The 249,662-nt window shown below is 36.8% G+C and overlaps 7 protein-coding genes across 12 annotated transcripts; 1 reads left to right on the top strand and 6 right to left on the bottom strand.

Moving 5' to 3' along the window:
• Positions 1-18,900: 18,900 nt before the first annotated feature.
• On the bottom strand, positions 18,901-112,751 carry srgap3 (SLIT-ROBO Rho GTPase activating protein 3). 2 transcript variants are annotated; one of them, XM_084426368.1, is made up of 22 exons: positions 112,098-112,751; positions 84,658-84,835; positions 72,267-72,429; positions 67,221-67,283; positions 56,793-56,978; positions 50,200-50,328; positions 47,787-48,008; positions 46,939-47,040; positions 44,029-44,226; positions 43,398-43,482; positions 41,269-41,296; positions 39,608-39,710; positions 37,755-37,815; positions 37,022-37,099; positions 35,896-36,030; positions 35,180-35,285; positions 34,252-34,479; positions 33,552-33,625; positions 29,126-29,306; positions 22,203-22,352; positions 21,646-21,955; positions 18,901-19,590 (listed from the first exon to the last, which is right to left on the bottom strand). In XM_084426368.1, the coding sequence occupies exons 1-22, from the start codon at positions 112,162-112,164 to the stop codon at positions 19,153-19,155; spliced, it is 3,285 nt and encodes a 1,094-aa protein (XP_084282494.1). In that variant the 5' UTR covers positions 112,165-112,751; the 3' UTR covers positions 18,901-19,152. The 2 variants fall into 2 exon arrangements, with proteins under 2 accessions (XP_084282494.1, XP_084282495.1); XM_084426369.1 differs by lacking the exon at positions 39,608-39,710 and adding an exon at positions 39,061-39,091.
• Positions 112,752-120,027: 7,276 nt separating this feature from the next.
• Positions 120,028-129,213, top strand: hemk1 (HemK methyltransferase family member 1). 2 transcript variants are annotated; one of them, XR_014629371.1, is made up of 11 exons: positions 120,028-120,239; positions 120,364-120,543; positions 120,738-120,829; positions 121,799-121,892; positions 122,045-122,176; positions 122,269-122,333; positions 122,449-122,498; positions 125,031-125,136; positions 125,221-125,336; positions 126,038-126,148; positions 128,464-129,213. XR_014629371.1 is itself a non-coding variant. In XM_084425256.1 (11 exons), the coding sequence occupies exons 1-11, from the start codon at positions 120,177-120,179 to the stop codon at positions 128,504-128,506; spliced, it is 1,032 nt and encodes a 343-aa protein (XP_084281382.1). In that variant the 5' UTR covers positions 120,044-120,176; the 3' UTR covers positions 128,507-129,213. The 2 variants fall into 2 exon arrangements, 1 of the variants encoding a protein (XP_084281382.1); XM_084425256.1 differs by having other exon boundaries at positions 120,044-120,239; positions 125,241-125,336.
• Positions 129,214-130,143: 930 nt separating this feature from the next.
• On the bottom strand, positions 130,144-134,101 carry cisha (cytokine inducible SH2-containing protein a). Its single transcript, XM_084425257.1, has 3 exons — positions 133,415-134,101; positions 132,619-132,776; positions 130,144-131,222 (listed from the first exon to the last, which is right to left on the bottom strand). The coding sequence occupies exons 1-3, from the start codon at positions 133,432-133,434 to the stop codon at positions 130,732-130,734; spliced, it is 669 nt and encodes a 222-aa protein (XP_084281383.1). The 5' UTR covers positions 133,435-134,101; the 3' UTR covers positions 130,144-130,731.
• Positions 134,102-134,704: 603 nt separating this feature from the next.
• twf2 (twinfilin actin binding protein 2) lies at positions 134,705-148,562 on the bottom strand. Of its 3 annotated transcripts, none has more exons than XM_084425045.1 (8): positions 148,191-148,562; positions 142,843-143,021; positions 141,626-141,721; positions 140,868-140,972; positions 140,181-140,306; positions 139,939-140,089; positions 139,713-139,834; positions 134,705-136,122 (listed from the first exon to the last, which is right to left on the bottom strand). In XM_084425045.1, exons 1-8 carry the CDS (start codon positions 148,285-148,287, stop codon positions 135,955-135,957), a joined length of 1,044 nt encoding a protein of 347 aa, XP_084281171.1. In that variant the 5' UTR covers positions 148,288-148,562; the 3' UTR covers positions 134,705-135,954. The 3 variants fall into 3 exon arrangements, with proteins under 3 accessions (XP_084281171.1, XP_084281173.1, XP_084281172.1); XM_084425047.1 differs by lacking the exon at positions 148,191-148,562 and adding an exon at positions 145,263-145,428; XM_084425046.1 differs by lacking the exon at positions 148,191-148,562 and adding an exon at positions 145,014-145,227.
• Positions 148,563-150,135: 1,573 nt separating this feature from the next.
• wdr82 (WD repeat domain 82) lies at positions 150,136-155,399 on the bottom strand. The gene is made up of 9 exons (XM_084424925.1): positions 154,989-155,399; positions 154,159-154,256; positions 153,521-153,587; positions 153,343-153,442; positions 153,149-153,265; positions 152,906-153,061; positions 152,752-152,821; positions 152,514-152,656; positions 150,136-150,803 (listed from the first exon to the last, which is right to left on the bottom strand). The coding sequence occupies exons 1-9, from the start codon at positions 155,147-155,149 to the stop codon at positions 150,774-150,776; spliced, it is 942 nt and encodes a 313-aa protein (XP_084281051.1). The 5' UTR covers positions 155,150-155,399; the 3' UTR covers positions 150,136-150,773.
• Positions 155,400-156,684: 1,285 nt separating this feature from the next.
• On the bottom strand, positions 156,685-161,072 carry cplane2 (ciliogenesis and planar polarity effector 2). Its single transcript, XM_084424924.1, has 5 exons — positions 160,828-161,072; positions 160,511-160,663; positions 158,298-158,422; positions 158,065-158,201; positions 156,685-157,297 (listed from the first exon to the last, which is right to left on the bottom strand). The coding sequence occupies exons 1-5, from the start codon at positions 160,931-160,933 to the stop codon at positions 157,060-157,062; spliced, it is 759 nt and encodes a 252-aa protein (XP_084281050.1). The 5' UTR covers positions 160,934-161,072; the 3' UTR covers positions 156,685-157,059.
• Positions 161,073-161,878: 806 nt separating this feature from the next.
• On the bottom strand, positions 161,879-239,709 carry cadpsb (Ca2+-dependent activator protein for secretion b). 2 transcript variants are annotated; one of them, XM_084427050.1, is made up of 30 exons: positions 239,122-239,709; positions 217,639-217,752; positions 213,868-214,200; positions 203,727-203,807; positions 202,455-202,688; positions 201,134-201,255; positions 195,811-195,922; positions 193,197-193,336; positions 192,581-192,647; positions 192,308-192,416; positions 191,732-191,944; positions 184,942-185,078; positions 184,603-184,790; positions 183,205-183,306; positions 182,434-182,497; positions 182,082-182,205; positions 179,089-179,121; positions 176,850-176,956; positions 176,343-176,372; positions 173,037-173,193; positions 172,753-172,894; positions 171,584-171,745; positions 169,394-169,549; positions 169,112-169,259; positions 168,580-168,654; positions 168,396-168,479; positions 168,178-168,210; positions 167,961-168,068; positions 164,317-164,421; positions 161,879-163,229 (listed from the first exon to the last, which is right to left on the bottom strand). In XM_084427050.1, the coding sequence occupies exons 1-30, from the start codon at positions 239,458-239,460 to the stop codon at positions 163,053-163,055; spliced, it is 3,996 nt and encodes a 1,331-aa protein (XP_084283176.1). In that variant the 5' UTR covers positions 239,461-239,709; the 3' UTR covers positions 161,879-163,052. The 2 variants fall into 2 exon arrangements, with proteins under 2 accessions (XP_084283176.1, XP_084283177.1); XM_084427051.1 differs by lacking the exon at positions 176,343-176,372.
• Positions 239,710-249,662: the final 9,953 nt, after the last annotated feature.

Genomic DNA, 249,662 nt, shown 5'->3' with positions numbered 1-249,662 from the left:
ATTGTTTCCTTACATCTATAAATGATTTAAAAATTTGGTTCTGGAATAGCAGAAGCCCTGGCAATCATGGCATGACCCTGAAAAACTTTTATAAACAATTCACAAGACTTTTATGACTTTTTAGTCATTTGTTTGAGCTTGACAGACCATGGTCAGCATTCACTTTCAGTACATTAAAAAGAGCCTCCTTCCTTACATCTATTTTGTGGTCCATGGGGGAAAAAATCAGAGAAAATTAAGCCAGAATGATCCTTTTTGAGCAAGCTTTTACACAATAGATATCAGAATCTTTGAATCACACAGATTATTTAAATAGCAAAAGTCCCAAAAAGTTTTATTTCTTGTCCTTTGATTGTCAATTCACAAACACATGAACATGCTCTCAGGGGACTTGTAAATGTCACAGGCAATCAGTTCTCTCTGGCTCAATTCATTTCATTAGTCTGACTGATTAAATACCTGAGGATAAACCAATACATCTTCAGTGCTCAATCTCTTTAACTAGGATTTCGAAGGCAAGATCATTCTTTGCTCACTTAGTTTCTGTGGGAGTTTCCATTTGTCTTCCTTGTTTTAGAAGAATTAGAAACACCTGGGTTTCCTTAATTAACTACTTTTGGTTCCAGATCAAACAAATAAGAAAACTCATGAACTCTGACAGAGACATATGGGCACAAACAAATATGCATATGAAATTTCTCAGGTTCTGAAAGGCATTAGATCACAAAAACAGGTTGTTACCTGCAAAAGCAATTATTTGCATACAAAAATGCTTCCTCTCTCACACACACACACAGAAACGTTCAATGTTGAAGGTAACCAGATTCTTTGTCAACCAGACATTCATTGCCTTGGGCTCAGAAGGTGATATTAAACTATTCAGAGCTGTTCCACTGCAAGCAGCAATCGAGTTTGGAACAGGATGACGTTCAATTACTAAATACACCGTCACACCTCAATCTTGTCCATGTGGCTGCTATAGCTTGGGTTTCAATCAAAAAGGCAGCCAAATATTCTGTTACAGCAAAGCACTGGCTACTAGAATGAAAAATGACCTAAATGCAGATATACAAAACATATTTAGCTGGATAGACCCTGGCACTCTAAAAATGCATTCTTATATAGCCTAAGTTTTATTCCATTAATGCAAATTATACCAAGTATTATAGCATAATATGTATGGTATCATTAAATAAATAAATAAAAGCAAATAAAAACATAAAAAATGATATGATCAATTATTGCAGAACAGTGATAAGAACTTTGAATTTGCTACATAATGCAATGGAGACACATAATAATACTGATCATTAATGCATAATACTTTTATCATATAAACCGGTGGTACTCAAAGTGTTTTACATTGGAGTTGTGACTCATGTTTGTCCTTGCTGGATGTGACCCTGTGTTCAATGTAGTCTGAGTCATCCTTTCTTTTACCTTCCATATTTTAGTTTTTGAGAATGAAGAGATGTCAAGCAACATGCCATGTTCCCATCTGTCCGATTTGGCTAGCTGAATTGGCGCTGATTGGTCACACAGCCTTGACGCCAACAACAAAAGGTGTGAGAAGCATTTTAACTCCCTTTTAAAAGTTGATAAGCATATGGTTTTTGTTTTTTACTGTGACTATAGATTCTTTTCTAGGTTACATTTTGTTATTTGCATAGTGTCAGTATAGCATTGTTTTCCCTGCTGTCAGAATGGACCTGCAACTGCAGTACATTTTTGGGTCATGACCCACCAGTTGAGAACCACTGCTATAAACAACCGAAAATAAGTTATCATTTTCTCAAATCTCCCCTCCAGCACTACCATTAACATATAAACATCTCCTCAGAAACTGTTCAGAATTCAAATGTGCAGATCTGATGTGAGGAGATTATATAAAAGCAGCTCGCTCTCAGACAGCCCGTCAGTTTAGAGAAACATAAGAAATGTGAGCGCTCACCAACACCTGCTTTTAGGCGCTCTGTATACAGAAATGCAGCTGCTAAATTAAACTACACAGCAACCATATTACAGACAACAGAAATAATAAAACCAAGAACACTTTCTGCAAAGAAATACAAGCTGATTATTTCCAAATATGGAGAATGATCAAATAAAACAAATTTGTAATGGTGCATTTAAAAAATAGGTATTTGTGGCAGTTTTCATGGAACTTGATTATTTCAAATATGTTCTGGCTGAACTTAAAAATGTCAAGTCATTTACCTGCAGCTCCAGATTAGTCACAGGAATTTATGACCAAAGATGGTAGATTTCAAATCGTGCATTTTGAGGGGTCCAAGTGCAAGTGCATTGAGATGAATGGGAATGTTAACAGGGTGCTTTCTTTTTTTCTTTCATATTACAGACTTCCTGGAATGACATGCAAAATGAGTCAACAAGTCACTATTCATGACAACAAAATGAAGAAAAGCAATGTAAAAAAACGGTCAAATTGTCAAATAATATTCATTTTTCATTCCCCAAGTTCATGCTTGGAAGAATGCAAATGAGACCTTATTTTTCAGCATTTCTTTAATGTATAATAGCAATGTTTGTGGAAGATGGTTTGGCCTTTACTGTTCTGTTGCTCTTCTCTTGTCCATTCATGCAAACAGAGCACAAAGTCATCTCTGGCTTCTGCATGAGCTCTTAACCTCTAAGACACAGATTTTTAAGTATGCGATTGGATGTTAAGTGAGCAATTAGACTGATGCTTAACCTTACCTCCACATTTATTTCACCAATTAATTGTAGAATAATAGAGTCATTAATCCAGTAAGAACCAATTGGTATTCTTAGAAAGCATTGTCAGAGATGTATCTGTATTGTAAGGCAGACAACAATAACCAAGAATTTCAACCCAGAATTCATCTGTATTGTCTTCTCTAACTTCTGGTGTTGAAAAAGAGAAAGTCCAAAAAAATTCCTATAGAGAATTAAGACAATAACAGTTTTGTATATTTGTACCGCAATTCAGGTTCAAGACTGAATCCGGTATGAAAAGCAAGGAAGCACATTCAAGTAATTGAGATTACTACATTTGGATATCAAAGTAATTGTATGACCCAAGTCCTGTTTGTTGTATGCCACATCATGAAGTAACAAATTACATGGGGACAAATTTCAGTGACGTTTATTTGAAGGACAAAAGGCAACAGGAAATGATCAGCTCTGCACTCATATGCTTGTCAGTTCCTTATGATTACATGAAGACTGAACTTTACTTTGAAGCTCACTTGTAAAATTCTTAAATGTCAGGTCAATGAGCACATAATAGAGCGTTTGTCTGTAATCTTGCTTTTTAATGTCTCCTACACAGATATCATCTTAATATGACAAACCATAGGTGAGTCATCAATTAGAACTGTTCCAGGTTTTCTTCAATGACTGAAGGCTATATAGCAGGGCTAAATGCAAACACATTATTTTACTCTTACTTGTTTTCATTCTCTTGTCCATTTCATCCACTCAGTGCTACACAAGGACACACTACATTTTCTTTAACTCAGGTAAGGTATATGTTAACATGCAACATTTCACATCAAGGATGCAAAGAAAAAAAAACACAAGGATGATATTTATTAAATATCCCAAATATGTTTTGTTTCCCTCCCACACTGTGAGGCCAGTGTGCTCTTCTATGCATTTTCATTAGCTGCAACAGTGTGTAATTTGGCTCCCCGGAGCCACTTACAATTTGCAATAGCTAAGATCCAATGTCCTCTGGTAATTATTTGTAAACATGGGCAGCATCACCAATGCGGCTGGCAAAAATTCTTGGCCTGCAACATTTTAGGACTGCACAGAAAATATTTAATTGTTTTTAACTGTACAAAAAAATAATATTTCAGTTATGATTAAAATAATGCATATATCTGAACACTCTAGCTCTGTTCCAAAGAACAACTCTAAAAAGCACAAACCGCAAATATTGGCAAAAAATTGCTGCAATGTATTTTGGGTTTTGCTTTTCCACAAAGAAGGAATAAAGTTAACATGAAATTATGCTTTTGTCACATTTACTTCTCAATGTTAAGTATTTATGAGTGAAATTGGGTATGTGACAAGAAAAAAAAAATACATATTTGTACATGTACAGTACATCTACAGATTTTATCCATCAGAATTGAAGGGATCGCAAAAAGTGGTATCTAACAAGTAGCTGGAGGGGAAGAGTTGAAGGAAAGAGGTATTGGTGACATCAGAGGAAAACGATTACATAAAGAAATTTATTAAGAAAGTGAATTGGGTAAATTCTTATTTGATGTTGACTGATGCTGACAACATTTGACAAATGCTTTGTAAAAGAGGAATATTTTAGCATTAACTTACTCCATACATTCCTTCATATGATTTGTGTGTTAACTGATCCTCGTATTCAATCAGCAAAAAAAAAAAAAAGAAGAAGGGTGGGGGGACCCTTCCTTCTGAAGCTCAATAGTCGTACATTTTTTTTCCCAAAGCCCCATTCCTGTTTATTGCTGTGCACTGCGCTCTATCACCCCTCATCACCTTTAGCCAGAGCCTAGCATTTAGGAACAGATTACTGCTGGATTATGGGTATGGTCCAAAGTGCTCTCTCTGCACCCGGAGCACGTCCCTGTAGCCCCTGATGCCCACTCAGAGAGGCAGTCTACGGCTGACTGTGTTCTCCCTCAGAGAGACATTTGCAGAATTAAAGTCTTGCTGTTTCCAGACTTCGCCAGCATAGGCAGACTGTTTTTGACAACTCGATGGTCCCTTCAGAACAGCATGGATTTTAAAGACAAATACTTCTTCAGTTTTGCAGACAGGAGATATTGGTAGCATCTGCTATGACATTTTGCTCATGGTGTAAGTGCACAATTCTGGAAGGGTGCAAAGTACAGATGTGTTTCTTTTAATGGTTTAAAACACACTGTAATTAAACCCCTCAGCGGTCACTTATAATGCTGCCAAGACAAGCACTGTGCTAATTTGCCTTTCAGGTTTACATTGACATTTACCACAGTTCAGGGGTGTAAAAAGGACAGAAAAATCGTTGGGTACTGACTGTTATAAATATATTTAAACAGCAAAATCTATAGGCAACAACATACTTGAAAGTATTTTTTCCACACATTTAGGCTCAAATATCATATTTAGCCTACTTAGTTTTACAGACTGAGATGGAAGATTTTCTCATTAAAATGATGCAGGCACCTTGTAAGGGGTCCAACCTTTTAATTAAATAAATCTATAAATTCTGTAGACACTCGTTAGCATAATTTTTGGACAACTAAAACTTATAGGCCTATATATTTATTGTGACGGATTTATTTACTGCCTCTCCTAGTAATCAGCACAACCCCGTCCCTTAACTCGCCGACCTTCGCCAGGTTCCTGACTGGAGCGAGTGGGTGTGATTGGAGAGGAGGGGCGCTGAAGAAGAGAATTGGCGGCGTGTTCAGGCACACCTGACGAGAAAGAAGCCTCATCACCGCCGCTGTTAAATGCTGGGGTGCTTCTCAATATCCCTCCTCGTCTCCTCTCTCCTCCGTCCTCCATCCTATGACCCGGAAACCGATCGAGCTCAGCAATCTTGAAGGACATCTCAATTCTCTAATTGCACCGCGAGGATCGAGGAGTGAGGAGGCTTCCAGAGGAGTCATGAGCGAGAATACACAGGTGCATCCTATGCGGAAGAGTTTTATCGACTAAAACGTGACGCACGTATACATTCTCCTCCCCCTTCACATCGGTCACAATAATTTTGATTTATACTTTACTTTTGCAGTTTATATAAACCACACACCTCACATATTTCAACAGGGAATCTTTCTTTATTATTATTTATTATGAATTTCTTTAATAAACAAATTTCAACAACATGAGGGCAGATCCTCTGAGCGCTGCTGATGACGCAATGAAGTGACGCTCGAGTGATCAAGGATTCCAATGTGTAAAAAAAGCTTTCGGGTGCTTCTCAATATCCCTCCTCGTCTCCTCTCTCCTCCGTCCTCCATCCTATGACCCGGAAACCGATCGAGCACAGCCATCTTGAAGGACATCTCAATTCTCTAATTGCACCGCGAGGAGTCGAGGATCGAGGAGTGAGGAGGCTTCCAGAGGAGTCATGAGCGAGGGTACACAGGTGTATCCTATGCGGAAGAGTTTTATCGACTAAAACGTGACGCACGTATAAATTCTCCTTCCCCTTCACATCGGTCACAATAATTTTGATTTATACTTTACTTTTGCAGTTTATATAAACCACACACCTAACATATTTCAACAGTATCTTTCTTTATTATTATTTATTATGAATTTCTTAAATAAACAAATTTCAACAACATGAGGGCAGATCCTCTGAGCGCTGCTGATGACGCGATGAAGTGACGCTCGAGTGATCAAGGATTCCAATGTATAAAAAAAGCTTTCATTCGATCCCTCCGTCCTCGCGTCTTTTCCTTGCAGCCTTCCCTCGCATCCTACAGGGGGCGGAGCTGAGACGCGAGGAAAGGAAGCGAGGAGAGGAAACGAGGATGCACAAATAAGAATTGAGAAGCACCCCTGGTGTTCTCGTGGGTCAAGGAAGGGAGCTCGGAGGGATTTCCGCGCCGGCCAATATGTGAGTCGCCGGACCCGAGGTCCAAAATGGGAAACATGCGTCATGATGCGTGACGCCGCCATTCCCCTCAGTTGTCGAGGCCTAGAGAGGACAAGTCGCGATGCCGAAGCCTCCGCCCCCTCGTGCGACCGATGGACACCGCCCCCTGACCTGGACCCATCCCATCTCTTCACTATTCCATGGCACGACGAGGACACCGGATCCCCTTTTGTTTTAACACTTTATTTTTTGGGGACATTTTATGTTTATTTACTTTAATAAATGCCTCTCCGAAGCCTGACACCACTCCCACTGTGTCTGTGCTCCCATTGCTCCTCCCGCCACAATATATTAAACAATTAACATGACCATGAGACCAAAGATCGTCAAAATAATATATTATACAGTCGTGAGGCTTTGTTATATTTAAGTTGTGGTGATCTGCAAAATACATATTGTTTAAATTATAGTCTAAAGAGATTTTTTTATTATTCTTGGAAAACCAACTGTGAGATCAAGTATTCAGTTAAAGGGATACTCCACTTTTTTCGGAAATAAGCTCATTTTACATCTCCCCCAGAGTTAAACAGTTGAGTTTTACCGTTTTAGAATCCATTCAGCCGAACTCCGGTTCTGACGGTACCACTTTTAGCATAGCTTAGCACAGATCATTGATTCTGATGAGTCCAGTAGCATTTCTTTCAAAATGACCAAAGAGTTTCAATATTTTTCCTATTTAAAACTTGACTCTTCTGTAGTTAAACCGTGTACTAAGATCGACGGAAAATGAAAAGTTGCGATTTTCTAAGCCTATATGGCTAGGAACTACTCTCATTCCGGCGTAATAATCAAGGAACTGTGTGTCTGTACCATGGGTGCAGCAGGCGTAATGATATGACGCAGCGCCTGAAAATAGTCCCCAGCTCGGTAACTTCTTCCAACGTGACCGGGACTAAGTTTGTCTAACCTATTAGACCTATTTTCAGGCGCTGCGTCATATCATTACGCCTGCTGGACTCATGGTACAGCCGCACAGTTCCTTGATTATTACGCCGGAATGAGAGTAGTTCCTAGTCATATAGGCTTAGAAAATCGCAACTTTTCATTTCCCGTCGATCTTAGTACACGGTTTAACTACAGAAGAGTCAAGTTTTAAATAGGAAAAATATTGAAACTCTTTGGTCATTTTGAAAGAAATGCTACTGGACTCATCAGAATCAATGATCTGTGCTAAGCTATGCTAAAAGTGGTACCGTCAGACCCGGAGTTCGGCTGAATGGATTCTAAAACGGTAAAACTCAACTGTTTAACTCTGGGGGAGATGTAAAATGAGCATATTTCCGAAAAAAGTGGAGTATCCCTTTAAAATGTGTAGGCTATATGATGAACAACTCAAGTAACTGCTGCTGTTCTTGGCACACTTTTTCTTTCCAAAGTGACTGGTGCAAGTTTACCATAGTTTAGCTTCAAGTATGGACAAGAAAGATCTTTCAATAAGCTGTCCACTGTCTGAAGTCAAACCACCACTCAAAGTATTTGATCATCATTGATATAACCCCTTCCTGGAATCCGCTCCCTTTATCTGGTGTGTGATCTGTCTCTTGCTTTGGGCTCTGTAATGAGGTGCTGTATCGATCCGTTGAGTGCATGTGAAATACAGCGCAGAAATACATCTGCCAAACTGCACTAATTCAGACTGATTGCACCAGCATTAGCACAATACACAAGCAAGTATATGAGCCGTTACCATGGTATCAGCATTGTGACAGCATCACAACTTCCTTAAGGGTTTGAAGGGATGCTGAAATGACAGGCAAATGTGTTTAGTTGGTGAGAACTAATGAAATGACAGAATTCTAGGTAATAATACTTTATAATATGATGAATTAGAAAATTTAAGGTAATATTTCACACACACAAAAAAGTAAATTCTGTCATCTTTTAGTCACCTTAATGTTGTTCAAAATGTTGTCATTTTCTTTCGCCCATATTTCACCCGATAAGTCATTGTTCACAGACAATCGCCTTACCAACTGATAAAAAGTTGAAGTTTATAATGTAACTTAAAGGGATAGTTTCCCCCCCAAAAAATTTAATTTGCTAATTTATTCACCCTCAGGCCATCCAAGATGTAGGTGTGTTTTTTTTTTCTTTTTTTTTTTTTTCATTAAACGTTTCACTTCATAAGACCTCAATGAATCGTCAGGAGCCATGGTTATTAATTTTGCCTTGCTTGTTTATGTTTTTTTGTTGTTGTTGTTTTTGTGACAGTAGCCATTGACTTGCTTTATATGAATGATCAAGGATCCCCGTTTCAGCTAAAAATCTTCTTTACTGTTCTACGGAATAAAAAAAGACTTCTTCGATGGCCTGAGGGTGAGGAAATTAACAGCAAATTTTCATTTTTGGGTAAACTATCCCTGTAACTTACTGTACTGCACAACAGAAATTACATCTTTGTGAAAGCTTCATGTAAGGTCTATGAGAACAATGGGATTTTTATCCCATTGGGGATGAGAACAACGTTTTTTTAGTTGCCTCTAAAGATGAACAAGAGAAGCAATAGTCAACGTCTCTCCAGAGAGCAGATAGTGAAGACACTGAACCAAGAGATTTTGTTTCATTATGTGATTATAGCTGTCTCTTGAGAAAAAAAGAGTCATGAAGATATGTAACTCTCACTGAGTGATGTATAATAATAAATCAATTTACTGCTCTACTCACACTATCTCACATTGATCACATGCATTACAATGACACCTTTGCCAACAACAACACATTTACAAACTTTTTTGCATGCTATTTTTGATACCCTGCCAATAATCTTTCAGAGTGGTTTGTTTTGCCTTGACTCAAGTGAGATATAGTTAACACATTTTCACCTTACAGTATATCACCAGCCGGCCTACACAATCAGTCAATACATTAATACAAAATGAATGTTACAATGGTGTCTAAATTCCTTTTGCATTCCACTTTTTTATTATTCTCTTTTGTGTTTCTTGCCCTATGTGAACTTGGAATCTAAAGATGTAGCCAGATCCCATAAACATGACAGAACATAAATATATATATATATCAATAGACAAAGATGAAGAGATGTCTAAATTATCTTTTTCTCTGGAAAAAAAAATATGTTCCCAAGGCCCTGGCTCATAAAATGAAGCAGCTCCCATTAGAAAACTATGGCTGAGTAGAATATGTAATCTCCTAGCTTTTCTAGGGGGGGCAAAAACTAGAAGTCAAACGTGATATTCATGAAATTGTTTTCTGTACAGTCCCAACGATCACACAATCTTTAAACATGAATACAGGAAATATACGTTATGCATTTTAATATCAGAACTAGGCTACTGTTATTCCTGACTGTTATTTAAGCATCTGGAGAAAATATAGGCACTGATTATTTTTCTCTCAAACAAACGAAACACAATGTCCATCACATACAGCTATTTTACAATCTCCTTTTAAATTATGCAATTCTGATGGCAATTTTCCTCAAGGGTTTTGCACAGTAACTGCCAGCTGTTCATTTGCCCCAATAAAGTAAAAATGAGAGGCAGTAAGACATAAATATAGTGTTTATGTCAGACATGTTCTGACATAAACACTTTCAATTAATTTTAATTACAGTGAATGTGCTCATTTGCTTGCTTAACATCGCAGAGAAAAAGCCAAATTAGAGAAACTTCCGCAATCATCCTCTTGTAATTCTTCTCTAGCAGTCGTACACAGATTAACAATGTTGATTTAAACCAGGCCATTTTAGATACAGTAGCTGATGGATTATTGATCGGAAAATAGCATTAAATAATTCAAGTTAATCTAGATTGAACCCATATCCCAAAGTGTAGCTATATTACTTAAATCATGTGGATTCATTGAGTAGAAAGTGCCGTAGTGCATGTGGAGTTTACATGAACCACACAACTGACTTATTTAAAAAAAAATGGGTGAATAGTTCACTCGATTGTTTTATTGCGATTTTGATATTTACAGTGCGTTTTCAAACGGTTTTCTGTGCGCCAACCCTTGCTTATTGCATGCAGTGTGAAACCAGTCGAAAAAGTGCTGTCATGAGGTCGATCTCACTGAAAAACAAAAGAAAAAGTAGGCCACTCATGATGGTCCATCCACAAACATGCCCGTCACTGCAATGTAAACAGATCTTACGAAAATGAACGAATAAGATCCTATGAATTCACATGAATTATAGCCACTGAGGTACTATACGGTTATCCGGACCACACCTGACCACACGTGACCACAACCGCTCTTGGTTGGTCGTAACCCCAGTGACGGGTAGGTTTAGGGGCGGGGTTGGGGTAGGTCATCACATGTGGTCCGGATAACCGTATAGTACCGCCACGGATTGATGACACTTTTACTTAAAAACAAGACATTTACTTAAAACAAGACTGACTGACGAGATTTAGAATTAGATGTTAGGTCCTATATCACAAATCCATCAAGTTACAATTTCTTTTTTTTTACTAAAATTATGAAAATACAAATTGTGCTCCAGTGTAGGTCTACATTGCGGATACAGAGAGAAGAGAACTTCTCTGACCTTTGTTGTGACCAGATAAAAGCCTACTTTGAGAATATTTTGACAAACATGTTAATAGTGCATTATTTTCAAGTGTTTATTGCTAGCCCTGCAAAAATAGACGTAGCACAAGTAATTCGCGTGCGATGCATCTGGTTGCCATGACAACCTCAGCTTGCTGCTGCTATATGTAATCACAGAGGTACACAGAGTTTATTGAAAAGCTAAAATGTAAAGTGTGACTGACCAAATCGACCGGCTTGGTTTGCCCCCCAGCTCAAATATTAAGCTACGCCTATGACAAAAATCAAAACAAACTTTAGGCATCCCAGAGAATCATCTATTGATCAATATTATGACAATCATTCACATAGGCTCGCCTCTACAAGCAGACACCACAACCCTGGAAAAGGATGTACACATTGTTGATTCAGAAAAAAACTCACATTGATTGTCCAGTTAAAGCTCAGTAGGATGAGAAATTTAATTTAGCCAAAATAACTGCATCATTCGGCTCACAATAACAGCACAATAAACATGATAAACAAACATTCGCTTTACTTGTTTCATTCAAATGATAAAAAATTGGCTCTGTTCACTGGCCCTGGCATGATGCTCCGCAATTTAAATGCTGGTTTATTTTACAGAGCACGGATCTAGTCAAAATGTTTACAGAAAGCTGCTCAGAATTTTGAGTTGTTGCCTAAGAGGCAGCCATTATATTAGCACCCCTAGAAAATGGGCTGAACACACACACACACACACACACACACACACACACACACACACACACACATAGGCCTACTGGTAGGCTATATATGGTTTACTGAACACACACACACTTCTTGTACCTCTTTTTGAGGACATTTATTGAAACAAAGCAATCTCTAGCTCCTTACCCTAACCCTATCCTATCCATCACAACTGTCAATGATAGCGTTAATGAGATTCAGGGAGGACCAGCCTCTTTTATCTAGCCACACCCCCTCCAGCGATTGAATACGGCATTATGAACGTAGAGGAAAATTAAGCCAATTCAAAGTTTCAAACCTTAAACGTAGAAAGAACTCGAACCTGTTTGCAGCCATACTTAACCCATTAAAATTAAATTGCCTCTTTTCATTCCTTGCCTGTAAAAAGCAATCTAGTTTGGACTGGAGTTGTTTTGATCATTCTGAAATTAGAGCTGTTGCATTTTCAGTAGACTGGAATGCTTTATACATAAGGCGTATACATAAGGTTGTACTATTCTTCCCTGGTGCCGTGTGTTGATCTTGAATGTCAGTTTCACGTTGTTTTGAAGGGTTCTGGTAGCTCTGTCTGAACATTTATCCACCCTACCAAGCCCTGCTGTCATAACACTTCATACTTCACAATCACAACAACAGAGAGGATTTTATTTTTTTATAAAAGGATCGAGTGCAAGACAGCAATATGAGGAAAACCTAAACATATATCATAGAAGATAAAAGTGTGTTACCTGTTCATAAACATCAGAGAAACAGCCCATAATCCTTGCATTATTCATGATGCCATTACAAAAGGCAAGTATTGTAGGCTATATGCTCTTTGACAGTGTTATGTAATATAACAGTTATCCTACTATAGCCTGCTATATTATTTAATGAACATGTTATAAATGTCTAATACATTTAATATTCTATGTGACATTTTAACTACATATTTAACAGTGTAAAATACACCAAAACCACTGATCTATATAGAATGCTGGTAGGGAATCGTAAGATGGCCGCTCGAACACTTCCCGTGGCTTCACTGCCTGCTGGCAGTTTAGAACGTCATGAGCTATCCAGTCATTATATAGATAGATCAGTGACCAAAACGTTTTTAACAGCAAGCAATACAAAAGTGTGACGTTATCCCTTACAAACATTAATCACAAAAAAACATGGTTAATATTTAAACTATGGCTATAACCACAAATTAACCATGGTTTTGCTACACTGACCATAGTTTAACCATGGTGTGGTTGTACAAATGGAAATCAACAAGCTAAAAAAACATGGATATAATACACTTTTAGGCTATAAAACCATGGTACATTTTTGTAAGGGGTGAATTGTCCTCACAATGTCTTCAAAACAGGGAAGAGGGAAGCATGTTGGGAGTAAGTAATAGCCTAAATGAAGTGACTGAAAGGAGAGAGTTATATTGTTCATGTTTACGTCTTGTTTACTAAGAGTCCCTAAGGTGTAACAAATGGGATTTTGTTTATCTACACTCCATGCCTGATTGGCTGCCCTTATTGCGTAGCGTTATGACAAATGAAATTGATTGGCCAGTATCTCGCTATTGCACTCAGAGAAAATCAAAATGCACTTTGAAAGACATCAGACTTACTGCAGGCTTAATGGTTTCCATTTATTGTCACAGTTTTGACCACATTTGGTGTCACAAATAATAACCCATACAAAAATGTTCTATATTTCAAAGACTTTATTCGTTTTATACTACCATCTAGAGCCCATCGTTCTCTTGCCATCTAGTGGCCGGACTCAGTACTGCAAGAAGGTGTATCAAGCGCAGTAAATACATTGAGAAATGTCCAGGTTACGTTTAAAAAATGTGGTGGCACTTCACAATAAGGCCCCATTAGATAACGTTAGCTAATTCTTTGTTAACATTAGTTAGTAAAAATGAAACTGTTCATTGTTAGTTCATGTCAGCTCAGGTCCATTAAATAATATGAACAGATGCAGCTTTTGGGTTTAATAATATATTGGTAAATTTTGAAATTAACATTAACTAAAAGTAATAAATGCTTTAGAGGTATTTTTCACTGTTAGTTCGTTAACTCATTTAGTTTGCTATTATAAACAAATGGAACTTTATAGTAGGTTAAAGTTACAAAACAAAACAAAAACATTTAGAACAAAATAATTTGCATTATTATTATTATTAAATTATAATTTGCACAAAGAAAATGATGTCGTTAATTTCTTGAAATTTGTGACATGACACTTCAGGTACTTTAAGCACACATAATTAAGTGTAAAACTTGATTGAAATTGTAAAATGTAACAAACACTGTAATAATATATATATATATATATTCTAAAATGTTATAATTGTATTTACTTAGGAGTATAGTAATAAGAATGTGTTTATAAAATATTAAAATTGTTGCTCTTTGGGCTGAAAAATCAAGATATTGTAAGTTTTCAAACAGAACTAAGCAAGTGTGATTCATATTATCTGTTGCATTATGAATAAAAGCATTATATGAGATGGGCTTCAATCAATCAATTTCAACTAAAATGAAAAAAGAGACAACAATTGAATATAAGGTTAAAAAAAAAAGTATTTATTTGGACTTAAGAATGGTTCACATCCAAACAGTGGGATGGTGTAGGATAACATCACAGAGGGGTAATCCAACCATTCAAACACACATTTAAGAACAGCATCACTAGACAAAAAGTGTTTAGAGAAAAAAAAAAGAAAAAAAAAACTGACACAAACGTTTTCACAACCCACTACTACAGACAGACGGCACTTTTGTCCTGTTGAACATTGTGTCCAGAGAAGGAGAAAGCCTATTTTTTTTTCCTGTTATCTTAGCGTACATACAATATAGACCCACTGTGGCATACGTACAATACACTCCCAATGTTGCATACATTCCCAAAACATACTTCCAGTAACATCACATACAGTCTATTAAGTACAGGGATGCACCAAGTGCCTTAGAAATCGTGCAAGTACCATACAACATCCTATTATCAGACCAACACAGTCTTAAATACTGCAATGCATTAGATTGGGTAGAAGATTTAACTTAACAGCAAAAGTATACGCTTTTCACAGCACAGCCTTGAGTTCACTGGCAGAGGAGAGATAAACAGAGATGAATGACACAACATGGATCGAAAGGCCATGACTATTTGAGCATGTTACGGATGGCAGTTTCTGTAAACTCTATATAATTTATTATCAAACATCGGCTCGTTACATAAGCGCTACTATACAGTATATGAGCTGTACAACAGATACGTGAGAATGCAATACACTGATTTCCCCAGCAGAACGAGCAGAAGTCTGATACTCAAGTATTTAAATTCATAACACACAAAGGCATGATTACAGCATGAGTAAAGACAGTGCATGAAAATTTCTCAACATACACTGATTTATGTGAACCTTTGGTGCATGGCTGCTAGTGCAAGCTAGAGTTAGGAATGCCTACAATGACAGTAAGACAAGATATGCTGTAGAACGTATGAAAAACTTTCAGAAATGTGGTAGCAATTTCACATTTGTACCAAAAAGCTTCAAGTTCTGCCAACAATTTGTATTTTTCCTGCGCATTGTCAATGAATGAGCAATACCAGCACTGACCACCAGAGGGAGACTATGAGAAGGGATTGGCCAAATAAGGCCACCAGAGGGCAGTATTTGTCTTAGCCCTTATATGTAAAGAAAGGTTTATCTGGTAAATCCACATTAAACAAGACTCAACTGGTATTGTAGGGCCTGGTTTCACAGACAGGGCTTATATTTAGCCAGGATTTGTCCTTGGTTCAATTAGGACATTTAAGTAGCTTTTATAAGGCGTGCCTTAGAAAAAATGATTACTGATGTGCATCTTGAGACAAAACAATGGCACCAACATATTTATCAGAGCAAGTTGCTTTCAGTTAAAACATGCATTTTAGTCTAGACTAGGCTCAAGACTTGTCTGTAAAACCGGAGGCAAGGGTTCCCACACATTTATTATTATTATTATTATTTTAAATGATGATTACTGGACGAAGTTATATTAGTAGTAAGTAGTAATATTAAAAATATATATATTTTTAATAATTTTTATACATTTCCATAGAATTTTATTTCTAGCCAATTATTTATGTTCCTGCTGAGAACAAGAAATATGCATACCTGTGATTTCGATGCCGGAAAATCGTCATTTTTTAATTCCCTGATATTTCCCGGTTTTCTATGACCATGGAAACCTTGTACTGCAAATTACAAAAGGACGACCCTATAAGTCTCTTTTCTACATCAAATTATGAATTTTGCATTGCAATATTCTGTTTCCTTTACTGTAAATATAATTAAGCCATTTTTTTAAATAACATTTTATAGCCAATTTATTATTATCGGGCTGAGAATAACAGGAAAAACTCATACCTGTGTTCACTTTAGAAATTTTTACAGAATTCCAGGTTTTCAATGGGAACCCTGTACTTCAAATCACAGAAGGATGACTACGATGATTATGAATAATGCATTGCAATATTCTGCACGTTTTCTTACTGTAAATAGAATTAAGCCCTCATCCATCCAGGTGTAATTATGCAGAAGTGACTGAATTCAAATGAACATCCAGAAACAGATGTGTGTCCTAGTAATCGTAAATAATAGTCCTTATGCATGTCGTATGTTTAAATGGCGCCTACTGGGAAGTGATATGGTAAGATATGATATTAGAATCCCTTCCTGAGATGAGCCTAATCCTTGCAGCTACAGACCCAGTTCCTGGCTGAAAGCGAATGTATTTCGGGACAGAGTGTGTTGTATCTAGGAAAAGGCAGCACTATTATTCTTTGAACAGTGTTGCTTATTGGTAAAGAGAAGCACGTGCTCGTCGATCTCCCTCACATGCGGACAACAGGCTCATGCTAATACAAGGCTGAGGAATTCAGACAGAAGCTAATTACCAGTCTTCGCCTAATCATTTGTTAAAAGAAATTCGAGATGGCAGCAACAGGGCATGGAGTCTTGGAAGTGAAATTTGTATGCTCCTAACGCAAGAGCAAATCAGCATGGCAACAACGGCTAACTCAGACACGTGATGTGACAAATCAAGCATGGCTTTAAATGCAAATCTAAATAGTTCTTGTGCGTAGTAACAGTACTGTTTTTTACATGTAATTTCTATTTTTTCAAAGCTACACAAGCTCTCGCACACGGTCACTCTGATTGGATTGCGTGAAGTGGCAAATCCTAAGGCAAACTGTAAAAGTAAAATCAGTGAAGATGAGATTAAAGCTTTGGGTTCAGTGTATTTAAGTGGATATCTAGGTCAGTCGGGCAAATTTTGTTCACGACTGGGTATTCCCTCTTCAAGCACAGCTCAGGGAGGAGGGGTAACGCTGAGGATGAACCAGAGATGATATGACAGATTGGGGGCAGTGAGGCTTCTCTTGTTGGAGCTGGTTTCTCTAGGCTATTGAAAATTTTGATTGGGAGGAAGGTTGTGTACCTCACCAGAGAGAGAGCGGTATGTATTTACAAATGTATAATTTATTACACTGGGAAATGCGCAGTGCTTTGCACCATATATCTGACATCAACAAGACTGTTTTTGGGTGAATCTCACAACAAGATGTCCGGATTATCCCAAAGCCAAGACAAAAAAAAATTATAAAAATATATTTGGCATAAGAAAATGAGACCTATTTTGAGGATTTATAAAGGGATGCACAAAATATCGGCCACCATATCAGTATCGGCCGATATATGTTCATTTTTATTGTTATCGGCCCGATATGAAAATTTGGCTGATATAAGCCGATAAATAATGGATTATTTCCTTCAGATGAGACACTTCAGGTGCGCAATGTTCGCCATGACGGTTTTGAACTGCTTGAAATATTATCGGAATCACTTCAATAAAGGAAAATACAATAAAGTGCAATGGTCATATAAGCTACATTAAATTATAATGAGAACATTATGAGACATTGCTTTTAATGGTGAGACTTTTGCTTTTGTAACCAGGCTCTCAAAAATTATGTGGTAAAATTTGGGTTTAGATTTATCGGCTTTCAAATATAAAGAATTATCGGTTATCGGTATCGGCCAAAATGTTCATATCGGTGCATCCCTAGATTTATATTACTATGACATGGACACATTGATTGATTCACCCTTTTGAGGTCACAAAAACACTGGCCACTTGTGTAACATCTGGTTATTTTAGTAAGTATTAATATTCATATAATCAGTATATATTATGGGATTCAAATATGTAATTGATGGATGCTTGCAACAATATGGAGGGAGCTCACGGGAATACCCTAAAACCATATTAAATGCGTAAATTCAGCATGAAGAACTGCTTTTTGTATTAGGAAACTGATGTGATCCAAAAATTAGGAAAAAGGTAGAACTAACTAATAATAATATTAATGGCTCAGACTGACTATTGATTCATTATTTGTTTGCTTATTGGTTGTAAAAGCGTTTGCCATTCTAGTCTCCCTGCCTAGTCATGTCCTCGGCTGTACAAAAAAGAATCTACCCAAACGTTATATACAAGTAAAACTACATTTTACCACAGGTTTCTTAAAATTAGTTGGTATATTGGTTTTCTGCATCTCATATATGTATACAGCTTGGCTATGTTGTTACTTAGATGTATATCGCTTATTCTACAAACGAAAGGCATTACAAGTTCAAGTACAGTATATCTCTATTTACAACAGCTCAAAGGTGGCCATGTTAGACAGTCTTTGAGTGACCGTTTGGTTCTATTATATGTACAGTCCAGTTCTTGAAGGAGGGTCTTATCGTTTATCTTAGAACAGTCCTCCAATGAATAACAGAACTCTTCTGGCCAACCAGTGCAGAGAATCTTGCTCTAAATAAAGTTCACATAAGAATAAGAAGGCCAAAAAGGACAACTTAATATTAATTCTGAGGTAAAATTAATAATGATATAAAAACAAGAGGATTTTTTTTTAATCATACTTTATATAATGCAGCTCAGTTGCATGAAATTTACCCTATAAAATTATTTTTTTCTTGTATTTTACTTTTTTTTGTCTCTTTCACAGAGAGGACAGGAAATTATAGGAATGTGGGAGATCACCTGAGCCAGACTCAACTTATATCATCCACAACCAGGCTCAACGCGTCAGAGCACGCGTGCCGACCACTAGGCTTCCGTTTCGAAATCTTCTAGGCTCAAAAAACACATTGGAAAATGGAAAGAAAAGCACTCCTGAACTTCGTCGCTGCAGCACCGTGCCCTGGTTCGCCCTCGCCGGCACAGGTAGCTGCATCACACCACGGGCTACATGGTTCCAGGTTTCTCGCCCGAGTTGGCGGAGGAAGCTGCAGCACTGCTTGCGTTGTTAGGAAAGATCTTCTCTGTGGGGGTCACGGCAGGGCTTCCCACCCCAGAGGAGCTGGAGCTGCTGGAGCGGTGCTGCGTGGGAGGGGGGCGCATGGGTCTCATAGGTGGAGGTCTGAGCTGGGCTCCGACCAATCTGGCGGACAGCGCCGGTTTAAAGGTGGTCATCATCTCGGAGGTGGAGCTGCTGCTGCGCCTCAGGGCCGCGTCCGGGTCTCGGATCATGATGGTGTGTAAGGGGCTCGCTGGCTCCGAGCTCACCGGGTTCTTGAGCGGTTCTAACGTATCCAGAACTACGTCGGGAGCTTGTTTGGCTGTGTTCTGCCGTTCCAATTCACGGAGCTCATGAAGTGCAGTGTTCATCGTCTTCTCAATGTCCTGTAACAAAAATATTGTTCAGTTTTTCAGTTAAGACAATTTAATCCAGTTAATGAAGTACCATTAGGAAAGCTATTTTAACATAATGCCTAATATATTGCCTAATATATGGTCTCTCTCTCTCTCTCTATATATATATATAGTTTTTTTTTTCAACAGTGTGTTTTGAGTTAAACAAAAGTAATGTTTAGTTAATGCACATTTGGTTTAATTTTAAACATTATTTTCAAGCATTTTATCCATAACCTATTTTTTTTTTTTTATAAAAAATGTGTCATGATGAATTTTTTCATCTCATTATTTCTCTGTAATTGTGATTACAGTGAGTGAGATTAACACTGAACAATTATTCATCTATTTCTTTAGGCATTATGTTGAAAATAGCTCTCCTAATGGTACATCATTAACTGTATTAACTTTTCAAGTTGTTCTATAGCAAACTCAAGCATTAGGGATTTGTTTAAATCCTCTAGCACCACTAATAAGAACCATGCTGTAAGAAAATGATCGATAACTTCAATTTGTTGTTTTTCTGCACAGAAGGTATTTATGGAGCTGTATGGCCTTAGAAATCTCTCATCTTTCCTGGGGATTCATCTTACTTTCTTCCGGAGCGGTCTAGTATATCACGGAGGCAGATTATGTTTGATATACACACAGCGTCGCTGCCGTCCTGATAGACTATAAACTCACTGCTTTCCATTCCTCTTTCAAGACCGACCATCTCCGTTCTGTCTTGCAGCTGAGCATGCCATAAAAGTTTAATGCTCGGAAGATAAAAGGCTCATGAAGACACATGCTCACGCACAAAAAAAGTACCTTGCAAGATCTTATTACCAAGCAGACGTCATCAATAACCCCACACACACCCCTAAACACATTTACACACACACCCCAAACTGAACATCAAGCAGTAATGTTATTTAGATCATGTAGTCTGTGCTTATTATGCATTATCAATTCACAAAACAACACATTTCTCTCCAACAATATCCATCATGCCTTCATTTTGATGTCTGTATTCACATAAGCCGTTTTCTTTTCATTAGGTGAGCGTAGACACAAAGGGGCCATTACAAAAGATCATTAACTGTTCCATGTGCCACAGACTTCATTATTTAATCGTGTGCAAATGAAAAAGATGGATCAGTGCCAGCCTATCTCGTTCATGCTGATATCTGTCTTTAGTGCCAGCTCTTTGTTTCTGCTGGACTCAATCTTGCCAGCTTCTTCGGGCACAGAATTCTAGGCTAATTGCAAGGCTCAAAGAGAAAGACCAAAAAGCTTTCATGACTACAACTTAAAAGTATTTCTGAATCCTTTTGAGCTTTGATTTATAAGGGTACATATATAAGAGGATTTATGGTACACTTAGTGAAAATATTTGAATGTTTGATCTTATAGGAATAGAAATTTATGTTTAAAAATCATGTATTTAAATCAGGGTAATTTAAATAAGATTGTATAGAAAATAGTGCTGTCAAATCATTGCGATTAATCACATCTAACATAAAAGTTTGTTTATATAATAAATGTGTATGTGTATACAGTTTATTATTTGATATATATATATATATATATATATATATATATATATATATATATACACAGCACTAATAGAAAATGAATCTTAATTAATTTAATAACTTTTGTGAATAATTAATGCCGCTGAATGATACCTATATATATATATATATATATATATATATATATATATATATATATATATATATACACACACACACACACATATATTTATAATAAAATATGCAAAAATGTTAACTTTTTTTTTATTTGAGCTAGATTTACTATATTACCCATTTTTATTTAGTGTAACTTTATGACCTTAAAACTTAAACTAAAACTGAAATAATTCATAAAAACGATACAGACATACATGCATATAGACAATAAAAATGGAAAGTATAAAGATAAAATCTAATTCAAAATATTAATAAGAAAAATAATAGTCTCTCAGTGATTCTAAAATAACACTGTCTTGCTCTACAATACTGTGAATTTGAATGAGAATCTAAAAAATGTGCTCTCGCTCACCTCTGCTAAAGCCTCAGCCTCCAAGGACTTGTGGTCCCCAAGGCTGCTGTGTCTCGTTGCTCCTGGAACAGGCCTGAGCGGGTGACCTTCAGGATAGACCTTCCTCTCAGGGTAGTTAATGCTTCCTGCACTGCCAAAGGTTCCCAAACGTCTCTTCTCGGGACTCTCTATGTGGCCCCTAGTGACCGCCACTTTGTGTGGGCTGCTGGGGCAGGCTGCGGCCCGTGGTGGTGTGTCTCGTGGAGGACTGTGAGAGTCAGTGCCACTGCGGCGTCGAGGAACGGCAGACCCATCCGAACGCAACCTAACCCTGCAGAAATACACAATGAGATTGCAACAAGCTTAAATACAGACAGTCACACTGTGTTTTAGCTCAAAGCTGAATGCAAATACTGTACAGTCTAACAATTTTTGTTATATATTCGTGTCACAAACAAGCCTTAAGAAATGAGTAAGTAAGCTGCGAGGAGAAACTGGATAATTCAGATCATTTTTTTTCTGAGACTGAAAATATGTGGAATAAATACAAGCAGAATTCTGTGTAATCAGCCACTGACCGGCCCATGACCCCGCCAAAGTTGTAATCATGCGAAGGTTCACACGGGGACTGCAGATCGTTTTTGGATGAGGCCTTATCGTCCAGTAAAGGTCCACTGCTGGCCTCGCTGTCAGCCTTCTGACTCAGACTATCAGAGAACGCATCATCCCTAAATAGAAAGAGACAAAAAATTTATGTTTCTCTGCAGACCACTGATGGCTTATGAAAGATTCCAAGCAGTGCAATTTGATTGATTAACAAATAGACCTAAATAGTTAAAATAAATAATAAAACCCTTATTTACCATATCAATAATTTGAAAACAAAACCACAGGCAAATTTATGGATTATGTAAGTGAAGTCATTTTAAAATGTAGGACATATAAACTAAGTACACTACTTAAAACTGTAAGTGATTTTTTTTTAGTTTTCTATTTGAATATATTTAAAAAATGAATTTATTCCTGTGATGGGCTGATGGCAAAGCTGAATTTTCATGAAGACATCATGAAGACAGTCAACTTTTGAACGGTAGAGTACATCATAATGTTCACCAGCTAAACTGTCACACACACAAAACAAATGTACATAAAGCTGGCAATGAAACAAGCATCTGGTTTCTTATTTTTCAGTCCCAGCAGCCCCAACATCCCTCTCACTTCATGTCTCATTCAGCCCACAGCAAGCAAACATCCACTGATCACAGTTTCACAGCATGTTCTCAGGCCTGCTTTTACAGTTCTCTTGGGAGACGGCAGCAGAAGGTGTTTGGTAATCTGAAGCTGTTGAACGTCACATTCATGGGGGAAAAAAAAGTCTCAGAAAAAGTCAACAGCCCAAGTGTTTCATTATGCAATCTTTCAGCAGTCCTGTTTACTGATAGCCTTTTAAACACACTACATTGACTGAAGTACATGCTTGTTGAACACTTAATTTCAAAACCATTGCCATTAACAGGAAGCTGATCCACTCAAACAGCGTCCATTCTTCTGGTATGGCTTTTCACTAGATGTTTGATGAACATGGATTCAGTGATTTTTTGGCTCGCAGTTTGCAAAATATTTCATCACGAACTTTGTGTACCTTTCATTTTTTAAGCATTTAAAGGGATAGTTCACCCAAAAATACAAATTATCCTATAATTGACTCACCCTCAAGCCATCCTAGGTGTATATGACTTTCTTCTATCAGCTAAACACAATCGTATATTAGTTTAGTTATATTAAAAAATATCCTAACTTTGGGAGTGAATAGATTTTGAAGCTCAAAAACGCGCATCCATCCATGATAAAAGTAATCCATACGGCTCCAGGGGGTTAATAAAGGCCTTCTAAAGTGAAGCGATGCGTTATTGTAAGAAAAATATCCATAATTATAACTTTATAAACTAATCACTAGCTTCCGGTAACATCCGTCCATGTATTCACGAGAGGGTCGAGTTCAAGCGTATGACGTAAGAGTAGCGTAAGCTTAGGTGAGAGTAGACGGCTCTCGTAGTTCAAATAAACAGGGCTGGGTAACAAACTCAAGCTCCTCCAACATTTCTCTTAAAAATTCTTGTTTTAGACTTCTAAATCGTGACCGCCATTTTGTTTTGCTCTATCCTCTGCGCTTCCGCGTTCGTCAATACGTCATGTGTCGGGTCAGAGGTCACTCTTCCGCCGGAACTAGACTCGCTGTTTAGTTTATAAAGTTATAAATATGGATACTTTTCCATTGGATATATTTTATATTTACAAAAACGCTTCGCTTCATTTTAGAATCGTATGAATTACTTTTATGATGGATGGATGCACTTTTTTGGTGCTTCAAAATCTCAGTTATTATTCAAACCCATTATAAAGCTTGGAAGAGCCAGGATATTTTTTTATATATATATCTCCGATTGTGTTTGGCGGAAGGAAGAAAGTCATATACACCTAGAATGAGGGGGCTTGAGGGGGAGTAAATTATGGGATCATTTTCATTTTTGGGTGAACTGTCCCTTTAAGTCACTAGATTACTGAAAATAACATCATATGGCTATGTTGTGTTTAAAGCATTTTGGTGTTGAATTTACAGCAAAAAAAACTATTGTGATAAAAGATTTTGGTTATTTCGCCCACCTCTACTGTAGTGTAACTGGCAAGCGAGTTGTCTCCATGCTCTTTTCATTTTAGCAACCTCAATTTTCCTTATTTGCTGCTGTCAAATCTTGCAATATTAGGAATGGGGCATGGACTGACCCTTTTAATAAACTCATTCATCAAACTGACATCAGTTAAACCATACAAAGAGATAATGAGCATGTCATCATTTTAGTAATTACTGAAACAGCGGTAGGACAGTTAATATCAGTCGTTGATATAAATATGATCAACTCAAGGACACTGCAATTTCATGCCATCTCAAGACCTTATAAAAAGTAAGAGAGAAGATTGTCTTTCTTTCAGCTCACTTTAGCCTTAGTGAAGCATGTCGTGACCCAGTGCACACAACAGGCTTTGACATAAATGCATGCCTAGCACATTAGGGTGCCGCTAATGCTTGATACTTCAGAAACACAATTAGGCTTCTATAGTGTAAAGGCCCTTGCCAAAGACTTCAGAGCATTCTTCAACTGCCACTAAGTGCTGTTAAAGTTTAATTAAAGTGTATAGTGTTAATGGCGGGAACTATTTGATTCTCACTTGAGCTATTAAGGTATGAACTCAGGCCAGATGGCCTGGTTGATTAGTCATATATTACCCAGAGGGCAACACTTTCACAAGGCAACATGCATTAAACTGTCCTGTAACTAGTGCCAAGACTCCCGTGCATAATAGTAGGAACTACATTTTTCTGACAAAAATGTGGTTGGTGAAACTGCTAAGTTGCATGTTGCTATGTGGTTACTTAAAGGGATACTCCACTTTTTTCGGAAATATGCTCATTTTCTAAACTCCCCCAGAGTTAAACAGATGAGTTTTACCGTTTTAGAATCCATTCAGCCGAACTCCGGGTCTGACGGTACCACTTTTAGCATAGCTTAGCATAGATCATTGATTCAGACGAGTCCAGTAGCATTTCTTTCAAAATGACCAAAGAGTTTCAATATTTTTCCTATTTAAAACTTGACTCTTCTGTAGTTAAACCGTGTACTAAGATCGACGGAAAATGAAAAGTTGCGATTTTCTAAGCCTATATGGCTAGGAACTACTCTCATTCCGGCGTAATAATCAAGGAACTGTGCGGCCGTACCATGCGTGCAGCAGGCGTAGTGATATGACGCAGCGCCTAAAAATAGTCCCCAGCTCGGTAACTTCTTCCAACGTGACCGGGACTAAGTTTGTCTAACCTATTAGACCTATTTTCAGGCGCTGCGTCATATCATTACGCCTGCTGCACGCATGGTACGGCCGCACAGTTCCTTGATTATTACGCCGGAATGAGAGTAGTTCCTAGCCATATAGGCTTAGAAAATCGCAACTTTTCATTTTCCGTCGATCTTAGTACACGGTTTAACTACAGAAGAGTCAAGTTTTAAATAGGAAAAATATTGAAACTCTTTGGTCATTTTGAAAGAAATGCTACTGGACTCGTCTGAATCAATGATCTATGCTAAGCTATGCTAAAAGTGGTACCGTCAGACCCGGAGTTCGGCTGAATGGATTCTAAAACGGTAAAACTCATCTGTTTAACTCTGGGGGAGTTGTAAAATGAGCATATTTCCGAAAAAAGTGGAGTATCCCTTTAAGGCTGGAATACACTACATGACTTTTTCTCAGATTTTTGCCCTGATTTGCAGTCTGGATAAGTTAACAATAGTTGCCAAAAGTCTGCGCCAGTCTGCAGATTTTGCTCATTCTGAGTTGACAGATTTCACAGAAAAACACGTAGTGTGTGATAGGCACAGACTCAGATTTTTTAGCTTCAGACTATAGCCGCTTTCCGGCCAAGTAGTTACAGGAACTTAGTTATAGGAACTGTCCACTTCTAAACAGTTCTATGAACTACTCTCCCCCAAACTCGGTTTTGCTGTTTGCGTTCGCACTGGCCAAGTGGGCATAGGAACTGGTAGGAGGGGTAAGGGAGTGACGAAAGCATGGCGACTTTTATTTTGACGGAGCGACGGACCTTTATTTTGACGGCGCTGAGAACGCCAGAGCAAGCAATGCTCGCATTCTCGGTGTTCATTAGTTAGCGATCTGTCTAACATGTTATTAGATAGAATTGTTATAGAAAGTACACAGTATATGAAACAAAAAGTTATTAGCCTATGCCGTGTGGTTGATGTCCAGTGTTGCTAGCTGAGCAGAAATACATAATTATGTTTGACTTGGTACCCTCAAAGTTGCGTTGGATTTTCTCTTCAGCATAAAGGTTTAGAGGCCCATCTATCACTGTTTTCCATGTTTGTATCTAGTTTCTGGAGTAAATATATAGGCTATAATCTGTGTGTTTACATATAGCTGTTTTAAAAATGGCAGGTGCTGGTGTTTTGCGTGCGTTTGGTCAATCAGCATACACTAACGTCACGGGTAGTTCCTATAGTGCTGGTTTAGACCCTACTCTGAAGTAGGAGCTAAATTAGTTCCTCCAAATGGAGTTCCTAGAACTAAAGTCGTTCCTAGTCGGCGTGTTCGCACCGCAGGAACATACGGGTTAGGGCTGTGCAATTAATTGAATTTCGATTTCGATTTCGATTTTTGCTCCCAACGATCACCAAAATAGTATAATCGAGTAAAAACGATTATTTTGCCATGTTCTGTTTTGAAAGAACGCTCTTATTTTGTCTTGTGTTCTGAATGACGCGCGCACGCGCACATCCGCCCCTTCCGATGCCATAAACTCTCTCAGCTTGAATGTTTAAACTGATAAAACTTAAAAAGAAATGAAAATGATAAACTTTAGTTACGATGCAATGCTGGCCCAATTGTACAAGTGACAACTCCGTCATGTCCCGACTCCTAAACGCGAATGTGTAGTTTCGACGCTTGCCGGGTCCAGCGCATTTTGAGAGAAGACGCATCACCGCTGAACACTCATGCGGTTTGTGAAAGGTTGGAGAAAGTTTTAAAATTATTGATTTGATTTTATAATCTGTGTGGATTGATTTAGGCTACTCATACAATCTACATGCTAAAGTGAATCAATGTTTGCGGGGGAATTTCCCGCATTATAAGTGGCAGACCTGCGGGAATTATTAAAATACTCATTGAAGTATTATCTGTTATATATTATTTATTTTAATAGTTCAAAAAGTACAATCAATGTTCAAATTTCGATTTTTTAAGAATTGTTGAAAGGTGTCTTTGGTAACACTTTACAATAAGGTTCATTAATTAGCATTAGTTAACTACCTTTGTTAAGATTAACTAATAATGAACAATACTTCTACAGCATTTACTAATCTTACTGTAGATAATATTAATTTCACCATTTACTAATACGTTATTAAAATGAAAGGTTGTATTTGTTAACATTAGTTAATGCACTGTAAACTAACATGAACAAACAGTGAACAGCTGTATTTTTATTAACTTTAAAAAAAGATTAATAAATACTGTAACAAATGTATTTCTCATTCTTAGTTCATTTGAGTTAATACATTAACTAATGTTAACTAATTAACATTATTGTAAAGTGTTACCGTGTCTTTTTAATAAATTCCCTAAGTCATGTGAAATAATCGTGTTACATAATCGTGATTTCAATACTGTCCAAAATAATCGTGATTATGATTTTTTACATAATCGAGCAGCCCTAATACGGGTACTTTAGCCAATAGTTCTAGGAACTGTGAAAAGGTTCCTCCGGTCGGAAAGCGGCTTATGATTCCATGCAGTTGGAGGATATCAAAACCTGTTATCAAAACATGCAATATAATACAATACAAATACAAAAGTAAATGAACAGCAAAGGTGAAACCACCCGCTTCCGCCAGATCCCGCAGGACCCGCAGGATCCCAATACCAAAGCAACTCTTTATCATGTAAGTGTTTTCCAGCCTTTACTGGTACAAGTCCACAGTCTCAATGATGTCCTGGAGGCGCATTACAGAAAGATCCTAACTTTAGAATCCTATCTTATCTGTTTGGTAACCATGGCAATTTCAGTTAGGACCTCATTTAGGACAAAAGGACATTTCTTAAGTACATAATCTTATCTTAACTACAGATAGGAAAATGGTATTACAGAAGCATCCTAACTCCACGAAAAACTATAGCCAACTATAAAAATCACATAATAATAGCCCTGTCTGAGAATGACGTCACATTTATTAATGATATAAGATGAAGAACAGCGATGTTTGATGGTGGAAAGACTTTGTGAACACCCACATTATGTGCTGCACTTTGACAACAAAACTCTGACAAATAATTACAGACTCCTATGAAATAAAAGGATTAGGCTTTGCCTTTTCTACCAAACTTATCAAAACTTTACTTAATGAAAAAGCACCACTTATTTTGTTTCTCCATTTTAATCTCAGTTATTTCTATTATCTGAGTTTTTCCGTGTCACTTCACAGCAGCTGTTTGCGTGTATTGGTTGACTGGTAACAGACCTTAGAGTTGATTACCTAACTTGATGGAGGGGTTTAAGATTTCCTAATTACAGATAAGATGAGATTTTGTAAGATCAAATCAACATAAGATTTGCTTCTGTAATAGAAATGTGTGAAAAATCCTAAATTAACTTGTCAGATCTTAACTTAAGACTTTAGAAAGTGTCTGTAATATGCCCCCTGGACCCTGAATATGACTCAGGTTCCTATAGGACTTTTTCCACCAATTTTATCACTTTTGATGCAAATATCAAAGTCTTACTCAAAAAAAGTAATAGTAGGACCTTTCTTCAACAAGCGGCAGTGAGGTACCACTCATGTCCGTAGCAAAAAACATTTGTGTTACGCACCAAATAATAAAATAACTAAAATGAATTAGATTAAAAAAGTAATTATTTAGTATAGATACTTACAGGTCTTGTACTACTATATACTGGTGGGGGATGAGGCCGTCAACCCCGTTGTGTCTGCCCTCCCACCAGTCCTCAGATGCACGATGATACAGCAAAAGGGATGCGCCTTTTTTGAAGGACAACTCTCGAGGAGTCCGACCCATGTAGTCAAACTTTGCGATGGCTTCAATCTGCTCCACCTCTGTGTGTGTATGAGAGAGACAGAGGAACAGTGAAACTAGGGCTCATTAGCATGTTTGCACAGAGAATTATGTCAACAAATTTTCAAAGAGCTTCAAAGTACTGCAACATACTCAAATCTGTCATGCTCCCAGCTGATTCTCAGCAAACCATACACACACCATGTCCAGACCAGTTTCCAATTTGTCTGTCCAGACCTAACGCAAAGCTACTGCACAACACTGAACACACACACACACACTCTTGTGCATCTATCTTTATGAGGACATTCATTGACACAATGCAATCTCTAGCCACTTACCCTAACCTTACCCATCACAACTAAGTGCCTAACCCGAACCCTTACCCTAAACCTACCCTTAACCTAATTATAACCTCATCCCTAAAACCAAGTCTTGACCCTCAAACAGGCCTTTAAAAAGGGTCTCAGAAAGTGAGGACCGGCCAAAATGTCCTCACTTTACTCTCTTTGTCCTCACTCCAATGGTCTAAAACTCAAACTGGTCCTCACAAAGATAGTTGTACTATCACACACACACACACACACACACTACATATTTATTCATTTAGCAGACGCTTTTATCCAAAGTGAGAACAATAGAAGCAGTTTTTTTTTTTTTTATAAATAGATATATAATAGAAGAGAAAGTGTTAGTATTAATACACAAAAACAACAACAACAACAACAAAACAAAAAACTAACTTTTGAACAATGCAATATTGCTAAGACAAAAATACTGTTCAACATCAACAGGCTCATGCACAGCAAAAGGTTAATTTATTTCTCAAATAGACCCTTTATTCCATATCATAAAGATTCACATTCATCACATTATGGTCTTACACATCAGAGGATATGATCTCATCAGGACCACAAAGAAACAGGCACAGTTCTAATACAGATGGGCTACTAAAAATGCAAACTGGACTTTATCTAAATCCTATCAAATCTGCCACCCAGCTTCCATTTAACGTGACCATTGCCATCATATGACCACAGATCAGTTCACGCTTCACCCCCAACCCCAGACGCTGCCAGGGGCAAACAGACAGTGGGGTCATTCAGGGTTAAGGAGATATACAGAGCAAATCAGCGCTTGGCAGAAATCTCCAAGTCAACAGCAAAAAAAAAAAAACAATCAGTTTCATTAGGATCTCCACCCAGGGGTGAAATTAAATCCAGGCATGGCACAGAAGTGGAAGGAAAGAGGAAGAATGGAAATGAAGAGAGAGAGAAAATCAGCCTTTGCTATTCTGTATGTCGTCTGATTGTTTCCATTGTGACTGCACCTGATTGGCTGGATTGAAGGCTCAGAATCTGATTGCGGTTTCTCAGCATGTGTCGAGGGTTACAGGGAAAGTTGAGATAACGCTGTTTTGGAGCTAAAGCATGTGACTTCAAACAGTCCTGAAGTCATGCATAAGGCGGGCTTTAGCTGATGAGCTTCAGAGAGAAGGGTCATTTATCCTGAAGTATGCGTTTAATTCAAAATTGCAAGACATGTCTTTTATAATCCACCTTATTTTTCAATGCAGAAGTAAGCTATTTCCTGTGAAGGTACTGGATTTCTGATTAATTAGGTGCTAGAGATAAATCATAGAAGAATGATTTACCTATTCTGCTAAACGACTAAATGTAAGAATGAGAAGTAAACAGTGAAACTATTTGAGCTACAAACCAGTCTGTTTAAGATTATGACGATAAATTAAAATAATAGGATAACAAAAACCAGTTTGCAAGCAGCATAACAGACTGTTTTTGTACAGGAAGCCTTCCACATTTTATCTAAAAATAGATAGCCCGCTAGGCCATTCCTTGCTTTTTTATGGAATATTGCAGTATTTATTGTAAATGATTTATCCATGCACATCACTATTGTTTTTCGGCGTGAGGACAGGACAACCTGTCACTCACATGAGATCACAGCAATAGCAAACCACAACAATCCAATCAATTACCGATGGACAAAATCAAGTCTCGCCCCTAATTTCTTTTTCTGTTCCGCCCTACATTTTTTCTTGTTCAAGAAGTTGTTTCACTCGATATATTTCACAATAAGGAAGAGAAGATTATCGTAACTTCCCTTTCATGCCAACTTTAAAAACGTATAAAAAAATAATTTCTTTATGTGTAAAACTTTAAAGGTGTAGTAAGCGATTTCTGAGAAACGCTGCTGAAAGTGGGAAAGACTGAGCACCACAACACACTTGTAGCCAATCAGCAGTAGGGGGCGTGTCCACTCATGATGAGGGAGAATAGAGAGTGAGCAAGAGGTTTGAAGAAAAGGTCAGAGGAATATCACTGGAAAAAGAAGGATTATAGGACCCGTATTAATATTAGACGAGGTTTTTCAGCACTAGAGGGACCTAAGCGGGAGGGCCTGAAAACAGATGCCGAGGTTGCGTTGTTTCTGCTCCATACAGGAGTAACATTGGTTTGCTGTTTTACAGAACCAAGATATGTTGTTGTTTTAAATGTCAGCTATTGTAACAGGACAGTTTTGAGTGTCATTGTTTGTCTTGAGCTGGTGTGCAAGCTGGCGACTAACAACAAACTCTTGCTGTATATACTCTAGTGTACTGTATATTCATTTTTTGTCCTTGTCGTTTGATTGTAATCTTCACTTTATTTTTCACAAAGCATTATTTTGCTTTGCTTCAGCTATGATAAAGAGACAGCCACTCTTGCACTGCGTGTTCGTTCATTTTGGGGGCGGAGCAATGAAGTGAGGGTGTGTTTATCAAGAGTGTTTCTCAGAAATCGCTTACAGCACCTTAAAGTGGAAAAAAGTGCACCTTTAAATAGAAAAACAAACAACGCTCTATTTTTTGTGATAAAAAATATCAATTCTTAATTCATCAGTTAAAGGGTGAACCGTTGAGAACCGTAGAGAAACTGAAAAAAAACTTGGTATGACTTCTTTAATGAGCAGCATGCTGTAAGCGTGAGATGGTATCAGCAGTGTGGCTGATGTTTTGGGTTAGCGAGCGAGTGCAGCTCCATCAATCAGTAAATGAAGGGAGCAGGCGCAGGAAGCCCCGTGAGACCTGTTTACTCACCCTGAACAAAGTGTGCAAGAGAGAGGGAGAGAAGGAAAACAAACTGATAAAGCCAAAGGAGGAGGCAATTAAGCAGAGAAAACCAGGGGCTGAAAGAGAGAGATGAAGCGCAAAGATTGCTGAAACTGGGCCGAAAGAGATATTTCCGTCTGCTTCTTCATTTAATATAGCAACGGAAACGTTGCTAGACAATGTTATCATTTAGATTTGAGAAATGAAGAGGGTGAGGCGGGGGAGAGGAAAAAAGCAGAGAGAATGGCTTTTTTTAAGACGACCTGGAATCTCACATAACCGTGTATGAATCTGTGCTGCCAGTTTTCATCTTTCTTATCTCCTCATAGCCCACCAGCCAATAAGGATGCACACTGCTTAAAGGGCACAACTCTGATTGGCTGAACTAGATGTCAATCAAAATATTCACCAAAGACCACAACCTGGTGTGTATGAAGCATTTCTTTATTATTTATTTCTTCTTAATCAGTATTTTTGTTGTTTTCCTGTAAAAAAACAACAAAAAAAACTTAAAAACGAAAAATAAAAAATGACCTTTATTATTATTACTTGATTGTTTGAAAGCATGTCACATCTGAGACATTCTTGCTGCTTAAGTAAATGCATTTCATTTTAGGACGGTTAGATGTTTTACTGGAAAACACGACAAATACAAATTTAGAAATTTTGAGGAAAGAAATTAGTGCAGTCAAAGTCTCATATTGGCGGTGGTTGTATGAATAATATATACTATATATTATTCATACAACCACAGCCAATATGAGAATTTGACTGCAATCATTTTTCCCCTCAAAATTTCTAAATCTGTATTTTTTTATATATTTTTTAGATCAACTGTTTAGATCAAACTGAATATGGCCCAGATGTTTCAATGCCAGTTTTGACATCAATTAGGTGTTTGCCATGCATGTGCGCGCGCACACACACACACACAAACAACTATTTTTCAGTTTTTTAAGAAGCAATATGTGGTCGTTTTGATTCCATTCACTCCAAAAGCTAGCATAAAAATCTGACTGCACTTCTATTGACTAAGCTAAAAACCTCAAATGCTGATTTCTGCTTGTGATTATTTGTGGTCTCTTATGCAATAGAATTGAATACAACATCCTTCCATAAGAGACAATAATAAGAGTGTGTATAAAGCAATGAATGAATGCAAAAATGGGTGTACCATCATCGCTTGTGTGTGGTTCGGTGCAGTTGTCTGCTTCATCAATGGTGCCTGGTTCACTGTGAGGGCTGTCACTGTGTGAATATACAAACACAAAGAGAGGGAGACGTTTAAGAGCACAGTAAACACAACAGCTAATGCCAGCATTGGAAAAACCATGGCAATTACAGTTTTGCAATGTCACGCCATTAGTTATCAATCCTGTTGGTATCAATATTAAAGACTCCACCAAATGGTTTGACGAGTCACATTTAGATTTTTTGAACTTATTTACATTTATTACTAAATGTCCGGGTTACTTAATGGAAGTGGTTTGCTTTGATTATATATTAAAGCAAACCACTTCCATTAAGAACACCTGAATATCATGTGAAACCAATGGTATATTAATCTGCTAATCTATTAGAACAATAGTATATTTCAAAGAACCATATTATATTTCCATCTGATACCAACCACCACTGTAACACTACAATCATTTTTGTAAGGGTTCAATCAGATTTTATAACCATCTGTAAAAATATAGCTTTTTAGCAATAGGTTCCAAAACTCATCCAAAGGTATTCATCTTCATATGACCTGAGTGCTAAACTCCCCATTCATTTGGAGTAGAGCTCAGTTTAAGCCACAGCTGGATCTAATGGAGAAATTATGACATTCCTCAGTAACAACAAAATCCAGCTAAAATCTTCAAACTCACCAGTACTCCTCTCCTCCAGTCATGCATTTCTCATAGACAGGGCCGTCAAGCTCTCGCAGACTGGGGAAGATGACCTCATTGTGCATGATGATAGTTTTAATGACCTCATTAACATGAGCCTGGCAGGCAACAGGGTCCTGACCGTCCGGGATGGGCATCAGAGTGGGTCCAAAACAGATGGCAAGGTTATATGGGTCCATCATGTTCTCATCACTGTACTGGGACAGACTAGAAAGATGAAGACAGAGAGAGAAAAAAAAAAAAAGCTTTACATGTCCTTATTACATGACGTAATACTGCAGGAGTAACTTTTTAAAAAACTTCCTCTCTTATTCCTGCTGTCTATTTCAATACATTCATTCAGAACTTTATTCCAGAGAATTCATCTTCATGTACAGTGCATTATCTTTCAACAGAGGAGAGCTCATCTCTCATTGGGAACTCTCGACCGAAGTTCACAGCTGCAAGAGCTGCGGGCACCGACAGCAAATGAAAGGGGGGAAGAAGTCAGAGGGAAAACTCATGACGTGAAATCAAATTCTCTGTTTGGTCTGGGGGAGGGGGAGGACAGGAAGCATTAATAAAAAGCCAGGAGAAGAAGACAGGTATAGTACAGTACAGACTGATGGCTTTTTTCCTGGCGTAAATATTCTCTAAAGCACTCCTTGACAGACATGGTCGTAAATTAGACAAGAACAGTGGGGGCTGTTGAATAGCTCTTTGTAAATATAATGAATGTCTTTGCTTGAGACTGCTGCCATTCATATAAATGGTGATTTACTAGGAGATTTACAGTGTAAAGACAGAGAAGCTGTGAAGACGGTAATGCGGTAAAATTATAGATTAGCCTCCCGCTTTTGAGAATGTATGTGCGTGTGTGATTGTGGATCAGCTGGTTCAAAGTATGGCACACGAAACGGCCACTTACTGGTTGAGAAAAGCAAACAGGTATCTCAAGACAATGATGATGGTGCGAGGAAGGGTGACGATGATCTGCTGGATGTGGTGGGCTCTTTCAGCGGATGACTCAAGCTCTGAAACAAGCAACCGACAAACCAACATTCAAATAAAACAACCCACAGCTCCACATTCAAAGTTTACAAACTGCTCAAAGCTTTGGGGTCGGTATGATTTAAAAATAAAATAAAAATGTTAAATAAGACTTTTATGCTCACTAAGGTTGCATTTTTTTTAAAATCAAAAATACTGTAAAAACAGTAATATTGTGAAATATTATTACAACTTAAAATAAGTTGTAAAATGCAATTTATTCATGCGATGAAAAAGCTGAATTTTCAGCATCATTACTCCAGTCTTTAGTGTCACACGATCCTTCAGAAATCATTCTAATATGCCGATTTGAAGCAGCATTTATTTTTGTGCATTCTTTAATGCATTCTTGATTAATACATTTTTTTTTTTTTTAAACGCAACCACAAGTCACAACACAATCTGTGTTTAATTTAACAATCTCTTGACAGACATAAAAAAAAAGAAAGAAAAAAAAGAAAAAAATATTAAACTGACTAATTGCTTTGACAAGTTGGAAAGATAAAGCCAAGTTCCAATAAGAGCATACAACAGATAACAGGAATCTATGGAGTAATTTCAGATTGAATCACTGCATCTGAATGCAACACTCACTGATGGTGGAGATCATATCCAGGAAACGCTCCTTTGGGAACAAGGGGTTTTCCAGCCCTCTGAAATACAGCTTAAGAACACCTGCCACTGAGTTGATGTCCTGATCGCTCTGATCATCAACCAGTGGGTCCTCACCTGAAAATGTGTTATTAAATTAAATAAGTCAGTTAATGAATACACGCAATTTATTAAAGGTATAGTGGAGGATCTTTCCGAATTTTAGATAAGACCCGCCCTCTCCACTTTTTGAATAAGTTTGATTGATTCACCAGAATGATTGACAATTAGGAGGACCAATAGTATAGGTGATCCACCCGGAAGTAAAAAATCCTCCGCTATGCTTTTAAGAAAGGGTCTACAAAAAAGAGATTCATCTCATTCCACTCCTAAATTCCCTATGATATGAATCAGTTGAACATGAACACAAATTTGGGCACTAGCAGACAGCTTGATCCACTTAATATTAGGATGCTGATGATTCAATTACCTGTAACAAGGTTGCACATTAAAACATAGCTATTTATCAACAAGATCACTGTACAATTTTTATGACTGATATTCTTCTAGTACCATTTGTTTACCTTGCATCTCACTTGTAGATGAAATAAGCGGTTGTCCTCCATATCTGACTAATTATTCTTTTCTAATGTTACAATCCGATTTAGACCCTTATGTGGGAAGGGGAATATTGCTAATTTTTTGGTGATTTTCCTGCTATTGTACTTCATCTTGTACATGTTCTTACAATAATCTTAATTACAAAAAAGGGAGAATATAGCAAACAACACACACTCAGGGGTTTCAACAGTGCATTCTGGGAAATTCTAGGCAGTGAATGTTTCAGTGCAATGATGGTAATTACGATGATGTTAAAGCCCAAGAAACGACAGACTCTGACACCATATGTGAATCTCAAAACCAGGCACATGATTGTCTGCATCTGCAAACATGAGCTAAATGTAGAATCAATTTGTTGAACAGTAAAGCTTTGGTAAATTGAAACCTGCTTTCAAATCTAATTTTATGATGTTATTTTCACCCTCTACTCGGAAAACAACATTACAGTTCAGAAAGTACAAAAAAAAGAACCGAAAATTAATTACAGTTCATCTTTAGGGGGACTAACCTCTTTCAAATGAATTTTTAATATCATTGACTTCCACCTGAGATCCAGGAACTCGGAATATGCCTTGTTGTTGCAGCCCTGGCACAGGAAAATAAATAGAAACATGAGTCGCAAACTTGTCAAGGCATGATATTGCATTATCTTAGTTCAAAACAAGATGAGCACAGAAGAAATTGCAACATTTCCCTCTAAGGGATCCTTTATTTCTGGCACATATGAGTTTTGTTAAAGAGGTTCCAGTCATTTTCTAAGATTTCACTAGATCCTGAGGGAAAGCATGATACTTTAAAGCAATAATCTCACAGAAAGAGTAGATTAGGTTCCTGTTAGCAATCTTTGAGGCAGCACAGAGAATTGAGAGTTTATAGCATTATCATTTTCTGCCCTGACATCCATAAACATTTATAGTCTCTAGCAGAATAATAAATCATCTATCCACAGCATATTTAGCAGCCAAACCGATGTCATTCTCTAAATTCTCTGACTTCAGTTTCACCCTGACAGATGGACTTTATATGGAACTTTTTCGAAAGCATCACGGGAACACTAAAACTTACAACAGATGAGTCCTTATTTAAATGAGCATCTGTGTCTCTGTGATTCAGAGTGTCGATCGCTCTCTGAATGACAAGGGGCTGTGTTGTTTTTGGAGAGCTCTCTAATGGTTTCCAGTAGCTCCTGAGTCAGCAGGTTTATCTGCAATCAATTAGTGACCTTTCCTTGAACCGCTTACCATATAGATTAATGTATCGAATACAGCTCTCCACCACCAGAGGAATGGGTTGACCAGAATCCTGAAAGACAACAATCATTACAAAATGGCACCAGTTTTAAGGCAGCGGCTGAGATTTAAAGGGATAGTTCACCAAAATATGACAGTTCTGTCATTATTTACCCACTCTCATGTCATACCAAACCTGTAAACTTTTTTCTTTCAAGGAAAACAAAATATTATATTTTAAAGACAGTTTTGTACATACAATGTAAGTCAAACAATGGACCCAATGAACTTTCATTTTTTGGCCAATTATTTATTTATTTTTCTGTAGAAGAAAGAAAGTCATACATTGTGAGTAAATGATGACAAAAGTGATTTTTTTTTTAGGTGAACTATCCCATTAAAGGTGCACCTGCATATTTTTCCCTCATTTAAAAGAAAATAAAAGTACTCATAATAGTAGCTAAAAATATGATTAATATCACGTACAATCATGATAAACCTAATTAAAATTGTTGTATTTTTACATGGAGCAAGTCGCATCATTGGGCCATTACTATCTCTTACTATTCCACATACTTTCTTGTGGAATATGAATATAGAATTAAAAAGGCAATACTATGACTGGATTTTTTATCTTATGTGAGTGTACATTATTTAAATTTTATTGTGCACAGTGCTGTCATTTTGATCAATCGCGAATAACCCCATCTAACATAAAAGTTTGTGTGTGTGTATATACTGTATATATATATATATATATGTATATATATATATATATATGTGTGTGTGTGTGTGTGTGTGTGTGTGCACACACATATATACACACACATATAATATATTTACAAACTTTATGTTAGATGCAATTAATCACGATTAATTGATTTGACAGCACCAATTGTGTAACAAAATTAATATATTTGCAATACAATTGTTGTGCAGAACTTTTAAAAATGTTTTAAATGGCAAAACTGCTTGGTGCACATTTAAGAAATTAATAATTTTCGAAATGCTTCAAAAACAAGTAATATATCCACACACACAAAAAAGAAAAGAAAAAAAAAGTAGTATTTTTAGTAGAGAAAAAAGCAAAGCATTAAGCATGTCTGTCCTCGAGAGCATTACACAATAGAAAAAATTATTAAAAGTTCAGCCAAGGTTGCTGATAGCAACTCATCCTAGGTCGCTACAGAAAGCTCATTTTAATTTCTCTTTGAACTCTTGTGGAAAGAAACAAAGACAAGCCATTTGTCTCAGCAAATGTATTACAGCCTTATCTGAAAGGTAAAGACAGTCCATGGCTGGCCCTATTCTACAGTACCTGATTGCGGGTACGAGCATTCCGTCTTCCCCTAGGACACAAAGCAGCGTAGAGCAGAGCAGAGGAGTGAAAGAGGTGAGAAAAATCACAGTTAGAGAGGAAGGGACGACAGAATTGCCATGGAGACGACAGTGTCGTTGTGGTGACTGGGTGGAATAGCATTAGGACGGCTGCTGGAATGGCTTGAGATGCAGTAAAGGGAGACATGTGGAGAACGTGATGCCCTTCAGTTCATTTTCTCTGCTATTTAAAATGTATTTTTAAATAAAATAGTTTAAGTTTAATGGGTAATCGACCACTTAATTATGTAAATTATGCATCAAGGCAGTTGCTTAACAACTATTGAGCCCTGTTGAGTCTCTATTTAGGCAGGAGGGCATCAGCTGCCACCCTTATCATCTGCATCATCGCCACCTGGCGAAAAACGGAAATTAACAGAAGCAAATAGAGGGTGTGAGAGCATGAGTCAGTCAGAAAAGATAGACAGATGTTCAGCCATCCCTCCAGCCCACCAGAGGGCACTGTTAGCACCAAAGTCAGTGGGTACCTTAATGAAACTCTCCATATTGCCATTAAACAGCTTATGGTTATAGATGGAACGAGGCCTTGGTTTCCGCAATTTCTGTGGTTTCGGGGGAAGGGTTGGGGGTCTGAGGAATGGAGATGGTTAGATGGAACAAAAACACAAGCAAAATTCCCTCTGAATCACATACGTATATCAAAGACCTCAAATCTATATAGTGCAACCCTTTCCTGTCTACACAATCATGCCATTAACTCTTGCATATGTCTTAGTGGAGGAAACAGCCAATATTGAAGGGTTTAAATAAGCAGCAGACATTAATTGTTGTTCTTTAAAAGATCGTAATTACATCATAATGCTTTTGACCTCAAATTAACCGATAACAACTGCAGGGAGTTTTCTATTCCCTGTAGGAGCACTGAATCGGGCCCTTATTGAAACAATTGCTGTTGTGACAGATTGGTAAATAAATGCAATCAAAGTCAAACATGACATGGCTCTGTACTTTGGCTGTAAACCTGAGGGCATAGCACAAGCTGTTGTTTATATTTGCTTACGTTATTACTCATTAACAGAGATGGGCGAGTTGGATGTTTTCAATGGAATTAGAGTCCATAGAGAATCTATGCATTCTTAAGTATAGACATTGTGACCAAATACCACTTCACTTTATTGTTTAGGTCTGAAACAGTCTATTCAAGTATGTGAATACATATGCTACTAGCTACGCAAGTACAATTTTATATGTTGCTGCAACAACATATGTGCCGGCTAAGCATTCGCAGCTACATAACTGCGTTATAGTGTAGTGTAGGTTTCATTTTTAAATTTAAGTAAAGGGCATATGATTATCAATGGCAACACTGGTAGATGTCATCCAACTGAGAGGTCAGAACAGGTCTGCATCTGTTTACCAGGAAGGCTCTATTCTCAGCATTCTCAGACTGTCAGAGGACATTCTGGATAACCCAGCATGAGTTGAGCCCCTGCCAGTGACAGCTTGAGGACAAGTCCCCTTTTGACGGCTGAGAAATATTTTTTAAAAAGTTTTATTTTCCCTCTCTTGCTTTTACTAGAGCTAGTTATGTGATTTAGACTTTGTTTTATCAGCTGAACCTGCAGAAAATGGACCGACAAATAATGTTTTTTTTTTGTCTAAAAATGGCATAAAAAGATTTGTGATTGTGAAAAAAAAAAAAAAAAAATCCATTTAAAACAATCATCATGGATATTGATAATGAATATGGATGAGAAGTATAATGACTGACTCTTATTCTTTAATGACCCCATGGCCTGACAAGTTTTGAAACCATTTAATTGGACAAAAATCTTTAGATATTGTAGCAAAACCAAGCTAAGAGAATATCTTCGATCTTAAAAGCGAAGATTCCAAAAAGGGTTCTTCACAGCAATGCAATCTTAAAAATAAAGGTTCCAAAATGGAGTTTTGCCAGTGTTGCAACTCTGGGTTCCCCAAAGAAACTTTCAGTTAAAAGTTCTTTAAAAGAACCATATGTTTCTTAGTGCAAATAATATTTTAATAACCCGAGTTAACTTTTTCCACTGTAAAGGACCTTTTGTGCAATGTAAATGTTCCATGGATCCTCATGCAATCACAGATGCCAATTAAGAACCTTTATTTTGTTTCTGAAAAGTGGGAATTTCATCATCATCAGAACTCTTACCTTGTAGTTCCACATTCGGCTCTTTCTCCTGAAAATGAGAGATAAAAGAGGGAGGAGTCAGCAATGTCATTATTAGTATGATCTCATGCACTGGGTTCTAAAGCGCGGTCAGAGTGTACTGAGGGCTATCGTGAGACTGGCCAACACTATTGAAGGCAAGATGAATGGGTTAGCAGCCACACTGCGCTTGAGACAAAGAGGAGCACTGGTCACCCTAGAAACCTCGGAAGGGCCCTGCGGGGTGTCAGATGGTCACATAAGGGAACTAAAAGAGGCTAAATGAGTGTGTGTTTGTATTTGTGTGTATGAGGGTATGTAAAGAGTGGGTGTGACACTGAGCGAAAGCTGTGTCAGCTTGCTAAGCTCTTTGTCCCAATATTCAGTGTGCCCAAAAGGGTTCCCTGGTATCGCAACGATACAAACAATGAAAAATATACATGCCCACAAACCAAAACACACAGGAATGTCACAAAAATCCCAGATTATGCAAGAATGTTAAATCTTAAAATGTCAGTTTGGGGAAAAATGAGGAAAAAGACCCAAAATTACACATATCAAGAGCACCTGCCTGTAACGCAGATCAAGTTTTTTCAATTCTGAATCGCCATGTAATGAGGTGGAACCACTAATGTTTTTACATGGGTACTTTAGTGATCTGAAGTGGCCCCTCAAATCATTTCATTTCACTAAATCTGCATATCAAATGGAGTGGTTCCCGTGTGCCTTTGCTTTGCCCTCTAAAATCATTTCAAAAACTGAAAGGCTTTTTGTCTTGCCAGCTGAGGGGTTAAAAAAAGACTCTCAGTCCTTTCCAAACACGTTTCTGGATAGCGGTTAGGGGGGATCTGGTTTACCTACAGGACAGTCACAAACAGAGACAGTTTATTTTTCTACACCACAATAAGCGTGAGCATTTAAGCCAGGTGGCTGCCGCCATGGCAACTCCTGATAACATTATCGGAGAGAATTAGATGTGCCAAGCTAATTGGCTTAATGGATTGAGGGTCAATTAGGTGAATAATTTAAAAACATGGGCGGTACCTGCTACAACCTTATGTGATAAACTCGTGTATATGCACCATACGCACTAACTAACGCACACACCTTGGCTAGCCTCGAGTGTCTGGTTTTTACTCAGACGAAGAGGTGAAGTGTAATTGAGCACACAGTCTGGTGAGGGGAAGAGGCCAGGACTGGTCAGCTATCATATACATAGATGGCTGGACTCAGCTGGGGAGTCCCACAGTGTGCCGTCATTAGATTATGAGCTGCCGCACAGGCAGCTGCTGAAATCCCCCCCGGTGCCACTAGCTGATTGATTGGGCGTAAACTGCCCGTAACAGAAGTGACAAGAGGCCTTATGGGAAATGTGTCCATGAAACAAGGGTCTCTATAATCATCTGACAACAAAAGGGCGCAGACTTGAAGGAATATTCAAGGTAATTTTTAACTAAATGAAAATACTTCTCCTTCAGTTTGTAAAAACAAATAGGAAGCGCGTTTACACCAATGCACGCACAATGGCAGTCTTTTTTGTTAAATCACTTAAATGGATTCTTCAAACACTGATCATTAGATAACATTTCAGTCAAAGATTTTCTTGAGGCATTTGCTTCAAAAAGGTCTTTGACTGAAACATTATTATTTGCCTGAATAAAGTCTTTGGCATTGGTATAATAAATCAACAAAATCTACAACAGTGTTTTATCTGCCCCCCTCCCCCTCCAGTTTTAGTGTGTCAATACAATGCTTGTTTTTATTAACTAAATGTAGGTCTAAATTGACTACGGCGATACACTGTGGGTTATAGGTGTGATACTTACTGTAAACATTAGGTTGAAAATTATACAAACTTGTGCAGTTCATTTCAGTTCTACCAGCTTTCAATAAGACAAGTAGATGCAAAAAAGAAGAATTTTCTTAAACTTTTAGATATCACTTCTGTATGTCTTGTCCAATTAGCCCAGAACCATCCATTAGATATAAACTTCTTGAACTCGCTGTGCAGCAACAACTTTCAATTTCGTACCCAACAGTGACCAAATTTGCAATTAAGTGCCAGAGGCTTAGCTGACACTCAGCATTTCCAGAGAGCAGAGAGAAACTTATTTAATAAACAGACAACTCACCTTCCCCCAGAGTCTGTTTCAGAAGGTCATGCTTGGCCTGCAGCTTAATGATGAGGTTACTGCCATTCAGGTACTCCTTGAATTTCTGCGACACAGATGAAGGCGTCAGTGAGCTAATGATTTTAATGGGATGTGACTAAAACTGGGGAGTGATGTGTGCTGTGGGCAACAAAGAACAGATTTCGCTGAACTTTGCACGCTGCAAATTCAATCTGTTCCGATAGGAGGATTTAATTTCCGTCTCATTGGTGAGGCATATGCCTTGTCACGAATGTTTTGCGGATTCATGTGTGATGACTGAGTTTGGATAGATAGGACAGGCCGAGTAGACTTTCATATCGGTGTTTGCAGATACATTTCTGAAAACCATGCATTAAAGATCTACTGATAGTCCAGAGATCTTGAGGACCAGGACTTCATCTTATAAATGGATGATATCGGGTTTGGTCCTCTGATGTCTGAAATAACTAATACTTAGGAGGATTGCCAATCGAATCAAAATTGAATTAATTACATATGTCAATAACTTAAATTACAATTAATTGCATATATTACTATATGTCATAGAAAAATGGCCTAAAAATAAAAAGCGTACTGGTGGGCCCAGTGCTTATGGTCTGAGAAAACTCACAGTGAAGTAAAAGACTTCTGTCTCCTGCTGATTGGCTCGTCTCTTAGCAATGTTTAATTTGCTCATGTAACTCTCGGAAGCCACGGATTTAATGGACTCTGTGGATCGGCTGTGCTGGAAGGCGTCTGACACATCAAAGTCCTCAACTGTCAGCATGTCTTGTAAGGTCTGCATGGTGGCATCCAAAGTCTTGCGTACCTAATTAAAGCATAGCAGGGACTCAGTAAGGTGAAGAAAAGATGACTATGAACTTTTAGAATACAAGTTACATAAGAGATTTACACTAGCGTTTATTTAAAGTTTAAATAAATTATTTTATTCAGCAAGGATGCATTAAATTGATCAAAAGTGACCGTTAAAATTGAATGCTGTTCTTTTCAACTTTCTATTTTTCATAAAATCCTGAAATACTGCAAAAAATATATATTAAGCAGCAAAACTGTTGTGGTGAGCACAAGGGACTTCGTTCAAAAACATGAAACTGACCCCAAACTTTTGAAAGGTAGTGTATATTTCTGGACACCTGACAGTGACGTAAAAAAAACCCATTTGTTAATCTTGGAAGCATCAGTTTAGAATAGGTTTAAAATTATACCTAAATCAGTAAAGTTTCACACCAGTTTAAAGTTTAAAATAAGAAATAAATCTGAAAACACGTAAATAAGACGTACATTCCTTTTTATTAATTTTTTTATGATGCAGAAGAGGCTTCCATAGTAATTTTCATTTGAAAAAGAAAATGTTTAATGAAAAATATTCTATAAAACATATTTTCTGACATATAAAAAATGTTGGTAAAATAGTTATTTATCATGTTGTTGTCATATAATGCTGTCAGGGTATGAAAAATACAATAAAATACTGGCCCGATCAAGCCATCAGAAGAAAAATAAATATTGTGAGAACTTTTATAACAACATTTTCTGTGCCCATTGTACATGAAAAAAATGCTTATTGTTTTGCAAGAACAGGTTTGCAATAACAGGTAAGTGGCACTGTGATACATTCAAACCCACAATATGAGCTTAAGAATATTGAAAGACTCTGCACTGGTTGAGAAAACAAATCACCGGAAGAAAAAAAAGTGTACAATGAGCTTCAACCTTGTGTCTGCAATAGCATCTATGTGTTACTTTGATGCATATAAGCCCACAGTGTTTTGCAGCCTAGTTGAATGCTTATGCAGGTAAAACTTTTAAAACTTCAAAACTGAGCAATGGCCTAGACTATATGCTGGCTCAAATATCGGAACCAAATTTGATCCCCATCCTTAACGTCAACAGCCAAACCATACAGTAGTATACAGCTTGAAAACTTCCTAAACCTCTATGCCCTCAAGAGATCCCATTGATTTCTTCAGGATTTGGATTCCATTCGACCCCAGGACCAAAGATCATTGACCGGTGTGTAAATTGTCCCCAGGCCCCCACAGATTAATGTGACACATTTCCTACTTGACACAAAATTATCCATTACTAGCTGGTTATGAGACACAAAGTGATAAGGGCAAGATGAAGTCATCACTACACACAGACGGGAGCAATTATAAAGTTCATTAGCACCTGCATACACTTAGTTGGTTGGTAATGCGCCTGAGTTGTATTCGTTCTCCCAAGACAAAGAATTACCCTCACTGAAGACCAAACAAGGAGATAACCGGTCCTTCCCAAAAGAAACACCATTAACAGATGAGTACACTAAAAATACACTCACAGTTCCCAGGAAAGATGGACTAAATTGCAATGAGTTTGATTGCTAGGCTGAAGTATTCTCTTGAGTGCTTTGAAAACGGCAGAAAAAAATGTATGTGAGTAAAGCTGAGAGCTCTTTGATTGCTAAAGACTCGTGTGAGAGAGGCAGTTGGGCTTTCTGCAGAGTTATAACACTAAAGAAGCTGATGAATCTTTCTAGTGAGCAGGTGTAAATAAAACTGAACTGTTTCCAAAGCATTTGGTTGCACCAGCAGGTGTTAAAGTCAACAGGAACTTGAGTTCGCAAACTATTTTACTGCTATAATGTGACGTCAAGTGCTTGAAGTGGAGGGATTGAAAATAATAAGAGGGCTTGATGACATCAGCCCAAAAGGAAATTCGTTTCCTTCAAAGATTAACAAAGACACATTTTTTATCTTCGGAATAAAGGTGAAATAGATTTCGTGGATTTGCCACAATGACCAACAGAAAGATATTTGGTCTGAAAGTGACTTCTGTGTGAGCCATGCTTCATACATCTCTACACTATTGACAGTGGACACTGGATTTTTTGACCGTGAAATGTCTTAATGTGAACTGATGAATCACGATGATCTGAGCAAGATAATAGGGTATATTACGATTTTCACGTTTCATTAGTTTCATCAATGTATATGGGTCCACTTTGTAGATTGAATAACCCCACTTAGACAGGGTCATCTCTGATTGACAAGGTATCTCAACCAACCAGTTTTTTTGTATGTTTCGAGGTGGGCTTGAATCTGAAATCTGAAATAACTTTGAGAACAAAGTAGAATATACAGTTGTGCTCCAACAAACTCTGAATACCTCTCAAGATTCAATGCCTTGAACTATAAAATCCACAAATTAAACTGACTAGATCTTCTACTGAAGCATTCAGTGTAGCTGCCTGGAACGGTATCGGCAAAGTTACCGCACCGTAACTTTGTTTCCCAGCAGACTGATAAAGACCTGCACACCCTGCCTTTTTGGAAATTAGATAAAACCAGTCAATCACATTAGAGCTAGCAATTGTGTAAAAACCTTGTTATGTTAGTATGCAATATGCATCACAGTCAGTGAACGGTCTTGTGGGCGTAACATCTGAGGCTGAGCCTAAATAATTATTATAGAGAATTGAATAGCATGATAATGTCCATGATAAAATGTTGAATGTAGTAACTGTGATGATTCTTACTTCCTCGTTTTCAATCTTGAGTGTGGCCAGGCGGGACTGCAGTTGGTGGTAACGCATCAGAAGTTCTGTCTGCACGGGTTGCTGCGCACTCACCTGGCACACCTGAAATGCACAGAAGTTTATCACCATCATACATTTATGTCTTGTCATGGCCTTTACTAAACATTTAGTATTTCATTATTCTTAAAGGAATAGTTCAGCGAAAAGTGAATATTGTGTCATCGCTTACTCTCTTTGGTTCTAAACCAAAAAATGACTAAAATTTTGTCTATTTTTTATGCAAATCTAATATACAGCTTGCACTATAGACCTTATGCACCAGAGAAACAAGGGCGCCGCCATCTTTGGAATATTGTCTTTTAACTTCCGTTTTGCGGTCGCTCTGTACATTTCTATGGCATTTCTGTCCAGGAGTAATTAGCTTTTTAAGTGGATTTATTTAATGTAAAGTTAACGAAAGTTATCATGAGGACTGTAATGTTTAAAGCAGATGACTTAACAAATGTAAATCGACCGGGAAGATTTTAAAACGAGCCGTTCATTAATAAACACGCAAAACGCTGTGAAAATACAGACCGGAAGTCAAAAGACAATGAGCGCAGCGCTGAAAAGGGGCGGAGCTACATAAGGTCTATAGTACACAAGAAGTGAACTGATTGTTTTATGGTCTTTTTTACATATTTCATTGTATTGAAATGAAGTTGCCAGGATAATCTTTAAGAACTCAACTGTAAGAAAGTCATTCAGTTTGGAACGACATGAGGGTGAGTAAATAATGACAGGATTTTCATTTTTGGGTGACCTGTTCTATTAATAAGATACTATTGAGTAAGTTGAAGGATGGATACCTCATCGCCCATGTGTGGCAGAAACTCAAAGCGCATGGGTGGGCAAAAGACCTGATTGTACATGTCCATGATCTTGTGCTTGTCACTGCGAGGGTCCAGGTTGTCTACAGCATTCTCAATGATGTCCAGACCCTCATGGCGAGAGGTCTCCAGGTTATATTCGGCAGAAAGATACGTCCTTAATGTGCGCGCCAAGCTGGCATGATATCCGAGGTCACAGCACTGTGGAAAGAAGAAGAAAAATGAAAGTAAGAGATAAAATATCTTACAGCGAGCCTGCATGACATTTAGATGAACACCAATCCCAAAGACCCCAACTCTTTCTTCCTATGAAGACAGTATAAATGAAATTTTATTTGCTAAAATGTTTCCATGGTGATGTCTATTTTTAGCAGACTTGAGATTTCACATCACTCTGGCAAGACAAACTGTAAGACAGGTAGCATCTCCTGTGTCTCCGTGGATAGTAGTGTCATTAAAATGACGTGATGTAAATGAGTTAATTTCATCCTGTGGAGATTCAAGATCGTCAGTATCTATAATTAGAAGAACAAGCGCTGTGGGATATCTTAGCTAATTAGTTTAAACGTGCAACAAATGTGCAACTAACCTATTTTAGCAACGTGGAGCAAGTTTAAGATTGCTTGAGGGAAACTTTAAACCTCTGTGAGTCATTGCGATGAGGCAGTTACTCCTCTATTGGACTGTAAATCCATATATTATGCTCTAAAGTGTTTGAGTGCAAACACTACACGGTCATAGCCTATGGCATACTCTATTTAGCATTACAAAGCTGCAGGATATGTAGGTGTACATTTGTAAAAAGCTAGTAATATCACCAAGTTTAGATCTGTACTTACACATTCTTGGTCTAATAACAGCAATGGTGCTACTTCTCAGTACTTGCAAATAACCATAGATCATAACCATAAATAGAAGTAAATCCAAACATTTCAAATGTTTTTATTGTGTCCATCAGTAATGCTGAAACCACTATTATATATTTCACTAATTTGAAATGGGGAAAAAAGTTAATTCACTTTTTTTTAGTCCATACAATAAAAAGACAGATTGGTCTAATGTAGTTTTCAGAATATACAGTTCTTCAAAATATATTCTTTTGTGTTCAACAGGGTAAATGAGGATAAATGACAGAACTAATTTTTGTGTGAACTATCCCTTTAACAGAGGGTATGTAAAGTCCTCCTGGTTTCTTTGAAGCACCAATACTATGGGTTGTGATCATTCAAAAGTTTTGGATCCGCTAGCAAACCGTTAATTCCTGGTATAAGGTACCCTGACAAAGTTCAAGGTAACAAGGCATCCTAATTCACCACGACAGGCCACAAGTACCACATGAATTTCTATATAACAAGTGGTGGGTGTGGGAGTTTGTGATTTTTGGTTCAGTGGTTTCTACCAATTAGTGGTTTTAAAGGTAAACCTATGTCAACAACCTAACTGAGAGCCCTTACAGAGCTCTTACAACTTCAACCTGTCAACTGTTTTAGAGATTCAATTCTGTTTATTTTTCAAATTAATAAAAAAAAAGTATAGAAAAGGCCTACATGTTTATTGTCCAATACAAAATTCCCTAACAAAACAGTTACAACAAAGATATGCATACAGTGCTAGTTTGCATAGAGGAAAATATATTGCCTCAAAAGTTATCTATAATAGCTTATGTTTCCTCTTCGCCTTTTTGCTGTTATCAGATGTACAACTGTGTGTGTGGGTTTGTATTTTTTGTAAATTGCTTCAGGATATCAGGGTGTATTGATGGACAGCAATGTGACACACTTTGCATCTCTCAGCAAAAATCACAGAGATTTGGTTTATCTACAGTATGCGTACTAATGCTAACATGACAGAAACAGCAGAGACGAGCCAGGAGGGGAAATATTTCAGTATACTTCACATCAACAATCCAGTCACAACATATTTTTGATAGGATGATACCAGTGCCACTGAAAGCCTGTTGTTGTATATGCAACAATATTTTGTGAATTAAATCCAGAAAATAGGTTTATGTGCAATGAAGCTGGTAATTTCAATTTCTTGTTATAGATCTGACAAAAAAAATAATAATTCTGGTTTGGCAGAATAATAGTTTTAATCGTCCTTTGTGTAGCCGAATGAAGCTGTAAAACAGATTAGAAGGTTACAGCAATGGTGATTAATATTTCAATAAAAACACAAATACCAGAGAGTGAGGAATAAAATCAGTACACAAATCCAATTCAATAAGAATGATGCAAAACAAACATTTATAGAAAAGAAATAAGACAAACCATATTAACAAGCACCCACAATGCAAAGAGAAACAGATGGAGCAGAGCCCTCATCAGTAAAACTGTTTAAATCCCAGCTGATACACACACAAACAAACCCATGCCTCATTGTGCATACTCACATCAATCATATCCGAAACATCATGGATGTAATATTTTGCCACGACGGCGTTGGTGGCTGCCAGGTTCAATAAATAGTCGTTGCGGGCTTTTGTGCATTTCAGCTTGTTCTCTGAGTACTTGGCTTGCCTCTGGAAGAAGGAAACAAAACAGAGAAGAAATCAGTTAATATTATTAGTGTTACACAATCAGATGACTTTTTTCAACTAGTAAAGTAATGCATTACTTTTAAATTTATAACAAAATAAATGTAAAAGTTGCTTTTCAAACAATGAATGAACAATGCAATGATTATATGTTAAATAACACAAATATACTTTATGCATTTAATCTCACTTTATTTACCAATGTCTTTGCAGTTGACCTTTTATGACCCGATGAAAATGACTTTAGCTAAACATCATATTTAAATATTTGTGTTTATTTTTTTTTACTAAAAAATCTATTTTTTAAACTAAACTATTACTTTTAAAAGAAACTTTCCCCAACACTGGTTGTTTTCAGTAATGTGGTGATCGCGGCTTGTTGTGGCACTAAGTCGTCACAATATAAACTTGACACTGATGTAAGAGGAATTCCGTTGCTTGAAATATTGAGGTAATTTTTTTTTTTTAAATAACATTTCTAAATGTTTTACAGACTATTTTATGTGTTTTCAGCTTTTCAGCTAAAAGATCAATATACAACCAATTCAAAACATTATTTATGAAGGAATATACAGGAATACATGAATAAATGAATTAAATTAACAATACAATCTATCTATAAATTACAGAAACGTCTGTCTGTCTGTCTGTCTGTCTGTCTGTCTGTCTGTCTGTCTGTGTGTGTGTGTGTGTTAACCACATATCTCTCGAACCGTTGGTCCGATGGATTTCAAATTCGACAGGTGTCTTGCCACGGGCACGAGTAAGTGCAGTGCCAAGTTTGATGTTGTTTGGATGATAAATGCAAAAGATATCGTTAAATATATCATTTTTAGAAGGTTGTGGTTTAAAAAAAAACATTCTGACATTAGAGGGTTGTATCGGTCAAAGAAGCCCCAAGAAGGTTGTGGTTTAAAAATAAACATTCTGGCATAAACACTCAGTCAGCTACACTGTTTACTTCTGAATATTATAGTTTGGTTCCAGAACGTGATAAATCCATTTTGATTAATTTGAGTAAAAATGTGTTTTCTTTACCAAGAGAGTGGCAAGATGAAAACCACTATTTTCTGTTTCAAACTTTCACATAGCATCTTTGAGTTATAATAACATAAAAAATTTTGATTTTCAAATAATTATTATTAAAACTGATTATTTTTTCCCAAAAATGCAATAAATTCATGACACTTTTTTTTTTCAAAATGCAATTAATCCATTGAATCAATATAAAAGTTATTTTTTATCATATTGGCACTGTTGAAATCAGCCATCGCTAATAAATATCTCCTGAACTTTTTTGACGGCGATCAGCTCACAAAAAATGATTTTGCACGGGCACTTTGCATTGCTCCCTGAATCTACGCGCTTATTCATTTGTGGATGTAAACTGAATCTATAAGTCAGCTATGCTATTTACTTCTGAATATTTTATGGCTTAATACCGTGTGCTTTCTACCATGCACAAATAAAAATGTCACTAAACATTTGCTGCGCAATTGTAACAATGTGCACTCAAACACACCAAACCAACAATTACTAAAAACACACTTAAAAACTTATTTTGCACGGGCATTTTGCACTAGTTATTTAAAACATATAAAATACATGTTACTTGCCCCAATATTAATATGACAATGTTCCCCAATCTGATATTTATGAAAAAATCCTTTTACTAAGAACATAGTGAAACTTCTTGGGTTACATTTACCTTCACAAGGACTCTTCCCTAAATGAGTGGTTTAACTGTCTTTCCCTGTTTACCCATGGGCTATTATAAAAATATTAAGATTTTTTTCCAATTTCTATCCTTTTTTATTTGTAGGATAGAATTTGCGAAAACATTATTGTGTTCGAAATCAAGACAAAACCTTTGACTCAATTTACTTTCACATTTAAATACTGCATGTGGCAGACATTTTTATCCCAAGTGACTTGCGTTTCATTCAAGGTACACATTTTATCGGTTGTTGCTTTACCAGGTTATTGAAACCATGACCTTGTGCCATGCTATTCTGTTTGAGCTACAGATAAAGCCATTGTGACAACTTTCCATTGAGGAAACTAGCTCCAGTCTCCACTACATCGAAATTATTTGTTAAAAGTATACTCAGACACAATATAACATATCTTTTGGAGTGTACAGATATCATAACCTCAAAATAACCTTGAACAAAACCTTTAAAATAAAGTAGAAAGTGTTGTTAAAAGCTGTGAATGAGCAGCCAACAATTTTAATAGTATGTAAAAAGCATAGAACAACAAATAGATATAAAAAGTCTACATTCTGAGAGAATGAATAATATGCAGTGTATATCAAATGAGTTTTCAGTGAATTGGGGTTATTGTCATTAACTAAAACTAAAAGTGAAAACTTCATAAAAAAAAAAAAATATATATATATATATATATATATACAGTGCAATGCATAAGTGAATACACCCATGCTAAAGTTGACTAAAAAGAGGAATAAAAAATCATATTTTGGAAATTGAACTTAATGCCTTAATTAAAAAAATTAGGAAAAATCCAACCTTTAAGGACACCAATTTTCTTTGTGAATGAATAATGTATCGTAAATAAATAAATGTTCTTCCTTAAAATACATGGTGCATAAGTGAGTACACCCCTATGTTAAATTCCCATAGAGGCAGGCAGATTTTTATTTTTAAGTATTTTTTTTTTTTTTAATTTTAGGATACTATGCATCCTGATAAATTAAAAAGAATTAAAATAGCCCCACATCATCACATAGCCTTCACCATACCTAGAGATTGGCATGATTTTATTTCAGTTAGCCTAAAAGCTAGTTTGATTTGCATTGAGAGATGATCTTATGGAAAGTACTCCATGCCAATCTCTAGGTATGGTGAAGGCTATGTGATGATGTGGGGCTATTTTAATTCCAAAGGCCAAGGGAACTTTATCAGGATGCATAGTATCCTAAAAAAAAAAAAACTTAAAAATAAAAATCTGCCTGCCTCTATGGGAATTTAACATAGGGGTGTACTCACTTATGCACCATGTATTTTAAGGAAGAACATTTATTTATTTACGATACATTATTCATTCACAAAGAAAATTGGTGTCCTTAAAGGTTGGATTTTTCCTAATTTTTTAAATTAAGGCATTAAGTTCAATTTCCAAAATATGATTTTTTATTCCTCTTTTTAGTCAACTTTAGCATGGGTGTATTCACTTATGCATTGCACTGTATATATATATATATGTATGTGTGTGTGTGTGTGTGTGTGTGTGTGTGTGTGTGTGTGTGTGTGTGTGTGTGTGTGTGTGTGTGTGTATATATATATATATATATATATATATATATATATATATATATATACACACACATTTAACAATCAAACAAAACATTAAAACTATAATAGTAACTATAATAAACATTAAAACTATGATAGTATATCAATGATAACACTGCAGTGAATTGAAACAGGACATACAGACTGAGTCTCATCTGCTTATGAACTCCAGCTGGGTCCTGCTGAATTTTTCATCAAAAAGCTTGAGTACTCATAGCAGACAGCTGCTCTAGCACCATTAATAACAGCTGACTGCTACATAATTGTATTGACAAAACAAAATCCTTAAATGAAGAACAAACACCAGTGATTAGTACACATGCAAGTACAAATGCTTGAATTCTGATCAAATGAGTTGCTGTTGACAGTGATTACACAATCACTGTTGTGTGAGTATGTTATGAAAGCAAATATGACAGGAACAATATAAGGTGCAGACTATTATTTAAACTTAAGCAGTCAATTACTATATACAAGGCAACAGAGATCATATAGTTCAAACAAGGCCTTTTGTATGGGTTTGTATTCTAGTGATCTCATGTAAGTTTAAATACTACCTGAAATAATAGTGGCGTTTATGTTTCCAGCATATAAACTGAATAAATGATGCAGTGTATGCCGTTTCGTCATACTTGTTTTGTAATATTTGCTTTTCTTTTCTTTTTAACTATCTAAAACTAGGGCTGCACAATTCTGATCATTCTCCAATTTCAATTATTCTTTTTTTTTGCAATTCTTCAGTGCAATTCAAAATGTATTTCCCCATGATCAAACTACACATTAGTAATTAATCGTCCATCGAGGCCATATAGGTTTGCAGGTGTGCTAAGATCATGACGGAGTCTGCTAGCCTGGAGAATCAGGTCAGGCTGCAGAGAAACACAGAGCATCCATGGCTACCATGGTTATAAATAGTGTGAGGCTGAGTGGCTTTCATGCCAACATCTCTACGCATTGCAGCCTGAAAGTGGAGGAAGGGAGGGAGAGAGAGAGAGAGAACAGCAGAGGGAGAAAGAAAGCGGCACAAAGAGCAAAAGTGAGAGTGAGAGAGAGCTAGCTGGCTAGCTTAAGCCACAGAATTCATTCACATGGAAAAACGTCTCATGTGAAAAGCACAATATTCCTGTATGGTGATTTATAATTTTATTTTTGTATAGTGTCACAGTCATTATGAGTTAGCTTCCCGTGAGTGCGTATAACTAGCTATGAATTAGATGATTTACAGCTGAAGTCACTGACCTGAAATGTTGAATCTGGTTTGTGTGAGAAGTCAGCCAATCAGTCTCCAGGCTGTCTACAGTCTTACTGACCTCATTGTCCATTCTTAGGTAAATCTCAGCCCACATTCATTTTTATAAACCCATCCATCAGGTTCAATCAAAGCTTAGTTCCTACATTGTTTGAGATGATGAGAATGTAACTGGGAAGAAGGTGAGATTGCATCTAAATGTATTTTGCAATATTTTAGGATAGGGCTGCACGATTTGGGAAACAAATCTAGTTGCAATTTATCAAAATAAAAATTGCACTTCAGATGTAAAATCCGATTTTTAAAAAAAAATCTGCACAATTTGGCCAAGTGTGTGTGTGTGTGTGTGTGTGTGTGTGTTTTATATATATATATATATATATATATATATATATGACTTTGTTATGTATCGGTATAATAATAATTATATTTACATTTATGCATCCGTTTTTATCCAAACCAACTTACTTCACAGGATACATTTACATTTTTATCAGTTCCTGCTTTCCCTGGGAATCAAACCCATAACCATGGCATTGCCAGTGCCATGTTCTGCTGTTTGAGCTACAGTAAAGCTATAAATAATAATATTAATAATAATTATGCATGCTAAAAGCTTCTCAAATTCAAAGCACTTGCAGAGATGCATTTGTGTGGAACATAATTGACTTCGAATCGAAGTTTAAGGTTTACTGTCGGAAGGTTTCTGGTTTGATTCTTGCAAAGAGGCATCACCGTTGTGCACTTGAGCTCTTAACCAAGAAGAAGGGTACTTAACCTAAGGTTCTTCCAGGGGGACTGTCTATCTATTAAAGGGATAGTTCGGCCAAAAATGATATTTAACCCATGATTTACTCACCCTCAAGCCGTTTGAGATGTATATGTTTATCTTTTTTCAGACGAACACATTTTCAGTTATTTTAGAAAATGTCTTAGATCTTTCAGTGGTTATAATGTGAAGCTATGGGGTCAACCTCCTTCAAGTCCCAAAATGTGCATGCATCCTTCACAAAATGTAGAACGCGGTCGACGCGCGTTCACGGAGATGGATGCTGGCGTATGACGTAGGACGTAGCGTAGGAACCGTCGTGACGTAGAACGAACGTGACAGCGCAGCCAGAGAGCAGAGCAAAACAAAACTCTACGTTCGTTCTACGTCACGACGCTTCCTACGCTACGTCCTACGCCAGCATCCATCTCCGTGAACGCGTGTCGACCGCTACCGGAAGCCAGTTATTTACATTTATAAAGTTTTAAATATGTATATTTTTACAACAAAACTGCACGGATTACCCTCAGAAGGCCTTAGTTTATCCCCCTGGAGCCGGATGGATTACTTTTGTGAAGGATGCATGCACATTTTGGGACTTGAAGGAGGTGGACCCCATAGCTTCACATTATAACCACTGAAAGATCTAAGACATTTTCTAAAATAACTGAAAATGTGTTCGTCTGAAAAAAGATTGACATATACATCTCGAACGGCTTGAGGGTGAGTAAATCATGGGTTAAATATCATTTTTGGCCGAACTATCCCTTTAAGTGTTCTGAAAGTCACTTTGGATAAAAAAGATTATTTAGAACATCAGCTAAGATTATGCGATATAAAAATGGGCTTTTACTTCCTACCACAGTGGCTCAAGTAACGACAAACAGCTAAAAGCTAAGTATCCTCCATTGTGCACAGAATATATACACCACTTGAAATAAGATAAACATTTCTCTTAAAGGGTCACAATCCTGCTTGAGAGTGTCAGGAGATTAAATGAATGTGATTCTAGGTTGCAACGGCCCTGTGGTTTCATAAAAACAGGTTGGCTCCGCCAAGAGTCACTCCGCCAAGCATTATGAGCTCGGCCGCTGGCTCACAAGAGTAATCTCACCTTCTCCTTCATCTTCTCAATCTTCCTGACCGAGCTGCGCCGCTGGGGTCGGTCCTCGTGGCGCAGGAGGTTGACGTTAAGGTCTCCAGATTTGCTAAATTGCTTCTCCTCTTGTTTCTCAGCCTCCTTAAGCTTGCTCTCTGCACTGATGCTCTCCGTGTGGTACATGTGATAAGTCTTCATCACCTGTAAGATGATATAAAAATTACTATAAAGACTAGTCTAACAGCATCACACATACTGTACACACATACTAGTGATAAAATCTTGCTGTGAAAATATTTGTGATATTTTGCAGCTATTTTTCATTTCTGCTGTGTTCCACTTGGTAGCCCCGCCCACTCTGAGATCTCATTGGTCCAAAATCCTGCTCCAAATAAATGCGATTTACATTTTTTAAATTTATTTTTTATTAACACGCTGAAAATTGTCATTATTCATTGATAATCTTCCATTGTACTGCCAAATTTCATTCACATTTGCAAATAATTACAACAATGGGTTTTGCATCATTAACATCAAATCTGTTGTAATACTGGAAGCACAAATTGGATTTGAGACCAATGGAACAAGGGAATATTTTCAAAAAAAATAAATAATAATTTTAGAAAGAAATTGATACTATTTATTCAGCAGGATGCATTCAAATGTTCAAAAGTGACAGTAGAGACATTTATAATGCTACAAATTATTTCCATTTTAAACAAATACTGTTTTTTTATGTTTTTTTTTACTTTCTATTCGTCAAAGAATCCTGAAAACCGGTTTCTACAAAAATATTAAGCAGCAAAACTGTTTTCAGCATAAAAAGAATGGTTTCTTGAGCACCAAATCAGCATATTAGAATGATTTCTGAAGGATCATGTGACACTGAAGACAGGAGTAATGATGCTGAAAATTCAGCATTGCTATCAAAGGAATACATTTTTTTTTTTACAACATTTCACAATATTACTGTTTTAATGTATTTTTAATCAGATAAATGCAGCTTTGGTGAGCATAAGAGACTTGTGTATAGTGTATTTTTTTTACTTCACCATTTACTTGATTATACAGAAAAGTGCAGACTGCAAAATATTGTGCTCCATAAAACAAGGAAAGTCATACAGGTTTGAACAACATGAAGGTGAGTAAACGACAGAATTCTCATTTTGGGGTGAACTAATCCTTTAATATCATCTCTGCACATTAAACTGAGATAGAAGAAAGTAGGCCTAACTAACATCGAACAAATTATACTTCTCTATGGTGATTCAGAACAACTCAATCCTGAGACTGCCTTGAAATGATCTCCAGACTAGTTTTATTCCAGGGAAGCTGTGCAGTCCTCAGTTGAGGAGGATCAAATGTATTCCCGTCAGCTCTACAGAACAGGCCAGCTCATGAATATGCATAGGAGTATGGACTTGGCAGAAATACCAGCCATAATCCTGCCTCTTTCCACCACGAGTCCAAGCTTTCCACTCAAGCCCGGGATGACAGAGGCTGAAGGAGGGGGCGATCTAAAGACAATGAGATTCTGAAGGAAATGTGTATGAAACACAAAGCTGATTCAAACAAAACCGCACATTTTGCTGACTCTGACTGCAGAGGTCCCTGTGTGAGCTCTGTTTATTTTTTTTGAGCTCTGAGCTCTTTTTATTTACAGTATCCTTCATTTTTTGGACATTCGTTTGGAATTATTTAACTTATATCAACAAGTTATCACCTCCTTAGTTATTCTGAATCTAAATTAACTTTCCCTCATTCTACCTAGTAGTGCCTAGAAATTATTTTAAAGCCAGACACACGCTTCTGAAATGTAGGCTTATGCATGTGTGTGTGAGAGAAAGCAGGGGAGAAATCATGTAGCTCATATTGTGTGCGTAATATTTATATAGCCATATACTTAATAATATTTATAACCGCTACAAAGAGCTGTGCACGTGCAAATTACGGGATTTCGGGTGTACGATCACCGCTTGTACACCCTCGCTTCGGCGCTACTAGAACTACCACCGATTTGTCACTTTCCGTTGAAAACGAACTTGAGACTTGTGGCTTCTGAGTCTCGTGCAGTCTAGGGTCATGTGTGAAACTGTCTATGTCAAAGCGGTACTACTAGCGGTCCAACGAGAATTCTCCCGAATCTTCCAATGTCCACGCCAGGCCTGCATATACTTATTATATAATGTAATACAAGATGTGCATTTGCAACTGTATGTGGATTTTTGTATTTTTTTTTTTTATTATAGAAAGGGGGCGGGGGTGTCAGAAAACATGCTTGTGTATGCCTTTATTTTAGTGCAATTTTATTAATAAACTAAATCTTCAGTCTTTCACATGCATCTCAAAGATTGTGTTTAATTGTGTGTGTGAAGTGGGGTGTTTGTGGGATATTTTAGCGTCCATACCTATCCCTAACCAAAACCTACCCTTAAAACAATGCAAATATATTTTAGGTAGCACAATCTGATAGGTAGCATGTTTCATCAGTACACCGGCCCTGTGTATGACACAGGTGTTCGCAACAATGCAAAATGTTTTACCTCATGTCTGATTGGTGTGACCCAGTCTGCTATTCAACCCCATTATCCTCTCTGCTCAAACAATAGAATAGAGCAAGCAAGCGAACGGGGGGGGGGTTGGGGGGGGGGGGGATCTCTGCACCATTGCCCTGCTTTATTCCTCTCCTTATAGCCGGCAGATGCACGTCAGACGATGTTTTCAATAAAATGCTTATTAAATCAGCCAGCCTGCAGGCGTCCACAGACTGCTCATCTGCAGCGACCCTCCCTGACATTAATGTACATGCACTCAGCTATCTCACTCTAACTTTACACACACAGATCATCAGCTCATTTCAGAGGAGGTCATCAAGTGCATCCGCACGATGGCACTATGCATGCTTTTAGTGCTGTTTCCTCTGTGATTTAAAGATTAAATGTGTCTGGGCTACTAGTGGTAAAATATGAAACAGTAGTATTGTCTCAAAATGCACAGATTGGTTAAGCCAGAAGTTGTAAAACCCCTCAAACAAAGAGTCACCATGTTTACACTTTTTGTGGAAGTTAACCCATGCATGAATAGCTTACATATAGGAAAAGTTCATCCAAAATTTTAATTCTGACATTATTTACACTGTAACAGTATGTTGCAAAACCATTTGTCCTTCCTATGAGAAGTATCGCGAGTGCTTGGAGTACGTCATAAATTGAACGAGGCATCAGTTTACTGTCAAGGATTTGTTGTGTCGTGCCGCTTCCAGTGTAGACAGCATCACTGATTGTAATGGGTTCTGCTGTCTTTTGTTGTGCCACATCGTGTAGACACTGTGTAATTTTAACATTTTCTTTACCAAAGCGTTTGCAGTGAGGGCTCCAAAACTATGGAATAGTTTGCCAGTTGATATTAGATCATCTGAATGTGTGTTTTTTACACGTGTTTTTAAATGTCGTCTGAAAACGTACTCGTATAGACGTGCTTTTAGTCTTCTGTGTATTTCGGGTCTTGATTTTTTTGTTCCTTTATGTACTGTGGATAGCTCTTCATTAATGTATTTTAATGACTGTGTTTCTATAATTTTAATTCAATGTATAATTTACTGAGTTCAATAATGGATTACAATAACTATAATGATACCCAATCATATGTACATTTATTACCAAAACATACGATTTATGGTGTAATATAAATCAATAATGAACAAAAATGTTAGATGAAACCAGATTTGACCAAAAAACTAATTAAGAAAAATAAATAAATCAAACAACATCAGAGTAAATATTTACACTCCTATTACTTAACTTTGAACATTAAACTGGGATAGAAGAAAATATTTTAACATGAAAAAATTAACATTATCTTTCAGTAATATGATCTTCATATCATAATATATCGTAATAATATTATCTTACACTACCACTCTGTACGTTTTTTTATTTTTTATGTTTTTGTCTGATTTTGTTTTTCTCTTTTGGTCATCAAAGGTTGCATTTATTTGAACAAAAATACAGTAAAACCGTAATATTGTGAAAATGTGTTCTATTTTTATACATTTTATAAAATATATTCACTATTCACTATATCCAATATTCACAAAATGTAACTTGTTCCTGTGGTGGCAAAGCTGAATTTTCAGCATCATTATTCCAGTCTTCAGGTGTCACATGATCCTTCAGAAATCATTTTATATGCTAATTTGGTGCTCAAAAAAACATTTCATATTATTATCAATATTGACATTTTGTGCTCCGAAATGTTTTTGTCGAAACCGTGATACTTTTCTTTTAGTAAATGTCTAGTTACTGTCAAAAAAATAAAAAAAATCGGAAAATAATTTTATGAATGATATCAACCACAAAAGTAGACTATTTCAGTCACAGATAATTCAAAAGGTAGACATGCACATGCAGACCATGGTGAAGCCATGTTAAATGTTCTAAATTCAATACACCATTAGCCTTGTTCATCGAACTAATATAACATGTTCCAATCATTAACCGTTACTCAGTATCCAGGCCCAATGTCCCTAGTATTCCCTGATGGAAAAAGCTGTTTCCTCAAGCTCATTAGGAAGAGGATGCAAAGGATGTTTCTCAGAGTAGTGCTAGCCGTGTCTGGCCCCAGGACAGATCACCAGCCCCTTAAACAGGGTCTAGTAAACATGCACAGATGTGTGAAATGTCTTCAAGCTAACCGATTTTTAGACGTGTACTCTGCCGTTTCACACGTGGTTGTGCAAATGATGCAGCCATTGCAAGATCTGGTGTTAGAAGCTGTAGCATGCATGTTTGAATGTTACAATGAATGCGCTAGGCTAAAATATTACATAGAAACCTTGCTGACATCAGCATGGATGTACCATTACGTCCAAATAATATAGCTTAGAACTGATCCATCAGAATAAAATAAAATAGAAAATAGCATTTTTTTAAATGACACAAAACAGGTTAAAACCCCTTTTGCAAACTCAGTAAGACCACAACACTCACAGTGACATTCTTGAAACTGCAAATCGTGAATAAAAATACTACGCTAGTGAGTAAATTTGACAGGATCATTGTACTCCAGTGCAGGAAAAAAATCTAGGTTAGCACTCAGCTCCTCTCAAAGCTGTCACCCATCAGCCCATACCCCTCAAAGAGAACACAGCAAAGGAACATGTTTACAAGCAGGTTTGATGGATATGACTGGCAATCCTCCAGCATCAAAATTGTATTTACATGTTGAGGTGAGATGACCTAAGCTGTAAAGAGCAAAGCTAGGGCAAAGCTGACATTAGATACAGCTCTGGGATATATTTAAACACGTGTAATTCTGATGTACACACAATCCTGTTGTTATGATTAGGGAAAATATTGAAATACAATCTAAACCGTCTCATACAAATGACTTTTAATATGATTGCTACAGCCCTGATGAAAATTTGTTGCAGTTCTTGCAAAATAACCACAGTTTAACTGAGGTATTTTGTAATAAGTTCATAGTAACCACATGTAACCTCATGGATAACACCTCCTCCTGGTTACAACAAACTAAATATGGTTGCTGTATATATATATATATATTGCAATTTTTAATGAAATGAAATAAAATAATTGTAGCGCCAATGACACTGATCTCTAAAAAGTATTTATTTTAGCTGTTACCGCATGTAGTGCATTCTTAGGTTGAAAAACGTAACAAATATTCTCACATCTAGCACCACTGCCTTGAGGTTTTGTGGCCACTTAGGTTTGTCCGAGAGCTGTGGAAGGATAGTCTCATCCTTTGCTAAGCCGCATTAGCTCAGCATTTGAGCATTAGCCAGAGACCTTAAACTAACAAGCAATGATTTATATACAACTTCCATTTCCACACAAACTGCCTGGAGCACGTCTACATGCTTTTGTGCCGTGGTACACACCCTAACTGCTACCATTTCAACCTCTTAAGCGCTGCTGAAAACTGAGAAATTCCAAGTAAACTATTTCCGTCAACTGGTCAAAGACATACTGTCTTTTGTAAGACCTTGTGATCGACAAGGAGAATGAGGTTCAACTGGCTAAATGGGCAGCGCTGACTCATTCATCATTTCAGATCGATGGTCCTTACTGTGTGCAGGCTGATGCCTTTAAGACCCTGAAGCATGAGAATGAATGACAATCTTGTTCAGAATGTAACAGAATAGGAAGGAAAGGCAGAACTTCAGTTTCTGCAATCAACATATTATGATTTCTCCTTGTACCACATACCATAACAGAGGAAAGAGCTGCAACCTAGCCGGGATCGGGTTTTGAAGGCCTGCAATTCTAACTTGTCTTTCACATGAACTGAAGTCACATGTCTATGTCTTTGGGGAGGAGCTCCCAAAGTCAACAGTTAAATTCTTATGCATAGATGCATGTTTAATAGGGCTTCAAGTGCAGTTGTGCAAGGGCACTGCGCTATAGTCTAATTTCCTTACAGCTACAGAATTTATAATGAGTTGTTATGCCATCATTTAGGCAAAAGATTTGCTGTTCTCATACACAACCTATATTTCAATGTGCTTCAGCTCTCATTTATTACAGGCCTGTTCCCTGGCAAAAGCTGCTGAAAATACATACGTTCCACAAATGTGAAAAAATTCAGTCTGATTGACACAATACATAAAGAAATTGCGTATTTTATGCCCGAGAAAGAAAATGCAGAACCATTGATCACCCTAATACACAAACACACTGCAAAACTAATGCAGAAATTTCACATTGGGACTATAGAAGCTTTACATTCATAATTATTATTCTACATTCAGAACACATAACTCAAACCACAGAAGAGAGGCAGAAGGATCAATACTTAAAGCGTCTAGTGCAGACTCGCTTTCATTTTTATTGTCAAACTGTATATCAAGAACAGCTGATCATAAGCAAGCCATGCTCTATCAAGCAAATTGAATGTAGAGGTTAGCAAAGTCTGACAATTTTTTAATATTCATAACACTGTTTAGCATAATACTCAGTCTACTGAATAATTTAAGTTAGTGGTCAACCTAAGGGAATTTAAATCCCATAGACACTGATATTTAAAGTATAAAATGTTAATATATTTAAATTGTTATTTTATTATTTTATACAATAATATTCCCTGAAAATTTTAAACAGAAAATGTGTGTCTATTGACATTGGCAATAGAGTGCTGTTATTGGCATACTGTATGCCAATAATCTCAAAGGGGCCAAATATGAAATTATATATGGTCAAATTGTACTTAAAAAAAAGTCTATTGTTCGTTATATTTATTTCTTTGGTCAATGTTCTTTGTTAGTGTTGGTTAGATTGCTGTAACTACAAGGCCCTTTGAAATAGTTGAAATATTTAAAGAAGGGATATGACACTGTAATGCGGTCAAGACGTGAGTGGAACTACTTTTGCTGTGCATTTCCTGAAAAATAATCGCACACCTAAGAATGTACATCAACCAATTAGAAACCAAGCTTCAACAGCGCTGTAGTATAAATATATTTCTGTCATAACAACTCTCAGAGTGTTTGGCATGGTAATGGATATGTCAATGTTGATATGTTTGGTCTTGGTGGAATAGATCTGTTACGCTGCTGCTGCTGCAGAGCAAGTATGAAACTTGCTGCTGCCATTACACACACGACACTCTGCTGAGAGCAAGTAAGACATGCTGCAGCTGCTGTACAAACTAGCATGTGTGAATTACCCGTAGCAGATCTATACAGGTGGAGCTGGGGAAGGTAGAGGGTTTCTGAAAGTGCACTGCAACTGCTACAGAAAATGCTGACCAGTATTTGAAGGTTGAGCAGTGAGCTCATTGGCTACTGATACAGCAGGAACCAATCAGCTGTGCGCTATAGAGAATTATGTGATTGCAAGCAGATTGAGTTAAGGACCTATCAGCCTGCAGCATCTAGTTTCATGACATAACTTTGTGTATGTATGTCTATATATCTATATACACTCACCTAAAGGATTATTAGGAACACCATACTAATACTGTGTTTGACCCCCTTTCGCCCCCTTTCTGCCTTAATTCTACGTGGCATTGATTCAACAAGGTGCTGAAAGCATTCTTTAGAAATGTTGGCCCATATTGATAGGATAGCATCTTGCAGTTGATGGAGATTTGTGGGATGCACATCCAGGGCTCGAAGCTCCCGTTCCACCACATCCCAAAGATGCTCTATTGGGTTGAGATCTGGTGACTGTGGGGGCCATTTTAGTACAGTGAACTCATTGTCGTGTTCAAGAAACCAATTTGAAATGATTCGAGCTTTGTGACATGGTGCATTATCCTGCTGGAAGTAGCCATCAGAGGATGGGTACATGGTGGTCAAAGGGATGGACATGGTCAGAAACAATGCTCAGGTAGGCCGTGGCATTTAAACGATGCCCAATTGGCACTAAGGGGCCTAAAGTGTGCCAAGAAAACATCCCCCACACCATTACACCACTACCACCAGCCTGCACAGTGGAAACAAGGCATGATGGATCCATGTTCTCATTCTGTTTACGCCAAATTCTGACTCTACCATCTGAATGTCTCAACAGAAATCGAGACTCATCAGACCGGGCAACATTTTTCCAGTCTTCAACTGTCCAATTTTGGTGAGCTCGTGCAAATTGTAGCCTCTTTTTCCTATTTGTAGTGGAGATGAGTGGTACCCGGTGGGGTCTTCTGCTGTTGTAGCCCATCCGCCTCAAGGTTGTGCGTGTTGTGGCTTCACAAATGCTTTGCTGCATACCTCAGTTGTAACGAGTGGTTATTTCAGTCAAAGTTGCTCTTCTATCAGCTTGAATCAGTCGGCCCATTCTCCTCTGACCTCTAGCATCAACAAGGCATTTTCGCCCACAGGACTGCCGCATACTGGATGTTTTTCCCTTTTCACACCATTCTTTGTAAACCCTAGAAATGGTTGTGCGTGAAAATCCAAGTAACTGAGCAGATTGTGAAATACTCAGACCGGCCCGTCTGGCACCAACAACCATGCCACGCTCAAAATTGCTTAAATCACCTTTCTTTCCCATTCTGACATTCAGTTTGGAGTTCAGGAGATTGTCTTGACCAGGACCACACCCCTAAATGCATTGAAGCAACTGCCATGTGATTGGTTGATTAGATAATTGCATTAATGAGAAATTGAACAGGTGTTCCTAATAATCCTTTAGGTGAGTGTATATATATTATATATATATTATATATATATATATATATATATATATATACAGTATATAAATACACAAAGGTCACAAAATATGTATATATATATTGCACACAGGCTATAACCTAATAATACAGTTAAAAGCCCACATTTCTGTGCCTACTTAGCAGAAAAAGTACATACTAAATATTTTGTGACCAAAATGATGCAGAACATAATAATTTAGATCTTTCTGCAGGGATTCGGTATTCTGACAAGGCTTTATTTGAGGAAAAGAGAGGAAAGAGAAGAGTGGCAGGGAAAGGATAATGATCCTCTCCCATGTCTTCTCCAGCGATACATTACACTCCTGTCAGTGACCTTGAAACACATCAGCGTCAGAGCGGCAGATCCCAAACCGAATATGAGTACGTTTCAACATTTTAAAGGAAGAAACAGTGTCTCTCTGATTCATAAGTATCATGTTTGTGCTCTTAAGTATTTTAAGAATGGCGTCAGAATGGTTATTTATAGTTTTAGATCTTGTATGTTAGGTGGAGTACATTCATATTTTAGACTTGTTTGACACTGTGATGAACAGCCGCAGTCAAGAGATGAGACAACAGGAGAATGACCATGTGAGCTATACTGTAGCTAGTTCCATTCAGGGATACAGGGGAGACATATTACTATGCCACCTGCATAAAGATGCAAAAGGGACATCTGGAACAGGTCGAGCGATGGAGAAGAATCTTCTCTGATGTCTTGTCATGGGTGACAACATTAATCTCAGCCTGCTCCTCTGCAGAGGTTACTTGGGTGTTATCCAGAATGAAAAAAAGAAAGAGCATGCATTTTGATTGATGTGAAACTGTTGATGTAAAAGAAACTAAAGCGATGGAATCAAAGAAGGATTTCAGCTCCTAATGACCCAGATTCTGAAGCAAATTAAAATGCAATGAGGAAGCCTTTGAAGAAGAAGTGACTACTATGAAGCTTAAAAAGGCGTGGAACAGGCGTCTCTACCAATCAACTATTTTCCCATGACTACCACAATCACAAATAGTACCACTTTCGTTATTCACTAAAAAATCCCTTGATTCAGTTTCCCATCCTTTAATAGAAAACTATGTGAAGCAACAGTTTCTTTCTTCTTCAAACTGTCGCACTGCCAAACTGTTTTTGTTCTTGGCCGGAGAGTCAGCGTTTCCATGGTGCATGGCAGGACACAGCGGGTGAGAGCTCCATTCAGAGGGAGAGCGAGAAAAATAGAGAGAAGGAAAAATAAAGGAAGAGAGATAGAGAGACATTATACTCACAGTGTACAGCTCGTTCGTCACTTTCACCAGCTCCTCGTGCATCTGAATGCCAATATCTTTACTCTGCAAATACAAAATGGGTCACAAATTAGTCAAACTCAATAACTGATTTTAAGACAACAACAAAAAGTTACTCATTCAGCTCGTTCAGTTCCATTAAAAATGTGCAAGTTTTATGATGGTGTCATATTAAAGATGTTTTCCCATTTTTATAGACTGGTTTATGCGGCACAAATACCCGCTCTTTTTTTATAACCTGCCAAGAGTCACAAACATACTTGACTAACATCCAAAATGCAAGTAAAAAAAACACATACTGTAGCAAAAACTCTTAATGAAAGAGTATTTTATTATTTCACATTTTTCTATGGTTATGCTTGAATGTGCGCAGAATAGCATACTTTTTATACTACTCTCTAATATTATTTCTGCTATACACTATACTGCCAGCTGTAAGAATTTATGCATGGAAAATTCTGATGAAATACCTACTACTAACTTAGTAAATAAAGCATACTGCATACTATATCCTACATACTGCGTAGTATGCAGTAAGCTAATAGCAGCTAATAACAGCATCAGGCTAGTGGCTTCATGTTTCTCGCTGTATGGTGACCGCACTATATTGCCGCAAAATGCCAAAAAGGCTCATGTTTTCATTTGATCACTCATTTGATTCAATGCTTTGCAGCATTGTTTCCTGCAATTTTGTAAACAGTGGTTCAGACAGGGACCAGGCTGATTCAGACACATGAAGACTGTGACACTGAAAATTGCTTATGCATTCTTGTGGTAAAATTGTTCACTGCAAGCACACTTTTTTTTTTCATAAAAAAAAGTGCTTCCTCAAAAAATTCAGATGGCAAAATGCACGATACATAAAGAAAACAAAACACAAAAATGTTATCAAGCACCCGTTCAAGATCAACTGTCCAAGAACAGTGTTGTTACTGTTAATTACTGTTACAAAATATTTAAAATAATTTTTGGTAATTTAAATAAAGCTGAAATAAATAAAATATAAATATTAGATGGAAAAACTTAAACTTAAAAAAAAGTTTATAAATGTTACCATGGCAACTACCTGAAGTTTTAAAGCTACTAAAACTGAAATAAAAAATAAATCAAAGCTCAATAGAAATAAAAAAAAGCTAATAAAAAACAGAAGCACATAATGTTTAAACCTAAAAAAAAAAACATAAAACTAAAAGTTAACTCAAAAGATTAATGAATACTATAATAGTATATAAATATCACTACTTGAACGATCTAGATCGTCCTGCACAAATAACATTTTGATGTATCCGTCATATTTGAAAATGCACATAGCGAGTGTGCATGATCCCAGCCTACTCGAATGAATTACGCCAGTAGCCCTCTGAAACCCTTTTATGTTCGTAAAGCATAATGGACTGTAATTCTCAGTGATCAATAAAGGCTACAGCATGAGTATAGTCAGGCCTGTTCTTAGGGATCAAAAATAATCTCTCTCTACACATGAATGTGTACATACACACTTATCCCTGCAACCAATTTACAAATCTAGCCATCCACACTAATGGAATAAGCATGCATATGAATTGATTTTAGGTAAATTGAAAAAAAAAAAATTCTACAAGTGAATTTAGGCATTACAACACTAAAACATACAGTTTCAAAAAAATTATATTCATTTTAATATTTGATAAAGATTACATTTGAGAATTTTTTTATTAGTGTTTTAAAAAAATATTATTATCAAAGTTTGTATTTACATGAGAAGATTTATATGAGTGACAGCAAATATCATCTGAATGTAAAAAAATATTTCATAAAATATATAACTTTTTTTTTTTTAAATCGAATATTCCGGGTAAATGCTTAGCTTATAGGTTCAGTGAAACTATCAAAACTATCAAAAGATAGGACATTATAGGCCAGATTTACTAGCAGCTTGTGTCAGCGCAAACCCTCTTTTGGCGTTAAAAAACTACTATCAGGATTTACTAAAGACACACAGTGAAAAATTAGCGCTGAAAAGGCGTGGACAGTTATTTTTGCGACTGACCTTATTGCATATGCATTTGTAGGAGTTTCCCTTTCAGACACAACATTTATGTAAGGAGAGTATTTAAGAGAATCATGCAAGGTGATTTACTAAGGTTTGCTACTCAATTAACTGGTGTTTGTGTCAATATTTACCGCCCCCAAAAAAGCACGTCTTAAACCAGACGCTAATTTGCGTTGCTCTTGATTTCGTTGGTCATTATGGAAATGATCCGACTGTGTCTGTGTTCTTTAATTTGTGTGACGTCAGTAGATCACACGCAGAACTTTCCAATCCCATCGGCTCTTTTATGGGATTGTGCTCTCACGCTTAATTGCCCTGTTTGGTAAATCTGGCCCTAATCTTGTCAGATAATGAGGTGTTCCCTTTATCTTTATCTTCCTCACAAAACCCATTGCAAATTCATGCTTTTGTTGAGCCAAATCAGGCCATGGTGACTGAGAAACAGTATTATTGCATACATCAAATTAAGAGCATAGAATATATATAGGAAGAGCTCTCAGTGAAAACCTCTGATGCAACATTATGAAAGAGCCAAAGCCACTGACACACTGCAGTATCTTGCCACTGGTAACGCTAGCGTAAGACCGTAAAAATGCTGTCAAGCTACAGTACATGTTTCCCAGCTGTCTCTGCTGCTCATACATCCTCACCAGTGAAAGGTTTCGCTGACCTCAGGTCTAGGTTTCTCCTCTTAATGTGTGCTGGAAACCTTTGGCATGGACAAAACTGCTGTTAGTGTCTACTAACTGCTATTGAATGTCCCAAACACATAAAGAAAAGGTTCAAATAAGAGCTTAAGGGTGTAAGGAAGGCTATTCATTATCATTCCAGATGGCAGACTCATGTTGCTAGACCTCAGGACTCATATTTCACATTGGACATCAAGGAGTGATTCAACTGTACAACAGTACCAAAAGTAAAAAAAAATGTCCTTAAATCGCAGAATGACATTTAATAATATTACCATGAACTACACAGCCTCAACAACATGCAAAAATGTTAATAGGAATTTTTTTTGTTCTGGTTTCAAAATAGTTTCATCTGCTTGATGAATTTGAACAGAAATACCACAGAATATTTATTGCCACCGTGTTATAAACATGACTGTGTAAAAAAAAAGAAAAAAAAGAATCAAATTTCTTTTTAACTCTTTTAAATCTGTTAATTTCGGTGAAATCAAAAACATACTGTACAACACAACCAGTGATGTTACATTCATGAACAAATTACTCTATTGAGCCAGTCCTTTTAATTCATCATTTAAAAAAAGGGAAATTTGAGTTTAATTCATATGTATAATAATTTTTCACTAGAAATGCAATTTAAAGGTGTCTTCATTTTATATCCACATATCAATTTTATGTTGATATTGTTTACAAATTTATAATCATTTATAAGGTTCCCTGTATTATTAACAGTATTAGTTGTGAGAGAATTTCTTTTTTTAAATGCGCAAAATGGGCATTATAACTGAAATAAATCAAATAAGTCAAAACTGAATCAAACTGAATTATAATTAAATCGAACTGAAAGCTTGAGAATCAGAATCAAATCGGATAAAAATGATGCATCCTCCGCTCTATTTTTAAATACAACTGAACTGAGCCTGTCACATCACAGCATCATTCAAGCATACATTCATACAGAGTAGGGTATCTTAGGTGACCTTGAGTACACTCACTGCAGGCAATTAACACTTTCCCAAGGTGCTCTCTGTGTGTTTTATTGGTTCACAGTCACCTCACTGAACCACTCTCCTATGAATGGTGGCTGGAAGCACAGGGCCTCACCTACAGGAAAAGCAGCCAGGTGTAAACACGCTAGTAGTGTTTGGATTTCACCACAGGAATCCAGGCTATGTGTTGACATCGTTCCAACTCATATAGCCCAGAAGTCACACCACGGAGAATACAGCCAGTGGCGGCACTCCTCACCACAGTATGACTTTTACTCTGAGAGGATGTGCATAAATAGGCAGTAGTCACACTGTGAGACAGCATGCATTTAGACATTCCCAATCATTTTGTCGCATACCATCCGTATACACCGTACGCAGGCATTTAAAATCCACAACCTACAGCTAAGCAAGAAGGTAGGAGGTAGACGTTGCTGTGCTTAGAAGAATGCCTGCCAAGAAAATGCATGCAAATGTATGAAGTCACCTGTGTGTGTGAAAGAATACATAATGATTTTGGTGCAGCGGAGGGTGTTACTATTTCCCACGTTTGGAAAAGTTTTATGTTACCAGTAGAAAAACCTCACTACTTAGAAAATTGGAGTTTTGTGGCATTTAGTTTATTTAGTTTCTATATACAAGTGCACTCCTAAAAGTCCACAAAATAAACTTCCAGCGACAACAGACCCAACAAATTAGATGACTCATCTTGTTTGCATGAATGAATAACCCATGTGTGGTTACACTTTATTTCGATAGTCCCTTTAGACATTCAATTTAATATAAGTAGCTTTGCAACTGTCAAGTGTCAACTAACTCTCATTAATTAGCAACTACATGTCAACTAACTCTCGTTAGAGTAGTGCTCTTAGTAAACTGTTAGGTTAGGGTTAGTAGAATAAGTTGACATGTACTTATAAATCAGTAGAATGTCTGTTGGGGGAGCATCAAAATAAAGTGTTAGCGGACAGTCTGCTAATACTCTAATGACTGATATTTGACATGTAGTTGTAAAGTTACTCATAGTTAGTAGAATGTCTAAAGTGGACTATCTAAATAAAGTGTAACAAATGTACTGTGTATCCAATTAAAACCAATGCAGTCTGCAACAGAGCAATACAAATGAAATACTGAATCCCACAATGCAATCATTATTTGATTAGACTACTGAGCGGGACGAATAAAATGGATAAACCTTTTTTTTTTTTTTTACAGCGAGAAATAATGAACACAGGGACTTCTATTAGCTGAAAGTGCACATGAGATTATGATGGAATTTAAATAGATGTGAGAAAAGAAGAAGGGTGTCAAAGATGCAGACCTTTTTGAAGAGCCGGATGACGTCCTCGCTGATCTGAGCCAGGCGAACGATGACATTGTTGATGTAAATGTCGTTAAGTGTGGCGTGATCTCTACTTTCTCTTCGAGTTTGGTTTAAAACCAGATACCAGCAGTTTACTGAAGAGAGAAGGTGTTGTTCTTTCCTAGAAGGGCAGAGAAAGGGATAATAATGTTAAATAATGCTGTAAGTTGGTTGGTTTACTTGCTTTTATGCATTTCTTCCCTTCCAGCTGAAATGTCTGACTCGTTCTCCATATAACGTCTCGTTTGCCCATAATTGTCAGATTGTCAGACAAAATCCACAATGCCTGTACAATATTCTCCTATGCTGAGCACATAACTTCTGTTTAAAGCCATCATTTTCTGAAAAAACTAACAAATGCAGTCATATTAAATTACTTTTAGTGACTCTGACAAAAAAAAAAATTGTGTTTTGGCAGCCAGTCACCCTCACTGCTATCATCCACTCTTGAAGACACACATTTAAAATGATGTGATTCTCTTGATTTTCATATTAATAATAACATACAAAACTCATCACCATTATGCTAGGATATAGTGGGTGGTTGCTAGTCTTTGTCAGCACATTTCTATGCAGTTGCTAGGGTGTTCTGGGTTGTTGCTAGAGCATTACTAGGGTGTTCTTATTTTAGGAGACCACACCCAATGATATTTCGGTCATATGATTGGGTTTTATTCTGCCTGTTTTATTGTCCACCAGTTGAAAATCAGATTTTGAGTGAGCCTGATCACAAAAAATTAATAGTACACTTTTACATTTACATTATAAACATACTCTTTCATTTCAGTCCCTCACACCACACATACAGTACACTGATCACTTAATACCTTAACACTGCTAAAAGTAATGGCTCTGAGACAGAAATCGTCCTAGCTTGAAATTAATCAGCTTTGGGGACCATAAGCTTGTGTTCTGTGCTAACCCTTCACTTCTTTCCTTAGTCCTATCTCCTTAACCAATCAACAAGCTCAAGAACAAGAGTGCAAAAAATAAATAACTGAGTGGAGTGTATTGAAAAGCCGAGAGATAGCAGGATGAGGCTTTGGATAAACGACACAAGGAGCAAAGTCAATTATTTCAGAGAGTATTTGGACTAGGGGGAGAACATCAAAGTGTGGCCTCTTGCAAGAGTTAGTGAAATGCTAATCGCTGCTAATGAGGAACGTATATCTCCCTGCTGCATGTGGCGAACGTTATTAGCCCTGTAATCTGCCCTCAAATAAGGATAAACAGTAAACATAGAAGCATATGCCAACCAGCACCTTATTAATGCTGATCTTTGGTGTAATGACAAGCTTGCCAAAAACAAACACTGCATAGCTTATGTAGCATATACATATATATATAAAGACATCTATAATAACTTTAAAGTTAAAGTCCCTCCAAAAGTGTAAACAGCTGTTTTGAAAGCGGCCATTATTTTAAAAATCTTCATCTTTAAGGCGCTATTTGTACCAGATCTGATTTTTAAAATGACTTTATTGATATTGTTGTTTATTGTCAAGTTGATATGGACATTATGTAATATTTTGACATGTATTAAGCAGTCAATTTGACCTTGGGAACTTTGAATTTGGGACATTTTCTTGACCACTAAATCTGAATATTAGTTTGATTTCTGAAGGATCATGTGCGACTGAAGACTGAAATAATGGCTGCTGAAAATTCAGCTTTGCCATCACACATATCCAAATAAATAAACAAACAAAAGGTATTACCAAGGCACAGGTATTACCAATGCACACGATTAAAGTTTGCTGCTTTGGAGATAACTGTGCCGCACCGCTGTAAAAAAGAAAAGAAAATGAGAATATCATGTCACTTGCAAAACACAAATGCATTGCGGTTCACACTGTCAGACACACTCAATAAGCAGTGCTATCTGTTCATGCATAGCTTCCTCTTAAAGATAAACTTTATATGCAGAAGATTTGCACTGCATTTGCAAGAATGAGAAAGAGGAAGAGGAAGGAGTTTAATACAATGTGACAGAACACGGCCGCAGCAAGGAAATAAGAATGTGCCCATCGATTGAGCTGAAAAATGAAAAACTTAAACTGTGCAAAAATATTATAAAGATTTTTTATTTTTTTTCCCCTACTTTAGAAACTGGCAATTGTAGCACAAGGCCATAGGGTAGATCTGAAGATTAGAAATCCCCTTATTCCATCCAAAAAAGCAGAAAGACATTATCTGGCCCACATTTATACTTTTTTTTTCAATATTCAGAAAATAGATCAAAAGCACAGCTCCGACTCTACAATCAAGGCCTGAAAAAAGGATCATATGATTCATAATCACATTTCTCCAATTGCTTTTTTTCAATGTTCATGGTCTATAATCCATACAAAGGGCCAAAGATCACATATAACTCTTAATCTAATTTCAAAGCCTTTGAAACAAGGGTGCAATGCCAAGACTCTCATATACTTACGTTTTTTTTAGGCGTTTGTAGTGCACATACGACTAGGGCTGGAGATAAAATATGGTTCTAAATCTGCTTGTTCCATTTTAACAAAAGTAAATACCAAAACCAATTATTTTCATGAGGCTACTGAGCCAGTTCTGTTCAAATGAACAGGTCAAATAGACTCATAAATCAGTCTGCTCATTAGTAATCAGTCTGAATAAGTCTAACGACAAACTCAATGAATCTCACAGAGTGGTTCTTGATCCGCTGAACTGAATTAACTGCAAGTCATTATGTTCGTCATGTCCTCAGAATAGTCATAAATAGAATTGTTAAGGACCAGAATTTGCATTCCTACAATGAACACAAACACTAATACAACTACAATATTTTTCTGCCGATGGAAAGCCCTTTACAGCTTATAAAAATATATAGTCAGCTGTTTTACCACATGACAGCCGCCTTGGGCGAGCTACACAACACGTTGTGCCGTGATTGTTTGTGACAGGAGAGAAGGGCTTCTGGAATTTGGTGATATCCTTTTTGTGGGCCAGTTTAGTCCCCTGAAAGCCTCTGGCACAATAACACTATTTAAATAAAGTTCTTATCATATCTTGGCTGTAAACACTTGCTTGTGAGGTTTCAATAACAACTGCAAAGTAACAGTTTGCTTCAAAACACTGTTTTTTTCTTTTAATTTTTTTTCTTTTTTAGTAAGCATTTGAGCATTTTCTTCAATTTAGTAAATCTGATTCATGGTTTTGGTTTGTGGGTTTGATTGTAAACTGTTGTGCACGGTTTTATCCATTTTTTCGTTGAGTTATAAAGATTTGTTTAACTATTTTTTACATTTGCAGTTTGACATCCAAAAATGTAACAAATAAAAGAGTTCAATATTCTAACATCATTTACTGGATTACATCTACATCGTTTTCTACAGAAGAGAGACATTATGGGTTTGGAAAAAGATGAAAGTGATTTCACCCTTTAAAAAATAAAAGATAAGGCTTTCATTATTTCACATCACTCTAGACACTAATTCTACCAGGTATATTGTAGTAACTCATACATAGATACAAACACGCATGATAAGCAGCATCAATCGAGTGCTATTGATCCACAAAACGGACTGATCCTCAGAGGTTTCGAGTCAGAACTGAGCATAGTGTTGTTCTTAATCTCCACATATTGGATCCTTGTAAACAACACTCTCAAACCCTCTCAGACTCCAGTATTTCACAGCTTTGCAGCCCGTTGAGTCAGAAAGAATTGCAAAAGAGAAATTACTGTGTGTGAATGAGTAAGTAGGGTTTCTGTGGCAGTACCATCAATGTATCATGGTACCTGCAGTACCTATTCATAAGGGATATGTTTGTATAATTCATGGGTATGAAGTGCAAGCTTATATGTGTAGTACTACAAATTAAAATGTGCAGAAGCATCCAAGAATACGCATATATAATATGTACATAGACACAAGGGTGATACATTTTGAGTGAACCTTTAAGGCTATGCAAGAGATCTAAAGATCTCTAATCCTATGCTAAGAAGTGATAAGCGGTTATCCGTATTGTATTTAAAAACACCCACACGGAGTATGAGTGGGGTTCAAAATCACTTCACACTTAGCTTCATTATAGCTGCACAAGCCATGAAACATAATCATACAATCGCTCTTACCGCCTGCCACAATATTCATTCAAGAAAGTGTTTTTTTTTTTTTTTATGAGCCAAGCTCGATACTGCTTTATCAAAGAGCTTTTAATCCAGTCTGGGGTGGCTTGCTCAAGCTTATCTCCTGACGGAAAAGCAGGGGAAGGAATCAAGTGCCAAATCAGGAACCGTAGTGGAAAGAGAAAGGGGGGCATACGCTTCTCAGTTCATGTATTTCCGCCTTTTTAAGTAAGCTTCAATACATTGCACGATTTTTGCCTGCCCACCAACCCCCAATAACACCCCCCAATCCACAGACACGCAAAATGAGGCCACCAATGTATGATTGCTCCCAGCTGTAGCCCCATGAGAGGGCTGGAAAAGAGAGAGAGCAGAGAATTTCCTCAAAGCAGTGAATGGTAGGACAAGGATTAGCTCAAAAGCTCACTGCTGACGATTCTGACCTCATTAATCTCACATTATTAGCCATATTCATGGAACCAAAACCAAAAGATCTGAACGTTTAAATTGCACTGAGCTTTAAAGGAATACTGAATTCTGGCATGATTTACTCACCTTCAAGTCATTCCAAACCCTCTCTTTCTTCTGTCAAGAACACTAAATGTGCTTATTTTTTGGAAAAATATTCTGGCCACTTTTCAAACTGTTTTTTTATAAAAAAAATGTATGATGAAGTGAATGATAACTGGGGCTGTCAAACTCCAAAACAACAAATATCATAAATATTACGGGAAAAAATACATGTTCGCTTTGGAAAGTTAAATTAAAGCTTTGTGTGAGAAATTTAAGTAATTATTCATGGAAAATATTATTCTGTTTCTCATTTTCATGAGAGAAGTGATGGCTCATTCAACGTTTTGTAACAAGTCATACAGTAGATCTTATTGTGAGCGATTCAACCAAATTTTTTACATAATAATGTTTAATTCAAACGTCTCTAACTCGACAGACTTAAACCACAGCCCTCCAAAATCAACCACAAGTTCACACTCATTTTTAAGTGCAACACCCATACCTCAAAATCCGAAGTCCCAACCTACATTTTTTCCTTTTTCAATAGCCCTTTGCAATCGGATGTACTTCACAATAAAGAAGAAGAAGAAGGAAAAAAAAAAAATCACTACTTCAGATTCATCACAACTTAAACGGTCCAATGGAGAGGAAAATAATCGTGAATAAGAACTAAAGTTTCAGTCTGTTGGCCAGAGCTACTGTATGACTTGAGAAGGGCTGAAATATAAGCAACTTTTAATGTACTCCATGGGGCTTTTGCATCCTTTTTGAAACTTGAAAGCACCAGTAATTGCACGGAAAAGACCATTAAATTATTCAAAATATCTCGTTTTGAAAAGTCATGTGAGTTTGGAATGCCATGAGAATGAGTTAATGATTTTTCATTTTTGGATGAACTAATCCTTTAATGTCTAAGTCTGAGAGATTGACTTTCCAAGCACATACGATCCCAAGGGTCTTGGCATGCTCTCTGAGAGGCTTGGCAGTGAGTGAATGAAGGCCGGAGGTAGAAGGCAGGTGCTGCCGTGCGAGGAGTGGAATGCAGCAGGAACGTACTGCAGGGCAGTTTGATTTCAGGCTTCTGTCCAATATGCAGCAAATCCAGTCTGTGTGCTGCCACATCTACACCAGAACTGCATCTTAGCCCAAAACATCATCGCTTTGTTTAAAATCCTCAAATTTTCACATATTATTATTATTGATTGCTTCAGTTCACATAATGCATTTTTGCTCTGGCAGCTTCAAATAAATGTAAGAATGAAGACCAAACAGTATTCAAACAGTACAATGACATCCGATCTGGATTCAATGTGTGATGATTAGTATTGACAGACTGTGGGCACTACTTTGTCGCATAGGCATAACTTATAACACATATGTATGGATTCATATTTAAATTACATTATGAATTAATTCTTAATGAACACCACATCGCTATAGTCAGCGTGTATAAAATATTTAATGTAAATGACTTGGGTTAATATGTTGTATATATTAATAAAATGGCCATAATGAGTAACATTAACGAGATCTATGTAAATTAGCACTGATTTAATAAGCCTGTCACATAATCAAGGGAACATACTTAAAAATGCACTTAATTTTATACTCTGGTTTACATGCTGGAATATATATTCATGTTCGTCTACAGGAAGTATTTAAGATGTGTCCTCTGGTCATTAATTACATTAATATTCTGAATTACTAAAATTATATTTAAATCAACTCACTGCAACAGCACAAAAGTATTCAGTCATTGAAACATCTGGCAGAAATAGACCTTCTGAATAATGGAAGAGAATATTTTAATCAGAAGAATGCATTTTCCTCTCTTTTTGGGGTCAATTGACTGGTACAAACAGTATAGCACTGTGTTTTGTCATTAGCAACATGGGAAAAAAATGTATAGTAGCTTTGTGAATGCATTCAAACATCACACCTTATAATCAGTGCCCTCAATGCATTCTTTCAATGCATTCTCATCTTTGCATTAAAAAACCTGCGTGGGCAATGGCCTTTTTTGTCATTTCAGCCAAGCAAAACAACCTAGAGGTCATTTAGTTTACATTCATTTCCATCAGCAAGCTACCCTGCAAAATAAATGCAGAAGCCTCAACCCTCATTCATGTATACTTTAGAAGTCATCTATGCCTGGTTTAATGCATATAGAAAGAGCTGAACTGCAGAGCAGCTTGGATTAGTATTCAGGTACTGTGTGTTGCAAGTCTCAGCACCAATACGCATCAAATGAGACTGCAATAACAACACATGCAGGCCAGGGAACGAGGCAAGATAAGAACAGGAAATGTGGTAAGAATAAAGCTAAACCTGTTCAAATAAACACACACAAGCATGCAGAGTTTGTGTTCTGACTGGTAAAGCCCAGCGTGGATGACAAGTCTGCTTTGTGGTGATAGGGAAACTCACACACGGACACACACACACTAACGGCCATTAATGACACTATTGTAGACACCTTCTTATCTCCTTTAGACATGTCATGGTCTGTGTAGAAATACATCGTTTTTTTTAACCTATAAATAAAGAGATGAGCAAATTGACATTACATATTTGTAGATGAAAATGTCGTGTTTAATCTTAATACTTGTCAGTGCAGAAAGTTAATGTAGAAAATTACTGAAGGCAATACTGTAGGCTGCTGTGGGCAGTCAAAGCAGAGATATGAAGATATACAGTAATTGTGCATAAACTATATTTTTTATTATACAGTGCTCCTGAACGGAATGTGGATTTGCGAATCATGTAATTCTGGGTTTTTTTTATTTATTTTTTATATAATGACCACTAAACAGTATGGTTGACTAAACAGTATGAGGATTCTGCTTTTCCCATTTCTTTTCATAAAATAAAACAACATGCACTACCATTCAAAAGTCTGGGATCTGTAAGATTTTTTTTAAAGAAATTAATACTTTTATTCAGTAAGGATGCAATAAATTGACAAAAAGTGACAATAAAGATATAAATGTTACAAAAGATTTCTATTATAAATAAATGTTGTTCTTTTGACATTTTTATTCATCAAAGAATCATGAAAAAAGTCAGTCACAGTTTCCACAAAAAAAAACTTTTTAACAGCGACGATAATAAGAAATGTTAATTGTGTACCAAATCAGCATATTAGAATGATTTATTGTGACACAGTTATTTTAAGCAAAATAGAGCAAAAATTATTTTAAATTGTAATAACAATTCACAATATTTCTTTTTTTAGCACAGTACTACTTATAGTTATTGACACTTTAGAGTGATAAAGAAACATGCATGAATGTGTAATAGTGTATAAAAAAGTTATTAAGTGAAATAAGACATATTCCTTGATCCTGCATACTGTTGCATTTTGTTCATGAAGAGACTATAAAACTGATTCTGATTCCAAGTCCATCTATTCACTGAAAAAGACAAAAGTTTGTTGTCAATGTAAGCATGTGTTTGTGTCTGCATTTGTGATTGCTTGTTTCTTAGCATGAGTCAGCTTGTGGTGAGGCTTGCGTCAGCAAAACTAGAACCCAAAAGCTGACAAAATATCAAAGAAAAGGGGAAGGGGGGAAATGAAGTACAAAAACAGAAATAACTAGAGAATAACAAGGCCAGACGCAGGGCCAAGAGAGCAGCAGCCATTGGCGCTGCCGTTCCTCATTGTTGTCTGCAGTAATGTAGTCAATGGTGCAGTGAGACTGGCCCCGGGAGCCAGCAGCAGACGGCCCTCCTCCACCAGCTGCTATTAATTAAACCCGCCAATCCTGCTGCAAAACACTCACAAAACAAACCTACCTACATTCATGACACAACCCGTATATGTACAAATTCCGACACTAAACATCTAAAAGAGTTGTTGTCTCAATATGTTCATTTTTCCTATCATTCCCAGAAAAATATGAAATCTATCTCAAGCTGACACAATGCGTTTCTACGGCCATATCAGAGTTAGCGTTGGTAAATTCTTTATTTTTCACATCCCACAGTGACCAATTGAGGTTTTGTTAGCAGAAGTTTTACTGCAGACTCAAAATCCATTGTTGGCTTGATGCCACATGAGCCAATAATCACTCCTAATGAAAACTGTAGCTGTTTACTGCATTGCTGAAACGTTTCTATAACACATACAGTATGATATTCTAAGTTACTTTTGCCATTAGTCACCGGAATCAACATATTATAACATTTATATTCTATAAATGCTGTTTAAAAATATTCAAACTAAATTTTCCATAGTCTTAAAGGGATAGTTCCCCCATAATTGAAAATTCTGTCATCATTCTATGAATCACAAAAGAGGTCCACATAATGAAAGTTAGTGAAGTCCAAAACAATATTGGACACCATTAACTTTCACTGTATGGACAATAAAAAGACATTTTACAATCACCTTTTGTGTTGCACAGAAGAATGTCAGTCATACAGGTTTGGAATAAGCATTTTGGTTGAAAGAAGATAAACTTGTCTGATAAGAACAGTTGCTTACATTTTTAAAGTTGGGTTAGAAAAGGGTCAATTAGTCTAGAAATTGGAGGACAGAACTGGCAATCTTGGAATAGCATGAAGCAAAAGTATGTTTTCTTTTGAGGAAACAAAGGGTATTTTATTTAAATTAACAACCAAAGATAACATCCTAATGCGTAAAATTCTACAGGCATTTAACAACTTCTTTAAACTTTGCAGAAAGTAGAGAACGAGGAGCAACCCTTGTCTGAAGGACGATTATGTCCAGCAGCAGGAGAGAGTAGGGCTGGGCGATTAATCGAAAAGTAATCGAAATCGACATTCAGAACCTATAATCGATCAAATTTTCCCAGGTCGATTATTTCGATTACTTTCCCTTTAAAACACTACCGCGTGTGGAGTCACGTGACCCCGCTCCCTTACAGTACGTTATTCCGCCGACATGTCGAGCATGGAGAGCTTAATCACTGAGACAACTGAGCAACAAGAGCAGCTTGTACCCCCCCAAAAAACGCAGTGAAGTCAGATGTAGACACTGTAGAAAAACAGTTTCGACGTCCAAAGGTAACACCACCGATTTGTTCCAGCACTCGGAGCACCATCACGTTACTGATTATGAACAGTGCATGGCTCAAAAAATCAAAAAGAGACTGACAAGTAGGGCTGTTGGAACGAATTCCGAAATTCGAATATAATAACAAGCTAGACGATCTCTCCGAGGAACCGCCGCTAAAACAGGCAAGAATTACTTATTTTCTGCCTCTCTCCTCGTCACGGGGCTTACCAGCTGTTCGCCAAAAGGCAATAACAGACAAACTGACACGATGAAGATATGAGACCGATCAACATCACGCATTGGCATTGGCGATCCATAAGACTGTAATGTCGTAAATATTAATAATAGGATGAATTTGAGCATTTAATATTCGAATATTATTCGAATATTAAATAAAATAAGGAATGGAATTCGAATAGTATTATAGAGGAAGATTGACAGCCCTACTGACAAGCGCCCAGCAACAAGTGCCTCCGCAAAGCAAATGTCTTTAACACAAGCGTTCACAAATGCCACACAGTATGAGAAGAGTTCAAGAAGATGGAAAGAAATAACTGACAATGTGTGCTTTAATTTAAGTTGTTTAACATTGATGTTCAATAAATAATCATAGTAGATAGTGTGTGTTTCCTTCAATTATTTTAAAATCAAGTAATGCACCCTTCATTCAAAAATCTCTCACTTGTAATATGTGAGCATATTTACTGTAAAAAACTTGTAAGTGAACCATGAGGGCAAAAAATAAAAATAAAAAAAAATAATCGTTCATTAATCGTAATCGAGTTAAAATGTTCAATTAATCGAGATTTTGATTTTAGGCCAAATCGCCCAGCCCTAGGAGAGAGATTAAAATCTACCAGCAGCAATTTCTGCTCTGATTGAAGGAGCACTGAGACAAATGGTGAAACAGACTGAGAAATGAAGAGGAGACATAATCTGGCATGCGCAATTAAAGGAACAGTTCACCAAAAAATCACATACCTAAAATCATGATGTTTGAAACTTTTATAGTGTCATTTGTTTTCCATCAAGTACTAAATAGGATTTTTTAAGATAAACTTTAATGCAGCTCTTTTTCATACAAGAACAGTTCATAGTGAACATGGCTTTCAAGCTCAAACAAGGACCAAAAATGCATCATAAAATCATCATAGAAATAGTCCACACTAGGGTTGTCATAATATACTAATACTACCAGCATTAATCTGTACAAAAAAATAATAAAAGTTGATGGTACCAGTATTTCTGCAGTGCCCATAATAACGATTACCGGTTATTTTCGGTACATACTGCGTCAAAGGTTTCTATTTACAGTGTGTTTTTACAAGCGTTGAGTATTGTGGCCAATCACAGTCATATATGTTGAGTGCAGGAATGCAATGGCCAATCAGAGGTGCTAGTCAGTAAGTTCCGCTGAAAACGCATGCTCACGAATTCTTTCATTATAACCAACAAAGTGTAAACACAATGTAAATTGGAGATTCAATGTACAATTAAGCTTTTTTTTATTATAATGAGTTTTCGTGAGAGTGTAGAATTCAGTGAGCTTGACAGCCTTATTATAAAGGAAGGGCTCTTATTTTGCTTTCTGTTTATTACCCATTCATACTCTAAATACAAGTTTAGTTTTGCTGCTAAGTACACTGCAAAGTTTCTGTATTGACAGATTTCTGATTTATCCGCTTGGCTCAAAGTTCAAACGGCAGCACAGCACAAGCTTACTATAGCAGATGCGTTTACTCGATGATCGGTCTCGGTCATGCAACTACTAAACAGCACTGTGAGATCCAGTGAGAAGTGCTTGAATTCAGCAAAGAACATAAATGTCTCTGTGATTTAAACTAGTTTAAAGGCTGATGAAACATCGCTGACAAACAGGAGAAACACTGTGCACAACGATACAGTCAGAAGACTTTTCATTTACCATGGATTTACTGTAGTAACACTAACTGCACCATGGTATTGATATCGAATTGTATTATATTATTAATGTAGACATGTATTAAATGTATTAAAAGAGTAATTAAAAACTTTATACTAAATGTATTACTGTTTTTCATTCAAATACCATAGAAACCACAGAGTTACATTTTAACATGATAGTGAGGTGCATATGCTTGGTTTTAACTGGTTATCATGATCTAAATGTATGCTACTATGGAAGACTAATGGTTAATTTTAATAAAATTTTTACCCGTTACAGTTTTTGTTAATGAACATTAATTTACATCTGCATCCTAACTCAAGCTACTGTCAAATGTGCATTTCTAAGAGACAAAACATGTATTATTATTAATATTGCAGCCTGCACTGCAAACTGTGCTAAAGACACGTGCTATCAAAGTCAGGCAACACAAACGCGTTACATCACAACATCACCCGTTAGCACTGTAGAAACTAAGAAATACATTTTTCTATTAAGATATTTATTTTGTTAAGGGAAAATGATATCGCCCAGCCCTAGTACAGACTACTGAAATGTTGGTACTGTGACAACCCTAGTCCATAAAACTGTTTTGCTTAATTTCAAGTCTTCAAAATAAAGTCTTTGTGTAATAAACAGGCTGAAATATGTCGTTTTTCACTAACTTTTGTAGTGGTTTTTTTGGCAAGAGGAGCTAAAATATGTATCAGGCATTTGTAATTTGTGTTCCAAGGAAAATAATAAATAACAGCAGAAATACACATTTTTGTTGAACTATTCACACTTGCACATATCAAATAAGCCTCACCTCGGGCCACGAATCTTTGAGGAGAACCTCTCGGCCAGTTTCTCTAGACTGCGAGAATACTCCAGTTGAATCTCTGCCTTGCGCCGAAAAAACTCCTGCAGGTCCTGCAACAGCTGGATCCGAGCCTCTGATTGCTGCTCCAGGCACTTGAACTGCTCCACCAACTGATTACGGATCTCTGAGCAACAGAGTACACATAAACACATTAGTTTGACTCAGCACAAATCTCTTTGTGTACATATACAAAAGCAGTTAGCTTCAGATGTTCTCTTCTCAAACTGGCTGAATCCATTTAATCCATTCAGCTACTGACCAAAGAATTTCCACGATTATTCCAGTCATTCTTGACTACTGGATACGAATACATTACATCATCCCAGGGTATATATCCATCCAATATAGATATGAAGGAAAATAACCTACCACTTAATAGGAAATTTGTATGCAAATTGGTAAAGGGAAATTGAGAAATTTCAAATTCAGAACACCAAGTCAGACCTGTGCTTTGTCCTTTAATAAAAAATGTATGAGACTGAAATCCACACTTGTTTTGTCATGATCTAAGCTTTAGGCCACAGCTGTACAGCTGTTCCTTATCAAACATCCACATGTGAGGATACAAATTTTGAAGTAGTCATCCCACAATCCACTTGATTAGTGAGGTTTACTGGATTAACTAGTTTTTGTTTTTATTGGATGGATGGATGCCTTTTGCCTTCTCTGTGTTGTAGCACTTGCTGCTATTTAGATAAACTAATATTTAAGAACAGAGCCTGTTTTCACAGAAAAATCACTGACTTGCAGTTAATTGCAAATAAAGGTTTCCTGCCACAAACAGTGTGTTATTGAACTGACAAGCTGTTCCCTCAGTCCTGAGAGAGAGAGAAAAGCGAGAATTATACTAACACAACAGCGGAGTACATGTAGGTTGTACAGTAAGTCGTGTCCCTCAGGCAGCCAGTTTCTACAGTGTTAAAGCAAAGCTTCTTTCATGTGCCATTTCAAAAGGCCTCTATTCCTTCAAAGACTTCCTTTAAAGAAAAATGTCATTATTTTGGTTCCCCACACTAAGGTTAACAGAACAATTAGACAACAGAAAAAGTAGCTTGATAAAGCAAATCAAGCCTGACACAAAAGAAAGCTCACAATCAAACATAACTTAACGTAGATAGCTTTACTGGAAATAAAATAAATCCACTGCGATATCGATCGACTTGAGTAAAGCTGCTCGGTTCGAAAATTCTGATCTGCTGCTAACACGAAGCAACATCTCAGAGCTAGCCCAGTCAAGCTGTCGAGAGTGTCAAATAACTGCATTCTGTGGGCTTTTTAGCATACAACAACACTTCTGAGCTACAAATAGGGTTGCATGATAGCCAGATATTTATCATCATGTTAATTATTGTGACTTCAGCCCCAACAGCATGGGTGCTTTTTTACCTCAAATACCATTCTTTTCCAAGTTATTGGAAAAACTAAGATCAAATTAACACAGAATCAACTTTGCGCTGCTGCTCGTGACTGCATCAAGGATCAGCCACATTTCCACATGCGTCGTGAAACACGGATGTTTAGGAAAGTGCTGCGGCAAGTTTTTTTCATCAAGTTGTTTAGAGGAGAATAAAATCAAATGCGCCTTTTACCCCGGTGTGCCTTTTGCCCTGTTGGACCCTATTTGCCCTGTTGGACCATTGAGCGTTTAGTTTGGCGGTTTGCGGGCAAATGGACATGTTTCAGAGTGAAACATGGCACTTTACATGCGGGCAGCTCGCAGTCTGGTGAAGCGCTGTATCATGGGCTGTACTGCCACTCTGGAGCCAGTAGCGAATATATTTATTTAAATAAATCGCAGTCTACGTGATTTACACAAACACATTGATTGTATTTTGTTATATCATGCAGCCCTAGCTACAAGAGAAGAATTAACAATTACATTCAACTGCAAAAACTTGTTGAAATGGGAGTGCGTTCCTTTTTTCCTGTGATATTGTGCTGGGTTGACCGAACCGCAGTGTAGCATTTCAATTTTTGGTTAACCACTGAACCTGGCTTTTCCTTTAGAAATGAGGGCTACTGCCTGCTGGCACTATTTGCAGTTAAAACCCATGTGGGCCCTATTTAGAGTTAGCTTATTGAAGAAGAAGAAAACTAACAAACCCCTATTGGTTGAGACCGTTCACTAAGACTCCCTGAAAACTCCTGCATTTTCTGTTTTTCATTCTTTCTCTCTGCTTTTTCACAAACTCTTTTCTCAGCATGTATTCGTGTAACAAAACAAGAGAGCCTAGAGGAACAACCCAGAAACATCTGACACCGTTTCGCATGAATGGCAGGCAGGACTTTTTTGAAAATACTCTTGTAAAAGGAGCAGGTTTAAAAACCTGCAACAGTGCGAGAGCCGAAAAATAGGTCACATAGTAACTGAGCTTCTCACAGAGACCCTAAGCCATCACAGAATTATTCACAAGAAAGAGGATTCTAAGTGCGCTGCGATCACTCTGTGGCTTCACTTGATGTCTGGAACTCATAGCTGCTCTCAGAAGAGGAATGCTGTGAATTTTGGCCTGACGTCCCTTCGGCCCCTGTATAACACTGTGAACCGGTTACATTAGAAGCAAGGAATTACTTAACAGAAGGATTTAATACCCTCATCTGATCAGTCCGAACTCTGTCACAAGCTCTGCTTGCAAATAGCTGAACGATTGTGTCACTCGATGGTCGACGTACCCCTGAATTACACTTTAAAAACAAACACACGAGTTGAGGCCATCTGATTTCAATGAAAACAAATAGCCTGTCTCTCATATTAGCAAAACATGATGACTGAGCCATCTGAATAAATAGAGATGATGGATCCCTATTATAGAGTATGAAAAGTAGGGTAAAGAGCCAAAAATACACAGAAGATCATCTAAGTATACAGGCAACAAGCTTAACCTTTAATTTAAAGGTTTTCTAACAGAAACTATCTATCAAGATACTATCTATTATCATATATACTGTGCGTCATTTACTTCCCCTACCCCCAAACCATTTCCATCTGAGGCGTGGGTCCATTTGTCTATGAGGGGACTTGAAATAGGGTGTTATAGAGATTTCCAGAAATGTTCTTTGTAATTAAAACTCACAAGACGTGCTCTCAGTAGGTGTTGGTCTAGAGCTGTGGTTCTGCGGAGCACTGGTGGTCTGTACAAGTCTCTTACGCTCAGAAAGGCTGTATTTATTTGGCTGTATTGATTCACAATGACTCGCTTAATTTAGGCCTAATTTGTAAGTCGCTTTGAACAAAAGCATCTGCTAAATGACTAAATGTAAATGTAAAACGATACACACAATTATAAAACAATAATAAAAAAATAACCGTTTGTAATATTATAAATGTCTTTACTGTCACTTTTAATCAATTTAATGGATCCTTGCTGAATAAAAGTATTCTTTAGTGCACGGTAGTGTTGAGGAAAAAAAGCACCAAACTTGGCTAATTAATCAACTCAATTAATTAACTGATTGCATAACAATTTCTGGTAACGTTTTTTAATTGTCTCATTTGTACACAAGTATTTGGTCCGACGTTTCAGCTGAAGAGCAGTCAGCAATCTATTTAAATAAAAGAACAAAACAGCAGTCTGGAAAAATTAAGTACACCACTTAAAATTGGAGGTAATTGTTTAGAAGTAGTTTGTGTTTTCTCCCAGATTTGAGGAGTAATGTGATCCACAATCTTTCATAAAACACCCACCACTCACAGTTTGTTCAGTGAGTTCGTTTATTTAATATCATGTCTAATTTGATCATGCTTTCAGCTGCCATTAAGACTGCAGTATTCTCAGCTTTGTTTAACTCAATTTATCATGCTTAACCCTACAGTGTTGCCACCCACTCAGCAGTTTTTCTCCAAAAATTGGCACAGAAAATGTTAAAAAGGTCTACAGATTCCATCTGGGAAAAATTAAATAGTTTGTTCCTCAGTTGTCTAACTAACACAACAAGATTTTAGCGATTTCTGAAGAAAATGTGAGTGGTGTTTTCTCATGCAAATACAAAGGTCCCACTCTGGATTAAGGCTGTGCGATATGGATAAAAAAATACTGTCAGAAATATTGCAAATTTGATTTTAATCACGATTTTGAAACAATACTTCCTTACACACATACTTGTCCATATAATTCTTTGGAAGCCAGCTTTGCAGGCACCATATCTTTGCATAAATGTAACATGATGCCGTTGGTTGGTTATTTCTTTATGCCTTTTTGAACACTTTTCGTGTGCTGCGCAGTTTGAAAATGCCTGCATTATGGATTTTTGTTCACCTGATTTGGAATGAGCCATTTCTATGTAAGCGCGCTAGATGGATGTCTTCCGTTGCACTCACGTCTTGTGTCTTTTGCAGCATCTCGTGCATGACATAGCGTTGTACGCCAGCGCTCAAGCTAAAAGTTCAACTTTTTAAAAATTCGTCTCTAGACTTGCGTCTCCTGTTTTTAACCGGAGAAACGCATTCTGTGTGAATGGCCCCTACTCTGTTTTGCTGCAACGATAGTTTGACAGATCTTGCAAATTACCTGTCTCTATGATACATAACCTCTCCTGTATCCACAATAATCCCAAACCACAGATGTTGATTTTTTTGGCCAAGTCCTTATCCTGCCCTGAATTCACCTTGCCTGTTTCTGTGCTTTCTTTCATGTGGAAACGGTAAAACTCGGTTTTGCTCTAGATTTGCACCCTGCATTCAGATGGCACACTAGGGGGCTAGTGGAAAAATCATGCTCTCACATCGCAATTTTATTACGATTTCGATTAATCACACAGCCCTGCTATGGATGGTTGCAATGCAGTTGCTAAGTATTCTGAGTGGTTTTTAGCACATTGCTATGGAGTTTCTAGGGTGTTATGGGTGGTTGCTAGCATCCAGAAGACCCTAGAAACCACTTAAAGCCAAAAGAGTCCACCCACAATGATATGATATTCTGGTCCCTAAATATGGCTCAGATTCCTTCTAGAATGTAAGTCTATGATGTTTTTCCAGCAGCAGCACAATCTCAAAACAGTCAAGAAAGGCCAAGTCATGTTGTGCTTGTGACACAATGAGAAACTTTCTCAATTATGGCATCATCTCACAAAACCCTTGCAGTCTAAACAAGTACTTATTGTTGGAAATACTTCCATGTGCCATTTCCACAAGAGTTCATTCAATTCACCTTTTTACAATGGTGAATTGGAGACTCAGGCCCTTTTCATGCAAAATAAATCAATACCAAATGGTTCCAGCATGTAATAAGCACTTAGAGTTTTACTGCAACACAATACCAGTGACGTGGTCTTTATATGACGCTGAAAGCTCTCCGTTCTGTGGTCTTTTTTTCTCAGACAAGCCCGTCTTTGAGTCTTCTCCGCCTTTTAACCCTCACTGCCTCCAAATCATTCCACTAGTGGATTTGTGGATTATTAGATTCGATTAAAGAGTGTCTATCTTTTTATCGTGGGTGCTACTCATCCATATATCCCTCAGTCTCTCGCTCATTACACACAGTGATTATCCTCTTTAGATACACAGTGACTCAGATGCTGCTGTGTCAATGAGACACTCTCTGTGCTGTAAAAGGGCAAACACTTGCCTTGGACAAAGAGAGGAGTGAAATCTAATCAGAGGAAATGTATCAGTAGCAGATAAAAAAGGTTGTTTTTGTCACCGTATTCTAAATAACATGTGAAGGCATGATTAATTTGTACACTTCTACTGTACAGCATTATGTTACATTAATACATGTTCATCTTCGGAACACAAATTAAGTTATTTTAATAAAATCTGAGCCAGTTCTGTTCCCTCCATTGATAGCTACGCAACTACCACTTTGAAGCTTTAAAAAGTTCATAAACAGATAATAAAACTAATCCATATGAATTGAGTGGTTTCTGAAGAGACACAAACACTTTTTATGATGAACAGATTGAGTTTATGCTTTTATTCATTCATATATAAACACTGATCAGCGACCATGAACAAAAGCTCAACCAAACCTGCTTGATACGCGAGAACAAACCACATTGGTTCTTGCTGAAGCTCAAACGTGCTGCATAACACATGAGAATGAACCTCATTGGTTAATGCTAAAGCTCAAACGCGTTGCATAACACACAAGAATTAACCTCATTGATTCTAGTTGAAGCTCAAACGTGCTGCATAACGAGAATGAACCTCATTGGTTCATGCTAAAGGTCAAACGCGTTGCATAACACACAAGAATTAACCTCATTGATTCTAGCTGAAGCTCAAACGTGCTGTGTAACACGAGGAATGAACCTCATTGGTTCTTTCTGAAGCTCAAACATGCTGCGTAACACACGACAATGAACCTCATTGGTTCTTGCTGAAGCTCAAATGTGCTGCGTAACACGAGCATGAACCTCACTGGTTCTTTCTGAAGCTCAAACATGCTGCGTAACACGAGAATGAACCTCATTGGTTCTTTCTGAAGCTCAAACATGCCGCGCAACTCACGACAATGAACCTCATTGGTTCTTGCTGAAGCTCAAACGTGCTGCGTAACACGAGAATGAACCTCAGTGGTTCTTTCTGAAGCTCAAACATGCTGCATAACACACGAGAATGAACCTCATTGGTTCTTTCTGAAGCTCAAACGTGCTGCGTAACACGAGAATGAACCTCATTGGTTCTTTCTGAAGCTCAAACATGCTGTGTAACACACGACAATGAACCTCATTGGTTCTTGCTGAAGCTCAAATGTGCTGCGTAACACGAGCATGAACCTCACTGGTTCTTTCTGAAGCTCAAACATGCTGCGTAACACAAGAATGAACCTCATTGGTTCTTTCTGAAGCTCAAACATGCCGCGCAACTCACGACAATGAACCTCATTGGTTCTTGCTGAAGCTCAAACGTGCTGCGTAACACGAGAATGAACCTCAGTGGTTCTTTCTGAAGCTCAAACATGCTGCATAACACACGAGAATGAACCTCATTGGTTCTTTCTGAAGCTCAAACGTGCTGCGTAACATGAGAATGAACCTCATTGGTTCTTTCTGAAGCTCAAACATGCTGCATAACACGAGAATGAACCTCATTGGTTCATGCTGAAGCTCAAACACGTTGCACAACACACAAGAATTAACCTCATTGATTCTAGCTGAAGCTCAAACATGCTGCGTAACGAGAATGACCCTCATTGGTTCTTTCTGAAGCTCAAACATGCTGCATAACACGAGAATGAACCTCATTGGTTCATGCTGAAGCTCAAACACGTTGCACAACACACAAGAATTAACCTCACTGGTTTTTGTAGAAGCTCAAACATGCTGCGTAACACGCAAGAATGAACCTCATTTGTTACTCGCACTTCAAGCGAACATGCTTGAGCTTCTGTTTACCACAACTGATGTGTGAGTTGATGAATGTTTATATGTGAATAAAAGCCTAAATGAAATATATGTTCAGCGTAAAGCAATTTCGTCTTTTCAGAAAATTTGGACTGAACCGCTCAATTCAAATGGATTCGCTTTACGATCTCTGTGAACGTTTTGAAGCGTCAAAGTGGTAGTTGCGTAGCAATCACTGGAGGGACAGAAATCGCTCAGATTTTATAAGAATATCTTCATTTGTGTTCCGAAGATGAACGAAAGTTTTACGGGTTTGGAACGACATTATGGAGAGTAATTACGGTAATTACAGAATTTTTATTTTTGGGTGAACTAACCCTTTAATGCTAACCAATACAGCACGTGTTTACATTGAAAAACAAAAGTACTGTACAGTGGAATGGGAAAACTGTGTTCTGTGGGAAATGGCACTTGCACGTTAAAGTTGTGTTCGTAATTAGGCCCAATCTCAATTCTCTGTCTTACCCCTTCCCCTTAGTTTTGCACATTCACGTGAGAGTGCAAAACTAAGGGGAAGGAGTAAGGGGAAGGGGTAAGACAGAGAATTGGGATTGTGCCTTAGGCTTCCATTGCATTTTCTTTCAGAATTTTCACTGGACAGTAGAAAAGTGAAAATGGTAATATTTTATTATTTAAAGTGAAATTAAGAGATAAATGCCCACTCTCTGCCAGCCCAACCTTCTACATCTGCCAAGAACCGGGCCTGCCTCTCAATCCTGAATATCCGCTCAAATGCCATTGCATTACCATGGATAGCATAGCATTACGGCTACAGCAATACCGCATGACCAAAAAATCCACAGTACCAGCAAATCATCATTTGTCCTTAAAAGTGTTCTCTGAGGATAATATCGTCAAGAACCTATGACCACATTGCAGAGGGCATAGTCCATTTAAATAATTAATTTAACCAGACACCTTGGAAAAACTGTGTAATCCATATTATTCAGCAATTCTACACCAATGCATCACACAGTAGGCATACAACTTGTAGCAAATAGTAGCTAAATCAGCATCTTTTCCAATCACTGTTCACTGCTTAGCAATAAGAGCCCAACCACAAGATGAATGAGTGAGCATGAGTTAAGCAGGGGTCATTGCTGGACAATATTTAAATCTTTGACAGTGTTTTTCCCCTCTCGCTCCACCTTTCAGCATCCCTTTTCTTCAGCCATCTGTAAAGCAAGTCCACTGCAGCAGTTTTGCAGAGTTCACACCGAAGGTTACATAACACACGCCGCAGGCAATTAACTTCAAACTGAATCTGATAAAGCCCCCCATCGGTTCTATTAACGACCATTCATAATGGCAGCAAATCTGACCTTAGGAGCTCATTAGTTACCTGATTAACCCAATATAAGAAAAGGTGAGAACAGACATAGGGTGCGAGATATGGACCTTTCTTGTGTAAAAGGTCCAGCACTCCAGAGAACAGAACTAGGGGTGACATTTGAGCTTTAAACTATCTTCCTAAATGTAACAGACTTTGCAGTCCATCATCAGCCCAACAGAACTCTTAGAGTCACTTTAAATGGCCACAGATTTATGCTTATGTTTATAATGGACTGATATACATTATATTCAGCTGCCATGATGGCATTTATATGATGCCATTTCCCCATAATGCCCAAATCATTAAGTGGCATCATTCTTCAGAGCGAACAACCTTTGATGTGTGGTTATATAAGTGCAGACAGCTAGATCATAACTATCCTGCTATCATGGAGTACAGAATCAGAAACACAACTACAATGTAAAAAGCTCTTACGATTAGCTTTTTATTCACTATCATAATCAGAGCATCTAAACTACAGGTCAAAAAATTTAAGAAAACCCTTATGCAAAACAAGGCTGCATGTATGTGATCAAAAACACAGTAAAAATTCTAATATTGTAAAATGGTATTACAATTTAAATTAAATGTTTCTATTTTAATAATAGTAAATTGTAATAGCAAAGCTGAATTTTAAGCATCCATTACTCCAGTTTTCAGACTCACATGATCCTTCAGAAATCAATCATTAAGCTGATTTGTTGCTCACAAACCATTTCTTATTATTATCAAATAAATGTTGAAAACAGTTGTGCTGCTTCATATTACCAATAATAATTTTCATGACCGATAAATGGCTGATGTTAAAATTCTATACTCTTTTGTCTAATTAAATAAAAAAATATTTAAAAAAAATAAAAATAATATATATATATATATATATATATATATATATAGGTAAAATTAGGCATCACACCGTTATAAAGATTTACTTTAAGTTTAAGTGAGCAACAGATGATGGCAAAAACCATTTAAATGTAAAAACACTGTAGCAGGTTATTTAAAAATTGAATGCTCATTGCTCATCCTCAGCAAAAGAAACACACATACACACTCAGTCATTCACCCAAGAACATAATTCCTGATCATAGCCGAATAGTCTCGGCCAATCTTTAGATTGCCTAGCCTTTTCACAACATGAACTTGTGCAAATGTCTTTCTAACTCCACATGGAAAGTCAATTTAACATCTGCACTACATGGCTGAATGCCTGAGACACCAATTAACTGAAATTGGGTACATAAGACAATACAATATCACTGTCCAGGAAGAAGATAATGCAATTCTGTCCTTTGCTCCATGCAGACAAATCCAAAACACACACACTAAATACATGAATGCACACAGAAACACCACCATCCAGCTTCCCATCTATTTAACGCATTGATTTCTCCTCCCCAGCTGAAGTATTACCATCAGCATCCTGTGTCTATGTTATATGATCTGGCGTCTTTAGAGAATTCGAGACATGTCCCTTTTAGAGCCGTGCCTTCAATCACAGCTGTCTCCATGCCAGTCCCACTCACAGAGAAAAATGACTGTACACTGTCTCTACGGCAACGCACGGGTATTCTCCCGGGAAAAAGGTCTGAGGAGAGATGGAGGGCGTCGAGATGTTGACACGTGCACATTTACACAAGGCAACATGACAAGACAATCATCTGACCTCTTTTGTTCCTGGCTACCTCTTGTGTGGCACCAATTTTTGGAATTTATTCCCTGGCTGTACAAAATGTCAAAATTGCAGTGCTCATTTGCAATTATGTCAGTTGCTGGTTAAGAGCATCTGGGTAAAGACAAAGACCTTTAACACCATTGGCGGTCCACACACATCCAGTTATTTTTATGTAAGATAAAGCTATAAAGATCAACAAAATCAGAAATGTATTATTCGGTTAAACTTTAATAAACAGGTATAAGGTGCTTCCTCTAATAAATGATTTTAAAGCATGATAACAGTAAACCGAGACACATTATAAATACTGGTATTTATCACTCACGTCAATCAAATTCACATTCTTATTTGTTTTTTGGAGATGCCAAATAACAACGCCTGGACAACGAGAAAAGATAGCATGAGGAAAATATGAATTTTACTATGGCCCTAGTGACCAGAAATGCCTCTTTGCTTTCAGTACCAGTGTAACTGAATGGTTTAACCAGTGGTTTTTAACTGAAGGGTAGCAAGGTCTGTTTTAATTACAATTAATAACTGTTTACTAAAGACATGCAGTGAAAAAATTGCGCTGAAAAGGCGAAACAGGTTCATTTTTGCGACTGACTTTATTGCATATGCATTTTTCGGAGTTTCCTGTTCAGATGCAAAATTTATGGGAGGAGAGTATTTAAAAGAATCATGCAAGGTGACTAAAGTTTGCGCTAGTCAATCTACTGGTATTTGCGCCATTATTTACTGCCCAAAAAAGCATGTCTTAAACCAGACGGTAATTTGGGCTGCTCTTGGTCTGTTTAGTAAATCTGGCACTAAAACTATTATAAATATATCATACAAATATAAAAATAAAAAAAATACATCAAATTATGCAAATGCACACATGGACTAGTTGCTAACCTTGCCCTCTTCCTCGATTCATTAGAAAAACTACAACCCAGCTGGGGTATGTCCCTTTTTGACCCAGCACTGGGTGGCCAAAACAACCCAAATTGGGTTGTTTTTAACCCAGCATTTTTTAGAGTGCAATGTAAAAGAAAATAGGACCCAAACTAAATTAAATGCAAATTCACTAGTATTTTTGTGTACTTTTGTACAGTGTGAAATCAGGAATCAGGAAGGTGCAGTATGTAAGAATGACTAGTGGTCGAAATAGGTACTGCAGTCGAATTCAAAATATCGGAGATCGTCATTTCTCCCGCCTCTTGCTCCTCAGACTGGATGGCACTCACACGGGTCGCCAGTTTGAGCACACGCAACAGGAACGAGCGCAAATGGACAATGAAAACTGGTAAATTGGCAAAGTGCAGTATCACAGAGCAAAACAATAACAAACATCCCAGCCTGGAAACGCACATTTCAAAGTAAAATAACTGGCTGTATAAGTGTTTTTCAGAGAAACGAGTATGTGAACGTAGCATGTTTCCTCAATATATGCAAACATATTATGGTATTTTTATGCTTTAGTAGAGTGAAAAAAGTTACATACAGCACCTTTAAGCAAACCCAGCTGAGACGGTCCCTCAAATCCAGTCCCGGAGGGCATAGTTTAGCTCCAACCCTGATCAAATACACCTGAGCAAGCTAATCAAGGTCCTCAGGATCACTAGAAAATCACAAGTAGGAGAGTTTGATCAGGGTCTGAGCTAAACTCTGCAGGGCAGTGGCCCTCCAGGACTGGATCTGAGGAACCCTGCACAACAGCAAGGTTTGGACTTGGACAGAATTCATATGAAGCATGACATATGCTGCTAACAGGCAGTCAAGCACAGAGGGGCAATTCACCACAATGGAATAATTCAGGATACGAATATGTTCTTCAGAACACTGACTACCTCATTCCAGAAAGCTGCCATATAAAAATAGCTCCCTTTCTGCATCAGTCTGGCTTATCAACAGTTCTGCAAAGAGGAACAAAGAGGTCGATTCACAAATTGCCGTACAAAATGGGTTTGACAGAAAATTCTGCATTGAACTTTAACTTAAACTAAAATGTGCTGCCATGTTTGTCGATACTCGCATTTAAAAACTAAAGCTGTCCAGTCAATAATGTAACTGAAGCTGTAAATAAAATAAGTATCAGCAACACTCATGCTGGGCATCAGCTATTTTTTTAAGTGCCATGACATGCAACTCTGCTTCATTTGTCATTAATGAGGTATATGTCCCGCTCTTCATAAATCAGATTTTCTTTTTTGTATTGGCCTTGTGAACTCCTTAAGACGTTGATGTTATTAAGTACTTCTTTAGGACATTTTTTGGATTGACAGTCTGAATTTCCAGTCTGAAAACACATTCTACTAAATATCCACATTTCGTCCATATGATGATTATATTTTCCTTAAGGCCATTGCACACTGAGTCCGAAATTCGCATCCGAAATTCTCGCACGTTAAAAAAAAACATAACCTCACGTTATGTCAATCATGCTTGCACACTGTCTACGAAACTTTCGTCCGTAAAAAAAAAATTCGGATTGGGTTCGATTTTCTGCGTTTTTCGCATCCACAGCCAGTGTTTTGTGAGGTTTTTTGAAAATTCAGAGCCACCGGTACGACCGTACACCGAACGACAAAATCCAGAATGACGTCTGACAAGTTGATACACTTCGTCTCGCAGCACAAGTACTGTATGAAAAACAAAATGCGGATTACAAAGACACTGAATAAAATATAACCTGTATACAGCTGTTCTGTCTGCCCAGCGCTTCTGCCGGTGTTGTGCCGAATTTCGACCCCCTGCCAAATTATTACTCCCCTCGTTGAAGTCAGTACCGATTGCCTAATCCTAACCCCACCCCTAATCCTAACCCCACCCCCACAACTAATCCTAAACCTACCAATACTAGGGGGGTAATAATTTGGCAGGAGTCAAAATTCGGCACGACACCGGCCGCGTGTGTGTGTGTCCGTTCATAGACATGCCAGTCTCTGTTCAGGATCGATTGGTTCACGGAAATTGGTGGTCTTCTTTTTAATATGTGGCTCCAGTTTCGCTAGCAAAGCATCAAACTGTTCCACTGACATTCTGAGGTAAATTTTGAATCGTTTGGGATAATTTCGCAACTCCTTGATAAGGAGGTGAAACTCTCCTTCCTCTCGGCGCAATCTCAGGATTGGATGGACCCAATATTTCCTCTTTCTTTTTCTCTTTTTAAGAAGAAAGAGGGCAACAAAATCATCCTCACTGCTTGACGAATCCATTTAGTATTTTGTGCGTTTTTTTTCCGCAAAGGTTTAATAAATACGGATCGGACTCAGTGTGCAAGGTTTCTGTGCGTGACGAATTTTACTGCTGACGAACACGAAAAAACGCATACGAAAATTTCGGACTCAGTGTGCAATGGCCTTTAATCTAAGATTAATGAAGATGAGTAAATTTAGTTATGTTACACTTATGTTAGTAATTGTTAACTAGGCTATTGCTTTATTGCAGTTGTTATCAACCAACTTTGCATGTGTGCTTGAAAAAGACATTTAGCAAGAAACCTTTTTGACAAAGGAAAACTGAATAAGCATAAACTAAAGCTTATAAGTGTGAAAATACATTCCTTAGCAGCCAGCAAACCATGACAGAAAACTCAACAGCAAAACCTTAACAAGCTAGCCTATGCATGCATGTTTATTTGTCAGCAATAAACAGTTATACACAATTAGTCTAGTATTTGAGTACCATTACTTCTACCTTCAGGCTGTGTGGGGCTTATCAGTGATAATTTGGGGCCGTATCTTTCTAGTGAGCACTCGATATAAATTAAGGGGATCCTTAACCCCAGCCATTGCTGAGGTTTTAAAACTCTATCTGGCGCCAAGGACCACTGCCAAAAACACAAACCACCTGCTCTCCCCTTAACTCAGATCACAGAGAAGTAAACTCATGGAAAATGACAGAAAAATAAATCAAATTCAGCCCTAAAACAAAGCTCAGATCACATGACCAACACACATTACCACAATAAGTGATTTAAAGATGTACTGAAGTATGTACACTTGTATGAGTTTCTTGTCATGCGTCTTGGGCTTCGTCAATGCAATTATGAAGAGAAGGCCAAGAATGAACATGGTCATGCCAGACTCAGACTCAGACAGCATACCCACCGACCACCCACAGTCTGTTCACAAACATCTGATGCATACTGACACAAAAATGGCAAAAACTGTCTGAAAACTTGCTGTTTCATTTTGGCTTTATGCAATTTTTTAGAGTTGGGTTGTTTACAAGGTTAACACAATGTGCAAATCTTTGAAATAAGATGATATGTTGGTACTAGCAAGCAAACCAAATTTCCACAACCAGACATGTATAATTGCACACTGCGTTTTCTAAGTTACATCTTTAAAATTGGTACTTTTGATAAAGTCTACACAAATTACCTCCATTTTCTCCAGTGTTATTCTGCCTGGTTGTCAACCGACGCTGCAGTGCAATTATTTGAATTGTAGTTTGAATTGCACGTTTCCCCCCCCCATACCACATCAATAGGCTTTATGTCGAACGTCACATGAACAAACAGGAAACAGGTCTCATCGCATCAGCTTGTCGGAGAAAGTGAAATATGAACTGACAGCGATATCTATGGACGTTTGATGTAATCACCTAACCTACCTAGCTATTTTTATTGTTGGTGTTTAATTCCATTTTAATATCAAAATGTTAGTGAGAAGAAGATTGTTTTTTAAATTTAACTTTTAGTGCATTTGCAATGGACATAGGTTATTTTCATCTTGGGTAGCACCTTTGAAGGCATCTTGAGTAAAACATATCTATATTTAACGGAGCATAAACAAAACACAGGAAGTGATGCAACCTGTTTAACAGAATAAGGAAGCTTGTTGAGCATAACCCCCATTATTGTAGTATCAACTATTTCAGATAAACCATAGCCCATGGGGTGTCTAATCCAGCTTCTGGAGTGCCAAAGTCCTATAGTAAACACATTTGTCTGAAAGTTTCTAGGGCTGTGTTCGAAATCGCCCCAGGGCACCATTTGAGGGAACAGCTATTTGTAGTGGTGTCCGAAACCATAGTGGATGTTATCGAGTGCACTCATTCAATCCCATTATGCACCGCAATAATGAGTGTACAACCGATGTACGCTCAACAGTTAGAGAATACCCACAATGCACTGTGAGGGTCAAGCCGAACGAATTCCCGCGTCCCACCAGAAGATGCCGTCCACAGATGAATCATCCATCCATCTATTTTCCAAACCGCTGGTCCAATGTGGGTACAGCGTAATATCATACAGGTATAAATTCCTTTCTTAATTGATTATTAAATTGTTAGAGGTTTATACATAGTTTTCAAGACAAGGTCAAGATATTTCTTTTCATAACTAATGGAGCTGCCAGTTTGGTAAGTGATTTTTAGACAACAAGCACAAACTATGCAAAAGCTCAGTCCTTCCGGCGCACTCAGTGTCTGAATTCACTCACTCATTTTTATTCACTCCTTCAAGTAACCTATATTAGTGGACTAATGTAGGGAATAGAGAATGAGGGTATAGGGGGCAATTTCGAACACAGCCTAGTAATCCTGAAGTCCTTGATTAGCTGCTTCAGGTGTGTTTAATTGGGGTTGAAGCTAAACTAGTATGCAGGACAGTGAACCTCCATGTAACTGTCAGGGGTCCTGATAGCGGGACACTTAATAATATAATGTTTAGTTCCGTTTATTTTCTTTACAGTAAACCTTAACTTTTTTTACACTTTCACCTTTTGAAGTACTTTCACTTCTGCAATAATCTGCTGAGCGTCTACTTTTAAAAGAGACCATTAGATCCATATTCCAAAGCATTCATGAAAACAACCATTTCATATCTATACTCAAAAAGAGGGATGACAGTTAGCAGCTTAAAAGGCAAAAGAAAACATGTTTTTCCACTTTATTATAGGTCATCAGACCATCTTGAACATTTTCAAAGTGATCGATTCTCAGCCAGATAAATAACTAAAAAAATAAAAATAATGCACTAGACTGTGTGTCAAGTCCAAACTCTGACTACTCAAAACTGTGAGAGAGATTACCAATATAATGTAAACACGCATACATATAGTTGTAAACCGCCAGGAAAACAAAGTATCTACAGTTCTTGCCATTCAAATTCAAACTCAATGAGACATTTCACATGCAAAATAAAACCACTACTAATAAGGTCCTATCTTGGGGTGTAACAGGAGGCATTTGGACTGTCCTGCCTTGCTACTGAAAGAGGCGATGGGAAGCTGGCAGGCCCTCGCTGCCAAATCCTGACCCATTACATAACACACTCCCTGTACTGACACTGATTATGACAAGCCTGAAAAGGAGAGAGGACAAGCAGGAAACAGCCTCATCCACCCTCCCCATCCCTCGCTCCTCTACGTGAAGGGAAAGACTAAAAAGTCCAATTCTACAGCTCCAGCTACTTCTCCACTCAGAGCCCCTCTATTTAAATGCAAATAAAGCTGTGTGGCAGCTGAACAGCTTGGACGGAGGTGAGGTGCACAGCCCCCTGGTCCTTCTGGGGCCCTTGGCCTGGCGCTCATCCGCTGGGCCTTAAAAAATGTTTATTAATAAGAAACCAGCTGAGAGGAAATCAAGGGTCTCAGGCAAATTCAAGATTGTGAGTAGCTGATGCATAACATGTCCCTTTTACTTTAACTAATATCAAGAGTTTGGGTTATAATTTGCAAAACATACACCATGTCCTCTAAAAGGTCGCCATTTCTCTTTTCAACATTTTAATTGCCTTTTTGGCTAGTTCATTTGAATTGGTCCTGCAGTGTGACGAATAAATTGAAGTATAAATGAATTAAAAATAGTCTCTAAAATTAAAGGCCATAAAAGCTGTCAACTACCAGTCTACACAATAAAAATACAATTAAAGTTTAAAAGAATACGTTTGTCAGGTAACCTAAAAAAAAAATTGGTTTAATTTGGTTTAATTTTTTTGTTAATTCTATTATTATTTTCCATTACTTTATTATTGTATTGTTTATTATTATTAAATATAAATATATATTATATATTTATATTTTTTATTTGATATATAATATATTTTAGAGAAATATAAAAAAAAACATAATATACTCAAAACAATTATTAATACGAATATGAATCAGGTTAACAAGATTAGGTTCTGAGTTGGTTTGGTCCAATGGACATTCTTGCACAAGGCTTTGATTGAATATTGGTTGCTATGGCAATAGTCACTGTCTGCTTGCATTGAGAGTGAATGGGAAGGGCATTCTATGAATCACATAACTGTGCGGCACTAAGCAGCCCTGCACAAACTATTGAGTGGTGTGTTCGCCTGTGAGTGTGTTTGTGTGTGGTAGGACCATGAATCACTGCTGGCCACTCGGCCTGTATCACATTAACCTGTCATTTACATTCCTGCTGTGTGATGTATGGTCAAGTGGGGTCTACAACCCAGATTTAGAGAAGGTAGACCAATTCACAAGCCACATATGATGAAAAGTTGTTCAAACAAAAGGGAAAGAAAAAACAGACACTCAAGCACAGATGTTTAAACAGTTGTGTTACAATACAAGACTAGGTCTACTAGTTTTTTAACTTTTCTTGTATTTACAAAGCTTTCAATTATCCCTTTTAAAGCATCATTGATATATATATATATATATATACACCTGAAAACATGTTTGATCAGGGCCAATTATACTTCGTTTCATTAAGACCAAACTGTCAACTAGCAATCCATCAACCTGCACATAATTTTTTTCACTCTAGAAAGAATCTAACAGCACCTGACCTGAGGAAATAAACCATGGGAAAGTTGACAGACAAAACTGTTCATTTTGTCTCTTAGCATTGAGAGTAACAAGTAACTGAGGTAGAGCTAAACCTGTTTTATCAAGCTAAACCTGTTTGTTTTTTTAGTATGTGCATGCTTTCAACTTTAAATGTTTTAAATTACTATGGTAGGAATTCTGAGAAAACCTCAGACAAAGAACTAAACATTAAACAAAAAAACTGGTAGAACTTGTAGTAAAGTATTTCTGCCTTCACATGAAACTAGCTATATCACATTTAGGAATATCGTTTTTTTTCTTACATCATTAAATTCCCTATTATGGTTTTGTGTCTTGCAATACTATCCAACAAGGTTAAAAAAATAGATGGTGTCTTTATCTAACAATGAACTCAGTGTTAAATAAAACAATTAATTGGCACCAGCATGACCAAAAACTTTGCTGTGAAAAACAATCAGGAGTGAAAAACTCTGCAATATAGTAAACACTGAATATTTCCTATTTGTATAAAAAATGTCAATAAAATCTCTGGTTCATGAATCACCCAAAGTAAATCTTTTAACTGATGTTTAAGGAACAAAATAGTCATTCCAAATCTGTATATGATTTTCTTTTCTTCTGTGTATCACAAAAGTAAATGTTTAGAAGGATGTCCAAGCTGCTCTTTTTTCATACAACAAAACATGTAACCAGTGGCTGTTAAACTCCAAAAGGAGCTTGTGCAAATTGAATCTTTGTGGACATTAGACACATGAGAACCAACAGCATTTGTCATAAATGTTGAATCTGGAGTGATGCATCTCAAGACACCAATGTCTGCGATCACGAATGGGATTTTAGGGTGAAAGATTTTAAACAAAGAGAAAGCTCTCTTATGGCTACAGAAGAATTATAGTGTGTGACTCCTGTTGACAACCTTCCTGATGGTTTTATGTTGCTTTTTGTGGCTTAGAAGTACAAATCACCATCCACTTTCCAAGAGCAGCTTGAACCTCTGACATTCTGGCCAATCATTTCGTTGTGTGTTTCACAGAAAAAAAAGCGGGGGGGAAAAAATCTAACAGTTGGAACAACATAAATTAAATTTTATAATAACTGTACATTAACTATTCCTTTTAAAGTGCCCCTATTATGCTTTTTGAAATATTATCCTCCTTTCATGCAGTAATATAACTGTTTGTGAATGTAAAATATCTGCAAAGTTTAAAGATCAAACAGCATGACAAATAAACTTATTGTCTCCTAAAAGAAAGAATCGATTTTGAACTCCTGAAATGAGTCGTCAGCAATTTCAATCTCACTTCCTGTTACAAACCTACGTAACATTGTAACACATTTGCATAATGCCAGCCTATGGTCTTCATTGGCTGCCAGTAAACGACGTCTACTTTGACCCGCCTCAAACACTGTGGTTGTAGCTGAAGTTGTAGCATGCACTTCAAAAGAATAAGGACTCCCACTGGAATTGATAAACCGACGCCATTGATCTTATCACTGAGTGCATTTACATGCATGTTCTTAACCTGATTATGTTTAATAAGCCGACAATGCATGTGATCACGTAAACGCGTTAACCTGTTTTCCTTCATCAGAGTAAGGTCATAAACGGCTTAAGCATAAACCGATCGTCACAGCTAGATTTTTGCCCCTTAAGCCAATTTAAGCACATGTAAACACATTAACCTGCTTTCTGTCAGCTTATTGAAGTTCGCATGTGTGATATGTGACAGAAACACGTTCTTACTGTGGATTTAAGTACATCCAGACAGAGTGAGTGTTTTGCAGGAACTATATCGCACACTCAGACTCTTTATTGACCCAAAAAAATTCTGACAGTGCTCTCTTATAAGAAGAAGTGGTACAGTCAAAATGCTGCATCTGAAACTGCATGAGAGGATAATATATGAGCCGTAAGATTCCCGCTGACATGTTGCAATACTCTTCTTCTGTTTTTAATGCTTTATTTAACATCACAACCAACAAATGAAATACTCGGAGTCAGATACGTAAATTATTGCATTTTGACGTCAATACCAAGAAATAACATGATTTATTAATAAAGTCTTGTAAATGTGGTTTACTTGCTTGTTGAGTTATTGTTTTGCGTGAAAACCTGGATAACAGGTTATTTCAGTAAACTGATTTTTGTGAGTTATCAGCGTACTGGCGTGCATGTAAACATGCTCACTGTGTATCAAGTGCTGAGGAAGCCTCTGGAGCTGAAATTCAGATATGGTAATAGACAGGGGTGGCACGGTTCACAAAACCCACGGTTCGGTTCGTATCACGGTTTTAGGGTCACGGTTTTCGGTTCCGTACGGTTCTTGGTGTTATTTTTTCTTTTAATCTTTAACGCTCCAAAAATTTACTTCAGCATATGATATATAGCTTAATTATCTAATTATTTATTTATTTATTTCATAAATGGGGCTTGTTTGCAAAACGCAGCTTCTCATTTCCCATTCCAAAGTAATATAGTGAGCGGTCACCGTGAGGAAACTTTCAGTGGCCCTGGAGGTCCATCCATCTGTAGTGAGAGCTACGTGGACTGTGTCGGACAGTTCTTTGTCAATTTCTCCTCGTGTCTCGTCATCATAGGCGTAATTTGCGGGTGGGACATGTTCCCACCACTTTTTGACAGGGTCGATATTATCTCGCAGCACGGATGTACCAATACAAATAAATAAAACATCTCCAGTTAACTAGCAAAGTATTCGTTAAAGCAATCTAGCGCTGAAATGTGTTTTTTTTAATCAAGTGATCAAAGTGCTCGTTGCCGCTGCGATCAGTGGCGCTGATACAGTGTTCTCTTGTGGCTCGCGCACACGCCGCAGCGGCCGCACATTCTTCACTCGGACGCGCGCTTCAATCCGTTGAGGAGACTCTACTCTATTCGTTCCGGTGAAATCACGAAACAAAATGCGCACAAATCTGTCCCTGCTTGATACACAACCACTGATAAACATAATCGGTTTTGATGAAAAAGAAACAAAATATACATACGAGTGCGGATTAGAACTCAGAACCTATGACACGCTTGGCAAAAGTTCTGCCACTGAACCATTAAAGTACATATGTAAAACAGTCGATCTATGTATTTATTCACGTGAAAAAACAACATATAGTGGAGTAGATCTCATTAAATGTCTAAGTAAACCCAGTGTACTATTTAAATCGATTGCTGGACATCGTAATGTTATTCTACATAAGTCTGATTTATGATTTAGCATTGTATTAGCACGGGCACGAGCTTCATTGCGCATGCGTCGAACCGTGCGAACCGTGCGACGCACACACGCTCCGAACCGAGACAAGCGAACCGAACGGTTCGGATGTTTTTTCATGTACCGTGCCACCCCTAGTAATAGGCGCTTCATTTCTGACACACGCTGTAAACGGTTGACCAATCATAACCCTTTCGCACGTACGATCACACCGGTGTGATCAGTCTAGGCTGGTCCCTGGAGCGTACGATCACACCGGTGTGATTAGAACGGTCAGTGACGTGATCAACTGCTAAATTCAAATGCGCTTTCGCGCGTTGGCTGGCGCTGAGTCAGAGACAGGCGCGCTCAGAGCTGTTATATATCACAACTTTTCAGTGTTTTCAACCACATAATGTTTATTTTAGGTTTCAGACATATAAGTACTAAAAAAAACAATACATTTAGAGTTTGTAAAATACACACTAATGTCAAAGGAAAAGGCAATAATAATCCTTTCCATTATAATTAGATAGTTTCCTAAATAGTTTTATTCATATCAGATACACATTGTGTAAGTAACTTTAAAGTTTACTCTATTCTTCTCCCAGTTCACCTGCCACTTACTTTTATGTATTTCGGGAGAAGTGGATGAATTCATGTGTTGTAAATCCAACAGATCCGATTCTCTGAACTGCGTCTGCGGCACAAACTAAGATGGCGGCGCCGGCGCCCATCACTCATACAGCTCAACTAACGCGATCGTTATAAAGGTGTTAAAACAACAAAACACTTCCACTTGCATATATTTGACAATCGGAATATCAGATATTTCATGCCATATCTAACAAATTTGTGAATATTTTGAATAAAAAAGGAAAAATTACATAAAAGCAGATCATCATTCATTCAGCTCTGTTGTTGCTGCGGTGTGTCACGTGACAAGCAATGACGCGTCACCATGGAAACCATAAAGTGACACATTCTAAATAACGGTCGCCTTGAAAAACTCACGCTGGGGGGGTCAGCCAGAATATTTTAAAGGAGTCATGACCTGTAATTTTCACTTTTCCACGAGAAAAAAAGTATGTTATGATTGCCTAACGATTATACACTGGCCGGGAAGCCGATATTTAAAAGTGAAGCGTTTGTTTACCCCTGGGTTCGTCAACCAGCCCACGTGCACGCGCACTCAAATACGTGATGTTAATTTCTGGCGCAGGATATACCATATATGGATGTCATTTTGGAATGATATGCTGAAGCGTTACCTGCGGTGTCAACCCCCCTCCTTCCTGCCACCAATCAACGCGCCCCTCATTTGCATTATTACAATGACCGTCCACGACAGCCAAAATATCGCATCAGATCTCGCGAGACAATAATGCCTTCAGAAATAAGGGTCAGAGTGTTTATTTTTTTTCCACTTTTTTCCACTTTTCTTTTTTAGAAGGGCCTGAAAGACTATAATAGAGCGTGGGTATCCAAGGTAATACTAGGTTATGACTCCTTTAAACTTACGTGTGAAAGGGATAACAGGCTGGGACGTCTGACCAATCAGAGCAGAGTAGGCCCTCGGAAAGGAGGGGTTTAAAGAGACTGAAATTTCAAACTAATCATTTTCTCTCTTTGAGAAATGAGGTAATGTGCAATATATATATATATATATTAAAAAATATATAGTTTTTTGACCTTGGATGCAAACCTATTGTAGGAGAACTCCAAAACAAAATTAGGAACCTTTAAAATAGCATAATGGGGCAAAAATTGAGAAATTATGACACACAATAGTGTAATCTCATTTGGTCGATGTGATAATCTGATTGTTGAATACAAGTAAAAATAGTACATTTATTGAATTTGCATTTGACCCTCTTCTGTACTCATCTTGACAGCTTGAAAGGCTCCTGTGAATTTCAAAACATTAATTATGCAATTTGCATGTGCATGTGTCAGGGGCACGGTGCTTCTGTTTAATTAAGCAAGGTTCCACATGAAAAACATGCACGAGCAGGGAGTGGGAGGGTTTATGCTAATTTACTCACAGCTGCTCGTAAGGATTGTTTATCACCCTAACAGGGGATTTTACCAGCATGCATATTATGCTAGTTTTTTGCACAGTGATTGGTTTGCGATGGTTAGGTCTCTTTAGGGTCGTTTCAGGAAGCTCGTAATGAAATGCAAATTTAAATCACTTGTGTCATGGTGTGAGTTATTGCTACCTGGCTGGATTCATACACTAGAGATGGAACTTATCAGGACAATGTGGTGATTCACACGGTGATTTGACTGTATGCATTAATGAAGACTAAAATTGGACTAAATGTCATTACCAGTATTACATCATGAAAGAACACTGAAGTGTGTCGTTAGTATTTGGGGTTATACAAGTTGCACAGTTACAAAAAATATATATATTTCTGTTATCATTTAATCACCCTTGTGATATCTTTATTGGAGGACTAAAATTTAAGTTGTTAATTATTAAAATTGCTCAAATTCAATCATCAAAAATAATGCAGTGTTGAAACAATATGAGAGTGAGTAATTAATGACAAAATTATCTTTTATAAATTATATAAAATATATTTTTGGTGAGCTATTCCTTTAAGAACCCCAAAAACAAAAGTAAAAACAAAACTTTGAATCCTTTAAGCCGTTAAGTGACCTAAATGCTAGTGGGCGGGGCCTATGGTGTAATGATATATAGCTATTCGTCGATGTGTAATGGAGAGTTTGCAGAGAAACTTTTGTTGACAGATGAAGCAGCCAACTGCATTGGATCCGACAGCACAAACTGTAAGTAAATGATTTCGTCTTGCTCTGGAGGCAGTCATATGCAAATGCGTTTGCCTGTAAGACGTCACAGATCCTGCAATATCAAAACGAGACATTTTTGGAGCTTGATATTTAAAAAATAAATGCTTTGTTTATAATAGGGAGGATGTTTTAAGCTATGAAACTTGCAGGATTTTCTAATGGTGCAAAGACCTCTTATATGTCAAAAGATCAAGTTTGATTTCTCATATCATGACCCCTTTAAAAGATGTGTGTGCAAATTACTCCTCATTCTCATCTCTCGACCCTACCTCTTTCTTTCTTTTCTTTACCCTTCATCTTTTCAATCTTCATTATTACATAATTCATAGTGACTTGAATTATTCAGAATATTTTTTTTAAAGTTTCTTATCTGTTTCCAACCTCCTTTTCATACATAATGTAGGTGAAATGTTCTATTATGATTATATATGCGGCCCTTCACCAGCTCATGTCTCTGGATCTTCACTTCACATGTTTTACTTCACGACCGTTCTCTTGGGTTTACATCAACAGAGAGGTGCCAGACAGTAGGGCAGTTTGTGTTAATGTATATTTGGATCTAATTCACCAAACGCTTTACTGATTGTTACAAAGAAATGTATCAAATGAGCTACATGATTTTTTTTGACCACATCAAGATTATATTGATGATGGTGTTTTTATCCAATCAATTTAATATAGTTAATTTGCTGTAATTACAGAAAATCGAAGTGTCTCCATCAGCTAACAGAGCCCCAGCATGGGTCTGTGTCATGAGGGTCCGTCTATCATTAACAAGCCACTCTGTGTCATTCGTAGCTTGCTGCTCAAACTCCCAAAGATTGAGGATAAAGCTCATTACTATTCCAGACTACATCTCCCTTGTGTAACCACCAGATCTGGTCTTGACAAAGACTGACTATGGTCTGTGACCTTCTGAATTTGAAGATCACCAAACCAAATGTGTTACAAAAGCAAATACAGTATCAAAAAAATATTTCATAATACTAATTATTATTATTATTGGTGTTTGTATTATTTTTTACTACTAATACAAATATATCACTACAACTAATGTAAGCAAGTCCAGCTGGATTCACACACACACATTTTCAAAATTCTTGGGTACCATTTTATTTCAGACGGGGGGGTCTGGTGATCCACATTTTAATGTTAATGGCATTTGTTCAAGAAGAGAGTGCCAGTATTATAGATCACAAGTTATGTAAATCCAAAGTATGGGACGGGCCTCTCTATGCTTGAGAGCCATGTGGCCTTCTCAAACACTGAGGGGCAAGACTCTCTTTTAACAAAAGCTACTCAAGCGAGAATCACAGGCGTTTAGTGTGAAGGGATCCTTGAGTAGAGAAACAGACTTTGTAAATCCCACCGCAGATTCAGTGTGCATCACATTACACTTAATCCCAGGAATTCACCAGTTTTAAATGTTGAATATTAAAAAAACAAACTGAGGAAAATGACCAAACCCTGCTCTGCTGCATAAGGAAACTCATTATAAATGGATGCTAACTGGTAAAGTGTTATTTAAATACTATTATCCATTAATAATTAATGACTAATCTCCGTGATTATCCACCCTTTCTCTGAAGTTTACAAATGATCCATCCTTTTCATTTTAATGGCTAGGGTCCTTTGAACCTTCACCGTCATTGTTGAGTAGCCAATCAATGAACTGTTTCTGGAACGCCCTTTCAAACCAAACCTAGTTAGTTTCTAAACAAGCTCAGTCGAACAAACAACAAGTATACTCTACACACACTAGAGCTGTTAAAATACTTTGTGAATGGATGCATTTAGTCAAACACAAACTGGCATTGGACTCTACTGAGGTGGAAAGATTCTTGTAAATAGGAGGGAACAATATAACATCTGTGCAATGCATCTTGTTCACAACAACAGATCACCATCTAAACATCCTCACTTAATCACTATAATACTTGTCTCTACACAGGCTTTGCATACACATTGATTATAAATGTATGTATTAATGGTCTTTGTTGCTTTCCCTTTAATACTAGATCTGCCAAAAGTAAATTGTAAACAAAGGAGAAGAATTAACTGAGCTCGCTGGTCGCCTTGAAGTTCCACCCATCTGTGCAGAGAGGGTGACAATACAATACACCATTCTACCCTGCCAGCAACAAAAAACCCTCACCCAACCTTCTAGTTTTTCACCAAAACAATGAATGCACAAACACTTAATGTGCAGGCCATTAATAGCAGGAATTTATGTGCAACAGCGCACAAGTCACTGCAATAAAACACCTTTGAATATATTAAACCATTCCTGTGGTTGCACAAAACCCCATGTCAAAAGAATCAAAGTTCCTAACGCTGTTATAATTGGACACATTTTTGACAATGAGGAAAGGACAGATGGCTACAAAGCAGCAACTTCAGCCAGACAAACACCAAGTCAAACATTTGGGTAAAAACTGGCTGTGAGAAGTCAGAATATGACAATCAAGTCTTGATGAAAAAATGCCAAACCACTGCATGGACTTCATTGCTGTCCTATTTACAAGACACAAGAGTGTTTATCACAATTGCTACTAGCAACATCTCTTATGAAAGTAGTCATCTCCTTACGAGTCTAGCCAGAATGGCTACTTTAGTTACTTCCTAGAAAAATCATACTGTTACTAGCAACAAACCAAATTCATTCTAGTGTCTAAGTCGATACTACTAACTATTGGGAAAGTTATAAACAGGAAATATCTAATAGGCCTACATTAATCACAAAATTATAGAATAATTACTAGCACGAATGCAATAGGCACCACAACTATACTAGTTGGAAGTGAATAGTTGATATTAGAACCACAGATCCAAATGTGTTACCAGTAACAATGGACTAGTTACATCTGACTAGTGACGCCTAGAAGAAAAATAATTGGTAGTAGCCTATGTAATGGAAATAAATACTAATAACTTACAGATTGGATTGAGGACTGGAATAAGACTACCATCATCTAATAAGTAGCTAGTTTAATAAATAGATAGGCTACTAAATTGAAAACATGGATGATTAGGCTACTAGTAACTCTAGTAACAAAAATAGCTGCTAATTTTAAGGGATTAATGTAAAAACAGCTTGATTTTTACACAATCTGGCAAAACAAAGTAGCCTAATCTTTGTTTATTTAGAGAAGCAGGTTATGAATCGGATCAGTAAACATCCAAGTATCTCGCTGCAGGCCATGTGAAATAATGTTCATCTAAACTCCTCAGATCGATGCATAAAAGACATGCCAACATACCTTTCACTTGCGTTTCATACTCCGCAATGATCTCCTTGTCCTTCTTAATCCTCGTCTGAGATGACATCTTTCTTGAGGTATAAATGTAGAATCCAGTGATATGTTGAGCTTGCGCGCGAGCCCCCGACTGTCACAGTTTGCAGGTTTTCCCCCTTCTTCCTCACCAGTTACTCTCAGAAGTGTCCTTCAATGTTACATCGGCTGGTAAATCCTGATACTTTCCCCTTCAGAGAGAAGCAGCTGAAAGCACCCCGGGCACACCTGCGCTTTCTCAGATCCGATCCCTCGCGTTCAGATGAGCTGCTGGGCTCGGGGAGAGGCTGCTCCTCCTTGCTCGAGATCTTCCATCTGAAGTGACTGAAGAAAATACAATTCCTATCTACAAGAAGAGGTTTGGGTATGAACGATGCGGCGTTGTGTCTGTGCCCATGCCGTTTATGTGGTCCTCAGGTCCGCATGCTCTGAAAGGAAGAGTTGAGATGGCATTATCTGAGCGTAATTGGGCTCCGTTGCATTAGAATCTCAGCGGCAAAGCAAAGAACAGAATAGCGCCCGAGCGTCGTATGTGACTCCTCCTATTGTCGAATTCACTCCCTCAACCAATCCAATCAGTTCCATATGCACCCCTCCCTGGGCTCACACACAAACACACGCACACACACACTCTCTCACACACAGGGCGTTTCGTTTACACTTACATTCTCTGAAGCCAATGTATTTAGCTCAAGGTATCATTTTCCTCAGAGAGGTATCAGCATGTTTGTATTTGTGTCCCATTTATAATAACTGTTAACTAAAATACACAAAAGATTGAATAGGGCTGTGAGTATCAATACTTCAGACAATGACCTGCAAGACCAGGCAATAAATGCATCACTCCCTATAAATGACAATAAACAGGTCTGTACAGTCAATCGGTCATTGTTGCAAATCAAACCCTATCAAGGTGATCATATGTTGTGTAATCCTGAAGGGGTTTATTTTGCAATAATAACCAGCAGATTGTACATAATATACTAAATTCATATATGGACATGAAATAGCTACTGATCTGAGTGTTTATTCGGCAATAATGACCAGCTAACATGGACATAAAATATTGATCTAACTTTTAAATCATACCTTGCTTGTAGAGGCACCAAACTTAGGAATCCATATAGGAAACAGGCACTGGACGATGGTCATTCAGAAATATCATTCTGTCCTCTGAATGCTGCAATGGACCTATTAAAGTATTCTACAGAGATGCATCATAAAAACAACACAATAAGGGCTGAGGGTGATCAAATGCAATTATCAAAATGCATTTGATGATGCAATAGCTTCAAGTTAGAAGTGAGTGAAAGGATCTTTGGGGACAAGATACTATCAGTCACCAGTATCTCTAATTCACTATACGTAACATTGCATTTGTCAGTTTAGACAGAAATGTGGTTAAAAGGGTGGCTGTTACCTCGAAAATGGAGAATGGAGGTTAATTGTCAAACCACTTAACACTCCATCCATTCCAAACTTGCCGTTCATGAGGACATTGTGAGGTCTAAAATGAAGCACGAAGGGAAGTGTTTTAAGGGAACAAACAGCACAGATGTTCAATTCACACTCAAGTTTTTTTTATTATTCTGTGGGTGTTTTATAATTAGTTTGATTTGCATAATATGACAGCATGCGCTAATGCGTTTGGAAGTATTAATCTAACATCTAATTTGTTTTGCATCTATAACCTCGATGCTCAAAATGAATTTAGGAAAATGTCCAAAAGTAACGAGCATGACAAGAGCTCTGTTCATTCAGGTGTCAGAGATGTTCAAAGATTTGATGTTCTGAGAAGTGAAACGGTGGCCTGACAGTTCCTGTCAGCGAGGTGTTTAAACCTGTGGTCTCAGAGACCCACATCAAAGCTCTGTCATCATGCCATTTCATCTGTGAACTTGCAGTGCAAGAGAAAAGCTCTTGGTGAAATGGGTCGTGGTCTGAGTGACACTGAAAAACACTCATAAGATGCGAGCTTAGAATTCAGTTACACAAAATCAATAGCTATATGGGCATCAGAGCCATACAATAACTTTTACACAAAAAATACAAATACTACATATGCAGGGCCTATATCCAACCTGTTATGTTGTAGTTTATTTTCAGCGCATATCTTTGGCTGCATTACTCCTATACATGTGTAGATGTGGGTTGTGCGTGTCAGTAACATATCATTAATATTATCACTGATCTATTCCTAAAAGTTAAGAATTCCTAAAGCCCAACACGAGCATCTTGAGCAGTGTGTAAACATACAAGACACTTGACCTTTTCAAAGCGCACTTTCACAAGCTTACCTTAGGAATTTATAATGGGATATGCAAACAGAAGGGTTAGAGGTTTGCATTTCTGATGTGAAAATAGAATTTTTATGATATTAATGTCCAGCCTTCAGGTGAACTTACAGTTTTTCTCAGTCGCTTTGGTGCATTTCTCACATCACTATTTACATTTGCACAACAGTTAGTTCAACCTTCACAACATTTAGTCATGTGTGCACAGTTTCTCATTCCTTCCAACAAACTGCAAATGCTTTTGGACATGCAACAGTTGCTTTCATACAACTCTCTGCTGTTTTATAACATTATCATTTGCTTATGTCATGTCAGTCAAAATTAACTATACTTGTGAATGCTGAATAGTCATTCCATATAAAACTAATAGTCCTCATTTCATTGCTTGAGTCATTACATACAAAAATGTTGAACTAGTTTTCAAAATCTGTCAAGCAAATTTTACACATTTTTTTAAATCTTTTTTTTCCTGAAAATGTCTCCTAAATTGAACAATTTGCAATTGAGCAATAGATGATATTCGCTGTGATGTAGATGAAATGATGTGGCCAGACAGAGAGGAACATCTGGATGTGCATGAATGATTACAGTACTATGTATGTTGTATGTTCAGTTCCAATATGTACTGCAATATTGTGTACAGTTGTGCACAGCTCTATCCAAAGGGAGTTTATGTTTGTTGTAAATAAGGGTGTATTTGTTCTTTTGCACAATGCTGTGAACAAATTAGAATTGCAAAGAGCATATGCAGTAAAAATGTGAAACATACATATTCAGTGTCTTGTACTCAGTTACCTCACTAAATACAGTAATGTGTAACTTTACTGTATTTTTCAAATGGCTGTGCAAATAGTATATAGTGCTGTCTTGAGCATTTTCAGGTAGTGTCACCAAGATCTGACTTTTTTGCATTGGAAAACATTTAGAGTAAACTGTCATAATGAAAACATGACAAAGTCATTTGACTATCTTGTTCATAAACAATGGTGTCAGGACTTTTCATCTTGATGACACTGACACTTTCATTGACATGAATACTTGCTTTTGAGGAATGAGCTATCCATTTTGAGCAAGTGACACGCTTTTGCAGGTTATCAACTAGGTTTTGCAGTTTGTACTAATTGTTTTGAGAACTGCATTAACTGTTGTGCAAATGTAAATAGTGATGTGAGAAATGCACCAAAGCGACTGAGAAAAACTGTAATTAGTGATATTTGAATGATTCATAATCAATGCCGCCATATATTTGGTCACATTTTTGTGTTTTGAATCATCACTATCAATTGAGAATGCTTTTAAACTCCAATTCAATTAATGAATTTGAATTGTAGTTGGATACAACAAACAATAGAGTGGACAATAGATAGACAGATAGATGGACAGATAGATCCAACAAACATTAGCTAGAACAACAGACAGATAGACAGACAGACAGTTAAACAGACAGACAGACAGACAGACAGACAGATAGATAGATAGATAGATAGATAGATAGATAGATAGATAGATAGATAGATAGATAGATAGATAGATAGATAGATAGATAGATAGATAGATAGATAGATAGATAGATAGATAGATAATGATGGATTGAACAAACAATAGATAGTTACAGACAGACAGATAGAAATTACAAATGATGGACAGACAGAAAGATCTATTCTGCAATTTAGAGTTTTGCCTAACTCTTTATCATTGTGAAGGAGGTTGGGGAACATCATGGGCTATACCGGGGTAATGAACATCCCTACAGAGGCACAATAATGTGTTGTATCCTTTTGTTCATGGCAAAAAAAAATAAAAAATTACCAAGCAATTTACCAAGCTCTGTGCCCCTCCTCTCGCTTCATCACTTCTAGGCATCTCAGGGGGCAGCAGCCTGGGAAACTATGACTTCAGTGTTTTTGAGGGACAAAGCAGCATTGTGAGGTTCTTCTCAGTATTTCAGCTTGAAGAATAGCAGAGAGAGAAAGAGAGCTTCCTCCTAGAGGCTCAAAACACCAGAATGAGTCACTGCTGAGAATATATGTGCCATAGAGGATTCTGTCTGGACCAATGCCAGGGTATAAGGCGACTGAAAATGAATGAAATTTGGACACATTAAGAAGCTGGGAAAGATGTTTGGATGCACAGTCTTATGTTTTCTTTCGATTACAAGTCCAATAGCTGCATGCTGCACATTTATCTTACGGAAATGAGAGGATTAAGATGAAATCTTACCTTCAGCTGCTCAGATTCACTGCAGCACATACCGAGAGGAAACAAGACAAAATCCTACATAAATGTTGCTATACAATCACAACTATGCCAAAGTATAATGCCAAGAGCTGGTTAGAAATCCTGGTAACACTTTACAATAAGGTTCATTAGTTAACATGAACTAAGAACAATACTTCTTCAGCATTTAGTAATCTTAGTTCATATTAATTTCAACATTTATTCATTATTAAAATCAAAGGTTGTATTTCTTAACATTAGTTAATGCACTGTGAACTAACATGAACAAACAATGAACAGCTGTATTTTTATTAACTAACATTCACAAAGATGAATAAATACTGTAACAAATGTATTGCTCATTGTTTGTTCATATTAGTGAATACATTAACTAATGTTAACTACTGAACCTTATTTAAAAGTGTTACCGAAATCCTAAATATTTCCTGCATATACTTCCCATTCTTTTATCATCCACATCTGGCACTCAGCTGCATATTCCCTGTCATTGTGCAATGAATCCAGGTTAAATTATTTCTGTCACATTAGCAAAAGACAAAAATAGCATGAACAAAATCGGTTTAATGCTCTGGCATTGATATAAATGTAAATTATGATGTAAAAGAACTAACACATCTTTTCCTTCCCACTTTTTATTAGAAGGAGGCAGTGGAAACGGTGGGGGAAATGGCATCTGGAAACGTCTATGGCCAATTTCAGACTCTCATTTTTTAAACTCCAATTTTTTTAAACTTCCCTCTCTAAAATTAGAGAAAAACAGGAAGCATAATAAAACTTGGGTCAGACCATACATAAAACTTGGGATAAAGAAGAGATAACAAAAGAATAAAACTTGGGCTGTATAATTTATGTTTTTTTAGTATTTATGATAATTTCCATATGCAAAAAAAAAACAATATCACGTTTCCAGTACACGTGGAACACCTTCTGCTCACAAGGCCTTATCTGAACTCTGCATTGAGCATCTTATCTAGATAAAGTGAGAAAGAAAAATAGCATGAGAGAGATGGACTGATATAAAAGACAAGAGATTGTGAGAGACTGACGAGTTGGTGGTGGTTCGTGATGCCCACAGTATCAGATATGACACATATTCAAACTGACATGCCACAGCTGACAGTGCACTGAAAAAAAATGGTAGCAAGTTAGCAACACTTTTTACTCAAAAAACAATTGCAAAGAAATGGCACATTGAATTAAACATGAAATGTTGAAGTAGAAAAAACAAAATTGTGTTTTCTTGTAGAAGATATTCTCCTATAATCTTTTAATTTACAACTTAAAAAAAAAAGTACAATGTATGTTTAGAAGATTGTAAATTTTTAAGCATGAAAATTTATTTTTAGTGCTGTCAAAGTTAACTGTACAACAGCTCTGGAACAATGTTTAAATATTATAAAAAGTGCTATGCAAATAAATTTGCATTGCATTGAAAACTTTATATATCCAACATAATCGGGTTAAAAAAAATAGTCAGTATTTTCAACGTAATATTTAAAATGTTGTCCTGGCTTCATTACAGTGACAATATAAAAACAATTATTTAAGTTTGCAAACAACATAGCTTTTTCTCACAATATAAATGGGTTTTTAAAACATAAAATTATGTAGTTACCTTTATATTTTAGGAAGGAATCACTTGCAAGGAAAACCTCACATTTGGGGGTCCTTGGCATCAAAAAGCTTGAAAACCCCTACTTTGCATCTTGGCTAAGGTTATGATTAACTTGAAGCTGATCACTTCGGTCTGACAAACAGTAGCATTTGTTGCAGTTTCTTTGAATGGGAAATTGTCTGAACTGTATAACTGGAGTATCACAGGCCATCATTGCTTTTCCTGGCAAGCATCACCAGTTTGCCTTAATTACACACACACTGTGAGCTATTATCACAGATTTGTTTCAAGGACAAAAATGTGTCTAAAAAGTCTTTATGTCTTGTTTTCTTTCAGTACTCTGACATATTCTTTGACATATTCATAACCTCCCTTATAGCTTTCCTTTCATGTCAATTACTTTCACTTCCACACGTCTCAATCTGACTTATCATCTCATCCCTCTTTATTCATATAAGGAGAGTGTTCATTCTGAGGGACAGTGTTTCAGGGGAAACACAGGGCCATAGTTGAAATCATGTGTGGTGGTGCTCACAAATAGACTGAGGCTACACACTGAAACCCCTGCAGCACACAATAACAATCAGTCCCATCTGGCTGACAGCACCAGTTCTCCATCCCCCAATCCAGTCTCTCCTCACGTGATCTCTCTCTTCTCCAGCTCAGACTGCAGACAACAAGTCTTTTCAGAACTTCTGTCTTTGAAGTTTGTGCTGTCAAACTATGGGATAATATGCATGAACTAAAACTGTAGTTCCAAGATGTAGTACACCAACAATTTATTAATAAATTGCAAAAAATCTGTATATTATGAAATACCAAAAGTAGTTGAAATAAACCAGGAAAAGATCAGGAAAAGATGTGTCCCAAAGTTATTTAAATTTATTTGTACGCAAATTATGTATCAACATAGTTTTTATTATCATAATACACTGTAAGACCAGATCATAAAAAAAACGTACGCTTTTCAAGTTAAAATATACAGTCCCTTACCCTAAATGTAGCAGTTTTACATAAAGTTAATGCGCCCTCAAGTGGTAATAACAAAATCACTCTTTTGGAGATAAAGTGTAAACGTTCTACATCCAGTTTAACAAAATTAATTGCAGAGTTTAGCATAAACATAATAAACAAAATAGCCTACTGCCTTTTCAATGAAAAGGTTTCTCATTTTCGTTTGGTTGTCGTATTAGATAATTATGGCTTTTATTTTGAAATATGTAAGCTCATTCATTGCGCATTAGTGGCAGGAAGTCCGCTTCATGAAAGCGAATCGGTTCATTTGAACAGCTCAAAGAACTGGTTAAAATTTGATTCAGTGAATCCCGTCATTGCGTCATCAACGTGGAATCTGACATCCATTCCAATAAAGTAATTTTAGGCCCATATTTTTGTTTATTAAAATTCTTTCTCGTCTCATCAAACTAATATCGTACAGATCTGAACGGTTCTCTGGGTATCTTAATAATGCAAGATGCCCAGTTGAAATACGTGATGTATTTAAAACGCAAATGTAAGCGACATGAGATGTAAAGGGGCAGGAGATAGGCTATGCGTGATTTAGGTGTTTCCAAAAATAAATGCACCTGTGAATTAGTCGACCCTCTTCTAGTTGTTTTTTCCTCTTCTAGTTGTCTCCTGAAACAGGGAAGAATTTAATTAAATTTAATTTAATTACTGAGAAACAAAGTCGATTCAGTCCGATTTGTGAACGAACTATTCAATTGTGTTGCCGCTTAACCGATTCAAAAGATCCGACTCAAAAAAACGACTCGGACATTGGTAGCACATGGTATCCGATGTTATTTGGATCTATCAAGAGCTAAGACACATGCAGGTTACATTATTGCTTTAGACAGCTCTTACGGAAGCAGTTTGCTCGATTAGCTTACAGTAAAGATGCTGTTGAAGACCATTTGTTTTCGATTAATGCACAGATACAGTGGAGTGTCAAAACATAGAGTAAGTTCCTGATCTCCTTTGTATTTAAAGATCACTATTATTGTAATAAAATAATCATATAGCATCCAAAAATGTGTACTGTGTGTGTGACTGGCAATGAATGTGTTGTTGATGATTTTTGCAGAGTGTTGTTGTGAGGTTGTCGTCGAGTGCAGCAGAGGGCGCTGTTGCTCCTCCGGCAAACTGTAGGATCACAGCAGAGCAGGCGGTCAGACTGTGGGCTCAACACTTCACACTGCATGGCATCTCCGAGCCTCTCCTTTCTAGTCAATATATAATATCTCATGTACTTGGCCAAAAAACTGTGAGTTTCTCTCTCACCCCATGTTTTTAAAATAGTTTTATACATTGTAAAAGTTCCAAACATGTATATACACAACTGAACATGTGTGGAGGCATAGTTTGTGTGGTTACAAAGTGTAAAATAACTGTTTAAGAGAATTGTACATTCTCACTCCCTTTCCATGACACCATGTCCTTGTCTTTCTTTATTAAAAGCTGGAATGTGTGCCGAGGAAAAGGCTGAGAGACACCCTGACTGACAGGGAAATAGAAAGAGTGTGGAAATTATGCTCCAAACGCCTAACGAGGTAAAAACTACATTTGACATTTTTACTCACTCCTCACTGCAACGTTTTTTAATGAGTAAGACCCTGTGCGCACAAGCGAAGGCCTTCACAGAACTTCATATAAGTTTTTTGAATTGTTATTTGTTATTCATTTACATTCTAAGATTAACACTAAACCATTTCCGAGGAGTTTTAACTTATTCCACCCACTGATTAGCTCAGGTCCATTAAATAGTATTAACAGATACAACTTTTTAATTTTAATGTATTATCAACATTAAGATTACAGATTACTTTAGAAGTATATTTTTTATTTTTAAGTCATGTCAACATTAGTTAACTAAGTTAGTTATTAACAAATGGAACCTTATTGCGTTTCCACAAAAGTGTACAAATTAAAATGAGATTAAATCACATTTAATATAATATTTCCTCAAATTCCCAAAACAAAAAACTGTTATTAGTAACATTAAAAGGTTAATTCTCCCAAAAATGAAAATTTTCCCATAATTTACTCATCCTCAAGCCATCCTAGGTGTATATGACTTTCTTCTTTCAGCCATACACAATCAGAGTTATATTAAGCGGAAGAGTCAGAAGTCACTCTTCCATCGGAACTAGACTTGCGAATAGTAAATAAATAAAAATATGGATATTTTTCTTACAAAAGAGCATGCTTCACTTAAGAATGCCTTTAAGGATTACTTTTATGATGGATGGATAATCTTTTTGGAGCTTCAAAAACGATTAATCACAGGTTATTTTTTTAATATAACTCCGATTGTGTTTGGTTGAAAGAAGAAAGTCATATCCACCTAGGATGAGGTGAGGGTGAGTAAATTATGGGATCATTTTAATTTTTGGGTGAACCAACCCTTGAACTGGTTATAAATCAATGACTCGTGAAAAATCATGGAAAACAATTTATAAACGCCTCTGAGAAGATAGATTGCCTATTGATTTCAAGCCTGTGTGAATGTGTTTTTTTAGGATGCCTGTACAGTATGTGATTGAGGAATGGGACTTCAGAGACCTGACCCTGAAGATGAAGCGTCCCGTGTTCATACCCCGTCCTGAAACAGAGGTGAAAAGCTTCAGTGACCTTCTTAGCACATGTCCGAATTTTGCAACAAACTGAGAGTGGACTTCAAATGGATGTGACTTTTTGGATAAACACAGTCTGTGTGTCTGAAAACATTTATTTCCGCTTCGACCCGCTGGTTTGTGTGCATCTAGGAGCTGGTTAGTCTGGTTCTTGAAGACCTCCGGTTGTTACAGGGGGAATCGCACAGGACTGATTTACGAGGTCTGGAGGTGGGCTGTGGATCTGGAGCCATCTCTCTTAGTTTACTACGTAGCATTCCACAGGTTTGCACTGTGTCTTTCTCCTAATTATTTATCTTGCTCTTCTGAGTAATGTAGCATGTCATCTGTAACATCTGTACCCATGATTCTTTTAGCTCAGGGTATTTGCTTTGGATCAAAGCCAGACAGCAGTATGTCTTACAACGGAAAATGCAAACAGGTGACAACCTTTCACAATCGACTATCTAAAGCTTCTATAAATAAATCTTTATTACTTGATGATTTATTATGTTGACTATTGCATATGTATTATTATCGTCTTTTGTTTGTTCCAGACTGGGTCTACAGGACAGACTAGATGTTCACCATTTAGATGTGATTAAGGGTAAGAGTGATGGAAATGACATTCACACTCCGCAATGACTAGTCATCATAACAGTTAGTGATTATTGTGGCAAAGTGGCAATTTTTGGTCAGCACACAACAAACAAACGTCATTTCTGGGCATTTTTTCTCTTTTACGTCACTGACGGTAATCTGATGATTAATTTTTAACAGCTTTTAACATAACTTATAAATGCAAGATGTCTTAAGAACATTTTATTGCAAACTTAACAATGGTGTAGTTACATATTATGAATATAAATGTAACTATATTTGTGTGTGTGTGTGTGTGTATATATATATATATATATATATACTCACACACACATATATATGCATATATATACAGATAATAACATGATATTTGGGTCACCACATTGAGTATTTCCTTCTAAATGTTTTATCAAATGGTTATCCAGAATGAGCTATCAAGAGCTACTGAAATATCATGATTTTTTTTTTTTTTTTTTTAGGAGGAGAAACACATTAAGATCCAAATGATATTGCATTTTGACGGAACACAAAACCTAAAGTGTAGAATTTCTATTTAGAATGTGCTGTTTGTTTTTCCATGCTGATCTTGCATAAATGAAGGTGAATTAGTCAGAAGTGGACAGAATGGAAATACTTCTCAGCCAAGGTGTCATTCCTTTTCTCTCTTTAAGAAATGTTATTATGCAAGCACAATGAGAGATTAAAGTCAAGACTAGAAGTCCATTACATGTTATTTTGATTCTATAGTTAGTTTCTTTGCAAATTAGTGAATAATGAATAGAGAGGAAATGCAGCATGAGGGAGTAACTGGCATTTTTGATTGCCCCATTTCCATTTCCTTTTGCTTTCTGTTGGTTTGTTATGACTGGCCAAAGTGACCAGTGCCAAAGAGTCACAAGTAGACCTGCACGTAATTCACAGCTCAGAATTCCCCAGAAAGCTCCACGGATTTCTGTAAAACTTGAGTGTCGGTCAACCATTCCACGCATCCCACTCTCCTTGTATGTTTGTTTACTAAATATTTTGACTAATTTCATCATGCTTTCAGCTGCCAGTAATAATCTCCATTTCTATTTTCCCATAAATCCATGACACAAAATTTCCAGTCACAATCCGGGAAGAAGCTGAAAAGGTGCAGAGATTCACAGTGGACCTTGTCATAACATTCATAAATGATTTAGCATTAGTGCGACTTGTGTGCTAGTAGATAACGAGACTTTGAGGAATCGAGCCAGACGGTTCAGCCCGAATCCTAGAAGGGCCTCTAAGGTAGTAACATGGAAATGTTCAGCTAATTCCAGGGATTCATTGGGCTTTTCCTGTTAAAGCTTGTGCCTCTCTTCCCACTAAATGGCATTAAAACCAGCTCTCCTGAATGCTAAATATCAGATTTTTAACTCTGTGATCTAACCACATTACTATTATTAGGCTCTGAGATGAAGTTGTTTTCTCTTTAATCGCTGCACTTCACTAACTGCATAAATGAAGGTACTTCTGCAGAAAGGTTAAAGATCTTCCTAAGTGTTGTTTTTATTGAGCTAGCAGACATAAATGGAGGCTTTTCAGGAGTTTCACGGATCATTAACACAAATATATTTGTTTTGGCAGTGTTTATGTGTGTACAGTATATACAGTAGTGGTCAAATTTTAACATATAAAAAAAAAGCTAAAATATTTTCCTCATATTTTGATGGTTTAAAAGAACTTGTCGGGTCATTAAAAACAAACCGTCATTTTTGGCCACTACTGTATATGAGAAAATCAAATATTGTTTTAGTACTGTATATACTTATAACTAGAACCTAGTACCATTTATTTATTATAATATTTATAATACATAATAGGTACATATAATATTTACCGCTCAAAGGTTTTGGTTGGTAATAGTAAGATTTATGTTCACCAATGCTGCATTTATTTGATCAAAAATATAGTACAAAATATTTTGTGAAATATTACTGTTTAAAATAACAGAAGTCTATTTTATTCATTAAAATAGAATATTTAATATAATATTCTATAGTAAAATATTTTTGAAATCTAGTTTATTTCTGTGATTGCAAAGTTGAATTATCAGCATCATTACCTCAGTCTTCAGTGTCACATGATCCTTCATCATTCTGATATGGTGATTTGGTACTCAATAAACATTATTATTATCAATGTTGAAAACAGTTGATATTTGCTTGATATTTTTTGTGGAAACCATGTTCTTTTTTTTTAATTATCTTTTGTAACATTAAATGTATTCTTGCTGAATAATATTAATTTCTTTCAAAAATAATTTTCTTACTGACCCTAAACTTTTGAACGTTACTGTTTATATATAGTATGATAGAACTGAATATATCCTCAGACATTACAAGCATGTATTTCAACATTAATGTCATTATTTTCCTCATTGGTCAGCATTGTTGTTTAGTTTCAAGCTTTGAATTTCCATTTAAATGATATTTTATAATTTAATGAAATAGCCACAGCAGCGCAAATATGTTTTGCATTTGACAGCGAGAGAACAAAATGTGTTTTGTGTTCCCAGATGCAGATGCGATACTGAGAGAATGTGACCCGGTTGACTTTATAGTGAGCAACCCTCCCTACTTGCTCAGTCAGGACATGAAGACTTTACAAACAGAGATACTCAGGTTAGGCCAACATGCGGACACACTCAACATGTGCTTTAACCTTTGGTGTGTGTTTGAAAATTCCTCATGTAACCTTTTAAACAGCCACATCTCTTTCCTGGAAGGTTTGAAGACCATGCCGCATTGGACGGGGGTTTGGATGGGCTGTCTGTGATTCGCCCGGTTTTGGGTCTGTGCTCTAAGCTCTTAACAAAGCGAGGGTAAGTGAGTAGTGTGTGCTTGTCTAACGCCATCATATGTGGTTTGGCAGAATGTCTGGTTGTCTTTGAATATTCTTGTACGAGTGGCGTTGTAGCCAAATACAGTATAAATAGTATGCTATAATGGCGCTAAGAAGCTTTCCCAGGATACCTTACATGCTTCAGGGAATCGAGTGCTACACGGTTCTCTGTAGTTCAGTTGATAACAGTATTCCAGGGACCAGATCATTCTCCCAGTACTCCTCCCAACCCTTATCACTCCCAAGACACACAAACACACACATATGCACATGCATACACAATAACACAATTAGCTTGACGGTTGCAAAACCTATCTTGTGGAATGTTCCATGCCCGTAAAATTACTAATTCAATAAGCATTTCACCGAATGGATGAGTAATACACTTATAAAGGCTGGAGAGCATTGCACGTGTCGATTTTTCCTTGTCAGTGCATGCTGAGATCTTGCTTAGTGGTAGGGTTTCAGATTTCCTTGAGGGTTTCTCATTATGTGTCCACTTAAGATTTGTTTCTTTCGCAGAAATGACACATTTCTGTCCTTTTATAGATACTGAGAGCCCCTAGCATTAGCGTTCAGGTTTCCTACTATTCTTCTTCATGACTAATGGCTTGTGATATTGTTTACTTGGAAAACTCAACCTTTTCCTCCCTTACTTTTTAAATGCCTTTGTCTGCCCAGACGGGTTTACCTCGAGGTTGCTCCATGCCATCCTCCAGTCATTCAGCAGCTGATAGAGGAAATGTTGCCGGGGTTGCTTTATCTGGAAACCCATTGTGACCTCACCAACAGGTCAGGTTCTTCTGCTAACGTGACCTGCCCTTTTTGTTTTGTTGTTGTTTACTTGATTTCAATTGCTTTTTTTGCTTTTTTCAAAAGTAATACATTTTCATTCTGTGAATGTTTGTTCTTAGACCGAGTCCATGTTACAGTGTAATTACAGGAGTTACTTTCTCAACAGGAAATAGCAAATATGTACTTAGGTATGTGTCTCGTATATATATATAGGTATGTCTCTTGAATGTTATAACTAGGGATGCACTAATACCAACATTTCAGATACTTACATTTTTGCTACTCGCCGATACCTGCATTTCTAATTTTTAAATGTATTGGTAGAGAACCCAAAAGAATACAAATCATATGTAACCCTGGATCACAAAACCAGTCGCACGGATATGTTTGTGGCAATAGCCAACAATACATTGTATGGGTCAAAATTATTGTTTTTTTTTTTTTTTTTTTTAATGCCAAAAATCATTAGGATACTAAGTAAAGATCATGTTCCATGAAGATATTTTGTAAATTTCCTACCGTAAATATATAAAACATTTATTTTTGTGAGTGAATTCAGCACAATCGCGAAAATGTTTAAACAAATGGACAACTTTAAAGGCGATTTTCTCAATGTTTAGATTTTTTGGCACCCTCAGATTCCAGATTTTCAAATAGTTGTATCTCGGGATGAAAATTTCAGGGAATGCTAAAATTGTCATTTTATTCAAGCATCATTTCATTTTTTTATAGTAAATATATTTTTAGTAGTTTACTAGCATAGCTTTAAAAAAATAAAACATTTAAAAATAAATAAATTTGTATATATATATTTATATATAGTGGCGTGTAATGTAGTCACTCCTACTAGCCACTTTGGTGGGTTGAATTTGATATAATATAAATGTTTCAATCATAGTCTTTTAAAAAGGCATCTGAAATAATAAACTAAGTGCAATGTAGTGTTGTCAAAAATATAGATTTTCCGATACATATTGATACTGAAATATCTGAAATGCTCCCAATACTCTTATTCCGCAGAATAGACACACAATACCAGCTGCGCTTTCTCAATCTCATCTCTCTGACAGCGAGTTGACAAACACACATCCTCCTCCCCTCACTCACTGTTTCATTTGCTCTGCCTCCAGATGAATATTGTTGCTGTTACAGGGGTTGAATTTCGGCATGGAATTACACGTATTGTGCATCATTTTACGCGTCCTCACAGATTCTTTGCTCTCATAAAACCAAATATATTTGCCATATTAAACGGTATAATGGCTCTGTGCATCAGGTCTTAAAGTGACAGCAACCATCGAGACTCATCAGAGATGCGTTTCTGCAGACCTTGGTTGTAACTGAGCTTGAACCGGTCTGGCCATTCTCCTCTGACGGACCATAGCTGCATTCTTTTTTTACCTATGAATTTTTTCTATGCACCATTCTATATGCATATAATTGTTGGAGAAAATATATAAAATCATACAGGTATATGAGCTGTTGGAGAAATATAAAATTACACAAAAGGAAAAAATATATATTTATAAATATATATTAAATATTATAAAATATATAAATATAAATATGTAAACGCAAAAAAATATAAACTTTGACTGTGAACATAAGGTAGCTACAAATGCGATTAAATCTCAGCACAATTAATATATTATACACTATTATCAGTTAATTATCAAAATAATTAATATATCATACACTTGAGTTAAGAGTGATCTGCTGTGACGTCACAATCAAGTTGAATTGTGGGATATGGAGCTGCTTGAAGTGTACATCGGACCAGACTCGCTCCCTCTGTCAAAATCGAGGGGACAATGGTCTGTCCATATAAACTTCACAAAGTGGAACACACTTCAAAATGACGGTGGGGATTCCCCTGAGGGGAAGTGCTTAGGGAAGTTTGCAACTGTATGTCTAAAAAGAGGGGAGTGGCATATATATATATATGCCTGTTATTTAATATTATATAATTAAACATTTATTTTTTTACATTTTATGTATGCATATATATCTTTTGTGTCATATATAATATATACTGTACATATGCATCTTTTGAATTGCTCAATAACTGTAATGGGATGTGAGAATTATGATGATCTTTAAAATGGGAACTACTTCTTTAAAGTGTGCATGTGCAAAAGCTTTGGTCCAAGTCATTCTGGATCATCACTCCAGTATTTGGTAAACCGACACTGTAAATAAAAACTGATGCAACCTTAGTAGGCAACTCAAGTACCCTGTTATCTCTGGATGCTGAGTCAACAGTATCCCATTTACTGTATACTGGTAAACACACTATGCTTTTTATTTTACAGGCCACGATTTTGCATTTTACAGAAGAAAGGAGAGGATGACTGAAACAAAGGACAGAGGAAAATACATTAGGAAAGACTTTTGGCTGGTATGACACCATACTAAGTAGAGCTAGAGTCTTTACCATGAGCAATTGCCCATTTAAAATGCCTTCAGTCAAATTGCAGGTGGCACACTGCCAGTCTCCTCGCCTGTTCCCAGCATGCACCGAGTTAAAAACCTGCCAATCCTACCAAGAAGCTCCTTTGTGAAATTTGCCAACAAAGGGTTTCTATTTGTCTTGTGCTGTAACCTTCTGTTGTTATATCTTTCATATTCGCTTTCCTTTTAATTGGTAAGTGCGTGTGGCTGTGGTTTGTTGTGGTAAGATTGCATTGATTGTGAGTTTGTGCTCAGTGTGCAAGTGTCAGGGTGCAGTAGGCTGAAGGTAATTATTGAAGCCTTTTCTAAGAACTCCCCCTCCCAACCCTGCGCTAGTCACTCCCTGGAAGTAATGCACTCATTCTGCGAAACAGCTGGCCCATTGCCGCTAACTCGCTCGCTCAGCTAGCCCACAGACAAACCAGACATGCTCCACTACCACAATGCATACACCAAATCTGTCTGTTCTCTTTGAATGAGTGAAGCTGAATTTTACATGCACTGCCTCTCTTCTCTGTTTTAGTAATGTGTATTCAAATATTGCGGAGACATTTTGTATTTATTGTTCTTGTAGACATGCAGTGCCATGATAAATAAACTATTTTTTAATACATTTGTTGTCTTTATGCTGATAAATTAACATTGGCATTTTTTGCCAATCTTATTGTTTAGATCATTAAATAAGAACCTTTTGCAGTGCAACTGTTAAAATAATTCTTATTGATCACCCTTTTTAATACTGTTGTTCTAACATATATTATTGCACGCAAAGATTATGTACATATTTACGTCACCAGCAAATTTATGTAAGCTTGCGCAGCACTGAGATCAGGGTTTCAGAAAAAGCTCTGCCTCGCTTTCTGGGAAATACTAATCAGGGTGTGCAGAATGATTCACTATGAGGAAAATAGAATGAGGAAACAATGCTTTTTTTGTTCGCAGACATGTCTTTCATTTCTCATTATTCATGTTTTGTTACTCTCGTCCGTCTCATAGAATTCATTTCAGCACTCCTCAAAATCGTAGGCATTTAAAATAATTTCTAAATAGACTAGTACATAATATAAATACACCGAAATTTTCATCTTTTCTTTGACATTGTTTAGCTGTCAAACCTATATGGCCGGCGATCAGGACACATCCAGAGTGCCATCTAATAATCTTGTATAACACATTTTGTCCTGAAATTAACTAAATTGCACAGCAATTTAATGCACATTTGCTCATCCAATAATCCTATTATTCTGAGATTACAGTTCTGAGTGACCTTGTTTGATAGTCTTACTGGAAAGCCAGTACTTAGAAGAGGAGTGAGTCAGATTGTTTGATTCTGTGTATCACGTGTTTCATTCTGCGAAAAGGTCCAATTTATTCTCTCTCCAAGTTAATCAGCACCTGCGCTCATCATTTTAGTTTTTTTCTCTCCATGCCATGCATTTTACATGATTATACTCTTCTATAAATAATTCTTAGAATTATTCTCAGAAGTGGCTAATGACACAAATTTGATAAAGTGTTGGATAAAACAGTATGACATCAAGTAAATTTGATTGTCACTTTTATTATAAAATGAAAGGATCTTTCATCCATAAATACATACAAACTCCACATTGAGCGCATAGAAAAAAATATGTAAATCTTGATTAAAATAGTAAAAAAGAAAGAAAAAAAATTCACTGCATTACACTTTCAAGAAAAGAAACTATTCCAGTCAAGGCAGCGCAGTGACTAAGCTCGGGTGCTGAAGACCAAGCCACGTATGTGCTTCTTGTGAGTTTCAGACAAGCTGTGTGATCTCATTTCAAACCATTTTTTAAAAGGGTCATGTGACCTGTACAAAAGTTTAACGACATCATTTCAAGCCTGTGGTTTAACCTGTCACACTTTTAACAGTATGACATGAAGGTTGAGTCACAACTTGCTTCTCAATGAGTCAATTCTGGATCTGGTTTGACTCAGTCCCACTATCTGTCCATTTAGATAGACTTGCTGACCATCAAAAACTTGCTCCAGAAACAAGAGTCAACACTTCTTTTTTGACCCCAAACCTCTCGTTGGGGCTGTGCATTCCTTCAAAACATAAGCATCCAACCTCGTGATTGGCCGTGGTGTGCGATTCCATGGTGACCTCAGAGCTGGAAAGGGTAATCCTTAAGATATTGAAGTACCGGTCTGGGTAGAGGCAGGTGCTCCGTGCAAGTTGTGTTTTTGTTGATTACCAAGCGAGTGAGATGTTGCAAAGAAGGAAAGGCTTGAGGACGATGGATGGGCTTTTTGAGTTTTAGCAACATCGCACATTCCTTGGGTGTTAAGGAAGTAATGTGATCAGACTCCTCAGTCTTTTCCCCCTCCTCTTTGTTCCTGGAGCCCACGTAGTGCTGCAGGAGGCTGGGGACGTCAGGGAAAGACTGCAGGCGAGATCTGACCGGGGAACTGGAGTCCAGATGGAAATGTCCATGACTGTACTCGATCCGTACGTTCGTGGGCCCACGGCTGGTTTTAACAGACAGTGTCAACATATAGAGAGGGTGGCTGCTGTCCCGTATCAGGAAAGTACCCTCCGATGCCTCCTGTAAGACAGAGTGGGCCTCACTGGCAGAGATGGCACCCCAGTACCAACCTGGAAAATAGGAAGGGAATATTGAAATTAGTTATTACTGGAGACTTTTATGGATATAGAAATAATAATAGTTATTATTATTATCGAAATATGAATTGAAATATTATTAATATGAAATGGTTAACAGTTTGACTTGTGGTTAGTATTACAATTTAGTATTTTAATCATCATTAAAACTAGGCTATTTGATTGCTAGGATATTAACTATTTAACACTGTCCAGTATTAAGCGAAAAGTAAGCAACAGCACGCAGCGTTGGTTTCGTTTTGTTTGAAAAAAATGGCGGAAAGAAGTGAGAGAGGTTTGCTGAGGGAAATTATATAACGTTAAATTGAAGTATGAATTAATTCTATGAATGTATTTCTGAAGGGAACTGACGGTCATGAGAAATGTTTTGATGGTAATTTCTTGTCATCGTCACTCCGTGTAACAGTAGTGTTTATAAGCATAGCTGCTTTGTTTACAGAGGTTACCGTGGAAACAGCTTTATTTCTGCTGTTTCATAAGCGCCACCTACTGACAGGAAGTGGATTTACATTGTCGTTTTTTGTTTTTGAAACTCAGACCACATTTTTATGCTGTTGTAAACTTTAACTAGTTAATGAAACCTGAGCTAATGCGCATTCTATTAAAAATCGAAATTATTAATTGAGCTGATAAAATACCTATAATCATTTTGACTCATTCTGTTTCTTTAAAATGCTTTAAAGGCTCGAATATTAGGTTTATAATTTTATAAAACATCTTGGTCAGTACTTTAATTGAACAAGTAGTACATGTTAGTAGATAACATTATGTTGTAATGCATTACGGACGTCTGCTGTTGTTGAATTTATTTAAAAAATAAACAGATTTTGTAATCCCTGTCATTAAACAAAATGTGTGTCTGCAGGTGTGTAGGGGCCGTTAAGGATTTTGAATGTTAAAATAGGGGTCTCCAGGAAAAAAAGGTTGGGAACCACTGTCCTAGAAAATGGGTGCTTTTAGAGCCGTTTAAGCGTTTTTTTAAGCATGTCCAAATTCTCATTGCTGTATATACATATTTTGATAATTATGTTTTCAGAAAGGTCCATTTTGATAGCTAAAAAATGACCTTTCTAAAAGCAGTGTGTATGCACTGTATGTGTGTGTATATGTATATATATGTGTGTGTGTGTGTGTGTGTGTGTGTGTGTGTGTGTGTGTGTGTGTGTGTGTGTGTGTGTGTGTGTGTGTGTGTAAACTTGAGAGTAGACACATTGTGCATAATACTGGAAAAGGCACCAGTTTTACAGAATGACCCTTCAATAATTATTTATTATTTGTGGATTTATGAATGAATTCTACTTGCCAAAAATAATCATAATAACAGATGTAGGCTACTAATTAGATTTTATTTATTTATTTTTTGTCTTACCTGAGGCATCCAGATAGCAGAAATTTTCAGAGATAACTTTTAAATCTTTGCTAGGATCCCACGAGGTAACAGCCGAGTGAATGCGGCGAGGAGAAGAGAAAGTCACCACCGGAAACCTGACCGTCGGATCGGAGGTATCAGTCAAATGAGCTCTTGGGCTGGAAAACAATAATGATAAAACAAAACTATTTTAAGGACTTCAAAGTTTACAATCCTTTCAAAAAGAAGGCACATATTATTTTATTAATAATATTTGTTTATATACTGACTTATTACCATCTATTCAAATGTGCACAGTAATACACATTTTCAGAAATTGCTAATTAAGCTTTTTCATTTCGTTCAATTTAATGTTAATTCTGAGCCATGAGTTTCAACGGTTTCAATTCACAGAAGCATAATGAAAAATCATGTGAGAGACACAAATACTGTAAAAAAACAAAACAAAAAAACAATCCGTGTTACCGTAGCGGCTAGCCTATATATTATTAATGCCACATATTACTATTGTATATTACTATCAACAAAAATATATTAATTATTGCAGACAGCTTTAAATATCAGATGAATGATGAACCTGCCTGAAGTGTTTCACTATTTTTAATGCAATAAACAATGTATATGTACTATTTTACATATAATAAGATAATTGCTTAATAATTTAGGAGTCCATATGTCTTTCACAGGATGCTTAGCGCATCCTCACGAATGTGTTGTATTTAGTTAACGAACTATTAGATAGCAGGTTATCTATTTTGTTGTGATGTTTAAAGAAAGATGAGCCGCTAAAACTCACCCTTGAACGCAGAGAATCATTGTGAAGATGTCCGGTTAGATATCTGCCAGATTCCTTAAAGTTTCTTTGTTCCTGAGGTTTTACTCGGGCTGGCAAAATAATATGTTCTTTCTTGCGCGATGACAAACAGCTCAGTAATGATATCTGTCGAACTGGAAGGTTGTTGAAGAGGGTCGGGATTCTGTCATATAAGTGCGCGACTTGTCTACGGATTCGTTTAAACTACGCGAGTAGATCAGACGGACATGGTTGTCGAAAACGAGCGGCGTTTCTGTTCAGCTCGAGCCCTAAAACTGAGCAAGAAGCGGTACACTGCAGGGCTTGGCTTGTTCAGTTCGTCTGACTTCCCAGAACTGGCTTTCTCAGAATCCCCCCGTGTTTAGCGCCTCTGACGCCATCGGCAAGTACAGCTCTGTGAAACCCACATAATCAATCCCCTCTTCTTCCTCTTTCAAGCATACAGCAGTCTCGTGAGTAATGAAATAGCACTGGAACTATTCATTTGGGAGTTTTATTATGATGATGGTCGGTAATTGCTTCCTGATGTTTGTGATTGACGTTCGAGGATAAAACCGGCGTTTCTCCTGAAATCGCATGTCTTGCGTTCCAAGAACTTTCCAGGAAAACTGAGCGCCTGCCCTGGGTTAAGCCAATCAGGTTCCTCCCATTCGCTGAGGCCCCGCCCCCTCTAGCGGTCACCGAATTAACCATTTGTTTACTGCTGAAATGAGTTTCTGGAAAAAAAGACACACCCGCTTTGGATCTCGAGGAAGATAATTTCTTTTAAATGTGAAATTTAAACTTTTGATTAGGCCCGTGCATTAAAACATTGTGATATTTTGTCCATATGCATCTTAGCGATTGATATATTCTAGTATTTTTTTATTTACAGAACAACAGTATACAGAAATGTACTGAATATATACATTCATTAATCAAAAACTATAGTCATATAAATATTACAAGTCTTTTTTTTTATTGACAATCCAAACAAGTGATGTAGTCCTTGATCTGGAGAAAGTGAATGAAATTTGGCTTGGACCCTGACCATTTCTTCTTGTGTATGTATGTATGTCTGTCTGTGGAACTTCAATATTTATATTTTAGTAGCCACTTGATTCATTAGCGTTTCTAACGGAGAGTCTATTCTAAACGCTTATTTTTTACTGCCACCTAGAGGCTATCAGGTGTAAATTGCATTATTTTTCCCTCTGTGATTTTACATTTATAACATTCATAATTTGTGAATAGATCTTTATTTACCAAATAATAATTACCACCAAACACTCAGTGAAAGTTTTTATTTATTTATGCAACAATATGTTCATAAACAATGCAAGAGAGGGCTGCAGATTTCCATTTACTGTTAATTACAATGAATTTTTATTACGTATGATTATCTTGTGTATGACCTTTCACTCTCATCACTGACAGACAAAAAAAAAAAAAAAGGGAGGGGGGGGGGGGGGGGGGGTGGATGGGTAAATATAAATGATCCATGTCAACATAGTCCGGGGCAATCATCAATAACATACATGAAACAAATTAAAACATGTTTTTGTTTAGATATAGCTTTACCTTGTTTCTGCTAACCATGATGATTTTAAACATTTCACCAGCTGAACTAATCACTCAATTAGACAATCATATTTTCAATGCTGAACTTTTTTTGATATTTGACATACAAAAATATTTCATTTGGAATTGTTCTAATTACTAATAGAAGCTTATACACAAAGTATGTGTTTCACAGTAAATACTATGGGGCCATGTAAATCAAAGAATGGAGTTATGAGACATGTTTGTGTATTTTAAGAAAAAAATGAAGACACTCAACTGCAACTATAAAAACACATAAAAGGTTATCATCATATACCATTTTTCAATATTAATCCTTAAATGAATCTGAATCAAGTCTAAACCTGCATACATATCTGTTACTTAACTGTAACTTGACTGGTTCTCACGTAGCCAAGTATAGCATTTTGTCTGCATGTCACATTTGGCTCTGGTGAGTACGTGTATATATATGAGTGTGCCTTTTTCTATGAAATCGCTGTAGGTTCTTGTTCTTGTGACTATTTCAGTTTTTTTTTTTTTTTTTTTTTTTAAAGCTTCTTGGACAAAACTTCTTTTCTAGACTTTTAAAAAAACACTTTTAAAATACGAGCGATCTACCATCTTTCACAATAAACACTTTTAATATGCTTAAAATTTTGTTGAGTTGAGTGTGAATGCATGTACGAGATTATGTAACAAAAATATGCTCAGAAAATTTACTGAGATAAAATTAATTCCTGAGTTTTTCTCTTAAATATATGCACATTAACACACCAAATGAATACGCATCTGATAACACTGAGTAAATACAAGCCAAAGAAAGTAAGAAAGTTTTTAACAACAACTGAGCACAGAATCCCAATTTTTCCTTTACTATACCTGCAGGATGAACAAATTAGCCTGAAAACAGGTGGAAATAGGGAACTGTGGAAAATTTAGGGTACAACCGAAGTTCATTTATCTCTCACTTTCTGTCCTTCCTAGCGGTTGCCACCATTCTCTCCACCTCCCTTTATTAGACGTTTGTTTCCCCTCTTCCCAGCAGGGCCACGAGGTTTGGCGAATGCTTGCTTGTGGGCTTGCTGCTTAGGATGGACCTCATCATACAGATATTCCTCTGTCAGCTCCTCTCCACTATCTATCTCCAACTAAATGAACATAGACACATTTACAAGAACACACAGACAAAAAATCAGAATATATTGTCAGTGTAACTGTATATAAATTGTCTCTTATTTGTTAAAGGGATAGTTCACCCAAAAATGAAAATTCTATCATTGTTTACTCACCCTCAAGTTGTTCCAAACCTGTATGAGTTTCTTTGTTCTGCTGAACACAAAGGAAGATATTTGGAAGAATGTTTGTAACCAAACAGATCTCGGTCCCCATTGACTACCATAGTATATTTTTTTCCTACTATGGAAGTCAATGGGGACCGAGATCTGTTGATTACAAACATTCTTCCAAATATCTTCCTTTGTGTTCAGCAGAACAAAGAAACTCATACAGGTTTGGAACAACTTGAGGGTGAGTAAATGATGACAGAATTTTCATTTTTGGGTGAACTATCCCTTTAAAGTCAACATGAAAAGACATTCACAGTGCATTTTTGTCCATATTAGGGCTTTTCACACTTTGAAATGGTTAACCCTGGGTCATTCTAAATCTGGGTAAGAAAAGACTGAAACAGTCACTTCTTTACACCAATTGTTGTATTTTCTGTCACCATTTAACACCCCCAGGTGAATGGGTAGGAATTCAGGGGAATCCGCCAGGGAGAGGCTGTTGTGAGGAGCATCAGGTCCGAGAACCAGGTCCAGGTGGGCCAGAAAGTCGCAACCATCAAGACCTGCTCCTCATCCTCCCTGACCTTGCACAGTGTCTGTGCGAGCAGGTTTACTGGGGAAAACTGGTTTGCATAGATCTCAGGGCTAGCTGTGTGCCAGTGCATCCATGCAGAGGGTCCCCCTAGGGGTGTGCGATAATATCGTAATTGTTGTTTTAACGATGTGCGATTTGACATTTTTGAGTAGCCTATATCCTATCCCTCACACACACCCAGAGAGTGCATGCATACTCTACGTGATGTAGTCTTGTAGATTAGACAAGTGCAGGTGCGCATTTAGTCTTTATTTATATAATTTAGTAATAAATATCACAAGAGTGCAGTTTTTCTCCAAATATCAGCATGATAACAAATGTGACATTTATAAAAGTTTATCAATATCACATGATTTAGATACAATTATACAAGTTTAATAAACAAGAAGTTAATATTAAGTGACTTACATTTTAGACACCATATTGTCTGTTTTTTCTCTATTTCGCCAACGAAAATAGTTCAAAACAAAGTCACAAACGGCAATCAGCTTTTTGAACGAATCAGTTGACTAGGATAGATTCAGATAAGTCAAATGCTTCTTTCCTTGAATGAATCAGCCGTTTGAATGAATCGGTTGAATCTCAATGATTCGCTCATTAACAGTGACTTTCTGCCACCTACTGGCGGTTTCAATTTCACATTTAAAGTATCTTTTCTTGTTTTAAATCATTTTAAATATCAATATTCAATATTGCAAAGCTGAATTTTGTTGATACTGATTTCATTTGATTGGTAACAGCCCTATAGTGTTTTATTTTTATAACTGAATTTGTTTAAATTTATGAAATTGACACAAAAGATGATGCATGCATATAATTAGGTTTAAAAAATGGCTTTATAACGGTAAGAATGCCCATATTAGGTAAAAATCAATTGAAACATTGGAAAAAATCATTTCTGTCACTGCTGTGAACTGACCACCAAACAGAGTATGAAGAATATCAAAAACTTTAAGAGTCGGCTGTCCACGACAGTCCTAAACCTGCCAAAGTACCAACACAATAAACACACTCAGCAAATATTGTCTAATAATCGTTATCGAGAAAATCCCAGAAAATATCAAGATACATTTTTTTGTCAATATCGCACACCCCTAGGTCCCCCCAGTCAGGGAGTAAAACAGCTGGCAATAGGAAGGCTCTGGAGAGGCGAACAGGTCTACATGCATGTCTCCGAAACATCTACAAATCAGCTGAACCACCTGGGGGTAGTAAGAGCGGAGGAAGCGGCTTCTGGCAGTAGAAGTGCCTTCCAAGACTTTGAGACCTCCTCATACACCTTCGGGAAGAAAGGAACGGGGGTAGGACGATGCCGTGCAGCACGCCCCGACCCGAGAGACCAATTGTCCAACTGCATACGTTCGAGACAGTGTGGAGGGTTCCACTCAAGCCCGACACTCGCGGCGACCCAGTAAAGTAGTCAACTTAGTAGTCATCCCCAGTGGACTTAAGCCCGCTCTCTGATGCTTCTATTGACATCCGGTCCTCCACGAGAGCTCCAATGAGATGCGGGGTCCCCCATGAGAAGGACCCACAACCTCACCAGGAACCTCCACAACCTTCAATGTGTGTGAGGAGTGGGAGGCCCGTGGGGACTGGCCCGGCGGGAGAGCTCCCACTATAACCCTCAGATCACCCTGAGTATTAACCGAATTGGTCCTCTGCGGTGCAGAGAAACCAGACCGGGGAATAGCATAGGGCACTCCACCAATTTTCAAGGTATTGGAGTCTCAATCTCATCATCGCGATGGTCATGTTCAGTGGGAACATGAGTCATCAACAGACAATGCCTCAGCGTGCTTATGGCCCAGACACGTTAGGCAGTGATCGTGGCTGTCAGACAGGGCCAGGAAATGGCCGCAACATCACCTGTGCTTGCTCTTTTAGGGAAACTGCTCTTTTGTTTGTTGAGGCACCCAGGGGTGTGATCGCCGCACTTAACTGTACACATTTGCTCTTCCTGCGAAAACACACCACTGAATGCTCCATCTCTCCAACTCAGAACATCTCCTCTTTGTCAGCTCGAAGGCAGATTGGCAGAGCACTGAAGATCAACCGCTCGGCTCTGAAGCAAAAAGCTAAATGAGTGAGTTGCAGACGAGCTTATATACCCATAAGTCCAGGGGAGGGGCTTGCCATGCAAATCTCACTCACCAATGCTTATTGGCTAGTTTTCTTACCACTTGAAGTTGATTGGGCTCCCAAGTGAGATCCCACAACGTAAGCACAGAATCCCAATTTTTCCTTTACTATACCTGCAGGATGAACAAATTAGCCTGAAAACAGGTGGAAATAGGGAGCCGTGGAAAATTAGGGTACAACTGAAGTTCATTTATCTCTCCCTCTCACTTTCTGTCCATCCTAGCTGTTGCCACCATTCTCTCAACCTCCCTTTATTAGACGTTTGTTTCACCTCTTCCCAGCAGGGCCACAAGGTTTGGCGAAACTACCACTATAACCCTCAGATCACCCTGAGTATTAACCAAACTGGTCCTCTGAGGTGCAGAGAAACCAGACTGGGGAATAACATAGGGCACTCCACCATTTTCAAGGTATTGGAGTCTCGATCTCATCATCACGACGGTCAGTTTGTCAACGTAATGCCGAACGTGACTGACTGATATGGAACCATGTTCATGGTTCATTCATTCAACCATATTGTGCTGAAGCACAACCAAACAATGTTCTTCCGCAAAATGCATGCAGTTTTGTTTAACAACCACAACAGGGACAATAATTACAAAGTGTACCTTTCATTGCATGATTACTTTAAACAAAGTTTTGGGATTTTAAATCTGGGAGAAATCGGGAGAAAAACCAAAATGAACATGTGAGAAGTGTGATAGAGTGTGTTTACCTTTTTAGCCACTTCTAGGTGGAAGTCCCTCTCTACTCCTTCCAGAAGTCGACTCTTACAGCTGGAATACAGCATCCTTTCCTTGATACTGCAGCTGTATCCTGGCATGGAGTATATGAACACTATGGAGAGTGATAGAGGAAGACATGTGAAAAGATTTACATAACTGTAACACAAATTTATATAGATGAGATACTTATAAGGAATGGTGGACGGAGTGACTAACCCACAGACTCGAGGTAGTCTCCTTCATGTGAATGTTTGTAGAGAAAGAAGTGGTATCTGGGTGTATCCAGGGGGATCCGGCAGGGTAGATCACGGATGTCTGTCGGGCTGGTGTGCACTAGTTCAATCGTTTCCTTCTCTGTATCTAACTTCTAAATAGAAACCAAACATTTCTAGTCAGTTTGGTAAGAATGTATCTGGTAAGAACACACTGAAGTATAAATGTGTATGTCTGTGTCGTACTAGTTGAATGTAGTTAATGCGTCTCTCTGCGAGCTGCTGTAGAGCACGTTTGGCCTCGGCCTGTAACGGGAAGGCAAGGCCCTGTAGAGTCTGATGTTTGGGATCCACAGTGATCTCAGTTTTCACCTGAAGACACAAACACAGACACAACCAATTTTGTATTCCAGTACTGTAAATTATGACCTAAACAGTTCCTGTCAATCTATTAAAAACATTTTCCCAAACAATTCCTATGAGCTTAAAAAAAAAAAAAAAAAAAAATTATATATCTTAATTAGATATAATCTAATATATCTTAAGTAAAAAAACTTTTTTTGGCAGATTATATTCTTACTGCACATGTACTGTATGTTGCAAATCAAAAAGATGAAAAAGTCTTTGTGTTGTTAATATAATGATTCATTGAAGTATTTGAGGTTTGTCCTTTAATTAAAGTTGAAAGGACACTGTAATCAGCATACAATTTGCATACATACACAGTAATGTGTTTTACACAATACCCACAGTACTCACCTGTTTAACTCTGCTCTGCAACCATAAAGATTGAACATAGAATATATTAAACAACCAACTGAAGTAAAAAACAAATATAAGAAGAAATATAAAACAAAGAGCTGAAGTAATTCATGGATGTATACTATAATTATGTTGTTAGATGGATGTCTGCATTCTGCAGTCGTTTCTCACCTCTGTGATTCTGATCCGCTGTAGCTCCTGCTCGGCTGCAGTCAGGGGTGCTGGTGCAGAACGTGAAGTCACATGTCGCAGGTAGCCCTGAAAACAAACGTCCTCCTGGTGATGGGAAAAAAAAATACAAAAATTTACTCACAAATTGTATGTGTATTTATTTAGCCATTAGTATAATGTGGTTCATTATTAACTGATCAAAAATTAAATAAATGTCATTTAATTAATTGTAGATTAATTCCCAGACAACCTGAAGTAGTCATTTCAATATGTCAAAATTATAAATAGACTTCCTCCCATAAAACTTTGTTGTTGTTTGTTCAATATTTTACTCTATGTGTATGTAGAGTATATATTTAGTCCTCTCTGTGTGTTGACCATGACTGGTAAGCATTTCCAAGAACACTGCCAACAGCCACAGGTTGTCCAGTTTCTAAATTAAGGAACATGGTGGTCCACTCTGCAAACTTTTTCAACTGTAAATAATACAGCTTCAGGGTATTTGACTGACAGCTGAAGACACATGACAGGTTGACCATTTATCAGCAGATCCCTCATTATAACTTCATAACTATTCACATAGGCAAAATTGTTTGAACAAATTAATTGTGGTCCATATATAAAATTGGTGGAAGTGAAAATACTAATAACAATTTATCAAAAAGATAGATAAAGCTCCCTTTGTAAATATAGAGAGTATAGAGAAAACCATTTACCAATTGTACTACCAATATTATTATTTGTGATATTCCTAGTACCTCAACTGTGCCGAACATTTCATCTTTGACGTGTCCACCGCCAAACTCTTTCTTAACTGTGGCACGAGTGGCAGCATACAGCATCTTTTGTCTGACCTGTAGCAAAAGCAAATGCTCACTTTATGAAATAAATAAACAGTAACAAAATAAATACTCACAGCTCTAACCACAATGAAGCGAACCCTATTACAATGAATTCGATTTTTACATTTTCTAAAAAATAAATAAATAAAAAATTCTTGCAAATCTATGCTTCTAAGAGTGTTTTAAATATATTTATGCAGTTGCTAGCGTTTTGTGGATGCTACATTCTTATAAGAAAAGGTTCTGTATAGAACATTTAAGGGTTCCTTCCAGGCGTTTCATATATATATATAACCTTTTAAGGGTTCCCATCATTTTATGGATTTAGTTTTAATTCACTTAGTTTTAATTTGTTTTTATTTGTATGGGAAAAAACGTTAAAATTTAGTCCTGGGGCCTCATTTATAAAACGTGCGTATGCACAGATTTGATCATAGAGTGTGCGTACGCTTAAATCCACGCTGGTTTAAAAAACAGTCAGTCTTTGACGTGAAAATATAGCGCCACGTCAGGTTCTAAGCAGCCGTACGCACTTTTTCTTTGTGGCAGAGTCAGAGTACTGCAGGTATTTGGAAATCTAAGCGCGAATAATAATAATAATAAAACCCTGTTAACATAATGACACAGAATCAAAGTATTTATACTGTGGCTTCACACTTGCAAATTGTGTTTCACATCTGGATGAGAGGCATACGCACGGTTTTGTGTGGGCATGTTCGTTTTTTATGTGTAGGCTATGTTTGTTTTCTCTGAATCACACGTACACACATTTAAGAAAGGATCTTAGCTCAATGTACAGTTTCTAAGCAACATTTTATAAATGAGGCCCAAGAACCCTAGGGTTCTATAACACCATTGAACATTTTTTTTTAAGAGTGGGGGTGTTCTAATTGGTAATAGAAGTTTGCATAAAAGCCAAGGTCCAAAGAAAGATTGTTTTGATTTCGATGTTTCGATTGTTCTATCTAAAAATAATAGGCTAAATGTGCTCCAACGGTTCTTCTATATATATATATATATATATATAGAACCTTTACTTATTTAAATGCATGTTTCTATATGAACAGCTGCATAAGCTGTTCCAGCTAATCAGGTCAAGCTTTACATCTTCATGTCCGGATGTTAAAACCTACAGGAGACTGGTCTGGTGACCAGGAGATGAAGAGCCACTCATAGCCTTGAGCGTTCTTAGAGTCCAACCGGTATAAAATGTAGCAGGGCTCGAGAGGGTCCAGCAGGGGGAGCAGGAAGTGGTCATAGTCTTTGTCCCAGGTCTGGCGTGGCTCTCTATATGCCCCCAGCACCAGCTGCTCTGAAACACACATAAAAAAAGCTTTCTCATTACAAACCTGGTGCAACCAACATTGCACACAACAATTCCAAAAACCTGTTGCGTAATGCGTAATTTGATGTTGCATCAAATAGATCAATCTAAATGTGTTTACAAGGCTAGCCTTGGGTAATGGCCTACTGCTGATAACAAATAAGGGAAAATATTATCCATTATCTACATCCTGCTATAAAAAGAGCATGACACACCTTGTATCTTACACCCAATATAGCACATGATGCTTAGTTCACCTAGAGACACACACACGATAATACACATCAGTTTAATCTTCAGTTATATAGCCTGGTGTATTAAACAATCCAGTACTGGGAAATGTCTAATATCACAATCTATTCTTGTCAATAAATGAACTGATAATCATATCATATTTAATGAACTGAACCATATTTAGTTTATCTTTGTTTACACTTTGTTTTTGATCAAATTGGTCAATGGTATAACGGTGACTTAGACACTGCTGGTGTTTTATAATATAATATAATATAATAAAAATGACTTGAAAAAATGATATGAAATAGTTCCACCGAGAATGATACCAATCAGATGTGATTTTTAAGAGCCTTTCACTATGAAAACAGTTCTTAGAAGCAATTCATCCCCATTTGAAAATAAGTTGTCATATTTAAGAGACTTTTGGCTTTATAAATTCTCTGTTACGTACAGTGTTCTGTATAATGCAGACCATTGTAACACTTGTAAGATATAAGGTTTTCAAACAAGACTCTAATAAGAGTCCACTGGTAACCATTTCTAATATAACAAATGATTAGATCTTTCTATAATTTCCTATTTTCTCGTGACTGCATTCACCCATCAGCCAGTTAAGCAACACAAAAATGCATGGCCATTGCCCACATGAAAAACAGGACAGCATGTATCACTTAATGTTACAGATGTCACACATGATCCTACTGTTTCTCCATTGTCTCAGTTTACAAACTTTACACTGATCACATCACACTCAAGCAAACGAAATTTGCTTCCTGAAGAGTGTGACCAGAACACCCTCTGTACTGAAGCACTGGTAGGCTTCATCTTTTCTAATGGGTCCTCTTTATGATTCATTGAGAATAGTGCACTGCGCCGGTGCACGTCCTCCAGAGCCCCACCCTCTGCTTTCAGGCGTCAACACTCAGATTAACAGCTATGGTTCTCAGTACGCATCGCTTATCACATCAATAATCTACTTACTAGTACATCTGTTCACTTCCCTCCCTGCTGTCCTCAGATTTTCTTTGTACACAGACGTAAAAATGCTGTTTTTGTTTAAAACGTAATGATTATATTTAAATTTTAAATGTGGAATAAAAGTATATTTTACTTATATTTTAGTATTTTTTTATTATAAAAATATGATAACATTTTCCTGGACATAAAACATATACAGTCAGTCATGTTATGTTAACAGATGACAGTTCACTCCAAAATCAGAAGACAAAAATATAATCTTATATTTGACAATATATAGATATATATATAGAGAGATAGATAGATAGATATAGAACATAAGATACTAAAAACATTTAAATAGTTTTAAGTACTTTAGTTTAGGGTCTGATTCTCACTATTAACTCTTTCCTCGTCATTGACAGAAATTTCTGTGTCATTTGCACTCGTCTAACCTGTTATAGCAAGAATGTTGTTTCATTCAGTCTTATACAGCAGTCCAAACAACAGCTTTGTCAATAGTGGATTAAAGCATCTAAAGGTCGGGCAGAGTGAGTGAAAGATTTTGCATCTAACTGAAATAAACCATTAATGAGCACAACGTCAAAACAGCTAGTGCGTCAATAACCACATCTAATGCAAACATCATCCACCCACATACATGTCTAGTCCGAATGACCTTGGAGGGGGATTTCCTGATGGTCTTTTGCAGCAGCTGCTATTCTGAGGTTGCACACATTCCAGCTATTAGCACAGACACATACTTTCCATCAGCCTTTTACTCACCCCTTATAAACACACGGACCGAAAGCTGTTTGCACACACATATGTGCCAATTTGAAAAGATAAACATCTGTCTACCTCCTTGAGTTCTGCCATACAAATACATTCATTCCAAAGAATATCACACATAAACACAATCCGGCTGAGTGTCTGAACCGTATGTCGGCACACTGCCAAGAAAGCCATGGCTTCATGTTTTTCTATCACCATGAACACTGACTAGCATCTGACCATGTGGTCTGATCTACCCACCAATAAGGGTTGGGATACACATGTGACTTGGTCACCAGAAAGATCCCAAACTGTGTTGACCTGTTTTATGTTTCCTGAAATATCATCTCTGTGAGACTCAAAGGCAGCCTGTGAACCCAAAACAACCCGATCTATTCAGATCCAGACGTCTTCATACATCCCAGGCGTCAAACAGACAGTAGAAGAGCCATATAGCAACAACCAGCCTAAATTCTATGCACCTGTGACAGCCATTAGATGTCGGAATGGCTGGAGCTGTCTAATGTGGCCACACAGTCTACCTGATTAGAAATCTTATCTCATTTCACCGTCTAGGTTAACTATGGACCTGATATAGTCTGGCTATGAGTAACCAACTTCTAGACAAAATAACCTTGAATTTGGTTACATGTCGTTTTTGCCAAAATAACTTGCAAGATGTATGATATTCCATCATGTAAGCAAAGTAAACAGTGATTACTAGGTGTTTGGGTTCATTTCTTCACTCATTTCATACTTTTGTTATCCTACTGATGACTAGTCTATTCTTGGTCTATGGTTAGACGTCTATAAAATGTTCACTGATAGCCCAAATTTTGCCTCGAACGTCTGGGCTGTGTTTGGGCGGCTATTAGACGTCATTTAAACGCAAAATTGCTTGCTGGGTAGCAAGCAACCATCATCTTTCCTGGACAAAACTGTCCTGCATTATTGAATTGTTTCATTTAAAATGTTAGGTTACTATCACTAAAAGTTTGAAGCTAATGTAAACTTAGCTTCTAGAAATTTGCACTCTTCTAAAGTTTGGGGTCAGTAAGATTTTTTTATGTTTTTGCAAGAAGTCTCTTCTGTTCACCAATGCTGCATTTATTTGATCAAAAATACAGTAAAAATAGTAATATTGTGAAATATGGTAACATAAGGTTTCATTTGTTAACATTAGTTGACTTTAGTTAACATGAACTAAAAATGAACAAAACTTCTGGAGCATTTATTAATCTTAGTTCATATTAATTTCAACATTTAGATCCAAAGTTCTATCTGTTAACATTAGTTAATGCACTGTGAACTAATAGGAACATGAATATGAACATTTTTATTAACTAACATTAAGAAAGGTTCATGAATGGCATAACAAAACATTGTTATTGTTAGTTTATGTTATTTAATGCGTTAACAGATGCGACCTTATTGTAAAGTGTTACCAGAAATATTATTACAATTTAAAATAATTGTTATATATTTTTTATATATTTTAAAAACTAGCCTAATTTATTCCTGTGGTGGCAAGGCTGAATTTTGTTAGCAGCTATTATCTCCAGTCTTTAGTGTCACATGATCCTTCAGAAATCATTCTAAAATGCTGACTTGCTGCTCAAGAAATGTGTATTATTATTATTATTATTATTATTAATGTTGAAAACAGTGCTGCTTAGTATATTTGAGGAAATCGTGATAGTTTTTTTTCTTTTTTTTCAGGATTTCTTCATGAATAGAACGTTAGTATTTATTTGAAATAGATGTAACATTATAATGTCTTTACAGTCACTTTTGATCAGTTGAATGTATAAATAATAAAGGTGACCTCAAACTTTTGAACGGAGTAGCCTACTGCAGTCAAAACTGTTTTGTTTTATTCGCTCGGAGCTATGTGTGAGTAGGCCTACGTGCATCAACACGTCATGTCAGGTAATGGCAGAGTGACTTCACTCAAATTTGATAGTGTTTTGCCCTTTCCTTCCAAGCAACTGGATCTTGTCATCTGATAATGACTAGTGAGCTAACATTTCAACAGTAGCCTACCTGACACTCGGCCTCGTACGCAAACGCACGCTCACACACACAAGCGCTTTTATTGCAACAGAGAACCGTTTATCGTTCCATGACCTCTGCACAGTTAATCCCTCAAGAACCATTCAGTGTCCACGTCAAATGACGCGTCATCCGGCCTACTATCAACATGTGAATGCAGAATCAACATACATTGTGAAATGTGTTTTGGTCCTTTTCCTCATGTCAGCTGATACCTAGGCGGTACAAATACAATAAAAACCTCACCTAAAAACAACAAATGATTAATAAATATTACATTCAAATAGTAAAATCACCCATTTATGATAAATACTTTAAACTCCAAGTCAGTGGATAGGCTACATCAGTAAATATCAGTAAAGTTGCCAATTTTTTGGCAGAAGCCTAAAGTCATAATTTTAGTTTACCATTAATTAATTTAATGGTCCAAGCATATTTCTATTTTAACAGCCTAATTGTTGCTGAAGTACAGATTTTAGTTGAATCATAGGCTACATGGGAAAATACTGTTACATATACACAGTTTTGATAGATGACCCACATAGATGATAGAGATTTTAATCCTCCTGTATGGCTCTTGAACATTTAGGAAGTGAAAATTAAGGCCATTAAATGAGAGAATATTGATCTTCCACTAACAAAAGGTATTAAAAAGTACAATGGTACAACCACGATTTTTGAACTATAGGTACCATGGCCATACTAGAAATATTTAATGTAGGCTATTTGTTGAAGTAAACCTTAGACTAGGCTACTATGTAAAAGCCATGGTGCATTATATGGTGGTAATCATTCAGAACCACAGTATTACCCTCTGACACCCTCATGTACCATGATACAATACCGTGTTAGTGTGTTAACAGAATAGGAATACTGAAAGTTTTATCTCACTGATTGCTAATATTTTCTAGGCCTCATTAAGATTAAGATGGTTAAGATTCATTAACAGTTGATTTACAAGCAGGTAGGACTCTTTTAAATCGATCATTTAAAATAGTGAACTTGATTTACTGGTCAACAAGTGCGCACAAGCATTACTGCTGGATTTTTGTTTTGTTCGACTCCTCACCTTCACCTTTCTGATTCATTAAATTCCCTTTGAACTGAGTGAACCCCTGAGACGTCCTTCTCACTCACCGTCTCTGATCAACACCTGGATGAGGCGGCCGGTTCCACTTCGTGCCCGGGACAGGAACTCCCTCAGCTCCTCTGTAACCACCAGAACCAGAAACATGGCGGGTCAGTGTGGTGCCCTAATTCCTACCCGCCAAGGATCCTTCTGAAGTTGGATGAAGCTGGACGCACAGGTCGGGTCACCTGGAAGATCTTTTTTTTTTTTTTACAAGCTATCTTCAAGCGATGGTCAGTGCCAGATTTGTGCGTTAACCTATCAGAAACTAAACGATATACAAGCAGCAGTAAGAGTATATGTTTGGTGTTTGAGAGACTGTCTGCTATCCAAGCGAGAGGGCATGTGAGAGCAGTAAATGAGTGAGAGAAGGCTCCTGTAACTAGGACAGGATCGTGTGTGCTTGCAGAAGGAACCCGATCCCTCTTGCCCCAAATTTAGCAGGCACACTGTCTGGCCTCGGGTAACAGCCTGACCATCCCCCAGCACAGCCCCGGGGCCAGTTGTTTAAATCCTCTGATTTGGATTTGAAAATAATGTATTAAGGATCAATTCAATCACCAAAACCACAACTAGACTCATTTCAAATCTCGTAGCACCCTCTATTGGACAGGTAAGGAACTGCATAACTGAATGAGTTACTTTGTTGTGACGTCATTGGTCAGCATCTTCGCACCATAACGACAATTTCACACACTCATTCATGGAGAGACTTTGTTTCTAATATTTATTAGGTTAACTAGGTTAACTCTAACTTCTCAACGAGGCAAAATAATTTTTTGTGTGTGTTAATAGACGGCATGATGTTGTAAAGTGCTCTAAAGTCGTCTTTTATTCAGCGAGATTACAAACTAATATGCTGACGTAACTCCTTGCCACTGTTGCTTTGGCTTGCTCAGTTGGGGATATTTTGGGGATATTTAATTTTATCAATCAATAAATTCCACTAGAAACAAACCTTGTTGTATTATTTTAATTTAATACTGTGAAGCTGCTTTGATACAATCTGTATTGTGAAAAGCGCTATACAAATATACTTGACTTGACGTAATTCGTAAATTTGACTCAATAACAACTCTCTTTCAGGTATCCCCGCATGTAGCAAGTTATCTAACGTTATACGATGTACCGGCTTCACATTATTAATATCGTATCGATACATTTTCCTTTTAAAACTGATAAACATTTTCAACACTATACTTAATTATATTACCTTGGCATTAAATTACAAACAAAACCTAGTTAACACTGCGAGGGTGTTTATAATACAAAGGCTGAGGGAAAAACTATAAATCTTATATTTCAAATTAAATATTGTGCTTTTCAATAACATGGCCAAATCATCGTCTTGCAAGATTAAAGTTCATGTTATGTATCCTAAATGCACACAATATTTCACTTTTTGGATAATTTAACAAGATTGCTTGATCGTAGCCTAAAAGACACAAAATAAATATATTCTGATTTACAAGTAATAATTAACTTTTCTTCACGTCTCAGTCTTATGGTTCACTGACACAGCTCTTCAGTAACTGCTTTGTACACACTTTTTAAAACTCTTTATTGGGGCAAACATTAGTCATATAAAATTTAAAAAACAGCTTATTTCACTCTTCGTGTATATTTTCAATTTTAAAAACATTCAAACAGAAATTTTTAAATAATGCAGTCATTTTAAACAGTTCGGAAGGGAGTTTTAATGTGGCTTTCTTAAAAAAAAAGAAAAAGTTGAAGCCTGTTAATAAAACTTAACCCTAAAGTGCCCATGTTGGTAATTCTGACAACTAAACTGAGAAAACTAATGAAATATACCCATTTTGGATGCAAAATAACCTCTGGAAATATTGAATTAATTTAAAAAGAAAACAGCTACAACTGCACAATCTTCATTTGAAGTATTGAATTAACTCACATTCTCCCCTTTCCCCCACAAAACTAAAGCAAACACAACTGTTTCCTCATTAAGTGCAAAGTAACTTTAATAAAATAAAATCAAACTTGAGAGAAGGGTGATCAATGGATATTGGTAATCAGATTTCTGTTTTATAATCAATTCACAAGAATGCTGGTATTATAAAAGAAAAGTATGTAAAAGAAACCTGTAAAAGAATTGCATAAAAGCAATTTTCACTCACAGACAGGTACAATCATCAAGCTATGATTATTCAATGTTGGAAAGGCTTCAAAACCATATCTTTGGACATTTGTATAAACACGTTTATTTAAAAAAAATGTTTCATTGACATTTCTTCAGACTGCACAAGATACTAAATCTACATATGCGTTCTGCTTTATTTTGATTAGCTAAGATCAGGTCTGCAAAAATGTTTTACATCACCTCTCACACAACCCAATTTTATCGAGCATTTTGTTGCAACCTCAAACAAAAGAGAAATGTTAACAAATTACTTTACAATGTTTTACAAAAAAAGTTTTAATACAGATATAAAATAAACAACAAGGAAATACAACTTGGCATCAAGGCCAATCTATTTACAGTCCAAAAGTCCTAGGGTGAGCAAACCCATGTGTGCCAAGAGAAGAGTGAATGCTGCCACCTGCTGGAAGAACACGACACGGACAGCTGCCCATCAGTCATCAATCGTGGGTAACCAGAACGCCTGTGGAAGTGAGAATTTAATGGACATATCAAGTTATTGTAAACTGGTGCAGTGACTACTGCAGTATTTATAGTTTATAACCAGGCCACCAGGGGAATATGGCACTTTTTTTTCTCTCTCTCTCTTTATATATATATATATATATATATATATATATATATATATATTACACACACTGAAATGCTTTGGACCATCTTTGCACTTGTTTGCGTTTGTTCCTTATTTACGTCTATAATATTCGTTCTTTTGTGCAAATTAATCTACAGGAAAAAAAGTGTTTGTTTTCGCAATCTTAAGTCAAAATCAGAAAAATTGCTTCCCCTCCTTCTCTGATGCATAAAATCAAGGCCAGTCATCTGTTTTTTATCATTCAATATTTAGTCTCAATACTTAAAGTCAGTCAAACTTGAACATCATGAACTGTGATCAGTCACTTGGAATCAGGTGAACAGAAAAAAAGGATCTCTCTCTCTCTCTCTATATATATATATATACTGTATATAGACAGAGGTTTATTTCACATTTTTCTAATCAAATTTAAGATCTGAAGAAATGAAAGTTAATACTATACACAAAGAACAAATTTAACCACTCAAAATACATTGTATTATATGGATTTCTATTATATGTAATATGTAAACAGTACTCGATAAACTCAGTACTCCATACAAAAAAAACAAATAGTAAACATGACAGACAACAACATGTAATATCTTAAAACATGTAACAGTGCTTCGCAAAAGGTCAAATCTTACATGCATAACTGGATATAACGTGATTGACATCTACTGTCAGAGAGTGAATGTGCATTTTCATTCACCTACTTTTTTTAAGAATTATATAGGCCTATTATAATAAATTTGTTTACACAAAAACAGTTGACATACACACAAGTACTGAACCCCTTTACTTAACATGCACATAAATTGTAAGAATATGACTAATACTGATAAATAAATAGTAGGCCTATGAGGTTAAGCTAATAAATAGCAGTTTTTGTTAATACAATGTTGGTATGAGCCACCCCAGTCATTTAAAAATAACAAAAAATGCAAAAAAAAGAGTTATAGTTATGGAAACAACAGTTACCATGGTAAAAACACAGTACTAACAAGGACTGTTAATGAAACGTGGAAACTGCTCCTGATGAATAGAATGAACATCATACCTGCATGCAAATGCTTCTCAGCAAACACATGACGTAGCAGTAACGTGATTTATTGGTATTTTACGCTTTATATATAGTGAAGCGATACACAGCGCGCAATTAAAAAGTGCGTACCACTAGCGCAGTATAACAGCTGACAGGACAGGAAAGTCTGTTTTTCGGAGGTGAGAGACTTTTTATTTCAGCGTACACTTACGTCACTGGTAGTTCCTATTGTGCTGGGTTCTCTGTAGTTGTGATTCGCCTCACAACGTAACATGCTCTACACACACCTCTTAAGCACGCAGAATAATGTTACTGGACTTTTTTGTAATCGCAGCTTTGATCTCAAAATTAATTCTAAAACCTATAAAATTCATAATTCGCCTTAATTTATGGAGATGAATAGGAATGCTAATGCATAACTCCCTCTAAGTATATTAAACCTTTACAAATTTCCCTCAAAACCAGTGCAGAAATTGTGGAAAAAGTGCACATATTCCATTTGCGCCGGGCTATAACCAATATATCAGATAAGTTTCTACCTTATGGTTAAGCCTTACCATGTTAGAGCAGGCGCTGGCAAAGGTCATGAATTTGGGGTTAAACTGCAGACAGGTGACCGGACCAGTGTGCTTCCCATCAAGAAGTGCTACTTTCATCCCGCTCTCAGCATTCCACACATGAATCTTCCCATCCTCTGATCCTGAAAATCCAAATGTTGAGGAGACAGGCATCACTCTCTGTGAACTCATTTCTAGTCCTTTCTCAATCCGTTGAGGAGCGTTGGTGAAGACTTACCGATCATGACAAACTGAGAGTCTGGTGTGAAAGAAGCCTCTAGAATGACGCCTTTACTGTTGTTATAGCCCTGCAATAAGGAAGAGAGACACTCCATTAAACACTTAAACACAAACTTGGACAAAACTTATTAAAAACTGAACTATTTTCTCACCCCAAACGAGTGGAGCACAACTCCTTTGAAAGCATCCAGCACTCTGAGCGTTCCTCCATTGGTGGAGACCAGAATGAGCTTTCCGTCATTGCTGAACTTGAGACCCGTCCACTCGCACGTTCGCTCATATTGTAGTTTAAATGTGGCGAATGGGCCCTGAGGTAGGATACAAATGTATTCATTTTTACCATTTAAAGTCAGATATCATTACAGCTTCTTGGATGCAGTTTTATACAGTGCTACCTTATCAAAGGACCGTAGATCGTAAAGTTTGACCATCTCTGAGTTCACTCCCGCAGCAAAAATCAACCCCTCAGGATCAAAAGAACACACAGGTTTCCCTTGCAGGTGCATGAGGCCCTGTGAACACAACCAAGATTAGAATCAAAGACAGACCATCAAGAAAAACGCCAACCCAAAATAAAAATACTGCTTACCTGACAGTTAGGTGAGCGAAGGTCCCATAGGCGAATAGTTTTATCAAGTGAGCCAGAAATGAATGTGTCATCAACAGGAGACATAGACAGAGCAACAACCCTGAAATAGCATAAAATATAATAAGCAATATAACTCAAAAGCCTTCTTGAAACCAAGAATAGACTATTTAATTCTCACCTCTTATTGTGTCCAGGAAAGTAGCGAATGTACTTATTGTCATGTAGAGACAGGTATCGTATAGTGTCTGTAGAACCACAAATTTCAAAGTAAAGCTACAAAAACAAGACTTTATAAGAGAATATGTCAAATGTATAGTATATGCTGTCGGATGAATGGGCTCAACCCTGGGCAAGGCAGTAGTCTGTACAGTTAGCTCCTTAACAGGGCAGAATAACAGACCCTAAAAACTGTACAAACAACTACCTCAACCCAGAGCAGGCACAGGTAGACACAGCCTCACACAAACATCAGGAGAAAACCACTAATCCAACAAAATTGGATTTTTAGAGTTACAAATATGCCATTTAATCTCTCATTTAATATAAAGTCATAAAACTGCACGTAATTGAACAAAAAAAGTATGTATAAATAAAATGTGATAAAAATAATCTATTTTTGGGTGAAATAAAGCATATCACGTTGTAGGACACTGCTGTCATATGTAAAAAAAAATATATATATATATATAATAATAATAATTATACTAAACAACATACTTCTGCATAAACGTCTGGACAATTGATCCACATCGTAACAAACCAGAACGGCATAGGAAGTGAAAAACAACATCATACTGAAATGTTATAGAGTCCTACCATCAATCTTGTTAGAGCTGTAGACGACAGTGTTGGCGGCATGGGTGTATCTGATGAGATCCACACCATACTTCTTACTGTAAAGCGTCCGTTTGGGTCTGATTTAGAGAACAGAAGAGGAAATAAATGTTAATCTGGTGTCTTATTTAGATACATAAAATATCTGTATATATACATGGAACACTTCACCTTAAAAACAATATATTTGACTACAGTCACAACAAGGCGGGTATTTATCTCAGAAGAAGGCGTGAATGCTAACTGTTAGCACGCGACCTATATTGCACTGTACATTTGACTCGTTTACGCGAATCGGTTCTTTCGAAGAGATCCGGTTAAAGGATCAGCGATTCTTTTATGTCATTACGTGGTCATTGACGTGACAATTTACATTAAATAATTCAGATAAAGCCATACCAGCGTTCTTAACAACGATTTTTATTACAAAATGAACTTGGAACTAAATTATAATTTGCATTTATAAACAATACTAAATGCATATGAAGAGAATTGGTTTTGGAATGTTGATAAAAATGGAGAGTCAGTGAACCGGTTCAACTGATTCATTGAAAAGATCCGACTCAAATAAAAGAATCGCTCACGAATTGGACATCGCTAGTGTGCATAAACACATTCAAACCATTCGCTATGAACAGTAAACTTCATATATCTCCTTTATTACTACGGGAGTAGATGATCTTGATCTTTCACATATCTCACAGTAATGCGCCTGTAATCAATATAAGTGTTTTAAAACTGCAGTTAAGACCGAATTAGTACAACACCACAATTGTAGTAAAATCACATTGAGTAATTTATAAGCGACTTACTTTCCCTCCTGGCAGTCGTATAAGACAATAGAGTCATCATCGCTACTCGATATTACTGTTTCGCCGTTTGAACTGAAGTCAAAACAGTTGATTTTGTCCGAATTCTCTCGGAACACCTTCGCAACCCTAAAACTCCGCAGCACATTGTCTGTGAGTTTCATTGTGGCCTTTCTGCCTGGCCAGGCGTTAGGGGTCGTCTAGTTAAAAACAGCGAGTAGATCTGGATCTGGTTAAACAGCTGTGTGGGTTACGAGTGTGTCGTAATATTATTTTTAGATGAAAATAGTTTTCAGATGTGCATTTCTGTCACGTTAGAAAAGCCCGCCGACAAAATTCGTCAATGAACTGGATTACGGAAGACGAGATGAAGCTAGAGGTAGTAAGGCGGTTTGCAAAATGGCCACCACACCTGCGAGCGTTTTAGAATAAAAGTCCCATATCGAGTTGAGTTGAATGTCGAAGCGAAGGGAAGATTTTTAAGTTAGTTAGGAGTCTGTCTGTTTATTCTACCCTTTTATATTAACTTTCCATCACGTACACGAAAAACGACAAGGGAACTTCTGGTTATTTAGTATTGATATGACAGCTGTAATGTGGATGTGGAATTTCACATCAGCTCTCTGTTGTTAATTTAAATTTGTTGCTAGGTTGAGACAAATTTTTATTCAGTCATGATCAAATTATCTCACATTTGTAATCAATCAACATATCGTTTAGTTTTACCATTATACTTTTTTGTTGTTGTTGTTCCAAATTTCTAAGGTATTCTCTAAAAGCCCATTTTAATGCAGTGCTGACCAGACAGAGGATATTATTATCATCCTACAAGATGAATCTCTTCTCTCTATTATATGATACATTCTGCACATAGACATCATACAAGCCTCACCCAAACCAGGCTGTGGTATAAAAGTAGCATCACATTGTTCTATCTAGACAATTTCACTGAGAAATTGAGCATCAAAAGCTTACTGATTATAAAGACAAAATCTTAAGTGAACTAAAGAGCTGGATTAAATGTCCTTTGTTTCCTTTCTAACCAAACAAATCTACAATGGCAAGTGGTGATTCAAAGGTAAGTTTTGTAATAATAATAATAATAATTCCTTTAAATATTGTGTTTGTAGACCTCTGCAAATAATTTATTCAAACTTCTAACACAATTAACATATTAATATGAACATATATATAACTTATAACTAACCACAAATATCTGTTTTTCAAAGGGGGGGATTTGCACTGTTGGAGATATGTATATATTCACAGTGAATGTCAGTGAGTTTGCACCAGAAGAAGTTATTGTAACCTCCACCAATAATTCTATACAAGTATGTGCAGAAAAGGTAAGCAAAATAAACTAATGGCTCTATAGATAATTTAGTATTGGATAGGATTGAAATCTCTAGGCATGTTTTTATTTTATTTTGTTCTTATGTTTGGTTTAATTTCTTTTCTTTTCCATTTTCCCTACGTGATGAATCAGTTGGCATCAGATGGCACAATTGTGGACGCTGTTTGTCAGAAGTGCCAATTCCCTGCTGATGTGGATCCAATGTCAGTCACATCTTCAATTGGGAAAGGCGGCTTGTTGAGTATTAAAGCCCAAAAACACACAGCAAAAGGCCCGGTAATCATGGATTCAATCAAAGAAGTGAAGACCTAATGCATGGGTGTATGCTTGAGCATTTTAGGAACTTGAATCTGCTTTCTCCTTTAAACTGTTTTACTTTAAATGTCATAATTTGGGTTAACAAACAAAAACATAAATGGTTTTTGACTTCAATAAATGTGTTCTGAGGTCTATGAATATATGCATATAACAATTTATTTTCTGAAACAAGCAGACTAATTTTTTTATCACCATTTAAAAGACTTGCCTTATTTCTTGTCTGACAGATATTTGCACTTGTCAGTGGACTGAAATGGCTTATAAACTTGTAGGCATTTAGAAACCAAAAAATACTTCAAGTAATTGGGTATTCAGGGTATTTCCATAGCAGCATAGTCCATCCATGAGTTTTGCCTTATACTGACCAATACATGTGAAACTGATCTACAATACACATACAAGCTATACAATGATCTCTGAGCCTGTTTCTCTAAGAGCAGCCTGTGGGGAGATGGAGACAGTTGAAGCAGCCATACAGTCCTGGTGCCACAGATTTTCTGCAAGAGCATTTAGGAGGGGCGCTACTTCACCAAGTCCCGCACTCACATCACCTCCCACTCGGAAGACCGGAAGACCCCACACCTCTTGATAATGTGCTATGTCACTCTCTGTCACGTCTGTGTGCATAAATAAGTCAAATCTTCACTGTTAAGGGCCAAAACAATGTCACATAACAATATACCTTTAAGCTGTTACAACAACATATCAATGTTAGTTTTAGTATAATTAAGATACAATAATAGATTTTAAATTAGTTTTTATTTTTATATTTTCCATTTTTAACTTAGTCCTGGTTTCACAGACAGGGCTTAGATTAAGCCAGGATTAGGCCTTAGTTCAGTTTGGACATTGAAGTAGCTTTTATGAATGTGCCTTAGAAAAGAATATTACTGGTATGCATCTTTTAAGATATCGTTAGCCTCATAGCATAATTGCCTAAGTCATTTTTTGGCCAAATTGTGAAATCTGCCTAACTTTACTGTCCTACCACTGCTGCAAAACTTGTCTTGTTTTCCAAAAACACTGAAATATGACTTAGGCAATTATGCTATGAGGCTAACGATATGACAGAGCAAGTTGCTTTCAGATAAGACAGCTCAAACATGCATTTTAGTCTGACACTACTAGGCTTAAGCTTTGACTGTGAGACTGTGAATTTTGTTGTGTTTTCTAGAAATGTGTTAGAAAGTGGAAAAGCTCAAAACATTTTAGACCCAGTTTACACCCGTATTTAGAATCACCCACTTGAGACCATCTGTGAAACCAGGCCCACATTTTGTTTTAGTTAGTATTTTTATATATATATTATATATATTATTTTTTTTAAAGTTACCTATAATAAGTTCATTATAATAACCGTGCAACATATTAATTTGATTATAAATAGATGCTAAAGCTGAAGGATACTTGGTGCCAACCACCAATTTAACCACGCGATCTGAAGATTCTGTGATCCGTGAGATCTGATTTGAAAGATCATCAAAGGAGCCACGATCAGTGAAGGAGAACAGGAAAAGGATGCCATCCACCTGTTCCTTACATGACTGAACAGAGAAGATTGACATAAACATCACAGCCTATATTCAAATGTGAAACAGAATTTGTAGCTTTAAGGGAATGTAAGTGCTGGAGATGCTCACTGGTAACATGTGGTCAAATCTTCGCATGGCACTTTCCCCACAGTCCCAAAGCTCAAAGCGGAAAAACAGCACACGGCCACTGTCCTTTAGTCTTACAGGCCAGAAGACCACTGTTGTCTCTATGCCTAGAGGAATCAATGACAGGTCTGATGTTCTTTTATTGATGCATACTGACACCTATTGGTGTGGATGGAAAGCGGCGTAACTCTCTATTACCAATGCCATTGTACTGTAAACATTCAAATACCATACAAGCAAGAATATTTGTCATCATCCATTATTAATCTAACTCACCACTAGAAGCGTCTTATTACAATAGGTGTGTCATGTGGCTGGTCATCTCAAGGCCACCATTAGTGAGCAATAGATATGTATACATAGATTACACATTCGACCACTACAGATACATAGGTACATTACTTACAGTAAGTATCAGTGATGCCACAACATTGCAAAAAACACTTAAATCCACAGGTGAGAATGGGTAATTGGGTAATTCCTGGGATTCTGTAATATTTCAGTACACCAAAATGAAATGTTAAAAGCTTTTCACTTTACTTTGGTATGTTCATTATTATGAATAAAAATGATTATTTGCTTTAAAACTATTTTAATACTCCAAGATTATTTCTATTTTACACTAGGCATTTTGATGTCCCTGAGGCACTTCACTTAATTTGTTTAGAAAATATTTAACAAAATGTGCACGGGGTCTATAATTTTTGGTAATATTGTAAGTATTTAATTGTGTTACTTTCTTATGAAAAATATTTTTCTAAATAAATGCAAGATATTTTATAAAAAACAGACTATAAAGTGTTCCTAAGTCATGTCATGTCAACCATTTTCCGCCTATAATAATTTAGGCTCCACCCATATGTGACATCATTTACCAGAAATGACATCATTCACATCTCTTTAACAGTGGTGTAGAAAATGGTAAGTAGTATCATACTTTTTATTCATATTTTTGAGGCTTATTATTGTTAGGGAGGGTACTGTCATGCTTAACAATGCAACCCCATCACAAAGTTAAGATGGAAAATGAATTTCTTTTATAAATTTGATTTTAATCCATAAGTATATACATTGTACTTACTTCATTGCTGCCAAATATGGTGTACTCTCCTACACTACAGGAGGAGCAGTGGTCATTTTGAGCAAAAAAAAACTCAACCCCATCACATATCTGAATACTCATTGTTTCGAGGGTTGAAAACTTGTGACAGGGTTGAGTTTTTCCACTTCATTTATGAATAATTTGAATAGAAAAAAATAGTCATGGTTTCAGTAAAGATATACTTACCAAAATTATGACAACCGATAAATTTGTTATAAATTTAATATTTGATGTAATGTATCACCTTAAACACTGACAAGCATGTCAGAAATGGCACGCACATCAGCAGAAAGACAGTGTTGTGTGTATGCAGATATGTTGGACCAGACAGAAGGGCACAATATTACAGAGAGAGACACAATTAAAAATATAAAATTGAAGGCAATGTCCCTTCAAACCTGTTATAGTCTTCAACCCCCGTCACACTATTCTCAACCTTGTCACATTAATATTTTTGGGAAAAATTTGGGAAGGCGATTAAAATGTAAGGCATTTCTTGCTGATTACCACCTGACATGTCAAGGACTAACACAATATAAATATATATATATATATATTATTTTTTTTCAAAAATAAAGAGACCACAGACACACAACTGGTCTACTTCAGTCCCATACAAATATGAACATTATCATAAATGTTACATTTTTAGTTAAATTGTTATGAGGGACACATGAGCAGTCGATAGATGTTTGTTTTAAGTAAAATCACTTTAAAACCAATTTCATTTTGTCCGTTATGGAGTTGAGAATAAAAGGTGTTTAAATCTGAAAAAAAAGAAGAAGGTCTTTATGCCAGAGGTGGGAAAATATGATTTGTTTGAGGTTTGATATGTGCCATGGCCTAATGATGTGGGGCACTCAGAAAATTAATTATTATTATTATATATATATACTGTATATAAAAAAAGAAATATTTAAAGTTGAAATATTTGTTGACATATATGTGTGGGCGACCCGCCCCAAGGTAAAAAAAATCACTTATGGATCACTGTCATTTTAAACGATTTTTTTTTTTTTTAAAGTAGCCTACTATGAATTTATTGATTTTTTTTTTTTTTTACAAACTACTTTAAATGTGTTGGTTTGTTTACCTGTGGTCTCATAATGCATTTTTGGCAGTTCAAGGCCAGCGAGACGGGCAGCAAGAGCGCTCTTCCCGACTCCACTTTTCCCCGAGATAAGAACCTTGTAGCGAACGATGTCCACATTCAAATGAGGAGGCATCATCGGCGCCTCCAAGACCCCTTCACAATATATAAAAACCACATAAATTATGAAGAATTTAATACGTTGGCTATAATTCATTTAACGTTAGTTGTTCTTTTCCTTTTCATTTTGTTCCACAATAAGAAATACCAGACCTAAGGTAGTGACGCCTAACTTCTGTATCCATGGTAATCATCCTTACCAAACTTTCGCCGTCTCTTCTTATGCAGTATTTTGCTGAAAAACTCTCTGCTGTCTGCACAGTGGTACCAGTCCGACACGATTATGGATCCAGGTGGGATAGACATTTTAATTTAGATGAATGAAAAGACTATTGTGCTTTATATTATCCTGGGCAAACGTGAAGCCAACTAGGTTAAACGCCAATATAAAATACGTCAAAATAAAAGTCCATTATCCAATGAGAAAAAAAAAAAAGAAAAAAAAAGGGAAAACCAGAAAAAATACATTTTAGTTTAACCTGATAACTGTCTCCCCCTTTTTCAACATATACGTGAAAATTCTACTTTAAATGGTTTTCGTGAAATTGGAATACAGTGGTCTCTTTTTAAAGAAAAAGAAGGAACAAAGAAAATGTAAAAACGTTTAAGTTCACTGTAAAGCAAATGTGGCTACTGTAGCCTACAAAACATTTTTTAATAGAATATATAGGCCTAGCCTATATTAAAAATATAATTTGGACTATAAAATTACTATAAAATCAAAGCAATATACCAAGTTGTTTTCCAAATTGTAAGTTTGATGTAAGATGTAAAAAACAATTGAGGTTCGTATGAGATTTTCACAGGGTTTTAAATGGGAATGAAAGCGAGACAGTGAGGGGTAGACATACAATTCTGTGGGTTGTACTGTTATTAAATGTTTTGGATTGTTCTGCTGACGAAACACTGCAAAAATATCTTTCCAAGAAATTTCAGTAGCCTATTAAAAACTCCAGACAACACGAGCAAGTGATCTAGGAGCTTTACAACATTTTACTGCGGATGCCATTAAAAACACAGCAAGTCTACCCCTCACAGCCTCGCTTTCATGGAGCTGCTGAGAATAATAAGGTCTATACCAAAAATAGCCACTGGGTGACACCCACATTCCATTGATTTTTAAAAAATGCGTTCTCCTGTCACAAATGATCACTTTTATCACAGAATATTCACCAAACATGAAACCTTCTCAGAGCTTTCCAACGATATGTTTAAGGGCCACATCTGAAAACGAAGAAACAAAATCTACAGTTAAATTAGTACATCATGTATCTTTATTGAGAGGCCACAGCTCTTGCATATTACAACTGTTGGCTTTGATAAGGCAAACGCAAGAATGAATCCACCAGCTAATTGACACAGAAAAACAAAACAAAAAAGCTTTTGGAGAAGGTGGATCCCACAGGCATGCAGCAATGGCTCAGAATGCAATGTACAGCATTGTATATACAAAAATAATAGTGAGACCCCAAAAAATGGCACATAGCAATTTCAACAGATCTACATAAAGAGAATGGCTTTAATTGGACATACAAACTTAAAAAAGAGAGAGAGATAGATAGAGAGAGAGGGAGATCCTCTGTAAAAGTGAAACTAAACCAAAAATATAGCCGTTTTTGTTGTCATTTCTGACATCTAATTAAAAGACGTCTCCATGAGATATCAAAATGGAGGTATGACAATATTGCATTTCTAGAATACCAATTCATTTTCATTTTAAGATGCCTGTGAGACAATGGCTAGTTGGATATTTGCAACATAGGGCCACAGAGCCTCGACACAAATAAGGAAAAAAGTACAATGGAAGTGAGCAGACACAGAAGACATTTACAGTTAACAGTTTTGAACTTAAATACAGTGGTTCATTTTTAGTTTCGAAGCAGTTGGCATCCACTTTAAAAACAGACAAGACAAAGAAAAGGGTCCATACACTCATCTTCACAACAATGTACCATTAATGTATGTAAGAGTACGTCAAAGAAGCGCCATATATGTTATCGCATTGGACAGGGACACACCTAATAATCTCACTCGACATTATCAAACAAATGGTACTCCATATTGCTTAGGAACACATAGAAACAAATTCCTCAAATAAATGAGTTGGAAAAACTGGTGCTAGTTTGTTGTTCTTTATTATGATATGACACAGCTAAAATTGCCAATCATGGTCTTTGCAACATTCTTTTTACTCTTTAGTACAATTATTTGATTTTTATTGTTTTTTTTTATAGCTTCGTTTGTGGGCAATTCGAGCTGATGGGGGGAAATCCTAGAGTGGCTAACTGGGTAATCAGAGTTGTTACATGCATCTTACGTTATCAGGCTAAGTTTAAAGTGTTGGGGTAGGGTAGGGTTGGGTTGGATTGGATTGGATAGATGGGTCGGGTTCAGGGTGGTGGGTGGCACCGGATGGCTCGATGCTCTAATCGTCGTCCTCGTCTTCCTCATCGCTGTCCTTCATCGAGATGCCCTGCATGCCCCCCTCCCTGACAGAGGCAGTGGCTTCCTCCAGGGTCAGCCGGTTCCGTACCGTATCGTACGACTTGCTGTTCAGCGTAGAGTCAAGAACGCCTTGCAGCCTAAAATCTCGGTATTTTTTCTATAAGAATGAGAGATATCAGCCGGCTTTGTACCTTCTTAAGCATTGTATTTTTGGTTTCAGTACATACTATCAGACTTATGTGCCCCCGAATGGTAAATAATATCCATATGTCAAACAAGACCAGAAAAAATAGCAAGCCTAGGGATGCAAGATATGAAAATTCTAGACAATACCAATAAATAGATGATATTAAAATTCAATATAATTTTTTTCTAAATTAATTAATTCATGAATTTAGGAAGCACAACATTATAATGGACAGTGTGAAAAATGGATTTGCATTGTTGCTGAATTACTATTAAGCTTAACTTTAAGTCGGTGTTAGACGTCAGCAAAGGTAATCTAAAAATAGAGGAAATGAGCATGCATAATTTGATATTTAATATAGCGAATATTCAATAGACTTAAATTTAAAACTCAGCCAGTAAACAATATGGTAGAGATATTGTGTCTAAATTAATTTCAAATCAATCATTTTAAATGCGGCAAGTGAATTTAGGAAGCACAATACTTACACAGTACAATACTTATACTACTGAGCTTAACTTTGAGTGTTAGATGACAGCAAAGGTAATAAAAAAATATGGTAAATGAGCATGCATAATTGAATATTTAATATAACATAGCGAATGTCCAACAGAATTTAAAATGTAAAAAAAAAAACGCTGCCAATAATTTTGCAAAATATTGCACATCATTTTAAATCAATTATTTTAAAAACTGCAAGTAAATTGAGGAAGCACATATATACAGTATGAAAAAAAATGGATGTTAATGTTGAGATTTGCCGTGTTGAGTTAAAGCTTAACTTTAGAGAGATGGCAGCAAAGGTAATCTAAATGTAAAAACAGGGGAAATAAGCATGCATAATTTAATATTTAATACAATATAGCAAATATCCAGTAGACCTAAATTTAAAAAAGAACGGCCAATAAACGATATGGGACCTATATTGCGCATCCCTAAGCAAGACCCGAATCACAGATTGAAATCTAGAACTAGACGATGTGGTTTTACCTTGACTAGAATCATATCACTCCAGCTTCAGAGCATACACACTTCCATGTAAGTTAGAAAAAAATACCTTTACAACCCTGATGAGGATTTTGAGTTGATAGACATGAAGCTGTTGTTCCATGCGCTCTGTCAGCCAGGTCGCCAGCAGATTCATAGTGGCTGTATACCATTGCTGCAAAGCACAAAAACACAGCATTCTCCAGCAAAACACAGACAGACAAACAAACGCATGCAAAAGACCATCAGCATGTGTAAGACGTACAGTAACAGCCACACAGGCAGACATAAGTAATCTTACAAAACACGAACCGACGCACACCATTCATACACACACACATCTGATACCAACATTTACAAGATCACACCCTCACTTCGAACCAAGGTTAGTCAGACAATTTGAAATTAATTTCAAGAGCCAGCAGTATGACCATCTGAAAAAATAAATCATGCATTAGGAAACTGCATAATTAATAATAAAACAATTACTTAATCTGCCCTACATTTACAGCTTAGCCCATAACCTAAGGTTCAAACAACTTAAAAAAATCTGGTTATCTGACATATGATTTGAATAAGGCTTTTTTTTAAGCTTAAGTCTTTAGATTTTAAAAGCCAAACGAGAATGCCCCCCCCCCCCCCCCCCACCACCACCATTAACCATACTTAATGTTATGAAATAGCACTCGTTAAAATTAAAAAGTTTAAAAATCACCCCAGAACCCAAAAGCAACTTCCCAAGATTAATGCAAAAACAAAATCAATGCAATCACAATCAGAATTCTCAGAAATAAACAAAAAAAAAAAAAAGTGAGAATACGGCACTTGCAGGCAAAAGTGTTGTACTGTTATCTTAAACCATATTTATCTTTATGTAAATCTCTAAATCTGAGAACCATGCTTATTCAGAATGACCTAAATGCTTTGTAGTTCAAAGAGAACAGCACATGTGTGGTTCAATGAATGATGTAAACTATCATCTCGAAGAGGAACTGCTGTTTCCTACTGTATGTGGACAGATCAATCTGGGAGTTTTGAAGTGGGCTATTATCAGTTCTCAAGAGGTACAAATAGCCTTTCCTATTTAACTGAAGGCTTGCCAATTCATGTTTAATTGTATACGTATCATACAAATGATTGCTTGATATGCTACTGTGGATTAAATCAGATTTCTTGTTGTATTAGGGTCATTCGATGGTTTGATCGGCGATTTCTGTTTTGGCCTGTCCTCTTCAAAGAGCTGACTGGTCGGAGCGTGCAGTGCATGCAGAGAGTGCAGGTGAGTGTACAGGGCTGAGAGCTGTGTGTGTGTTTGTGCATGAGGTGGGATTTTTAGGAGGTGGGTCATGCTAGAAGATGTACACAGGAAGATTATTTGATTAGAACTCATGCCACTCGACAGAATGTGATCAAACATCAGGACATTTAGAGATAAGTTCCACTTTGTCCTAGAAGGAATGCAGAATGAGTCAGGATGCTATCTTAGGGTTAGGATAACGTGAGTACAAAGTGTTTAGAGAGGGAGAATGTAATGAAAATGATATTACAGACATACAGAAATGTAGTTGCATGCAACTAAAATCTGTAAAACAAGTTGCATAATACAAAAAACAAAAACAAAAGAATACGCCATGGTTCCCCATTCAGACCATGATACTGAGAGAGAGATATTCAGCTTGTAAGATAGAGGGTTGTAGATCCCGTTGATGCTCTATTTTTTTATTTGCCTATTTTTCCCCAATCATTCATATCCATGCACTGAAAACTTACAAATTTACATTGAAACGTTTCACTCAGAAATTGCTAATTTCACAAATAATTACAAAGAAACGGCAAGTAACACATTGAATTAAACATGACATTTTGAAGTTGATAGACTTAAAATTGTATTTTCTTGTAAAACAATGTGTAAAATGTATTTTACAACTTCGAAAAATCTATTTTTACTATGTAGTATAAATTAGGTTTACACACGCTTTAAAATTTAACCCTTTGGGTGAGTGTTAAAAAAAAAAAAAAAAATCTAACCCTGAATGTAAGTTTGATAGTTGAATTAGCAATTAACAGTGACTAATCAATCCTGCTAATTGTTTTTGACGTACAGCCCTCAGCTGAATATGCCTTTTGACAACTGACCTCATAAGACCACACTGAACCTTACGAAGTTCCACAGTTTCAGTCTTTTTTGACGCAAATGTCCTAGCAAGAATTCGAACTGGAATGACTCAGGGAGTCATTACCTTCATGTTTCTATCTGCTTTTCTGTTCTTGCCTTTAAAACGTTCAGTATCAATTGTTACTACATGGCAGCTATCATTCTAGATTTGACTATTTTTGTAATTGCTTATGATTTCATGCCTCTATACCTTTCACTGATGATGACTACTTTGGACAGAATTCTTAAGACGTTTTACCAGGGCCAGACTGAAAGTATAAAGCAAAAACATGCCAGATTCATTGTGGGTCTTTGAGGTTGGATGTTAGCTGCATTATTGCAAACTTAGTGTGGAGAAAAAAAAAACACAATGCACATAACAAGCACTGAATTTGAAATAAAAAGGCAGATCCAACAGGCATGCATAAGATGTGTGTCACAAATGCTACAAACACAAGCAAGTAAAGCTGCAAAACGTTACGCAATACTCTTCCTAACAGTCAAACAGCCACGCACACACACATACACATACACACTTTTTTCCACAATATTCTGATACACACATCTAATTACAGTATGGTATGACACACAACTAAATGTTCAGATGCACATTTATACTGGAAACAAAAACAGAAAACGAAATAATAATAATAATAATAATAATAACGCTGACAAACCCCTCACACACACTCGCTTATCCAAAACAACCACTGGTCCACACATCTGTTACATTTCTTATTAAAATATATAAACACACATGTATGCCATTGTGTAACCAAGACACATGTTCACAAAATCACAAAGGATTATTTTTCTAAATCGAACAGTGCTCTCTTATACCCTTCGACAGTTGATATTTAAAATTAGGGCATTGATTAAGCTGCATATTAATATTTGCTGAGAAAACTCAAATAAATTAAAGCAGTTAGGAATTATTTTTTTGGAGTTGCAAAAAAACATGAAACGATATTATAAGCTTGAATTGCTTTGGTTTGAAAATCCCTTATTACCATATGAGTAAAATTATCATTATATTACATATTTTTATTAATAAAAAAATTGTATAACCAAAAAATAAATGAATATGAATATGCAGTCTTATTTCTCTAAGCTGTTTTTGTATCAGCAATGTTGCTAATATTTCAAAAATAAATGTAAAAAATAGTGTGTAATGTCACATTTTGGGGTTTTAAATACATTTCACACTTTTGAGAGCACTGTCTTATAAATAATCCACTTGGTGACACTTTGCCTCTTAAACAAGAAACTGCTGTGAGCATAAAGTCCAACGAACGTTAGCTAAGACAACACCAGAGCACAAAGGTCCAATGCATTTTGGCTAATGAAACACCAGAGCACAGAGAGCTGGAACAGGAAGTCACAGCAATGAGACATTAGGGAGCTGACTGAAAGCTTCAGGTCATGATTGGCCTTATGTGTCTGGATGTAAGGTCTCCAGGCTCGGCACTCAAAATGTGACTTATCCCTCATATGCCCCATTGTTTTGCCACATTTTGGATGGGCCCTCCTTTGTTAGGCGGCTACGGCATCTTACTTACATCAAATAATCTCTCTATATACACCTCCTCATTGACCTTATCTCTCAGAATGTCCTGAGAGTGACGGACAAAGGTCACATAGCCATCCGCAACGTCCATCCCTGGTTTCTGTAGAAGGGGGACGTAAAGAGAAAAAGTTAGTTTAGCATAAAATGGATTTGAAATAAAAAGGAGAAACATCAGTGAATGTACAGTATGTTGAATTTTTAATACTCACAGGGACATCCACATATTTTGATGCAGCTTTCACCTGAAATGAATAAAAAGTTCCTTTAAGGTACAATAAGAATTTTTTCCTCCTCTTAAATAAGTTAAACACCTAAAGACATTTTCAGTATATACAGTAAAGTAACACTGTCATATTAAAATACAGAAATAGATAAACAACAATTACTTGTCCAAGAATTGTACTAGAATATAAAAAGAGATTCTTACTGTGAAGGAGAGGAAGGAGGAGAAGAGGGTTCCCTCATCATACCTGGAGATCTTGGCAAGTACACTCTCCAGAATGACCACAAACTGTTCAGGTGGCACAAAACCAATAACTCATTGAAGACTTATCTAGACTCATCTAGACTTATAACAATCCAGTAATGTCAGCCATTTTCTCAAAACGTACCTTTGCCACCAAAAGAGAAATCATCTCTTTTACACTCTCTTCAATAAGCTCATCGATTTGAGAGTGGTACTGTTTCTAAAAGGTGAAGATAGGTTTAAATACTCAGACAAGCTTATATAGTGCATATATAAAGACAGCTGTAGCCAGTGTTCACTGCACATCTGTTTGTTTAAACTCAGATTTATCATAAAGATGCAGGTGCCTAAATTCATGTATGTCATTAAATATACTGGTTTACACATTAAAACATGTAGCCTTGCAAAATAAATACTAACTAATGAGGTTGACCGAACATGAAATTGTAATTAATGGAGACCAAAATATGTATAAAACATGATTTCACTCACAGTTTTTTTCTATATATTATACAAAACTCTTTTGGAAAAGACACACTTCCAATTCTATGAAAGTATTCTCATAAACAACTGCATAAAGTTTCTGGCATTCCTGAGGATGATGTGATATGTGAAAGTACCAACATAGATCAAGCTTTTGTCAATCACAACAAACAGAAATAAGTTCTGCCAATTACCTCCTGGCCCATTTCCATGGCACACAGTTTTGCAGACTGGTCCTTGGCGTCCACCATCACATTGAACATGGTGCATAAGGACAGTGGGATGCGAAAGTCTGTGGAACGGCTGCTTTTGGTCAGCTTCGATTCAAACGCTCCCTTGGTGCTGTTGACCAGCAAAGTGTGTGAAATAGATGAGTCATCTTGCATTAAATGTCATTCATATTTAACAGACGTTTCAAATCTTCATGTGTACCATCAATCATTTTGAGTCTGTTTAGTTACGAGATACTATTTTACCGTTTAACGCTTGTCTCAATCATGTCACTAGACATGAGCTTCATACGGTTATCCAGGTGTTTGGCAAACTCTTCTTCCGGCCAATGTAGGTCCCTGATGAAGGTCTGTAGGGCATCCAACTTCCAGAACAAATCTTCTGACGTTCCCGAGCCATTACTGCCAGGTATAGTAAGATATTAGATATCAAGAGTTCAAGATATTCAGGTATTAAGAAAGATGCAGAGTATCTAAGACTTTAAGATCGCTTTATTTTAGCCATACACCAACTGGCAGTCCTAAAGTATGACCCTCAGAAATGGAATGAGTACTTTATAGGGAATGTGATTGCACAATCAGTGCATGGCAAAATAAAAGATTGGTGTGTTTACAAAACACATCAATAAACTTGCATTTTTGCGTGGCTATTAAACCTTGTAGGACTGACCTAAATTCATGCATAGTTTGCTCTGTCAACTTGCTCTAAAGGAGAGGGGTCTGGGAATGTCATGGTGAGAGAAGGCTTGCAAAGGTACAGTTGCAAACTAACAGACGTTAAGCAAGTTGTTACTTTAAGATGAAGCCAATGCTCTTAAAGACATGTTGGTTACCTAGTAGGAGAATCAATACTCCTTGGAGTTAATGTTAAAGACGTCTCAATATATACAATATTATTCTTAAAGAGTTCAACCCCAAAATGAAATTCCCTCGTGTCATTCCAAATTCATGTATTCCTTGGAACACAAAAGATGATATTTTGAAGAATATTTTTGTCTATATATTGAAAGTCAATGGGGTCCAAAACATTGAGTTTCATTGTATTACATTCTGTGCTCCAAAGAAGGAAAAAAAAGTCAGGTTTGAAATGACATGGAGTGAGTAAATGATTTTTCACTTATGGGCGAACTATACATTTAAGTAGCCAAATAATTAAAGTAGGTAAAGACTCTCTCTCACCACCCATGCCCACCAAGACTATAGGAGGTCCCAAGATCAAAACACACCATGCAGTCGACTCTGAGGACGCTGCCATCCTGAGTAGACAGATGTGTCGTAAGGGCCAGGTTAGAGTAAAAACATAAGAGTGAATCATGCTGCTATCTTGGAATTGGTTACGTTCAAGAAATGTAGAGTATGAACTGAGCTTGAAATTTTTATTTCCTTATTAAAATGGGTATGATTCAGTGATCAACTGTAAATGTGATGGCGTTCTAGTGTATTTGTTGAAAAAGAAGCCCACTCTGATGTTTAAACTCTTTGGGTGTTAGTTTCTACTGCCTTGGATGCCAGCTACACTGAAGTAACCTATACTTCAGAGCATCAGCTACCAACGCAGTGACAGAGCTACGACCAGGCAGGGAGTTCTACCAACCCACACCCACTGGTACCTTCCACACACAAAAAAACCCAATGTCTTTTACTGTTTCAGAACACCTCTCTGCCTCGCTATTCTCAAGGAACATATTTTCTTATCATTGACATGATTCTACCAGTACTTCTGAATAAAGAATCAACGAAGCCTAATGTCCCACTTTTAGAAATCACTTGCTAAAGAGAATAAAATAGTAGCTAAATATTGACTACAATGGCATTGGTCAGAAATAGGGAATGAAAAATCTAAGAACTTTTTTCAAATAACTGAATACTGAGAGGAGAAATGAGAGGGATGACTAAACTTAAAGACCCCATGATATCAAAAAGAGCTTTATTCCATTATGAGTTGTTTACTTATGATTTTAGTCGAAAATTAATGGTTGTCAGTCAGTGTGTCTTGGCTTTAAAGCCATCTATACTACTTGATATATTGTATGGATTGTATAGAATTGCATTTGAATAAAAACTATTGGCTTGACTGTAGGTTTGGGTTGCAATCCAGATCTCACCACCACAGTTTAACCTCAATGGCATGCACATTGAGGAAAATGAAGAGCTTTTCAGTTCTCATTTCAAATAACAAAATCACATGAGCCTGTCTGGAACCCTTTGCAGGCTACTTGACATGAGAATGATTCTAGAGGCAAGTCATCTTGACTTGTAGTTATCTTGTATATAGCCATAATCCGAATGTCATTTAACCATTGATAAATGTAGCAAATATCTTGCAATGCAATAATGCTTAACTGCAGATAAGTTAACTAAAGCCACTCAAAACATTTTCATGCCAAGAAGACTTTTGAATGCATCAGATCTCAGGTAAATGCATTGAATACACACTCAGAGTCATAAATAGCAGCCATCCAGGACGGAGTGGAAAAGCTAGGCATTTGTGGAAGGTTAACAGATAGTCCTGCTACTGGCACGGGAAGATTTGGTACTTTGGGAATTTGAAGGTTCACATTTGGTAGATTCACATTGGGCAGATTACTTGTTAAACTCCTGCAGAAACAGACAAAAAAAAGAAACAAAAAAATCCATAACAGTGGCAGTGTGGAATGCTGCAAATAATGCAATGTAAGACATACAATACAAAAAAACAGAAACTGAGAAATGGAAAAGACCATCTTTACACATAAAGAGCAGACACATAAAACTGATCATTAAATGTAAGGAGAGAATCTACAGCACATTTAAACAGAAGACCTGAGTAGAAAGAAACTTGTGGTCAATAATATAGACAAAACAGCACACTTGTATAAAAAGGAAGTAAAAGCAGAATTTTTCCACAGCAAGAACAAACAGCAGCTTGAAAGATTAGAGGACGGTGATCGGGTTTTACACATGAAAACAGACAGCAAACAAATGAAGAAAACCATACTGACATATTTCTCAAGGGGCATCAGCTTAATTGACAGAAGAGTATTGTGTTAGGCTGGGAATATTTGAGTAGGCTGTATCTTTTCTAAAGATAGCAGGTCATCTAAACATTGTTATCTGTTCGTTAGGATCTGGTTCAAAATTATTAAAATGAACATGCAAACCAAAATCAAGCATGACAGAACAATTGATTAGGAGATAAAAAGCATTTTGTTTAAAGCGCACAATATGAGGGTTAGTTCACAAAAAAAAAAAGATGGAAACCGGCAAGACACTGACTGAAGACTGATAGATTGTGGACTTGGTGAACGTCCTCTGATGTTTGGCAGCTTTCTCATGTAAGGCATGGTTAAGGTCACTCTACTTAGAAAATTGAAATTATAATGGTTCCAATGGCGTAAACAAACTGGTTTTAGATTTTACCTGAGAAAATCTAACTGGATACTAAAGGGTTTCATTCAATTAACTGCATAGATTTTTCAGAGAACAATATCCATCAAAGGATGAGGATATGCCTGCACCTGCTATCTCATGTATATTTGATTTTTTTTTTTTTTTTTGGTGATGGTTTTGTCCTAAAAGGCCCTGGCTCCCAGTCACCGCACATTGTTGAGAAAGTGGTGTCTTACTTTACAGGCTCCCATGACTCCCGCTCAAAACCCCTGTGAATGGACTGAGCGATGGAGGACTCCATAAGATCCACATATCGCACCACAAGAGGGGCGTACAGGTCCTGCAGATGTTTGTGAAACTTTCCATTACACAGGTGATCTGTAAAAACAGGAAAAAATACCAGGTTATGACAATTCTGAGAGCAACATACCCAACTTTTACATTATAATAGCTATTTTATCCAGAGTTATAACACTTTTACTTTCAGAACTCTTAACCAAGTGATGGAAGAAGTGCTTACAGTCAGCACGGAGGAAGTCATTTAGAAGTTGAAAGAGCGGGAAACTGTCCCAGCTCTCAGGAGACTGGATCTCAAGAGCCGCATCCATTTCAACAGCGTAGAGCGACAGGAAGTTCTCAGCGTGCTCCACCATCAGGTCTGACCACCATGCAAAGGCCTTGATAGTCCAGTAAAGGAAGAAAGAACGGAGAAAGAAGCAGAAAGTTAGAAATCGCAAGTGTATAACGTAATCTCAGGCAAGAAAAAGATTGTAAACTGGTTAAGGGTCCGCCATATGATATTTCACACGTTCACTTTGTAAATCTATTTGTAAAGTAATGGCCCTTCATTTGAGCCATAAGGTTGAAGTAAGAGTTTTGGTCTGAGGGGTTCATGTTTTGCTTTATTGTTTGAGGTCATAATGTTTATTTAATAGATAAGGCATTCAAGTAACCAGTTTACAAGGCTAAAGGGTCAAGGTAAAAAGTTAAGTATTATGGACTTTAAAACTGGACTTACATTAAACCATTTATATTTGCAACACAGAAAATTCTACTACATAGCTTTCAAAACAAAGTCTAAATATTGTGAAAAACATTTCACCATAAGAAATAAATGAAGCTTCTATATAAAATTGCATATCTCAAGAATTATGAGGCCCTCTAAGGTAACCATGTTAATTAATATAAGAGAAACTAAATTAAAATTTAGCCTGTCATTCAAATCTAAAAAAAATGACGATACACCTTAAATCTTGTGTTGCAAATGTTTGTATATTTGTGACCTGAGGTCATTCCATTTTTCCTATATCAGGTCAATTCCCAGTGGAGTCAAGATGCCAGAGGAGGTGCAGTTCTCATGCAAGTGAGGTAGAAATTCCTGCATGCTTTTGCCCTCCAAATGGAAGATGTAGTTCAACCGTTCACATCACTGCATCCCTACCGTTGGGATGGGGATGTGTCCTGCGATCATGCAACATTGCCGTCCCTGATACGCCAAAGACTGCAAGCAGCAGGCTTCTTTACTTAGCAAAGCATATGGTTTGATGAATATTTCTTCTTTAATTTCTTAAAGTGACCATAAATTTTGGGCCTGTAGTGGGGTATTGAGCAGGAGTTTCTTAGATCAATCAAGCTTACTTGCAGTCTTGGCATAAAACACTTTTCTTCTAATTAAAACAACCGACCAGTGATAACCCCATTCAGGGATCTGATCAGAGGCTTAATCCTTCCCTTTGGTTGCATGCTACCTCCTTTTTTACCCCTCTAAACCCACAGCTTCAAAGAGCCCCAAAACCTTTCCCCCCAAATCCGCTCTGCTACAAAGGGATAGCAAGCTCTAAAACCAGACTTACCATAGCACTTACCTGCATGCTTCATATTTAACTCTTGAAAAAGCTACTTGGTTCATAATGTCAGCACTTAATATAGCAATTGCTAGTGGAGCAGGGCAATGCATATGGCTGAGGTTAACCAGACAGACAAGTAAAGTGTGGTAAAAAGCGATAAGAGACACCAAATCCAAGCAACCCATGAATCCTTCCCCAAGGCCCTTCTTGCTAATCTGGAAGCGCTGGATAGGTGTTATCATTAACATACTGATTGAATGCAAAAACTTTACTATAAATTAAAATCAGCAAGAGAGGTCCTGGGAAGAGGGCTATGTTATGACATTGATTTGGTCATTTCGAGGGATTGTTCAAGTCCAAGTTAGAGGTCTTCACGGATCCACTTCAATCAGATAACACGATTTCCGACAGGAGACCAGAGCAGGTTCGGGTCCAAAACTTTGACGAGTGCCTGGGACATGGGTCACATTAGATAGTAGTAGCTGAAGTAAATGTGCTTTTTCGGAATGGACCCAAGATGACCCGCGTTTGTTTAAAAAATGGCCAACTTTCCATTATTTATTTCATGCGTTTATCAATATATTATTTTAAACAAATATATCAATGTGTTATATATACTGTATATAACAATGTAACTAACGTAAATAAATCGGAGAATTAATGTATATCTACAAATAAGGTCGGAAGATGGTAATACTTTTAAATCTACACCTGCTGTGGTGTTTCTTATTTGTCGTCTCTGATTTAAACCTGTGTCAAGCCAGGTAGAAAAAGTAACCACTTGCCACTGGCATGCTGGGCTGCAGGCATGTGTAGACGTTTCTGCCTCTGTTACGTTCGGGTAACAGAGGAAAATTGTCTAAAAAAGGTATGGTCGGACTCAAATTTTATAGGGTCTGTTTCGGGCGAGTTTTTCTTTTCTTTTTTATTCATTTATGCACGTCGGGTGCATGGAAAGAATTGATTCAGGTTGGGTAGGACCTGAGAAGACCTCTTGTTCAAGTACACTAGCAGAAGGGAACACGACTAATTGGGAAAGGTTAAGGTGGTGCATAGTGTTGCGGATGCGTAAATATGTAAACATTCCCCCCTGGAAGCAAAGGAATCATTGAGCATTGACCTTGCCAGTGGGGGACGCAAGCCTTTCAAGAAGTTTGAAGGGAGACTTGACAGGCACAATGCTGAGGAATTAAGACAAACCCATGTCGGACGCGGCAATACATTCGCTCACGTTGTGAGGAATGGGACATTACAGGGGAAGGGAACTCTTCATAGCTCATGCACAAGCCAGTAAGGGGCTTTTTTCATTGCATTCATTTTAGCCACATACCTCTTTTCCCTGCAACAACACCATGGAGTGAATGGTGAGGAAAAACATGAACATGTAGAGAGTGATGTATGTGCAAAGTGTTGATTATAAACAATTTCCTTCTAAAACTTTTGGACAAAAAGTCACAATTGCGAGATTTAAAGTGACGTTGTGACATATAGTCACATTGTGAGTTATAAACTCGCAATAATGAGAAGCAAAGTCGCAATGGTGAGATTTAATGTCACAATTGGGGGATATGTTTACTCTAAGGTTGAAATGGCCTTCAAATAGTTATATAGTATGATGCCACCAGTTGGGCAGCAATGAAGTTCTAGCATTGTAGTTTCACAAATGTTAACAGAATGATTTACAGATGGTTCTATCATAATGTCTTGAAGATAAAGTGCTTAAACTCAAATATGTTGCTAATTTGTGTATTTTGATCAGTGTGTGTGTGTGTGTGGGGGGGGGGATATTTCATTTCCCAGAAATCCAAGAGACCAAAGCTAAACACTTTATGTCAATTCCATCATGTTCTTTAAGCATCGTCTTGCCCCATCCACCCAGACATAACAGAAAAGCCCTTAACTGCGTGAATCAACATGCTTGAGGGAAAAGGTACACTATGTGATGACAACTTAAGAAAAAAAGAAACATGATACTGTACCGACTGGTCTCCTGTACTTGTGACCGCAGCCTGTTAAGCATATTCAGAAAGATACAGTAAATCTATAAATCTCAGGAAGACCATGGATTACCTAATACTTAAAATTGCATCTGGGAATAATGCCAAAAATGCATTTGTTCCTAGAATAGTAACTGTTGAAACAGGCCAATTATTATAATTATGGCTGAAACCTTTACTTGGCTCAAAAAGGCCAAAGGGAATTGCAAAGGAATCTGTCTAACATTTAGAACACAGAAACAATCTGTATTCTGAGGCTTACTTTAGAGTATAGATCCAGGGAAAGTGGTTTAGAGACCTAGATCTCATGGGAGAGTGAACTCTTGTTGTTTCACTAATTTACTCTCATACAAACTGCACTGTGCAAACTGCACAGCTGCCTTTTTTGTTATAAGAGAGGAGCCACTGGCACTTTAAATCAACCTTATTTTGTATTAGATAAAGAAAAAAAGTGAGCGTAAGGGAAAGAGAGAGCGAGTCCCGACTCACCTCTGCGTGGTGGTCCTGGTTCTGATGTAGAACCTCAATGACTAACTCCGCAAGGCGGATGGCATGCTCCAGTTTTTTAGCAGGCGTAGCTAGGTTAGCTACATTCTCTGGAGCAGAATGGTGGGGAGAAGAGGGATGGTTAATATTACAGTGGTTGATTAATATATTTATTCTATGAATCTGTGATGTCATGAGCACTACAATGCAGTCTAAAGAAGCTAAAGTCATAAATACCTAACTGAGCATGCAGAAATGACAACACTGTTGATGACACTCATAACACTTCAAGAAAAGATGCCTAACTGATGTCAGAGACACTAGAATGCTCCTGTAAATCGCTTATTTGTAATCTTTGAGGCAAAAAAGCTTGCAACTAAACTGGGGTTCAAAAGTCTTGAGACCACAAGCGGTTCTATTTTTCTTTTTCTGATTTAAATTTTATTTCGTCATCGACATCATAATTTAAATGTAAAAATCAACATAAAATGTCTTAGTATTTATCTTTTGCATCTTCAATGGAGCAAAATCATCTGACCCTTAAATTTGTAGAAAATTGGTCAATGTCACTCACAAATTTCAGAATCTTGCAGAAGAAATGCAGAATCATTACTATGCCGTATTTATTTCACATCATAACATTTCCTAAAGCCTAAAACTTTAATTCCGGATTTGAATTATAGATATTTGGACACAGACGTTTAGACCCCACTGTAGGCTATATCCATTTAATACTGTATTTTTAATCTATCTCGGTATATTACTATTAATTAGTAGGACTTCTCATTTAAGGCCAACACATGAGAGAAAGAGTAGACCAGATTGTCAGACATATGCAACACTTTGATGAAATGAGGACATCAGGACACACAATAGTGTTTCTGATTTTAACATATAATCAACTTTTGTCTGAACAAGATGAAATGAATAAGACAGAAAACCAAAAGAAAGAAAAAAGCTAAATAAATAAAGTAAAAATACCGACCAACTCAGCAATGCTGAGGTCTCCACTGAAGGAGAAAAAAAATCTTTAATTTATTGACCGAAATGCTACTTCAGACATGAAGGACATTACTTATTTATCATTTCGTCTGACTCTTTAATCTTGGTGTCTAGGGTGTGAAATGTTCACTTTTATGCCAATGGTTTATTGGTCTGTTAAATTTGTGGGTTATTAATGGAGTTGTGGGGCACTGTACTGAAATTTACTACACTCTGAACCATTAATATCTGATAGAAGCTCATTCTAACTCTTCCTAAGGCCATGATGTCATCAACACAACATGATAAAGTAATGACAATGGATCTAATGATAATCTATGATTACCATTATCCAAATTTCATACTTTATCTATTTTCAATGTGTCCAAAATGTCAAATTTCTAAAACCAGGACTGGGAATTAAAGAAGCGAAATATCTCTTAAATGGATGGTGATTTAGAAAAGTAGTTCTCAACTGGTGGGTTTTGTCTCAAAAACAGTTTGCAAGTCCATTCTGACAAAACCAAAAACAAAGCTAAATGCAACAAATTGGCATTCCATTTTGCTGCTGATGTCAAATGTAGTGCGTAAAATCAAACTTTAGTTAGTGGATAGAATGTAGCAAAATTAGACAAAGAATTTGGCATAGTTTCAACCTAACGAAATATAAAATAAATAAATACAGTATTATTAAGTTTGTAATATTAATAAAATGATATTTTTTGTATTACTTTTACATGAAAAACATTTTGATATGGTGTAGGTTTAGCACTTGGTGCCCAATGAAACATCTAAGTTCTGAAGCAAAATTAGTTGAGAACCACTTATTTAGAAAATCCATTGATGTCAAGATATACTTCAATTATCTTATTCCCAGTGCTTTAGAGAGAAACATTTGCAAATCATTCTCCACTCACATTTTAACACATTGAAAAAACTGCCACTGAAATATTTGTGAAAGATAGAATTACTTCTTGTAAGTCTGCATAATGTAACACCATTAGGCAGACTGTGTAGCGCTCAGAGGCTCCATTTCAATTTATAAAGGCATAATATAACACAAAATAAGTTTTTACCCAAATTTTGTGCATATATTGATAGAAGAATACTATCTTCACAAAAAAAGAACTGCACAAGAGTGGACCTTGTGTCATGGTGAATACAGGACTTTCAGACTAAAAAAAGTTCTCTGTAATTGTGTCATGTGCATGTGCCAGGATGTGTTGAAGGGGACAGGGGATGACGTCAAACATAGCTTCACCTGGATCCTTCTGATCCTTTAGAGTTTTCTCAACTTGAGAGAGAGAGAGAGCGAGAGAGAGAGAGAGAGAAAGAAAGAAAAAGAGAGTCAGAGCCACATAAGGAGAGGGAGAAATAAGGGAGAGAGAGAAGGGAGAACTGGAGGGAAAAAGAATTATTCCTCAAGGTGGCATGTTTTAGCCCAAAGTCACTGCAGCATCCCTGGTCATTTCACTCTTGGTTGCTCTCCAGAGAATTAGTATATATTTGATATAGAATAATAAAAAGAATAAAAAGGCAAATAAACACACATGTAGATATTTACCTGGAACAACAAGAACAAAAACACATAGCACAGTAGCAACTGAAGGACACACTGAACAAAGAGACAATAGCCATTGTTCGGTTGCATGACAAATTGCACACAGCTGTAGTAATCACGAACAGGACAAACTTGTGATGTTGGAACACGTAAGTTATAGCTCGTACACGTGTACTAACTCCTGCTCTCCCGGTAGCTCAGTCACCTGTTGATGTGTCTGGAACCCCCCAGTGAAACCACCTACCACACCACAGTAACGATATACACTCAGACAAAGTAAAATAGCGAGCAAAGTAAAAATGCATTCAAGTCACAAACAGGAGCTTCAACCAAAAATGAACACGAGGAAGCAGAACGGATGCATCAGTCATGTCGTATTACAAACAGATGGAACATCTCTGCCAAAGAAATTGGAATCGGAACATTACGTATCGTTCTCTACTCAGTGTCTGTCATCTGTATGAAAATGGCAAAACAGAAAAGTTCAGAGAAGGATGCGGCATGGAGGGTTGATTTGATGGAAGAGAGGTAAAGAATGAGGGGTGAGCAGTTGTTACTCACGGATGGTTAAATCCATAACTTGTGTTGCCAAGGAGTAGACAGGATGATCATACATTTCCCTCTTTTTTCCTAAAGAAAAAGAGGATTCCGGCATGCAAGAGTTTGGGGTCAGAGGAAAGGGGGTCAAGGGTCGGTTATGGTGAAGGGATGTCTTGTGTTAAGGGAAGTTCTCAATAAAATCTGCTTTTGGAAAACGTTGGATAATACAACATGATTTGATGGTTAAAACCATTAAACCACAATCACCCTTGAATTCTCACTTAGAGACACTAAAAATGAAGAATAAAGTAGACGTGGAAAACTACTGTTCAAAAGTTTGGGGCAAGTAAGATTTTGTTTATTTTGTATTTTTTTATTAATACTTTTATTTAGCAAGGATGCTTTAAATAGATCAAAGGTGACAGTAAAGACTTTTATTTTGTTTCAAAAAATTCTATTTCAAATAAATGCTGATCTGAATCTCCACAAGAGTGTTAAGCAGCACATCTGTTTTTAACATTGATAATGATAAGAAATGTTTCTTGAGCAACAAATCAGCATATTAGAATGATTTCTGAAGGATCATGTGACACTGAAGACTTACATGTCGTAAAATAAATGCAGCATTGACAAGCATAAGAGACTTCTTTCAAAAGTATTTAAAAATCTTACCGGCCGCAATTTTTTTTGAACAGTAGTGTATTGGTCACCCAGATAAAAACTCTGTCACTTGAAGCATAATTTTCTTTCTTCCATGGATTTCAAAATTTGATTGATTTTATACTATTTTTCAGCCACTTTTGTTTTATGGAAAAGGGCAGCAGACAGTGAGCGTGTTCCACTAAAGAAAAGAAAACCATGTGCACTTCAGTTGACATGAGGGTGAGTAATTGATGACAGATTCATATTTGGGTGAGTTATACTTAAGGAAATTGTGTTACTTTATTCAATCATGGAACAAGCAGTCAAGGCCCATTAGAGAGGCACAATTGTAAACTGATACTGTGTTTTTTTTACTTTGCCACCATTTGTGGCATTTGTATCATTGGTTTGTCACCTTGTTCGAAATAAGCGACAGAACCAATAATTTGAGCATTCATTCAGAGCGATGATTTAAAAATATCTTCAAACATCTAAACACAAACATCCTCCTCAAAACCAGCTCTCAATGCCTTCTACTCCTCCACAAACAGAAACCCATCGCTATTGCCCATCTTTTGCTTCTTTTTAATCCTCTTTCACGCTTGTTGCCCAGCCTGGCATTGTTTCATGGATGCTTCCCTCTTCATCTCATTGCTCTTTTCCTCAACCTATTTTCCTCTAATGGACTCTTCCACCCTACAACCATTCCTTCCCACATACTTAATTTATTTCACCGCAAGATTATTCCCCATTGCTGCATTCCTTTCTGTTCACCGACTCATTTTCCTTGCTCCTTTTTCCTCCTCTGTAACCATTTCTCTACCCTGATGTCGTTTATCATCCTGATCTCAGCCATAATAATAGAAAAGAGAATGGGTGGAGAGCATCTGAAAATGTCCAATTTCCAATCTTCTATGTTATCGCAACACATAGGAAAGGGTCAGAAGCTCTTCTTTGTGTGGATTTGAATGCATTTTTTTTTACACACAAGTCCACAAAAGGAGAATGGACAAGAAGACATTGAAACTTTTCTTGAAAACAGAGAAAGAAACAAAAGCAGTAATTGACCGTAGAAGAAACAAGTATATTATTTCAAACAAGACAGATGCAGTGTAATTCAAGAATGTGCTCTGGTGTAAAATCAAAGATCAAATTAAATAAGCAAATTAAATATAACATAAATGCAGGCAATTGATTCTTTTTAAATATATATTAAAAAATCCCATGTGTATACTTAACTGCAAATCATCAAAATTAATCTACAATTGAAACAAAATCCTAATTAACCAAACCTACATTTATTTTCCTCTCACAAACTGAAAGTAGAAGAACAGATGATTTACTCAAAGCACATTATTCAAATATGGACCACAGTTTATGCATTAAATCGATTCAAATGAATGGAAAGCACAAAAGTTAAAAGCACAAAAGTTCCCTTCTGGTTCAAATCATCATATGGTTAAGTGCTTTAAAATCATAATGCTGTGAAAGAAAAGCGTAATGCTAGTCACCTTCCACTCTGGCGTATTCAGTGATGCGCTGGTAGTTAATTTGAGCTGCTTGCTCTAAGCATTTACGAATCACAGCCTTGACTTCCTCCTGCGGCACTGGGGTCACAATGTCCTTCATAAGCACCTGTGAAAAAACACAAATCCCAAAAAATTTTATCTAGTGACATCAATGTTGTTGTCCTGGTATGAATGAGTCATACTTTTTAAAACTTTTTTTTTATTTATTTGAAATAATGATGCATGGCAGAACAAGTAAACAGAGGCAGGCGGTACTGAACAAAATACCATCAATTGCTTCTCTTTTCCTTCTACAGCTGCTACTCTGAATCAATATAAGCAATGTTGTCATTACCCTCTCCAGCAAAGACAGAGTGGCTTTCAATGCTCCCTCAGGGCGACCAAACGGAAAGCAATACCTACAACGACAAAAATTGCATTGTGTCTGTAGAAAATCCTGTATACAATACACACATTTTCGGATGCAATGTCGAGGAAAAAAACCCAGAACGGTGTACATCAGCGGTTCTTGACTGGTGGGACGAGAACCAAAAATGGGTTACGGACAGCACGATGCTAAATGTGAATAATACAATGCAACTCTTTTAAAGAAAATACTTCCCATATCTTTTGTGGCTGACGTCAAATGCTGAAAAGGTAAAAGACGCACTGAGAAAAATGAAACCACATGCTAGTGTCTTGTTTGATTTGCACAGCTCTGTTGTTGAAATAACATTGACATGTTTATGCACTTATGGCTGTGCACCGCTCATGTTCAGCCTAATACAATATTTGGCCCAGCATTTGTTCCATGCATTAAGCTGATAAATCACCTCTGCTGTTGTTTATGTGTTTACAAAATTGTCCAATTCCCTGCTCTGCCTATTAATTTGCATATTGTTGGGACTACGCAGCCAGTGGTGATATCATTTTTAATGTATGATTTTAAAGGACATTTTTGTCTACTTTCGTACACTAAAAATGTAATGAGATGTTGGATTGCAATCGACGTTCAATATAAAATATGCGTCTTGAAACAAAACCAACAGAACCACTGGTGTACAAAGTCTTCTTGCTATTACAGGCTGTGAAATGTTCAATAAATGCCTTAAGTCTACATACTCACCTAAAGTTTGTGATCTGATTCTCCAGAAGGACACGTAATCGTTCTTTGATTTCCTCAAAGCGTTCTTTTTCTTCCACCGTTACTGTTCCAAGACCATCAGGCCTATTTTACAAGCAAAACATGCCATTATTTGCAAATTGATTAGGAAGAAAGATCAATGTTGAGCCGAGACGAAAGTAATAAAAATCAAAAGAAAGTTTTGAACTGATTTATTATTACAGCTAATTATGATACTACATAATTGCTTTATAAAGCCATGTATATTTTCAGTGAAAGCTAATCAAACCACATTAACATTTCAGTATGCTCTATATCACACTTGTAACAATAAAATACAGGCCTGGCACACTGAGCTCAGAAAGAACATCTAACCAGAAGCAATGTCTGGTTTTCTTAAATCTAATACACTGGCTCTAAATGTATTTGTACCCAGCAGATGGGACCCTGTTGTGATACACATGGGGGACATTCTTTCCAACCCATTTTTAAAAATTTACAGCTATTGATGTCACAAAACTCCAATTGGGCACCATATTTCATTAAAATATATTTAATACACAGCTAGCTTCAGCACAGTAATAAATATACTTTCAACGAGTCAGTGGGAAGAGAAAGCTGAACTAAACGTGCTGTACAAGTGCATACAGGCTTGTATGAAGTCAAAATTCTAAATATTTTCTTAATGCAGGATCTTAGTGTTATTGTTAAGATAAATATGTCACATTATGAAATATCATGATGACTTAAAAGAAATGAAAGGTTTATAGTTCTTTTTTTTCTGCTGAAAAAAAAAATTGGGGGTGAGCTACAGTATACTTTTAAGATATCCTAAGCTGTATAAGCAATGTCACCCTGTGTGAGATACATTTGCTGCTATTGCACAATATAAAATATGATGCTGATATGAACGTATCCTTGATAAGCCCTCTTACCTTGCGCTCTCAGGGGCCAGCTGTGTTTTACATTTCCTCTTTTTTTTAGACTCCTTTTTCCCTCCTGACATTGAGCCAGCCCCCTGTAACTCAGACCCCCTCTGACTATCAGGAACATGTAATGAATGAGCAACACAATGAGATTTGGAAATTAAAATGACAAAAAAGAAAAGGAGAATGGAAAAAGTGTTGTGGATAAAAGAATACTGCTGAGCTTTGGAAAGTGGAAAAGAAATGAAAAATGATTGAGAACAAAAGACACAACAAATCAAACAAAATTTGGCAAAATTATAAAGAACATTCACAGAGGAAAATATAATAAACGCTAAAGAAAAAATACAAAAATATGCTGATGACTTGCAAAGCGCCCTTGGTTCTGCACTCTCGTTCACCCTGCTTCCATGATCGTATCTCTCCCGACATCTAACATCACAATAACGCAGTGTATCTTTATGCAAGCCTGTACCTGTTACCGTGAACATGGGAGGCACAAAACGCGAAGCTGTAGTGCAACAGCGTCGGGTCAATCATGTGCCCGGCATCTGCCCTCTCCAGTAGGTCGCCAAGATAACACAGATGTCTATGGCATCCTCTCACCCCGTTCCGAGCGCAGTACTCATCCAGAACAAACACCTGACCTGGGCTAAACCATCCCTACAATAAAAAAAAAGGTAGAAAGTTTGAAAGGAAACATTTCTTTTTATTATCACTGCTGAAAACAGTTGTGCTGCTAAACATTCTGTGGAAACCATGTTGAATTTAGTTGCTTTACATTTAGGTCAGCATTTAAAAAAAAAGCACTTACCAGACATGCAAAGTTGTCATTTAGCCTGTGGTCCAACGTGAGCCTCTGCACCATCTCGAACAACGAGGCATGATCAAAGCTACATGGGTTAGCTGAGATAAACTCATCCATGCCGTGCTTCTGTGCTCTGTCAGCATCTGTTCCAGCCAATCATGGGAGAGGAAGGGAGAGGGGGTGGGTTCAAGGAAGAGGATATTAGCAAACAGCAAGTAGAATGATTTGTTCTCCTCTCACCACAAAAAACTAAACACCTAGAATGAGCCCTCTATGGCAAATCAAGGACATTGAGCTTTCACATTGTCAACTTGCAGCAAAAGTCAAGCAGAGTTCAATCGGACCTAGCAAATGTGGAACTGAGTGATAACTCTCAGCTCACATTCATTCTGGACGTGCATGCATGAGCTGATCAGGGCCTGGTCTCTTCCTGTTCTCTCAATCAAAAGCTTTTGTAAGTAAAAGGCCACCGATGGCCTTGAGGAAGTGGCGTAATTCCAAATGTAGTTTCTTTCACATGAATACAATAGATTCTGCCATTCGCAATTGATTAATGTCACTCATTTTAAGAGAGAAGATGGATTGTGTGCTCTTAAAAGTGCAAATGCCGAAAAAAGAAATTAGGGGAGATATGTTTGCCATTTTTTATATATTATAATTAACTAACCAGGAATTTTCTTATGTAATTTAATAGTACAACAGCATCAACTAAGTCTCTAAGATAAAATTTAAAGGCCCCATGAAATGGCCTGACAAGCAGAGTTTTCTGATTCAGTTGATTTGACAAAAATATGTGTGGGTCAGCATGAGTCATGAATATTTTTGCTCTGTTTTCCTTTAAAAGAAAAAAAATACTGTTAAAAGTGATTTGATTTTTTTTGGTAAATATTTACTAGCATATACACTACCGTTCAAAAGTTTGTGTTTAAAAATAAAATAAAAAATGAAGTCTCTTATGCTAATCAAAGCTGCATTTATTTGATCAAAAAACAGTTCAAACACTGTGAAATATGATTACAATTTAAAATAACTATTTTCTAATTTAATATATTTAAAATTTTAATTTATTCCTGTGACACAAAGGTCTTCAGTGTCACATGATCCTTCAGAAATCATTCTAATATGCTGTTTTGCTGCTCAAGAAACACTTCTTACTATTATTCATATTGAAAACAGTTGTGCTGCTTAATATTTTAGTTGAAACCATGATACATTTTTTCTTCAGGATTCTTTGATGAATAGAAAGTTCCAAAGAACAACATTTATCTAAAAATCCCTTCACTGACACTTTAGATCCATTTAATGCATCATTTATGAATAAACTTTAAAAAAATTAAGCAAATTAATAAAACCTCAATGACCACAAACTTTTGGTAGTGTAGATGTCCTCAATGCTAATAGACATGGCATAAAAACCAAAAAAAAAAAAAAAAGTTTTTATTTTATTTTATTTTTTCCATGGGTTCTTTAATATGCTTTTTGTTATAGGCTAAATGTAAACAAAATCAGCTAAACAGTCTATGCAGTTTTTTAAGTTCTATGCACGTGCTTGAGAAAAAATAAAAAAATCCTAAAAAATAAACTGACCCCCTGATGACTTACTTTATTAGCAACAGAATAATAGAATCTAAATCTGTGCAGTGATGAGGTGCTCTAATGAGAGAAAATGTGAGGAAAGAATGTGCATCGTGTTACACCAATGATTAAGGTGTGTGTCTAGAATAGATAACAACAATAACCATGTGAATGTGTGAATACATGGCTAAAAATAAAGTGCAAAAACAAATAAATACTATCCAGATCTGCTTAATTAGAGGAACTTGGATAAAGTTATGTTATTCTTTGGCCAAGTAAAGCATTGCTACAATTATAGAGACGTAGACTAAAAGAGAGGACAAAAAAAAGAAAGAATAGAGGCACAGGAAAAGACACGGGATTGTAGGAATGAAGAACTCAGTGAGGAAATGAGCTAGGATAGACAACAGACAAACTGAGAAAAAGTTCAACATCAGAATGAATGGCAAAGAAGCCTTATGACTGAGCAACTCAGGATAATAAAGAAATGAGAAAAAGAAAGTGTAAAACTGCATAACAGACTATATGAGCTATATGAACCGTGGAATTAAAGGGAATAAATAAGCAAATGTGTCCTAATTACAGGGTAAACCTACAGGATTAAAGGATGTGCCTTATTCATTTGCATTTTTATATTTCATAATTATACATTAATTAAAATAATGTACTTCCACATTCCACAGTTTTAAATCGGCTTGTGCAAAAACCGCTGTGCTGCATTCAAATAAGACTAGGACTTATGGGGATACTAATAAACTAGGAACCATTTCCTACCCTGTTATTAATAATATTTTACTACTATAAAATAACTCCTGATGCTTTTTTAATGGTTATATATGATATTTAATTGAAAATGGATGTCTTTTACATGCAGGAAAACAGTGAGACACTCCACTGTGCTTTCCAATGTCATGCAAGAAAAAAAAGTAACATTTTCCGCTTGCCTATCTTTTAGCATTCTGCATTTTTCTCTTAGCATTTGCAAGTTGACAATACTGGAGAAATTTTCAGTGTTTTCATAAGGGTTGCTGAGCACACTGACTAGCAAGCCACTTCAGTGGCGTGCCAACAGGCTAGCATTACTGTTCTAGTGCAGATACACGGCTTTAACGGGGAGCCAACAGAGTCTAAAAAGTAATTAATTCATTCTCTGTGAAAAAAAATGGAGAATAATCAAAAAGGAAGAACATTAACTTGTCTTTCCATCAGCATCTGAATGGATAACATGACATCAAAATGCTCACCTACTCAAGCAGTATAAGGGCAAACACACACAGGTGCAAATAATGAACTATATCTTTGCTAAGTTCTACATTGGGTTTAGGGACTACTTCAAAGAGGCCCATTTCCTCCGGACGAAAGATAATTAGGAGTATTTCTTGGTGAGGAGGGACGGCAGTGCCTGCTCCTTCACATTGGCATTCAGAATACTCCACTTACATATTTGCCAACTCTTGTAAAGCTCAAGTTCAAAAATAAAGAAATCAGTTGAAAGGCAACTGAACCCTCGAGAGTAAAGTCCAAGTGGTCAAACATGTACAGTGCTTCACTGCTGCTGTTACTGTAGACAGAATTGATGGTCAAACTTAGGAATGGCCAAATTTGACTTAGTCAGTCATCCCAAAGATTCTCAGAATTGTCCCATAAGAATGAAATGCCACCAAAACAAGTCAAACCCCATCTTTTACTTTACTCTGAGGGGTCTTGTGATGCTAGTGATGTTTATGTAGAGAAGGCAATTATGCAAATAAATCATAAACCATATTAACTTAGCTAAATAATAAGTACAAACGCACTAATTTACATGCAACCTAAACTGGCAAGAATAATGAAAGTTTGTAGTTTTAGCCATCATCAAAAAAAAAAAAAAGTTCAACTGAAAAGTAAAATAATCTACTTAGGTCTAAAGCATGAGGAGTGAGATTTGAAAGGAGGAGAAAAAGAACGAGAGAAAAAGGATAAAGAGAGCACGTTGCATAGGTCAGATAATGGTTTTATGATTATCTGACTGGTGCTAGCTAACAGGTTAGCACTTACCCTTGAGTCCAGCTAGAAGACAGCAGGGTAAGAAGGGACAAACCAGAATAACATAAAGACTAGCAACAAGGCTGAAGGAAAAAAGCAGACACGAAAACCCTGACTCCACTACAGCTGCAGGACTAAAGAAGGGTACAAGCAAAGCATGAACGAAGAAAAAACACAACGTAAAATACAACAACCTGTACCGACATGATAGTGCAGTTTGAACTGGTGGGTGGTCAGATCGAGTAGTGAAAGAAAGAAAGACAGTAAGAAAGACAGTAAGAAAGAAAGAAAGAAAGAAAGGACTATATTTCGGTGTATTACGTTGTGCTCTGCTGCAGCTGATTTTGACAGGATTCTCACAGGATACAATCTAGATCAGACTCAACTATCACTGAAACGAATACTAACACTGTACTGGCAAATACACTTACCTTCAGACATACAGTATATTTGAATGTTGGTCAAATGTGTATTTGATGCCAGTATCAGTTTCTAAATTGATTCTATGAAGGTACTGAATCCGGTAAAAACAAATGAGCAATTCCGGTGAGGAAAAGAAAGTAATTTCTATTCTCAGAACAAACATAAAACGAACAAAACAGAACTATATAAAGGCTATTAGCACGTTTAAACTTTTATTAATTTGTTATTAAGAACAGACATGCCAACTAGTTACTGACCTGATGCAGACTAATATACACATAGCTAAAGCGGATTGATATCGTCTTGGTCTGGAGTTTGAAAATAAGCGGGGCAGTCTGAAATCTGCCCCAATGGCTCTCAATTAAATCGCGCTACACTTCCATTTTTCCTCACAGATTTACATTGGAAAACTGTGGGGTGCTGTAGAGCTGGGGAGGGCTTAGGCACCTGCTGCCCAGCTTAGTATACATGCCTGCCAAAGCCATACACTAATATATCCTACGACTTAAAATAGTCTAGAAAATCCGAAAATATATTGTTACAGAATGCTGAACACATTTACAATTTATTATTGATTCAGTTTATAGAGTTCTATGTTTTGGATAAATATTTTGGTGGGTCTAGCCGTTAGACGTGGGCTGTCATGAGGTGCATATAAGGCGCGTGAAGCATCTCGCAGTGTACTTGTGTATCGATTTTTTTAGCGTCCCTCGTGACTTACCGATGTGGTGTTAGTTATATATGTGCCCTGAGCCTGCTTTGCCGAATGGCTTAACTCTAGTGGCCTATGACTATGTGTGCCTGAGCCAAAAGGCTCAAACATATCCAATTAGAATGTGCATTATGTGTGGCTTTAACAAATGAAATACACGTTGCAGGCTAATAGAAACCCCACACAACCACCTGAGCAAATAGTATGATGATTTAGCATCATTTGATTATAGTCATTGTCAAAACCCTCTATACTCCTATTTGTAAATGTGGAGGTCATTTGGACAACGGATGAATAACGGAGCATGACTCTAACACGCGTTCAGCTGAACCCAGCCCGAAACACACACGGCCACGGGTAAATGAAAACATCAGCCCTGGAAAAAGTGTTGTTGGAAGTTGAGCAAATAAAGTTAGCCTTTCTAAAAGCGCACTGCACTGCTAAGGCAAATGCTACACAAGTATGTGAAGGTTAAGCACGCAAGCTCATTGGCTATAGATAACGATGTGATTACGAGCAGGTTAAGTTAAAGGGCCTATTAGCCTGCGCCATCAAGAGTTCCATGACAGAATTTTGTATTTAACAAAGTGAACCTTATTGTAAAGTGTTCCCAAAACTCCACGGGGGATCCATTTCCCTTTTAATATTACCTTAATCATTGTATGTTATTATGATACATGTACTCTGTATTCAAGCAGAGTAATTAATGCATATTTAATATATTTATGTATAAATACAAACTGTTGCCAGAACCTTCATAGTATTCCAGAATCTGTGAAAACCTTCTGCAGCAAAGGAATGTTTGCTCGTGGATGTGTGTACAGCATGTTATATTCCACTACTCTGTGCCATTCAAGACCACCTGGGGTGTGTTAAGGTGGAGTGTGAAACATTTACACAGTGTAATAATGTTTCAGAGGGGAGAGGGTCTGTCTTATAGTGAGAAAATTGAATGGCATCTGAACTTGTGAGGGAATCATCTGACCACAAGAAACATTCACAAACAAGACAAATAAATCAATGGAAAAACAACACAGAACCTCTACCTTTAGATTTTGTATGAGGTTAAAACGTTAGCTATATTTTATTGAACTTATTTTAACAGTGTGTAAATTCTGTTAAGAGACATTTTGTGATATAAGACATTGCTATGGACAGATGCTGAAGTAGATGCACACCAAAAGACAAGGTTCTGAATAGCAGGATCTATTATTATTTAGATGCTTCAAAGGGACTTGATATTAGTGTGAAGTATTTTTTTTTTAAACTTTCACAGGTGTTTCAATTGTTGGTGAGAACATTTGTGGCAGAATCGTAATGCAACGAAAGGTGCCATTTACGTCTTAAAGGGACAGTACACCCAAAAATGATAATTCATTATTTACTGATTCTCATGTCATTCCAAACCCCTAGAACGTTCTTTCTTCTGTGGAAAACAAATGAACAGGGTTCAAGCTTAATTTCCAAATCTTCTGAAGCCATATAATAGCTTTGTGTGAGAAACTGACCAAAATGTATGTGTTCTGCAGAAGAAAGAGGTTTTTTTTATATAACATGAGGGTGAGTAAAAGGTGTCATCATTTTCATTTTTTGGTTGATAATATCCTTATAGAAAAAAGTAAGGCCTATTTTAAACTGACCAATTGAAATAATTTAAACTATTGTAAATTGGCTGAATAACACGCAGATGTTAAAGCTAATCAGGAGTGCGTGCGGGCAGAAACAAAGACATGGACATTGAAATAAACACATTGCTCCACTATACACACTCGCTCTTACCTTTTCCTGCTACTTGTGCAGTGTGCTGAGAGTGCAAGGTGACATCACTATGACATTATGAGTTACTAACTCAACCTGACAACAACCTGAATTCATCTATTAATTATTATTCACTTTGTGACATGTTGTCCATAAGTGGTTGAGGGCATGGGGCTCTAACCTAAATAAAAGAGTGGTTTATAAAAGATGGTGATTAATTTAATTTACTCGCCATCTCAGCTTCAGTCAATTTTTGTCCTGATTGATATTGTAATGAAATGCTTTACTGGTATGTTTACTTACAGAACTGAGAGATGGGGGCGTCCATCTGTGCCGCAGCTCCGCTCTTAGAATTCAGTTTCTGGACCTGGGTGGGCGGGACGGGTTTGTGTGATTGGCCAGTAGCTCGATACATGGCCTGCACCCATAGGATGCGGTCCTGCTCATCATCACTGGCAAAGATCACAGTGTCACCCTCCTTCACTGCATTGAAAAAAGCCCGGCCTCCATCCAGACCTGCACACACACACAAAAAAAAGAGGTAAAATTCAGGTAGACATTGGAGGATACACTTAAAATGCACTTTTGCTGCACTATACACAACATTTCAAATAGCATCTGCAAAGAAATTATTCTAGACTCTTTCTCAGAATTGGCTTCACTTTTCTGAGGCTTTTTTTGCGATTCCTTTTAACCAATTGCACCCAAGATGGATGTATGAAGTTAGTTCCCCTTAAGTACGCAGTTGTCTCGGCGGAGTTAACAAAGATGTAGTTTATTACAATAACAATGGACACTAACGTTTTGACAACCAGAAAGTGATAATAGTTCCATAAAGGAGTGGTACATAAGAGTAATCTGTGAATGTGAGAGTTTTACCTGGCTGTGGGTCAGTGTAGTCCACAGTATAGCCATCTAACTGCAGCAGCTCCTGCGGTTCTGACTTCTTCTCTCGATAGCTGCACATGGCAAACGTATACTGACTTACCTTTAGCAGAAGAGAAACAAATAGTATTAAAATACTTGGCATTAGGTTCTCAGGTTAAATCACTGTCATATGCACTACCTAAAATTGTACATGGTTCATCAAGACACATGGAATTACAAAGTCAAACTATTCTTCACTCAAAATTGTATGTATAAAAGATATACCTGGACCAGGACAAAGAAGCGCTTTTTCCAGCGTTTCCAAACATTTTTGCCAACAGCCCATAAATACCTGATGGAATAATCACAGGCTTCATCAGTATTTTACTTTATTAATTTAACTCATACACCACCGTTCAAATGTGTGTGGTCAATAAAAAAAATAAAATAATACTTTTATTCAACAAGGATGCATTAAATTGATCAAAAATTATATTAAAGACATTTCTAAAATAATTTATTTATAATAAAAAGATTTCTATTTCAAATTTTGAACTTTCTGTTCATTAGAGAATCCTGAAAAAAGTATTAGTTTCCACAGAAACATTAAAATATGTTACAATAGAAAACAGTTATTTTAAATTGCAATAATGTCACAATATTACTGGTTTACTGTATTTTTGATCAAATATATGCAGCCTTGGTGAGCATAACACACTTCTTTCAAAAACATTTAAAAAAATCTTACCGACCCCAAACTTTTGACAGAAGTGTACATACTTTTTCATTTAACCATGAAACAAAAGATGATATGTGTGGATTTTACTGTTTTAGAATGTAATCTCCATATGAACAGAAGACTTTTACAGAGAAGTATTTCTGTACCCACAAAATCCCTTACCCACAAGCCTTCATGTTCTGAGGCTTGTCCATGCGGACGGCAAGTTTGATCTTCAGATCTTGATCAGGGCAAGCCTTGGTCACAGTCATCTTGTGGAGTTCTGCCTGCTTTGGGCTGTTTGGAGTTGGGTGAAGAACCACCTAATCATTCAAAATTAGAGAACCATGATTATTAGTCCATATGATCACAATTCAGACCAGACTGAGCAACCACTGACTGAGAGACAAAGCTATCACCATTAAAAACAGCGCACCCAAAATGAAAATTCAGTCATTATTTACTTACCCAAATGTCTTTCCGAACCCATATGACCTTCTTTCAGGATAGAATGACAGAACTTTCATTTTTGGGTGAATTATCCCTTTAACATGTAATCCTATAGCCAGTGCCTGCCCTAGAAACGCTAAGACATTTTCACACATGAAGCATTCAGTAAACGGATAAACAGGTTGTGTGGGTGTGGGAAAATATCCCTGAGTCTGGGTGTGAGCTGATAATGACATATTACTTTGCCAGTCAGCGCTTTTAGTGAAATTCTCAACATTCAATTCATTTTGGCTCATGCCTCTGTGCACTGAGAGTTGGGATGTGCGGCTCTTCTCTTGGCACCTTATCAGAGAAGAGCCAGTTTCTCTCTATTCTCTCCTGTGCTTTTTTTATTTGCTCTCTTCTCTCTCTCTGATAAGTTGGCTCAATCTATTTCTTAGCTAGAGTTGAATGCTTAGAGATGCCTGCCTACCTCAGTCTTGATGAAGACACATTTATCAACCACGTACCAAACATCCGGCATCAGTCAAGAGCAAAAGCCAGGTTAACAATTTCATAATTAGAGGACCTCTGAGTCCTTGAATGTAGACTGCTTTTTAAATTCCAATTCACGATTTCTTATTAAGGTTATATTATGGCCAATTGCAATTCAAATTTGAATTAAAAAATGCTCACCAAGGCCGCACTGATTTGATGAAAAAAAAAAATACATAAAAACAGAAATATTGTGAAATATCATTAAAATTAAAACTAACCCTAACCCTTTTTTCTTTTTAAATATATTTTAAAATGTGAGAATTAATTAATAATTTATGTCTGTGACAGCAAAGCTGAATTTTCAGTAGCCATTACTCTGAATAGAAATACTTTTAAACATTATTAATATCTTTAATGTCACTTTTGATCAATTTAACGTGCCCTTAATAAATAAACATACATTTTTTCATAAAAGAAACAAATATTCCTGTCTCAAATTTTTTAACCATAGTAAATGTCCCTATTATGTTTAAAGGGATAGTTCACTTTGAAATAAATTTTTGATATGTTTTAGCTTACCTCAAGGGCATCCAAGATGTAGGTGTCTTTGTTTCCGCAGTAGTTTCAATTTTGATATTTTTAGGTCAAACCGTTCTTGTCTGTCAGTCATATAATGCAGGTCGATGGTCACTGGCTCAAAACACAAGCACAGAGTCCAAATTAAAACAATTCCCCACGTCCAAATGAAACAATTCCCCATCATAAGTACACATTGATGGCCTAAGACACGAAACGAGCGGTTTGTGTGAGAAAACGAACAGTATTTATATCGTTGTTATCTCTTGAAAACAGCACACGTCCAAATGATCTGACGGCGCGGGCGGGTATAGATATATACATAGATGTCGCCTTGGCTACGGTTTCGTTCCAATGAACTGCAGTAGCCAAGGCGACATCTATGTATATATCTATACCCGCCCGCGCCGTCAGATCATTTGGACGTGTGCTGTTTTCAAGAGATAACAACGATATAAATACTGTTCGTTTTCTCACACAAACCGCTCGTTTCGTGTCTTAGGCCATCAATGTGTACTTATGATGGGGAATTGTTTCATTTGGACGATGGGGAATTGTTTTAATTTGGACTCTGTGCTTGTGTTTTGAGCCAGTGACCATAGACCTGCATTATATGACTGACAGACAAGAACGGTTTGACCTAAAAATATCAAAATTGAAACTACTGCGGAAACAAAGACACCTACATCTTGGATGCCCTTGAGGTAAGCTAAAACATATCAAAAATTAATTTCAAAGTGAACTATCCCTTTAATAACATAGCTTTTTATTATTAATTGTATGTAGAAAAGCATGCCATTTCCCAGAATGCTATAATTTACTCAATATATTATATAAAGAGTTAGGGTTAGTTTTAAGAGTTTTGATGCCATTGTTAACAGTTTTGATCTTATTATGGCATAAACATGCATAATTAGCCAAAATCAGTTGTCATTTGGTTCATTATTTATTTTATTAAAACAATTCGACTTCTGGAGGGGCGTGGTAAATTCAATTCAAATCCTAACTCAGGAAGCCTGTTTCGTTCTTTGAGAATATAACCCATGTAAGAAAAACAAATATTCACTGTAGAAACAGAGCGGTGGTTCAACTTTAAAAGCCAAACTTCTCGTTTCTTTTACAGGGATTTTCAAGACTGGAGATTCACAGGCATCAATTACGCAAAAGGAGGATTACAAAGTAAGACATCACTTCTACAACTCCACCATAACAACCTCAAACAAACTCCAAAAAAACTCAACAGAATGACAGATGTCCAAAGCCACCAGAAAAAAAAAGAAGGATTGAGTGTTACCCGGCCCAGCTCCTTGTCCTCCAGGGCCAGAACCCCTGTGCTCTCTGTGAAGAGCTTCACTTTGACCGCTGGCAGAGGGTGTGTGGTGGTGAAGTCTCCTTGGGTTCCCCAACTGAGAACACACATACACACAAACACCATTCATGTCTTTGATGGTAGGCTTCTATGTACTTTATCCACTCATTTTTATCCATCTCACACACAAAACACACAGAAAAACACAAAAAAAGCACAGCCACCAAGTGTTATACTTCCAGGGGCTCTGGAATGTATGGCTTTCTCCAGGTATATTAGATCTCCTTGACACTCGGCCACTCTTTATTACTTTATCACTGCGTAACTGCCGAGCACAGAGACATCTCGCAAACCTTGTTTTCATTGTATTACTTTGATCAGGGAGGAAAACAATCTCTGCAGTCCTATTCGGCTACACGGCAGGGCTGATGAAATAGTTTGCCAACAAATCATTTGATAAGGTCGTAAAAATCTAATACTGAATGTCAAGTGCATGAGAGACAGACCAGTGGGTAAAGAGTATCATCTGACGTTTTCTGCATAACGCATTCAGCCGAGGATATTCTCTGGTGATTACTGGTACGAGATTCTCCCACACAACAGACAAGTCTGACATTTGGAAAATAATAAATAAATGAAAAACCTAAAGAAGATCTTGAGAGTTCACATTCGCAGTCCACCATTATTTACTCTTTCTCAAACCATTCATTATCTGAGTCCAATGGCGTGTGGCAGACCTCGAGGCAAAGTTCTCTTTGCAGTTGTTTGGCTGACTTACAGATCATTTAATGTTTTAAGTTTATTTTGATTTGATTTACACACAGTTCCCCTTATAAGTCCAGTTATTGATGTCATAAGTTGTAATTGCAGCAGAATGCTGTTCAGCCAAGAGGTCTGTAAATGTAAATCTTATACAAGAATGTGGACAGATGTTTTAGAAGCATAGTTTTATTATTCTAATATTCTTAAACAGTTGTCTAGCTGATTATTAGAAAAAAGTTTACTGCAGTTGAGCATTTCAAACTTGTCTTAACTGCCTTCTGTACTAAAACAAGTTGACTTTACTTGAAGAAAAGTTGGAAAACGATTGCACAGATCTTTAAGCCTCCACAGCTTAAAATGGAAGATTAAATCCATATTGAGAAGTAAGAAAGTATTTAGAATATTTGCAGTACACATTCTGACAATGTTAAATTAAATTAATATTAAATTAATTCTAATTAAAATTTAATTAATTCTAGAGTGTAACTGAATCTGGAATATTAAACTAACCTGATATTTATTAATTTACCAATTTACTCAGGAAAAGTTTGCTTTCTTTGCTTTTTAGTTGATTACTCAACTTCGAATTTCTCATTAGGATAATAAAAAATAAATAAAACACAAATATGATGTGTAATTTTTGCTTAGTTTGGTTGAATTGGATCATCAAAGGTCAGCAGCAAAGACATTGGTTAATAAAGTAAGATTAAATACATACAATATATTTGTGTTATTTAACATTTAATTATTGCAGGTTTGCATTTCCCTGTTTCATTCATTTTGAGGATTTCAGATTTTTTTTGTGCAAGTGAGATGAGTATGCTCACATTTTGCCGTCAATAATTGGGAACTTGCATATGAGATATTTTGATGCAAATTTAAAAGTAGTGATTAGTTACAAAAAGTAATCTGATTACATAATAACTCGCATTACTTGTAATGGATTACCCCCCCAACACAGTCCCTTAGTATCTCAATGAGACTAGAGATTGTGCATCCATATAAAACTTTATCTGCTAGTGTCACTGACTTAGATCTCATATTTCATCATATTATTTTTAAGATTGATTATTTTTCATCCAAATTTTTCTAAGTAAGCACTGCCTCCTTTGCTTCCTTTAAGAAAACCCCCCTGCTATAATCTCTCGACGCTCCCCCCACTAATCCATATGCATGTAGTGTAAAGCCGTCATAAAGGGAGAAATATTATAACTCGTGCATGTATGAGAGATCACACTGTAGCAGGGCTCACACCATGCTTTATATGATCAGTATTGATATTATAAATAATAAATGGACACAATCTCAGAACAATATGACGCAACAGTATAGAAACGTTCACCTAGGAAAACACGGATACACTCTCTCTTGCACACACACACACACACACGGTGAGTGGTAAAGTTGGCCTAGTAAAACCGGAACACGTGACATGATCTGCTGCCGTGGAAACAGGCTGCACGTTTCAGAGGCAGCAGTCAAGTGAGACAGAAAGAAAAAGGGGGAGAGAAAAAGAAATGAAAAATAGGGCAAAAAGGGAAAGCTAGTGCAGGAGGGGAAAAAAACCTGCTATGTGTGTGGTGGGAAGTGTGATTTATCACTTAGAGAAGTGACAAATGCAGACTGAACGATGGGAAAACACAATCGTCAATCTGCTTGATGACCACCAGGGGGCGATAATCATGTAACGGCTGAGCGGTCGAGGATGGATAGAGACCAACAGCAATCAGCAAAAACATAATTTGCATGTGAAAATATGAGCTTTAGGGAAAATTTGTTGGCCAAATGTTTGCCACTATATTTTTCTAAGGGCCTACAAGGGATATTAAATGTTTCATAATAAAAGGGAAGAATTCACTAAGATTGATTGTACTCGCTGATCATTTTCACATTCTGTCTGCATTGTTGTAGCACCAGATTCACAAAAAAGACCTATGTAAATTACTGAAGGTAATGGAGCAATACATCCAAAAAATGTACTCTCTGCAGACAGTAACAGCCCAGTGTTAGATATAAATATTGTGAATTAGGCCCAAGCTACAATTTATATAAATAGAGGGTGAACCTAATTTATTGTATATAGAAAAAAGAGACTTGTTAGCACTGAAAATAATTACAAAGATTAATTTAAATACACTGGAGCTCTATATCACTGAATTTAGCACCTGGTTGACCATGCAAGATTGCAGATGCTCAGTCAATAAGCAGCAGGTTTCTGCATAGATAAAACACAAATAATAGTGAACTCTTATGTTAATGAACGAAACATGTTTAGTTTCTGGGCAAGTGTTTGTATGGCTTCCATGGATACGGATGGGTTAGCATTCTAACAGTGCTAACGGCGTGTCAGGGAGGTTGCTGACACTGCACAAGGCCATGCATGACTGAACCGTGTGTATGTGTGAGATCGCCTTTGGGACAACGTAAGACAGGTTTATTCTTAAACAGCTGACTGAATAACATTTTCTGAGCACTTCTGAATGTCAAATTTCCCTTTCTCTTCGATTCTGCCTCGTTCGCTCTCCTCGATCTCCTCCTCCTCTTAATCTCTCTCCTTCAGCATGTCTGTTTGATGTGACACATTCTTGTGTGTCCATTAGCGCTGTTATGCTTTGCCAAAATGAGCCAATTCTCTCCGTTTCCAACCGCCAGTGACAGCATGAATACATGAATATAGACAGAGTTCTATGACTCAGAATCATAAGGCTTTTATAAGAGCTAAGTGCTTTACAGTTGAAAGAAGGAGAGAGAGAGTGAGAAGCAAAATTTAAGTTACGAAAAGAGGAAAAGAATGGAACAGAATCGTGGATACAGAATAAAAGAGGAGCAGGGGAGCTCTGATATGGGAAGAAAAATAGAGCTGGGAGATATACTGAATATTCATGATAAATTTATAATTTTGCTGTTCATGTAAAATGAAACATTGTGAATGTTTTAATAGCATCTTTCATTTGAACTTCAGAAGCAAAAAAGTTCAATTTGTGATTAATTTAGTGAATAAATGAAATCAAATGAATCTGTATTAATATATCAACTGCAAACTGATTCATTTGCACTTAAAAAGTCTCTGCATGGTATTAGTCATATGATAAAAAAATGGTGAACTATAATTGTAAAATATATGTAAGTATACTGTTTAAATATGTATTGGTGCAAATTAAATAAATGAATAAATAAATTCTTCCTTATGATCAAATAGTGAAAAAATGTATACTGAATATTTGTAAAATATATTGAGATATTTTTTTGCCTTATTTCCCAGCCTTGTAAGGAAAGGATGGAACGGAGAAAGGGATAAAACGGGGGGGAAGAAAATGTCCTAGAAGACGATGCTTCGTTGTAGGGTTTCCTCCCTATAAGGGGAAAGAAGGTGACCTTGTATATGAAACAGATTTTATTCCCGTCAAAGGCGTGCTAAACGGTGCGTGCGGGTGTGTGTTAAGTTCTCACTTGCGCACACAAAAGTGAAGGTTGTTGTGTGTGATGACAGAATTAAAATGCTAATTCTCACGTGACGTCATTATTCTTCGGCAGTGCCGGAGTCTTTCTCTCTCTCTCTCTCTCTCTTTCCCTCTCCCCCCTCCGCTGGGATGCGCACTCCTAATCAGTTTCTCCACAGCTGATTACTTTTCTGAGGGGACATGGAGGCTGTGTCTTGTATTCCTGATTCTTTCTCACTCTCTCTCTCGCTCTACCAGGCTCCCTCTTGCTCTTTAGCTCGTTATAAATTGGCATCTGATCCAATGATGGAACGTAGGGCCCAAAAATAGCACCACATCATGTGCTCATCCCTTGAGTAACTGCCTCTGGCCAAATAAGAGACTTCTAGTTGGAGGACACAACACCTGAAACTGCACTGCCATTAGAAAACTGTCCCATATTATGGATTTAATGAAATCTGTAGAGCATATGATTAAAATGTAGCTTATTAATAATTAATAAGCTAACGCCGTCGAACTTGATCCCCAGATATCGGCCCTAGACACTGAGAGACTCATATCTGCATTCATTTACACATATTTTAAAGGCAATTATAACAATACACACTACTGTTCAAAAGTTTGGGGTCAGTAAGGTTAAAAAAGATGTAGTAAGGGTGCATTAAATTGATCAAAAGTGACAGTAAAGATATTTATAATGTCAAAAAAGTTCTATTCATTAAAAATCTTGAAAAATAATCATGGTTTCCACAAAAATATTTTTTTTAAGTAGTTTTTTAAACATTGATATTTCTTGAGCAGTAAATCAGCATATTAGAATGATTTCTGGATGATCATGTGACACTGAAGATTACACTTTTCCATCACAGGAATAAATTACATTTTAAAACGTATTCAATTAGAAAACAGTTATGCTTAATTGTAATAATATTTCACAATATTACAGTTTTTACTGTATTTTTGGTCAAATAAATGCAGCCATGGCGAGCATAAGAGACTTCTTTCAAAACATAAAAAAATCTTGCCGGCCCCAATCTTTTGAAAGAGCAGTGTATATGTTAATTATGATCATGAAAATTGTTTGATTCTTGACATTAATGGCCTACGTTGGTTTGGATGCTTCAGCCTGGTCAGTTTGTAGCTTCTCTCCACCCTCCACCTCCATCGTGCAGTACACGATGCGGTTGGGAGCCAGCGACTTCAATCCCTGAACTTCCATAATCACCACCTACACAGAAGGAACATTTGGTTTTATTTCATATGCAGGTATGTGTTGTAATACTCACATAAGCAGTTCCCTTGGCTGCTGTCGTTTACCATGCTGTTAGCCAATCAGGATCCAGCTCAATCTTTTGACCACATTATAAATGTTTATTATCACTCAACTTTCTTGCTCTTGACACTCATTGAATAAGCACTGTTTACGTCTGGACCGAAAATCAATCCACACACACCCAGAGCACCTATAAAATTTGCCAGCTCGTAGCTCCTCAAAACAAAATAGACTCCAAAGACACAAGCCAGGCTATCAAATACATAAAACACTGCTCTGTCAGCCTCTGTGACTACTAAAGCCATGCCAAGTTATAATCAACTGCCCTGAAAATGAGCTAGCTCAAGGTAGTATAATTATAGCAAAACCTCAGACTTGAGAGGGGAGATTTCTCAGAGGCATTCAATATCCTCAGGAATCATTAATCAAAAATGCTGTATAACCTTTTTCTAATATGCTGCAGCCCATTCTGTCTATAATTTATTCAATAGGAAAGGCTGGAAATTCAGTAAAGGTTAAAATCTCACAGACGCATGTGTTAAACTAACGCTGCAGCTGCTAATGTTGCTAAATTTATCATTACCTCTCATTTAAATTCTCTATCAAAACTAAGGGGTGTTCATTCATTCGAAATGATGAGAGGCAAACCCTTAAACTCCAAAAAGATATATATGATCAGTGGTAGTAAGCGCAACATGATATTTAATGCAAAAAAAATGCAATTTGTTTTCGACTATATAACACAGGCTACTGACTACTTAAATTAATGTTTAAATCAGCACATTTCAATGGTTCAAAGGATAAAACGACAGCTAAACCCTTAAAAAAATACTTGTTAATGTTTGTAATTTCTATTCCACTAGCACCAAAAATGCTTAATGTTTCCCAAACGGGCTTCTCAAACACTTCTGCCACCTCTTCTGCATTGGTTATATGTTTTACACTTAATGGTTAATTGTGTGCGAAACATCAAGACTGTCTAAGTAAGGCGAAATGCCACAAACCTTCACCAAAGAAAGGTATGGAAACCTTGAGCAGGGCCACCACCAAAAATCACTCTTTTTCCCCTGGGCCCGATGAAAAGGCACACTATACTGAACCCCGGCCTTGAGCACAAAACTAATACACTGCCTGTAGGCTAGAACAGTTCTTACCTCAAGTGTGAAAGACAGGACAACATCAGACTTGGACAGCTGGTTTTCATCTTCCTGCCCCATATCAATGATGGAGGTGTTGTGTCCCCTCTTTAGCTTCTGCAGTTTGAACTCTCCTCCCTTTGAAACCGGCATACTCTCCAGGTTAGCCATCAGCTGGTTGACTGAGCTTTTCAGCTCCTCTATGTACATAGCCTCCATCTCCTTCGACACAAACTTGGGGAATTTGCCAGCCTGAAGTTTTGAATAACAAAAAAAAATTAATAATTGTTATTAACTTTATTTTAAATTATCACTGGTGTTAACACTATTAAAAACTTAAAAATATATATTTTATACATTTTATAAAAATATTAAAAAGATATAGAAAAGTACTTTCAAGCTCAAAGCTTAGAGGAAGAGGTTATTCAAATAGTTTACATGGTGATTTTCCTATCATATTTGACAAAGTATTTAAAGTTATTTTTATGTCATTGATGGGGAAAAAAATGTATCACAAAAAAAAAAAAAAAAACCTTAATGGTATAATGTTATGATTTTAGTCTGACCAGTGTGTGTGTGTGTGTGTGTGTGTGTGTGTGTGTGTTCGAGATATTATTTATGACTTTATTTAATGAGAAATTGTTACTGGGGTTATAATAAAATATACTGTATATACTGTATATATATATATTTTAAAAAAGCATAACAAAATGACTAAAACTTTACATTGAAAACGTCTTGGTTACTGATGTAACCCTCAGGGAACGGAGACGTTGTGTCGACTGCCAAATGGGGTCTCACTTGGGAGTCCCAATCACCTCTGAGTTTCAGAAAAACGGCCAATGGAATTGGCAAGTGAAACCTGCATGCTGAGCCCCTCCCCCGTACATACGGGCATATAAGATGGCGGCAAGCATCCACTCATTCAGGGTTATGCTGAAGAGCTGAGACGGTGTCCCGGCCATTCAGCTGGAAATTCAGGGTTGTGGGGGGGGGGACATAACGACTTTTCATCAGGGTATGAGAGTTACATTAGTAACCTAGACGTTCCCTTATCTGCCACTACAGCGTTATGTCGACTGACAAATGGGGTCCCTATGGAAAATGCTACAACCACTGAACTATGTATGAGGCAAACAGGTCTAGTCGAAGGTAAATCCCGGTTTAAATTATGAATTGAATGTGGGTACATAAACTGAATTGAGTTGCAGTGGAACGGATGGCAGTTCTGTTTACAGCACCTCCAGAGCATCTCTGTCCACGTGTTAGTGATCAAATGATGAGACTTACCCGGGCAATCTGATCAGCCATCTGCAGACGCCCATCCAGTTCTCTCCTGATCTGAGCTGCTTGCTCGTCCAGATTATCCAACTGCAACCACATACACACAAAGTTACATTGGTTACCATCAGCCCTCACAACTCAACACACTAATACCAACCAATACATCTCCAGAAGGCAGTTATTTAAGTTAATTAGTTCTGATCCACGTAAAAGCTTCCCTGCACCCCATATGTGACATAACTGGGGTCACCAGGGGTCACACTCTGAAAAGATAAATGGTCACACATTCTGAAAACAGAAATGCAAGATTTGAGGGTTTTTAGGTTTTATGTCAAGTTTAGGCTTACAAGAACGTGTGAAAGTGGATAAGCTCAAAAAGTTTTAGACTCCATCTACACCTTTATTGTCCACTTGTGATCAGATTGAAGAAAACATGGTTTAATACCAGGTATAAACAGGGCCTGAGTGAAAAGTTGTCCCGCCCTCACGCCGGTAAACATCATAGAAGAGAAGAGATGTCACTGCAATAGGTAGAGGAAGTCATTTTGATAAAAGCACATGATTTACAAAAAAATTATTATGATGTGCACAGACATATCATTTATAATATTCTATGTTCCATAAAATAATAAGAATTGTCCATTTTGATTTCATGGTGACTTTCAGTGATTAAAGGAAAAAATTGCATTTATTTTCATTTCTATAAATACAATTCTAGTTCATTTAATTTAAATTAAAGTTATTTTATGTTGTTACGTTAAGTTACTTCTGTTAATTTGATTAAAATAAGAGATGAATAACAAAATTAGTTCAATTAATTAAAATAACTAAATTAATTAAAATAATTTGAAGTCATATTTTTCATTTTTACCAACTAACATGTCAAAATGTACATATTTTTTATTTTTTCGTGCCTGAATTTCCACAGAATTCTGCAACCCACACATAGCATCAATAAAACATCTAATATATTCCATCTGTAACCAATTTTTCCACTGCTTGTATATACAGCCTCTCATACATAAATACATGGCCATGAATCATTTTGTAAAGCATAAACTATATCACATCCACAAGGACCCCGGGAAAGATGGAGAACCCCTATGGAGGAAAATCTGATGTGATGGAATAGGAAATAATCTCTTCACCCCTGATAACTCTGTTGCATGTGTGTGGGTGTGCGATCGTGTCACTGTCTGTTTGTGTGTTATGACATCTGAAGCCTCCCCATCCAAAGCCATCACATCCTGTCTTTGTCACTCTCCTGCTCCTGTCCACACAGAATCCAGGGGCGACAGCACCACGGCAACCCTTGCCATGGCGACAGTCAGTCTGGAGTGGGAAACCTTGTCACATGGGGCAGAGTTGAGTCCTCGTCCCCAGAGCCCTGTCTATCTTCTGCCCTGCTCTCCAGGGGCTGTGTTCTAATTAAGCATGGCTCAGCAAATACGGGAACCCTCTTGTGTGCGCATTTGTGCTAGCGCAGCCCCCAGAACAGAATGAAAGATGGCATTGCGATGCCAATGAAAAGAGAAAGTATATTTCCAGTTTTACAGCGCAGAATTCTCAGCCGCATTGTGTTCGACTAAAAGCTTTTGTTTAAATTATTGATCAGAAGTCCTTTGGTCTTCAAAAGTCTCTCTCACATGGGGTTTTTTTAAGCTAAAAATACCAGAATGAACTTTAATGGCACACTGAGAGCACTACAATGACCTAATGACCAGTTTCATGATCGCATTGTTCCCCGGGCTGCTCGGGTCAGAGCCTCTGCTCTCAGTTTATGCTAAATGACTATCTCTCTATAGTTCTTGAGCATTTTATGCACGTAGCTAACAAATAAGCCGTTATAAATAATTTACAGGAGACATCTGCAAACACAGCTGAAATGCTGGTCAGGAAATCACCTGGTAGATCCAAGTACAAACCAGCTCAATTTCCTTATTTATTCTGCATGCTATTGTTCTGTTTGGAGGTAAATGCCTCTTTCATCAAAAAGCTTGGCCTTAATAATAGATGGCAAACAAAACATTGAGGTTGGGTGTCTGTATAGAGGTCAGCATTAGCCTATTTCCCTCAGTTCTTCATTTAACAGCTGTAGCTCTGGTGTTGTAGTCTGTTTAACACTAAAACATTTCACATCAAAGCATATTAAGGCAACAAGCCATGGGAAGTCATGTATTATATTGATTTTACACCGATAAAGGGGTAATGTTAAAGCAGTCAACCATAACCTTGCTACAATCACTGTAATGCACAGCCGTAAGTGGATTATTACTCTTATAAAGCAGCATAAAATGCATTCTTATTTGGTTAGTTTGTACCCTTTAATTCAAAAGACACTGAATCCCTGTTGGTGTTACATACAGCACCCACCCATCCAACACAACAGGCACAAGGTTCGAACGGCAATGTTCGCTTCAGTGCTGTGATCTGATGGAGTTAGACGGCATCTCAGCAGAGGGAGCTCCCAACAGCTGTTACCCCGATTCCTTGATCCTCACCGAAAGGCAAGCGCAACTCAGAGACTCACTGCATCAATAATGCATTCACACATTTAGATTTGCTGATGGCAGACTGTGTTCTCAGCCTCGCTCGTTTCTTCCACCTCTCTCTCTTTCTCACCGTTTTCTGCTGTCACCACATTCCTTCATGGCATCTCTCTCAACCACCTCTCCACCTGCCTTGATTCTCTCTCTTCCCTTCAAGGTTCCTCTGCTGCGTGTGGGAGAGTGACATCTGTGACATTGTGTGAAGTAATAGGGCAGACAGCACAAGATTGAGTCATGTGACTAAACCCTACAGCATGACCTTCGGCTGTCCACTGATATATTCGAAAGACTGAACATCTTGGCTACTATTATTGATCTACTGGTCAGTCTGGCAGATAGGAAGTGACAAGAGGTTTTGTGTGAGTGTGTGTGTGTGTGTGTGTGGTGGGGGGGTAGATTAGAAAACATGTTGCAGTGGTCAGCAAAAGCAGGGTATTAAGACAGGCAATAGAACACACCAAAAAAGGAAGAAAAGGAAGGATTTGGTGTACCATGTAAAAAGGCCATTTTACACAGTACACAATTACAAAGGGTTTACATTTCATTTTCAATGAGACAGAGGCGGCAGAACGGAGGCGGCACTGAAAGCGACAGTGGTTGCCATGCTTCTGCTCAAAACTCGACTGCACGACTCGTTTCGGATTTTGTCTCAGTATGACATCAAAGTGTGACGAAAGACCGCCCCTGCAGAGGATAAACGCCCACATCATTCCCTTTTAGCCCCGCCCACCGATTCACGCAAGTAGTAGAAGGTGAGTAAATATGAGAGAGACGCAAACACAGGATTACTCAAGAAACAAATGGATAGAGATGCCAAGTTATGGGAAAACACAGTCTTTCCATTACATTGCCTTTCTTGTGATCCTAACATTAAGAAAGCTTGGATGAACTTTATTTTTAACAAAGGTTCAGATCCTATTAGTAAGACTTATCATTAAAAGATGATGAGTGCTGACAGCTGACTATATTGGATCCAACAGTAATGTGAGTAACAGTGTTTTTACACATGTGTCACTATTGCTTTTTCTGTTACAGATAGATTGATATGTACTCACTTTACTGAAAACGATGAACGATGAATATAAGAATGACAGTGCGACAAACAACGTTCATAATTCGTTTCTACGAAACACCGTTTGTCAACTATAGCTGTAGGAACTTTGCCAAGACTTATAAAGCATATTTAATTCGCATAAATAAATCCTGTACTGCTACAACTCCCATCTACATAAAAAACATTATTTTAATTAGTATACCAGAGACCAGAAACATCACATTACTAATTACACAATAATTTTATTTTAGTCGGATGGGGAAAAAAAAGTCTGGAGTAGACACAACGCAATGAATGCTTCCAGTGTAAACAGTGATTATAATGGGAGCGATTTAGTTGCAAAGTGTTTTTTTTTAATCAGCTATCACTTACACTCTAAAAAATGCTGGGATGTTTCAACCCAACTTTGGGCCAAAAATGGACAAACCCAGCCGTTGGGTTAAAATTTTAAATTACATTTTTAACCCAGCGTTTGGGTTTGTCCATATTTGACCCAAAGTTGGGTTAAAACATCCCAGCATTTTTTAGAGTGTACATGCAACCTGGAATATAATGTTTAGAGTATTTGCCTCATTCATAAATGCACAATGTTTTTGTGTGCTAGTATTGAGCTAAAGCAGTGTGCATTGCATAGGCATGTTTCCTGCGTATAGAAAATGCACAAAAAAAAATAGAAAAAAAGTTTACTGCCTAGCATTTACTGTGTAAAATGCCCTTAAGACAGAAAGAAAAGTAAGTGAGAGAGAAAAAAAGAGACAAGTAGACAGATACGCTGACTGATGGTTTTCATTTTAATAGTTAAGTCAAATATGCCGCAGTTCGTCATGTACTGTAAAATAATGAAAGGACAGAACATCCGAACTGTTCTTTTAAAAAGGGCAGAGGCAGACACATTCTTTTGAGGGACAATGAGGAAAAAAAGACAACCAATTATGCACATTATTATATAGAACAAATGCATCATTCCGGTGCATGATAGCATAGAAATATGAATGATAATTTGCAGTGTGTGTGTGTGTGTGTGTGTGCGTATGCTGTAACCCTGCTGGTTCATTCTGAGCTGTTGATTAGTGGAGCACATAATCAGCTCCTGTCACCGGCTGCAATGAACCAACCTCTCTTTTTCTCTATTCCTCCACTGTTACTGTTTCCAAAACACATTAAGAAACTGCATTTGTTGTTGGGTCAGCTGGACTGCTATGAGTTGTATCAACTTTTTCCAATTGCTTTTGAGGAAATGAACAGGAGCTTTAAATGCAAAGCAGTGGGCCTGACAAATTAAAGGAGCTTTCAGAGAGAGAGAAAGAACAGAGAGAAGAAGTCTGACAGCACAATTTCACTGCCAGTTTACATATGCACACATTAATTACTGTATGTAGGCTTGGCAAAGACAGCATACTGTTATTGTATAAACTTATGTTAGGGCTTTTTTTTATATGCACTTCAAGTGTTTCATCATCACAGCTCAGCTTTGTTAATTTACTGAAACACTGTATCATAGGCTGCACATGTAAATGATGAAACAGAAGCACATAAAAAAAACACCAAAATAAAAGCGCAATGGTTTAACTTTTGAAAATTAAGATCATTCATCATTAGAGGAATTTAACAGTTGTACTATATAATTTTTTTTTATAAAATATTTATTTTACAGTAATAGGCTAGTGTTATTGCAATACATTTCTTAATTTTGTTTAATATTTTTGTTTAATAATCACAATAAAATTATATCATTATTTTAGTCATACTGAAAGGGTAGGTCAAAAACGGTGAAAATAACTCTAAAAAAAAAGAAAAAAACTCTTCACATTATGGTTACTGAAACAAGATGGTTTTAGTTGGTTCTTATAAACAGAATACTCAAGTGTGAACACACAATTTTTTTCACCCCAATAATTCTACAACGACAAATTCTCTCCGAATACAGCTATTCAAGGCGCAGTGTATATCGCAGAAAAGCTCGAAAAAGGTTTTTTCCAATATCGGCAGCCCTATCCATCTATCTAGATTGTAAATACCATCCGACAGTTCTTTACGTGCGTTTTCTAAGCTGTCAGAGAAGCGAACATTCAAAGTTATACATGTCCCCTAAACAACAAAGAACAGTCAACAAGGAGAAAGAAGAAACAGGAAAGGCTGAATGAATCTATTCAGTAATTCAATGAGGAGGCTCTGAGGGCACCAGAGGTGTGCATCACAGAGAAAATCTATTTGTGACTGCAGGGAGATGAGCGTGAATGGACCAGTTTGAGCTAGCACTAACTACAGTGCAGAAGACAGTATTTTCTAAGACTAATCTCAAAAAGATTTAACTTCACTTAGAAGTGATTCAAGCAATGATATTTAAAAGTAATCCAAAAAAATCTTCTATGATAACTGAATCCTAATCTGTTACCCATAAAATAACGATAATTCACGTTATCAGTATAACTAATAGAAAGGCTGCGGTAAAGTAAGACATGCAGACTTGCTTTCGGTCGCTATGGCACCGGCAAACATTAAATACGCCATCTCCGCTGCCTTATTTGCAAACATTATTTGACAAAACACTCCCGCCACAACTGCCCGCCACAGTTCATTAACCATTGTGTGGCGAAATAATCAGAAAGCAATCCTAAACTCATACTCATCCATCCTGATTTGACAGGTTTCCTGTAAAAGGTTTCTGTTTATTAATGCACAAATGGCTGATAATAACGCTCTTTTTGAGATGCTTCACTACCTCTGCATTCAAATGGCCTGCAATGTTTGCTTCTGAAGTATGTAGTAAATCTGAAAACACAGTAACCCCAAAATGAATATTCAAGCCATACTTGTATGTCTGCCACTGTATTAGGTAAGACAATATAAAACCCAGTCACAATTCATAGACAAAATGAAGAAATTGGGTTACACTTTATTTCAAGGTTTAAATAGGCTACTGAGTAATATTAATGAACCACATGTGCTTACTGTAGGGTTAGGATTACGGTTTGATTTACGGTTAATGCGTGTAATTATGCATAGTTTATAGTTAAATTACTAATGTAACTACGTGTCACGTATAACAAAGACACTAAAATAAAGTGTTACCAAAAATTGTTTAAAGGTTTTAAAAACCTAGCATCAAGTTTGCAGATTTAACTTGGTTTGATGTTCTGTTGTTAAATATAATTATATTTTAGACATTTTAAGCATTCAAATACTTTTTTGGAGGCTGTATGAATGATTTCAGCTCTGAAAAGGGAAAAACAGAGCCAGAGGAAAGGCTGGTTGTGAAGTTAATGCAACGGATCGCTTGTTTTTGTTTGCGATGATGGGTATGTGTATGTTCAGGGCAGTCAACAGCGCAGTTGCTCCAGCTGAATGCACAGAGCGCCAGACAATTTTTGCCAATTATGTGTGATTGTGCTTTCATTAAATACACTGCAGGTGGTGTATGAAGCATCTTTTGGCAGCCAAGAGAAAACGCCTCCCACACATGGCCTTGCGACCCACACAACAGAGTCCTTCCTGAGGATAAAGGGAAAGAGCAAGAGAGAGCCTTTTTGTAACTCTGCAAAAGCAAAGAATTCTTGGTGGACCGATTGATTCTTGTTTAATGTGTAAACAAACTCATGGTAGACACGTTGCCGTCTCGGAAATCCAACCTATTGCCTGCTTTGAGATCAGCTGAGAGTTCAAGTTGTAACATTTCTGAAATCATCAACAAAAAAAATTAAGCAACCTTTCATCAAATTAGTTTTTCAAAGCTAGTATAAAGCAGTGATTGGCCAGCTAATTGATGATCTCCCAAAGCAATTACAATGGCTTTTTGATCATAAAAGGACTAGCCAACAGGATGATATGACACCCAAGCCTCTGAGTCATCCCAAATGTACGCCTGTGATGTATTAAATGTGGGTTTGAAATAGCTCTTTTATCTGTGCCACTGAGTTCTCCGTCTACACCATAAAGCATATGCCTTGGAGGATGCTGCAAAATCCTAAAGCTATAGATTTATGACCATTTCTTTTTGCCTCCACTAAGCCTATTAATGAATTTCAATCATTAAATAAGGTCCCAGGTACTCTACCGTTCAAACGTTTGGGTTTATTTGTTAATGTTTTTAAAAAAAAAGTCTCTTATTCTCAACAAGGCTGCATTAATTTGATCAAAAATACAGTAAAAACTGATACTGTGAAACTTTTTTATTTTAATATGATCTTTCAGAAATCATTCTAATATGTTGATTTGCTACTCAAGAACATTTCTTATTATTTCAATGTTCAAAACACTTTAATATTTTTGTGGAAAACAGTAATAATTTTTTCCCCCAAGATTCTTTGATTAATAGAAAGATCAAAAGTACAGCATTTATTTGAAATATAATTTTTTTTGCAACAATGTAAAAAGTCTTTACCATCGCTTTTGATCAATTTAAGGCATTCTTCCTGAATGAAAGTATTAATTTCTTTTTAAAAAAACCTTCTTGAACCCAAACTGTTAAAGAATATTTGTTCGGCATATATAAGTCATAACTTAATGGCGCATTTGTAACTTGACATCGTATGACTTTGTATGACATTGACATTGTATGGAAAAAAATCGGGCATGCACATTCTGGTAGACTTCTGCTTTTCATTCCCCAAAAGAAGAAGAAAAAAAACCACACATGTGAGTCTGATAACACGGTGATGAGCACATGAGTCTGACTAAATGATGACAGAACTTTCAACTCTTCCTGTAAGTGTATGTACCATCTGCATTCAACAATATAAAAAAGTGCCTATGAAACTGGCAGAAAATCAGCGGCAAAACATTGTTTGTTTGTCATGGAAACAGTGCTTGCAGGTATACTTGTCACACAGTGTCACACAAGTGGTGAAAACTGCTGGTTGTGGGCTTACTTGCTGGCAGATGCAGCAATTTTGCCCCTGACAGCACTGTGATGGTTTGACTACACCGGCACAAACGCTGCCAGGACTAAAGATATTTTATGCTGAACTTCCCTCCTCCACTCTCTGACTATTTGTTTGTCCATCGAGAAGATCAGTTGATATATTAACGATTTCTTACATCACGTTTCCCTGAAGGCATTTTTCAACGTGTTATAGATCCCTTAAGTGCTTTCAACAAATGCCTATTTGCCCATTTTTACAAATTGAGGACGTTTAATTAGGAAATAAACTTAGTCTCCAAGTAAATGCTCTGTAGCATTCCACCCGAGCAATATAAAATCCATTAAAAACAGAATGGACGAACACGGATTTTCTGTCACTTTAGCTGTTTTTTTTTTTTTGCTTTCTGAGTGACGAACATGGGGAGACTTTATGCTAATTCCTCACCCTGAAGTCTGAGCTAGCAGGAAAAGTAGACAAGGAAAAGTGGGTTAGCCATCTTCAAAGCACATTTGAAAGAGAGAGATTTAATGGCAGAGGCACAGATGAGATCTCTCTCAACATAGCTGAGGAAAAAGAGCTAAAATATGAAGAAGACTATAAGAGTCTGCAATTTTTTAAGCCCAGTGCTTAATAAGTGTTTTCGCACGGCTTAGAACCTTTTAACGATGCTATCTTAAGGTGAAGTGTGCAGTTTTTATGTAAAATACATTCTCATAACCCAGTTTAATGTGAAGAGACAACTTCACATTAACTTGTGAAAGAATGAAAACGCTGTGCCGACAAGTCAACTTCTGGCTCAGCCAATGGTGAACTACCTGTTTGGTCTAACAATGGAAGACAGGGGTAGTGTTCGGGAAAAGCTGTATGAAAACGATTATAACTTTTGCACAAATACATAACCACAACCAAACACGACTTTAAAAAAAACAGAGAAAACTCTACCTCAGTAATAAAAACTTCAGACCAATGAGATGAAGCCGTATTAATGTCTGCAGTCCTGCAGTGTGTGAATACAGGAACATATGCAAATTTCTCTTGATTTATCCTCCAAAGACAGTCATTTCTGTACTTCTAGACAAATATCATAACTGTGCCAGTATTGAAGTTTCTGTAAGGCAGGGAAATGTGATTTATTATGAATTCAAGGACAATAAAACCAAGCATGTCCTTCACTCGAGAAGAACATATTATTTTAGATCTGAAAATATTATGTTGATTGAAGTAGTCATGAGGGATCTTTGCCTTACTTAGATCTCGGTACAGTTGGGATCTTACCATAACATCACACTGTGAACAGTAAGGGGCTGTTGACACAACACGTGTATTTGCATTTAAAGTAGTTTAAGTGCAAAAACTTGGAACAGAATGTAGGAGTCTTGATATGCACAACACAAAGTGGAGCGTCGCAACATCCAAAACATCATTCTGATGCATATGTTCATAAACCAATAATTAAAAAACATCGCAAGTGGAATGATAGATCGCAACCTGTGTGTATGGCCTTACATTTTCAAGGCAAAACAAAGGAAAAAAAGAAGGAAAATAAGTGTCAGACCTCTTAGTGAATGTATAACGTATTTTATATAACCAAAATACTGTAATAATTTTCCTAGCACCTCAGGGTCAAATTGTGTCTACTGGCTCAAACATCTCCTTTGCTCGCTCCTATGTTTCCCACTCACCTGGCAAGCCTGGTACAACAGCTGGTGCTCAAACTTCTTGATCCCCAGGATCTGCTGGAACATCTCGTAGAGCTGGTCTTTGCTCAGGATGAGCTCGGAAGCGGCGCTGGCTGTCATGCGCTGCTGCGCCTTTCGTGGGTCCTCGTCTCCGCGGTAGATGGTGTCAAACTTAGCCATCCAGGAACTCAGCACGGTCTCCTTGCTCAGACCATCAATCTCTGGCAGGCTCCGCACACGTTTCTCGATATGGCGCTTGAACACCTCGCGACAGTCTAGAGCAGATAAACCTCCTGTTTGGACCATTTTAGCGACACGGTCGCTCTTTAGAAAAACCTGCAGGTCATACAGACAAGGGGAAGGCAACAAATAATTCAAGACATATTCAAAATTGGAGTGCTAGTAATCTATATGCTACCTTAACATTGACTTAATTCATTTTTAAATATCCAAATATATTTTATTATTATTGTTTTTAATATATTGATATAGTGTATATATGTGTGTGTGTGTGTGGTTAAATATGCACATTTAAAGTATATTGTCTTCAAGTTTATAATCAGAGTCGGCAATATTTGTAAAAAAAAAATATATATATTTATTTATTTATTTATTTATTTTTAACAAATATTGGCGACTCTGACTACCAAGTATGGTTCATGGCTCTAATGTAAGTAGGCTAAATAACTAAATACTCCTGGTGATTCAAAAAGGGAGGGGTTCATAGATATTATGTCCCATCAAAACTTCCTGTTTCTACAGGAAATATAATTAACATAAGAAAAAAATTTTGCACTAGCCAAACCATTTCATTGGACCTTTAAAGGTGAGGTGGTGACAATTTTTCCTTCAAAAAGTTTCTCTTGGGTGACTTTAAAACATTCACTGTGTTTTCAATCACTCCAATCTGCTAGAGAAAATTATGCCTCAGTGCTTTGCTTTAATATTCTATGCTGTGATAGATACAACATCATCTACTGTGAAATACTGCAGTAATATAACCAATGCCATTAAAGCCATGGAAAGCAATGGTAACTGTAAAATTTCACTGCTTTTGAAATGATGGGATCAGTGTGGGCAAAAATGTTGCAGTGGGCTCTCTCTCTCTCTCTCTCTCTGAATTATTCAGAAGATATTTCCTAATTCAAACCAGAGTAAAGGGAGTCCAAACGAAATGGCTATTGAGTTCCAACTGCCTCCTCCTTTCCTATTCGCAATGTTTCAAAATCCGGTTTATAGAGGTGAGAGTAAAACATGATTTATGTTTTTCTTAACAATTGGTGTGCTTGGCAGCTGCTTTTCTTCATTCCATTTAAAAGCCTTCTATCGTTCTCCATTCAAGAAGACAAATAGAGCTTTAAATTGCTGTCTGGTCCCAATCCAGACTGCAGTTTACAGTGAGCTTCTCTTTCTGTAGCCTGCTATGACACCGATTTGGAAATTAACAGTGCCGCAAACAGGCCCTGCAATGACTTTTCTAGTTGAAACATTCCAGAAACCTGAGACTGATTTCAGAGGTTTCAGAAATTTTAGAGGAATATTACAAGCAGTTCACAATTTGCCCATTTCATAACTAATTGTCTGTTAAAGCTGGGACTTGTTAGCACTGTAGAAAACATTACAGATGTGCTACACGTACATATTTATTTATTGTACTATATATGTACTGTATAAACATTTCTCAGTTAGCACTCATAAACACTCTTGAAATAGCTTCTGGCTACATGAAATAATTATTTACAACTATGACAATTAAACACAAAGCATTTGTATTAACGACTTCATATGCGAGGCAGTCTAAAGTGTTCTAATAGCCACTTTCAGTCATACTGCTCAAGTAATTAGCATGAACAGAAGCCCAAACCGCAGCAACAGGATGTAGTAATGTAGTGACCTTACCACAATACTTGAATCCATTAGAATAGCAATCTCTTCACAGAGCACGTGTAAACACTTGTATTTGAGATGTGTTTTAGCTAAGGAGAGCCCTGAAGGGCTATTTAGGCGCTCTCATCTCCATGATAATTCACTTACGAAGGCATGTGATCATCTAAATGTTTTGACTAATCTGTAGTGTGGTAACTACAACAGGCTATGCAACATTTCAAGACACACAGTTCAATAATCAAGGGGCGGGTTCATGATAATCATTGTTGTCTGCCATCATTATCCCCGAGCTAATTGCCTAAAGGAGAGGTTAACATGCCACGACCTTACACGGACAGAGACACCAAACTCATTTTCATTCAATCAGCGCACTATTCTGTAGAGGACAATTTGGCGAATTAACAGGAAAAATGTTAAAAGCAAAGCACTTATTGCTAACAGATTTACTAGCAGCTTGTGTCAGCGCGAACCCTTTTTTGGCGTTAAATATGCACAACTACCGTCAGGATTTATTAAAGACTCGCAGTGAAAAATTAGAGATGAAAAAGCATGGACAGGACACAGTTATTTTTGCGACTGACCTTATTGCATATGCATTTGTAGGAGTTTCCCTTTCAGATGCAACATTTATGGAAGGAGAGTATTTGCAAGGTGATTTACTAAGGTTTGCTAGTCAATTTACTGGTGTTTGCGCTATTATTTACCGCCCAAAATAAGCACGTCTTAAACCAGACGCTAACTGGTAGATTGCATTGGTCATTATGGAAATGATCCGGCTGTGTCTGTGTTCTTTAATTTGTGTGTCATCAGTAGATCAATCGCAGAGCTTTTTCACTCCCATCGGCTTTTTTGGAACTGCGCTCTCTTGCTAATTTGCCCTGTTTAGTAAATATGTCCCTTAATGTCTTAATACTTTACCTAATAACTAATACTTTTAACGTTAAGAGATTTCAGTTTAAAGGTGCTGTAAGCAATTTTATGGGGGAAGCAAGCATAAAATAGCACTATTACCTGTCAAATATCACTGAAATATGTGTTGTTGGGAATGCACACTTGTCTTTGTGATTGCAGGCTCTGGTAGGCACTAAAAGGTTGCAGCCTGCACATTTTAAGCTAATCAGAGAAAAATTATTAAAACACTACCATTCAAAAGTTTGGGGTTGGTAAGATTTTTTTTATGTTTTTGAAAAGTCTTTTAGATCAAAAATACAGTAAAACAGCAATATTGTGAAATATTATTACAGTTTTCTATTTTTTCACCCCATTTTAATGTTTTAAAATGTAATTTATTCCTGTGATCGCAAAGCTGAATTTTCAGCATCATTACTCCCGTCTTCAGTGTCACATGATACTTGATTCTAATATATTGATTTGGTGCTAACAAACAAATTGTTATTATCAATGTTGAAAACAGTTCAACATTTAAATATCTCAAAAAGCTCAATATTTTTGTGGAACGGATAATTTTTTAATGAATATAAAGTTCAAAAGAACAGCATTTATTTTACAATGGAAATCTTACACCAGTATAAATGTCTGTAACTGTCACTTATAAATGTAATGCATCCTTGCTAAATAAAGCATTATTTACTTACTGAATCTTACTGACCTCAAACTTTTGAACAGTAGCGTATAAATCATTATAATATAGTAGAAAATGAATATCAGCAACATAACATACTATAACATAACATAACATGTCTAATTAAAAAAAAAAGTCTGATATGTTCTCAAACCAGTTTGAGGCTGGTTTAAATGTTTAAGGGTAGATTTTTGAATAAAAAAACTGTAAACCAATCATTTTGGTTGAGCAACCAATAATGCCATGGGTGATTACTTGAGCAAGATAAGGGTCAATTTCATTCAGCTGTTGCAATGATAATTCACCTCAAAATAGCTCTGAACAGCGTTGATGAAGGCCTCATCCGCCACAATCTGTGTGTCTCCTTTGAGAAAAGACTCAAAGCGGTCCTTAGTGGTCTGCAGCTGCTGCTTGGTGATCTACAAGGAGAAATGAAAGAACAAAAAGTCAAAATTCTGATCATTTGTGAAAACGCAGAAATATTTCACAAGACCAGTGCATTTATCTGTTATTTTTATAGATAATACAACATTATAAATGAGATCTTTTTAATCAGTGACTTGATCTTAAATGGTTTCCGTTAAATCTGTTTTTGCACATTCAGATATGGATCCAGATCTATAGCGGTTCAAGACTAAAGTAAATGATGTGCTGCCGCAAAAGGGTTAGAGATTTTTCAGAAACAAATGACAAAGGACAGTGGGTTTCTTTTTATTAGCAAGAGACATTTAATACATCCTTGTTTTTACCAAAACACTCCCACAAGTAGTCTCTTCTCAAGTCTACACTTAAAAATACTCTTTCTGCTTTAAGAAGAAAAAAAAACACACCCACCTTCAAACTCAATAACACACATTCTCTCTATTCTCACAGCCAGATATCTCTAGCTACATCTTTCTCACACTAGTTCTCTCACTTGCACGCTCTAATTTTAACTTTCCCTCGCAGAAATTGTGTACTTAAGTCCTTCGTATTTTTTAAATATGTTGATTTTTCATGCATAATACATCTTGTATTTCACTGAACGCCTCTTCAACTTCCTCTCTGTCTCTCTCTCTGTCTCTCTCTCTCTCTCTCTCTCTCTCCCCCGATGTGATTCATCACTCTGCCTGAATGTCATCAGGGCACAAGATGACAGAGTGACGAACGAGTAAGCAACAGAATGAGAGAAGTGTTGTGAAGGAGAAAAAGAGCAGGCCAAACAGTATCCTCCTCCTCCTCCTCATCATATAAAGCAGAAGCGCAAAGCTCTGAGAGTTACAGTGCCACTGTGTTTTATGGCAGTGGTTATAAACCGGTTTTGCTTCAGGACCCAGATTTTACAATAGATATAATGTGGTACCCCAACACAATGAAATTGTTTATTATTATGTATTATTATTATTATTAAAAGAAAACCAAAAAAAAAAAAAAAAAAAAAAGCTCACTCAAAAATTCTATAATATTTTATTTAACATATAATTTTACACATTTTAGAATTATATTATTTATTTTTAGGGGTAGCTTGAGAAATCACTACGAACTTATATATTTTAGAAATAGATTATATTATATTATTACATACATTGAAAGAGCTGTTTAAAAGGGTACTTTACTGCTAACAAAAGAGGCTTTCAAAAAAACTTGGCTGCCTAATCAGTGCTACCTGACTAGAGAAAACAGAGAAAAAAGGCTGTTGTCTTCCCTTTTGCCAAATACCCAAACACCCATAATGCACTGGGCATGTTGCCGTCCAAGGTCACTCCCACCAGTCTGCTATGGATTCGCTTCACCAGAGTCAAATACTGCCTTGTTTTTGTAGGAAATACTTCTCATCAAACTTTTTGTCATAATGATGTCGACTAGTGAGTTTCCAGTGAAGGATTCAGCTCATTGTAGGCAGTGGCTAAAGGCTGCAAAGAATCTTAAATATGGAGAGAACGCCGCGATGGAAAATCTGAAAAAAACTCTGTATTTGTAGTCAACATTTCAAACTGGATGACCCCGAACACAGTGTTTTAGGCCAAACGGAGCGGAAAAACTGAAAGAAACTGCCGTTTTCACGAAAGCCTTGGAGCTGTCAAAAGGGAGCTGTTAAAAAAAAAAAAAGTTATTTTCTCATGTCCAACATTACCATGAAGTGCCCAACAAGAAGTTGTGACATTGTGACATGACAGGTTAAATAGGAAAATGTCAATACTGTAAACGTACAAACAGCAAAGTGTGATTTATCAGCCTAACACATGGAGCAAACATTGGGCCAAATATTACATTAGGCTGCTGAATATGAGAAAGGGAACAGCCATTAAGTGCATTAACGCTTAATGGCTGTAATGTAATGTCAGTGCAATTAACAACAGAGGCAATAACTAACAGCACAAACGCATTGTGGTCGCACAAACCATCCTTGTTAAACCAGTATTTAATCTAGCTGGGTCGCGTTTTCTTTTCATTTGGACACACTACATTTGACATCAACATTTAAATATTTTTTCCCTTGTTTTTTAAAGGTTGATCTATTGAAAAGTTTTAAAAGACCATTGTATAAGGTTAGATTAATTTTATTATTTGCATTTAGTACTGCTTATCCATGTCCTCAGAGCAGGTTCACTACTTGAAAACCACTATTTTATTGTAAAGCGTTGCATAGCATATGTACTATGGCTCTCTGGGATACTTGATCCTGATTGGTCGATCCTCCTGCGGTCAAACATTTTCATAAGGAACATATTCTCTGGTAACTTTTGTTCTACACAGCTATGCTAGTTTCATGTCTCTCGTATCCCTTCTCTCTTTCTCCCCACACAATAAAATAAACTCAAATCAATATTTCATGACTTTTTATTTATTCATTTGGTAAGTACCAGTGTAATAAGCGGAAGAGTTTTCAGTGAGCCAATCATTATCACAAAATATAATCTCCCTCCTCCTAATGACTTTGTCAGAGTATAATTTGAAAAAATGACTGGCTGACTGTACATTTTCCCTAACATATACTATATTATTAGATATATTGTACAGTACAATTATACAATGACATGCATTATTGTATTGCTTTTTTCTAGCTTACATCCCTGTTTTCATCACATCACTGAAACATTCAAAACCTCGAATTGTGCTCTATTGCGCTGTCATGCATATGGTGGCTTGCTAAGCATACCAAAAACAAAAAAAAGTTATGTTGCCGTTTATCTTGAAACCACCAGTGTGACAAAATCTAAAGGAAACAGGGTTTTCTGTGAGCAAGTGTGTAGGAGGAAGGTGGAAAAGTACAAAGTAGCATGTGCCTGTGAGGCATCACAGCACCATCTGTGTTCATCTCTCTGCTACTGTCCTCTCTACTTCACACACACATGGCAGTTGACTCTATCTGCCTTCTGAACTGTCTGTACAGAGAATACTATAACCCTGAGGAAAAGCTTGCAGCCCTCGATATATCCGAGTGTGCTTTTCTCTTTCTTATTTGCAGAATGGTTTTTATGAAGGCCAGGTACGGGCATACAGGAGGTGATGTATGTTAACACTCTAACTTGACAGGTCTAGGCCAGGTAAACCCAACATTATGGGGACAAAATGCCCCACAAAGATGGCAATATCCAAAATCCTTGTCCTTGAGGGGACATTTTTTGGTCCCCATGAGGAAAACCGCTTATAAATTGAATAGGTTTTTCCTCATCATGTAACTTTAGTGCCTCCGACCTATACTAAATACAAATCTGAAATAAAAATAGCAATTCAGAAATATTTAAAAATCTAATAAAAATGGCAAAAGCACATAACAAATTTACTAAAACTTACAGGCACAGTAACAGTAGCAAAGCATTTTCTGCACCATACAATTTTTTTAAATAAACTGCATGTCATTTAGCAACATAAATGGCATCTAGCTTTTATTAAAAATCGATATAGCTTACTGCAATGTGCAACAAGCCACCGCACAGAGAAATGTTTTAACATAACTTTTTTTTAACCTAAATTTTTTTGACCAAGTAAAACAGTGCTGTGTTGCCCCACAATTTTAATTAGTCCAAAAAAGTGACCTGTATTAGTAGTAATTTCGCCTATTTCATTAGAATTAAATAAAACAATGTGAATTGATGTGATCAAATGTAACTGCAACAAAGTTCAAGTTCAGGGAAGAAGGAGGCAGATATTAAATACAACTTTGCTCATAAAAAACAAACAATAAAATTAAATGAAAGGAGCGGCAGCGGCCGACTGCAGCTTGTAAGCATAATAAATACAGCAATGTAAAACGTCCCTGTCTCTCGGCTGTGCCCTGCTTCATACCACACAGTTATTAACATTAATGCAACTTTAATACATTAGCTCATGCATGAACATGGTTTCTGCCTGAGTCCCGTTGGATTGTTTTCCATCAGCTGTGGAGGTGAATATGACGCCTCCATGATTCCAAGCTCATTCACGGTGTCATCAAGCTATAAGCCTTCGTTACTGTTTTGAATAAGCGAACTCTAGCAGCGAAACTTACATACTGTGCCTTTAAACTAAAATGAAAATGAAAACTGAAAATATTTAATATTTAAATTAACAAATACTACAATTGTATATAAATTATACTAAAATAGCAATTGTGTTTTTGTGTTTAAAGGTGTAACAGTACAGATTATCACCTTTTTTTTTTTAAATATATATAATTACATTAGTCTGTACAAAGCACTCATATAGTTCTCATAACAGAGTAGCCAATATCCATCAGTACTTTAATGGTACATCCACCCCCATCCTCCCAAGTGGAAGTCCTATAGATTCCCTCTGGATCCCTCTTATCATGATTACCCTGTAACAGCATGATTCATTTACAAACTCAGTCAAACACACTATTTTAACCTCTAAATGTCACTATACCAGGGGAGAATGCACATTTATTTTAAGTAATGCTGCCCAACAAACAAGCACAGCAAACCTGGATCTCTTAAAAATATATATATATATTGCATTTTTATCATAATAAATTGTTCCCAAATTGTGGAACATTGCTGCCATGTCCAATTAATATAAGAATGTTCCTCCTCTGCAACCTACAGGCAAAAACCAATATATCTAGCCCTAACTTCCCGTTTCAATAGGAAATATGTCAACACAGGATGAAAAACTGCACTAGTCAAGTGATTTCTCCAATGAGCAATTCGACAGAATCACTTAACGAGACTTAAAAGATGGTTCATCTGCCTTGAACATTGTTGACTTACTGTCTTTTTCAGCTTCACATAATCATACTAGAGACACTCTTTCTTTGGAAATACTATCAACAGTGCTTTTTACTTCAACGTCCCCTGATGAATCCATTCTCCTGCTATAACGTTATCATTTCAGCAGCCGCATCTTATTTATAGAGTCATTTACATTTCATCCGTGTGAAAAACAAGTGTTCCTTTTCTTTTGTGTGAATGAAGAAACAGCTTTCAGTGTGTGCGTGTGCACACTCAGCAGCAGACTGCAGAGTCTTTAGTAATTATGATAATTGCATGAGTGCAGCAGCTTTAGCTGTGGGCCAGAGATGATGCATGAGAAAAAGATAGGAAATGTGGACGAGTGATTTCAATGTTAGTCCACAGAGGGGGAAGTATCACGTTTGCATCCAATCTTAATTGTGCATCTTAATTATTTTCGTAAAACAAGAAAATAAAGTTCAATTAAACCTAATTTAATTTTAAGCTATCTCAATGTAAATTTGTTTTTGGATTTGGGCTTTCAATTTCTTACATTCAAGCCTGGCACCTAAAAAAGGTGTAGATGAAAAAAAAAGTGTTACTTAACTGAATAGGGGAGAGAAAATGAAGGTGTTTGTCAAATTTACACCCAGACAACTAAATGAAATGGAACAAGAGGCTAAATTTCAAAAGGAACACACTTCCCACTTGCTTTCAAAGTTTGTATGAGACAAAACACACAAAATAAATTATATTAATGCATTTTGATTTTGCTGAGCTATTGTGCACTAAATTCAAGAATTAAAAAAAGAGGTATTTTATGCACACCAAGGCTGCATTTATTTGATTAAAAAATACAGTAAAATCAATAATATTAAAAAACATTATTACAATTTCAAATAACTGTTTTCTATTTTAATATAATTTAAACTGTCTTCAGTTCCACATGATCCTTTAGAAATCATTCTAATATGCTGATTCAGCGCTCAATAATTATTGCTTATTATTATTGAAAACAGTTGTGCTACTTAACATTTTTGTAGAAACCATGATACATTTTTTTTAGAACTCTTTGATAAATGAATAGTTTAAAAGAAAGGTATTTATTTAATAAAGAATTTTTTTTGTAACGGTGTATAAGTCTGTAATTTCTGATCAATTACTGACTTCAAACTTTTGAACAGTATTCTAAGCCGGGACTTAAAACATCTAGAATGCTATTTCCATGTTTGGTTACACTGTCCTGTTGTAGAGACAAAGTATTATATTATATTTTATTATATAAATCCTACTTGATAAAGAGTAATTTATGTGCTGCTTTGGGAAGCAGGTATTACCACAATGCAAACACTAAGTACAAGCACTATGTAACATGAATAATTAACAGTCATTTTCATTTTTATAGCCTGGCAAATTATTTGAAATATCACTTTAATATAATATGAAATGAAAATATTCAATTTGATGACATAAGACATATTTGTATTATACAATCACACATGTATTATATGAGATGAAATACTGAATGAATGAGATAGTGTGGTTAAGATAATGCATACTCATTTGGTTGTATGATGATGCTATTTGTATTATGTGCCATTGAGAATATCCAGACATCAAATACCAAAAGAGTCATGTACTTTCATAATGCTTGCTGTACAGTGAACAAATGAAAGGAAACAAAACACGCAGCACTGCAGTAATACAAACACAGAGATATAGCGTAAAATAATATGAACACTCTGATTACATGGTTCAATCGTTAGAGCAAAATCAGCATTGCAAAACTGCCCTAACCAATCATTACCCAGCAGCTTCATCGGACTCACTGGAACTCAGGGATACTGATCTGCCAATGGGGAACAGAATGTTCTGCATTGTCCTGGAGCCCGCAACTCTTTTCCTCCTCTCCCCTCCCTGCGTCCCTTCATGCCATTTTCTATGTTTAGCATGATGCTCGGAGCGCAGAAGTGCTATGGACCCACAAGGCCAGTGCTGAAGATAGCAGCTGGTTAGTTTTGGTGTCTCTGAGCCACAAGGCAGAGACCGGCACTCTACTGTGCAGTCCCCAGTAGCACATTACATCGAAAATGAACGAATAACCGTGCAAACCAGCATTTTGCACCTCATCAGTGCTGTTTGAAAGGCATGCTAATATCTCCGTTTTGGATTCCATTTGAATGCGTGTCCTTCAGCATAACTGAACTTCACATCAACTCTGCTTAAGGTGATTGAGTCAAGCGAGCATTATTAAAGTAAGAGGATGATGAGGACAAGGAAGAAAAATCCAAAAGCAGGTTTTCAGAAAAATAGCTCGCTTGTGAGTTTAACACTGCATTTTACCAGTTCAATAAACGTTGAAAGTTAACATTTTAGACACAATATTTCCAGTTAATTGGTCTGGTTTTGCTCTGACAACGAACATATTTCCAAACATAGTCACAGCGTTATCACGGCGGTGTGTTTTCTTCCTAAATGAATCAGTGTCTTGAATCAGTTGAGCGAATGATTCATGACTCATTCTAACAACAGCGCTTTGAATGAATCGGTTGAGTAAATGATTGAATGTTTCGTTCTTGAATGAAATAGCGCGTTGAACGAATCGGAAAAAAGGAATGAATGACTCACTCAAAGATAGAAACCTGTCGACTCCTATGGCATATCCATGAAACGTGCAAGAGGAGTCACGGAAAAAAATACCCACCACTAATGCACAGTCTGTTCATTAACATAAGGAATATTTCTGTTGTCATTTGCTACAGCTATCATCTGAATTTAGTATACATAAATGTAAACATGGAGAAATTAGCCATTGCTTTTAAATTTTGAAGACAGATGTTCAGCAATATCTAAGGATCATATCTATTGATCTTAATCATTGAGCTTAATATGTGTTAATGTAAACATTTTTGAATATAACCTTTATATAATAATAGTATATATAATGTTGCATTGCTGTCAGAAAGTCTTGCTAAAACAATTTTAAAAATTACAGAAAAAAAGAATGCAGAATATGTTGTTAATAGAGCTGTTGTACAAAAGCAAAATTACTTTCATGAACAGCTGTGCTGGCATTCAGTACAACAGCTCTTTTGCTGCCTTGCAAACACTGTTGTAAAACATTCCTTTGAAACAACCTCAAGCATATACAGAATTCTAGAATAGACATAAAGCCTTAAAGCAAGAGAAGCTCGTTTCAGAGCAGTAGTGTTAGAGGAAATGCGAACGGAATACTTTGCATTTGCTTACACAAAACTTTACCACACACCAAAATGCCTAATGTTAAATTAAATCGCCGGACCTCGACTAGTGTGTGTGTGTGTGCACTTTGTCTTACTAACATTCTATCAGCATATTGACAGCACAATAAGACTATGCGTTGTAGGATTTGGGTGTTGGTGAAGTATCTATCGGCAGAACAGAATATATCGCTTCAATGGATTGTGAAACCGTAGCATTTTAATCACAAGAGCCCACAGCCAGCTTTTTTCTTTGTGCACGAGAGAAGAAAAAGACATGTTCAGAGTGAGTAAGGGAGTAAAGTGGGGGAAATGATGGGGAAAGTGAAAAGTCTCATGCGATGGAAAGACAGAGAGTGCCTTTAGAAGGTTTTTGGTGCTTCTGTGTGAGCTGAGAGGTATCTAAGTAGTGTGTGTGACAGAAAAAAGCTACAGCGTGCTCAGTGAGTTAATGGGCGTGTGTGTGTGTCTGTCTCAGAGAGAGCTAACGTGTGTGTGGGTGAAAGCACTGAAACTCCACTAATCCAGCTAAAAATACGAACTTGTGCCATGTGACACACAGCCTCTGTAAGATGGCTTCCTCCTGTGAAGAATTAATGCTACTCTGACAGAAAAGATGCAGTCAGATCAGACAAACTATGACAAAAACGACACGCATGTTCCTCTTCAGCTAAATGGATTTTGATTGTGACAATTTAGAATGATTTTAAATATATTTAAAAAACATTAGTAATTTTAAGTATTTGTGCGTAAAGTGCTGTTGTAGAACACACATTTTCATATGTTTGAATAGTCAATGAAACACTTAATTTATGTATTGACATTTAGGGTTCAAAGAATACTGAATGACTGCAATTCAACTTGATTTATTGTATTTAATAAATGACATTTGTAAAATATGTTCAGTGACAATGAATTTTCCTAATTTGACATTATAATTTGCACTTTGTTCTTTGAGAGATTTAAAAAAATGTTACAATTTTAGTCACTGTATACCATATTGTGACTAAAATTATTGTCACTGTGCATTTATCCGTTACATTTCTTTTATGGTTAGAGGTTTAGAGGTACAGATGTTATTAGGGGATCAAAAATATTTCTATAATAATCAAATGTGCCTTGTAAATATATTTAGAATATCAGTATAAAGGTTTTGTACATTTCTAAAGCAGTGTGCACGTTCATATATTGGTATTCGATGTCGCCAATATGTCCTTATTGTGCTTTTTATCAGATATCCAAAAATATAGAAACATTTCTATATTACTGATGTAAGAATAACATGAGGCAGAAGAAAAAAAATACTGTATATACAATATATGTATATATGTCAGGATATGAATCCAGGTCATATTTGCATGCAAAACAATAGCTATGCTCTTATAATCTTAATTTGCTAAAAAGTGTGCCACCACCCCTTAAAAATGATGGGATGAAAGGGGGTTAGAGGGAGCTTTCATGCTTAAATGTAATAGATGCTCTCTTCACGCGCTCAATGTCGAAATAGAGACCTTGAGAAAAACAGAAGGTCATGCCGGTCTGCCAGGAAATAGAGGGAGAGGGAGAGATAGGGGGTGAAAGGAAGGAGTGCTAGTGCTGTAATGGATTATAGGATATGGAAAAAGCTGTATGGGAGGGAGGGAGAGAGAGAGAGAGAGAGTGTTCTAGTTCACAAGGGGGAGAGTGGGTGTGTGGCAGCGATGGCATGAGAAAAATCGTTCACAAGCTTTAGAATAAGGGTTCAGGCAGCTCTCCTAGAGCGACACGGCTGTAGTGCCACAACAACTAGTAGCTACTGCTGTTCATCACACTACATTGTGTGACACAATCTTCCTCCTCCACTCTGGCTAATACTACTTCCTTTCATCCTACTCTCCATGCCTCTAGGCGGAAAAACCTCAAGGCTAGTGATGGACATAAATATTGGCCAGACTGTTTTGAGATTATCAGCATCAGACAGCCAATAACTGTTCCCACTTGACTAATTAACTCTCCCGTGTCAGTTGTGTCCAAAATCTACAAACATCCTTTAAGATTAATAATAATAAAAATAATAAAAAAAATCTTTACATTTTTGAAATGTTGATTAAAATACAAATATTAAGTATTTTAATCACATTCGTAGATTACTAAACATCCTACAATTTATAAGTAGAAAATTAATTTAAACGCTATACAATATGGTGAACACAACGTTTAGTTGCCTTGTTATTTTGTGATGTTCTGTTTTTCAGCTCTGGGTAAAAATGTAGGCTTTGGGTTGGGCATTAAAGCAGAATAAAACCATAAAAATTCAATATATTCCTTTGTGCGCCAAATCAAGGTTTATTTTTGGTTTGCTTCTGCACTAGAGAGGGTTGTTATTATTTCTCTCATTGTTAATTGAGCCATCTATCTTCAAAGTGCACAAATATGAGAAGCCAATTAGTGCTGAATAGCAACATAAATTACACATAAGTTTTGCCTCTAATTTATCACCATAGGCAGGACACTTTATTTCCATGAATATTAGAAGTCTCATTAGGAGCTTTATTAGGGCAGAAGTGAGTAACCCCTAGTCCCTGAAATATGGTAAGTGTGAACGCACATTCATGATCTTCTTAAGCATGTAAAACAACCACATAATGAATATACTTTTAACAATTTTTACAAATTAGGTATCATCTTCATTACCTAAAATAAAGACAAACTCACATAAACAAAACATCACCTCTCCCTATTTCTGTCTGATCTCTGTTATATAAATGCACTTTATGGTATCCTTGGGTCTCTTATTCTGTTCTTAATCATTACAGAAAAGTGCTCAAATAGCTTGAGCTGTCCCTCATCTCAGCGTCATTCTCAGACTTCTCTCGAAGCAACACTTATTTAAAAAGCCATGAAGAATATGTATACAAATACAGACTTCCACACATACTGCAATGCCCCTAAATATATGAACAAAAAAATCAGCAAAAGCAAACATTTTCAAACACACACTGCTCTGGCTCTTTAGGAATGCAATAAATACACTGTTCCAAAAGTTCAAACACAGCCTTTAGAATGAGCTTTGATTAATGAATAATATGGATGCATAAAATGTTCTGTTGTCCACATTCACACTGCTTGAAATGTCATGCTATGTAGTATGTATGCATGTATATTATTAAAATGATATATATATGTGTGTGTGTGTGTGTGTCCATTTATCAATATATTGATGAATCAATATTACATTTATCAGAATTTTTTATTTTCAAAAGTGCTAGGCTAAATTTACTCTCTGGGTCATAAGTTAATTAAAGCAGCACTAAAAATAGCCACCATTTATTCCACTAATTAATAATTCACACTCAAATGTGTATGACCTGCTAAAAGAGGTTTAAGAACCTTTCAGCTGGATGTTATTACTTCTGACAAAATGAATCTGCCAGTCTCTCACGTTCTCTTCCTCTCCTCACCTGTCCTTTTCTCTCAGTGTGCTTAATGAACCGATAAAATTCATCCCTCTCACCCTGTTATATTAATAAGGTAATTTCAGAATCTCCAAATCTCATCAGAGGAGATCCAGCTCTGGCCTTTCTATCAAACATCCTCTTATCTCCACAGTAACCTCTCATAACTAACTCCTTCTCCATCCAGCTGCCATAACCGCTGCCGTCTCTCAGGCTCTAATCTGCTGTCTGACCTCCACTCTCTTTCTATTAGTGTCGCTGTCATTGTTGTGTCCTCAACCTGTTCCCTTCACTGCAGACCCTTATGTCTCTCCTCAACCCTTAATATTCTCCATTGGAATTAAACATTCATTTCTATGCTTTCTGTATTGGTTTAAATGTTTTTTTTTTTTTTTTTTTTTTTAAATAAAAACATATATTTTTCCTTAAGTATTAGAATCCCTGTAAACAACCAGCAAACATCAATAGTCCAGTTTCATGTATTATTATCCGTTCGCATCATTATTTAAAAAAATGTATGTGTACTCATAATATTTAATGAAAATAACTTCCCGTCCAAGCAGCGACATCTGTTCTCTGATGATGTATTTACTGGCGCGAGGGCGGGGCCCATACACAAAAGAAATATATTTTCTGGATATGTTTTGGAATATATGCACATATTTGAAATTGGCCCAATAAATATATTTCATACTTATATTTCATATATTTTTGTTATATTTCAGAATATATTTCAATGTATTTTTTTCTGTACGGGTCCCCAAAAGTGTCAAAAATATATGTGGCATATATTCCAAATACATTGAAATATATTCTGAAATATAACAAAAATATATGAAATATAAGTATGAAATATATTTATTGGGCCAATTTCAAATATTTGCATATATTCCAAAACATATCCAGAAAATATATTTCAAATACAATTCTTTTGTGTATGGGGGCAACCTGTCACTCATATGAGATCACAGCAATAGCAAACCACAATGATCCAATCAATTCCCGATGGACAAAATCAAGTCCCGCCCTTCATTTTTTCTAGGCTATTTCACTCAGATAAGTCACAATAGGGAAGTCGAACTTGTTTTGAACGGTTTTTAATGGATTTTTATGGACAAAATGATCACACCTGTGAATTAAATTTAAAAAAAGAAACTACTGGCTGAGGTCAAATTGTTTTCTGAGTCAATCCGAAGACATTGAGGTGCTTTCTGCCCGTCAGTCATTCTGAGTGATTGATCGGGCAGCCCATAAAAGAGAAGCAACAGTGTGATAGCTGAAGCAGATCATTCTCATTAAATGCCATATTTACTTTCATAAGCCGTTTGTCAGTTGTTAGTTTGTCATGCGAGAATGCTGTTTTCCTCCTGTTGTTTTAGACAACGCCGAGATGTGCTGCTGCTGTCCTGCTCCATCTCGAATGAATCTTTGAGGGTGTGGTTTAGGAAAGACGGGGACATGTCTGTTCAACAATTGGCTGTCTTTAACAGCAAAAGCCTTGTTTCAAGCATTTTGGCAAAATAAATGTGCTTACATAACTGTTCTATAAATGTCAGTTGTCAGTGATTTGACATACACAGAAACCAAAATAGCAAATATAATGTGGATCCATTAATCTCTCCCATTCTCACTGACCTGTTTTAAATTAAATACCTCATAAAATCACAACCCACACTGCATTAATGATGTTACAGACTGTGTCATGTGTGCAACATTTGCCTGGAATTTTTGTTTTGCTAGAAAACAAAGCATCACTTGAATTATAATTTATAGTAATATATGTATTTGGGCTTATTGATGCAAATGCAGTTTTGTTTTTCATTTCAAAGCCCATCACAGACAAGACCAAAATGGATTGGTTGCTGTTGTTTTTTGAGTGATTTGTATGTTTTTCTTCCCTCATATTTTTCAGTTTTCACTGCTCTACAAATTTGATTTATGAAAGTTGGATCCTTACTTAATCTTATGCTTTAGTCAGTAAACGGCAAGAGATTTTCTTAAATATGTCGTTGCAATGAAAATCCTCATGAACTTAAAATGGACAAGTAATTTGATTTATTAATACATTTTATTAATAATTAGACATTTGTCTATCCTTTCTATCTTGATTTTTCTCTTTCCAGTCTTGTCCTCTCCTCTTGTTACTTTTGCCTGTCTTTCAACATGTGCGTGTGGGATTGCGGCAGAGGTTTTATACACACGCACGCACAATACATGCTGGTAGTGTCGCTCCGTAAAAGACCTCAATTGGAAATCAGTGGAGAATGAAACTGAATTTGTGAGCCTGGCAACTCGATACAGGCATGGTAACTTCATCCATCACACAAAGCTGCTCTGATTTGCCTTTCTGTCTGAACAAGAATAAAATCATGTGGCCAGCAGGCCAAACCAGTGGGGCTCTCAGACCATATAGAGAAGGCCTGTAGGGTCATTCTCATTGGGTTTGATTGTGCTAAATACTCTGAAACACAGAGTTTGATTGAGTTCATTACCCATTCACCCATCTTTCATGTGCTTGCCTCTTGTAATAAAGGGAAAACACTTTCACTATCTCCTTTTGCAAGCCCTACAGCAATGCAGACATTTATTGTAAAGCCTTTTAAATGGGACAGGCATTATTTCTCCTAGATAGGCACATTTTAGTGTGTGAACACCAGACATTGCATTAATGAAAGACACAAGGTGATGCATCTCATCTGAGACCAGCAGTTCAGTATATTTCCATCAATTTATAACCTAACCTATACATTTTTCACATTTATGCACAAATATGTTTCCTTGCAATGCAACAGCAGACCCGCTGCGCATCTAAACAGGGCCATTGGTTTTAGATCGCAAATAGGCATCCACTAAAGGCTTGTACATAGATAAAAGCCTAGCTGTGAGTGACAGTACAACACCGCAGTCTGTCTATGCTGTTTTTCACAAGGTCAAAAGCCTTTACAAAGGTGTGACTGCGCAATACAAACAATAGTCAAGCTAAACCTGTCAACATGTGATATCACATGCAAACGTACACACCAACGGATGACAATGTAAATGTGCAACCTCAAGACCGATGTGAATCTCTTAATCTGAGCATAAAAGCCTTATCCTGACTCAATTTAGGGTTGTATAATAAAGCAATGTATAATAAATCTAATAAAGCAGTTGTTACATATTTATATATTTAAATCAAATATTCAGATACTGCAAAACTATATTGCAAATATTTTATTCTAGAAAATACTTTAAAAGACATCTTCTCTAAACTTAATAATGCTTTGTGCTTTAATATACCAGTTATGTAAACAAGACATTAATACTATTCTACTTTAGACACAACATCGGCAGTTACTTCATTTATTTTTGCTCCGCCAGCAAAAAGTTATGAACATAGCCACAGTAAAATTACCATTGCGCAATTCCTGTGTGTTTGTGAACAACTGAATGACTCACTCGTACTTGGCTGGTTCCTAAATGAATCACAAATTGTTTGAGTGAAAATGATTCAAATAACCCCTAAAAACTATCACTTGTCGCCACCTACTGGTGTAACTATATAACTTGCAGAAATAGTCGGTGAAAAAAAAAAAGAATGAAATACAAGAACCAGAACTAACTTTGTTGTATATTTCTAATAAATTTAATTATTCATATTTATTATATTTCATTTATAGAAATGTTTATAAGATTTTTACTTTAGGCCTATTGAAATTTGATACAGATTCCAACCTTAATGTCTTTTAAAAGCAGATCCTATTACGCAAACATGTAATTGCGACCTAAAATAGCAGGTAATTAGGTCAAACACATTAGAAGATAAAGATGAAAATAAAGCTAAAGGAGAAAAGGGCAGGAAAGAAGACCTCATCAGCAGATAAATTCATCTGAAATGACAAAAAGATGTGCTTAGCCAGCTAAGTAAAAGACAACGAGCCCTTGAAAGCTGTCACCATCAGTATTACTCTGCGAGGAGTGATACCTCAGCGGGATGTATGTACTGATCTGTTGAAAATCTTAATGTTTCAGTTTATAGGTGCAACAAAAAGCTAGAGGGTTGGGAGTCTGTAAGATGTGTCCTTGTTATGAGACCACCTTATCTGCTGAAACAGGGGGACATCTACCATCTATCAGTGATGAAATCAAAGACGGGAAGGATACAGATAATTGAAATTCTATCCTCCCCCAAGGCCCATGAACAAAACTGCTGAGAGATCTCTATCGTGTGCCTGTATCATCTGGGGTTCAAGCTAGAGCTGTCGGCCCAGACCAGAGGCTCATGAGAGAAGATCCAGGGTGAGTACAGGAGACGCTGATGACAGCATACAAATTAGTCTAAGGCAAAACCAACAGTAAAGGTAACCTCCTGGACTAAAAACAAAGAGAATGAAATGTGATTCACATGCTATAGAAACAATGAGGCTGTCATTCAACATTATTGAATTTTATAATGGACTGGCTGAGCAGAGGACGGCTGACTAATGAGTAGTTTGCTGGAGACATGAACAATGATAAGCCTTTCAGATGCGCCAAACTTAAATGAAAAATAAAAAAAAACTCAAACAAACTAGGAAGGCAGCCTTTTAGAAGAGAAAAGATTTTAAATCTAATTCTGGATTTGATTGCTTTCAACAGCAAACACTCACTGCACACTAGAATGCTTCAAGGTATTTTGCGAATAAGCAAAAATCGAATAAGTTTTGTTATTAGCTAGCAGCTACACTCTAGAGAATGGATGCAAGAGTACAGCCCAAGAGTGTGGATGTAAAATTGACAGCAAATTTAATAATGATATTCTCAACATATGATGTGATTTATAACTAAAGGACAAAATATTATATTATAATAGATTATAATGTCCAATGCATATGGCTTTAGTTAACCTTTATAGGGGCTGTAAGAATTCTCATGTATTTTTGTATGTATAAATCACATTTTTATTGTCAATGCGTGAACAGCTTATACTGAAAATGTAAAAAAGAAAATATCCATATCGCTAAGATCAGATGCTTTCTATCTCCTGCTTTCTCACTGCTTTCATTTTTGTGGACAACATCGGGATTTTTGCAAGTTGCTGGCTACAATTCACTTAACAGCCACTGGTGCGCTAATGACAAGGGTTTCTGAATTCTACATATACATAGTTCCCACAGGCCAATTAATGTCACGTGACCTCCCCGGAGACGCCATCTTTGAGGGCAAAAGCTGCTGTGTTTACAATGTTTTACCATACTGTCTATGAGTTTTACAAGCAAATTTCGAATATTTCTTTCCATTTATAATGTTATGAAAATCATGAAGAGACAAAGTGACAGAGATTATAAAGAGACTATTAACACAAGACAGAGAGAGGTACAATGCGAAAATTTCAGTCATAAATGGTGTGGATCCGTATGCGCTAACAAAGGAAGCACTGAACACTGATTATGCAGCTTTGCCTCAGATACAGTATTATCATGTGTATCATTATCTGGTATTGGCTAGGAGTTTTAATACATGTGAGCAATTCCGAGCCTGGAAATATGTGCATGAATATGAATATACACGGTATGAAAATAAATAAAACTCGCGTGCAAATTAATTAATGTAATGCGGAACTACTTTATACGCGGGTTCTTTAGGGACATAATCTGAGATTGCCGTGCTGGAATGTGTGTGTGTGTGAGAGTGAGAGAGTCGCGGGCGCGATCGAACAGTGGAAACAATGTTGTTTTTGTATGTTTTTAATATCTCGTCATTTTGTTCATACAGGACATAATTCAAACTGCAAAGTGTTAATTTATATTTGTGTACACTCGCAATAAAAAACAACAAATTCTTGCGTGTTTTGAGGGAGTTTCTTTCCTGTTTATACTCGCCAGCCATAACCTCCGTCGTTGTTCTGACAAAAGCTTAGTCTTCTCACATTCACGAAGTCTAATGACGGGTATACTGTAAAATCCAAATTTAACTGAACCTCCGACACGATTTAAACATCCATTGACCCAGCAGGAGATCACCATTTTCACTTTTTATCACGAAATTAACTCGCTTCAGCTTCTTCTACTATTGTTCTGCCCACAAGAAATGGCGCCGGGTCGGCAAATGCTAAAAAACTAAATTTAACTGAACCTCCGGCACGATTGGAACATCCATTGACCCAGCAGGAGATGACCATTTTCACTTTTTAATCACAAAATTTCCGTTTCAGCTTCTTCTTCTCATGTTCTGCATTGTAAGAATGTTGTGTTCTGCCCTCAGAAATGGCGCCGGGTCGGCAAATGCCCGTATGTTGTGACGTCATGTGGGAACTATGTATAGCCCCTTTAAAAGGATAGCTCACTCAAAAATGAAAATTCTGTCATCATTTACTCACCCCCAAACACGTATGAATTTCTTTCTTCTGCTGAACACAAAAAAGTTATATTAAAGAATATGGGTAACCACTATCCTCTTTGACCTATCCCTTTAAGAACTTTCATAATGACTCAGAATAGAAGCACAAGACGTGTCATTCTCCCTGCAACAAAATAACCTTCATGACCAAATTGTCTTTATAGTATAACATAACATTTTAGGTAACATCATAATCAACATGTGAGCATTAACCTGATAAAGGACATATATTGTTTACCTGCTTTTGCAGTCAAATAGCAGAGAAAGAAAATCAAGCTGCCCCATACACATAAGAAATAATGCACAAAGGAGATTTGATTTTCTTTGAGATAGAAAAAATGTGATTACTTAATGAGACATATGCTACAGCCATTACCTTCAATCCCCTGAACTCCTCTGATATCACATTAGCTGAATAAGCACTCATAAAACTACTAGTCAAGCTTTCTGCAAATAAATTAGTGCAGCCTAAAGAGATGAACATTTTTTTAATTATTATGATTTTTAGTGACGATAGCTTAACCCCAAAATGCTAATGTGTGTATCCAACTTTTTCATCTGGCACTCCAGAAAAACCTAAAATACAGTGTTTTTGATAGCTTGAACTTATTGTTTTTATCTTTAGCATGTTATTTTGTATAATAAATTGGAGTTAATGTGTACATATGTGTTTTTTTTTATTTTCCATCTGTTATCAATAGGCCCATATGCAATGAGTATTGATGTTTTTTTTTACTGAATTCACTGAATGAATGCTATTGGGAAAAGTTCATCTTAAAACTACTATTGCGATATGATATGATGATATAATACTTTATTGTCAGACAAATCTGACATTTTTCTTGCATGACAGTATCTACGTTTACAACAATCAACATCCAATAAACATTGACATATTGATCCACACAAAACTATACATTACACTCCCTTAAACGTTACATTACACCTTACACTCCTATACGCTTATACAATTACAACACTACAACACCTTCGCTTATACACTTGATTTTTTATTTAAAGTGTTATTCAACTCTGTAAGATAGCCTGATGCACAAGAGTGCTTCAGCCTCTTTTTGTTGAATCTTGGAACCCTTTACCTTCGGTTTGATGGAGCATGAATCTACAGCATGTAGAAGTTTTTTAATAAAGCCACTGATCTTTACCATTCACCATAATGTGCATCTCAATGATGTCAGTGCTGTCTTAAATGTCTTAAATGAGTTATACCATTCTTTCGACCCTGTTCTTGATAGAAGTCCTTCAATGTCGATGATTCACATGGATGATTCTGAGTCACTGAAGTGATTGACTGCAGTGATTCTACTGAACCTAAAGGACCTCAACAGTGACTCAACTCTGAGATTCATTGTAAAGACCCAAATACCACCAGCCCTGACTTACATGACTGAATCAGCACACATTGTGAAGATCAGAGCGTTGACATCTCGTAATGACAAACATAGGTTTTCCAATACAATTGATCACAGCTTTTACATCTATAAAGACCTCTTCGACCTCACGTGATGCTGCCTAGCATTGAATAATAATTTGGAACCCATACATCCGTAGCTTTTCAATGAGTCTATCGTGTTCTCATTCTGACGAAGCCATATTGCATAACCAAATCTACAGCTACGTTGACAATGTCAAATAGCTTTTTATTTTAAAATGTGATATTTACATTACACATACAGTGCTATGCATAAGTTTAGACACCCATGCTAAAGTTGACTAAAAAGAGGAATAAAAAATCATCTTTTGGAAATTGAACTTAATGCCTTAATTAAAAAAAATTAGGAAAAATCCAACCTTTAAGGACACCAATTTTCTTTGTGAATGAATAATGTATCGCAAATAAATAAATGTTCTTCCTTAAAATACAGGGTGCATAAGTCTGGACACCCCTATGTTAAATTCCCATAGAGGCAGGCAGATTTTTATTTTTAAAGGCCAGTTACTTCATGGATTCAGGATACTATGCATCCTGATAAAGTTCCCTTGGCCTTTGGAATTAAAATAGCCCCACATCATCACATAGCCTTCACCATACCTAGAGATTGGCATGGTTTTATTTCAGTTAGCCTAATAGCTGGTTTGATTTGCATTGAGAGATGATCTTATGGAAAGTACTCCATGCCAATCTCTAGGTATGGTGAAGGCTATGTGATGATGTGGGGCTATTTTAATTCCAAAGGCCAAGGGAACTTTATCAGGATGCATAGTATCCTGAATCCATGAAGTAACTGGCCTTTAAAAATAAAAATCTGCCTGCCTCTATGGGAATTTAACATAGGGGTGTCCAGACTTATGCACCCTGTATTTTAAGGAAGAACATTTATTTATTTGCGATACATTATTCATTCACAAAGAAAATTGGTGTCCTTAAAGGTTTGATTTTTCCTAATTTTTTTAATTAAGGCATTAAGTTCAATTTCCAAAAGATGATTTTTTATTCCTCTTTTTAGTCAACTTTAGCATGGGTGTCTAAACTTATGCATAGCACTGTATATGCATGTTACATGTATATGCCCGAAATTAAATTTCCATACTTGTTTCTTTTCTTTACATATACTATGAAAATAACACTAACATAATGTCCAGTCAAATCCATACACTGACAACAGTCTTTCTAGAACTGTAATGTTTAATTATCAAAATCTTTTAGCTTTTTCTTAATTTATTTAAAAGCGTATGGAAGCAAATGCGATAAGAATGTAAGTATAAGACTGGAGTGTTGTCACTTTACTATAGCAGTAATAGCTGTTAACTGTGGTTTCAGAGCATGTTGTTGTGAAAAGCTTGGATCAATAACTGAGGGGAATTGGTTGGGACCTCTGAAAGATAGGCTATCTCTCTGAACAAGGAAACATTTTTATGTTAGTAACTGAAACAGGTTTCTTTCGTTTCTTCCAGTCTCAAGTCAATAGTCTGTAAATAAAACTCTCAGGATAATTGCTAAACACATTGCATTTCATTTAGACTTGTCAAAATGCCTTAATAAATAAGTGCGTAAAAATTAACTCGTAAAAATACGATTAAGTATTTACATAAATTAGGTGACATGACAAATACGTTCGTAATGCTTTTTGACCTTCTGAACAGTGGATTCAGCGTTCGCATCTGTTACGCCAAAAGTCACCTTGGAAGATGAATGAGTGGCGCGAGAGATGGCGCAAATGGAACTGAATATCCTATGGCCGCAAGACTGCACACAACCACTGACTTCCAATGTGAACGAGTCACATGACTGTACTACGGCAATGACACCGCTTTATTTTGGTCCATCAACCTCTATATAGAAGAATATCTATAATTAGAGCTCATCTCGTGCGGCCGAATTTGACCGAATGTGCACGAATTTGGGGGGCTCGCGACAGGACCTTCTGAGCTTAAAAAACAGACTGACAGTGAAGACTGTGATTTTATAGGTGTTCCATGAAGATATGGTGATTTTTTACAAATGTTCCCTCACTTTATGAGTAATATCACCCTACACGTGCAGGCGTATTTAATCCAATGTTTGCTGATAATATCATGACATAAAAGGAACGTTATGATGCATAACGTTTTTCTCAAGGTGAGACCCGGACACCTCGTGCTCTTACCTTCAGCTGTCGCCTTGCCATGTCGGTAGGCTGCTTGGCGTTGAAAGGATAGGCGACGCATCGCATCACAAAGACATAGAGTTGCAGTTTCTTCTTTCGTTCATCTTCTTCCCTCTGCAGTTTCTCCACGTCCTCCTTTTCTGGCTCGCTGACGGCCGACGGACTCGGGCTGGATGGTCGCGCGCTGGAGCCTCGGCTGGTGGTTTGGAGCCTATCGGAGCTCTCGCTGGTCCTGCTGGGGGAGATGCGAATGGATCCGGACTGAGGAGCCATCACCTCTCGGCTTTCCTCCTCCACTATCCCGTCCGATTCCTCTTCGCTGGAGGATGGATCCAACATTTTTTTGTATTTTTTTTTTTTTGCTCTCGCTTTAACCGTACAAGCGAATTAAACGCACGATGTGATATTTACGGCGTGGAAAGGTATCAGTTAGTTGACGTAGTGTTCGGCATTCAGATGGGCTGGTCGACTGTTGGTGAATTTTGAATATCCTGACACACTTTCGGGTGCGGAAGCAGACACTGCAATCTCTTCACTCGCCCAGAGTAAAGATGCTGCTGCTGCTGCATACGTGTTCTGTGCTGTGCCTCCGTTCGCCAGTCATTGCGAGGGACTCGAGAGGAAAGGGGGTGGGAGGGGCGCGCGCGATGAAAAGAGCGAATGATGGGCACTTCCTGCTGAGGCTCGCTTGAGACGCAGGCGCTGTCCGCGGTGCTGGATGAGAGAGCGGGTCCTTTCGGTCGCAAAAATGGTGAGGATGGTTGACACCGAGAATGTGCTGTTATTTCATCTGACCTCTGTGTTTCACTCGCAAAACAGGGACTTGCCATATGACATTAGCCTACCACATCACCACCACATGATATATTTCGTATTACATGTATGTTTGCTTCATTTAACTGTTTTTAGTCTTAAAACAGTTACAAATTCCAGAAGTCATAATCAAATATTTGAACTATTTATATAATTATTTGACTCTCCGTAAACCATAAAACATATGTATGGTAAAACTTTACACTAAGGTCTCATTTGTTAACATTAGTTAATATATTAACTAACATGAACTAACAATGAGCAATACATTTATTACAGTATTTATTCATCTTTGTTAAAATTGGTTAATAAAAATATAACTGCTCATTGTTTGTTCATGTTAGTTCACAGTGCATTAACTAATGTTAACAATTACAACTTTTGATTTTAATAATGTATTAGTAAATGTTTAAATTAACATGAACTAATAATATTAAATGCTGTAGATGTATTCTTTCTTAGTTCATGTTAACTAACATAGTTAACTAATGTTAATAATTGAGACTTTATTGCAAAATGTTACCATATATATATATATCATTTAACTATTTTTAGACAACAAAACATACATGATCTTGTTATTTAATTAGTAGACTATCCCTATAAACACCATAAAACCAAAATCACACATGCAGAGTACAAGATTCAAAATATGTATTGTGATTTTGGTTTTATTTAAATGTGCTTCTTGCTAACTCTTTTTATTAACAAAATATGATTATTTGATGTGACTATATCAACCTGAATATTAGGTTGCACAAATGAAAAGGATTTTAAAGGTCAGATAGAAATAAAGCTCCTGAAGGATTTATTGATTATTCTTTCCACAAAAAAATAAATTAAAAAAATAATAATTCTGTGCGGCTCTTTAATTGTCACGAAGGGTCGTTGATCACTTACAACACGACAAAGATGATATGATTAAAAAAATTCTTTATGAATAATCCACAACACGAAACTCAGTAGAAAGCAGGCAAGGTAACAACCGTGATACCCTGACGATATCAGACAAAACTCAAATGAAACACTTGCCTTAAATACAAGGAACAAACAAAGGGAACTAATAAAGGACACAGCTGAAAAGAATGACTAATCAAATCAGTAACCAAGGTAACTAATAAGGAAACACACAGGCAGGGAGAAAGCAAAGACAGAAAACAAAAACTGAACATAACTGTGACATTAATATTTAGTAGATATGACATCCTCCAGCAGTTTGTGCGCAGTTGGCTAAAAATGGAAAACTTAGACTCCACAGAAAGACATATAGTCCTCACAAGCTGTTTGCCATTTAGCAGAAGCTTTTCTATCCAATGTGACTTCCCTTACTATGGCAACAGTCCCTTTGGAGCGACCTGAGGTTAAGTGTTTGACTCAAGGGTGGTAGGGGGTTTTGTTTGTAGTTTTCTCCCTGAAAGTAGCATGTCTTCAAGGGTTAGTTCACCCAAAAATTCTGTCAGTAATTACTCACCCTCATGTTGTTCCAACCCCGTAAGACTTTCGTTCATCTTCGGAACACAAATTAGGATATTTTTGATGAAATCTGAGAGCTGGCTCACTCCTTCATAGGCTGCTAGGTAATCGATATCTGCCATCCCAGAAAAGTGAGTGTAACAGCGCAGCGCTTCTGGGTTTTATGTCAGAACTTAGGCTCACAATTAGCATCACACGCATGATCACACACATGACCATCGTCGGCCAATAGTGAGCCTACGTTCTGACGTACAATTCAGAAGCGCTGCGCTGTTACACTACGTGAACTCACCTAGAGGCCCACACAGAAGAAAATGAATAGTTGAATAAAGTCTTTTTTTTTTTGCCGCACAAAATGTATTCTCGTCGCTTGATAAACTTAAGGTTCAGTCACTGTAGTCGCTTGGATATTTTAACTTTTCTGGGATGGCAGATATCGATTACCTAGCAGCCTATGAAGGAGTGAGCCACCTCTCAGATTTCATCAAGAATATCCTAATTTGTGTTCCGAAGATGAACGAAAGTCTTACGGGGTTGGACCAACATGAGGGTGAGTAATTTACTAACAGAATTTAAATTTTTGGGTGAACTAACCCTTTAAGGTCGTTTTGGGGCATTTCTGAAGGAGCAGCAATTCAAGGAGTGCTTAGTCCTAACAAAACCACAACATAAGGTGTTTCCAATTGTAGCCAGAGACAAAATCAATAAACAGCAGACACAAAGGAAGAAAATCGGATAAATTACAGTGGCAGCTGATAAAAGGACAGTCAGATTTATGACAAGCCCCTCCCTTATGCGAGGCCTGCTCTTTCTCAACTATTATGACATGTCGAATAACATTCACGGTAAAAGATTTAGGATCTGTTGTCTTAAAAAACATACATATTTCAGTTATTTTGTGACAGCGTGATAGTCTCGGGACTGATAAATTTCATCTTCATAAACAGTCCTGAGGCAAGAATTAGTCCCTGACTATGTGCAGTCTTATATCCCAAGACTTATGTGAATTTTTCTGATGGATATGAGAAATGAATTCCAGTCGTGTTGAATGCATTTTAATCATTTATCAGGATTATTCACCCACTATGAAATCAAAATAAAGCTTTTGTACTGCGTTGCACAATAATTATACAGAGACTTCTGAAAATGGAGGAAAAAGGGAAAGAATATATCCTAACATAAAAATTGGCAAAACAGAAATACCCCGGCCCTTCAACAGTAACACGCACATTGTTTTACGGGGCTTGCCGGAGAATGAACTGTTAAGACTATAAATACAAAGTCCCAAGGGTTCAGACTATCACACCAGATGTTCAGTAAAAGTGGTGCTCTCGAAAAACACGTCTGCATGTTCACACATTTGCTAAATATAGCTAAGTGCTTGGTTTATTTCAGAATAATCACACTCCTTGAATGTGGCGATGAACCTAACCAACATGAAAATATCTTGCTGCAATTATATCTGAAGTACACACAACAACTCACTTTATTTTTCCTACCAAACAATCACCAGCTCACCAAATACTATAAATACTAATACATTTATTTTAAGCTAATGTGAGAAGACAAATATTTTTGTTTCACCAACACTTCACTGTATTTTTAATTGATGTCAAACCAAAAAATTAGCACTTCCGGTTCAGGCTTTTTTCGGTGGATGTTGGCACAAATAGTTCTCCAGATCCCCCTAACACCCACCCTTGCTCCATCTGTAGCAGCACTCTCTCTGCATCTTAACCATCAATAATTGATTGAGTTTCTCTCTGCCCTGCTTTACTTCAGCTTCAATGTATGTTTCGCCAATTTCTCTGTAGGTTGGAGTTGAAGTTGTATGGTAAAGCTAATATTGGCTTACAGTGTTTGGCTTGGAGGCTGAAGAATAATCCATTTCTGGTGATGTTTTGAATTCTTTAGTTGTTCCAGCATTTATATTATATTCGTAAGGTTAGCTTGTGCTATGCCGTTATATTGGCTTATCTAATGCATTAAACATTTTGAAAACCTGCATGTACAGTAATAAATAATATAAAGTCAAAGAGAGTGCTGTGTGTAATGGTTTTTATTTTATTTGGTATGTGCATGCATGTTACATTTGACAATATGTAAAATATGTAACAACATCAGGGGCAGAAGCAGTTTATTTCATTCTCTTCATATCTTGTTTTAATAAATGGGTTATTAATTGAATGATTTGAGCTGGCCTTAACCCTGCCATTTTCTCACCCCCCCTCCTTTTCTTTTTCCCTCCAGTCTACTTTCACTTTAATACCTTAAGTTCCATAATTGTGGTATTTTCAGGATTTTTAACAGTCCTCTTCCCTCCTCTTACTCTCTATACATAAAATAATGCTGAGCATTCAGAAGTGTCATGCCAAATCAAACCGAGAGGCAAATGACCTATCAGATTTTTGTGGCAAGTGAATATTGAATATGACTTCTAATATATATATATATATATATATATACACACACACACACACTACCGTTCAAAAGTTTGGGGTCAGTAAGATTTTTAATGTTTTTAAAAGAAGGATCTTCTGCTCACCAAGGCTGCATTTATTTGATTAAAAATACAAACAAAAACATTAATATTGTTAAATATTATTCCAATTTAAAACAGCTGTTTTCTATGTGAATATACAGTAAAATGTAATTTATTCCTGTGATCAAAGCTGAATTTTCAGCATCATTACTCCAGTCTTCAGTGTCACATGATCCTTCAGAAATCATTCTAATATGATGATTTGATGTACACATTTTTTTCAAAATTCTTTGATGAATAGAAAGTTCAAAAGAACAGCATTTATTTAAAATAGAATATTTTCTAACATTATAAATGTCTTTACTGTAACTTTTGATCAGTTTAACTCATCCTTGATGAATAAAAGTATTGATTTATTTTATTTCTTTCCCCCAAAAATAAAATTTAAATTCTTACTGACCCCAAACTTTTGAACGGTAGTGTTTAATGTTACAAAAGCTTTCTATTTCAGATAAATGCTGTTCTTTTGAACTTTCTATTCATCATAGCATCATGAAATAAAAATGTAAATAACTGTTTTCAACATTGATAATAATCATAAATGTTTCTTGAGCATCAAATCATCATATTAGAATGATTTCTGAAGGATCATGTGACACTGAAGACTGGAGTAATGATGCTGAAAATTCAGCTTTGATCACAGGAATAAATTAGACTTTACTGTATATTCACATAGAAAACAGCTGTTTTAAATTGGAATAATATTTAACAATATTACTGTATTTGTTTGTATTTTTAATCAAATAAATGCAGCCTTGGTGAGCAGAAGATACTTATTTTAAAAACATAAAAAATATTACTGACCTCAAACTTTTGAACGGTAGTGTACTGTATATATATATATATATATATATATATATATATATATATATATATATATACAGACCCTTTCCAAAAAATTTGAATATCATGGAAAAGTTTATTTATTTCCATAATTCCATTAAAAACGTTAAACTTCCATAGATTATAGATTCAGGGCCCACAACTTAAACGATTTCAAGTATTTAGTTGTTTATTTGTACATAATTTGGGCTTCCAGCTCATAAAACAGTGTGGGCAGGTGCAAATCCTGCTGGAAAATGAAGGAAGCATGAAGTGCTCTGAAAATGTCCTGGTAGACGGCGGCGTTGACTCTGGATTTAATAAAGCACAGTGGACCAAAGTCCTCTTTTCTGATGAGAGCAAATTTTGCATCTCATTTGGAAACCAAGGTCCCAGAGTCTGGAGGAAGAATGGAGAGGCACACAATCCAAGATGCTTGAAGTCCAGTGTGAAGTTTCCACAGTCTGTGCTGGTCATCGGCTGGTGTTGGTCCACTGTGCTGTCCACTCAACGCAGCCGTCTACCAGGACATTTTCAGAGCACTTCATGCTTCCTTCAGCAGACAAGCTTTATGGAGATGCTGACTTCATTTTCCAGCAGGATTTGCACCTGCCCACACTGCCAAAAGAACCAAAACCTGGTTCAATGACCATGGTATCACTGTGTAATTACAGTGTGATTTCATGTAATATTCTAATTTTTTGAAATCCTGTTTTCGTGGGTTTTATGAGCTGGAAGCCCAAATTATGTACAAATAAACAACTAAATACTTGAAATCGTTTAAGTTGTGGGCCCTGAATCTATAATGGAAGTTTAACGTTTTGAATGGAATTATGGAAATAAATAAACTTTTCCATGATATTCAAATTTTTTGGAAAGGGTCTGTATATATAAATGATCTTTTATAAATATGTTGCATGATTGTTGTGGGTAATCACTCATTCACAGTGACATCACAGTCATCATCTATTCACCCTCATGCCACTCAAAATTTAATTTCTCTTTTATTTAAAACAAAACAAGAGATTTATTAGCTTTGAATTTTATCAAGCAATCCCTTCCATGCTAAATAAAACCTTGTAATTGTTACTCTTAAAGGGTTAGTTCACCCAAAAATAAATTTTCTTTCATTAAAATTACTCACCCTTATGTTTGAGCTTCCGCAAGAGGTTTGTTCACTGATCAAGCAGGTTCGGTTGAGCTTCTGATCAATGCTTATATGTGAATAAAAGCCTAAATTTAATCTGTAAAATTTATGTAACAGGAGTCTCTCCAGAAAATTTGGACCACTCAGTTCATATAGATTAGTTTTCCAATCTCTTAATTAACTTTTTGAAGCGTCAAAGTGTCAGTTGCGAAGCTGTCGAAAGAGGGACAGAAAGCCCTCAGATTTCATCAAAAATATCTTAATTTGCGTTCCGAAGATAAACGAAAGTCTTACGGGTTTGGAATGACATGAGGGAGAGTTATTAATGACAAAATTTTCATTTTTGGGTGAACTATCCCTTTAAGTTGGAAACGTTTAATAAATAAATAATAATGTTCAGTCTAAAATAAATATATGAATAAACAGTAGTTCAAATGTTGGTAAAATTGGTAAAGGAAATAATTAAAATGTAAAAAATCATACTATTTTTTATAACAACAAAAATAACAGCCTAAAACTAACAATACAAATAATATTCAAATAAAAAGGTCCCAGTCATGAAGAAACATAACTCTGATCATTCAGTGAAAATATGCTTTTTTTAGACTGTAACAGATCTGGCTAATTCATTACATTCTTTATGTATGAAGTCCTTAATTTTAATAAGATGTCTGATATTAAGGCTGCATTCCCTATTTCTGCCCTTACAACAATAAACAAATTTCCAAAGTGTAAACACATCTGTGTACAAGATTCAGACATGCTAGACACGTTCATTCTACAAACATCTTCTTATAAACACTGTTTACTCACTCTGTGTAAGGCAATTAGACTGATCTGAAATGAAACAACAGAGAGGGGATGGGGGAGTCAGTGTGGGGAGAGGTACACTGTTCTGGTAATCAATCAATTGAACAACCATAATTTGCATATTCATCAAGTACCCCCCACCCCACCCCACCCCAGATGATGGATTTTAAACCGTGAACATATGCACATGTATTGACAAATAGATTGTCAAAGATGTTATGACAGTCTCTTGAATAAGTCAGTTTTCACTCTTCAGGAAAGCAGAAAAATATTGAGGATATCATCTTGCACTTAGGGGCGTATACATATTTTTGTCCAATAAAGTGATCTCTAAAATGAGAATATCCCCTTCCCGAATATTACTTAACTAAACAGCAACCTAATAGCAAGTAAACCTATTGGCAATTTTTCATCTGTGCCCTGCCCATATCTTCCATTTTCAATAGGAAATACATCAATACGAGAAAGAAATCTGCACTCGTCAAGCCATTTCATGTTTTCTTTAACTCAAAAACCTCTAATGTCATGGAGCACAGAACATCTAAAAAAAGCCCAGTCTTTCTTCTTCATCATGTGACATTATTGAACAATGTATGTGGTGTGTATGTCTGTTCACTCAGAATGTGAAAATACAAGGCAGAGTCTTGGGAAAATGACTAAATTTGTGACATCTCAGTGGGTCAATGGCAAAGGCTGAGTTTGAGTGCTTACAGACATAGTCGAAAAGCTCTCTAAAATATTAAAACACTCCAAGTCTCTCTTGTCTTTTTTTCCTTCAGTCACTGTTTTCTCTCCATGTTCATAAGAAAACAATCTAATGAAAAAGGACACTTGTGTACAAGTATGATTAAGGCAGACTTTTAGATCTATAATTATATAAATATAGGTCCTATTGATCAGAAGATCTACTCACAACAACTCATCACTTATTCTTCAGTCATCTTTCAGATGTGTATATGGTTCATCAAAGTCTACACTGAGACCATCTTTACATGCATGCTGCAGGCGTCTGCCATTTACTTCTCTGTACCCCTTCCTAGAACAGAGCCGGGTTTAAGAGGACCATTATTTCTAAATATAGAGCTCTTTAATGCACTGGTCCTTGATCTGGTACACCATGCAGAACAGCACTGACACCAAAGACTACATCTGCACTGTCAAGTTCTCTCATTCTAAGGTGAGTCTCATCTTAGCACTCACCTCATTCAATCTCCATTATTAGAGTAAATGAAGAAGAATGATGATGATTAGCTCACTCCAGAATGACCTGTGATTCTCAAACAGAGAGCACTTAAAGGTACAATATGTAAGAATTTTTTTTATCAAAATATCCAAACACCTCTTGCACAGTGTTATATATTTCTTTCAATTGTGTACTTACATTATCCTAAATGTTTCCAAGAATTTGTAAATTCAGAGAAATTCACACTTTTAAATAGTGCCCGTCCCTTGTCAATGACGTAATATCCGCATTATCCCTAGTTTCTGCTTGTACTGCCATAGTAACCATGGCGACAGACATGGACAACTGCGTTATGTCAAGCGGCAGCTCACGCTGTTGTTGTTTCGTTCAAACATTATGGACCATGGCAAGCAGACTTTGGGACAAAAGTAGAAATAAAACGAGGATCAATAGCAGCGTGGGGTTTTCGAGATGCCGTGAGCTCCGCGACAAACTTGGACTTGACAGAGCTTCACGACTTGACAGAGATGCCGCTCTAGCATGTACTTTGTTATTGTAAGAGGTTACAAAATTACATATTGTAGCTTTAAGAGGAGTTCACAGAAAAAAAATATTTTAAAGAACGTTTCAACTGTTTTTGTGACCTAAATCCAGTCATTTCGATAGGAATCTGCATGATCGTATAAGTTTCCCATTAGGGCAAAAAAGTTCCACATACAGATTTCGCTTGTGTTTAAGTTGCTCACACGAATTTACTGTGTTGACCAACAGAAAGTTGCTTGGTTTGAAAGTGACTTCAGTGGTGCTTTATGCATCGCTACACTATTGACAATGGACCTTTGACCTTTGACAAACAATTGTCCTGTATTTGAGAGCTTACAGTTACATTCACCCAGTTGAAGTTCTATTATTTGAGCGTGACTTGCGCATTATATAACTGAACTTGCACTAGTACATTTTCAGGACTAACTTTTTTCGAACCCCTGTCTGTGGTGTGAACAGAATCATACAGAATGCTTTTTTGCTTTGAAAAATTCGAGACGCGAGTGCAACGGTCAAACACGTTTCTAGCACATGTTTACGTAGAAAAACAATAGAAAGGTAGCATAGTAAAATGGAAAAACGCATTATGTGTAAACCGGCAATTAATCAGTCACTCTGTGCTGCACACACACACATGTCCCGCGCGTGTCCGCGTGTCTTGTGTGGCTTTGACTCACAGAGCTGGAGATAAACTGTATGTCATCTGAAGGTATTAGATGCAGTAGCTATCTTCAACCGGAGCTGCTTCCATTAGATTATTGTTGTTAACTCAATTACAATGCATTCAAAGCCTCTGTTGACCTGACAGACCAACCCACGCTGGCTGGCATATTCGCAGTTATCGCGAGAGAAAAGGAGTTTGAAGTTGATTATTCGTCGATACAGTTGCGACTCGAACTTTTCTGTGTCCCAGTTCGCCTTCTTATGCTATGCTCTAACTGTTTTTGCGAAGGAGCTACATACTTTTAAGTGTGTTACAGAATAGTAGGCAAGCTTCAGAGTTCAGACCACACTGTCGCGTAGATACGTGCATCCTGTCATCGTTTAAACTGCCCACGGTTGCCAACAAATTTTCAGGAGTTGCTAGAGACAAGTCGATTTGCTGCTAAAAGTTGATCAATGATGTAATTATGTCATTGGGTGATCAAGATGGCATCACTGAAACACAGGACACAGTTAAAATCCTCCACATTCAGTTAACTTAATTT

Source organism: Rutilus rutilus (genome assembly GCF_951802725.1).
Source record: "Rutilus rutilus genome assembly, chromosome: 12".
Lineage (NCBI taxonomy): Eukaryota > Metazoa > Chordata > Actinopteri > Cypriniformes > Leuciscidae > Rutilus > Rutilus rutilus.
Note: the sequence above shows the minus strand (reverse complement) of the source record. Positions and strands in the feature narration are given on the sequence as shown.

Coding starts and splice junctions, on each gene's coding strand:
- hemk1 (XM_084425256.1), top strand. CDS start 120,177: ATGCTGTTGAAGACCATTTGTTTTCGATTAATGCACAGATACAGTGGA. Junction 120,544..120,737: donor ATGTACTTGGCCAAAAAACT/GTGAGTTTCTCT, acceptor CTTTATTAAAAG/CTGGAATGTGTGCCGAGGAA. Junction 121,893..122,044: donor TACCCCGTCCTGAAACAGAG/GTGAAAAGCTTC, acceptor GTGTGCATCTAG/GAGCTGGTTAGTCTGGTTCT.
- cisha (XM_084425257.1), bottom strand. CDS start 133,434: ATGATTCTCTGCGTTCAAGG. Junction 132,777..133,414: donor ATGATTCTCTGCGTTCAAGG/GTGAGTTTTAGC, acceptor ATTGTTTTCCAG/CCCAAGAGCTCATTTGACTG. Junction 131,223..132,618: donor CTGCTATCTGGATGCCTCAG/GTAAGACAAAAA, acceptor CCTATTTTCCAG/GTTGGTACTGGGGTGCCATC.
- twf2 (XM_084425046.1), bottom strand. CDS start 145,116: ATGTATTTGTATGGCAGAACTCAAGGAGGTAGACAGATGTTTATCTTT. Junction 141,722..142,842: donor GGTCACCAGACCAGTCTCCT/GTAGGTTTTAAC, acceptor CTTTTGCTACAG/GTCAGACAAAAGATGCTGTA. Junction 140,307..140,867: donor AGCGGATCAGAATCACAGAG/GTGAGAAACGAC, acceptor TTGTGTCTTCAG/GTGAAAACTGAGATCACTGT.
- wdr82 (XM_084424925.1), bottom strand. CDS start 155,149: ATGAAACTCACAGACAATGTGCTGCGGAGTTTTAGGGTTGCGAAGGTG. Junction 153,443..153,520: donor TTTCCTGGACACAATAAGAG/GTGAGAATTAAA, acceptor ATGCTATTTCAG/GGTTGTTGCTCTGTCTATGT. Junction 153,266..153,342: donor TTCGCTCACCTAACTGTCAG/GTAAGCAGTATT, acceptor TTGTGTTCACAG/GGCCTCATGCACCTGCAAGG.
- cplane2 (XM_084424924.1), bottom strand. CDS start 160,933: ATGTCTATCCCACCTGGATCCATAATCGTGTCGGACTGGTACCACTGT. Junction 160,664..160,827: donor GAAGAGACGGCGAAAGTTTG/GTAAGGATGATT, acceptor TATATTGTGAAG/GGGTCTTGGAGGCGCCGATG. Junction 157,298..158,064: donor AAATTGGTGGTTGGCACCAA/GTATCCTTCAGC, acceptor TTAACAGTGAAG/ATTTGACTTATTTATGCACA.
- srgap3 (XM_084426368.1), bottom strand. CDS start 112,164: ATGTCATCTCAGACGAGGATTAAGAAGGACAAGGAGATCATTGCGGAG. Junction 44,227..46,938: donor TCAAGATTGAAAACGAGGAA/GTAAGAATCATC, acceptor TGCTTTAATTAG/GTACGCAAGACTTTGGATGC. Junction 33,626..34,251: donor ACTGGAGGAGAGGAGTACTG/GTGAGTTTGAAG, acceptor ATATTCACACAG/TGACAGCCCTCACAGTGAAC.
- cadpsb (XM_084427050.1), bottom strand. CDS start 239,460: ATGTTGGATCCATCCTCCAGCGAAGAGGAATCGGACGGGATAGTGGAG. Junction 192,417..192,580: donor GCTTCTTTGTCCTGGTCCAG/GTATATCTTTTA, acceptor CTTCTGCTAAAG/GTAAGTCAGTATACGTTTGC. Junction 168,211..168,395: donor CCTCCTTCCTCTCCTTCACA/GTAAGAATCTCT, acceptor TATTCATTTCAG/GTGAAAGCTGCATCAAAATA.